The 233,875-nt window shown below is 42.4% G+C and overlaps 4 protein-coding genes and 2 long non-coding RNA genes across 17 annotated transcripts; 2 read left to right on the top strand and 4 right to left on the bottom strand.

The window, feature by feature from the left end:
* Window positions 1–2,351: 2,351 nt before the first annotated feature.
* Window positions 2,352–67,839, bottom strand: LOC110519981 (E3 ubiquitin-protein ligase HECW2). 8 transcript variants are annotated; one of them, XM_036974120.1, is made up of 30 exons: window positions 67,722–67,839; window positions 49,472–49,870; window positions 47,169–47,276; window positions 46,139–46,233; window positions 45,983–46,052; window positions 45,104–45,273; window positions 44,613–44,752; window positions 44,272–44,372; window positions 43,284–44,143; window positions 42,131–42,434; window positions 41,770–41,862; window positions 40,926–41,076; window positions 40,578–40,684; window positions 40,290–40,414; window positions 39,748–39,933; window positions 34,869–35,003; window positions 34,617–34,713; window positions 34,406–34,502; window positions 34,196–34,279; window positions 33,950–34,035; window positions 33,539–33,659; window positions 33,282–33,395; window positions 32,708–32,860; window positions 32,416–32,514; window positions 31,930–32,059; window positions 11,752–11,898; window positions 10,369–10,483; window positions 10,006–10,091; window positions 9,339–9,451; window positions 2,352–4,422 (listed from the first exon to the last, which is right to left on the bottom strand). In XM_036974120.1, the coding sequence occupies exons 2-30, from the start codon at window positions 49,863–49,865 to the stop codon at window positions 4,311–4,313; spliced, it is 4,593 nt and encodes a 1,530-aa protein (XP_036830015.1). In that variant the 5' UTR covers window positions 49,866–49,870; window positions 67,722–67,839; the 3' UTR covers window positions 2,352–4,310. The 8 variants fall into 8 exon arrangements, 7 of the variants coding, with proteins under 7 accessions (XP_036830015.1, XP_036830016.1, XP_036830014.1 ...); XM_036974121.1 differs by having other exon boundaries at window positions 49,472–50,292; window positions 67,722–67,819; XM_036974119.1 differs by lacking the exon at window positions 67,722–67,839 and adding an exon at window positions 67,114–67,245.
* Window positions 67,232–92,042, top strand: LOC118955837. Its single transcript, XR_005045624.1, has 3 exons — window positions 67,232–67,634; window positions 79,028–79,090; window positions 90,031–92,042. It is a non-coding gene; the product is annotated as an uncharacterized LOC118955837 (long non-coding RNA).
* Window positions 92,043–94,041: 1,999 nt separating this feature from the next.
* On the bottom strand, window positions 94,042–122,268 carry pgap1 (post-GPI attachment to proteins inositol deacylase 1). 2 transcript variants are annotated; one of them, XM_036974116.1, is made up of 26 exons: window positions 122,034–122,268; window positions 120,874–121,027; window positions 107,701–107,876; window positions 107,257–107,428; window positions 107,000–107,160; window positions 105,975–106,027; window positions 105,811–105,877; window positions 104,578–104,683; window positions 104,376–104,434; window positions 104,032–104,115; window positions 103,728–103,789; window positions 102,206–102,257; window positions 101,845–101,922; window positions 101,501–101,576; window positions 101,230–101,303; window positions 101,010–101,064; window positions 100,768–100,834; window positions 100,516–100,621; window positions 100,279–100,317; window positions 99,918–100,102; window positions 99,289–99,519; window positions 99,066–99,201; window positions 98,927–98,977; window positions 98,483–98,844; window positions 98,254–98,361; window positions 94,042–98,134 (listed from the first exon to the last, which is right to left on the bottom strand). In XM_036974116.1, the coding sequence occupies exons 1-26, from the start codon at window positions 122,163–122,165 to the stop codon at window positions 97,996–97,998; spliced, it is 2,985 nt and encodes a 994-aa protein (XP_036830011.1). In that variant the 5' UTR covers window positions 122,166–122,268; the 3' UTR covers window positions 94,042–97,995. The 2 variants fall into 2 exon arrangements, with proteins under 2 accessions (XP_036830011.1, XP_036830012.1); XM_036974117.1 differs by having other exon boundaries at window positions 103,728–103,777.
* An 11,518-nt stretch (window positions 122,269–133,786) lies between these two features.
* Window positions 133,787–140,787, bottom strand: LOC110519991 (m-AAA protease-interacting protein 1, mitochondrial). Of its 2 annotated transcripts, XM_021596931.2 has the most exons (5): window positions 140,414–140,787; window positions 140,076–140,147; window positions 139,165–139,291; window positions 134,871–135,021; window positions 133,787–134,578 (listed from the first exon to the last, which is right to left on the bottom strand). In XM_021596931.2, the coding sequence occupies exons 1-5, from the start codon at window positions 140,729–140,731 to the stop codon at window positions 134,500–134,502; spliced, it is 747 nt and encodes a 248-aa protein (XP_021452606.2). In that variant the 5' UTR covers window positions 140,732–140,787; the 3' UTR covers window positions 133,787–134,499. The 2 variants fall into 2 exon arrangements, with proteins under 2 accessions (XP_021452606.2, XP_036830010.1); XM_036974115.1 differs by lacking the exon at window positions 140,076–140,147 and having other exon boundaries at window positions 140,414–140,778.
* Window positions 140,788–150,253: 9,466 nt separating this feature from the next.
* Window positions 150,254–222,871, bottom strand: LOC110519988 (leucine-rich repeat flightless-interacting protein 2). Of its 3 annotated transcripts, XM_021596926.2 has the most exons (14): window positions 221,478–222,865; window positions 201,492–201,578; window positions 186,348–186,398; window positions 171,172–171,324; window positions 165,291–165,461; window positions 162,822–162,914; window positions 162,534–162,626; window positions 162,162–162,254; window positions 161,882–162,029; window positions 153,081–153,130; window positions 152,631–152,748; window positions 152,365–152,444; window positions 152,147–152,251; window positions 150,254–151,333 (listed from the first exon to the last, which is right to left on the bottom strand). In XM_021596926.2, the coding sequence occupies exons 1-14, from the start codon at window positions 221,565–221,567 to the stop codon at window positions 151,226–151,228; spliced, it is 1,440 nt and encodes a 479-aa protein (XP_021452601.2). In that variant the 5' UTR covers window positions 221,568–222,865; the 3' UTR covers window positions 150,254–151,225. The 3 variants fall into 3 exon arrangements, with proteins under 3 accessions (XP_021452601.2, XP_036830008.1, XP_036830009.1); XM_036974113.1 differs by lacking the exons at window positions 150,254–151,333; window positions 152,147–152,251; window positions 152,365–152,444; window positions 152,631–152,748; window positions 153,081–153,130 and adding an exon at window positions 156,496–161,169 and having other exon boundaries at window positions 221,478–222,869; XM_036974114.1 differs by lacking the exons at window positions 150,254–151,333; window positions 152,147–152,251; window positions 152,365–152,444; ... (2 more) ...; window positions 162,162–162,254; window positions 162,534–162,626 and adding an exon at window positions 156,496–161,169 and having other exon boundaries at window positions 221,478–222,871.
* A 3,830-nt stretch (window positions 222,872–226,701) lies between these two features.
* Window positions 226,702–229,284, top strand: LOC110520683. Its single transcript, XR_005039884.1, has 5 exons — window positions 226,702–227,023; window positions 227,514–227,625; window positions 227,728–227,884; window positions 228,247–228,340; window positions 228,632–229,284. It is a non-coding gene; the product is annotated as an uncharacterized LOC110520683 (long non-coding RNA).
* Window positions 229,285–233,875: the final 4,591 nt, after the last annotated feature.

Raw genomic sequence — 233,875 nt, 5'->3', positions numbered from 1 at the left:
TCTCTAAGTGCAATCCGTTTTGTCACCAAAGTCCCATATACTACCCACCATTGCGACCTGTACGCTCTCGTTGGCTGGCCCTCGCTTCATACTCGTTGCCAAACCCACTGGCTCCATGTCATCTACAAGACCCTGCTAGGTAAAGTCCCCCCTAATCTCAGCTCGCTGGTCACCATAGCATCACCCACCTGTAGCACGCGCTCCAGCAGGTATATCTCTCTGGTCACCCCCAAAACCAATTCTTTCTTTGGCCGCCTCTCCTTCCAGTTCTCTGCTGCCAATGACTGGAACGAACTACAAACATCTCTGAAACTGGAAACACTTATCTCCCTCACTAGCTTAAACCCCAACTGTCAGAGCAGCTCACAGATTACTGCACCTGTACATAGCCCACCTATAATTTAGCCCAAACAACTACCTCTTTCCCTACTGTATTTATTTTATTTATTTAGCTCCTTTGCACCCCATTATTTTTATTTCTACTTTGCACATTCCTCCACTGCAAATCTACCATTCCAGTGTTTTACTTGCTATATTGTATTTACTTTGCCACAATGGCCTTTTATTTTGCCTTTACCTCCCTTATCTCACCTCATTTGCTCACATCGTATATAGACTTGTTTATACTGTATTATCGACTGTATGTTTGTTTTACTCCATGTGTAACTGTGTCGTTGTATGTGTCGAACTGCTTTGCTTTATCTTGGCCAGGTCGCAATTGTAAATGAGAACTTGTTCTCAACTTGCCTACCTGGTTAAATAAAGGTGAAATAAATACAAATAAATGAATAAAGTGTTGTGCCCTACTGGCTGAGCCCCTGCTTCACCTAAAACAAATACACAGAAAGAAAACACACATTCATGTATCGCTAATTAAAACTTGCCCTGTGCCATTGTCTTTTAATACAATCATTGGGGGTGAAAAGGAGAAATACAGGAGCTTTTGCATAGAGTGGAGTTCTGACAGTGGGATGTCCAATCCTATTGGTAATTGATCAGGCAAGGGGAGTGGTGGTGGTGGTGAGTTTTGTCCTTATTGGGCGAGAAGCAGACTGACTTTATTCTTATTGGACATTTGCAGAAGAAGAAAAAGCCTTAGCATGGAAAATGTATTGATTGGCAGAAATGATTAGAACCCCATTGTGAAAGGTTACTGCACATGCCACAAAGCCGCCCCTCCAAGCTCGAGGTGATGTGGGGATGTGTGGACGTTCGAGACTGGGGTCATTCCGTTAAACAGAAATAGGGAGACATGGTTGACTATGCGAGCCCCAAACCATTAGTACATTTGGTGCAAAATAAACAGTACCAGTAAAAAGTATGGACACAACTACTCATTAAAGCGTTTGTCTTTATTATTACAATTTTCTACATTGTAGAATAATAGTGAAAACATCAAAATTGAAACAACACATGGAATCATGTAGTAACCAAAAAAAGTGTTAAACAAAGAGAATGCCAAGAGTGTGCAAAACTGTCATCAAGTCAAAGGGTGGCTACTTTGAAGAACCTCAAATGTAAAATATATTTTGATTTGTTTAACACCTTTTTGGTTACTACATGATTCCATATGTGTTATTTCATAGTTTTGATGTCTTCAGTATTATTCTACAATGTAGAAAATAGTAAAAATAAAGAAAAACCCTGGAATGACTAGGTGTGTCCAAACTTTTGAATGGTACTGTATATGTATACACAACGGGGACAGACATACAGTACATGTACAAGTATATACACAGAAAAGTGCTCTCACTTCCTCTTCGTCATTCATTACACCCCCATTGGTTCTCTGTGTAGCCATGAACTATGACCCTTAACCTCCATCCTCCGATATATCGTCATGACAAGTGAACACTTGAATGTAACAAAACAATTTCCCTTAAAGCGTGCTGGCACAGTTCTTCAGTAACACTCGTCATAACCTGTCACATAAACAACAATGCCTGTTATAACATTTCATAGTTAGTGAACCCATACACAATGGGACACAAAACAGAGATATATTTGACGTATCCCTCGTCATGTCTTTGGACGTATTTATAACAGTGCTACGAACACATTATAGCAACATACCCTAAAGTACTGTCTGGCTCCTCCTGCCATTTTCTCCACATCGATTGCGATATCCTCATGCAAAATCTAATAAGGACAAACTTGTTTTGCACTATTTCGGCATGCAAATATCGAGCTATAACACAACACCATCTAGGGGTTCCGGACTCAGTGCAGCTCACAGAGTTGCTGAGATGGACCCTGCATGCAGTATCGAGCCAGGCTGAGATATGAAGGCTGCCTCCACAGTGCATCACAGTGGGGCTTCTATTACTATCTACTCCAGCCCGAGTTGTCTGTTTAGCTCACATAGACCTCTGTACAGTAGTGTGTGCACCCCATAGAAAATGTGTGTGTGTGTATGTGTGTGTGTAAATAAATCCTTTGGGTAGGGGTTATGCACTGAGAAGTCCAAAACCAGGATGAAAACATGCTTTCAAGAAATCGTAAGCATCTGTGTTGGTGTGTAGTGTATGCCCCATGCTTAAAAATGCTTCTATAGCTGTGTCGATGGTACTGAAGTACCCATATATGATGTGCTGCCCTCTTGTGTTTGCATCCTGGAACTGTTTTGGAATACACTTAAAGCTAGAATCCTTAATTGAAAGAATAACAAAGTGGCACCCCGCCTCTGTTTTGGTAGAAAGCTGAGGGTTGGGCCTGGAGAAATGTAACCCCTCTCAAATTCATATACAGAGCTATGGATGCAAGGACTGACCATCCATGATATAAAAAGTACAGTTTTAACCATGTTTTGAGGCTATACAGTTTGTTTACATTTACATTGTTTACAATCATTGGAGTAAAACAAGTTTATATTTTGGGTTCTGATGGGGTACAACTGTTGAACTAAGTTCATGATGCATGTATAAGTTATATTCTTCAAGAATCAATGGGTATATATCATTCATTTATAGGTCCAAAAATAGATGTAGGAAGCAACTAAGGATTCTAGCTTTAAAAGTTGTGTTTTTTGTGTGTGACACAGATAAACTTTTTGAATGTAATTTTGAACAACCAAATAGACAATACAAAGTCTCTCGTTACAACTGAGTTTTCAGTCGTGACCCAATAGGAAATGGACGCATCCTTTCGTAAAACAATGAGTAAAAGTGTCTCTCATATCTCTCATAACAAGGCACATGTCCGATGCCACAGTCTTGGCTTCCATATTCCTCAATCAACCACAGTCAGCAATTGTACGAGCTACACTTCGTGCGGCTCTGGTGTTTCTTCTTCTTTGAAGGCTCCTCAGTCTTCCTACTACGGCAAGCTGGAGATTCATACAGGTTCATACACAGGTTCACTCTTTTGTGATACATTCATCAGTAAGTACACTGAATGGGAGAAAATTACATCAGTGAGAAATAAAGCCTTTTGTTTGGCAATGTCTCAGTGCGTATTTGTGTGTGTGTGTGTGTGTGTGTGTGTGTGTACATGCATGTGGAGCTACATGCGTCTATGAGAAAGTGCATCTCATCTATTTGGAAAAAGAATGACCCTACAATTGTATCCGTACGTAAGTGTGTGTCAGTTTTAAAGCCTTGCTCATGTAATCTAACATAAGGTAAGTGCAGTGTGTTTTGGAGTATGACAATGCCTTTGGTGCCCCTTAGGAGCTCTGACATACAATTGAATCCCTTCAGAAATGATAACGGTCTTACTCATGAGGGTCATCTTGAAAGTGTGTGCGTTAGAAGCGTGTATGTTCGAAGCCAAGGCATTAGTTCATTATGTATTATAGTGTGCATAGTCTGCAGCCCCAGAGTAGAAAATGAAACAGTTCTGAGGTCCAGAACATGAGGTCACTCCAGGAGGAAGCATAGGGGATTAGGATAAGGTTTCTCTGGGTTTGAAGTGCAGGCTGAACCCCTGGAGGAAGGAGGAGGACTGGAGATACAGTAACCAAGGCCATTAAACTGATAAGAGATAAAGCACAAGTGTGGTTGTTGTACGCAGGAATCAAATGGAGGGCATCAGTGTAGGTAAAAGAACAGTAACGTTATTCCAGGAAGTATGGGCTCATGGAGCAGGGAGGTATAGCAAAGCCAGGGGGTCAAATTGGGATTATCTTGTTGGTGAAATTGTCCCAAAGGTTGTTGTTTTTTCTCCACAATGATAATTTCTTGTCGATGTCTATTCAGTCTCCATTGTGTACTGTGAGTCCTGTCTCGCCTCAAGCGAAGGTGGTGGGGTTTCCTATCCACCATTGTTCTTACCCAATTCAACCCCTGGCTGTGGCGGACATTTTGGAGAGGTTACTCCAGGCCAAAGGTGCTGGTTTCCTCCACGGCCGTCAGCATTTTCTCGTAGAGCATGGAGAACGACGGGTACGGCGGGAGGTCCAGACGGTTAAAGCATGTGTGGGCCCTGTAGAGAGACAGATCCATAGTGAGGAGTAAATTGACAGAATATGCACGCACCCACGCATGTACAATGTGCATAATATACATTCTACTTTATATGTGTAACAGTGGGGATCGGTGCCATTTAAGATGAGGACGCCATTTAATTGTTTTACGAGCATGGCCTTATTTTTATTACAGCATATTGGATGACTGTCATTAATATTCCATTCACCTAACTCAATGCAACATCGATAGATCTAGGCTATTACATGATACTCGAATTTCCCAATACCCATCATGAGGTTGCTACAACCTAGCTTATAAATTAAAGTTTACAACTTAGGTGCACAGGTTGAGAGAATTTTTAGTCATCAAGGTGACAGACAGTAACACATTCAATACCGCCATGCACACTCTTGCCAGTATCTAGCTGATCTAGGGTGTAATCATTAGTCCAACAGTTGCAAATGAGAGTTTCTATTGGACAAATTCAGGTATGTTTATCCCCGTTTCCTTCTGTTTGCTTCCATTTAAGAATCATTGTTCAACAGAATCAGCGGAATGAATACAAATCAAATCAACATTTTATTTGTCACATGTGCCGAATACAAACCTCAACCAACAATGCAGTTGAAGAAATAGAGTTAATAATAAAATTAGCTAAATATAGTTTTAAAAAATTTAATCAATCAATAGGTAACACAAGAAATGTACATAACAATAACGAGGCTGTACACAGGGGGTACAGGTTAATAGAGGTAATTTGTAAAGAGACTATGCATAGATAATAAACAGTAAGTAGCAGCAGTGTAAAAACAAAGGCGGTAATGCAACCAGTCAGGATGCTCTCGATGGTGCAGCTGTAGAACTTTGAGGATCTGGGGACGCATACCAAATCTTTTCAGTCTCCTGATGGGGAAAAGGTTTTGTCGTGCCCTGTTCACAACTGTCTTGGAGTGTTTGGACCGATAGTTTGTTGATGATGTGGACACCAAGGAACTTGAAACTCTCATCCCGATCCACTTCAGTCCCGTCGATGTTAATGGGGGCCTGTACGGTCCTCCTTTTCCTATAGTCCACTATAAGCTCCTTTGTCTTGCTCACATTGAGAGGTTGTTGTCCAGGCACCTCACTGCCAGGTCTCTGACCTCCCTATAGTCTGTCTCCTCAATGTCGGTGATCAGGCCAACCACTGTTGTGTCGTCAGCAGACTTATTGTGTTGGAGTCGTGCTTCTGTATTGAGCAAGTCACTTGTACTTCCTGCTTTAGTTTTTCCTTGTAAGCAGGAATCAGGAGGATATAATCATGGTCATATTTGTCAAATGGAGGGCGAGGGAGAGCTATGTATGCATCTCTGTGTGTGGAGGAAAGGTGGTCTAGGTGGTCTAGAGTGTTTTTTCCTCTGGTTACACGTGACATGCTGGTAGAAATTGGATGAGCATTTTTCTTGTTTGCTGATGGCTTTATACAGCTTGTTGAGTGTGGTCTTCGTGCCAGCATCGGTTTCTGGTGGTAAATAGACGGCTACGAATAATATAGATGTGAACTCTCTTGGTAGACAGCTTATCATGAGGTATTTTACCTCAGGCGAGCAATACCTTGAGACTTCCTCAATAGACATTGTGCACCAGCAGTTTTTGACAAATAGACACACACCCTCTTGACAAAGCAGTATAGCCTTTGTGTCGGACTCATTAAAGAAATACAGATGAAGTCGGAAGTTCACATACACCTTAGGAAAATACATATAAACTAAGTTTTTCACAATTCCTCACATCTAATCCTAGTAAAAATTCCCTGTCTTAGGTCAGTTCGGATCACCACTTTATTTTAAGAATGTGAAATGTCAGAATAGTAGAGAGAATTATTTATTTCAGATTTTATTTATTTCATCACATTCCCAGTGGGTCAGAAGTTACCATGCACTGAATTAGTATTTGGTAGCATGGTCTTTAAATAGTTTAACTTGGATCAAATGTTTTGGATAGCCTTCCACAATAATTTTGGTGAATTTTGGCCCATTCCTCCTGACAGAGCTGGTTTAACTGAGTCAGGTTTATATGCCTCCTTGCTCGCTGTAATGGTTTTCGTCGTCAGATGAGGAAGAGTAGTCGGACCAAAGCGCAGCGTCGTAAGTGTTCATATTTTTTATAGAACTGAACACTAATACAAAATAACAAGAGAATAAATGAAACCGAAACAGTCCTGTAAGGTTCAAAACACTAAACAGAAAATAACTACCCACAAAACCCCTGTGGGAAAAAGATACCTAAGTATGGTTCCCAATCAGAGACAACAATAGACAGCTGTCCCTGATTGAGAACCATACCCGGCCAAAACAAAGAAATACAAAAACATAGAAAAATGACATAGAATGCCCATCCAAATCACACCCTGGCCAAACCAAAATAGAGACAGAAAAAGCACTCTACGGTCAGGGCGTGACACTCACACATGCTTTTTCAGTTCTGCCCACAAATTCTCTATAGGATTGAGGTCAGGGCTTTGTGATGGCCACTCCAATACCGTGACTTTGTTGTCCTTAAGCCATTTTGCCACAACTTTGGAAGTATGCTTGGGGTCATTGTCCATTTGGAAGACACATTTGCGACCAAGCTTTAACTTCCTGACTGATGTCTTGAGATGTTGCTTCAATATATCTACACAATTTTCCTACCTCATGATGCAAACTATTTTGCGAAGTGCACGAGTCCCTCCTGCAGCAAAGCACCCCCACAACATGATGCTGCCATCCCTTCTGCAAGCCTCACCCTTTTTTCCTCCAAAAATAACGATGATCAAAATGGCCAAACAGTTCTGTTTCTGTTTCATCAGACCAAAGGATATTTCTCCAAAAAGTACGAGCTTTGTCCCCATGTGCAGTTGCAAACTGTAGTCTGGCTTTTTTTAATGGCTGTTGTTCTTCCTTGCTGAGCGGCCTTTCAGGTTATGTCGATATAGGACTCGTTTTACGGTGGATATAGATACTTAAGTACCTGTTTCCTCCAGCATCTTCACAGGGTCCTTTGCTGTTGTTCTGGGATTGATTTGCCCTTTTCGCACCAAAGTACATTCATCTCTAGGAGACAGAATGCGTCTCCTTCCTGAGCGGTATGACATTTGCGTGGTCCCATGGTGTTTATACTTGCATGCTATTGTTTGTACAGATGAACATTATACCTTCAGGCATTTAGAAATTGCTCCCAACAATGAACCAGACTTGTGGAGTCTACAATTTTCTTTCTGTCTTGGCTGATTTCTTTAGATTTTTCATGATGTCAAGCAAAGAGGCACTGAGTTTGAAGGTAGGCCTTGAAATACATCCACAGGTACACCTCCAATTGACTCAAATTATGTCAATTAGCCTATCAGAAGCTTCTAAAGCCATGACATCATTTTCTGGAATTTCCCACGCTGTTTAAATGCACAGTCAACTTAGTGTATGTAAACTACTGACCCACTGGAATTGTGATACAGTGAATTATAAGTGAAATAATCTGTCTTTAAACAATTGTTGGAAAAATGACTTGTGTCATACACAAAGTAGATGTCCTAACTGACTTGCCAAAACTATTGTTTGTTAACAAGACGTTTGTGGAGTGGTTGAAAAACAAGGTTTAATGACTCCAACCTAAGTGTATGTAAACTTCCGACATCAACTGTACATCTTCATCCAGATTGAGGTGAGTAATCGCTGTTCTGATGTCTAGAAGCTCTTTTTGGTCGTAAGAGGCGGTAGCAACAATGGTGGCAGCAACATTATTTACAAAATTAGTTACAACAAATGCTAAATAAATAAATACATAGCACAGTTGGTTAGGAGCCTGTAAAACGTCAGCCATCCCCTCCTGCTCCATTGTCTTGTTGTACTTCTAATTCCACGCAAACACAGTTCACTTTCATAGCAGCCACATACAGCATGATCACTTTGCTTGTTGTAATTCATTCTCGCAACTATGCGCTCTCCTCTCTCACCTTTTCCCTTCACTTGTGGACTTCAGTGCACAACACATTAGCGGTCTATGACCAGGCAAATAAAAGCTTACCAAGCCCAACATTCATATCATCACCGCTACACACAACCTACATCATTGTCACCATCTCATGTCATTGTCAACATTGCTCGTAGAACTAAACACATTTCTAAACCCGCTACAATCATGCAGTACAGTGTACAGTCAGCGCCCAGTGGCAATAAATTAATAAAACCAAAAGCTTACCTTGACTTGGAAGTGTTCCAGTGTTTGATAGCAATATCCAGCTAGCTAACATACTCTAGCATTCCTCTGTTTGAGCAAGCTAAACTGGCTAGCTAGCTAAGTAAGTGAAAAAATAGGAAACATAGCTAGCTCTCCCTCTTGCTTTAATTTGTTCAAAACTGTTAAACTCTTGTCTTTCTCTCTCTTTGAGTCAACTATTCACCACATTTTATGCACTGCAGTGCTAGCTAGCTGTAGCTTATGCTTTCAGTATTAGATTCATTCTCTGATCCTTTGATTGTGCGGACAAAATGTCAGTTCATGCTGCAAGAGCTCTGACAGGTTGAAAGATGACCTCCGGAAGTTGTCATAATTAGTACCATGAGCCTCCAATGTTTTGCATTAGCTGTCCTCCGGCTACACCATGGTGGTTCCCTACAAAGTGCTGTAGACCTTAATTGCAAAACAGTGTGTTTTAATCAATTATTTGGTGACGTGAATATATTTAGTATAGTTTTATCTAAAAATGATAGTTTTTCTAACAGTGAAACTTTTTTAATTTGTATTAAATTCACTGAGGATGGTCCTCCTTTTCCTCCTCTGAGGAGCTTCCACTGATGTGCGCACACACATCACATACACACAAACCTATAGTACACACAAGATAGTGACAGAAGCAGAACATTTTGAATAGCTCACACAAACAGGTAGGCAAATATACAGACGGGTGTACTGTACCTGGGCAAGGAGGTGATTTTGCCCCACTTCTCCACACAGAACCTGCGTGGTCCATTGCTACCTCTGAGGGAGGCAAAGCCCTCATAGGGAATACTGGAGGTGCCTGTCACAAACTAGGGATAAATAAACAATGTCAACTATCCAATTTTAGGTAACACTTTATTTTTACAGCACCGAATATGGGCTCCCGAGTGGCGCAGGGGTCTAAGGCACTACATCTCAGTGCTAGAGGTGTCACTACAGACCCTGCTTCGATTCCAGGCTGTATCACAACCGGCCGTGATTGTGAGTCCCATAGGGCGGTGCACAATTGGCCCAGCGTCCGGGTTAGGGTTAGCCGGGGTAGGCGGTGATTGTAAATAAGAATTTGCTCTTAACTGACTTGCCTAATTAAATAAAGGTTAAATAAATAATAAGCAGGTATTTACATACAAAATATTTGTAAAAAGGGCAATTATATACATTTTGCACAAAAAGTACTTCTTGTCACTAGGATATTAATTGTACCAGGAAGCACCAATTTTAAGCAAGTAATTTCACATCCAATACCAAATAAATACCAGTGGTAACCGAGCTGTAAAATAAAGAGCTATTGTAAGTTAAGACTGTGGAGCTTAGCCTTTCCTAAGTATCAAACTCTGTTGGAGTTTCCCCTGAAAAGTAGTACCTGCAGCAGTCTCAATTTCTGCTCATTGTTGAACCTCTCCACTGCAGCCCAGAACCAGCGGATTACTATGTGGTTGTCATGGTACCCTGGGGAGAAAGATGGAAGGCATCTCAGTCAGCCGTAGATCAAAATAAGCCTCCTGTTCTTAAAAGTATCTGTATCTTTCATGTCCAGTCAAAAGTTTTGCCCCTGCACTTGTTTGTAAAGAGGGTGGGTTGTGCGGGGCCAAGCAGTAACACCTGATTCCACTAATCAAAGTTATGATCTCATCTTTGATTAGTAGAATTATGGGTGTTACTACTTGGCTGGAGCAAAAGCATGCCCCCACACCATCTGACTGACCACCACTGCTCCCGTCTCTACCTCCTCTGTACTCTGTGTTGTTCCTCCAGTCTGCCAGGTCGATCTCTGCAGTGCCAGCGATCACCAGCTCCAGCTCCCGGGCATCAAACACAGATACCAGCCGCACATCCACCACCTAACCAATACATGTCACAATACTAACGTATTATCTATTACAGAGACATTCCCACCTGGCCAATACATATTGCAATACTGATACACCCCTAATACATTTAGAGTAACCACATGGAATGTTAATGGTCTGCATGATTATCCATTTGATTATATCTATTTAAGATACATTACCACCTGCTGCATCATTATCTATTACACAATACACATACTGTACATTACCACCTGACCAATACATACTGTATCACAACGTAACGGTGCATCATTATCTATTGCAGATACAATACCACTTGACCAATACATATCAGAATGATGGACCATTGTTGGTGTGTGTGATGTCATAGGGCCCTGTGTTTTGTACAATCATGTCACATGACCTAGATTTGAACCTTTATTTAAAGCTTTTTCATCAAACTGTCCCATTCCCTTTTTATTTCAAATGGTCCAGCACCATCCTCAGACAATTTCTTTCATTTTTGGTGAAACAAATTCCAGGATAAGGCTTAAAATACAGGATAAAAATCATGCTACAGTGAGCTCCAAAAGTATTGGGACAGTGACAATTTGTGTTGTTGTTTTGGATCTGGATTTGAAAAGATACAATGACTATGAAGTGCAGACTGTCAGCTTCAATTTGACTGTATTCTTATCCATTTTGCATGAACCATTTAGAAATTACAGCACTTTTTGTACATAGTCCCTCCCATTTTAGGGGACCAAAGGCATTGTGACAAATTCACTTATGTATGTATTAAAGTGGTCAAAAGTTATGTATTTGGTCCCATATTCATAGCCCGCAATCAAGCTTGTGACCTTACACATTTGTTGGATTTGCTGTTTCTTTTGGGGTTGTTTCAGATTATCTTGTGCCCAACGGTAAATAATGTATTATGTCATTTTAGAGTCACTTTATTATAAATAAGAATAGTATATGTTTCTAAACACTTCTACATTAATGTGGATGCTACCATGATTACGGATAATGCTGAATGAATTCTGAGTAATAATGAGTGAGAAAGTTAGATGCACGAATATCATACCCCCCCCAAAAAAATGCTAATCTCCCCTGTTACTGTAATGGTGAGCGGTTAACATGTCTTGGGGGTTTATTTGTGCAGCTGTAACAGTCGGCACTAACTTCCTAGTCATTGCATCATTTCAAATCCAAAGTGCTGGAGTACAGAGCTAAAACAACAAAGAAATGTGTCAGTAACCCAATACTTTTTGGAGCTCACTTTATGTCACAAGATTGCACAAAACACAGGGCCCTACCTCATAGAAGCCTCGCACCAGGCTCTCCGTCTGCTGAGCCACACCCCTTTCGATGCGCCACTTAACCATACGCTCGATGTACTCCTTCTTATTCTTCTCTGACACTGGAATACCTGCCCCGCCTGGCTTCAGCTCTCTCTCTGTGATCTAAAAGGCCGTAGAGATTGATACACAATATGGGGTGAAACCTAGTCTGAGTACCAGTCTTTTTAGCTAGCATTCCACTTCTTGACGCTTCTATCATTTGCCAAAGAGACTGGCCTTTCTTCAATCTTCCAATATGATCATTCTATCATTAATGAGCGAGGACATCAGAGGATTTGATCTTGACTCGAAAATCCTCACAGCTATCCTCCAATCACAAAGGTTATGCAAATATTGGAACTCTGTTGGCAATTGGTTGCTAAGCAACCAATTTTAGTTGTCCAGAGTTAAACCAGTCTGTCAAAAGTTGATAGCACACATCTAAATTCTCAAACTAAATACATACTGCAATTCCAACCACAAAACATATTATACAACAACTTGCAAGAGCTAAATGTTGGTGTTTGGCTTTTATACAGATGTTGGATGTTAACTTGATTACTTTTGTCGCTGGGAATTTTCCTGTTGTTTCAAGAAATTCAAATGAGCCTCGTGATTCCTTGAAAATGAGCATTTGGCCTGCCATCAAAATAATATATTTCGCTCACTCAGGCCTAGGTCCCCTAACCGACTTGCCAAAACTATAGTTTGTTAACAATAAATGTATGGAGTGGTTGACAAACGAGTTTGAATGACTCCAACCTAAGTGTATGTAAACATCTGACTTCAACTGTAAGTGTCCCATGATCTCAGTATATATGCACCTGTTCTGAAAGGCCCCAGAGTCTGCAACACCACTAAGCAAGGGGCACCACCAAGCAGGCAGCACCATGAAGATCTCCAAACAGGTCAGGGACAAAGTTGTGGAGAAGTACAGATCAGGGTTGGGTTATAAATAAATATCCGAAACTTTGAACGGAGCACCATTAAATCCATTATTAAAAAATGGAAAGAATATGGCACCACAACAAACATGCCAAAGAGATGGCCGCCCACCACAATTCACAGACCAGGCAAAGAGGGGGTTAACCAGAGAGGCAACAAAGTTACCAAAGATAACCATGAAGAAGCTGCAAAGCTCCACCGCGGAGATTGGAGTATCTGTCCATAGGACCACTTTAAGCCATACACTCCACAGAGCTGGGCTTTACGGAAGAGTTGCCAGAAAAAAGCCATTGCTTAACCTCTCTTGGGTAGAGGGCAGTATTTTCACATCCGGATGAAAAGTGTGCCCAAAGTTAACTGCCTGTTACTCAGGCCCAGAAGCTAGGATATGCATATATTGGTAGATATGGATAGAAAACACTCTAAAGATTCTAACACTGTTAAAACCTCTTGAAATTAGGGGGCACTATTTTCATTTTTGGAAAAATAACATTCCCAAAGTAAAAGTGCTATTTTGTCAGGACAAGATGCTAGAATATGCATATAATTGAGAGCTTAGGATAGAAAACACTCTAACGTTTCCAAAACTGTAAAAATATTGTCTGTGAGAATAACAGAACTGATATTGCAGGCGAAAGCCTGAGAAAAATCCAATCAGGAAGGGACTCTTACTTAGAAACCTCTGCGTTCCTATGCGTCCCTATTGAGCAATGAATGGGATATCAGCCAGATTCCTTTTTCTATGCCTTCCCTAATGTGTCTAGTGTCACAAGACATAGTTTCAGGCTTTTATTTTGAAAAATGAGCGTGAAGGACAACATTGCGTCAGTGGTCAGCTGGTGGCTCTCAGAGTGATATGTGCGTAATAGACAAAGGCGGCCATTGTGCCTCTCGCTCCTACTGGGAAGCCAACTGTCCCGGTTGATATATTATCGAATAGATATTTGAAAAACACCTTGCGGATTGATTATAAAAAACATTTGCCATGTTTCTGTCGATATTATGGATCTAATTTGGAATATTTTTTCGGCATTGTCGTGACCGCAGTTTCCAGTGGATTTCTCAACCAAACATGAAGAACAAAAGGAGGTATTTTGTCTATAAAAATAATCTTTATGGACAAAATGAACATTTGCTGTCTAACTGGGAGTCTCGTGAGTGAAAACATCCAAAGCTCATCAAAGGTAAACGATTTCATTTGATTGCTTTTCTGATTTTCATGACCAAGTTGCCAACTGCTAGCTGGACATAATGCTATGCTAGGCTATCGATAAACTTACACAAATGCTTGTCTTGCTTTGGCTGTAAAGCATAAATGTAAAAATCTGAGATGACAGGGTGATTAACAAAAGGCTAAGCTGTGTTTTACTATATTTCACTTGTGATTTCATGAATATGAATATTTTCTAGTAATATTTTTTGTCTGTTGCGTTATGCTAATTAGTGTCAGTTGATGACAATTCTCCCGGATAGTTCCAAGAGGAGTAGTTCCAAGAGGTAAAAATTATGTCTGTGAGTACAACAGAACTGATATGGCAGGCAAAACCCAGAGGACAAACCGTCCCCCCTAAAAAACTAGTGAAATCCTCCCAGACTGCAGTTCCTAGGGCTTCCACTAGATGTCAACAGTCTTTAGAAAGAGTTTCAGGCTGGTTTTTGGAAAAATTTGCCAGAAATTCTAGTTTTTCTAGGTGGATCCCATTTTGGCGGTAGTGTTTCCAAGCTCGTGGAAGAGAGCGCGTTCTTTGGTATTTCTCTCCGGGTAAAGACAATAACGATTCTGCCGTCTACGGGCCTGGCTACGGGATGTGCTGGCGAACCTGGGACACCATGCGTAAGGCTGGTGCCATGTACGCTGGCCCAAGGAGACACACTGGAGACCAGATGCGTAGAGCCGGCTTCATGGCACCTGGCTCGATGCCCACTCTAGCCCGGCCGATACGAGGAGCTGGAATGTACCGCACCAGGCTATGCACACGCACCGGGGACACCGTGCGCTCCACCGCATAACACGGTGCCTGCCCGGTCCCTCTCGCTCTCCGGTAAACACGGGAAGTTGGCGCAGGTCTCCTACCTGAACTCGCCATACTCCCCGTGTTCCTCCCCCCCAAGACATTTTTGGGGCTGCCTCTCGGGCTTCCAGTCGCGCTTCCGTGCTTTCTCCTCATACCGGCGCCTCTCTGCTTTCACTGCCTCCAGCTCTGCTTTGGGACTGCAATATTCCCTTGGCTGAGTCCAGGGTCCTTTGCCGTCCAGAATCTCCTCCCAAGTCCATCTCTCCAGGTATCGCTGCCTCTCCTGCTGCTGCTGCCTGTTACCACGCTGCTAGGTCCTTGGTTGGTAGGTGTTTCTGTAACGGCATTCTTCCTCCTCTTCTGAGGAGGAGTAGTGAGAAGGATCGGAGGACCAATGTGCAGCGTGGTAAGTGTCCATAACGTTTATTTTAAGACATAAACTGAACACTATGAAATACAAAACAACAAACGTGAACATGAACGAAACCGAAACAGTACCACGTGGCAACAAACACTCACACGGAAACAAACACCCACAAACCAAAAGTGAAACCCAGGCTACCTAAGTATGATTCCCAATCAGAGACAACTAACAACACCTGCCTCTGATTGAGAACCATACTAGGCTGACCTCAAAACCCCAACATAGAAAAACACACATAGACTGCCCACCCCAACTCACGCCTTGACCATACTAAATAAAGACAAAACAAAGGAAATCAAGGTCAGAACGTGACAGATCCATGTATCCGGGTAAGAGTCTAGCTACATTTTCAGATATTATACGTTTCTAATTTTGTCAGAAAGCAGTTTTCATTGTAAGTTAAAGTGTACTGTTTGCTAGCTAGCAACGTTAATACACGTTACGTGTATTATCAGTGTAGTAATGTTAAAATCCATTTGCATTGCTAGTTATATAGTTAACATTGAACCTAGTTGGTTAGCTTTAGCTATTTTCAGATTCATACTACAGCTATGACAATCAGTTCGCATTGGTGGTTATAGTATGAGTTGGGATTATGACGGTTCATTGCTAGCTAGCTAGCTACCTAAATGTCTAAACAAAAGACTCTTTTGACTCACTTCGCAAGTCAGACAGGTGTATTTCATGTCTAGACAATAGTGACCTATCCACTTAGCTAGATGTGGCTAGGGAGTGTGTACAGTGCCTTGCGAAAGTATTCGGCCCCCTTGAACTTTGCGACCTTTTGCCACATTTCAGGCTTCAAACATAAAGATATAAAACTGTATTTTTTTGTGAAGAATCAACAACAAGTGGGACACAATAATGAAGTGGAACGACATTTATTGGATATTTCAAACTTTTTTAACAAATCAAAAACTGAAAAATTGGGCGTGCAAAATTATTCAGCCCCTTTAAGTTAATACTTTGTAGCGCCACCTTTTGCTGCGATTACAGCTGTAAGTCGCTTGGGGTATGTCTCTATCAGTTTTGCACATCGAGAGACTGACATTTTTTCCCATTCCTCCTTGCAAAACAGCTCGAGCTCAGTGAGGTTGGATGGAGAGCATTTGTTAACAGCAGTTTTCAGTTCTTTCCACAGATTCTCGATTGGATTCAGGTCTGGACTTTGACTTGGCCATTCTAACACCTGGATATGTTTATTTTTGAACCATTCCATTGTAGATTTTGCTTTATGTTTTGGATCATTGTCTTGTTGGAAGACAAATCTCCGTCCCAGTCTCAGGTCTTTTGCAGACTCCATCAGGTTTTCTTCCAGAATGGTCCTGTATTTGGCTCCATCCATCTTCCCATCAATTTGAACCATCTTCCCTGTCCCTGCTGAAGAAAAGCAGGCCCAAACCATGATGCTGCCACCACCATGTTTGACAGTGGGGATGGTGTGTGTTCAGGGTGATGAGCTGTGTTGCTTTTACGCCAAACATAACGTTTTGCATTGTTGCCAAAAAGTTCAATTTTGGTTTCATCTGACCAGAGCACCTTCTTCCACATGTTTGGTGTGTCTCCCAGGTGGCTTGTGGCAAACTTTAAACGACACTTTTTATGGATATCTTTAAGAAATGGCTTTCTTCTTGCCACTCTTCCATAAAGGCCAGATTTGTGCAATATACGACTGATTGTTGTCCTATGGACAGAGTCTCCCACCTCAGCTGTAGATCTCTGCAGTTCATCCAGAGTGATCATGGGCCTCTTGGCTGCATCTCTGATCAGTCTTCTCCTTGTATGAGCTGAAAGTTTAGAGGGACGGCCAGGTCTTGGTAGATTTGCAGTGGTCTGATACTCCTTCCATTTCAATATTATCGCTTGCACAGTACTCCTTGGGATGTTTAAAGCTTGGGAAATCTTTTTGTATCCAAATCCGGCTTTACACTTCTTCACAACAGTATCTCGGACCTGCCTGGTGTGTTCCTTGTTCTTCATGATGCTCTCTGCGCTTTTAACGGACCTCTGAGACTATCACAGTGCAGGTGCATTTATACGGAGACTTGATTACACACAGGTGGATTGTATTTATCATCATTAGTCATTTAGGTCAACATTGGATCATTCAGAGATCCTCACTGAACTTCTGGAGAGAGTTTGCTGCACTGAAAGTAAAGGGGCTGAATAATTTTGCACGCCCAATTTTTCAGTTTTTGAGTTGTTAAAAAAGTTTGAAATATCCAATAAATGTCGTTCCACTTCATGATTGTGTCCCACTTGTTGTTGATTCTTCACAAAAAATACAGTTTTATATCTTTATGTTTGAAGCTGGAAATGTGGCAAAAGGTCGCAAAGTTCAAGGGGGCCGAATACTTTCGCAAGGCACTGTATATAGTTTCTTTCAAATGACCCATCAATTTAGACAAGTGTGTTATAATCTATTAATTATAAAATATTTTTATCAGGACACTTTCTGTTTTTGACATTGCTACTATGCAAATATACAAGTAACCATTTCACTGTAATGTTTACACCTTCTGTCGCCTGGGCATGTGGCAAATTGACTACTCACTCTCTTTAGCACATGGCCTCACATGTGAATCCTTAAAGAGATGGGTGGGGCTAAGGCTTAAGAGGGTGTGAACGATTCTTAATGAGTGTAGACAAAGAAGAGCTCTCCAGTAGGTGTACCAAAACATTCCAGGGCCATTTTCACAAAAGTGCGGTTACATTCAGGTTTATCAACTTTAAAAGCAGAATTACTGTCCCATTATTCCTCAACTGTAGTGTATGATATAGCATTTTCTAGCTCGGAGTCTCTACTTTTATCCAATGTATAAAACACGATTTAACATTTTGCTACATGGGACCGAATCCAAGTGGTGTGTAAATAGGGGTGCTAATTTGCATTCGTGTAAAGTACTTAAGTAAAAATACTTTAAAGTACTACTTGAGTAGTTTTTGGAGGTATCTGTAGTTTACTATTTATATTTTGGGCAACTTTTACTTTATTACATTCCTATAGAAAATAAAAGTACTTTTTACTCCCTACATTTTCCATGACATTCAAAAGTACTCATTACATTTTGAATGCTTAAACGGACAAGAAAATTGTCCAATTCACACACTTATCAAGAGACTGGGTGCAGCAGAACCGCTATCCCTGGTCGTCCCTACTATGTCACTAAAAAGAAAGTTCACCCCAAAATAAATATTAAACACTGTTAAAACATTACTGTGGAGAAAAGCACCAGGAAGGCACATCTTTACCATATAATTATATTTAACATTTTGGGACAAATTAGCAGCGGTGTAAAAAATACCCAATTGTCATACTTGAGTAAAATTATAGATACCTTTTTAATAGAAAGTTACTCAAGTAAAATTGGAAGTCATCCAGTAAAATACTACTTGAGTAAAAGTATTTGGTTCTAAATATACTTCAGTATCAAAAGTAAATGTATAAATAATTTCAAATGAGTTATATTAAGCAAAGCAGACGGCAGTGTTTAATATTTATTTTGGGGTGAACTTTCTTTTTAGTGATTCTTGTCTGCTGATAGTTACTACAGGGTTTTTGAGTCTACGAAGGCAGTAGGATCAGTCCAACTGTTGTTTAATTCTGAATTATATAGACTTTAAAATAGTTGTTAATCACTGTTGTTTCTAATTAACGCATTTGTATCTCTCTTTTAAAATTATAACTAGCTTGGCATGTATTCGCGTTGCGAGTGCCGTGAGGTTTGCCATTAAGTAGTGTGCTTTATTTGAGCTTAGTAGTTGTTGTAGTTGTTGGCTCTCTTCAAAAGTAAAAGATCATATTCCTGTTTAATTATTTTTTTTAAGTACTTTCTTTACCTTGTAAATCTGTTTGATGGGCTTTTTCTAAGATAGTGATTTATTTCTCTTTCATTTGAATTTCTAACTCAGATTTAACTTTTGCAGAGTATGAGATTATCATTTCCCTATGTACGCCTTAAAAGCATCCCAAATTATATCGAAGGTTGGCTTTTCTCTGTCCTCTGTCTACATTTGTAATGGTTTTTATTTTTTCATTTAAATATTTAATACATTTTGGGTTTTGAAGATGTACTCTGTTCATTCTCCATATTCTGTCGCTAATTGTATTTTCTGTTGATGTAATTAAGCATGAGATACAGGTGAAGGATTTGATATGTCATGGATTTTATAACCAGTAAATTGTGTGCATTTTTGCAAGAAGCAAAAATGTAGTCAATTCTTGAATAGTATTTCTATAATAGCTTTTCAATAAATATTGTTTTGTAGTTGGGAATAATAATCTCCAGGTGTCCTGTAAATTATTTGTAGCGATGACATTCTTCCGCATCACTGGAGGCTCAATGAAAACTTCTTTATTGCGACATCTGTCAAACTTATTGAATGTGTGATTTAGTGTTGCCTGCTAAAATAATAGTTAATGTCTGGATTTGATTTAATATAGCTTGAATTCTATCTATAATTAACAGATTTGACATTTGATTTGCATTCAACACACAATTTCAACAGTCGAACTATATCTGCGAAATAATGATCGTACTGCAGAAATATTTAATATTTAAAAAATGCAGTTGGTAAATAAAGTGCAACTTGCCTCTGATCACATCTGACTACGAACCTACGAAACAAAAATATCCTCCAGGAGTGAAGATGTGCGCTTCACTTTAAGAGCCGAGGTGGAGGTACAGGGTTTGAAGGACAACTATGAGAGCCAATGGAATTAAGAGTTCTGATGACAAGCTATTTTGAAAACATTTAATTGTTGGTCAAGGGGTCGTGAAACGTTCATGCAGAATTAAATTAACAGAATTATACAGATTTAAATAAAATAGTTTCGATTAATGTACAAAAATAGCACTCACTTCTGTGATCATGAAGTGCTCTGAGAGGCTAGGATCATATCACCTCCACCTTACCTAGACCCAATGCAATTTACATACTGCCCCAATAGCTCCACGGATGATGCAATCGCCATCGTACTGCACACTGCCCTATCCCACAAGAGGAAGACCTACATAAGAATTCTGTTCATTGACTACAGTTCAGCCTTAAAACACCATAGTACCCTCCAAGCTCATCATTAAGCTTGGGGCCCTGGGTCTGAACCCCGCCCTGTGCAATTGAGTCCTGGACTTCCTGACGAGCCTATCCCAGGTGGTGAAGGTAGCCAACAACACCTCCACTACGCTGATCCTCAACACTGGGGCCCCACAAGGGTGAGTACTCAGCCCCTTCCTGTCCTCCCTGTTCACCCATGACTGCATGGCCACGCAGGTCCCCAACTCAATTACCAAGTTTGCGGCCACTGTTGTGCCAGGTAAATAACCTCTCCCTCAACATCAACCATGCGAAGGAGCTGATCGTGGACTTCAGGATACAGCAGAGTGAGCACGCCCCCATCCACATCGATGGGGCTGCAGAGGAGAAGGTGAAAAGCTTCAAGTACCTCGGCATACACATCACTGAAAATCTGAAATGGTCCACCCGCACAGAAGTCGCAACAGTGCCTCTTCAAACTCAGGAGGCAGAAGAAATTTGGCTTGGCCCATAAGACCCTCACAAACTTTTATTGGCGCACCATTGAGAGCATCCTGTCGGGCTATATCACTGCCTTGTATGGCAACTGCACCACCCGCAACCGCAGGGCTCTCCAGAGGGCCCCCTCCTAGTACCCTGCCCTGAACTGTAGTCACTAGTTGGCTACCACCCGGTTACTCTACCATGCTGCTGACCTATGTATACTTAACAGAAATATAAATGCTGCAGGCGACAATTTAAACAAATCTACAGATTTACAGTTCATATAAGGAAATCCTTACATTGAAATTAATTAAAACCTAATCGATGGATTTCACATGACTGGGCAGGAGCGCAGCCATGGGTGGGCATAGGCCCACCCACTTGGAAGCCAGGCCCAGCCAATCAGTGTTTGTTTTTTTCTACAAAAGAGCTTTATTACAAACAGGAATACTCTTCAGTTTCATCAGTTGTCCGGGTGGCTGGTCTCAGACGATCCCACAGGTGAAGAAGCCGGATGTGGAGGTCCGTGGTCTGCGGTTGTGAGGCCAGTTGGACGCACTGCCACATTCTCTAAAACGACATTGGAGGTGGCTTATGGTAGAGAAAGTAACATTACATTCTCTAGCAACAGCTCTGGTGGACATTCCTTCAGTCAGCATGCCAATTGCACACACACTCCCTCAAAACTTAACATATGTGGCATTGTGTTGTGTGATAAAACTGCACATTTTAGAGAAGCCTTTTATTGTCCCCAGCACAAGGTGCACCTGTGTAATTATCATGTGGTTTAAATCATATTTTCTTGGTATGCCACACCTGTCAGGTCGATGGATTATCTTGGCAAACTGAGAAATGCCCACTGACAGGGAAGTAAACAAATGTGTACAGATCATTTTAGCTTTCTGTAGGTATGGAACACTCCTGGGATCTTTTCTTTCAGCTCATGAAACATGGGACCAACATTTTACGTTTATATTAATTGTTCAGTAGACAGTCATGGAACTGGTCACTTTAAATAATGTTTACATACTGTTTTACCCCATTCATGTATTCTAGTCAAAGCCTATCCCATGCTGTCTAGGAGCTCTACGGACAATTCCTTCAACCTCATGGCTTGGTTTTTGCTCTGACAACGGTGGGACCTTGAATAGACAGGTGTGTGCCTTTCCAAATCATGTCCAATAAATTTACCACAGGTGGGCTCTAATCAAGTTGTAAAAACATCTCGTAACCAAATGTGTTAAAGGTCAAGGGGTCTGAATACTTTCTGAAGGCACTGTACGTACACACACACACACACACACACACACACACAGGGTTGTTTTTATTTGTACAATTTTGTTCATTGTAGAAAAATAGTAAAGCGATCAAAAGTATGAAATAACATATGGAATCATGTAGTAACCAAAAAAAGGTTAAACAAATCTAAATATATTTTAGATTCTTCAAAGTAGCCATCCTTCGCCTTGACAGCTTTTCACACTTAGTATTCTCTCAACCAGCTTCACCTCTAATGCTTTTCCAACAGTCTTGAAGCAGTTCCCACTTGAAGCAGGTAGCCTAGGGGTTAGAGTGTTGGTCTTCTAACCAAAAGGTTGCAAGATCAAATCCCTGAGCTGACAAGCTAAAAATGAAATTCTGCCCCTGAACAAGGCAGTTAACCCACTGTTCCTAGGCCGTCATTGAAAATAAGAATTATTACTTAACAGACTTACCTAGTTAAATAAAAGGTAAATAAATAAAAAATACGCTGAGCACTTGTTGGCTGCTTTTCGGTCACTCTGTGGTCCAACTCATCCCAAACCATCTCTTTGCAGCAATTCAACCATGAAGGCCTGATCACACAGTTGATGTTGAGATGTGTCGGTTACTTACACTTTGTGAAACAGTTGTTTGGGCTGCATTTTGAGTCTGGTAACTCTACTGAACGTATCTTCTGCTGCAGAGGTAACTCTGGATCTTCCATTCCTGTGGCGGTCCTCATGAGAGCCAGTTTCATCACAGTGCATGATGGTTTTTGCGACTGCACTTGAAGAAACTTTGTTATTGAAATGTTACGGATTGACTGATCTTTGTGTCTTAAGGTAATGATGGCCTGTCATTTCTCTTTGCTTATTTGAGCTGTTCTTGCCCTAATATGGACTTGGTCTTTTACCAAATAGGGCTATCTTCTTGTCACAACACAACTGATTGGCTCAAACACATTAAGGAAACAAATTCCACAAATTAACTTTCAACAAGGTACACCTGTTAACTGAAATGCATTCCAGGTGACTACCTCATGAAGCTGGTTGAGCGAAAGGGTAGCAACTTTGAAGAAGCTCAAATACACACTACCGTTCAAAAGTTTCAGGTCACTTAGAAATAGTTAAAAGCGCATTTTTGTCCATTAAAATAATATCAAATTGATCAGAAATACAGTGTAGACATTGTCAATGTTGTAAATGACTATTGTAGCTGGAAACAGCTGATTATTAATGGAATATCTACATAGGCATACAGAGGCCCATTATCAGCAACCATCACTCCTGCATTCCAATGGCACTAAGTTAGCTAAGTTTATCATTTTAAAAAGGCTAATTGATCATTAGAAAACCCTTTTGCAATTGTTAGCACAGCTGAAAGCTGTTGTGCTGATTAAAGAAGCAAATCAAACTGGCCTTCTTTAGACGAGTTGAGTATCCGGAGCATCAACATTTGTGGGTTCGATTACAGGCGCAAAATGGCCAGAAACATAGCCCTTTCTTCTGAAACTCATTAGTCTATTCTTGTTCTGAGAAATGAAGGCTATTCCATGCGAGAAATTGCCAAAAAACTGAAGATCTCGCACAACCCTGTGTACTACTCCTGTCACAGAACTGTGCAAACTGGCTCTTGCCAGAATAGAAAGAGTGGGAGGCCCCGGTGCACAACTGAGCAAGAAGACAAGTACATTAATGTCTAGTTTGAGAAACAGATGCCTCACAAGTCCTCAACTGGCAGCTTCATTAAATAGTACCCGCAAAACACCAGTCTCAAAGTCAACAGTGAAAAGGCAACTCCGGGATGCTGGCCTTCTAGGCAGAGTTGCAAAGAAAAAAGACAAATCTCAGGCTGGCCAATAAAAATAAAATATCAAGATGGACAAAAGAACACAGACACTGGACAGAGGAAGATCGGAAAAAAGTGTTTGAGGAGTTCGGATCACGAAGAACATTCGTGAGACGCCGAAAAAATGAAAAGATGCTGAGGAGTGCTTGACGCAATCTGTCAAGCATGGTGGAGGCAATGTTATGGTCTGGGGTTGCTTTGGTGGTGGTAAAGTGGGAGATTTGTACCGGGTAAAAAGGGATCTTGAAGGAAGGCTATCACTCCATACCATACCCAGTGGACAGCACTTAATTGGAGCCAATTTCCTCCTACAACAGGACAATGACACAAAGCACATCTCCAAACTATGCAATAACTATTTTGGGAAGAAGCAGTCGGCTGGTATTCTGTCTGTAATGGAGTGGCCAGCACAATCACCGAATTGTGGGAGCAGCTTGACCGTATGGCACGTAAAAAGTACGTACCATACGTAAAAAGTGCCAATCAAGCCAATCCAACTTGTGGGAGGTGCTTCAGGATACATGGGGTGAAATATCTTCAGATTACCTTAAACTGACAACTAAAATGCCAAAGATCTGCAAGGCTGTAATTGCTGCAAATGGAGGATTCTTTGACGAAAGCAAAGTTTGAAAGACAAATAATGATATTTTAAATTGAAATAATAATTATAGCCTTGTCAACATCTTGACTATATTTGCTACTCAGTTTGCAACTAATTTCATGTATGTTTTCATGGAAAACAAGGACATTTCAAAGTGACCCCAAACTTTTGAACAGTGTATTTTGATTTGTTGAAGACTTTTTGGTCACATGATTTCATATGTGTTATTTCATAGTTTTGAGGTCTTCACTATTATTCTACAATGTAGAAAATAGTAAACATAAAAAATAAAAAACTGGAATTAGTAGGTGTCCAAACTTTTGACTGTCACGCACGCACGCTCCGGACTCAGATGTTGCTCGTCCTAATATTTCTTAATTAAATTATTTTACTTTCATATGTGTGCATTGTTAGATATTAGTGCACTGTTGGAGCCAGAAACGCAATTGTTTTGCTACACCCGCAGTAACAAATAAATGCCAAATGTGTATGCGACCAATAAAGAACAGTATGACTAGGGTGGCTGGAGTCTTTTTTAGGGCCTTCCTCTGACACCGCCTGGTACAGAGGTCCTGGATGGCAGGAAGCTTGGCCCAGGTGACGTACTGGGCCGTATGCACTACCCTCTAGTACCTTGCAGTTGGAGGCCGAGCAGATGCCATACCAGGCAGCAGAGGTATGGACTCTAGTCACATGACTTGGACTCGAGTCACAAATATGACTTTCAACTCAACTTTGAGTTGAACACCAATGACTCGTGACTTAAATTGGACTTGAGCCTTTTGACTTGACCTGACTTGATACCCTCCTCAAGCCCAGATATTAAAAATTATGCTATGAAAAAAAGGGTGCAGCGCATAAACTCTTCATTTAACAGATTACAATTTGAATTGGAAAGCAGCCAATCAAATTGTGCCAGCTGAGAAAAAAAGTGCGTTTGGCAGTGCAGAGGAAAGTCGGCTGGTAAATTCAGACGGAGCCCTTGGAAAGATTATATCCAAAAATAATAATTTTGGGTATCAAGACTACGCTGTATCAACAAAAAAACAGATTGCAACTTGCAAAACATGCGGGAAGAAAATTAGACGGAGGTGCAACAATTTCCAACTTTGTTCGACATTTGAAGCTGCATAAAGAACGGTAATTTGCAAATATAGCCGACAGCTATATCATTTATATCTTTGTTAGTGTAGTATGTAGGCTAACATAACGTTAAATCAATGAGCATCCACAGTCAGTGCAGGAACGTGAACATTGCACCCAAGATTGAGCTACAACTGGCTATGCAGTTGGTAGCCTAAATCCTGCCGGATGTTACTGCTGTTCCTAAATCCTTTGACATACATTAGCCTAATGTAACCACACACAGGGAATGTGCGTGTGCGTGTTAAGGTGGTGAGATTGTGTACAAGCCTACGGCGCCCAATAGCGATCCTCGATAGTCGATTTCTATGGGGGGGAGGGGGGTCTTTCTCATGGCTACCCATGTATTTCCATGTAAATACAAAGTTTATTTGGAAAGTATAAATATATATATTTTTTTTAAAAGCATTCATGATTTGCATAAATGTAATATACTATTACTATTGTTAAAAATATGAAATGGTACTACAGTTGGTGAAGAGCACATTATGACTTGTTTAGGACTCGACTTGGGACTTGAGTCTTACTTGTGACTTGTAAAACAATGACCCCACCTCTGCCAGGCAGTGATTCAACCCATTTTGAAAGAATATAATTATTTTATTAAAGAAATGTGTTTATTAGGCTACTGTGCAGTTTACAATAAATACTGTAGTAAGCATGGCTAATTCCTTACATAAGGGAGAGTAGGCCATGTCTACACTACAGCATGCGGGGTATGCGGGAGACCGGTGTTATGTCCGGTGTGATGTCTTCACTATTATTCTACAATGTATAAAATAGTAAAAATAAAGAAAAATCCTGGAATGAGTAAGTGTCCAAACTTTTGACTGGTACTTGCTTAATTAATTTGATTAATATTATGGTGTTTCTATTCCATGAAAAACCCTCTGGGTTTCTGTTCGAATGGAACGGAAAATATGGTGCTGTACAATGTGACGGTAGGCAGTACAGTACTGGGCTATTTAGCTAAAGAATCCCTGTGTCCTGTGGACGGGAGACCGGGTGGAAGGAGTAGGCTGTTCACGTAAATAGGAACGGAAAATGACTGTCGGCAGTACAGTACTGGGCTATTTTACGAGGAAGGAGTACGCTGTCCTTTAGTTCATAACTGACTTGCCTAGTTAAATAAAGGTTACACTATGAGCATAACATTTCTGCACCCTAATTTTCTAATTCTTGTCTAACCAATACCCAAATATTGCAATTAAGTGAAATAAACATAATTTGAATGTCCTTTTTTAAATGTTATTAACAAAAGCATAAAGATAGATGAAGAAATACTGTGCTGCTGTTTTGAGTTATAAATGTAACACTTTAGAGTACTTAAGCATCAAATACATTGCAAGTTGAGGGATTTCCACAACAGTAGCCATTATAATTGTTCTGCTAATAGGAAACATTTGCATGATGGGCTCTTTAAATAAATAAGACCTACACCATTTAACAGTATATTTAAAAATATATTTTTTAAATGATGTGACTCTCCGCCAATAATTACATTTAGAGGATTCTCAGCTATTCTCACAGATCCTAAGGGGCTTTTATATCATTCTAAAGTAATTAATAATAGCTTTGATAAAAAGTAACGCTATTTGAGATTTTGTTTTCATTTCACCTAGAGTGAGCGAGAAAAAGGCAATTCTTGAACATGGGGTGAGACATTCTTACTAATTTGTAAATAGTCAGTTATTTAGAATGATTTATTTCCGGAGAAACCTAACTTGATTATTTAGCAGACGTCACTTGGTTATATTCAGTCAACACAGTGGGGGGAACAAGTATTTGATGACCTGCAAAATCGGCAGTGTTTCCTACTTACAAAGCATGTAGAGGTCTGTAATTTTTATCATAGGTACACTTCAACTGTGAGAGATGGAATCTAAAACAAAAAATCCAGAAAATCACATTGTATGATTTTTAAGTAATTAATTTGCAGTTTATTGCATGACATAAGTATTTGATCACCTACCAACCAGTAAGAATTCAGGCTCTCACAGACCTGTTAGTTTTTCTTTAAGAAGCCCCCCTGTTCTCCACTCATTACCTGTATTAACTGCACCTGTCCACACACTCATACAGACTCCAACTGCTCCACAATGGCCAAGACCAGAGAGCTGTGTAAGGACATCAGGCATAAAATTGTAGACCTGCACAAGGCTGGGATGGGCTACAGGACAATAGGCAAGAAGCTTGGTGAGAAGGCAACAACTGTTGGCGCAATTATTAGAAAATGGAAGAAGTTCAAGATGACGGTCAATCTTCCTCGGTCTGGGGCTCCATGCAAGATCTCACCTCGTGGGGCATCAATGATCATGAGGAGGGTGAGGGATCAGCCCAGAACTACACGGCAGGACCTGGTCAATGACCTGAAGAGAGCTGGGACCACAGTCTCAAAGAAAACCATTAGTAACACACCATGCCGTCTTGGATTAAAATCCTACAGCGCACGCAAGGTCCCCCTGCTCAAGCCAGCGCATGTCCAGGCCCGTCTGAAGTTTGCAATGACCATCTGGATAAAAAAGTATATTGTCCTGCTAATAGGAATAATTTGCATGATGGGCTACATTCTTTACTATAACCACAATGTCACGTCATTTGTATCTACCTTTCCAATTACTTTTAGACTTTGGGAATTACAAATGTGTGCTCTCTTTAGTTTGAACGTGCAGACTTTTTTTCTTTAAATTGTTTTAAGTAGGATTCTACATTTGACCAGTTGCAATTGTAAGTAGGCCTAATAAAAAAATCCTACTTCTACTAGGCTGTTAAGCCTCATAACTTGCTGAGGTAGGCTAAGTTATTTTATATACATTGGGGCAAAAAAGTATTTAGTCAGCCACCAATTGTGCAAGTTCTCCAACTTAAAAAGATGATAGTCCTGCAAATTTCATCATAGGTACACTTCAACTATGACAGACAAAATTAGAAGAAAGAAAATCCAGAAAAATCACATTGTAGGATTAACAAATGTATTTGCAAATTATAACGAATCATAATACTTTCCCCCCTTTCCATGTTAAAGATTCCAATTGATAGTGTTTTTAGCCACAATCGGCCCCAACCCCAATTAATACATTTGAGCACAGTCGATAGCGTGCTGGTGTCACGTCCTGACCTTAGTTCCTTTTTATGTCTCTATTTTGGTTTGGTCAGGGTGTGAGTTGGGGTGGGCATTCTATGTTTTTGCCTGGTATGGTTCCAAATCAGAGGCAGCTGTCAATCGTCTCTGATTGAGATCCATACTTAGGTTGCCTGTTCCCACCTGGGTTTGTGGGTAGTTGTTTCCTGTTTTTTCACCTTACAGGACTGTTTTGACGTTCACTCCCTTTTTTTTGTCATTCAGTATTCAGTTTATTGAATTAAATTTACTATGAACACTTACCACGCTGCATGTTGGTCCGATGATTCCTATTCCTCATCATCAGACGAAGAGGAGAGCCGTTACAGCTGGACTTCGGGCTACAATGTTGAGGGTTCGAAACCTGCTCTCTGTAATGAATGAGTTTGATACACCTGGTATTGGATATGGCTGGGAAAAAAAACTTGCTAAATAGCGATTTTCGTAAATTAACTTTTTGACTCTACATTAACTAACATATCCCTCTCAATTGTATTTTTTTTTGCTTGACTCGTTATGACGTTATAATTACTTAAATTATCTTCCCCGTAATGTTTTGTCAGCCATCTTTGCTGAAGTCACCAGGGATGGGTGGCCCGTGTGAAATTCGTCATTGGAACCACTCGATGATTGGTCATATCAAAATCTTGGGACCTAAATGCATAATGAGTGCTATAACTATGAATATTAGTTAAGAACCTAACGTACACAGATCGGCTAGCTACACATCCATAGGCATACAATTACTTTTATCCTCCACTACACAAAAAGCAAGTAAATAGTTAGCTAGCTATGTTACTTCAGCTGCATTGCAAGGCAAGCTTACACAATTGCACAACCAATTTCCAGTAAATGCTTTAGCTAGCTAGATTCTGCACATCCACTGTTCCACAAGACGACAGCCTGGTTTGTTGGTTCTCAGGAGTCCCTAAAACATTAAACACATTAACTCTCCTAACACTAGCTAGCTGGTTAATGTTAGCTAGTCAGATAACTCGCTTAATAGCGATTTTCATAAATTAATTTTATGACAAAATAAGTACAAACCTTTGTCTCTACATTAACATATTCCTCTCAATTCAATTTTTTTTGCCTGACTCATTATGGCGTTATAACAACTTACATCTGGTTCCACCATAATGTTTTGTCAGCCATCTTTGTTGAAGAACGCCACAAGGCAAGGGTCAAAATTCATCACTCATTATGATTGGTCATTTAAAAACCTTTGGGATCCAAATGCATAATGAGTGCTCGAACTCTCCCTTGTGGTTGTCTGGAGCAATGAAGCTGTGACACTAGGTACCTCTAAGTCCTGCGGTGCAAGCTCGCAACTTTTAAAAGAAGGAACCACTGTACAATCCATGGTCACAAGTGAGGAAGACATCACAAGAGATGTCAAGGCAGCCATTAGAGAGGATCGGAACCCCAGAAAGCCCCCTAATGTACAGGACTACCTTCATAGATCTACTGCACTGGATCCAAGGTTCAAGTCCCTGTCTTACCTAGACCCTGCCCTACGCCAGAAGACATACAGTGATCTCACCACTGAGATTGTGGCTACTGAAGAAGTAAAAAAAATAAAGTGTGAATTAGTTAATAAATATACTGCAGTCTAATCTCAGTCTATGCTATTGCTATTAGAATCATCCACTTTTGATTTTGAATAATACTGGCTTTTAAATGTTATTGCCACAATTATAGTTCTATGAAATATGAAAATAAATAATTAATTTAATAGAGCAAGTCATTTTTTTCTGCAGGGTCAAGCCACAGAACCGACAGGAGCAGACTCACAAAATAGGCATCTCCTCCACAAAATAATTTGGCCATGAAGGAGCATTTTGGGGAGACCTTTGCGAGCAAGGACACGGGCAAGACGTTGCAAACACCATCAAAGAGGAGGTGGCATCCTACAAGGCAGCAAGTGGCATTCCAGTGGAGGGTCACTGGCATGGTAGAAAAGCAATGAGTGTAAATACACTCACATTGCCATGATAGCAAGACGCTACCTGGCTGTGCCTGGCACTTCAGTTCCTAGTGAGAGGACGTTCTCCACAGCAGGGAACATAGTGACTGCAAAGAGGTCTACCCTCTCCCCAGACATCCTCCTCATTTAAAAATGTTTTATTGTAAGTTATAAGCTCAGGTTTGCTTTGCTTTATCTCAACTTTTTTTTTTATGTTGACACAGGCTATTTTTTCCATTCACTATTGTTCAAAGGAAGAAGGTATCATGCCTCATATTGCACTTTAATTTAACAATTGAGAACAGAATATTTTATTTTAAATTTGTATTTAAACATTAAAAAGTTCCTTGCTTTAAGTGTACTTTAAGTAATAAATGGAAAGCAAAGTTCTATTTTTCTCCCGCTGATCCGAACAATGAACCGATCCGTAAGTCAAAACCGCGATCCGATCCCTGAGTTTTGTGATCCGTTGCACCACTAAAATCTAATGTAACTGAAGTGATTTGGTAAAATGTCAAGGAGTAGAAAAGTAGGTTACTTCCTTCAGAAATTACTTGAGTATGAGTACAACCCACAGAGAGTAACTAGAAAAGTACTAGTTCCTCCAAAAATTCAAAGGGCCAACCATGCCAACTCTGGCATATGTGTGCCGGGGTCAGCGGCTATAACAGCTAGACCACACAGGCAACCAATCATTTATTCAACCTATTGCTTTCCTTGAAAATAAAATAAAGCAATTAATAAACAATTCATATAATAAAACAATAACTGTTTTACCCCTAATGAAAAATGCATCTACCCCTTACAAATATAAGAATTCCCACGAGACCCACTGTAGCCTACAAACACTGCTTCCAGCTGCCCCCAGAAGCGACTCTAAACATTCTATATTCATTCAAATCCTGCTGCTGAAGGATTATTTTCCTCCTGCGACGAAAGGGGTGACATTAAGATCCGTCATATGTATAATTCTAATTTCGAGGCCCCACATATTGTCATGGAAAGTGTTATTTTCAACAACCAACGAGCAACTCTGGTGGAAATCAAGCTGCACGTTGAGATTGCTGACAGGCCAGTCTCTTTGGCAAATGACAGGAGGGGCAAGGAGTGGAATGTTAGGTAAAATGACTGATAGGTGAATCCTACCTTCCCATTGACATCAATGCATGACTAAGCAAAAATGTGACTTAAGTAGAAGTTAGGATTCAGCCACAAGTACAGCACATTGCAACAAACAGTCAAATATCAAATGCAGGGCAGTGTATTTAGTCTAAAAACCATTGAAGATGCATACAATATATTCATTAAAACAATCATGCATACACACACCTGTCCAAAGACTTCCTCGTTGACGGTAAAGGTGAGGTCCAGCATGTCCTCGATGTCATTGTCCTTCATCCACTGTAAACTCTGGTGAAACTCCTCATCCAGGAACTCCAGGTCACTCAGGTCACACGGGCTGCAGAGGTCAAAGGTCAACAAGGAGAACAAGGGTAAATAGAGGTCAAAGTTTGAACTCCTAACTCTACTACTAATAAGTCTTACATTTCAGTCATTTAGAATGTGCTTATCCAGAGTGTATATCAACCACTTAATAAAAGCATGGTAACTGAATAATTAATGCCAAATCCATTTAATCAACTTCTGTCGGTTCACCTTCCACCAGGTCAGTAGTTTTGTATAAAATATTTTACGTTAAAGCATAACTCGCTATTTGACATGGTGGTTGTGTTACCAAAACCTATTAACAATGCGTGTTCATGACAATAGGAGCCCTAGCCAGCTGCTGGCTGGGGGCCTGATTGAGACACTCACATGCGCAGCAGGCCCTTGTAGAACGGGCGGGTAAAGAAGGCATCCAGCAGATACTGGTGGATCAGAGCCAGGCCCAGGATACGCCCACTGAAACGGAACCTGGAACACAGAGCAACATCACTGCTAGGTGTACAGTGCAGTGTGTTTATGATGACAAGTCCGATGTTATGGGTTTTTGTGTCTTTGTTCTTTATTTTACCTACAGTAGGTCTGTCCAGCATGTATGTCTGTCTTCCTATATCCATCCACCCACTCACCATCCATATCATTGTAATGTAAACTTGTCACTCACCACTCGTGATGGTTGTCCACGAAGGCAGACATGGGGCTGATCTGCACAGTGTAGGTGTCGTTGGCGGAGTACTCAAACAGGCCGTAGTAAGGGTTAAACAGCTCCCTCGACACCAGGAAGAAGAACTCCCTCGAGGGGCCGCTGTAGTCCAGCCTATGAGACACACAACACACTTTTGTAAACCATATATTAAGATTATGGAAAATACACAACTTACACAGCGGTGGGCTAGAGTTTAGAGCGTTGGGCCAGCAATGGAAAGGTTGCTGGTTCGAATCCCAGAGCCGACAAGGCGATCTGTCAATCTGCCCTTGAGCAAGGCACTTAACCCTAATTGCTCCAGGGTCAACGTCAATAATGCCTGATCCCTGGCCGTGACCCCACTCGCCGAAGGTGTCTCAGGGGGAGTTGGGAAATGCAAAAAAACACATTTCCATTTGACACCAACACACTTGTAAAACACAGGACAAATATTAGCACCCACCTATCCGACCTTGACATACCAACCGATGCATATGAGCAAACATAAAGGAAATGTGTAGCATATATGATATACCTAAACCCAAACACTCACCCTTCCTCGCCCACAAAGCTGACGTAGAGCTTACTCCTCTGCAGATCTTTGCGGGAGTAGCACATTATCTGATTGAAGGCATCCTCCAATAGGTGATCTCTACGAATGATCAATCTGGAAGGAGAAACACACAGACAGTCACAAACGTGCACACCACACATACACACAGGTTAAGATTAAGCAATACAGGATACGGCTGATATTTAGCTGTTCTCTCAACCTGTTGAAATACGTCGTCAAACAGCGACAGTACTCACTTGACTTTCCCAGGTCCCTGGCCATAGCCTTTCGTCTCCAGCTTGCGATAGAAGTTTCTCAGTTTGGCCTCAAAGTCACGTTTGTAAGGGGCAGGGGCGCGTGCATTCGCCCGCTGAGTACCTGAGAGGGGGGCAGAAAAGTAAGAGCAGAGGAGGAAGATGAAAAATAGAATAAAGTTCATCAGAAAATCGTGTATCTCATTATTACAACTTTCATTAGAATATAATTAGTTCATATGAAACACTTCACTTTACTGATTGAGAGTGCTAAAGCAACTTCTACGGCTCAAGGCTTAATCTCACTGTCTTGCCCTGGTTAGGATGGATAGTTTGGATTAGAAGCAAAGCTATGGGAAGAAAAGGCATGAGGAGAGAGTGTGTGCGCACGCGGCTTTGCATGTGTGTTCTCACCGGGGGAGCTCTGAGGGGAGGAGCAGTAGCTGGGGTGCAGTAAGGCATGAGGTGGCACATAGGACATAACCTCCTCTTCAAACAGGCTGAGGGAGAGAGGGGTGCTTAATAACACACACACTTATCACAAGCACACTAACAAACACAATACTCACAAACATACAGTCACACACACACATGCAATACCATCTCGCACACACAAACACACACTAATCACAAACAGACATTAACCCCCTGAAGACACACCTGAGCAAAATTACTAGATCAGCATCGCTAGAGAGACGAGCAAGCCCAGAAACACCCTCACTGCGAATGAACTGTAACCTTTCCCTGCAGACACACACAGGTTAACATTTGTGATACTGCTGTATGGCACAAACATAATACACATAGAGGGTTAGGATTTAAGGTTAAATATCTGGTTAAAGGGTTCCCATGGTGATTGGGGTGACCTACTTGAGTGAGTGGTTCCTGACGAGCTCTGGCTGCCTCTCCTGCAGGATCTCAATTATGTTGGGTTGCCGTAGAAACGCCACAATCTTGTCGTTGTAGGCTGGGGAGAGACCTGTGTCAATATCAACATGCCTGGGTCTGCAACTGCATGTGCTGGCGTGTGTGTATGTGTGTGTGTATGTTTATATATTTATATATATACCAGTGTACTCACCCACAGGCACCAGGTCCTGATTGCGAGTGGACCCACTGAAGGTGCTGGAGGGGCAGGGCACGACAGGTGGGCTGGAGTGTCGCATGTCATCTACCACCTGCAACATAAGGGGACACACATTTTAGTCAATTCCATTAACCTGCATTATAGGTTTTACAATAAGCATTATGATTGATATTGGTCTTGTTAAAGCAGCTTGTGTAAAGTCTTAGTGCTGATCTCTGGCCTAAGGGAATTTAGCAGTAGTCTCACCTCGCCTGCGCTGTGGCTGCGTTGGCGGTTAAGGTGCTGTCGGTGGGCCAGCAGGCTAGTTGAGTGTGCACTCTGGAGGGGGAGCCGCGGGTCGATGAAGGTTGTGGAGCGACAGTTGTGATCCACAAAGAAGGGCTGTGGAGACACACAGCCAGCCACTTACATTAAGATAGATAAACAAACTACAGTTTATAAAGGTGTACTGTACATACAGTTCCAGTCAGAAGTTTGGACACACCTACTCATTCAAGGGTTATTTATTTTTACCGTTTGCCTTGGTGACAGCTTTGCACACTCTTGGGATTCTCTCAACCAGAATCCCCTGGAATGCTTTTCCAACAGTCTTGAAGGAGTTCCCACATATGTAGGGCACTTGTTGGCTGCGTTTCCTTCATTCTGCAATCCAACTGATCCCAAACTATCTCAATTGGGTTGAGGTCGGATGATTGTGGAGGCCAGGTCATCTGATGCAGCACTCCATCACTCTCCTTGGTCAAATAGCCCTTACACAGCCTGGAGGTGTGTTGGGTCATTGTCCTGTAGAAAAACAAATGACGGCCCCACTAAGCCTAAACCAGATGGTGGATGGTGATGGTGTATCGCTGCAGAATGCTGTGGTAGCCATGCTCGTTAAGGGTGCCTTGAATTCTAAATAAATCAGTGTCACCAGCAAAGCACCCCCACACCTCCATGCTTCGCAGTGGGAACCAAACATGTGGAGATCATCTGTTCACCTACTCGGCATCTCACAAAGACACGGCAGTGGGAACCAAAAATGTCAAATCTGGACCAAAAGGACAGATTTCCACGAGTCTAATGTCCATTGCTCGTGTTTTTTGAACCAAGCAAGTCTGGTCTTACTGGTGTCCTTTAGTAGTGGTTTCTTTGCAGCAATTCAACCATGAAGGCCTGATTCACGCAGTCTCCTTTGAACAGTTGATGTTGAGATGAAATCTGAAGAATTTATTTGGGCTGCAAAGAGGCTGGCAACTCTAATGAAGTTATCCTCTGCAGCAGAGGTAACTATGGGTCTTCCTTTCCTTTGGCAGTCCTAATGAGAGCCAGTTTCATCATAGAGCTTGATGGTTTTTGCGACTGCACTTGAAGAAAATGTCAAAGGTCTTGAAATGTTCCGGATTGACTGACCTTCATGTCTCAAAGTAATGATGGACGGCTCGACAAAGATGGCATTGATGGAGATGGCAGCATCGCGACTAGCTCTTAGGAAAACGCAGTATTTCGTTTATGTACTATCTTTACATTATTAGCTCAGGAAATGTTGTCATTACATACAGCCGGGAAGAACTATTGGATATTAGAGTGCCGACTCACCAGAACTACCAGACTTCCCTGGAGCAGATCCTTTGTTCACTCTCCCCAGAGCAATTTAACTTATTCCAGAGGCCGACACAGAACGTCACCGGCGGAAGAGAGGCACTCGACGCGGCCTGCTGGTTTGACCTAGGAGGCGAGCACACCATCCACCACTTCTGAGTATTTAACTCGCTAATGTTCGGTCTTTGGATTAAAAAAAAGTTGAGCTTAGAGCAAGGATTTATATCCAGAGAAACATTGCGTACTGTGATTAACGGAAACATGGTTCTCTCGGGACACTGTCGGAGTCCGTAAAGCCAGCAGGATTCTCAGTACATCGCACAGACAGGAATAAATATATTTGGGAAGCAGAAGGGCAGTGGGGTGTGTTTCATGATTAATGACTCATGGTGTAATTCTAGGAACATACAGGAACTCAAGTCCTTTTGTTCACCCAACCTAGAATACCTCACGATTAAATGTTGACCATATTATCTCCCAAGAGAATTCTCCTCCGTCATCGCCATGGCCATTTACATCCCACCTCAAACCGAAACCTCGACGGCCCTCAAAGAACTTCACTGGACTTTATGCAAACTGGAAACCACATAACCCGAGGCTGCATTTATTGTAGCTGAGGATTTTAACAAAGCAAATCTGAGGACAAGGCTGCCAAGGTTCTATCAACATGCTGACTGTCCTACCTGAGCTACTAAGACTCAAACATTGCTATTCAAACTTCCTGAATGCTTAAAAGGCCCTCCCCCGCCCTTCTTACGGCAAATCAGTCCACATCTCCATCTTGCTCCTCCAGTCCTATAGGCAGAAACTCAAACAGGAAGTACCCATGCTTCGTACTATTCAACGCTGGTCTGACCAATCGGAATATATGCTTCAGGATTGTTTTGATCAAGTGGACTGGGATATGTTCCAGGTAGCTTGTGAGAAAATAATCTAGACGCATATACGGAGACTGAGTTTATAAGGAATTGTATAGGAGATGTAGTACCCACTGACTATTAAAACCTACCCTAACCAGAACTGTGGATAGATGGTAGCATTCATGCAAAACTGAAAGCGTGAACCACCGCATTTAACCATGGCAAGGCGATAGGTAATATGGCAGAATATAAACAGTGTAGTTATTCACTCCGCAAGGCAACCAAACAAACTAAATGTTAGTATAGAGATAAAGTGGAGTCGCAATTTAATGGCTCAGACCCGAGACGTATGTAGCAGGGACTACAGACAACCACAAACTACAATAGGAAAACCAGCCACATCGCCGAAACCGACGTCTCGCTTCTGGATAGGCTAAACACATTCTTCACACGCTTTGAGGATAACAGTGCCACCGACGTGGCCCGCTACAAAGGGCTGTGGGCTTCTCTGTGGCAGATGAGAGTAAAACATTTAAACAGACATATTCAATCTCTCTCAATCCCAGTCTGCTGTCCTCACATGCTTCAAGATGGCCACCATTGTTCCTGTACCCAAGAAGGCAAAGGAAACTTAATGACTATCGCCCCATAGCACTCACCTCTGTCATCATGAAGTGCTTTCAGAGACTAGTCAAGGATTATATCACCTCCACCCTACTTGCCACCCTACACCCACTTCAATTTGCTTACCGCCCCAATAGATCCACAGACGATGCAATCACCATCACTCTGCACACTGCCCTATCCCATCTGGACAAGAGGAATACCTAGGTAAGAATGCTGTTTATTGACTATAGCTCAGCATTCAACACCATAGTACCCTCCAAGCTCATCATTAAGCTAGCGGCCCTGGGTCTGAACCCCTCTGTGCAACTGGGTCCTGAACCTAGGTAGGAAACATCACCTCCACTCTGCTGATCCTCAACACTGGGGCCCCACAAGGGTGCATGCTCAGCCCCCTCCTGTACTCCCTGTTCACCCATGACTGTGTGGCCAAGCACGCCTCCAACTCAATCATAAGGTTTGCACACGACAACAGTAGTAGGCTTGATTACCAACAATGACAAGACAGCCTACAGGGAATATGTGAGGGCTCTGGGAGTGTGGTGCCTGGAAAACAGCCACTCACTCAACGTCAACAAAGCAAGATGATCGTGGACTTCAGGAAACAGCAGAGGGAGCACTCCCTTTTCTACATCGACGGGACTGCAATGGAGAAGGTGGAAAGCTTCAAGTTCCTTGGCGTAAACATCCCTGACAAACTGAAATGGTCCACCCACACAGTCAGTGTGGTGAAGACGCAACAGCCTCTTCAACCTCAGGAGGCTAAAGAAATTTGGCTTGTCACCTAAAACCCTCAAACATTTACAGATGCACAATTGAAAGTATCCTGTCGGGCTGTATCACCGCCTGGTACGGCAACTGCAATGCCCACAACCGCAAGGCTCTCCAGAGGGTGGTATGGTCTGCCCAGCACATTACCGGGGGCAAAATACCCACCCTCCAGGACCCAATGTCACAGGAAGACCAAAAAGTTCCTCAAGGACACCCGAGCCACTCCCTGTTCACCCCACTATCATCCAGAAGGTGAGGTCAGTACAGGTGCATAAAAGCTGGGACCGTGAGACTGAAAAACATCTTCCATCTCAAGGCCATCAGACTGTTAAACAGCCATCACTAGCACATTAGAGGCTGTTGCCTATAGGCATAGACTAGAAATCACTGGCCATTTTAAGGAATAGAACACTAGTCACTTTAATAATGTTTACATATCTGGAATTACTCATCTCATATGTATATACTGTTTTCTATACTATTCTAAGGTATCTCATTCACTTATTGTTTACATATCTTGCATTACTCATATGTATATATTGTTTTCTATACTATTCTACTGAATATTAGTCCGTTCCGCTCTGACATCGCTCATCCAAATGTATATAGCCTTAATTAATTCCTACTTAGATTTGTGTGCATTGGGTATATTTTGTGTAATTTGTTAGATATCACTGCACTGTCGGAGCTAGAAGCACAAGCATTTCGCTACACCCGCAATACATCTGCTAATCACGTGTATGTGATGTACCAACAAAATTTGATTTGACTATTTGACTTTGCTTATTTGAGCAGTTCCTGCCATAATATGGACTTGGTCTTTTACCAAATAGGGCCATCTTCTACATACCACCCCTACCTTGTCACAACACAACTGATTGGCTCAAATGCATTAGGAAGTGAAGAAATTCCACAAATTAACTTTTAACAAGGCACACGTTAATTGCAATGTTTTTCAGGTGACGACCTCATGAGGCTGGTTGAGAGAATGCCAAGTGTGCGCAAAACTATCATCAAGGAAAAGGGTGTCTACTTTGAAGAATCTAAAATATATTGATTTGTTTAACACTTTTTGGGGGGGGTTGCTACATGATTCCATATGTGTTATTTCATAGCTTTGATGTCTTCACTATTATTCTACAATATAATACAAGTAATACAAGTAAATAAAAACCCTGGAATGAGTAGGTGTCCAAACTCTTGACTGGTACTGTATATCCACACACGCCCTGCTCTTACACCCAACCCCATTTCACACACACCCCTACCCCCCACACACTGGTCCAGACCTTGCCGGTCTGGTCGTGCTTCATCTCCCAGCCCCTGGGTAGCTCCAGCTGGCTGTTGGTGAACATGTTGAGGAAGGCCACCAGGTCCCGATTGTGCTGGTAACGCTCATAGTGGTGGGCATCCCGACGCACCTTACTGATCATGTGCTTCAGGCAGGTGTTGCTCGTAAACATGCTGTAGGCACTCTGGGGAGGGAGGGGGGGAACAGACTGATGAGGACATCAAAAGAGGGACAGTAAATGCTGGGCTCTTCTGTAAATGGGGTTATTACTTTGAGCAAACACATTAAGGGAGAATGATGAATGAAAACCCAGGTAGCATGGCTCGTATTTATATATCAATTAACCTGATGAAGGCAACATTTGAAGTAAACGAGAAAAGAGCAGTTCACTCCAAGAAGCTCTTTCCTTACCATAAACACCTTTGCAGATCATTATCAACTACTGAGACATATGACATGGTAAGGGTGACCTTGAGGGACCAAAGGTGATCCATAAGAAGGTGAAAGGTGAGAGTTGAGCGCCTGTGCAGCCAGACTCACAGGGTTAGAATGCAGCACGGTGAAGAAGTCTGTGCTGCACAGGAACTTTGCACTTGGGGACTGGAGCAGCAGAGAGAGACGCGACCGAGAGCTGGAGTGACCCACTGCGCTCTCTCTCCTGTACTCTACAACAGACAAAACAAAAACTGTTATAGGTAAATATATGTTGGAAAGGGTGTGTGTGTGTGTGTCTGTGCGTGCGCTTGTATGCGCACACATACAGTATGTGTGCATACCTTGTGTGTGTTGTCAGTGCGTGTGTGTATGAATGTTAGTGTACAAGCACACCAGGGATGGTCTGGGGCAGAAAGTCACTCTCTGTGGGCTCTGGCGGGAGGTCAACTGTGTTCTCCTCAGACCTCTCACTGGTCATCGTCCTCCTGATGCTCTGATATCTGACAGACAGAAATAGATAAAGAGGGAAAGAAGGACAGTGTGAGAAAAAGAGGAAAGGGTGTGAAGGGTTAAGGAGAGAGAGGAAATGTAGAGGATTGAAGTTACAAAAGTGTGTGTTCACCTGAGTGTGAGGGAGAGAGAAGGTGTGAGTACGTATATGTACGTACATATATGTGTGCGAGTGTATGAGCGCATGGTGTGTATGTACGTGTGTGTGTGCGCCTCTACATGATTACAGACCTGCGGTTGAGCTGCTCCATCTGTTGGATGGAGCTGGAGCGGGTCAGGCCCTGGGGAGCGGGGGGTCCGGTGGGGCGCTGCCACGTGGTGGTACGGTTCACGTGATCGACAAAGAAAATACGACCGTGACTATCGATCCTCGCCTCCCAGTCTGAGGAGAACAAACACATGGCTTTACATTCGCAAACACACACTTAACATGAGACAGAGGTAATGTCCCAAATGGCACCCTAGTTCCTTTATAGTGCACTACTTTTGACCAAAGCCCGTAGGGAATAGGGTGCCATTTGGGATACAACAACAGTCAAACTAAATTCACACATGGTTGACATGCAGATGCATTCTGACAGAACCATGACACCTCGAATAGCATAAAAATACAGTATATCAAATAGTATACCATTGTGTATATAGCAGTTAGAAATGTAGGACAAGTCATAGATTTAGATAGACAGCTCTAATGACACAAAGCGTGTTTTAGCATGGGCAGTGCCATTGAGAACTGTCACCATTTTGAAGTAGATATGCAGGTCATAAGGAAAGGATCAGCCAATGAATTATACTCCTCAGAAAACATTCCATAACTGCATGTGGCAGTAAATTTCCAACATTGGTTTTATACATGTTCAGACAACACACTCCAGGTGGCAGTATGCACCCTTTCAGTTTGTCTACATACTTATAGAAGTAATAGTCAAAGAAGCCATTAAGGCACAAATACAAAGAAGCCCCCTCTATGGAGCCAAATATACACATTGTAATAAGCAGCCTTCTTTCTCTTCTTTTTGTCATCTTCCTTCACCTCAAATACATACAGATATAGTATGTACAGACAGACACTTACTAGGAGGTAACGGTTCATCCACTCGTTGGTAACGGTGAATGTCATGGCGCACTGAGGGGAGGCAGTGCACCGGGTGACCGTTCACTTGAGCACCTGAGGATACATTCAGGAAAAGAGCACATGAGCCTTTTTATAGTTATGGTAATTCACTATTAGTTTCTACATGACTGGATTAATTAATCATATTTAATAATAATTTTAAGTAGGGGTATACGTGGATGCTTTGATGAATCCCACGGAAGCAAAATGGTAATATAATGTAGTTATAATTACATCATGTAATTTCTAAGATACTACAAGGTAAATATTAGACTGCAAAATAAAGCATAAAGAAATTATTTTAAAAGTGGTAGTTACACACCGTCTTCTCCATCTGCCTCCATGGCAACTGCATCTGAATCAACAGATACGGCCACCCCTGCGGGTCTTGGCTCCTCCCCCTCCTCCTCATCCTGGGGAACATCCCCAGATACCTGTAAGCTCCACATCCGCTCACTAATCTCCTCCCCTGGCTCCAGCGCATTGGCAGACGGAGCGTCTCCTTCAACCTCATTGGCTGACGTATGCCCGCCCCCCTCGTCGTCTACGTGCTGGTGGGTGGGTGGAGTGCCAGTGAATGAGTCTCCCCCTGGGTCAATGGCAGCTACTGCCCTCTCCTCTGCCTCCTGCAACATGAGGGCTCAATGAGGTCAGAACAGTGTTTCCCAAATGATGGGTCAGGACCAGGGATGTAGTGGAGCATTAATAAATTATGTTAACACACCTTATTTGGTTTGGTGAATAACGTTCGTGCGCCTATAACACTAAAATGACATTGTTAGTATTTGCGCTACCTGCCGGCATCATCTCGAAAGGCATTCTTGTTCACCCACCTTTTTTTAACCACTAACCACATCTCTGGGTAGGACCCAATGGCGGGTTGTGGTTAATTCTTTTAGAACCGCAGCTTTTTTATTTTTGATACCTTACTTTGTGAGGATTCGGTTTTCTGAAACAAGGTAAGGTCCTGGCTAGAAACATTGTTTGATGTAGGGTTGTATTAGCTCTGTTTTCAACCTCAGAATGAGAACCAATCCTGAAACAGGAAGACCACTCAGTGAGCAAGCAACTTTATAGCTTTAAATCCTGAATTGTTCCTTTACTAAATGTCTCATGGACAGACACGCATAACTGGTATCCTAGCATCTGTCAACAGACGGACGTCTAACGCGAAACTTTGATCCGATATTTCATCAATCTTTCGAATATCAGATGGGGAGGGGACATTTGGCCCATAGAATTGCCTGTAACTTGCAAAGAGAGCTACCGCCCTGCTTCCACTCCTCATTCTAGCATATTTTCTAACGTGTCGAATTTAATCGAGCATCTGACACAATCACGCAAGATTTTAGTTCTGGGTTTCCGTGATTGTTCCTTGACTTACTACTACAGATATATTATAGGCTTTTTTATGTATTGCATAGAGAACCTTTAACCACGGGTATGATCTACTCACTTAACCACCAGTCACTCACCTCAGCCGTGGACATTGTGATTGGGCAACTCTCTGAGGAAGAGAAGACTGTCTGTGGGGCCATTGCCATGGAGCAGGTGTCAATCGGCGACGAGGGGTTGTCAGCAGGCCCCTGGCCCTCCTCTGGCCCCTCCAGGCCCACAGCCAAAAGACTCTGGGACAGCGCCTCTGAGAAGAAAGGAACTTCCTCCACCTCCGAGAAAACATCAGGCTCTGAGGAGTCCTCGAAGTCGAGGGCCAGGTCTAACTCAGGGGCCACATTGGATTCACCACCAGGGGCACAATCTTCCCCCGTTACTATCAGCTGTTCATCTCCCACCACCCTGGGTTCCAGCTGCTCAGGGTCAGGATCCTGCTGTAGCTCTGGGACAACGTCTTCTTCTTCAGGCCCCTCGGGACCCCCGTTGAGCAGCAGGGGGGACCCGGGCACCGGGTAAATGTCAGTGGGCCCCGAGCGCTCCTCATCTTCGTCTGAGTCAATGTGCAGCATGGCACTGAGACGTGTGTGAGTGGGAAAGCTAGAGCGCAGCTTCGGTGAAGCGGCGCCCAGGGGCCTCTCTCCGGGGCCCTTGGGGGCCTCGATGGCATCCAGGCCTTCGCTCAGGGACCTCTGCAACCGTAGAGGGCCAGAGTAGGATTCACCCTCGGTGGTTCTGCCCTCTGTACCGCTAAAGTCCCTGTAGTCTGGGACTGGATAGGCTGTGGCCCCGCCTTCCCAGGACCTCTGTGAGCCCAGGGAGCCAGTAGGGGAGGGGCCTCCAGTAACCACCCCCGGGAGAAGGTGGGGCAGATCCTCGTCATCTGATGGAGTCCCAGGGGCCCCGTTATTGGGCACACCGATGATAGAGTCCGGAGAGGCCCCTGAGCATGAACGAGATCAAGATTCATAATTTTGTAATACCTTTTTATTCCATTACAATTCAGCAGTGTGTACTTCAATTAGGTATTGTTGTTTACAAACACAATAAATTACAGGCAATGGCCCTCACCGTCAGGTCCAGTGGATGTGAGCTCCACCCTGAACTGCATCTGGCCACTCACGTGCTCAGTGGGCAACCGTCGACACAGAGAGAAGCTCAGAGGCTGGAGACTGAGGATAGACGGACAGACAAACAAACAACCAAATGCAATTACTCAACTATAGTTAACACGCAATGATAAAGTATAGAGAGCAATCAATAATTATGAGCATGGGTCTAAATGAGCATCATTAAAAACACGTATGTCTTTGAGTGTGTATAAATTGTTTGTTTATTTTAAAGCACATTTTGTGTGTGTGTGTGTGTGTGTGTGTGTGTGTGTGTGTTTGCCAGTTTTCCAGGTTACCTACCCAGGTATTTTCTCAATCAGCCTCTGCACAGGAATGGTCAGCTGACCAAGGAAGCGTTTGATGATTGGTCGACTTTTGGCAAACTTGTCCTTCACCTCGATGTTCAGAATGTCTGTCATCAGTGCTACAAAAGTGTATTTCTACAGAGAGAGGGAGAAACAGACTGTTAGCGAAGCACCATCTGACCTTTCTAAGTTAAAGTGATTTGCGGTGAGCAGAGGATTAGCACCAATTTAAGTGCAACACCATGACAATCTGAGCAAGGAGAAGCCTAGCGGGGAAGGCTCGCTCGGCTTCCCATGAACTCTATATTTCGCTTGACTCTTCAGCCATATTGATTTCAAACGTTTAATCGTTACAATATTGTAAATAATAGGGAACACATCTAGTGAGTGAACCAGTGATCTATGAGTGGAGTGAGTGTGCACGTTTGTGTGCATGTCTGTGCACGTGTGTACGCGTGTGTGTGTACATGCATGTATATAGATCACCTCTCCGCGCCACTTAGGGTTGGTGGTATTGGCGATGATGGCAGAGCGTCTCTCCTGTCCGTGGTGGCTGAAGGTGGGGAAGCCACTTCTCTTCCCAGGGTGGATGGACATCTTCAGGTAGGGATCCGGGTTGAAGAACATTCCCTTCTTCAGCCCCACCGCATGCATATCTACACAGAGGAAGACCGTCATTAAATCAGGGGCTGTATATGTCAAGAGTCTCCGAGTAGGAGTGCTGACCCAGGATCAGTTTAGCTTTTTAGCTCACAACGAATAAGACTACATGGAAGGTGTGTGTGGGGGGGGACCCACTACATTACCTTGTTATTTAACCTTCCAAAATGGACACGTCAAGCCGTTTCAATAAAGGCTTTTATCTGCAACTGCAGTTTTGCCCAAGTCCAATTGTTAATGTCACAAGCCAGGGAAACCAAAGAGCAGCTTACCATTTGAACTCGTATTGCAAACGAAGAGTTGCAGAAACTTTGGCTTTTCCACTAGTTGTCAGAGGTTTATTGCAAGGGAAGGATGACATACATACACATTCATTCGGTTCTACTTTTGTGATAGAAATCCGTGCTCGAGGCCAATTGGAAGAAACTTTAGTCAACGATTGAGGCTGACTGTATAACTGCTTGCATGTCAGATGTTAGGAGCAATGCAAAGTTGGAACTTATTTTCAAGTGGGAATAACACATGTAAGGAGGAATAAGAAGGTCAAATAAAGAAGTAGTAGTAGATTGTAATAACGAGTTAATCGATAATGGAAAACTTTGACGCTCTTCTATTAAATCATTTAAATCCAAACTATAGAGGGCACCTTTTCTAAGTCAGAGTCAATGAGGACATCTTCCTGGTTTTAACCAAACCACACCTCACCTGTCAAAGTAAAGCTGATTAGTTTGCGAGGATGATCTGTGGATGACTGCCCCTCACTTTGACCTTCTCCCTGAGAGACACAGAGAAGTTGAATGTAAAACACACACAGACACCACACACACACACAACAAACCATAAACACACAGGCAGACACACCAGGACTCCAGGGTTCTTCACAGTGATGCAGGGGGTGGTGGCTCTCAGGGCTCCACTGACGCCGTGATAGTACTTGAAGCAGATCTTGGTCTCAGCTAGAGGGAAAACAGAGAGATGCATGATATGAACACCATCCCTCGTTTCTCTCTTCACCCACTCTTTGGCTGGCTGTGCCTCAATTATGAGACTGTAGAGATGAGATTGTAATGTTCTTACGCAACAGGGAAGTACGTACATGGAGTAATGCAAAACGTACAAATCTTGCACACAATTACTTGTGTTTGCATATATTATAGAATTAACAAGTCAATTAAAAGTAGTATACTGTGTAATTGCAGTGTAATTCCCTTCCCATTAATTACCCATGGAATAATGCCAATACGGTTGTTCCCTATAGGCCCTGCTCAAAGTAGTGCACTACGGGGCCTCCCGAGTGGAGCAGTGGTCGAAGGCACTGCATCCCAGTGCTAGAGGAATCACTACAGATCCGGGTTCGACCTATAGCGACAATTGGCCCAGCGCCATCCAGGTTACGGAGCGTTTGGCCGGATGGGATGTCCTTTTCCCATCAAGCTCTAGCGCCTCCTTGTGGAGGCCGGGAGGATGCACGCCGACTTCGGTCGCCAGCTGTACAGCGTTTCCTCCGACACATTGGTGTGGATGGCTTCCGGGTTAAGCGAGCAGTGTCAAGAAGCAGTTTGGGTGAGCGAGGTCGTGTTTCGGAGTACGCAAGGCTCTCGACCTTCGCCTCTCCCAAGTCCGCACGGGAGTTGCAGCAATGCGACAAAACTAACTACCAATTGGATATCACGAAAGGTACAAAAATAAAATTGCGCACTACATAGGGAATAAGGTGCCATTTGGAATGAAACCAATGTCAATTATTAAGTATTGTATCTCCCCCTTCTTAATCCTGTCCCATTGTAATGAGTGTGGTCCAAAGACCTTTTGAAAAGTAGTTTCGACATTATACTTGATCCTATTTCTCACTGTATGAATCCCACTGATGCTTTCTCTCCTCTCCTCTCACCGTCCATGAAGTAAGGCCCAGGCTCCAACCTCCAGACGATCTGGCCCCTCTGTGTCCCATTCACCCCACGGTTCTTACAGTCCCACACATTGGATGGGCTGATTTCATCTGGGCCGGCGAACAGAAAGAAAGAAAGCGCCGTCAGTCCAGTCAGTATGTGTGTGGGGTTCTAAATGAGTACATGGTTCTAAAATGTGAGTGCGTGCGTGTTGTGTTCTATGAAGACATGACAGTGACAGACAAACTTCTGGATTAGTGTCCAACTTTGAAAATGGTTGACCCCAAATAACGTTATAAATGTTATGGTCAGATGTTTATTGAACAGCACTTGCTCCACATTGCAGCCTTATCACAGCTGTTGTTCATGTCTTTTTTGCCTCATGTCATATAACCATGACAGATACCTAACTTCAGACAATTTTCCTTTAATCCATAAATGTAGTGCCTAAAATGCATTCTCTACAACCTCTAACACAAAGGACAAGAAATTGAAAACCTACCACGGTGTTAAAAACGAGGGAATTACGCTGTACGTAGCACTTTCACCCCCCCAATAATGAACCACCACTTCAGGCTGAACTGAACGAGCACGAAGCAGCACAATGGGGGGGGGTAGAGGAGGAGGTAAGGTGATATCATTGAATGTCTGCTTAGTAGTGGAAAGTGGGAGAGCACGGGGCACCCCGGGGGATTAAGACCCTGACGCTAGTAATGAAGTGCACGATGGCCTCGTGATCGATAGCCACGTGGCCTGGCGCCCTCCCTGCATGCTTTCTCTGCTTTCTCCTGTCTCTCATATTTCAGCCTTACAGTGAACCCTTGGGATCCTTCTTCCTTAAAGGAGGGAAGTCCAGTGAGGTCAAGGGGCGGGTGGATAGAGGACTCATGGAGCGTCTAGAGGTCGACTGACTCATCCGACAGCCAATTGGTATATTGGTAAACCGGTAATTAGAGTATTAGAGTCAATCATAATGTGGTTGCTCTAGCTTTCTGTTAAATAAATACTAGAGAGTTTGTTGGCTGAATGTCTCTAGTGGATATGCATAATTGCATAGAACTGAATTGGCCATACTGTAGTTTCAAACAATATGTGGTTCATAATATGAACAAATATGAATATGCTAGATAGGTTGCTTTTCACTGCAACAGGGGAACATTTAGACTTTAGTAGCCTTATGCAGTGTGCTGCTAAAGCAGGGCTATCATGTTGGGGACCACCCAGAATAGTCTAAGTGTATATGGTATACGTGATGGTGTGCGTGTAAAGCCTATCTCATGTTTCCCAGTCAAAACAGTTTGACAATTATTATTATGACAATTTGTGCAACGTTTTGGTTCATTTTGGTGTTCGGCTGTTTATCGGGCTGCACAAAGTATTTTCTTGAGTCAAGTCGAAGTTTGGTATCCGTAGTCTATGCCCCTTCAACGTTGATTGGTCAACAGTACTACTGCTAGTAGGAGTGGGAACTATGGACGGGATTGTTCAATTAAGTGTTTGAGAGACGACTAATTTTCATGCACGTTTTCTTACTTGAGAATGAAAGTTAGATGTAAAATCAGCAACTAAGAACTCCCCTGCAAAATTATTATTCTTTTTTTTTTATCAAGAAATCTTAGACTAATTCTGACTATATGAGGAAATGTATACTGGCTGTGTTGTTGCTATGGCCTCTCAAGAGCGACAAACAGTAATATTGCTGCTTTCTCCTAGTTTTTCATGCGTATGTCTTTTAAGAGAGCATGCGCGGTGGCACACATTTAAGTCACCTAGCTGAGTTCTGCTAGGAGCAAACAGAACCTAGTATGCGGGAGCCTTTATAGTACACCAAGTCAGAAGTATTTAATGTTGACTCAGGCCTCCCTTCTGTGGAATTTCAACAGCTCCAGTTTCAATATGGACTCTGGAGACTCCTGCACCAGAGACTATTCTCAACTCTACAAAACTAACTAGAATCAGCCAGTCCTACAGAGCAGCTATCTGTTCAGTCAGCTCAGTACAACTAGTTAATCAAATAAACACTACTGTTATATAATCAATGAAGATGGAACATTTCTTTCAACCTTTCATTCCATGCTCCACCAGTAAATGGACATGTTTCTCAACTCCAGTTCATTTTTGTTCAGGCAGATACTAACACTCCCGATTCAACAAATCAATGGCTATATTATTAGTTGAGAAGTTGAATCAGGTGGTGTTCGTGCTGGACTATGTTCGTGCTGGAGCAACCAGTACAGGTGTTCTACTTTAAACTTTCCTAGTTATGAACTACACCATTGTGAAATGAACATACTGAATGTCTCACCAATGTGATACAGGCCGATCCAGTCGGTGGCGTCCACCTCCTCCTTGATGTCCCAGGAGATGACCAGGTTCTGGCCCCTCCCCAGCGTGAACTCCAGTGTGGACGCAGTCAGCGACGAGCGGCCCTGCGAGGTCACCAGGTCTGTGTCGCTGTTGGCCCTCGGGAGACCCATGGGGCTGCTCACCACAGAAGCCGTGTCCCTGGCCGCACCGCCTCGCTCCGCCAGGCTCCGCAGGTTCTCTGGGCTGAGCGTGTGTCGCAGGTGTGGGCTGCGCCTCCGTGGGGCCGACAGGTGCTCCCGCCCCACGTGTGCAGACAGTCCGTGTGCATTGTGGGGGGGGGCTGTGTGGGGATGGTTACGGGTCCTGGGAAGGACCGCGAGTGAGGGACGCATGGTGGCTGCGGAGGAGGGACCAAAGCAGGAAATTTAACGTTTGGCAGGGTTACGGAAGACGGCAAGGTGTTGATGGGGCACAGATAACCGGAAACCCTTGGTCTTAGTGGTTGGGTTAGGCATCAAAGATATGGTCTACCTCGGCCACTTTACTATAGTAGCTTGCTACAGCTTTAGCTTTCCGATGGTGGTGTCAGTAGTGTTTGGTGTGGAGGCTGCAGACCTTATCCTTCCATAGAAGCTCTGTGGTGTGTTGTACCTAAAGTTCTGACCATTCTCTCTCTGGCCAATGTGCAAACAGAAGCATGTCTTGAGTGCAGTATGCTATCCAGGAGCAAAGACAGGTTGAAGACACAGCCAGCATTGTCCACGCCGCTACCCCAAATTGACACTGTCCAACAAGCAAAGATCAAGAGAGACCTCGAGGCTAGGAAAGAAGAGAACAAGGCAAGATGGAAGGGAAAATGGAGGGACAGAGGCAGACAGACGTCAGTATTCCTAACAAACACGTCAGTATTCCTAACAGATGCCCTACACACACAGCAAATGTAGTGGACACTGCTGTCAAAGATCCAGTCACCTTGCCTGGCTACCCAAACGCTACCTAACGCCCACGGACATTACGTTCTTCCACGCAATGAGTCTGGATTCGAGTAGCTCCCCAACAATATCTAGAATGGAAATCTATTTCAGAACCATCCGATTGGTTCCACACGTGGGTAAAGCAGTGTTTTGAAAATTCGTCATTGGCTTTGATACTCTGATTGGTTAGAGATACAGTCGCTGATGACTTTTTGTACAGCACCCCTCATTTTGACACCACCACATGACTTCAATTGACGGCAGTCTCCGACTGAAGTATGTAGCGAACGATAAGAGCAGCAGAATAATTTTGTTTGAGGCGACAAGCACCCAGTCACCAATGCAGTACTAGACGTAGCCATTCCAAATTACACACCGCATCATTCTCTACTTCTTAAATCAACATTCCAAATGAAATCAGGAAATGTGTGTGTGTGTGTGTGTGTGTGTGTGTGTGTGTGTCTCAGATTGACTGCCCCAGAAAAGGCAAGTGGAGAAAGGCAGCTGTAACTGCTTCTCTGGAAGCTCCTAATTCAGCAAAGGCAGCTGGGGGATATCAGGTGGGGAGGACGGTCTGATTGGCTGTCGGATTCTGAACCACAGCCGTTTAGTAGGAAAAGGGGGACATGCGACTTAATGATCCAACAGGAGCTTATTTTAGATGTGCTGAGCAACAACCAAGGCTTTTTGAAGCTTGGGTATAATTTGAGCTAATGCTAGCGCAAGTCATTTTTGATTTGGGCTGATCTATGCTGGGCTCGTCTCGTCGGCTGGTCAGCACTATTTTAGCCGACTATGCTGTTCTGGCTGCTTGGAGACCATTGCATAGTAATGTAGCTCCTCTGTAAATTGAGGCGATTTTTGACGTGCTTAAGGGGTGCGAGCTAAATCAAGCACCTAAACTATCTGAAAGAATAAATGTTAGGAGCCAGGTCTACAGCCTTCAGAGTCAGCGATGAAGAGGCGACTCCGGGATGCTGGCCTTCTAGGCAGAGTTGCTCTGTCCAGTGTCTGTGTTCTTTTCCCCCCCATCTTAATCTTTAATTGGCCAGTCTGAGATATGGCTTTTTCTTTGCAACTCTGCCTAGAAAGTCAGCATCCCGGGGTCACCTCTTCACTGTTGACGTTGAGACTGGTGGTTTGCGCGTACTACTTCATGAAGCTGTCAGTTGAAGACTTGTGAGGCATCTGTTTCTCAAACTAGACTATGTACTTGTCCTCTTGCTCAGTTGTGCACCGGGGCCTCCCAAGCTTTCTATTCTGGTTAGAAACAGTTTGTGCTGTTCTGTGAAGGGAGTCGTGCACAGAGTTGTACGAGCTCTTCAGTTGCTTGGCAATTTCTCACATGGAATAGCCTTAATCTCTCAGAACAAAGAATAGACTGACGAGTTTCGGAAGAAAGGGCTTTGTTTCTGGCCATTTTGAGTCTGTAATCGAACCCACAAATGATGATGCTCCACATACTCAAGTAGTCTAAAGGCCAGTTTTATTGCTTCTTTAAATCAGAAACAGTTTTCAGCTATGCTAACATAATTGCAAAAGGGCTTTCTAATGATCAATTAGCCTCTTAAAACTATAAACTTGCATTAGCTAACAACATGCCATTGGATCCCAGGAGTGATGGTTGCTGATAAATGGGCCTCTGTACAGCGATGTAGATATTCTATAAAAGAAAATGTGGTTTCCAGCTACAATAGTCATTTACAAAATTAACAAGTGTCTACACTGTATTTCGGATCAATTTGATGTCATTTTAAAAATGGACAAAAGTGCTTTTCTTTAAAAAACAAGGACATTTCTAAGTGACCCCAAACTTTTGAACGGTAGTGTAGTTTAGAATGATGTTTCTGCAATACACATGATTGCCAGTGTTCTATTTGTGACACTTAGGGTGTGGGTTGATGGTCACTAGACTTGATGCCCTGATGTTATAGACTGTTCTCATATCTGTAAGTAGTGCTTGACACCAGAGCAAGTTACTGAAGGTCCAAGGACCGAGGACACAGTTTATTCACTGTTGCATTGATGACATTATGTGGACACGGGATGTTCTGATTACTTTGTGACTGCCCTTTGATGTAATGGATGACTGATGATCGTCTGACTACTGTGATCGTCTGATTACTGATGATCGTCTGATTACTGATGATCGTCTGACTACTGTGATCGTCTGATTACTGATGATCGTCTGATTACTGATGATCGTCTGACTACTGTGATCGCTCTATTGCGGTTTTCTGTAGTAGCTGAAGGTTTGTAACTCTGTAGCAGGAGACAAAGGTCACTGCTACTCTGGGTTTTCTACAAGCCCCTAGGGCTAATGCTGTCAAAACAGTTTCCTGTCTGATTGGGGTATAAGGGCTTGTTTAGAGAAGGCCAGGTAGACGTTATCTGCTTCTGTGCTGGGTGGCGTCTCCCTGTTTCAGCTTGTAATACACAGAGTGATTTTTGATTGCTCTCCTTTTGTTCAACTGGACATTCCGATAACAGACACGTACTGTGCGTATGTGTGTGTGATGATTGCCCGTGCTTCCAGACGGATGCTGAAACTGGAGAAAGGGATACCTGCATGGATGTCCCGGAATCAACCAGACTATATAACTGGGGCACACACACGCACAAACAGATATGGGCACAGCTACATGCACACACTTACTTGTGGGAAGAGGAGCAATTTCAGTAAACAATCAGAGGCTTTACAGTCGAGAGACAAAAGTCTGTACACATCAGGGCAGCACACAATTGGGGTCGTCCGTCACTGTAAATAAGAACTGACTTGCCAAGTTAAATAATGGTTAAATAAAAAAATAAAACATGTAAAACAGTCCTCAGATTCTATGTCTGTGTTCCGTTGTTTTCACTGATCTGAGTGGGAGAAGTCTGGGTTGTCTTTGTCACTGAGCTAAGGAGTCTGTTTCACTACCTCTACACACAGGGTTATGACCTGAAGATCCTTCTTCCCTTCCTTGAAATAATTACTGATCTATCATGACTGGATGAAAGCTTCCACTACACTGCTTTCATCCATCATGTCATGTGAGATCTGTGATTTATTGACATCTGAGAGGAAAAGGAAGCAAGGATGGTGGTAGCCATTTCTGTTTAGGACAAGAAATGCAGGTTTGAAAGGTTGGTGAAATAAAAGGATGCTCTTGTGTAGTGGGACCCAGAGATTCCATCTAGTGCCTTGAAATTCTGGTTATACCTGCATGAAACAGTGTATTATTAGGCCTATAAATAAATTTAAGTTTGATTTTGCGCTCATTGGACACCAAGCTTATGGTAAAGCCATATAATATTTTTGTTGGACAAGAATACCAGAGTGACATTTTGCTTGGCACAAATACTGATCATTTCAACTAAGAAAATATTTTTTTTCCCTCCTGATAGCGTTGAATCAACGTGGAAAACTGACTGGATTTGAAAGCAGTCATCGCCATAAAAAAGGAATTTTGAAAACGTGTGACTTTTTCCTCAACCAAAGTTTAACCTAAAGCCAATGGCATGGTTCCAATTTTTGTCGATATCAATTTGAAATTCCAAACTAGATTTTGAACCTCCATCCCTTCTTTCAAGGAACGTCACTGATCTGACTAGATCGGTGAAAGATAGGTACGCTTTCTCCGGTTCAGTCATGCTAAATCAAGCATTACTTCAAGGAAATAAGAAAGGAAGGCGAAAGGGAGATACATGCAACGTTTTGTATCGAACGACAGGGGGGGAGTATAGATATTACCCTTCGGGAGTTTGTAACATCACTGCGCGTCAGTATTACAAATCCCGCACACCTCAGACCTGGGACCCACTTCCAATGGCCACACAGTGTACCATCCCACTTCTTAAACACCAATGTAGTGAAGAATGGGGTTGATTACCTCCCTGAGAGCGGATGGAGCCATGGCTGCCTTACTCCAAAAGCAAAAGTGCTAGCAACAAACCTTGGTTAAGTTCACAACTACAGTATTCATTCAAAACGGGAAGTTGGTGAACTGTTGTTTTCATCGCATGTGACGAATAACATTTGATACGAAATAAACTATTCAAAAAAGGATGCCTGGAATAAGGATATTGCCTTTCTTGACAATTGACCCGCATTCTACCAACACCACTGGACACTTAGTGGGAAAAGTATCATCACTCCCTCTCTCCTTATACGTCTGTGTCCCTGCTGGAGGGTGGTTGGCCCTGTGAATATTGATTGACAGCGGTCTATCTTTCAGGCTTCCTGTTGATATCAGTCTGTCCAGAGGAGACCGGGGCCTCTCAAAGACTGAAACACTCAGGGAGGATAGATGACAGTATGGAAGAGTGCACACACACACCTCTTGCCAAGGAGAAGTGCTGAATCTTCACAACGCAAGGTGCTGTATACAGCACTCTTTTGCAGCATACACACACACACAAACTTGCACTCCCATTATGTCATGCGCATGGGTGTGTACACACTGACAGTAGTATGTTAGCAAGTGTGTGCACAGTATTGTTTATTTGAACTGACAGCACAGACCTGTATTGTTTATCAAATACTGTAATGGAAAAGAGTTTGATTTATGCACATTTATGCACAATGTCTGGGCTTGAGTACAATATGCTCCTCCTGTGATGTCAGCAAAGGGGTTCCTTTACTGTATGTTTTGTTGATGTCAGCATAGGGACCCCTCAGTGCTCCTGTGGAGGTGACTGCAGCACTTTCCTGCTTGACAGAACAGGCACCTTGGGGAGCTGGCACGAAGAGTGTCACCAGGATCTAAATGTGCCTCAAACACTTTCAGTAAGGACTCAGACTTACAGCCAGCACACACACACAGGCATATGACGCATACACATATGGCACCCCCAGAATCACACACAAAACCACGTGCAAAACGTGCTCATAGTCCACACAAAACACAGCTATGAGTATGACATGTTGTAAATGAACTATGCTAACATTACTGTAGATGTAGGCTAATCATTCATGGACCCATGCACCATGGGTAACGCAATGCACCATGGGTAACGTAGTTCATCTAAACATGTACATTTTGTCAATGCACAGAGACCTCATAATACTGAACGCAGTTCTTACTCACAACGACAGCGGGAACAGACTGTTCCCGAGTATTCCCAGCAATATGCCATGGAGTTACAGTCAGGGCTACTTTGCCGGCTGCTTCCCACTTAGAATAAGTTATTGGAATGAGTCACATGCTGGGAGGTATCCCAGCAGAAAAAGTATGACAAATGTATGCACTCACTACTGTAAGTCGCTCTGGATAAGAGTGTCTGCTAAATGACTTAAAATGTACGTATCCCAGAATGACCTGCAGTGTGAGCAAGCACCACGGAAGACGCTCCATTCACGCTCACTTTCTGTATTCATGAAGGATCACTTTAGAACACAGATATAGTTAGAAAACACAATGGAAGTGAAGGCTGCTAACATAGCACACTGCACAGGAATCTGTACCTTAAATGTTACCTTTACTGTAGACGTACACACACAGTCAAAAAACACATGAAACAAGCATACAAACTGTACAGCCAACCCCAATGTGCTGTCATTACTCAACTTTTGAGGAAACCAGCTACACTTAACGTCTGAGCCGTTTAAGTGATTTTGTAGTCATTACTCAAACCGATACAGTCACTGTGACCCTGTAGGAGGTCCAGATGTGAGTTGTATCAGCTTGAAAATGTTGACTAACTCCCCCACTAAGCCACACCTCCAATTTCATTTCCCAGTGTGCCTTGCCTTCGAGTAAATAAGTTAAAAACACATCAATGACCATGTCTCTATTTTCAGTCCTTTGGCCTTCACTCAGTGAGTTCCTAGTTCCTAGGCACATATCATTAAACGCTTTATGACAATACATTACATATCGCACAGGTCTTATTTTGAGGCCTAGATGTATTGTAACAGTGGCCTGAAACTCATGGTTTACAGGGCACACCATGCCTACAAGTATGATTCCAAATTACAGTAACAAATTACCTGATAAAAATAAATGGATTTCCAGGAATCTTACAAGCAGGATATCTGTAAAACCTGTGAAATTTACCAGAATTTTGCAACCCTACTTGCAAGTCACATCATACTGTCTTGCAAAATTATATGTAATTCCCATTGGAATCCAGCCAGAGTTAGGATATCCAACAAATGTTTATTCACCCACAACCTGCATTCATAAATGACTGCCAGGGACAGGAACAATGTGAAGAGACTACCTAAGCCCATTTAAACTGGAACAACCATTTCAGTAACACGTGCAAAAAACTAAATGATTGGATTCATTTATATTTTCATATATCTTTGTCTTGCATAATCAATCACTCAATGTACATGCAAAAACTCTGATATTAAAAACAATGAATTTTTTTACCTGTAGTAAAGCATGCTGGTTATCATTTTTTTTTTTTATTGATGATGTGACTTCATTTAGTTGAGTCAGTACCACAAACATTTGAAGTAATAATTACTTTTCATTGACCGAGTTCAACTTACTAGAAGTATTTTTACTAGAAGTATTTGAGTTAAAAATGCCTTGGGGTTTACAGGTCATTGTTCTTACTCTCCCTACTTACTGTACATCACTATGTCCGACTACACCTACACTGTAGGACTTACTTTCCCCGCAAAACAGATGGTGACAAAGACAGCCAGAGACAACGAGGGACAATAACATGCAAACGTTACCACTCTGGGTTGCCGATAGGCACAGACCTAGCATCAGCTTTCTCACCTCTGAACCGTGACCTTAGAATGGCATCGCCCAAACGTCGTTGTTTTTTTAACCATTTCATTTTGAGTTCAATTTCGTTTCCTGAAATGGGTTCAGATGTAAATGATCATCTCGACCCGGTTGGTGACTGCATTCGTCCAACCAAGTGAGGCTTGGCAGGACTTAGAAGTTAGTGAATATCGGCAGTTCCATCTATACTGAACAAAAATAAAAATTCAACATGTAAAGGGTTGGTCTCATGTTTCATGAGCTGAAATAAAAGAGCCAAGAAACTTTCCGTATACACAAACAGATCATTTCTCAAATGTGTCACACATTTGTTTACATCCCTGTTAGAGAGCATTTCTTCTTTGCCATGATAATCCATCCACCTGACAGGTGTGGCATTTCAAGAAAATTACCATGCTGTTTAATCAGCATGGTCATTACACAGGTGCACGTTGTGCTGGGAACAATACAATAAAAATGTGCAGGCCTATATAAAAATGTCAATATAAGATGTTACAGTTTGCTTTGATAAACCAAGTGTGATACACCCAGGATGTGAGGTGACTATACTGTATGCAAAGGCCATGGGGCACAGTTCTTGTCTTCAGGGGCTAGTGTCGTGCTGCTTTATCTCGCTCCCTGTACTAGCACTGAATTGGTCGATTTAAAATCACTGATTTCCCAAAGAATGTACACACATGAAGGCTTTTGACAACTGAGCCGAACCAAGCCCAAATCAAGGCGTACTGAGCTCGCATGGTTACAAGAACCATTCTGAAAATAACGTGAAATAAAAAAATAAACTGAGCCAGCACAAAATGGTTTGGATCTGCATAATAACGTGAAAGGGTTTCCATTTCCCAGGACTCAGTCTCAGATTAACAGGATGGGACGAGAACCAGCAGACATGTCGGCCCTCGTAACATTTGACATGATGACAATGTTAATGCTTAGCTGCATAGGCGCATGGCGTAAGCATTATTCTGTACTCCCCAGGGCATTATTCACCACAAAGTTGTTACAAATCGGTAGCCTATCATAATGTTTAGCAAATTAAATAGTTAGCTCATCTTACTATAGCATCTAGCACTGGTATTCAGCCAGTAGCACAAACGACGACATCACTTTCCTATGCGAATGAGGAAACCATAAAAATAAAAGCCTGCTTTTGAAAACATTGCGATGTGGATAAGTCATCAAATGATATTGAATTTTAAAATCAAATGGCCACATTTATTGTGCCAACAAGAAAATGCAATAAGTAATTTCTGAAAACAAATAGAAAATATATGTTTTAACCTTTTCAAGTGTGAGATCCAAATATCTAACGCTCTCCGCAGCGTGAGTTTTTGTTATGCGCATGATGTCAGGATGCACTCACTCAATGTGATCTCTACACAACAGGACATAGGGCTGGGCGATTAGGCCAAAATCTCATATCCCGATATAGGTTATTTCATATCCTGATAATGATACATATCACGATATAGCACATTTTCTGTCAATTCAATGAATAAATAGTTTATGTAAAATGACCACATGTAAAGGCCTATTTTTTTTATTTCATTTTGAATTATACGCAACAATAAAAAAAAATAAAAAAAGGTACTTACATGTTATTATTTCTCCTTTTAGAAGCTTTGTGCAAATTTTCAATTAAGGGTGTAACAAAATAAAATATTAATGTATAAAATATTTAAAAAATGGTAAATTGAAAAGACTTAATGTATAGTTGCAAGCAAAATAAATATCTATTTATTTATTATTGTGGGGGGACTTGTCTGTTTTGCATGTTATTTTGGAATTAACACGTGCCACATGTCAATTTGTATGTGGTACCTGGGGTGGCAGGTAGCCTAGTGGTTAGAGTGTTGGGCCAGTAACCGAAAGGTTGCTGTATCGTATCCCAGAGCTAACAAGGTAAAGATCGGACATTCTGCCCCTGAACAAGGCAGGTGACCGAACGTTCCTAGGCCGTCATTGTTAATAAGAATCAGTTCTTAAACGGACTTGCCAGGTTAATTAAAGGTTAAATCAATTAAATAAAAATAAAAAACTTGGGTTGAGTGTTGGCACCAACTCACGAAACCCCTGTGTAAATTGGGGCCATGTCTTTGCAGAAGTAAGTTTTAATAGCAGCTGTTATCTCCTTCCGTCTTCGTGATTCTTTGCCATATGGTGTGCCGGGGGCAAAAGCCTCTTGCAACGTCTGAGTCAGGAGTTTGTTTTGAGCACTCGACTGTAGACTCTCTCCGTACGTTTCACATGATTCTTGGGTAGGTGGTAAAAGAGGTTAATGGTGTTTGAGCCCGTTGTCGGGACCGACCTGCATATTTTGCAGAGGACGGTTTTCTGGTCCATGTCAGACTTTTCATAACCGAACCACGTCCATGCAACCAAAGTAGCCCCTCTTAGGGACGAGTGCTGTGTCTGCTTTGCGTCACATTCACTCTCGTCCATGTTTGTTTGTGTTGCAAATTTCCTTCCATACAGCACGCCAAGCGTCGTCCAATTGGTGAAAAATATTGCCAAAGAGTGATTTGCGAGAACGAAATAAACGACAGAGCATAATATGAAACAATTGACATTTTTCTATTATCACACGATATATCGTCATAGCGCCCAGCCCTAACAGGACAGTTAATTTACGCTGCCTGAATTATCTATAGACGGTTCCAACTTGTCAACTTAAAGTAATTTGAACAGGTTTTATTTTCTAACAGTTGAAATTGAGGTGTGTGACACCTCATTAATTCACATAAGTAGGCCATTTTCACTGTTAGAGAGAAGTTTGTCTGGCTCCGTAACACCTTCAACGAGAACCCAAGCACTTCCCCAGATCAAGTATCTCTAGTCAGAACAGGCCTTGCAAACTTTTCCCTCCTGGCCAGTGGTGTAAAGTACTTAAATAAAAATACTTCAAAGTTGTTTTGTGAACTTTTACATTTAAGAAAATGTGCTTTTTATTCCATACATTTTCCCTGACACCCAAAAGTACTCCTTACATTTTGAATGCTTAGCAGGACAGGAAAACTGTCTAATTCACACTCATCAAGAGAACATCCCTGGTCATCTCTACTGCCTCTGAGCTGACGGACTCAAAACACATAAGGAAATTTAATTATACTTTGATAGTTAACTATATTTAAAACCAAATACTTTTGAGTTTTACTCAAGTAGTATTTAACTGGGTGACTTTCACTTGATACCTTTTTAATAGAAAATGACACTTTACTTTTACTCAAGTATCATAATTGGGTACTTCTTTCACCACTGCACCTGGCACATTTTCTGTCTGGCACCCGCATTACCTTTTATTTATTTTTTAAGGGAAACAAACTCTGCGAATGCACATGTGTGCATTCCTATCAAAGTAAGTGCCTTATTTTCTGTATATTGTTTTGTTGTTTCTACTGTAGCATACCATATGCATGTATGGAGCGTAACATGTGTTTTATTCACATTTTCAAGTACTGGTGAAGAATCATCCATTCCGATTCTTGCAAAGATTGTAATAGACACGTGTTTAGAATACTTTTTTGAAGGTTGTACTGATTATGATGAGCTAATGCTAAGCCATGTGTGGAGCCATGTTTGTCACGAAAGCGTCTGTCAGACTGAAAATACGAGGTCAAATCATGATGTTAGTGAGCTTCAGATCGGAAAGTCAGAGCTCTAACAAGAAGCCAGAGTTCCCCGGATGGAATTACGAGTTAAACGATTTTTCCCAGTCGATGCTCGTTTTTGTACAAGTTCCCAGTTGTCTTGAACACGCTGAAGTCAGAAATTTGAGATTTCCCAGTTGCCGTGTTCAAGACATCAGATTGTTACTATGGTACCTCAGGGTTGCCAGCGCAGAGCCCCCTTTCCAGGGGTTTTATTTAGCATAAACTTCTGTGTTTGCCCCCCTTTTATTGATAAATCCCCTATAGTAATATTTCCTGCATCGTACCTATTGGCCAGTATCCCCCCACAAGTTTTTGCTTGTCAAAAATAAACAACCATGGCTGCCATCAAAGAATTTAGCTGCTGTTAGCTTAGCTGACAGGCATCTCTTTCTAAACAATATTACATTTCTCCCATCTGCTCACCAGAGATGTTAGGTCGCTAACTTATGTTTTGTTTGTTGTCAGCGCAACCTGTTATTTAGACTGGTTAATGGAATGAATTTGGCTGTGGATGTGTTCCATGTGATGCTTGGATGATGAAATTTGCATTTATCTTTTACAATAAAAAGGTGAAATTGAGGAGTGTATGTTGTGAAGACCTTTATTTCCCATCAGTACAAAACATTGTTTAGATGCTTTTCAGACAACTCTTCCAAACACATATTTGCAATGGTGTGCTGCAGGGACCACTCAACAATGATCACAAATATGTGATCGTACACAAAAAGGGTTAAAAACATTTAAAACCAATAATGAAAGAAATATACAATGTTGACACTGGTATGCTGAGAATATTGGGCTGAGTAAAAGCTTGTTGAGGGGGTGGTGGGGGGGGTATGTCCCTAGGGGAGCAGCAGGTAGCTGACTAGTGGTGGCTATTTAGCGGTCTGAGGGTAGAAACTATTGGCCAGTCTCCCAGTTTTTGCCATGATGCTCCTGTACTGCTCGTGTCTGAGTGATTGAATCATGGAAAACAGGGCATGGTTTGGGTGGCTGGGGTCCCTGATGATCTTCTTAGCCTTCCTGCGACACCTGGTGCTGTAGGTGCCATGTAGGGAAGGCAGTGCACACCCAATGGTGCGGTCGGCTGCACGTGTCACCCTCTGAAGCGCCTTCCGGTCTGCGGCGGAGTTGCCGTACCAGGCTGTGATGCAGACTTACAGTATGCTCTCGATGGTGCTCCTGAACACTGAGGGCCCTCAGGGAGAGGCTGAAATTCTTCACTTTCCTGAGGTTGAAGAGTCGCTGTCATGCCTTCACCACGGTGTCCATGTGGTTGAACCATTTCAGGTTCTCCAAGATGTTTAAGAGGGGGAATTTGAAGTTATTGACAGTCTCCACGGCGGCCCTGTTGATGAGGATGGGGGCGTGTCCAGCCTGGTTTCTCCTGAAGCCCACAATCAGCTCCTTTGTTTTACTAACATTAAGGGAAAGGTTCTTTACCTGGCACCATTCCACCTACATCCTCCCTGTGGGCTGTCTCATCGTTGTTGGTAATCAGGCTTACTACTGTTGTGTCATCAGCGAACTTGGAGTTGGAACTGTGGGAGGCCGCAGTATACAGGAATACAGGAGGAGGTAATGTTGCCTACCTTTACCACCTGGGGGGGGGGGGCAGGATGTCCAGGACCCAGTTGCATAGGGAGGAGTTCAGACCCAGGGCCATGAGCTTTGTAATGAGCTTATAGGGCACTATAGTACTGAAGGCCGAGCTGTAGTCGATGAACAGCATCCGCACATATGCATTCCTTTCTGTGGACCTATCAGGGCGGTAGGCGAATTGGAGAGGGTCAAGGGTGTCGGGGAGTGAGATGGTGATATGGTCTTTGACTAGCCTCCCAAAGCACTATATGATGATGGGAATCAGTCAGTGCTACTGGTTGGTAGTCATTAAATTCAGTTACTTTCCCTTTTTGGGAACAGGGATGATAGTGGACATCTTGAAGCGGGTGGGTATTAGCTGCCCGAGTTTGGGAGAGAATGTGTTCTCAAACATTTTCAATAGCCAGCTGGTCTGCACATGCTCTGAGGGCACGGCTATGGATGCAGTCTTGGCCGGCATCCTTGCGAGGATTAACATGTTTGAATTACTTACATATGTCCTAAGTGGAAACCGTGTGTAGCCCACGCTGTCAAAGGGGCTCTCCTCGGCAGCTCAGAGTCATTATCCGTATTTGTATGGTTAAACCAAACAATTGTCCCTGGTTACCTTGCCCTGTTTATAAGCAGCAGCTTGCTCTTTCAGGTTTTCCTAGAAGGCTGCTATCAATCCACCATTTTTTGAGTCGGGAACGTTTAAAAAGACATCGGTATCAAGTCATCTATGCATTTTTTGAATCCGGTGACTGTCGACATTTTCATTGATGTTATTCATCTCCAGAGGCAACCCAGAATATATTCCAGTCCACGTGATCAAAACAGTCTTGGAGAATGAATTCTGAATGGTCGGACCAATGCTGTGTAGACATCACCACAGGAACATCCCTCAAGTTTTTGTTTGTAGGTGGGGAGAAGCACGATGGAGTTATGGTCGGATGTGCCGAAAGGAGAAATGGTCAAGAGCAGAATGAAAGTTGGACAGTCAATGTGTTGGTAGTAATTACTTGTTAAATTCCCCCACAACAATGAATGCTGCCTCCAGAAATGCGGTCTCCAGTTTGTTCAGGGTCAAATTAAGATCTTTGAGAGCCTTTTGTTTCGGCTTGGGGCGGGATGTACTCGGCCATTGCGATAATCCCTGAGAACTCTCTCGGAAGGTAAAAAGGGCGCCATTTGATGACCAACTATTCCAAGTCGGAGGAGCAGAAGCTCGCAAGCTCCTGTACATTTCCTCTGTCACAAAATGGGTTGTTGGTCATAAAGCAGAGCCCACCACCTCTGCTTTTGCCAGAGACAGCCCGCTTACGATCTGCTTAAAAAACAGTAAAACCCGCTGGTTGTATATAATCCGTTTGGATGTCAGAAAAACAGTATGTTGCAGGATCTGATGTCCCTCTGGAAGGAGATCCTCACCTCAAATTTTGTTCATTAATGGTTGAACATAGGCGAGTAGCATGCTTGGTAACTGAGGATGGGTCACCCGGCGTCTTAATCTTATTAAGACCCCGCCACATCTACCTCTCCATCAGTGTCGTCGCTTCGTACTCTCCGGTAAGACTGCCAAGCAGCTCAGCGCCTAGTCCATTGTTCCGCCATCTCAAGGATTCCAGGGAGGTTGAATGGACAGTGATTACCCAGCGATTTGTATTCCAAATGTTCTACCCAGATGTATGTAGTAATGTAGTAAAACTGATTAACATTTCAGAAAACGCACAAAAAAAAAGTAGAAACCGGCAATGTTTTATCGGCGCTCGAGGCGAGGCACAATCTTAACCACCTACACATCACTATAGCTTGGGATGCGTATAACAGTCAAAGCTCTGCTCTTCGATCACTCTCTACAAGCCAATATGTATCCCATGTACAGTACAGTGGGGCAAAAAAGTATTTAGTCAGCCACCAATTGTGCAAGTTCTCCTACTTAAAAAGATGAGAGAGGCCTATAATTTTCATCATAGGTACACTTCAACTATGACAGGCAAAATGAGAAGAAAAAAAATCCAGAAAATCACATTGTAGGATTTTTTATGAATTTATTTGCAAATGATGGTGGAAAATAAGTATTTGGTCAACAACAAAAGTTTATCAATACTTGCCCTTTGTTGGCAATGACTTGCCCTTATATGCCCTTTGTTGGCAATTGACAGAGGTCAAACGTTTTCTGTAAGTCTTCACAACGCTTTCACACACTGTTGCTGGTATTTTGGCCCATTCCTCCATGCAGATCTCCTCTAGAGCAGTGATGTTTTGGGGCTGTTGCTGGGCAACACAGACTTTCAACTCCCTCCAAAGATTTTCTATGGGTTTGAGATCTGGAGACTGGCTAGGCCACTCCAGGACCTTGAAATGCTTCTTACGAAGCCACTCCTTCATTGCCCGGGCGGTGTTTGGGATCATTGTCATCCTGAAAGACCCAGCCACGTTTCATCTTCAATGCCCTTGCTGATGGAAGTAGGTTTTCACTCAAAATCTCACGATACATGGCCCCATTCATTCTTTCCTTTACAAGGATCAGTCGTCCTGGTCACTTTGCAGAAAAACAGCCCCAAAGCATGATGTTTCCACCCCCATGCTTCACAGTAGGTATGGTGTTCTTTGGATGCAACTCAGCAATCTTTGTCCTCCAAACACGACGAGTTGAGTTTTCACCAAAAAGTTATATTATGGTTTCATCTGACCATATGACATTCTCCCAATCTTCTTCTGGATCATCCAAATGCTCTCTAGCAAACTTCAGACGGGCCTGGACATGTACTGGCTTAAGCAGGGGGACACGTCTGGCACTGCAGGATTTGAGTCCCTGGCGGCGTAGTGTGTTACTGATGGTAGGCTTTGTTACTTTGGTCACAGCTCTCTGCAGGTCATTCACTAGGTCCCCCCGTGTGGTTCTGGGATTTTTGCTCACCGTTCTTGTGATCATTTTGACCCCACGGGGTGAGATCTTGCGTGGAGCCCCAGATCGAGGGAGATTATCAGTGGTCTTGTATGTCTTCCATTTCCTAATAATTGCTCCCACAGTTGATTTCTTCAAACCAAGCTGCTTACCTATTGCAGATGCAGTCTTCCCAGCCTGGTGCAGGTCTACAATTTTGTTTCTGGTGTCCTTTGACAGCTCTTTGGTCTTGGCCATAGTGGAGTTTGGAGTGTGACTGTTTGAGGTTGTGGACAGGTGTCTTTTATACTGATAACAAGTTCAAACAGGGGCCATTAATACAGGTAACAAGTGGAGGACAGAGGAGCCTCTTAAAGAAGTTACAGGTCTGTGAGAGCCAGAAATCTTGCTTGTTTGTAGGTGACCAAATACTTATTTTCCACCATAATTTGCAAATAAATTCATTTAAAATCCTACAATGTGATTTTCTGGAAAAAAAATTCTCATTGTCTGTCATAGTTGAAGTGTACCTATGATGAAAATTACAGGCCTCTCATCTTTTTAAGTGGGAGAACTAGCACAATTGGTGGTTGACTAAATACTTTTTTGCCCCACTGTATATTACAGGGTATTGCATTGAGGGCTATGGATGGGGTAGAGAGCAAAGCGCTGCTGGATATGTACGACACATTCCCTCTCCAAAACTACACATATTTGATTAGTAGTGACCCTACTGGGTATTTCCCACCCCACTTTAGCTGAGACAGGTAGAAAAGTTCTCTCTACAAGACAATAAGTATCCCATATACCGTGTATTGCATTGCAGTGAATGGCGTGGGAGTAGTAAGGAGTCACCAGTGCTCTGTATTAAACCGGTTGCCAGCACAAGAGACCATTTAAGTTTCAGAGTAATTCTGTATGGAGTAATTCCAAATAACACATTTGTATTTAATTGAAAGTGTGTTTATTTTAATATTGCCTACACAACAGCTTTCAACCACAGGAGGTTGGTGGCTCCTTAATTGGGGAGGACGGGTTCGTGGTAATGGCTAGAGCGAAATAAGGGGAACTGCATCAAATAAAACATGGTTTCCATGTGTTTGATGCTATTCTATTTGCACTGTTCGAGCCATTATTTTGAGCCGCCCCTCCCCTCAGCAGCCTCCATTGCAAATATCAGTATTTGTGTAAACTTTGAAAAGAAATGCAGGTATAAATACAGTATTAAACTTCGACAAATTATCCATTTATTTTGTCAAATGAGGTTGCAGTGTTGTGAATAAGTTGTACTGCACTAGAGTCCAGCCCCCCCAATTAAAAAAATATATATATATCAATATTCCCAAAGTTCAGCATGTCTTTGCAGGGGACTCTTATTTTGAATATAAAAATACCCGATCGTGCTGCAGGCATACTATCCTGCTGCTAGGAACACGGTAATGCAAGTACTACCGACATCGATTAATTTGCATGTCAATACGTTTCTGTGGTGCGTCGAGCCCACAGGTTCATTGCCTTGCACACAATCCTGAATAGGGACTGTACTGAACAGTATGCTACCAATACTTGCTATTGGGTTACTCTGGGATTTCCCTACGTCATTTCTTAATGTACATCTCATTAATAAGACGCAGGCTTTAAATCAATCACTTTCACTTCATTGAAAGTGATCAAGACATGCACACATGACGCTTATACCAATGTAGTGGTTTGACTATAAACATATTTAAATTCATTTTGTTGAATGGTGACAATGAACGATAATAAAATATAACATTCTGACCACGGGTGCATCGGGTAGCCTACCCATGACTTACCTTTTGCGCAGAGGTACGAGATAACGGACCCACAAAAATAAACGTGAGCACAGCCTTTATCCGCAGTTATGGTGTTGATATCACGATGAATTAATTCGTTTCCGTTTTGTGCAGTCTCGGATTTATGGACGGGCGGGGTACCGCTTTAGGGGGCCCAAGTCCACCGCAGGGGTGTAGAAGTACCCTGGGTTTGAGTCACGTACAGCGTCGGCATCACTCCTTCGGTTGGCAGCACCTTTGGTGTGAAATTTTCGGGTTGCGGAGGCAGGTCGGCCTTTTTGTAGCAAAACGTCACCGTGTCTAAAGGTGCGCGCTAGCAACACCATTCTCCTGAATTATTACAACTACACGGTTCGTTTTGTCTTCTTTTCAGCGTATCCCCCCATATTTGCTTCTTCATCGCAATGCGCCTTCTACACCCTCACGAATAAGGTCCTCCCGATCATCTTCTCTGGCAGCAGATTCTCAAATCCGAACGCCCTGTCCCGCAAGCAATGCAGGTTTGGAGCCAAACCTACCGAGTAAGATGGCGAATGTAGCCAACTTAATTATCGCAGTTTGGTTATGAGTCCTTTTTCTAACATTTTTTGAAATGATGCATAATATACCTGATGCGTGAGCCGTTCCTCCTCACTGTTGATATGGTTTCATTATATTATGGGGGAGAGCATAACGTGGGCGGTGACTTAAAAGGGACAGACCAGCGTTTCCCAAACTCGGTCCTCGGGACCCCAAACGGTGCACCTTTTGGTTATTGCCCTAACACTACACAGCTGATTCAAATTATCAAAGCTTGATGATTAGTTGAGTATTTGAATTAACTGTGTAGTACTAAGGCAAAACCAAAACGAGTTTGGGAAACCCTGGGATAGACCCATCCTGCAAGAATGTATGTGTGTGTGATATTTTATAATTCATTGATGTGGTTTAGGTTAATATCCCATCCATTGTGGGCTCTGCCTGCCATGTAGCTAATGGTATATAGCCAGCAATCCCATCCAGAAAAGCAATATTTTGAAATATATATGGTGGAAGGGCAAATTGTTTTTTTAAAGGTGACAGGCTAAAGTCTCCATGTAAACCATAACACTTAATAATAAGGCTAATTTAGGCTTCATTAAAGGGGCAATCTGCAGTTCTAACAATAACAAAGTGGCAACTGATTTTGTAAATAGCTGAGGGATGTGGCTGGAGAAATGTAATCACGCTCAAACCCATGGACAGAGCTATGGATACAGGGACTGACCATGCATGAAATCAAGATGATAGCCTAAAAGCATGGTTAAAACTATAATGTTTGTTTACATTTACATGATTTACCAACAAAGGTGTAAAACAAGCTCATATTTTGGGTACTGATTGGGTATGACAGTTGACCTAAGCTCATGAAGCATCTATGGGTTATATTCTTCAATGATCAATGGAAACAGTGGCTTGCGAAAGTATTCACCCCCTTGGCATTTTTCCTGTTTTGTTTTCTTACAACCTGGCTTTGTATAATTTAATTTACACAACATGTCTACCACTTTGAAGATGCAAAATATTTTCTGGGGGGAAACAAACAAGAAATAAGACAAAAAAACAGAAAACTTGATCGTGCATAACCATTCACCTCCCCAAAGTCAATACTTTGTAGAGCCACCTTTTGCAGCAATTACAGCTGCAAGTCTCTTGGGGTATGTCTCTATAAGCTTGGCACATCTAGACACTGGGATTGTTGCCCATTCTTCAAGGCAAAACTGCTCCAGCTCCTTCAAGTTGGATGGGTTCTGCTGGTGTACAGCAATATATAAGTCATTCCACAGATTCTCAATTGGATTGAGGTCTTGGCTTTGACTAGGCCATTCCAAGACATTTAAATGTTTCCCCTTCAACCACTCGAGCGTTGCTTTAGCAGTATGCTTAGGGTCATTGTCCTGCTGGAAGGTGAACCTCCGTTCCAGATTCAAATCTCTGGAAGACTGAAACCGGTTTCCCTCAATAATTTCCCTGTATTTAGCGCCATCCAGCATTCCTTCAGTTCTGTTCAGTTTCCCAGTTCATGCAGATGAAAAACATCCCCACAGCAAGGATAGTGTTCTCGGGATGATGAGAGTTGATGGGTTTGTATCAGACATACGTTTTCCTTGATGGCCAAAAAGCTCAATTTTAGTCTCTGACCAGAGTACCTTCTTTTTTCTGGCCACTTTTCCATAAAGCCCAGCTCTGTGGAGTGTACAGCTTAAAGTGGTCCTATGGATAGATACTCAAATCTCCGCTGTGGAGCTTTGCAGCTCATTCAGGGTTATCTTTTTTCTCTTTGTTGCCTCTCTGATTAGTGCCCTCCTTGCCTGGTCTGTGAGTTTTGGTGGGCGGCCATCTCTTGTCAGGTTTGTTGTGGTGCCATATTCTTTCAATTTTTTAATAGCAGATTTAATGGTGCTCCGTGGGATGTTCAAAGTTTAGGATATTTTTTTTATAACTGTAACGTTCTGGGTGTCGTGAGTGGGAAGTCAGGTGCAGGAAACAGAGAGTTCAATATAGTGCTCTTTTAATGCACACACGGTGAACAACGGCCACCCCACGAAACACTGGGTGCTCAAAACAAATGCCCCAGACACGGGGGACGAAAACTGTCCAGCAAACTCCACGAACATAAACCAACACGTTCGTCTACACCAAACACAAAGGTTACAATAATTAATCCCGCACAAAGAAACGTGCGGGCCGGCTGACTAATAAAGCCCAACTAATTACAACAAACTCAAAACAGGTGTAACCAATAAACACATAAGGAGGGGGTGGAAAGAATCAGTGGCAGCTAGTAGGCCGACGACCGGCGAGCGCCACCCGAACGGGAATAACCCATCACTCATCACTCATTCATATATCAAATCAAATGTAATTGTCACATACACATGGTTAGCAGATGTTAATGCGAGTGTAGCGAAGTGCTTGTGCATCTAGTTCCGACAATGCAGTAATAACCAACGATTCCAAAACTACTACCTTAAGCACACAAGTGTAAAGGGATAAAGAATATGTACATAAAGATATGTACATATTCTAACTTCCTAGGAAACTATGCAGTATTTAGTTTTTTTACGTGTTATTTCTTACATTGGTACCCCAGGTAATCTTAGGTTTCATTACATACAGTTGGGAAGAACTACTGAACATAAGAGCAACGTCAACTCACCATCAGTACGACCAGGAATATGACTTTCCCGAAGCGGATCCTGTGTTCTGCCAGTTCAGAGATGAACGTACTTTCGTGCAAAAAGTGCAAATCAATCCCAGAACAACAGCAAAGGACCTTGTGAAGATGCTGGAGGAAACAGGTACAAAAGTATCTATATCCACAGTAAAACAAGTCCTATATCGACATAACCTGAAAGGCCGCTTAGCAAGGAAGAAGCCACTGCTCCAAAACTGTCATAAAAAAGCCAGAATACGGTTTGCAACTGCACATAGGGACAAAGATCGTACTTTTTGGAGAAATGTCCTCTGGTCTGAAGAAACAATAATAGAACTGTTTGGCCATAATGTCCATCGTTATGTTTGGAGGAAAAAGGGTGAGGCTTGCAAGCCAAAGAACAGCGGCGAGCGCCACCCGAACGGGAATAACCCATCACTCATCACTCATTCATATATCAAATCAAATGTAATTGTCACATACACATGGTTAGCAGATGTTAATGCGAGTGTAGCGAAGTGCTTGTGCATCTAGTTCCGACAATGCAGTAATAACCAACGATTCCAAAACTACTACCTTAAGCACACAAGTGTAAAGGGATAAAGAATATGTACATAAAGATATGTACATATTCTAACTTCCTAGGAAACTATGCAGTATTTTGTTTTTTTACGTGTTATTTCTTACATTGGTACCCCAGGTAATCTTAGGTTTCATTACATACAGTTGGGAAGAACTACTGAACATAAGAGCAACGTCAACTCACCATCAGTACGACCAGGAATATGACTTTCCCGAAGCGGATCCTGTGTTCTGCCAGTTCAGAGATGAACGTACTTTCGTGCAAAAAGTGCAAATCAATCCCAGAACAACAGCAAAGGACCTTGTGAAGATGCTGGAGGAAACAGGTACAAAAGTATCTATATCCACAGTAAAACAAGTCCTATATCGACATAACCTGAAAGGCCGCTTAGCAAGGAAGAAGCCACTGCTCCAAAACTGTCATAAAAAAGCCAGAATACGGTTTGCAACTGCACATAGGGACAAAGATCGTACTTTTTGGAGAAATGTCCTCTGGTCTGAAGAAACAATAATAGAACTGTTTGGCCATAATGTCCATCGTTATGTTTGGAGGAAAAAGGGTGAGGCTTGCAAGCCAAAGAACACCATCCCACCGTGAAGCACGGGGGTGGCAGCATCATGTTGTGGGGGTGCTTTGATGCAGGAGGGACTGGTGCACTTCACAAAACAGATGGCATCATGAGGAATGAAATTTATGTGGATATATTGAAGCAACATCTCAAGACATCAGTCAGGAAGTTAAAGCTTGGTCGCAAATGGGTCTTCCAAATGGACAATGACTCCAAGCATACTTCCAAAGTTGTGGAAAAATGGCTTAAGGACAACAAATTCAAGGTATTGGAGTGGCCATCAAAAAGCCCTGACCTCAATCCTATAGAGAATTTGTGGGCAGAACTGAAAAAGTGTGTGCGAGCAAGGATGCCTACAAACCTGACTCAGTTACACCAGCTCTGTCAGGAGGAATGGGCCAAAATTATTGTGGGAAGCTTGTGGAAGGCTACCCAAAACGTTTGACCCAAGTTAAACAATTTAAAGGCAATGCTACCAAATACTAACTGAGTGTATGTACACTTCTGACCCACTGGGAATGTGATGAAAGAAATAAAAGCTGAAATAAATCATTCTCTCTACTATTATTCTGACATTTCACATTCTTAAAATAAAGTGGTGATCTAAGACAGGGAATTTTTACTAGGATTAAATGTCAGGAATTGTGGAAAACTGAGTTTAAATGTATTTTAAGGTGTATGTAAACTTCTGACTTCAACTGTAGATGGATAGGTAGATAGATATACACCAAAAAAGATGTGTGTATATACACTACTATTAAAAATTTGGGGTCACTTAGAAATGTCCTTGTTTTTGAAAGAAAATGCATTTTCTGTCCATTAAAATAACATAAAATTGATCAGAAATACAGTGTACATGGTTAATGTTGTAAATGACAATTTTTTTTTTTTTTTTTTTTTTACCCATTTTTCATGGTATTGTTGTAGTAGCTACTATCTTGTCTCATCGCTACAACTCCCTCCCGTACGGGCTCGGGAGAGACGAAGGTTGAAAGTCATGTGTCCTCCGATACACAACCCAACCAGCCGCACTGCTTCTTAACACAGCGCGCATCCAACCCGGAAGCCAGCCGCACCAATGTGTCGGAGGCTACACCGTGCACCTGGCAACCTTGGCTAGCGTGCACTGTGCCCGGCCCGCCACAGGAGTCGCTGGTGCGCGATGAGACAAGGACATCCCTACCGACCAAGCCCTCCCTAACCCGGACGACGCTAGGCCAATTGTGCGTTGCCCCACGGACCTCCCGGTCGCGGCCGGTTACGACAGAGCCTGGGCGCGAACCCAGGGACTCTGATGGCACAGCTGGCGCTGCAGTATAGCGCCCTTAATCACTGCGCCACCCGGGAGGCCTTGTAAATGACTATTGTAGCTGGAGACGGGAGATGTTTTATGGAATATCTACATAGGCGTACAGAGGCCCATTATCAGCACCCATCACTCCTGTGTTCCAATGGCACATTGTGTTAGCTAATCCAAGTGTATTATTTTAAAAGGCTAATCGATCATTATAAAACCCTTTTGCAATTTTGTTTGCACAGCTGAAAACTGTTGTCCTGATTAAAGAAGCAATAAAACTGGCCTTCTTTAGACTAGTTGAGTATCTAGAGCATCAGCATTTGTGGGTTCGATTACAGGCTCAAAATGGCCAGAAACAAAGCCCTTTCTTCTGAAACTCGTCAGTCTATTCTTGTTCTGAGAAATGAAGGCTATTCCATGCGAGAAATTGCTAAGCAACTGATGATCTGGTACAACACTGTGTACTAATCCATTCACAGAACAGCGCAAACCGGTTCTAACCAGAATAGAACAATGAGTGGGAGGCCCTGGTGCACAACTGAGCAAGAAGACAGGTAAATTAGTGTCTAGTTTGAGAAACAGACGCGTCACAAGTCCTCAACTGTCAGCTTCATTAAATAGTTCCGGCAAAACACCAGTTTCAACGTCAACAATGAAGAGGCGACTCCGGGATGCTGGCCTTCTTGGCAGAGTTCCTCTGAAAAAGCCATATCTCAGACTGGCCAATATAAGAAAAGATTTACATGGGCAAAATAACACAGACACTGGACAGAGGAACTGTGCCTAGAAGGCCAGCATCCCGGAGTCGCCTCTTCATTGTTGACTTTGAGACTGTTGTTTTGCAGGTACTATTTAATGAAGCTGCAAGTTGAGGACTTGTGAGGTGTCTTTCTCAAACTAGATACTTTAATGTACAAAACACTCCAAGGCCCTTTTCTCAAAAGTTTATCAACTTTCACAGCAGAATTATTTTCCCATTGTTCCTCAAAAATGCAGTGTATGATATACCATTTTGTACTTTTTACTAATAATAATATTTTTTTTAAATCAAATTTAGCTACAATGACCAAATCCAGGTGGTGAGTCACATTTGTTTATATCAAATGAATTCCCATAATTTAATTTAATAATTTAACATTAGTGAACTCTGTAGTTAGTCTGTCAGGCAATAAAGCAAGAGTGGGTTGGAGAGAGAGTGTGTGGAATGGAAGGTGTGTTACTGTATCGCACTATTTATTATTAGGAAGAGAATGTGTATGGTTGAGAAAAAGAGAGGAAGGAAGAGAAAGAGTGTGAGAGGGAGATTATGTTCCTGACCGCAGTTGTATCCTATTTGTTGCTCCTCTGCTCTATCTGCTCTGTTCCTCTTGGTCAGTGAAAGTGAGGGAAGTGATGTTGAGAGTCAGGGCTCAGCAGAAAAAGGAAGGGAGGAAGATGAGTTATGGTGATTAGATGAGAGAGATTTGGAGCAAGGAGGGAGGAGTGGAGTGAGGGGAGAGTGGAGGGAGAGAAGAAGAGGAGAGTGAAGGAGGGATGACTGGAGGTGGAGAGGAGAGTAACAGGGAGAGGAGGAGAAGGGAGAGTAATAAGCAAAGGGAGAGGAGGAGGCAGAGGGAGTGGAGGAGGGAGAGGAGGAGGCGGAGGAAGAGCACACCCGAGTATGTCTGCCCCAAGTCCCACCATTCGCCCTTTGGAGTTGTTTTTGTAAGTGGTAGGAATTTATCTGTTCCAGAGCTTGTAATAGATTACAATAAGAAAATTGGAGTGGTTGACCATCTTGCCCAATTGAGGAGCTATTACAATGTTGGACGTTCAGGCAGAAAATGGTATGTGTTTTGGGGGATGCTCAACATTCATCAATGCGTACATTGTGTGGGGGACCCTGCAAAGGCCCCTTCCCAGAAACCGCAGGCGCTGGTCCCTGAAGGCATTCAAAATTCAGCTTGTGCATTCACTCTGATATGGCCACACATTTGTGTGGTGTTGCATCCGGAGTGGACGCAGGGCAAAGAGTGGGAGATGTGTAGAAACCTCCTTTGGGTGCTCTACGTGTTCTGTGGCACTTTGCAGGATGGGGCTGTGCTTCCAGAAGTTCCATGACATGTTGTAGACTAAATGCAAACTCTAAAGTGACCGTGTGAAATATAAATTTGTCCTACAAACATTTTATTGTCTCTGAACAGTTGTTGTATTTTGTATCTTCTCTCTTTATCTGCCTCTATCTAATACTTGATGCGATCACTGAATTATTGTCAGTGTAGGCTACTATTTGTACATTGTGTTTAAGGCCTGGCCTGTGCTAAATCTAATAGAGAGAGGTTACCTAAATAGTTGTCTGCATTTTTACGTTGTTACAGAAGTAAGAATCGTTGTCAATCAAATAACCTACTTTGTGTGGGTTTTGAAATACTGTCTGGATATTGTCCTCTGGTCACATTGTATAAATGTATTTATTTATATGTAAATATTATTTAGAAGTATAATGAGTGAGTAATTTATTCAAATGTACTACAATTTAACTACTCTAGGGTTTTTTTGATGTGTTAGTTGCTTTTTGATAGTGAGTGTATTTACACACTGGAAGACAACATTTGTGTTATTCCTATTGACATGAATGTGGTATCGTATTAAAGAAGAGGTTGTGCTTTTTAAAGTTAAGTTAACTTGAAATTGGCATTTGTTCTTTGTTTTTGAGCTATGTCTGTTTGTTTGAAATGTGTGAGAAAATTAGTTTTATCTTGAAAATTCTAAGTAATCTACAGCAGCATTCTAGAATTCTATTGGGGTCTACAGAGACAAAATTAATATAAAAACCACAATAGGCTATACATTTACAGTAAAAGTTCAGTAAATACACTCAGTGTAGAAAACATTAGGAACACCTTCTTTTGCCCTTCTGTTGCACTCCCTTTTGCCCTCAGAACAACCTCAATTCTTTGGGCATGGACTACAAGGTGTCAAAAGCAATCCCCAGGGATGCTGGCCCATGCTGACACAAATGCTTCCCACAGTTGTGTCAAGTTGGCTGGATGTCCTTTGGGTGGTGGACCATTCTTGATACACATGGGAAACTGTTGATCGTGAAAAAGCCAGCAGAGTTGGAGTTCTTGACACACTCAAACCGGTGCGCCTGGTACCTACTACCATACCCCAAACAAAGGCATTTAAATATTTTATCTTGCCCATTCACCCTCTAAATGGCACACATACACATTCAATAAAAGACAGTATTGTGCAGCTGTCTTCATCGACCTGGCCAAGGCTTTCGACTTTGTCAATCACTGCATTCTTATCAGCAGACTCAATGGCCTTGGCTTCTCAAATGAATGCCTTGCCTGGTTCACCAACTACTTCTCAGATATAATTCTGTGTGTCAAATCGGAGGGCCTGTTGTCCGGACCTCTGGCAGTCTCTATGGGGGTGCCACAGGGTTCAATTCTCGGGCCGACAATTTTCTATGTATATATCAATGATGTCGCTCTTGCTGCTGGTGATTCTCTGATCCACCTCTATGCAGACGACACCCTTCTGTATACATCTGGCCCTTCTTTGGACACTGTGCTAACAAACCTCCAAACAAGCTTCAACGCCATACAACACTCCTTCCGTGGCCTCCAACTGCTTTTAAATGCTAGTAAAACTAAATGCATGCTCTTCAACCGATTGCTGCCCGCACCCTCCCGCCCGGCTAGCATCACTACTCTGGACGGTTCTGACCTAGAATATGTGGACAACTACAAATACCTAGGTATCTGGTTAGACTGTAAACTCTCTTTCCAGACTCACATTAAGCATCTCCAATCCAAAATTAAATCTAGAATCGGCTTCCTATTTCGCAAACAAAGCCTCCTTCACTCATGCCGCCAAACATACCCTCGTAAAACTAACTATCCTACCGATCCTTGACTTCGGCAATGTCATTTACAAAATAGCCCTCAACACTCTACCCAGCAAACTGGATGCAGTCTATCACAGTGCCATCCGTTTTGTCACCAACGCCCCATATACTACCCACCACTGCGACCTGTATGCTCTCGTTGGCTGGCCCTCACTACATATCCATTGCCAAACCCACTGACTCCAGGTCATCTATAAGTCTTTGCTAGGTAAAGCCCCACCTTATCTCAGCTCACTGGTCACCATAGCAACACCCACCACACGCACACGCTCCAGCAGGTATATTGCACTGGTCATTCCCAAAGCCAACACTTCCTTTGGCCGCCTTTCCTTCCAGTTCTCTGCTGCCAATAACTGGAACGAATTGAAAAATCTCTAAAGCTGAAATCTTATATCTCCCTCTCTAAGGTTAAGCATCAGTTGTCAGAGCAGATTACCTATCACTTTACCTGTACACAGCCAATCTGTAAATAGCACACCCAACTACCCCATCCCCATATTACTACTTACCCTCTTGCTCTTTTGCACCCCAGTATCTCTACTTGCACATCATCATCTGTCACTCTTCTACATTGGCACACACTGCACATAGATTCTTCTATTTTTCTTTTGTGTTATTGACTGTACGTTTGTTTATGTGTAACTCTGTGTTGTTGTTTTTGTAGCACTGCTTTGCTTTATCTTGGCCATGTCGCAGTTGTAAATGAGAACTTGTTCTCAACTGTCCTACCTGGTTAAATAAAGTTGAAATGAAATAGGCTTAAAAATCCTTCTTTGGATAGGACCCTTTTTTTTAACATTTCACCTAAAATGACATACCCAAATCTAACTGCCTGTAGCTCAGGACCTGAAGCAAGGATATGCATATTCTTTGTACAATTTGAAAGGAAAAATATTAAAGTTTATGGAAATGTTAATGTTAGATCAACCATCCCGCAAGGGGAACACCAATCCTGTCTCATCCTCTTCATCTACACTGATTGGAGTGGATTTAACGGGTGACATCAATAAGGGATCATAGCTTTCACCTGGATTCACATCGTCATTCTATGTCATGGATATTTGGTACACTCAGTGTACAGTGGCAAGAAAAAGTATGTGAACCCTTTGGATTTACCTGGATTTCTGCATAAATTGGTCATCAAATTTGATCTGATCTTCAGTCACAACAATAGACAAACATAGTGTGCTTAAACTAATAACACACAAATTATTGTATTTTTCTTGTCCATATTGAATACATAATTTAAACATTCACCGTGTAGGTTGGAAAAAGTATGTGAAACCCTAGGCTAATGACTAACCCCTAGGCTAATGACTAATGACTAGGAGTGTCAGCTAAAGACTTACAAAAATCTCTGGAACGTGCTAACATCTCTGATGACGAGCTACGATACATAAAACACTAAACAAGAATGGTGTTCATGGGGGGACACCACGGAAGAAGCCACTGCTGTCCTCAAAAGAACTGCATGTCTGAAGTTTGCAAGAGTGCATCTGGATATTCCACACCGCTATTGGCAAAATATTCTGTGGACAGATTAAACTACAGTTGAGTTGTTTGGAAGGAACACACGACACTCTGTGTGGAGAAAAAAAGGCACAGCACACCAACATCAAAACCTCATCCCAACTGTAAAGTATAGTGGAGGGGCCTGGACAGCTTGCTATCATCGACGGAAAAATGAATTCCCAAGTTTATTAAGACATTTTGCTGGAGAATGTTAGGCTATCTGTCCGCCAATTGAAGCTCAACAGAAGTTTGGTGATGCAACAGGACAACGACCCAAAACACAGAAGTAAATCAACAACAGAATGGCTTCAACAGAAGAAAATATGCCTTCTGGAGTGGCCCAGTCAGAGTCCTGACCTCAACCCGATTGAAATGCTATGGGATGACCTCGAGAGCAGACATCCCAAGAATATTGCTAAACTGAAACAGTTTTGTAAAGAGGAATGTTCCAAAATTCCTCCTGACCGTTGTGCAGGTCTGATCCGCAACTACAGAACATGTTTAGTTGAGGTTATTGTTGCCAAAGGAGGGTCAACCAGTCATTAAATCCAAGGGTTCACATACTTTTCCCACCCTGCACTGTTAATGTTTACATGGTGTGTTCAATAAAGACATGAACACGTATAATTATTTGTGTGTTATTAGTTTAAGCAGACTGTGTTTGTCTATTGTTGTGACCTAGATGAAGATCAGATAAAATTCTATGACCAATTTATTTCGAAATCCAGGTATATCCAAAGGGTTGACATAATTTTTCTTGCCACTGTATAACAGTAGTGTATGGTCCAACAATGAGACAATTATTAGAGACTGTTGGAGGGTAATATACTGGACTGGTCTGCCTTGTTGTTCAATGGAGTCTAATGAAACCCGTCTTTCAGGAGTGGGCACCAGAAAAGAAAAGCAAGAAAGGGAAGAAAGAGTTACAGCAAGCCACAATAGAGGTGAGCATGTCTCTATCTATCTTCATGACCTCATGCTACAGTACAACCTTATTTCAGTGATGCTAAATATTTGGAGTCATTCAGTACTCATATACCATCTCATTATGATGAATCATCATTTCCTAATTATTATTATTATATTATTATTATTGACTGGTTTGGTAATTGTTTGTAGATAGTGTTATGTATCTCTGTGTGTGTGTGTGTGTGTGTGTGTGTGTGTGTGTGTGTCTGTGTGTGTGTGTACATAAGGATATAGAGCGGAGTGCTGGGTAGGCATGGTGTAGGCCAGGTCAATGAGAATGACATGAGACTGCTAACTCTATATGCCGAGCATGATCTCATCGTCACTAACACCTTGTTCCAGCAGAACAACAAATATAAAACGTAATAGATTCACCATTGACACTAATTCCGTCCTGCTGACATGTGTCACGAGGGGTGCAGAATGCTGGACAGATCACCGTATGATACTGGCCAAACTAGTCCCCCCTAACGCCTGCAGAACACTGTGCCCGGCTTGAGAAAGCTGCAGTAAGGGACGAGTTCCATCGCTCTCTCGCTAAAAGGCTAAGGGAGATTGAGGCTATTCTGAGCGCAGAGGATCCCATTGACCGGAAGTGGGAATCTATCAGCTCAGTGATTTATCAGGCAGTGGCCCACTCCATTGGCTACAGAGGTAGGAAACATCAGGACTGGTTCGATGAGAACTCAGACACCATCACAACCTCACTGGACTATATGCATAAAGCACACAGGGCTACTCTCAACAGCCCCATATCTGTTACTCTCCGCCAGCAATGGTGTGCATCACACAAAGAAATCTATGCAGACAAAGACAACATGCTCAATTTCTACAACTTAGCTAAAATTATCTTTGGCCCTAGAAGTCGCTCCATCACCCCCCTGAAAACAGCTGATGGTCTGACTCTCTTGAAGGACAAAAACCAGATCCTGCTGGGCTGACCACTTTGAAGCACTACTCAATCAGCGCTCTCCTACAGACCACTGCATGACCGTCCACCCATTCAAGACCTCAACCATTTGACAACCTTCCAAGAGGTGTTATCAGCTATCCATTCCCTCAAGAACAACAAGACTCGTGGCACTGACAGCATCCCGGCAGAGCTACTTAAGAAGAGAGATTAATCCTGCGCCAGATTGCTCCACCGAGAGATCGTCCCCAAACAGTGGCAGGATGCAAACATTGTCACCATCTATAAGAGCAAGGGTAACAAGTCCATCTGCGGAAACAGCCGGGGGACATCCCGTCTGGCTGTTGCCGGCAAGGTCCTAGCCAAGGTGATGCTACACAGGCTGGCTAACAACATCACAGAGGAACTGCTGCCAGAGTCACAACGCAGCTTCAGAAAGAACAGGAGAAGTGCCGTGAACAACATCAGGACCTTTTTATGGCCTTTGTCAACCTCTCCAAGGCCTTCAACACTGTGAGCAGGGAACTACTATGGGGCATTATACTCAAATTTGTCTGTCAACATCCTTTGCCAGTTCCATGATGGGATGATGGCACGGGTGGCCATACGAGGGCAGGAGTCAGTGCCGTTTGGAGTAAGCATCGGTGTGAGGCAGGGGTGTGTGCTGGCACATGTACTCTTTAACATCTCCCTCCTATGTGTCACACAGCTTCTCCATACAGAGTTTGAGGACAGCAGTGGGGTTGTGGTGGACTTCAGGCTGGATGGAAACCTATTCAACATCAGGAGGTTCCAAGCAACCACCAAGGTTTTGAGGGAGCGGGTTCTTGAGCTGCAGTGTGCGGTTGACTGTGCTCTTGTGGCCCACACTCCGGAAGACCTTAGCAGGATGGGACTGTCTATCAACACCACCAAGACAGAGGTGGTCTGCCAATGGAGATCCAGACTTCCACCCTCCATGCTTGTCTTCACCATTTACCACAAATCACTGGCAATAGTCCCGTTATTCAAATACCTTGGCAGCATCCTCTCGGAAGACTGCAGCATCGACCTCAAAATTAATAACTGGCTCAAGCAAGCATCAGCTGCCTTCGGGAAAAGGACGCATTGTCTTGCAAACAGTGATCTCCACCTCCACACCAAAGTCTGCATCACTATACAGCTGTGAAGCCTGGGTCACTTACAGTCGCCACAACAAGCGGCACAAGCGATTACAGATAAGATGCCTGCAGCGCATCCTGGGAATCACCTGGTACGACCGTGTCCCCCATACAGAAACACTTGCTAAGACCAACTGCAAGAGTATGGAGGCCATGGTCACCCAACACCAATGGCGCTGGCTTGGGCATGTCATTAGAATGTATCAGGACCGCTTGCTGCGGAAGATCCTGCATGGCCATCTACACCTTGGCCGGTGGTCTGCAGGGGGGCAGATGAAGGTGTCATGACGTGACTACCATTAATGTGATGACTGCTATTCATCAAATAGTTACCTCCTACATTTAATTTTAATAGGTCACAATGTCCTTTGTAGTTTGTCTCAGAGTGTTAGTTAGACTAGATACACCAGATGTTAGAATGGTTCCTTCAGAGGTACCTATAGTGGTGAAAGGGATGTATTTTTCCCCTCTCGTCTTCGGTTGAGTTTCCTAGACTACCAGTACTTAAACAGCTGTGAATGTTCCGGTGTAGTCTTTATCTTCTTCACTCAAGAGTTTCAGAGGGTTTAACCATTTTCTGGTCTTGTAGTTATAACCATTTCAAGCTGTGTAGCCACCGCTCCACGCAGTCTGGTATGTAGAGATTTAACCATTGGTAACCTATTCAACTCGCGCTGCACCTAGACTGGTCTAAATGGTTGATTATTCAGTGTACAGCTAGGACCACTTTACACACCGGCAGCAACCCAGCATGTTTTGGTCTAATGTAAACTTTGTCACAAGTCTTTTTATGCTTGGGTAAATAGGGGGCATCATGTTGACATGGTTACTGACTTGGCAAAAATGTACATGAAAAACATCTCATTTAGAAGGCTAAAATCATATTTTATCTTCACAAAAGTAATAATAATAAATACATGATTATCTGATCTATACATCGTGAAGCTCTTAAAGTTACAATGTTATTTAGTTATACCATCCTTAATGATATCACAAAATAATAAACTTTTTGACAGTTTATTGTTTGGATCCCCACCAACCATTCCAAACGTTTGGATTTCAAAACTAATATTTCAATGTCCAATCTTTTCATGTTAAAGTTTTTAGCAAGTCTCTCTGTAACAGTCAGACATTCCATTCTCAATACTGCAGAGCCAAACGAGAGTTTCTGCCAGGTATTTACGATCCGGTTGATGAGTCATAAAACCGGGCCAACCCCCCCAGGAGAGAGAGAGTTTGGCTATCTGTCAGCCATTGGCCTAGCTGATGGGTCCTTTTGATCCTCACCCAGGAGAGAGAGTCGTGACAAAGCGCTACAAGGACCATAAGAAAACGTTGCTGTAGAAGTGCAACATCAAACCCACAGACCTGGAGGACGCTGCTGTCGACCGTTCCACCTGGCGGTAGCTCTGCCAGGGCGGTGTACATCGGTGGGAGGAGGAGAGGAGCACAAAGAAACAGCAAAAACAGCTCAGGAGACATACAACCATGCCTGCCCCACGCTAACACCTATTGCACATGCCCCACCTGCAATAACATTTGTGAATCTCGGATTGGACTCAACAGTCACCAAAGAAGTCACCGCTAACTCAAAGGTGGAAGTCATCATTGCATACGATGGACTACCATAACATAACGTGTGTGCGTGTGTGTGTGGATGGATGCATTCACAGACACAGCTATCTGCTTGTGAGGGGTGAACTAGGAGCACAGTGCTGTAGCGGTGGGAAAGAGGAGATGGCAACAGAGAGGGCTTCGTCCTGACCTCTATACTACGAAATCAGGTTTGAAGAGTTAGCAAGATAACTTTGGTCAACCGGTACCATAAAAGTGGCTTACCTTTTAGTCAGGTAAATTTCTATGGCAACAAATCCTTCAGAACTAACCTACTCTGTGGCAGGCTAACTCATGGCTAGCTTAATTTATCCTGAATGAAGTGACTGAGCCACGAGTTTAGCACCATTGAAATCAGATATCCTCCATCTCGCAACGATTGTGTCATCATCCCCTTCATTTGAGGTAGACAAATATTTTATTAATCAACATTCTTTTTGCGTGTAAATGTTTTTTGTAATGTTAAAATGTGACCGACCGGCTTAAATCGGTCTTACTTAGCAAAATTTGAAAGTGTGTTTTTTACATTGGATAAAAGTAGAGAGCTACAAAGAGAGCTACAAAATGATTTATCATACACTACAGTTGAGGAACAATGGGAAAGTAATTCTGCTTTTAAAGTTGATAAACTTGTAAAATGGCCTTTGAACGTTTACTACTACTAGTAGAGAGCCCTCTTTGTCTACACCCATTCAGCATCATTCACACACTCTTAAGCTTTAGCCCCACCCATCTCTTTAAGGGTTGATCCGAGCGTTCTGTACTAACAATAGCAGTCAAGCACCCAAGCTAACTTGCTAGCTACTTCCAGACACAAATGAGAGAACAGCTCATTGTGCATTACTCACCCTAGCAGAGTAGACTGTTATGGTATCCAAAGCGTTGGTGACTGCAACTGTGCTGTCAGATTGTCTGTTCGTAAATTCAGGGCGTTTCGCTCTCGGAGCGTACAGAGCGCACACTGGACACTGGCCGATGAGTAGGGTTGATCCAAATGTTCTGACCTCACAAAAGCAGTCAAGCACCCAGGCTAATTGGCTAACATTGGCCAACTTGCTAGCTACTTCCAGACACAAATGAGAGAACATTTTCCTCGCCCTAGTAGAGCTGGTTAGGCTGTTATCATGTTATCCAGAGCGTTGTAAATGTGCTGCGGGCAACAATTTAATTAAGCTTTTTTTGCTGACGTTTACTGACACCGGCCATATTCAACGGGTGTTGACTGTTTGTAAATTCATTCATTATTCTGCGCTCTGGCAAACTCAGATGAGAGTGCTCTGAAGTTGGAGTAGATGGTAAACAATGAACCATAATCCCAACTCATGACGTGACTACCCTGCATGAATCTGCATGTAGCTAACCAATCAGGTTCAATGTTAGCAAGCTAACATTAGGCTATAGCTAGCCAAGCAAAGGGCTCTGAGATACAAATAATAAGATCATACACATAACGTTAGCTAGCAAGTCAGCCATCTAAGATTAGCTAGCTAGCTAACAGTACACTTTAACTTGAAATGAAGCCACTTTCTGTCAAAATTAGAAATGTGTAATATCTGAAAATGTAGCAAGCTAGACTATTTTACCCGTATACATCATTCATTGATGGATGCGTCTCCTGTTGGATGCCGTGGTTGCCCTTAGTTTGAAGATGTAATCCGGAGACGGTGTTTTCTACATCTCCTGAGCTATCATACTTGAATTCCACTCATTTCAAAACTCGGCTTCATCAATAAGTGCATCGAAGACATCGTCCCCACAGTGACTGTACATGCATACCCCAACCAGAACCTATGGATTACAGGCAACATCTGCACTGAGCTAAAGGGTAGAGTTCCTTGAAAGCGGCAACCGAAGCTTATAAGAAGGGTAGAGTTCCTTGAAAGCGGCAACCGAAGCTTATAAGAAATCCCCTGGCGGCGTAGTGTGTTACTGATGGTAGGCTTTGTTACTTTGGTCCCAGCTCTCTGCAGGTCATTCACTAGGTCCCCCCGTGTGGTTCTGGGATTTTTCCTTACCGTTCTTGTGATCATTTTGACCCCACGGGGTGAGATCTTGCGTGGAGCCCCAGATCGAGGGAGTTTATCAGTGTTCTTGTATGTCTTCCATTTCCTAATAATTGCTCCCACAGTTGATTTCTTCAAACTAAGCTGCTTACCTATTGCAGATTCAGTCTTCCCAGCTCGGTGCAGGTCTACAATTTTGTTTCTGGTGTCCTTTGACAGCTCTTTGGTCTTGGCCATAGTGGAGTTTGGAGTGTGACTGTTTGAGGTTGTGGACAGGTGTCTTTTATACTGATAACAAGTTCAAACAGGTGCCATTAATACAGGTAACGAGTGGAGGACAGAGGAGCCTCTTAAATAAGAAGTTACAGGTCTGTAACCAGAAATCTTGCTTGTTTGTAGGTGACCAAATACTTATTTTCCACCATAATTTGCAAATAAATTCATAAAAAATCCTACAATGTGATTTTCTGGATTTTTTTTCTCATTTTGTCTGTCATAGTTGAAGTGTACCTATGATGAAAATTACAGGCCTCTCTCATCTTTTTAAGTGGGAGAACTTGCACAATTGGTGTCTGACTAAATGCTTTTTTGCTCCACTGTACATGTTACCTCAATTACCTCAACTAACCGGTGCCCTCGTACATTGACTCTGTACCGGTACCCCCTGTATATAGGCCTCGCTATTGTTATTTTACTGCTGCTATTTAAATATGTGTTACTTTTATTTCTTATTTTTTACTTAACACGTATTTTTCTTTGAACTGCATTGTTGGTTAAGGGCTTGTAAGTAAGCATTTCGCTGTAAGGCTGTATTCGGCACATGTGACAAATAACATTGGATTTGATTTGTATCTCTGTTAGTCTAATGGCTTGGATGCCAGTAAGATGTTAAACTAGAATACGTACTGAGTCAACTCCACCTGTGGTATCCTCTACATCTGCTATTCCCAAACTGGGGCATGCGCAATGACGTCAGGGGTACGTCAAATAAAAATGTGATTCACATTTTCAAACAGTCCATTTAGATTTTCCAACGGGGCTATACATTCGGGTGATGTTTTTTCTCACCTGAGTAGTCTCGTTTCAATGCCAAAAAATGTAATTAAACCATCGAGTGTTCAGCAAAATAACAACACGATGTTAAACACAGGTAGCCTTATCAAATAATCAACATCCAATCACATTAACCGTTACTCTCTCACGGGAATTGCACTAAAGGTCCGTATGCAGCCAAACGTAGCTGCTGCTCATTCCGTTTGCTTGAAAATTGATGAATGGTTAAAAAAAGTAAGGCCTACCGTCCATAGATCCACATACCTGCACCTGTTGATGACACAAGTTGTTCTGCTTCCACGAGCACATCCAATGCTAGCATTAGTAATTCTACATAATTCTACGCAAATTTGATTAGAACTACATTAATTTGGGGTTCACATATATTGGGAGTAGTGCCTTTCCTCAGCCACAGTGTGTTATATGTGCAAAAGTACTACAGTTGAAGTCAGAAGTTTACATACACCTTAGCCAAATATATTTAAACTCAGTTTTTCACAATTCCTGACATTTAATCCTAGTAAAAATTCCCTGTCTCAGGTCAGTTAGGATCACCACTTTATTTTAAGAATGTGAAATGTCAGAATAATAGTAGACAGAATGATTTATTTCAGCTTTTATTTCTTTCATCACATTCCCAGTGGGTCAGAAGTTTACATACTGTATACTCAATTATACATATTTGGTAGCATTGCCTTTAAATTGTTTAACTTGGGTCAAATGTTTCGGATAGCCTTCCACAAGCTTCCCACAATAAGCTGGGTGAATTTTGGCCCATTCCTCCTGACAGAGCTGGTGTAACTGAGTCAGGTTTGTAGGCATCCTTGCTCGCACACGCTTTTTCAGTTCTGTAGGATTGAGGTCAGGGCTTTGTGATGGCCACTCCAATACCTTGAATTTGTTGTCCTTAAGCCATTTTGCCACAACTTTGGAAGTATGCTTGGGGTCATTGTCCAGTTGGAAGACCCATTTGCGACCAAGCTTTAACTTCCTGACTGATGTCTTGAGATGTTGCTTCAATATATCCACATCATTTTTCTACCTCATGATGCCATCTATTTTGTGAAGTGCACCAGTCCCTCCGGCAGCAAAGCACCCCCACAACATGATGCTGCCACCCCCTGTGCATCACGGTTGGGATGGTGTTCTTTGGCTTGCAAGCCTCACCCTTTTTCCTCCAAACATAATGATGGTCATTATGGCCAAACAGTTCTATTTTAATTTCATCAGACCAGAGGACATTTCTCCAAAAAGTACGCTCTTTGTCCCCATGTGCAGTTGCAAACCGCAGTCTGGCTTTTTTATGGTGGTTTTGGAGCAGTGGTTTCTTCCTTGCTGAGCGGCCTTTCAGGTTATGTCGATAATGGACTTATTTTACTGTGGATATAGATGCTCCATCTTCACATGGTCCTTTGCTGTTGTTCTGGGATTGATTTGCACTTTTCACACCAAAGTACGTTCGACTCTAGGAGACAACGCATCTCCTTCCTGAGTGGAATGACGGCTGCGTGGTCCCATGGTGTTTATACTTGCACACTATTGTTTGTACAGATGATCGTGGTACCTTCAGGTGTTTGGAAATTGCTCCCAAGGATGAACCAGACTTGTGGAGGTCTACAATTTTTGTTCTGTGGTCTTGGCTGATTTCCTGTGATTTTTCATGATGTCGAGCAAGGAGTCACTGAGTTTGAAGGTAGGCCTTGAAATACATCCACAGGTACACCTCCAATTGACTCAAATGATGTAAAGTAACCAATCAGAAGCTTCTAAAGCCATGACATAATTTTCTGGAATTTTCCAAGCTGTTTAAAGGCACTGTCAACATAATTTATGTAAAGTTCTGACCCACTGGAATTGTGATACAGTGGATTATAAGTAAACAATTGTTTGAAAAATTACTTGTGTCATGCACAAAGTAGATGCCCTAACCGACTTGCCAAAACTATAGTTTGTTAACAAGACATTTGTAGAGTGGTTGAAAAATGAGTTTTAATGACTCCAACATGTAAACGTCCGACTTCAACTGTATCTCACTGCTCGATGAAGCCTTCATGCTTGCGCAGACATTTAGAAACGAGACATGTCAATTTGACAAATAAGCCATGGGAGTTTTATGAGCGAGAATTAAGACTACTTTCGAGTAGTAAGAAATGTATAATAGCAACAGATACCATTAATAAGAAGGGGCTATAAGCGTCTTATATGGTGAGCTACCGAGTGGCTAGGACAGGTCAGCACCATACTATTGTGGAGGCATTACTTATTCCTGCTGGTGTGGATATGGCTGGGGAAAAAGCCCAAAAAACTATACAGACAATGCCTTCATCAAACACTGTTTCACGACGTGTCAGTAACATGGCAGGAGATGTTTTGAAACAATTACTGCTTCGCATACAAGCCAGTGAATTCTACAGTGAAAATGTTTAACTTTGTTAAAGCAAGGCCCCTGAATTCTCGTATATTTTCTGCATTATGCAATGATATCGGCAGCAACCATGTAACGCTTTTACAACATACAGAAGTGCGCTGGTTATCAAGGGGCAAAGTAAAGTTCTCTTTACTGACCATAATATTCACTTGTCTGACCGCTTGCATGATGACGAGTTTCTCACACGACTGGCCTATTTGGGTGACATTTTTTCCTCACCTGAATGATCTGAATCTAGGATTACAGGGACTCTCTGCAACTATATTCAATGTGCAGGACAAAATTTAAGCTATGATTAAGAAGTTGGAGCTCTCTCAATCTGCATTAACAAGGACATCACAAAGGGTCTTTCCAACATTGTATGATTTTTGTGTGCAAATGAACTCAAGCTTACAGACAATGTTAAATGTGATATAGCGAAGCACCTGAGTGAGCTGGGTGCGCAATTACTCAGGTACTTTCCCGAAATGGATGACAAACAACTGGATTCGTTATCCCTGTCACTGTTTTCTAGGTGTGAAGGAGAGTCGGACCAAAATGCGGCGTGTAGATTGCGATCCATGTTTAATAAACAAACGTAAAACACGAATCGATACAAACACTACAAAACAAAGAACGTAACGAAAACCGAAACAGCCCTATCTGGTGAGAACACAGAGACAGGAACAATCACCCACAAACACACAGTGAAACCCAGGCTACCTAAATATGGTTCCCAATCAGAGACAATGACTAACACCTGCCTCTGATTGAGAACCATATCAGGCCAGACATAGAAATAGACAAACTAGACAATGAAACATAGAATGCCCACTCAGCTCACACCCTGACCAACCAAAACATAGAAATATACAAAGTAAACTATGGTCAGGGTGTGACAATCCCTTTCATGCCCTGCCTCCAGTCCACTTACCGATATCTGAACAAGTGGTTCTGTGAAAATGTTATTTAATCAGAAGTCACTGCCAGAATTCTGGATAGGGCTGCACTCAGAGTATCCTGCTTTGGCACATCACGCTGTTAAGACACTGATGCCCTTTGCAACCAGTACCTTTGTGAGAGTGGATTCTTGGCCCTCACTAGCATGAAAACTAAATACAGGCACAGACTGTGTGGGGAAAATTATTTAAGACTGAGGGGCTTATACAACCCAACAATGCGGAGTAATGTGCATCCTTTCAAGCACACCCTTCTCATTAACCTGTCGTGAGTTATTCACAATTGTTGATGAACAAATAAAGTTTTATATGTAAAATGGCTAAAAAAAGAGCAAAATTATTGATTAGTATTATATTATTATTTGTGCCCTGGTCCTATAAGAGCTCTTTGTCACTTCCCACGAGCCGGGTTGTGACAAACTCACACTCACTCTTATGTTTAATAAATGTATCCTATAGCGTATATAAATGTATCGTATATAAATGTAGTGTGTTTTTGTGGCAGGCTTACAATGATGGCAAAAAAACAACATTTGAGAGTGGGTTGACCCTGGTGCTAGAGGGGGTACGCAGCTGGAGGTTGAATGTTTGAATGTTTGAACCACTGCTCTAAATGTACACGTGAGCATCCTCCCCTCAGCTCCTCAATGGCTCCTCAATGTGTTTTTTAGAAGGTTTAGTAATGTCTTATTTGCCTTGACAAGCAGCCCATTTCCAATCAGAATACCTGTATTTATACTGGTATGCCTTACTGAGTAAGACCATGTCAATTTTCTCTCCTTCCCATTTACCCCTCTCCCCTCCATTAGTTCCTCTGGAGAGGCCTGCCTCAGATGAATGAGGCAGAGGGCAACCCACCCAATACCACCACCTCATCTCACTGAAGAACGAAGAAGGCAAGACTGCGAGGAGTACATGTAAAGTACCATGGTCTAAGAGAGAGAGGCGAAATGAATGAGTAGTGCCGAGGGCAAGTGGGTCACGAGAGGAATCACACTAATACATGATCACGTACAAACGTGTAATAGAGTTAAGAATGTGCCGTAACCTCACTCCACATCTAGCTTGAAGTGTCGCGGATGGTGCCATCCAATTGGTACCTTTTGGGTGGCTCAAACTATCGATAGGTTTTCAAGGAGGATGTTCATGTGTGTTTGCGAATAGAGGATCACTGGTTCGAGCCCAGTGTGGGACAGGGACAGTGGAGGGAGATATATACTGTTTTTGTATTACCACTACACACCTGATTCAAATCATTAACACTTGATGATAAGTTGATCATTTGAATATGTTGTGGAGGCAAAAACAACAATGTGCACCCCTTTGGGTCCCCAGGACCAGCCTAAGAAGTGCTGTTCTATCTAGACTAATCACATTCCCCACCTCACCTATCCCTGGAGACCGTATGTAGACATGATACAACTCTGTGAACACATTGACCCTACTATAATGAATGTTTGTTACGTGTGCCTATTTGCTTTTTTTGCAGACGACAAGCATGTAGGTTAGATATGAAAGCATTGCTTGGTTTTTAAAAAAAGTGTTGCTACCGTTTGCAAACAAAGTAACTGTGACACTTGTGTTTTTAAGGTGATTCCCTAGAGGACTCTAGTCCTCGGAATGCAATTAGTTTAATCAGGTGTGTTAGCTGTGGAGGACTGGAGTACAACGATGAGGATGATCAGATCGAGATGGAATCAACAGATTCAATGCAAGAAGCAGCTTGATCTGATACATGGCTCTACTGATTCTAATAACTAGCTGGTTGATAAGCTACAGGAGGGTAACTTTCCAGGAGATCTGAACCTCCACCTAGTCCCCCCACCCTTTTCTCTTGTAACCTCTCTCCCTCTACTGTAGCCGTGTTTGGTGATTGGACTGAGAGAGATGTAAACACAGACAGCTTGCAGCGACCACATTACATCATAATTTAAAATAAAGTGAATCATCTTTGTTTCATATTGTTGTTTGTTTGTGCTAAGGTTAATTTGAAAAGTACTGATGAATGTATTACAAGTTGACTTGAGTGACATATGTTTTTTATGTTTTGGTATTGTATTACTTTCTGTAACTGGTGTCATCACCTGTTGCTTGCATTTCAATAGCTAAGTTGTTTTTGAATTACACACAGGGGCAGCTCTAGCTTTTTGGAGGCCCTTTTTGGAGGCCCCAATTTTTGTAACAATGCAGAGGGCTCCGCTTAGCTCCACATTGACATGATTGGTTGACGGTAGGTAGGGGCAGTACATCCTGTATAAACAAACTCACTCCCTTGACAATTTGAATTGTTGTTGAATTTGCAGTGCACTTTGACGAAAGGCTATCAGAACAAGTTCATAAAAAACATATTTTCATGTAGGGATTTCAAAGACACGAAAATGAGTTTGAACTCCTGGAAAGAGATTGGGTAGGTAATGGGGATAAATGCAGTAAAGAGGTCAATGGAATGCAGACCGTGGGGGGATAGGACACTGGATTGGCGCACATTCAACAAATCTGATCTAACAAAGTGGATATTTGTCAATTCCGTCATGACTGATGTATTGTAACAGGCCCAAAATGTGGTTAATTTTATATATTTGGCTGTTTTTGCTGCCTAACATTAAGTTGTTATCCCTTTTCAGGTTTAGGAAAAGTGACTGACAAATGCTGACTCCCATTCGTATAAGCTGGTAGTGTAGCTAGCATACAGAAATCGGTGGTGGTAGTCAAAGTAGTTTTTTACTATAATGCAGTTGATTGATGAAGATGACATGAACATGGTTTGTTGAGATCGGAGTGGAAGAATTTGACTGACCTGCACAGAGCCCTGACCTCAACCCCATCGAACACCTTTGGGATCAATTGGAACGCTGACTGCGAGCCAGGTCTAATCGCCCCAATATCAGTGCCCGACCTTACTAATGCTCTTGTCCCCGCAGCAATCTTCCAACATCTAGTGGGAAGCCTTCCCAGAAGAGTGAAGGCTGTTGTAGCAGCAAAGGGGGGACCAACTCCATATTAATGCCGATGATTAAAGTAAAGTAAAGGAGATCTCCTTTAATTAAGATTATCCATAGATTCTATCCAAGTAATAGCTTGATTTCTAAATATATACCTGTTACCAGTGAATGCAGTTTTTGTGAACTAGAAACGGAATCTATTGAACACTTATTCTGTCATTGTTTACTTAGTGTTCTGGACTGAGGTAAAACTACATCTTGGCAACAAAATGCATACAACCATTGATATATCTAAGTTTGACATTATCTTACTACACTGAATCCACAATTGAACAGTATGTCATAAATCTCTTTATTTTTACTAGGAACATTTTTCATACACAAATCAACATTTATGAAGAAAAATACAATTTTCAAAATTTTTGTATCTGATTTGGAAAACTTTTTAGAATCATTAAAACATATACAAAACAAAATGTTTTAAAAAATCTATTCGCTACATGTCTCTATTTTAATTGATATGTGGATTTCTATTATTAGAATTTGTATTTCTTTGTGGAATCCCTCTGGCTGTTCTGTTTTTTTGTGTTTTGCATGTTACTGTAAAATGTTACTGTTACTGTACATGTTACTGTACATTTTTTGGGGGGGAATAATAATAATTAAAAGGTGCACTATACAGAAATCGCTCCGCCATTTCCTGGTTGCTTACATATTAATAGTTTGCCTAATTTCAGTTTATATGACAAAACAAGCAAGTATAGTGTAGACAATCATTGTACCAGGGGCGGGACTTTCACTGAGGACGTGTCGTCCCACCCCCCCGCCACTCTCTGAAATTGCATTTTTGTCCCCCCCCAGTTTTATCTTTGAAATGTGATACAAAACGAGGCTAAGGAGTGCTGCATTTGATTCAGCACTCCATCACTCTCCTTCTTCGCCAAATAGCCCTTACACAGCCTGGAGGTGCGTTGGGTCATTGTCCTGTTGAAAAACAAATGATAGTCCCACTAAGCGAAAACCAGTTTGGAGGTGTATCGTTGCAGAATGCTGTGGTAGCCATGCTGGTTAAGTGTGCCTTGAATTCTAAATAAATCACAGACAGTGTCACCAGCAAAGCACAATCACACCTCCCCCTCCATGCTTCACGGTGGGAACCACACACGTGGAGATCATCTGTTCACCTACTCTGCATCTCACAAAGACACAGAGTTTGAACCAAAAATCTAAAATTTGGCCTCAGACCAAAGGACAGATTTCCAACGGTCTAATGTCAATTGCTTGTGTTTCTTGGCCGAAGCAAGCCTCTTCTTCTTATTGGTGTCCTTTAGTAGTGGTTTCTTTGCAGTAATTTGACCATGAAGGTCTGATTCACACAGTCTCTGAAAAGGTTATGTTGAGATGTGTCTGTTACTTGAACTCTGTGAAGCATGTATTTGCACTGAAATTTCTGAGGCCGGTAACCTCAGATCAATGTAACCTCTGCAGCATTGTAAACTCTGGCAGTCCTCATGAGAGCCAGGAGTGTTTCGGTCTGTAATAAAGCCCTTTTGCGGGGAAAAACTCATTCTGATTGGCTGGGCTTAGCTCACCCATGGCTGCGCCCCTGCCCAGTCATGTGAAATCCATAGATTAGGGCCTAATGATTTTATTTCAATTGACTGATTTCCTTATATGAACTGTAACTCAAGTGCTCATAATGCAACTTTGTTTTCAATAATCTGTCAACCCTGTCTGTTTTGCCCATAGTTGTGCAGATGCTAAAACAACCAACCCATCTATTATAAGTCCGTTAATTGACCTCATTCTCTAAATAAGCAGTTGATGAAACAACAGAAAAAAGAGCAAATGAGGTACAAAAGTGTAAGACACCTGTGGTTGCCATTTCTTCTCACAACTTTATTTAAACAGCAATAATGCTAACAATTGCACAAATCTGTTATAATAACATTAGATTTAAAAAAAATTACAATATAAAAGAAACACCAAAGCAATCTCTTTTTTTTGTTGCGACAATGCTAAAACCTGAGAATTGAGTATGCCGGTCCTTGTCACTTGACCTATAACCTAACTGTAGAAACAGACTCCAAACATTCACTCAGGCAAGGTCTTTTTGGGTCCAATTTAATTTTTGGAACATTTCTTGTTCAGCAAAGGTCAGCAAGAGACCATCTTCACACAACGAGGACCAGTTCGAGATAGGAGGTTATAGGTTGAAAGTCACCTGGGACAGAAACAGCAAGAGACCGCATCAGTAACATGACTATCAGTGTGTAACGACAGTTTGGTAACACTTAACTGGATGTTCACTTCCCTATAGTCAACAGAACATCAAAGAGCAAGTGGAGACCCAAACAAACTTTTAGCATTCATCTGGACTTTGCAGCTGCCGAACTAAATCCACCACTCTAGTTGAATATGTATGATGGGACATTTACATGCAAGTATTTTGTCCTTGGGTGTGAATCAAAGAAGTAGTGTGGGGGGTGGGGGGGGGGGGGGTCGCTGTGGAGTTGAAGTCTGTCTTAGCATCCTAGTTGCAACAGTAAAGCTACAACAGCACAAAGCAACAGCAATTCACTTCATTGGACACACAATATGTACAATTTGGAGACACTTTCCTTAAAATCATCAGCTATATCCTTGGTATAATCATTCGTCATTCCACAAGCAGCCACCATCTACACCGTTACTCTTAACGTGATCATATACATTTTCAGGCAATCATAACGTGAATTATGTCTGCTTTTAATAACAAACAACTGTTATGACCACTTACAGTTGCAATAACAGATTTTAATTTAAAAAAATTATGACTGCTAACATTACAATCATAACAGCTATGAATGCAAACAGGCATTTCGGGGTTCAAGGAACAGTATTCCATACAATGATTGTTATTTATTTAACTTGTGTAGTGCTTTTCATTACATAAAAATAATCTCAAAGAGCCTAAAAAGCTAAACAAACATATTTAAATTGAGATATGCTTGTGGCGACAGCTTCACTCTGGTTGGTTACGTTAGAACATGAGTAGTTGCCGAGGTGTCAATCTCACTTCAGAAATCACGGGCACCGGTCACAGTGAACACCAATAAAAAAGGAGAAGAAAAAAAATCTACCATATTCATAGAAAACATATGCCCATTTATACTAGTTTTACCACAAAGTTTCATCTATATAAATCTGGTCACAATTCACATTTGGAGTGAGGCAGAGTATGTACGTTTCAAAGCACTAAAAACTGCACCACATTGACATACTATAGTTTAGTACACACAAAGCACCCGCACTAAAGGCCTTACATACTTATGCACACACATACAAACAAACAGGTACATTCACAGTGCAGGTGACACGGGGGAGAGGGGGGGTGTTGTCGGGGAGAGTGTGTAGTATATGCGTGTGTGTTCGTGCTGGAGTGAGTTTGGTCTCTTTAAATTGAAGCTAGCTAGGATGGACAAAGGTGTTCAATTCCTAGCCTGTCTTGTTGAGCTTGAAAAGTCGTAACACTGTACAAGAACCAAGTTGCCTTTACCTTGACATAACACCGTTGAGGCTTTGTCAAGTCATTTAACATACACCAACATAACCTGTTCCATTCCATGTAACTATTCTGTATTTGAAATCTGTTCTGTCTTGCAAATTAAAGTGTTAAGACAGCTACAAACAAGAGTTATGCTCACTACTGTTGAACTCAGATGACCAGATTAGTCACTTGTCAGAGATGCTGGTCTATGTCACAATCGTATGCCCTATACTAGGGAAGTGTCTTGATTGACAGGCAGAGAGGAGAGTGAATGCGTGGAGGGGGAGGGGCAAATCGGCAGAAAGGCACTAGCTGCTTTGTCCAAGGGATGCCAACAGAGTTGGGGTCAAGGGGTGCTGGTGAGCATCAAAAGTACACGTACAAACACACAGACACTATTGGTTAATTCTTACAAAACAATTGTCAAAAAACACCACTAACACAATCCACTGTGTTGTACATTGGAGTGGAGCTATGGCTGATAGGGTTTTACGCAAACACACCCACCTTGAATTAGCAAACAGTAGAGGGTGAAACAGTCTAAAAGGCACCATCTCTGGTGCCTCCATGTATCGGTGGCAATAGGGCTCCTTCATCTGATCCTGAAGATCTACAACCCTGTGCTTTCATTACGACAATGAGGGTAATACACGTGTCTGCCTTGTGGAGACCAAGCCGATGTCAGTTTGTGAACTGTATTTCAATGCAGGAGCTATGTGTCTTTAGAAAGTCCAGTTTGGAAAAATGTGAGGTAACTGATTAAGGCAAATGGAAATACCAAGTGCTGATGTTTTCCAAGTAAGTAACGACTCTTCTAGTAAATAATAGGGGCCATGGCCTCTTAACGACATCAATAAAATAAAAAAAAGCCAAAGATCCCTTTAAAGCTAGCTCTTCAAGCAGAGGACATTTTGTTAAATCAGAAATAGACAGTAGCTTGTAACAGAATAGCAGAGTCGCATGATAGGCCTGTTTGCAAGGTAATATCAGATCTAATATACTCTAGTATGGATAACATCAACCTGGACTCCGTCCATAGAGATGCACAGGAAAAACTGCTCGAGCAGTTATGTTACGACATAGATACAATGTCAAGTTATACCCCCAATGATCTGATGTGGAATAGCATCCAACTCCATATAACCTTCCTACAACATTGCACAACTAAAAGAAGCTATGGTGTGCAGGGTCATCCATTCCTCATGAGGATCCTAGGTAGTCAGGACCCGGTCACTTTAGATCGAGACTAACCAATAACATTCATAGCTATGGCCACATACTGCATAATAAAACGACCATACTTGGCTAAGAACAGGTTATGTAGTTAGGAGCTCCACTTTCAAAAACGCATCATCTGTGCTTTGAACAGGACGATAGCAACGCAAGATAGCAGTTGAAGAAGGTTTGAGGGTGTGGTAAGAGTTTAAGAAAACCTTTCAAATCTTTACACTGTCAAAAGCATGACGGAACATGTCCGGTGTAGTTACAATAGCTAGCCAAGCAAGCGAGTTAGCCACGGTCATCTTGCATACAGTAACAGCTAGCTGCATGACATCATTGTAACTAAGGTTGCAAAGGGAGGGAATGTTACTGGTAACTTTCAAAATTGACCAGTAAACTACCAGACTTTTGAAAAGTTTAAGGTTTTTAATAAATTTTCATAGCATGTAAAATATATTTTTTTAATTGTATAAATGGTAAATTACAGGTAGTTTTGCAACCCTAATTGCAACACTTGACTGCTTATGACATCTTACTAATGACAGAGTAAAGGTAGCTAGCTTCATGAGTGTATTCAAAGTTACCAATAAGACAGGCCAAGACGTTTAGGGCCAAAAAACAGAATCCAATCAACACGAGACAAATCCCCTCATACTCATTATTACCACAATTATACTGTACTAAAATAGGTTAAATTACAGTTGTATGAAAAACGATAAGAGCAAAATCCTGTTGAGAACCACAAGTATCAGGCGTGACATTTGTTATGAAGGAGTAATCGCGTCATGCTCCTTGAAGACAGAGCCATATATATACAGAGTAAGGCAAACTTGGTTAAGACTGGGAATTCCAATGGTAGCCATGTTGGCACCAAAAGCTTGGAACACTTGGAGACAACATGGCCGACAGTTTCGCAAACTATGTATGTCTATGGCTCTGCTGTAGGGTTGCCATCGTCGCCCCCTTCAGGGCCTGAAAGGGGAGTGCAAATCCCAGGCCAGACTAGCTTTGACCAGTTTGGGGACCTGACCCGGATCTGTGAGTCTGCTGAGTGATAGGCCCAGCGCAGGTGCCAGCAGAACTCAGAAGAGACAGGAAACAGCCAGCGGAACCAGGGCTGCAGACACAAAGTAGTTTACACGGTATAGATGGAGTGGGGAGAAAGTCACCATGGCAACGGAGAGAGGCAACAGCAGGCGGGATGTGATAGGCAGGGTTTTACTGAAACACAAGAGCGTAAATCCCAAGTTAAAACACACCTGGGTGAAAGGACAGGAGTGAAGACAGACATGAAAGATGTGCGCGCATGTGAGACAGACGGAGCAGTATAATACAAGCACCTGTAGCTGAGAGTGAGTGTGTTACAGTTGATGAGCAGCAGAGAGGCGATGAAGAGAGGCACGGAGTGGGGCCAGCAAGGGTCAGGATCCAAACGAGCAAAAGAATATCTGCAAAGAGAAAAGGCAATTAAAGGAAGGGGGAAAATCACAGTTCTACACATGGACATACACACGGTAGAGTTATGGAAGTAGAGGGTGGTAAGGGCTAGACACAAACACACTCTAGTACCTGAGGTTGCGGGTCCAGTGGATCAGTGATGGGGCACAGAGCATGACTGGTAGAGTGAGGAGAGCAGACAGGCTGACGTGCAGCTGCAGGTCATCTCTCACATCCTGCAGTACCGAGTCCGATAGCAGGGGGGCGCCGTTACATTCTTTAGGTTTGCTGTCCAGGGCCTCACTGTTCCCGGTGCCTTTCTCTTTTTCCCCAGTGCCTTTCTCTTTTTCCCCAGTGCCTTTCTCTTTTTCCCCAGTGCCTTTCTCTTTTTCCCCAGTGCCTTTCTCTTTTTCCCCTGTGCCTTTCTCTTTTTCCCCAGTGCCTTTCTCTTTTTCCCCAGTGCCTTTCTCTTTGTCTGTTTGTTTCTCGGGCGCCTGGAAGGGTAGTTGTGATTATAATCAATATATGAATATTTTAGAGAGGTCATTTTTAGAGGGCAATAATTCTGACTCTTACCAGGTTCAGCATATGACTCAGAGACCTCTCTATCATCTGTAACCTTAGAACCTGGACAGAAACATAGGCACACATCAGTAAACCACAGGAAAACTAACAAGTTCAATGAGTAAGTATTTAACTGGGCCCCTAGACTCACTCGGTAGAGATGCAGCAGGAAGGTGGCTGTGATTGACAGGGCTCCACAGGAAGCCCATCCTAACACGCTCAGACACAGGATGAGGAGCAGCTGAGTCCGCCTACGCAGGGTGCCGCAGTCCCGAGACACAGAGGGCCTGAAAGCAGACACCCACACACAGACTAAACTAATTCTAATTCCATGGAGTTCAATCTAATGCATGAGGGGAGCGGGCATTCATTACCTGTGAAGCGGGGCCAATAGCAACGAAAGCAGCCTTAGAAAGAGGCGGAGCAGCACACTGCCCCAGAAGGCCATGGCTGCTCCCAAAACATACAGCAGGGGGGACAGGAGGCGTGGCCAGTCTTCGTTTAGGGGCAAGCCCTCCTGTGTCATACCATCTGGGGAGGTGGCGGGGAGAGCATCTAACGGCGGGAGATGAAGAGTGGACCAACCATCCTGGAACCAGCTATACCTGGATAGAAATAGTGGGATGAAGGAGGATAGAGGGACTTTGTATGGTGTGGTGTTGTTTCATGTAATACGAGTGGTCTTTCACAGTGTGTCTGTGTGCATGCGTGTGTGTGTGTGTGTGCACATGCATTTGTGTGTGTGTGCACATGCATTTGTGTGTGTGTGCACATGCATTTGTGTGTGTGCGCACACCACAGGAGGTTGGTGGCAACTTAATTGGGGAGGACGGGAACGTGTTAATGGCTGGAGCGAAATCCGTGGAACAGTATCAACAACATGGTTTCCATGTGTTTGATGCCATCCCATTCGCGCCATCCAGCCATTATTATGAGCAGTCCTCTCCCTCAGCAGCCTCCATTGTTGCACACACATGCATGCTTGATTGAATAATAGGTCTACCTGAGCAGCAGATGCAGCAGGTAGACGGGAAGGTCCACCTTGTGGGGCTGCAGGGATCTGGCCACGGCATGGCTCATCTGTAGGGGGCGCCCCATCCTCACGACAGAGGACATCTGCCCCCCACAGGCCAGTAGGAGCGCTACAGCCACGTACACCGGCAACACGGGCCCACAGAACCTCAACACCTGGGAGGACAGCAGGGTAGAAAATTCCTTTCACTAGTTAGTCATATTGGTGTGTTTGAATTTAAGTTAGCTAGCCTCCATTTCACACAAGGCTAAATTACCCAGGAGTAGTACTACAACGCTCATAACTCTGTATGTAAGGGTGAGAGCTGAGCACGACAGAGTATAGGTCTTACCTGTCCAAGCACCCTGGGAAATGAAGTTCTCACAGATACCTGGAGAGGGAGAGATGAGAGAGAGATTCAGCCAGTCTTAGAGAAAAAGGGAAGTTTAATAAAAGTTTTTTTTAAATTAAAAACCAAACGTGATTCAGCTTGAAGCCTTCATCATGGTTTAATGCCTCACATTAATGGGCAATACCATGTTGAGATAACAGAAAAACAAAAAGTATCCCATTTAATTGTGGGCAGTACCTTATAGAGGCAGTTGGGGGCAGTGTGGAGCTGCAACAGGACACCAGTGGAGTTGTCAGGACGACTCGTGTGGAGCATTCCCGATATCTCTGTTACAGAGGGAATACTGAGAGAGATTGCAGGGATAGACCAGATAAATAACAGTTTTCCATTGGGTTACTGGTAAATACATTAGATACACATTTTTTTTTTTTAAATAGCCAGAATTGGTGGACAGACAAACAGATGGATGGACAGGTGGTAAAATCTTGCCTGGACGTGGTAACGGAGTCCTCCCTAAACCATGGCACCTTCATTATGTAGACATTGGGCAGTCTGTCTGTACATAGAGACAAGGACTTTCAATCCAACATTACTGGTACTTTTGCATTTTGAACCATTACCAAAATCATAAATTAAAAGATGGATTAAGAGCAGCTGTCAACCAAACTCACACAAACACGCACCCCATCAGTTGACAGAAATGTGCTGCAAAACTGTAGACGTCTGCTTACCTGCTTTGGTTACTTTGCAGTGGCTTACGACTGAAATTCTGAAAGCCTGATAGACCTGTGGATACAGTGGTCAGAAAGTATAAGACCAAATACCTTGGTCTTGTTCTGCCAGTACTGTATGTACGATGTTCAACCTCCTGATAGAATGTACTGGGCTGCAAGTAGTGGATAATTACTTGACCAAACTTATTATAGAAATATACAATTCAGATGGACTTACCTGGTGAAAGTGCTGCAGCTCAATGGTGTGCCGAAGTCCGGTGGAGTTGAGAGTGACGTCACTCACACTCATGCCTGAACGAGCGAGGACCCACAGAGTTCAGCCATAGGGAGCCAGTGTTGCCCACCGAATGAGAAACGTCAACAAATTCAGTATACATAACTAACTAGCTCTTACAAAATAAAACTGAGCAAAATACAGATTTTCAGACAAACCAGACTGCAAATATAATTGTTTCTACAGGGAGGAATTAGAGAAAAGGAGGACTAACCGAAGGAGAGAACGTGTGGTACTGGCACAGAGACGGTCTGAGACTCCTGTCTCTGCCACTCACACTCCACATTGAACTGTGGGACACAGAGTAGAAAAGATGTACACATGAAGGGTACTAGCAGAGTGCCTCTACTTCTCTTCACATTTATGAATATGGAATGGCGCTACCATTGAGATAAATGTAGTTTATTTATTTATATTGTCACTACACCTTATGGAAAATAGTGTTTCTCTACCTGTATCCGTATTTGTTAATAACTAGGGCACATAAAGTAATATCAAAATCTGTTTAAGAATGAAACAGTGCTTTGGGTTATAAAAGAAAGAGTGCACACAGTGTACCTGTCTACCGTTGAGGTTGGAGGCAACCACAATGAGGTGAGAGACAGAGGACAGCTCACTGAGGCTCAGAGTCAGAACCTGGGGGGGCAGACAGCCACCAGTGAAGCAACAGTTCTGAAGATTTATTTTGATCTACACTTAATTATTATATACACTTATTTATTTTGGTCAACATGGTTTGAGTGCAGTGTCAACTCATGTCACAGTGTACTTAAAGTGCATTCCACAACACGAGAAACAGAGAAATGAAAAACAGGAGAAACAGCAGACAGTACATTGACACAAAAACATGACCGACTTCAAATAACTGACTAACCGCTAATATTTAGTGGTGGTGTAAATATGGGAAGTTAATGCTTACCTTGTAAGCTGGGAGGAGTTCTGTTCCAAAAGACAGATCCACTGCCTGCACACTGGGGAAAGAAGAGTACAGTCAGAGACAGCAACGAAGGGAGAAAAGAAGAAGATAAGGAGCATGGAGAGAGAGAGAAAGAGAGAGAAAGAATGGTACGTCAGATGTCAGAAAGAGCCAGCAGTAAGCTGAAGCAGAGATAAAGGCGAATGAACGAGGAGAAAGAGAGAGAGAGAGAGAGAGACAAATGGAAAGAGTGCATGTCTGACATGGCCAGTCAGTACTCACCACTAGGGACGTGACAAATGGGGGGAAAAAATCGAAACATTTCAACAGTCATTTTATCAGTGTTCCGTTAAAACGATAAGAAACGTTCATAAAATTACCTGTGAATTCACAATGCAGCTGCGCTGCTGCCAGCAATGGTTTGGGTCTCACGGTTTGGGTCTCCCTTTCAGATGTTTAAGCATGGAACCTTTACTACCGTTACAGTACCTCAAATCCACCTCGCAAAGTTTGCATTTCCTTCCCATTTAAACTTAGCTGGTGTTGCTTGCCTTTCGCTGCCATAGTGGTGGAGAGCCGACCCAAAATAATTGATTCCTCGGCTCCTTGCCCGTCAACTCCCATTTCTGAGTATCAAGATTCAGTATTTTTGGAACGGAGGAGAATGATTGATTATTGTCTATACCTTCGAGAAAACAACACTCGCGTCTTTCATAGCGAGCGACGAAGAGAGAAGGGATGGGCACAGTATAGGCAGATCGGCCACCAGGCAGACAGAGTCAGAGACGTGCACAAGGCCTATCTATCGGCAATCAAAAGCTGTATCTCGCAATGGAATGCTGTATCTTAAATTCTTGGCTTGTAATGTCCCGCAACTTCAGTAAAGCAGGGCCTATCATCAATGAATAGGCTAGGATATTCTACACGCCACAGGGTTCCAGAGTGGCGCAGCGTTCTAAGGCACTGCATCTCAGTGCTAGAGTTGTCACTACAGACCCTGGTTCGATTCCAGGCTGTATCACAGCCGGCCGTGATTGGGAGTCCCATAGGGCGCCGCACAATTGGCCCAGCGTTGTCCGGGTTAGGGTTTGGCCGGGGTAGGCCGTCATAGTAAATAAGAATTTGTTCCTAACTGACCTGTCTAGTTAAATAAAGGTTAAATAAAAATAAATAAAAACAGACTGAAGACACACTCATATCATTAGCGAAAAGCAAGAGCAGGCAAGCCAGCGTGAGGGAAAGAGAAGGCGGCAGGCAGAAAGAATGTATTGGTAATCTGTATCTTGCAATGTCTTGTCACGCAAATTCACCAAAGTAGCCTAAAGTTTGCCTTTTGCTCTCTGGTTTTATTTAAATTACACAGCTTCCTCCAGGCCTTTATAGCCTACCATCTAGTTGGGCAATAACACAGAAGATAAAGTTTTGTGATAACTGCACTGTGATTTTAATTTTGTGGGGGGCAGGGAACAACAAAAACATTTTTCTTTAACGTTAAGGATCCCAACTTATCCACACCCCTACTCACCACAAGGATCCGTTCATCTGTGTACAACCGTAAACCCAGCTAGTCATTTCCTGTTGGAGAGACTACAAACATTGGCTCGGTAGTCTCACAAAATGCAGTCTTCTGCTTGCAAGATTCACCTTATACTGTGTTCTCAACTTGCGGACTTACTCACATCATTAGTCTTATTTATCAAAAATCTATTATGAATGGTGGCAGAAGTGGGATTCATAACCAGTGGGAAGCACCAGTGTTATCTTAAGAGCATATATTGTATATTGGTTTGAATCCCATTAAAGCAGCAGAGCTGCCATCTCAGTCTCACCAGGTTGTTGCTGCGACAGTAGAAGTGGCTGTAGGCTCTCCTGCGACTGGAGAGGGCAAACAGGAAATACTTGGCTTGTCCTTCCTGCAGAGAGCAAAGAAACAATAACTCCAAGCCATATTTTCAGAAGACATGGATCTGTAAATGATGTACGATCAAGGCCCAGCTCCTTCTGGGCCTGGAAGCGCAATTTAGCCTACTAGAAGACTAAGTGGCTCAATAAATCACATGAATTACGCCAATCTAGTTATTTTAGGTCTGTGATGACCAAAGTGATAGGAGCTATGTGAAGGGTCTATGGACCAAAATGGACCTCGGCCCTGGTGGTAATGGTGTAGGCTTACTTTGGGAGCACTGTACGCCAGACGGAGTGTGTTCACCTCGCTCCACGTTTTAGGAGACCCTGGAGAATGTGATAAATAAGAGAGTGGTCACACACCCGGTAATACATATGTTCTGTAAAAGGACACACAGCCTAAAAAGTGACATGCAGTCACACAGTTCGGCCCTACTACAAAACACACTATAGCACTGTAACCCACTGACCTGAGAGGGAAACGGGCATCTCTAGCTGCTCACCCAGCACACGTACAGGGTGTCTGATAAAATGATGGTTCAGAATGGCCATTCTCCTCTCTGGATCGTCTGAAAACTGGTAAAAAAAATAATTAAAAAGACATCAATACACAGTACTTAGCAACTTCAAATGGACAGACAGTGTTCCAATTTTCTTTCCTTCATGGCCACTTAAGAGTTGAAAAGACTGGGCAAGATTCTAGACTAATTATTTCTCCTATCAAACTCTTCTCAGATCAATTAGGGAAGTAAGCGGCACACTAAGATTAATTGAGCCACAATCCTGGTGTACATCTAGTCTGCATAGGCTTTCTCTTGGTCTCCTTTCCTTCATCTGCTATAACCACGTTTCCACCCAGTTATGTGAGTAAAGTCATACCGTATAAAGAAATTATAATAATAGGAAAAAAAAATAGGACGTTTCGGTAACATTTTATAAATGCAGACATCATTTGTTCGTTCGACATGGTGGGAGAAATTGTGGTGCGAGAAATGGTGGTGGAAACACCTTCATGTGCAAATATAGATATAATAACCATCATATGGAAGTAAACGTGGAGTCATGCAATGATATGGTATGTGGTCCTCCCATTAAGACCCGGGAAACCATGCAGTTCATTAAGACTAAAGATTAAATAAGTTAATGATGAACGTCACAGGGTGATGAAAGTGCACAGAGATGAGTTTAATGCTCCTTTCCAATAAATACCGAGGGTCTTATTTTGGTGACATGATGATCGATGCTTGACTGCTGTTTGACAAATAAAAATGTATCCATAATAATCTCATCATCTAGACTAGACTACCAGCACTGTATATGCAAGCTGTTGTTGTCTAGAGCGCACGTGCCAAGACAAAAGTAGGCACATTTGCTATTTAACAGTTTGTTACAAAACTATCGGTAGAGTTGAAAATGAAATGGAAACACATTGAACTTTTGGTTTTTATTCAGTACATGAAAACTTAAGGCAAAAAATATTTTTTGTGCAATACTTAATTACGCACAGAGTTGGTCTTTTTGGTAGAAAAAAACACTAATATTTGAATGAAAATCTGTCACCAATTGGATTGAAACCGAGCTACTGATGCGAAATAACTGGATAGTTGGAAGCAAATTCCCAAATGTTGCCTATCCTGTGTTTTTGAGATCAGTCAAGGAGGCCCCGCCTGGTTTCCAGTTTAGTGAGCCAGTGTGATACTCACCTGTCCCGTTTCAGGTTCAATGAGGTCAAAGAATGCCCGCACAGTGGCCAGAACCAGCTCTTTGCACCTGGAAAACAAACACAATAAGCAAATGACTTGCATATTTATGGAAGAGGGTCTGGAGATTACATCAAGCAAGCTCTAAATTGAATTCCTCTACTTACCAAACAATGGACAGGTGGTCCGTGGACACCCAGGTCCTAGGAACAGCAGTAACCTTCATAAAAGAAAAACAGAAAAGGATATTAACACTATCAGTTTGAAATTGAATGCAAGGCTGAAGGACTTGGGGCAATCGAAATTCATCTGGGCTATCTGAATGAAACGCACACTAAGCATAAAAAATAAAAAAAACTGACCGACCAGGTGAAAGTTATGATCCCTTATGTCACTTGTTAAATCCACTTCAAATCCCTGTAGCTGAAGGGGAGGAGACAGGTTAAATAATTACTTTTAAGCCTAGATTGTGTATGTGTGCCACTCAGAGGGTGAGTGGGAAAGACAAAAGTCTTAAGTGCCTTTGAATTGGGTATGGTAGTAGTTGCTAGGCGCACCGTCAAGAACTGCAACGCTGCTGGGTTTTTCCACTCTCAACAGTTTTCCGTGTGTATCAAGAATGGTCCAATACCCAAAGGACATCCAGCCAACTTGATACAGCTGTGGGAAGCATTGGAGTCAACTTGGGCCAGCATCCCTGTGGAACGCTTTCGACACCTTGTAGAGTCCATGCCCCGATGAATTGATGTTACAAGGGGTGGGGTGCAACTTAATATTAGGAAGGTCTTCCTAATGTTTAGTATACTCAGTGTATATTGTTTTTGGCATGTGGCTAACTAATTGGGCGGCAGGTAGCCTAGCGCTTAGGGGCGCTGAACTGCAGCTGACCCATTGCTTCCAGCCTCTTGGTGTGTGTGTGTGTGTGTGTGTGTGTGTGTGTGTGTGTGTGTCTCGGGTTGGGAGCATAAAATTATAAATTTCTGTTTTCAGTAAGTTAATAGACAATAAAGCATATATCATCTTATAAATGTAAAGATTTTGAGTGGACAATTTTGTCTCAAGTGATAGAATAGTTAGAAAGCTTACAGCAGTTCACAAGGCTCGATTTGACCGAAACGTCAACAAAATAAATGTGCAGATAAAACATGTAAAATGTGAATGCAGCAGAAACTTTGACTTTGTTGAGTCTTACCACCAGAGACAGCTTGCTTGGGTCGTCCTGGGGGCAGGGCAGGGCCGTGAGGCCGGAGCGCACCTGGTAGTCACGGTAACCACCCCCCACGGAGAGAACTGTCACGTTGCGCAGGTCTTCCGCTCGACCCACCCAGCGCTGTCTCACAGCAGAGTAGAACTCTACATACACACAGAGCAGAAAGGAGAGAATACAGACAGATCCCAGTGCTGGGGGTTACTATACATTGTAAGCCCTAGTGTGTGTGTGTTCCATACCCAGTAGGTGTGCGTCTAGGGACAGCACGGGGGCCTGGTGAGGGGAGGCCTGGGTGATGATGAGGCTGACAAGGCGAGGGCTGAAGCGGGGCAGGGTGAAGAGGGCTCGGGCCACCACTCCCCCCATGGAGTGACCCACCAACACCACACTATGAGGGGGGGCTTCATGGTCCTGCGGAGAAAGAGGTAGGTGTGGGGTTTAGTTTATCAGTCTAATGCCCAATCCCAAATTGATCCTTAGCCCCGAGGCACTTGTGTTTATCTGAGAGGATTGGATAGTTTAAGCAATATGGCAAAAACTCCCCCTGCCCTCTCAGACAAGTGCCTAGGGGGTAGGGGTTGATTTGGGCTTGGGTGTAAGTCAGTTGTTAGCTATTTTTAGTTAGCATTTATATATCTGATGTTTTTAAGAGAGCTCACACAACATTTTCTTATATAATATACCTTGTAGAGGCGCAGGATGGCCTTGATGCTCTCGTGTAGGAAGTGGGTCTGCCGGCGCAGGCTGCCTCCATACAGGGCCACAAGCTCCTCGTTGAAGTCGATGGTGAACACGTTGAGGTGGACCCCTCCTTCCAGGGCCTCAGCCTTCCTCAGAGCCACCGAACCCAGGGAGCGAGCTGGTGAGAGGACATAAGAGGTCATAGACCGATTAGAAAGCTGTGAGAAGATTAACACTTAAGGATAAGATAAAACATATATAATAACCAGAAGTTGGGCAAGGGAGGACACGTAGCTCAGGGCTATGCAGTTACAGCCCTCGAACAATGTTCGGTTGGAACAAATGAATAGCTTGACTATTCCTATAGGTGTGTAACTAGTGTCACTAAATGGTCATTGTAGAACGGACATAATTGCCATGAACAGGTCAAACCCTAATCCTACAGAACACCATGTGTGTGTCACAACTTAGGTAGCTAGCTAGCTAGGTAGGTAGCCATCTAGTCTAGCTAGATAGCTAAGTTAGCTAAACAACTACAGGTAGCCATATCTATGACTAAACATAGAAGAGGTTTAACAATCGGAGATCTATTGTAAACAGCAAGCTAAAATGTTATACAACCAGCCACTTAAAGCTTGGTTTACCAGCAAACGTTACCACATGACTGGAGCTGGCAAGCTAGTTAGTCTGGCGCCTGCTAACTTGTTGACAAAGGTTGACATTGGTTATGACCGTGGATGCGTTTCAATCTCACAAAATTATAGGCATGATGCAAGATTGGAATCCTAACAGATGTAACAATTGGCTATCCAGCTAGCTAGCTAAGAGGACAAACAATAATACAGCACTTTACTGTTGTAAATCTCAAACTGAATCTGGTTTTACTATAAATATATTTGCCTAAGCATGCCTGATAGTATCTAGCTACAGCCATGTCTGTCTGTCTGCCTGCCGAGGCACATTTGTACAGTCTGGTCACTGTGCAAAGGTTGAGGGTTATGCAATATTTCTTTCTATTAGGCTAGATATTGTTCTAAATGTAATATCTCTGCCTGTGCATATGTTCAACTTGTCTACCCTAATGGTGATGTTATGCTGGCATAGTTCAACTGTCGTTCAAACTGTACAATAGAGTATAATTCATTATATTTGTTTGTCTTATAGACAATACCTTGTGGTGCCTGGGCTTCTTCCTGGAGTGAATTCTAGATACAGAAAAATTATTCCTTTGCTTGTGTGTGTCATTGTGGCAGAACTGTTTCCCTCTTGGTGGATTGGATATTATGCTGCATTTCAAGCAGAAGATGACTCAAGAGAATGGCAGTTTGATAATGACCACTCCCACAGCCGTATAATTATTCCCTGAACTTTACGACACTGATCACTCTTATCTTACTGCATGTTCCTTTGTGAATGTCAATTTCATCATGACCACCTCTCCCATCATCTGCTGATCACCAGTTCTCTTAGCTATAGATTATTAAACCAGATAATGTGATTTAACCAAAGATTGTTCTTACTGAGAGTTACTGGATAGGTACTGTTTGGTATATCACAGAGGATTTTCAACCAACCTTAGTGATGCCGTCTTCGTTTAGACACCCAACTGTCTCGATCAATGAGAGAAGGCTTGAAATAGACAAGATGGTGGCATACCCTTTGTTGGATTACTTTGTGGAGCAAAACAAATATTTTAATGACGGAGCATTTTCTAAATTCAAAAAGGACCCCCTGCAACTACATTTTGAGACTTGTGTTCCCAGAATCGAGCATGAAGGCAGTATTGCTAAGCTAAGGCTGGTCGAAAATTCTCTGTGCTACACCAAGCAGTACCTATCCTGTAACTCCCAGTAATGGATACCGAAAATATTCGGTTAAATCACATTATCTGGTGTAACAATCTGTAGCTACAGTTTTCTACACACTGAACTGTACTACATTGTTCATACTGTATTTGTGTAGGCTACTTTTACCATAAAACATTCTTGTTGAATACCAAGTTCTCTTTTTGAGTTAGCATTAAACAGTGTACACTCCCCTGTATAGTTTACAGTGCATTTGGGAAAGTATTCAGGCCCCTTGACTTTCTCTTAATTTTGTTACGTTACAGCCTTATTCAAACATTATTTAAAATGTTTTCTCCCCTGATCAATCTACACACAAAAACTCATAATGACAAAGCAAAAACAGAAATACCTTATTTACTTAAGCATTCAGAACCTTTGCTATGAGATTATTGATGATCCTCGAGATGCTTCTACAACTTGATTGGAGTCCACCTGTGGTAAATTAAATTGATCGGACATGATTTGAAAAAGGCACACACCTGTCTATATAAGGTCCCACAGTTGACAGTGCATGTCAGAGCAAAAACCAAGCCATGAGGTAGAAGGAATTGTCTGCAGAGCTCTGAGACATGATTGTGTTGAGGCACAGATCTGGGGAAAAGTACCAAAATATTTCTGTAGCATTGAAGGTCTGCAAGAACACAGTGGCCTCCATTATTCTTTTAAATGTTTTTATTTATTTAACCTTTATTTAACTAGGCAAGTCAGTTAAGAACAAATTATTATTTTCAATGACGTCTTCAATGGGATGGAAGAAGTTTGGAACCACCAAGACTCTTCCTAGAGCTGGTTGCCTGCCAAACTGAGCATTCGGGGGAGAAGGGCCTTGGTCAGGGTGGTGACCAAGAACCCAATGGTCACTCAGACAGAGCTCCAGAGTTCCTCTGTGGAGATGGGAGAACCTTCCAGAAGGACAACCATATCTGCAGCACTCCACCAATCAGGCCTTTATGGCAGAGTGGCCAGACGGAAGCCACTTCTCAGTAAAAGGCACATGACAGCCCGCTTAGAGTTGCCAAAAGGCACCTAACGGACTCAAAGAATGATAAGAAACAAGATTAACTCATGGATACTCTTACTCTGGTCTGATGAAACTAAGATTGAACTCTTTGGCCTGAATACCAAGCACCACGTCTGGATGAAACCTGGCACCATCCCTACAGCATGGTGGTGGCAGCATTGCTCTGGGGATGTTTTTCAGTGGCAGGGACTGGGAGACTAGTCAGGATCAAGGCAAAGATCAATGGAGCAAAGTAGAGAGAGATCCTTGATGAAAACCTGCTCCAGAGCGCTCCGGACTTCAAACTGGAGCGAAAGTTCCCCTTCCAACAGGATAACGACCCTGAGCACACAGCCAAGACAATGCAGGAGTGGCTTCGGGACAAGTCTCAATGTCCTTGACTGACCCAGCCAGAGCCCAGACTTGAACCCGGTCGAACATCTCAGGAGTGACCTGAAAATAACTGTGCAGCGACGCTCCCCATCCAGAGCTTGAGAAGATCTGCAGAGAAGAATAGGAGAAACTCCCCAAATACAGGTGTTTCAAGCTTGTAGCGTCATACCCAAGAAGACTCAAGGCTGTAATCGCTGCCAAAGGTGCTTCAACAAAGTACTGAGTAAAGGGTCTGAATAGTTATGTAAATGTAATATGAGTTTCTTTTTACTAGATTAGCAAAAATGCTTCAAAACCTGTTTTTGCTTCGTGATTATTGTGTATACATTGATGGGGGGGAAAAAATCTATTTAATACATTTTAGAATAAGGCTCTAACCTAACAAAATTTGGAAAAAGTGAAGGGGTCTGAATACTTTCCGAAGGCACAAACTCATTTTCGTGCTCATTTGTTGTTAGCACAGAACACCACACAGGCATGATGAAAAACACGTTTTCAAAAATATCTTGCCTAGAGAAGTTCTGAGATTACTGTGTGTTGGTCGTTAGAAGTAAATAACACCATCATCCAAGTTTGTGGGCACCCCCCATCTACCTAGCAGGGCGGTATCTGCATTCACTATGAATGGGGGTGGCAGGTAGCATAGTGGTTATAGCGTTGGGCCAGTAACCGAAAGGTTGCTGGATTGAATCCCGGAGCTGACAAGGTACAAATCTGTCATTCAGTCCCCTGAAAAAGGCAGTTAACCCACTAGGCCGTCATTGTAAATAAGAATTTGTTCCTAGCTGACTTGCCTAGTTAAATAATGGTAACATTGATTAAAAAAATATAAATATATAAAAAACATTTTAAAAAATGAATGCTGGACTTTGTTGTTTAGCAGCCAAATACAGTAAAAAACAAAACTTTCTACTAGTGAAATGAAAACGTGCTCGTTCTAGCTTGTGGTTTCGATAATCTTTATGATTTTATGATAAAGAACGTAATGTTGTTAATATAGTAATGACTATGTGCCGTGGCAGAACCAGGGTGAAATTTCCTTTTAATTTCTATTTTTTTGCTTATCCCTTATCCCTGACATTCATCCACCACATCCCTGAACAGTGGCTGTCCCCCCATGTGAGGATTAAGGTTGACCAAGCTCATGGATATCAACACAAGATGACCTCTGAATAGACTAGATTTACTATTGGAGTTAAGTAATCTGATTAGCAAAACAGAGGGCAGTGTGTAGATTATGGATTTAAGCATCCCTTCAATTTACCTGTGAACCTGGACCTCATTTCACCTCCCTATGAACAGTAGCACTCTTTAACAGTTTAAATCAACTCTGATTAAAGGGATAATTGTGGATACCACTTGTATGTCTCTGCGTACAATTTAAAAGAAGTTGCTAACTAGAGTTAGTGCAATTGCTAACTACCATTAGAGCAATGACTGGCAGTCTATTGTAACAGCTAGCTGTTAACATACTATTACCAGTCATTGTGCTAATGCTAATTAGCATTGGCTTGCATAATTACCTCCAACTTCTTTCATAGTGAATGCAGACATAAAGAGTATCCATGAGTTAATCTGACTCTGTGGAAGTAGATAAAGCGCTTCATTGCCAAAATCTCAAAGTATCCCTTTAAGTGTGTTTAATGTAAAACTAGGTATTAGGCTTGACAGGCTTTAAAGTAGCCTAAACATAGCCTACTTGGTGCTGATGTTGTTGAATGTAAAACATCTAAAGATCATGAATCCAAGATGGCCCCTTGTATATAGCCGGTCTTTTTTCGTATACATCATAATCTCACTTCTATCTTCAAACTAAATACAATTTCCTGCAACCCGCCTCACCAATGTGGAACGGATCTGCTATTTTTATTCCTTATAACTGGAACTTCCATTAGGAGCTAGCCAGCTAACTAGCTACTAGTCTTTGTTAGCCACGGCTAGCGGTCTTCGCCTTTTCCCCCCGGAATCAGCCAGCCTTAGCTTGGACAATCACCTGCCAGTCTGCACAGCGCGATATCAACTCAGACCATATCGGACTGCTTCTCTCTACCATATCACCGGATTACTGCCACTCTGGATCATTACTCCTAGCTAGCTGCAAACGAGTGGCTACTGTTAGCTAACGCCTCTGTCCGGAAGCAAGCACCAGTTAGCCTCGAGCTAGGCCCATATACCAACTAATTCTAGGGCTACAACTACCTAATTTGCCAATTGGCCTGGAACCTTTATTGTCGACATGGAGCCCATCTGATCCAACATGTCTGGACTGCCAACGTGATCGCCCGATGTGGTCTCAACTAGAGGTCAATCGATTAATCGGAATGGCTGATTTCAAGTTTTCATAACAATCGGTAATCTGCATTTTTGGACAGATTTTTAGTCCTATAATAACTACAACCTACAACTTCTTACCTGGGAATATTGAAGACTCATGTTAAAAGGAACCACCAGCTTTCATATGTTCTGAGCAAGGAACTTAAACATGAGCTTTTTTACATGGCACATATTGCACTTTTACTTTCTTCTCCAACACTTTGTTTTTGCATTATTTTAAACCAAATTGAACGTTTCATTATTTATTTGAGACTAAATTGATTTTATTGATGTATTAAGTTAAAATAAGTGTTCATTCAGTATTGTTGTAATTGTCATTATGTATATATTAAAAAAATGAATAATAATAAATAAATCAATAAAAAAAATTACATTAAAATTATATATTTTTTTTTATTATTATTATTTTATTTTTTATCATTATTATTTAAAAATCGTCCGATTAATCGGTATCGGCTTTTTTTTTGGTCCTCAAATAATCATTATCAGTCGACCTCTAGTCTCAACAGGCTATTCTGTTATGATATCGCCGCAGAACCATCTACTAGCCCCGGCGCATTAGCTTTTTCTGAATGCTGTGTCCCCTGCTCGCCGAGTGTAGTAGTGAATACCGTACAGCACCCTGTCTCACCTATTGCTACTCTTTTGACCCTATGATCACTCGGCTACACAGATGATGCCCCCAGGACTGTTTCAATAACACTGTACCCCATTTTGTTTACCTTAGCTCTCCTGATCAACACCTGTGATTGCTTTATGCCTCTCTCTAATGTCAATATGCCTTGTCTACTGCTGTCTTGGCTAGTTTTTAATGCTTTATTTCACAGCCCTCAGTCCCACTCAAATTGTCTTAGATAGCTCTTTCGTCCCACCCCACACACATGACGAGACCTCACCTACATTAATTATTGCCTCCAGAGACTAAACCTCTCATCATCATCACGCATAGGTTTACCTCCACTGTGCTCACATCCTACCATACCATTGTCTGTACATTATGCCTTGAATCTATTCTACCACACCCAGAAATCTGCTCCTTTAATTCTCTGTCCCCAACGCACTAGACGACCAGTTCTTATAGCCTTTAGCCGTACCCTTATCCTACTCCTCCTCTGTTCCTCTGGTGATGTAGAGGTTAACCCAGGCCCTGTAGCCCCCAGTTCCACTCCTATTCCCCAGGCGCTATCATTTGTTGACTTCTGTTGACTAACCGTAAAAGCCTTGGTTTCATGCATGTTAACATCAACTACAACATTTTCCGACAAGATAGAACTTTCCAAAGGGGCTGGAGTTGCAATCTACTGCAGAGGCAGCCTGCAGAGTTCTGTCATGCTATCCAGGTCTGTGCCCAAACAGTTCGAGCTTCTACTTTTAAAATTCCACCTTTCCAGAAATAAGTCTCTCACTGTTTGTTACAGATCCCCCTCAGCCCCCAGCTGCACCCTGGACACCATATGTGAATTAATTCCCCTCCATTTATCTTCACAGTTTGTACTGTTAGGTGACCTAAACTGAGATATGCTTAACACCCCGGCCGTCCTATAATCTAAGATAGATGCCCTCAATCTCACCCAAAATTATCATGGAACCTACCAGGTACAACCCCAAATCCGTAAACTCAGGCACCCTCATAGATATCATCCTGACCAACCTGCCCTCTAAATACACCTCTGCTGTCTTCAACCAGGATCTCAGCGATCAAATCAAAGTTTGTCACGTGCACCGAATACAACAGTGAAATGCTTACTTACAGGCCCAAACCAAGTGCAAAAAAGGTATTAGGTGAACAATAGGTTAAGTAAAGAAATAAAACAACAGTAAAAAAGACAGGCTATATACAGTAGCGAGGTTATAACAGTAGCAAGGCTACATACAGACACAGGTTAGTCAGTCTGATTGAGGTAGTATGTACATGTAGTTATGGTTAAAGTGACTATGCATATATGATGAACAGAGTGTAGCAGTAGCATAATAGAGGGGTTGGCGGGACACAATGCAGATAGCCCGGTTTACCAATGTGCGGGAGCACTCGTTGCGTACTCACTGCCTCCTTGCCTGCGTCCGTAATGGGTCTGCGGTCAAACAACCACCCCCTAAAACACTTCAGCGAGCAGGCCTTTCTAATCGACCTGGCCCAGGTATCCTGGAAAGATATTGACCTAATTCCGTCAGTAGAGGATGCCTGGTTATTGTTTAAAAATGCTTTTCTCACCATCTTAAATAAGCATGCCCCATTAAAAAAAAAAATAGAATCAGGAACAGATATAGCCCTTGGTTCACTCCAGACGTGACTGCCCTTGACCAGAAAAAATACATCCTGTGGCATTCTGCATTGGCATCGAATAGCCCCCGCGATATGCAACTTTTCAGGGAAGTTAGGAACCAATATACACAGGCTGTTAGGAGAGCAAAGGCTAGCCTTTTCAAACAGAAATCCTGTAGCCAAAACTCCAAAAAGTTCTGGGACACCGTAAAGTCCATGGAGAATAAGAGCACCTCCTCCCAGCTGCCCACTGCACTGAGGCTAGGAAACACTGTCACCACCGATAAACCTACGATAATCGAGAATTTCAATAAGCATTTTTCTATGGCTGGCCATGCTTTCCACCTGCGACCCCTACCCCAGTCAACAGCTCTGTACCCCTCACAGCTACTTGCCAAAGCCTCCCCCATTTCCCCTTCACCCAAAACCAGATAGCTGAAGTTCTGAAAGAACTGCAAAATCTGGACCCCAACAAATCAGCTGGGCTAGACAATGTGGACCCTCTCTTTCTAAAATGATCTGCCAAAATTGTTGCAACCCCTATTACTAGCCTGTTCAACCTCTCTTTCGTATCATCTGAGATCCCCAAAGATTGGAAAGCTGCCAGGGTCATCCCTCTCTTCAAAGGGGGAAACACTAGACTCAAACTGTTACAGACCTATATCTATCCTATTCTGCCTTTCGAAAGTCTTCGAAAGCCAAGTTAACAAACAGGTCACCAACCATTTAAAATCCCACCGTACCTTCTCCGCTATGCAATCTTGTTTCTGAGCTGGTCATGGGGGCACCTCAGCCAAGCTCAAGGTCCTAAACGATATCATAACCACCATCAACAAAAGACAATACTGTGCAGCCGTATTCATCGACCTGGCCAAGGCTTTTGACTCTGTCAATTACCGCATTCTCATCGGCAGACTCAACAGCCTTGGTTTCTCAAATGACTGCCTCGCCTGGTTCACCAACTACTTCTCAGAAAGAGTTCAGTGTATCAAATCGGAGGGCCAGTTGTCCAGACCTCTGGCAGGCTCTATGGAGGTGCCACAGGGTTCAATTCTCGTGGCCGACTCGTCTCTGTATACATCAATGATGTCGCTCTTGCGGCTGGTGATTCTCTGATCCACCTCTATGCAGACAACACCATTCTGTATACTTCTGGCCTTCTTTGGACACTGTGTTAACTAACCTCCAGACGAGCTTCAATGCCATACAACTCTCCTTCCGTGGCCTCCAACTGCTCTTAAATGCAAGTAAAGCGAAATGCATGCTGCTCTTCAAACAATCGCTGCCTGCACATGCCCGCCCACCTAGCATCACTACTCTGGACGGTTCTGACTTATAATTGTGCACATATTCTAAAACCTAGGTGTCTGGTGTTGGAGGAAATTATAGTTGAAATGATGAATTATGTATACATTTAAATTAGAACATAAGCTGTTACTGAAAATGTAAGTAAAACAAATTAATTGTCTGTACCTTGGGTTTAAGGGAGAGGGATGGCATATCTCTTTAGACAGATTGGAATGTTTGTTTTATGAGGGGAGTAGAAGACAGTCTCCAGACCTGAAGACACTGCGCTATTGTGTGGATCGGAGAGAGTGTGAGAAACTGATGACGTCATTTTCAGTTTATAACCTGTGGAAAAATGTGTATGTAACCAGTACTCTCTTGAATTAAACGCTATAACCTGACCTTTAAGACTGGTCTCGATCTATTTCATGCATAATTAATGAATTTACAACTCATTAATGAAATAGAGAGAGTGCGAATTTGGTTTTGGCTACAAAACATATAGGAATTTAGAATTCCACTAACACTGGTTAGACTAAACTCTCCTTCCAGACTCACATTAAGCATCTCCAATCCAAAATGAAATATAGAATCTGCTTCCTATTTCGCAACAAAGCATCCTTCACTCATGCTGCCAAACATACCCTCGTAAAAAACTGACTATCCTACCGATCCTTGACTTCGGCGATGTAATTTACAAAATAGCCTCCAACACTCAACTCAGCAAATTGGATGTAGTCTATCACAGTGCCATCCGTTTCATCAACAAAGTCCCATATAGTACCCACTACTGCGACCTGTATGCTCTCGTTGGCTGGCCCTCGCTTCATATTCGTCGCCAAACCCACTGGCTCCAGGTCATCTATAAGTCTATGCTAGGTAAAGCCCCGCCTTATCTCAGCTCACTGGTCACCATAGCAGCACCCACCCGTAGCACGCGCTACAGCAGGTATATTTCACTGGTCACCCCCAAAGCCAATTCCTCCTTTCCTTCCAATTCTCTGCTGCCAATGAATGGAACAAATTGCAAAAGTCACTGAAGCTGGAGACTCATATCTACCTCACTAACTTTAAGCATCAGCTTATCAGAGCAGATTCCTGATCATTGCACCTGTACATAGCCCATCTGTAAATAGCCAATCCAACTACCTCATCTCCATATTGTTATTTATTTTATGTACAGTGCCTTGCGAAAGTATTCGGCCCCCTTGAACTTTGCGACCTTTTGCCACATTTCAGGCTTCAAACATAAAGATATAAAACTGTATTTTTTTTGTGAAAGATCAACAACAAGTGGGACACAATCATGAAGTGGAATTACATTTTTTGGATATTTCAAACTTTTTTATCAAATCAAAAACTGAAAAATTGGGCGTGCAAAATTATTCAGCCCCTTTACTTTCAGTGCAGCAAACTCTCTCCAGAAGTTCAGTGAGGATCTCTGAATGATCCAATGTTGACCTAAATGACTAATGATGATAAATATAATCTACCTGTGTGTAATCAAGTCTCCGTATAAATGCACCGGCACTGTGATAGTTTCAGAGGTCCGTCAAAAGCGCAGAGAGCATCATGAAGAACAAGAAACACACCAGGCAGGTCCGAGATACTGTTGTGAACAAGTTTAAAGCCGGATTTGGATACAAAAAGATTTCCCAAGCTTTAAACATCCCAAGGAGCACTGTGCAAGCGATAATATTGAAATGGAAGGAGTATCAGACCACTGCAAATCTACCAAGACCTGGCCGTCCCTCTAAACTTTCAGCTCATACAAGGAGAAGACTGATCAGAGATGCAGCCAAGAGGCCCATGATCACTCTGGATGAACTGCAGAGATCTACAGCTGAGGTGGGAGACTCTGTCCATAGGACAACAATCAGTCGTATATTGCACAAATCTGGCCTTTATGGAAGAGTGGCAAGAAGAAAGCCATTTCTTAAAGATATCCATAAAAAGTGTCGTTTAAAGTTTGCCACAAGCCACCTGGGAGACACACCAAACATGTGGAAGAAGGTGCTCTGGTCAGATGAAACCAAAATTGAACTTTTTGGCAACAATGCAAAACGTTATGTTTGGCGTAAAAGCAACACAGCTGAACACACCATCCCCACTGTCAAACATGGTGGTGGCAGCATCATGGTTTGGGCCTGCTTTTCTTCAGCAGGGACAGGGAAGATGGTTAAAATTGATGGGAAGATGGATGGAGCCAAATACAGGACCATTCTGGAAGAAAACCTGATGGAGTCTGCAAAAGACCTGAGACTGGGACGGAGATTTGTCTTCCAACAAGACAATGATCCAAAACATAAAGCAAAATCTACAATGGAATGGTTCAAAAATAAACATATCCAGGTGTTAGAATGGCCAAGTCAAAGTCCAGACCTGAATCCAATCGAGAATCTGTGGAAAGAACTGAAAACTGCTGTTTACAAATGCTCTCCATCCAACCTCACTGAGCTCGAGCTGTTTTGCAAGGAGGAATGGGAAAAAATGTCAGTCTCCTGATGTGCAAAACTGAGAGACATACCCCAAGCGACTTACAGCTGTAATCGCAGCAAAAGGTGGCGCTACAAAGTATTAACTTAAAGGGGCTGAATAATTTTGCACGCCCAATTGTTCAGTTTTTGATTTGTTAAAAGAGTTTGAAATATCCAATAAATGTCGTTCCACTTCATGATTGTGTCCAGCTTGTTGTTGATTCTTCACAAAAAAATACAGTTTTATATCTTTATGTTTGAAGCCTGAAATGTGGCAAAAGGTCGCAAAGTTCAAGGGGGCCGAATACTTTCGCAAGGCACTGTATATATATAAAAAATGTTTTGCTCCTTTGCACACCAGAATCTCTCCTTGGGCATTCAACTTCTGCAAATCTATCACTTCTGTGTTTATTTGCTAAATCGTAATTATTTCACCACTACGGCCTATTCATTGCCTGTATATAGACTTTTCTATTGTGCTATTGACTGTACGTGTGTTTATTCCATGTGTAACTCTGTGTTGTTTTTTGTGTCGCACTGCTTTGCTTTATCTTGGCCAGGTCGCAGTTGTAAATGAGAACATGTTCTCAACTAGCCTACCTGGTTAAATAAAGATAAATAAATAAAAATCATGCCTGGTATGAGGTTTGCTTGGTTGAGGTATGTGCTTGTGATTGTAACCATAACATGTAAATAGACTAATGCAACAGAACCCATGATGGAGGACACTGAATACCATCATGCACATAATGGTAAAATAGCAAACTATGTGCATGTTGCATGTGTGTATGTGGGGGTGGGTGGGCGTACGCATGCAAGATTGAGAGTGAGAGAAAGAGAGCGTGGGTGTTCTACTCCCATCAGCAGCCACAAGAAACACCAAACCAGAAGAGGATAGATCTGCATTAGAGTGGGCATAGAACAGGGAACATCAACTAAATTCAGCCAGAAGATCAGGAGGAAGAGAACATAATCACAAATAATTTGTAAACCTCAAATTGACCACACGGATATAATATTTAACTAAAACAGAATCATTTGAAACCTTGTATACGATCACACACACACACTCTTATGCGTGGGAATACTTTGGAACAGATTTCCAGAATTAAAATCCCTTGGAGCTGATTTGCTGGTGTTTTTACACACACACACACACACACACACACACACCACCCCCCCCCCCCCCCCCCCCCTTTGGAAACAAGCATATTAATGAATACTTTCAAGTGACATCCTCTGGGTCCTCATAGTGCATTTTGATGCCCAAAATATATTCAATAGATATATATTTTTATTTTTATTTATTTTGCTTAGAAAACTTGGGGGACAAATAAAATCACCGCCAGTTGGGAAACCCTTCCATAAGATATTTCTCAAATACAAGACTTTCACCAGCCTATGTACAATATGCAACCGAAGCAGATATTGCACATTAGAAATTATTAGCTTCCATTGTTAGAGCAATGGAGAGAGCAAACTTGTGATATTCCCTAATCTGAGTTGAGTGGGTATGTTCGATTCGAGTAAGTTTGAAAAGTGGATGAGTTTGGTTAATAGTGATAGAGGCTCACCTTGTTTGTAGCTGCCTGCGTTTCCAGGTAGGAAAAGAACAGGGGCCCCGGTTAGTTTTAGTCCGCGAGTGTCCTGAGCGTACTGGCCCTCTCCGTACAGGTAAAGCCCATACGCTGGGTACTGGCGGGCCACGCGTCGGGGCAGGGCAATACGCTGTCAACACACAAACATAGTGAGGACACACACATCCCTGATAGAGCGCGTACTCTCCGGTCCTAAAGTACAACACACTAAGGATACACACACACCTCCCTAGAGGTAGAGCCATATGCTGGGAACAGCTGAGCCACACTTCTAGGCAGATTAACACATCACAGAGAAGAAGAAAAAACAGTACATTGAGAAAGCATCGTTGTGTGTGTGTGTGCATGCTGAACGACAGGAGAGGTGTGGCACCACGTGGCCGATCCTGACTCTTGATTGAGCAAATCAGATCCGAGAACAATTTTGGGTAATAAATATAATAGCTACTTCTAATAGATTGGGCCAATTCTTCATATTTTATCAGCACCATGGTGAGCGCAGACAGACCACACAGGGCCATCTGGTTGTGCCAGGCACTCAATGGGTGGAATAATCACCTTATAGTACTTATCATGGATCAACTGCAGCTTCCAACACAAGGTGTGATCTCCTGAGCCCTGATGTAACATACAATGACACCACACACACTCACTCAGCATCCTCAACATACAGTAACTGCCTACCATGCCACCTCTCTATTGCAGCTAGTACTAGGAATAATGTACAATTCCATGGTAAATGTGAAACGTAGCTAGGTGTGCATGACACAGTCCGTCGACACCCTCAACAAGGAAATCGTCCTGAAAATCATGCATGAGGTGCGATGTTGAAATTGGAAGCCTAATGCAGGTGCTTTACGACAACAGGTAGCTTGAGCTTCAGCATGATATATCCGCCATGGGCTAATTTATAGCTAGCCATATCCATATTATGGCTCTAAAAATCACAGCTGGACATTGACAGCTGGGGGGGGGGGGGGATGCTAGCTAGTCCTGAAAAGGATGGACACTAAAATAATGTTACGCATTTAGCAGCAACGTTCCGAGTGTTGTTGACAGTGCCGAGTAATTACGCCGAACCGAAACCGAATCGCGCACGGTGCCATTTGTTTGAGGTCAATAGGCAAACTACTCACCCGGTACTCGGGGTACTCGAACATATAGGTCATTGTGCACCTATTCTCTTCAAATCCCGAAAACATTTCTCGCAGGCCCATCGCCAGAAGACCCAGTGCACACCCGTAAAAGGCCACAGTGGCGACTCTCATGTCTACTGTCTTTTGGATTTTTGTCTATTTACAGGTATACTGTTTCCATTTTTCCTTTTGCAAACCCTCTCTCTGTTAAACCTGATCTTCTTCTTCTTCTTCTTCTTCTGTGGATTCTATATGGCGGTTGGCAACCAACTTTAAGGTGCATTACCGCCTCCAACTGGACTGGAGTGTGGAGCGAAGGTCTAAATCCTAACCAATATTCTCGTCTCCCGAAGGAAACGAAATACACAATGAAATACCACATCCCCTGAAGATTTCCACAGCAGTTCACTTAATCCTGGCTCTTCAACCCCATTACTCCTCAAATCTAATAACAATCGCTCCCTTTCTCTCATCATATTTCTGGCACTGAAATAGAACATGTTCTCTTGTGTTCATCTCCTCCTGACAATGATCACACCTCCCAGTCGGATGGTTCCCCACCACTGTCAATGTACTATTTAGCCTTGTGTGTCCCAGTCCCAGCCTTGTGACTACACTTTCCTCCCTTCTCTCTCGGACCTGAGGACCTCCCAGCCCCCACCTGTTCCTGGATCTTATACAGGTGTCTTCCCTTACTCTCCCTCTCCCACAACACTTGCCACTTATTTTTAACCACTGTTCTTATTAATCCCTTGGCTTCTGCTTTACTGATTGACAATTCCATCTCAACATTAGGATGTTTAGGAGCCTGCTTGGCAATACTATCCATGTTATCATTTCCCTCTACTCCCACATGACCTGGTACCCAGAGGAACATCACAATCTTTTTCACCCTATACAAACAATGCAAAACCTCATACAATACATCCTGTCTGCTCTGAGACACACATGAATTTAAGCTCATCAGTGCCGCACAGGAGTCAGAGCAGATGACTAACCTGTCTGGCCTCACCTCCTCCACACACTCGGCAGCCAATAGTATGGCCAACAACTCCATTGTGTAAACGGATAAATGATCCGTTGCTCTTTTCGTCACTGCCATCTTAAACTCAGGAACACTAAAAGCTGCTGCTCTCCTCCCTGTTTTAGGTCCATCTGTGAATATATTCTAGAAAGCATAGTTTTGTGTCCTTAAATGTTCACTTACAACTGAATCTACTCTTTCCTCAACATCTCTTACCCTCACAAGCAACCCTAGATCTATCACTGGTTGAGGGAGACACCAAGGTGGGATTGCAAGAAGACCCACAGAGGGGCTACACTCCCTCCCAAACAGCCCCACCTCTCTCGCCAAGCAATTGCCTATCCACCAAAAGCTTGTATTCAGATTTTGTTCACGTTCCCAGCACTCTAGGAGCACCTTTTTTTTGTAGGATGTGTAAACTTAAGTCCTTTACCCAATATGTCATGGCTAGCTGTTGTCTTCTTAACTTGAACAGCATCTCTCCCAACTCTACCTGCATCACTGCCACCGGGGAGGTCCTGATTTATCCAGCTTGATAAGTAGGCATTCCTTCCACATCATATCATAAGCCTTCTCTACATCAAAGAAAACGGCTACCACCACCTCCTTATTTTCCTGTGCCTTCCGTATGACTTGACTCACAGTATAGGATCCATCATTCCCCTGCCTTTCCTGAACCCACTTTGATCTGGTGACATTAGTCCTCTACTCTCCAGAAAGTAAGTCAGCCTTTCTATAATCATCTTTTCCATAGGTTTACATACATGACATGTAGTGATGCACCGATTTGACAATTTTGACCGATACTAATATCCGATATTTTCCTTGCCAAAAATACGATACCGATAACTGATAAAAAAAAAGTGAGGCCTTTTAAGCATTCTAGTACAGCTAAATAGTTAACACACACACACACATGGACGCAGAGGTCTAAGGCACTGTATCTCAGTGCAAGGGGTGTCACTACAGTCCCTGGTTTGAATCCAGGCTGTATCACATCTGGCCATGATTGGGAGTCCCATAGGGCGGTGCACAATTGGCCCAGCGTCGTCCGGGACGTCATTGTAAATAAGAATTAGTTTTTAACTGACTTGCCTAGTTAAATAAAACTGTTTTTTTTTAAATGTATCTACGTTATATAGGTATGCACCGATATTGATGTTGACATTTTTAGCTAATATCGGCCAATTCCAATATGTTCACCGATATATTGCGCATCCCTAAGAGATGTCAACGCTATCGGCCTGTAGTTTGAAGGACTAGTAGGGTCTTTCCCAGGTTTCCTTATTGGCACCTCTACCGCTTGCTACCAACTTCCAGGCAATTTCCCTTCTTGCCACACCTTATTGTAAAAGCCCAATACTTTCCCCATTGCAGTGTCACTGAGATTAGCCATCATGATGTAACACATCTCATCCTTCGCAGGAGATGTTACCCCAGCTTTAGCTAATGCTCTCTTCATCTGGATCATTCAATGTATCGCCACCATCTTTTTCTGATCCAGGACCCCTGGATGTGGTCCTCTGACCCTCTCTCTCCCACGCTGCCCCTCTTCTGTCAGATTATTTGAGCTGTGCACCATCACAAATGCCTGAGCCAACATCTCTGCCTTCTCCATTTCTCTCACTGCAACAATCTCCCCACTTTTCAGCATAGGGATATCCCAATCTCTTCTGACCCCACTCATCCTCTTAATCATCCCCCATACCTCTCCCACAGGAGTGGTCTGGCCTATGTTTTCACAAAACCGGTGCCAACACTCCCTCTTAGCTGTCCTAACGATCCTCCTTGCTACTGCTTGTGCTTGTTTATACTGAATCAGGTGTTGGTAATTATTGGACCTTTTCAACATTCTGAAAGCGCTGTTCCTACTTTTCACTGCCTCTCTACACTCTTCACTCCACCAGGGGACTGTGTTACTCTTTCTCCCCCCTGTACCCATAAGAATCACCTGCCTTGCAAACCCTATTATTGCTCCTCTTATTCCCTCATTGACTGTTTCTATATCTGAATTAAGATCTACCTGGGACAGCTTCTGTTCACTCAACTCCTGAAAACTGACCCCGCTCCACTTTCCCAAATATTAATCTCCTCAATCCATTTCCTTCTGATTCTTCCTCCCTCAATCCTACAGTACACGTGATAGTATAGTGATCACTACCCACTGTAGATTCCTCCGAAACCTCCTAACTCCATCTGCCTGCCATTGAACTTGAGATCAAGGTAAGATCCAGAGCAGATTCATTTCCAGTTACTGGATCAATCCTGGTTCCCCGGTCATCATTAAGACTAACAAGCCCTTTCTCATTCAGTAGTTCCTCCAACACTTGTCCGTTTACATCAGTCCGTAACCCTCCCCAGAGCGTACTATGAGTATTAAAATCCCCACACCACATTACCCGTCTCCTATCTTGACCTTCTACATTCCCAAGGGCCAGCAACTCCAGTCTCTTACACGGGTTGTAAAAGTTCACTATTACCATATTCCCCCCTATCAACCACACGTCTACCACGACATACTCATGTTCCACTCCCTCTCCCACACACCCATACGTGATCCCTCGCTTTATAAAAGGTAGCACACCCTCCTCCCCCCATTGCCACCCTATCTCTACAGACTGCAACATAACCTTGTAATACAAAATCTAGAGTAGGTTTTAGCCATGTCTCTCTCCTACAGACATATCACATCAGGTTTGGCTCAATAAACTGTTTGAACTCTTGCACATTAGTCATCAAACCTCTGGCATTCTCCATTGTAGGATTAACACCATAATGCAAATTAAACAATGCATGATTCCTGGCTGGCCTGACTCTCAATCTTATTGAGGTCCTCCTGTACATGTTTCCATGTCAGTACTGTGATCCCAAGATACCGCACTGCCTGCTCCACTAGATCTTTATCGTCTTAGTCCTTGATTGTAATGTTTCTGTGCAATGATTGCTGCTGTCACAAAATGTAACAACCTTCCTCATCTCTCCTACCATTCTTGTGTTCTCATAAACCTGATCAGGAGGCATAACATTACCTATAGTATTACCACCTTCAATCTGCGGGAACATCACTCATTCAAAGGTTAATTAGCCAATGAGAGGGGAAACATTGGGGAGACGGACCAATGACAACTTTGAGTGGATTTGCTTCAACAACCTAATGTAGCAGGTGTAAAAAAACAACAACCTGAAACTAGATCCCCCCTACATACTGAGATGTGTTCAGTTCACTTGAAAGTTTGCTATGTTGCACTGCATGACACCAAAGATATTTATAATTAACCCAAGATAGTTTGACTGTGTCACATTGGGAGGAAATTCTTCTTCTTCTGTGGGTTTTATAACAGGCTACATCCCAAAAAGGTTTATTGCCGCCAGCAACTGGACGGGTAAAAAAATCCATATGTAATAGTGAAACTAACTTAATCCATCCCAATAAAAGTAGTACATTGCCAAAACAAAAAAATCTCCCACTTCTTCCTTTTTTAAATTCTCCATATTTCCCCTCTCAGGCTCTATGACCTGAGAGGTTGGTACGGCTTGTGCCAATATTCCATGTGACTCCTTCGCTGAGAAATCTTTCAGCCCCAGCAACTGCTCCGACGCATCCACTATGATTACTATCTTCCTGGACCTTCTCTCCACCTTGGCAGTGCCATTAATCACTTGTCACTTGTCACATATTCATCACTATAACACATAATGATCTTTTCCACAACTTGGACATATTGACTTCTCCCTTCTGCAAATACTTGATAAATGACCAAAAGCTTTACAATGATCACACTGCATTGGTCTTGGGATACATGCTCTGACTCTATAGATAATGAACCCTAACTGCACTTGAGTAGGGAGAGACTCCATATCAAAACACAAAAGAACAGATTCACTTTTTCACTATTCACCACACAATTCATCCGGCGTGCTTCAATCACTCCAGGAATATTTTTTATCTCTTTGAAATTGACTTCCCACAAGACCAAGTATAACCCCCTTGAGGGGTGCCCTGTTTCAAATAAACACACACGACACTTCAAACTTATCAAATCGGTTAAGACACAACGCATGTTCTTTCCAAAAAAGCACAAAAAAATCTAAACAACCTGCCTCTCGTGATCATCACAGCACACTCTCCCCCAGTTTGGATAACTCAAATGGTTTCTTCAAGATTGGTACTCTGCTCAGCTGCTCCTCATTAACATACCGTACTCCTACTAGATACGAAGGATCCTTGTCATCACTGTACACTACTTTGCTCAGTTTTCCATTTTTTGGGACAAAACTCAAATTCTCCTTGATTCTACCTCCATGGTATTCAGAATTCACTTCAACCTCTGCTTCCGCCATCTTTCATTCTTCGATTCAGTGGGAGGAAATTAAACATAGTGGGCAGAACAAGCAAGGAGGTGGGCAAAGCCCAGCACGAGCTAGCAAGATCCTATTGGCATGTTGTAGCATATATTTGCATATTTAATTATTAGGGAACTGTCACACCCTGATCTGTTTTACCTGTCTTTATGATTGTCTCCACCGACCTCCAGGTGTCTGCCCATCTTCCCCATTATCCTGTGTATTTATGTGTTCTCTATTTGTCTGTTGCCAGTTCATTTTGTATGTCAAGCGAACCAGCATTTCGTGTCAGCTCCTGCTTTTCCCCAGTCTCTCTTTACTCGTCCTCCTAGTTTTTGACCCTTGCCTGTCCTGACCCTGTACCCACCCGCCTGACCACTCTGCATGCCCCTGAGCCTGCCTGCCGTCCTGTACCTTTGCCCCGCCTCTGGATTGCTGACCTCTGGCCGACTTGACCCTGAGCCTGCCTGCCGTCCTGTACCTTTCCCCCAGTTGCTGTGTGTGGACAAACTCAATTCAACCTTGCAGTCCCAAACAACGCTATTCTTTAAAACTCTGGCAAAGCATCAAGTCTATAAAGTTGCACTGTGTTCGTAACAGATTGTAGTTTTGGGAACAAAATTTTTTATTGAGATCAGATGTTTTATCGATGAGAAAATTAGCAGAATGTTGGCCCAGTTTCACCTTGCTCCATCCTCTCCCACAACTGGACTTCCTCTCTCGACCATGTTTGGTGGTGAGAAAACGTTCTAAACAAGGGATCATCAACCAGATTCAGCCGCGGGTCGATTTGTTCTTGAGCGGATGGTCAGGGGGGCAAAACACAATTACAAATCTTTTGTAGACTGCAAATTGACTGCAGGAAGCCCAAACAGATACAGTATAATGTTTGCATAAAACATAGTCATTTCAAACCTTGCTTACATTTGTATACAATCACGTCTCTCTATTATGCGTGGGGATACTTGGGAACATATTTCTTAAATTAAAAATCGCTTGGAGCTGATTTCCTGTGGTTTAACAGTCTTTTATTTCCTACAATGAAATAAAAAAAAAAGTGTATATATACACTACCGTTCAAAAGTTTGGGGTCACTTACAAATGTCCTTGTTTTCCATGAAACCTGTCACGGCTGGCTGAAGAACTGGACCAAGGTGCAGCATACATTTTCTCTTTATTAAAAATGACGCAGACAATACAAAGAACAAAACCAAACCGTGAAGCTTTGGGCTATGTGCCCTGAACAAAGTCAAAGTTAACTTCCCACAAAACAGGTGGGGGAAAAGGGTACCTAAGTATGGTTCTCAATCAGAGACAACGATAGACAGCTGCCTCTGATTGAGAACCACACCCGGCCAAACACATAGAAATAGAAAATCATAGAACATAGCCTGCCCACCCAAATCACACCCTGACCAAACCAAAATCTAGACATAAAACGCTCTCTACGGTCAGGGCGTGACAGTACCCGCCACCCCCCAAAGGTGCGGACTCCGGCCGCAAAACCTGAACCTATAGGGGAGGGTCTGGGTGGGCATTCCTCCGCGGTGGCTGCTCTGGCGAGGGATGTAGACCCCGCTCCACCTATGGCTCGGCCCACTTAGGTGGTGCAATTGTATTATATAATTACTCCAGTAATGGAGCTGGTGATCACCCCCACTGACAACTCAACGAGCTGGTTTGAGCCACAGCATTTTATAGCAAAGCCCATCCTCCTTCAGTCTACATGACACACAACAGATGTACGGAATGGGTCACAAGGTTAAGATTTGTATGAAAGATGACTGCTATGGTGTGTGGTCATCCACACCCACTCCCAAAATGGCTGCTGTGCCATTTTTTCCTCTTGCATTACTTGACATAGATACAGAAAAACTAGATGTGTAAATCTAGTAAGTCCAGCAGACAGTATCTGCCTTAAAAACAGTTCTCATTGTGTAGAGACCAGTGTCTGACCCCCCAACTCCATACTGGAGCCATCTCCCCCTGGTACGCCAGTACAGAAACATTAACTCATGCTCTGGAATGCAGTATCACCCAAAGACATCGTAAATCTTCCAGAGGCCTGTCCTCAGTAGAACACACACAGATGAGCATTCTAACAACCCCTTATTATGTTGCTTAATAAAACAACCATTTGATGCAATAACAGCATTATAACATAATCTTGTAATTTCTACCATAATCCACATTTTGAGAATTTTCTCAATTTAAAAGAAAAATGACAACATTTAAGAACAGTTAATCACGTAGAAAATGCATACATAAAGCACAGAAGAAGCATAAAAGCAATAACTCATTGCATCAGCCTCCTCCCAAGAAACTTAGAACGGTCTCCTATTTCAACTTCCAACACATATTCTAAGCATTCTAACAATTTGTATGGGGAGGTGATGATACACAGTCACCTGCACAAACCCATGAAGAAAAACAAAAAATGCATACAGTTTATGAGATTCAAAGCTATATCTTCATAGACAGTGAAAAGCAAATATTTAATGCATAATGCAGTGCATGAAATGATGAGTAAAAAATACATTTAGTTATCTAGCACAGTCCAATGGATCAGCATGGTGGAAATAACTATTTCCATCCAAGAAACTAAAATTAACATATCTTGTTGGACAAATCCAGGTAGACTTCTGGTTTAAGTAAAATATATTCTGTTGGTGCCTAATGAACATGACCCAAGACAAGCCTCATGATTCCACTGTATATAAGGCAATGCCTATAGTTCCTAATCTGAACAATTTCACTCTCCGGATCAGAGTTCACCCTCTCCATTCACCAGGGCATGCTGAAAATAGTGTGAACATCTTTAGTTCATACTAGCAATCAAAATAATCCATTCATAATACATTAATTGCTTCACTCATATAGTTATTAACATACTAAACTCAAATCAATCCTTAATTTAAAAAAATAATTCAGTTTCCAAATCATAATCAAAACTTAATTAATTATCCAACCAAAATTTAGAATGACATTGCTCAATGATTCAAATTAGTCCTATCACTCAAAGTCAAAAACCCTCAACTTAACACACATCAACATTGGCAGAATGTACATTTCTATTAACATCCAGTGTAATTATCCTATAATTCTACTATTAGCTTTGTTATCACAATTATAATACAGATCACTATCTTAATGCATTCTTAATCTAAAGTACTATAATTGTATGTAGTGCGTAGTCCTCTACAATCAACCTGATACCCCAAAATAAACAATTTCAGACAAGTATAAATCAATTTTGGGCACAATTGAGGAACCCAAACCGTAGTCTGGCTTTTTTTATGGCAGTTTTGGAGCAGTGGCTTCTTCCTTGCTCAAGGGGCCTTTCAGGTTATGTTGATACAGGACTCGTTTTACTGTGGATATAAATACTTTTGTACCCGTTTCCTCCAGCATCTTCACAAGGTCCTTTGATGTTGTTCTGGGATTGATTTGCACTTTTCACGCCACAGTACGTTCATCTCTAGGAGACCGAACGTGTCTCCTTCCTGAGGGTTTTGATGGCTGCATGGTCCCATGGTGTTTTTACTTGGTACTCTTGTTTGTACAGATGAACGTGGCACCTTCAGGCGTTTGGAAATGGCTCCCAATGATGAACCAGACGTGGAGGTTTACAATTTTTGTTCTGAGGTCTTTGTTGTTTTCTTTTGATTTTCCCACGATGTCAAGCAAAGAGGCACTGAGTTTGAAGGTAAGCCTTGAAATACGTCCACAGGTACACCTCCAATTGACTCAAATGATGTCAATTTGCCTATCAGAAGCTTATAAAGCCATGACATCATTTTCTGGAATTTTCCAAGCTGTTTAAAGGCACAGTCAATTTAGTGTATGTAAACTTCTGACCCACTGGAATTGTGATACAGTGAATAAATTAAATAATCTGTCTGTAAACAATTGTTAGAAAAATGACTTGTGTCATGCACAAAGTAGATGTCCTGACCGACTTGTCAAAACTATAGTTTGTTAACAAGAAATTTGTGGAGTGGTTGAAAAAAAGTTGTAATGTCTCCAAGCTAAATGTATGTAAACTTACGACTTCAACTGTATACGCACCTGTTTTGAAAGGCCCCAGCAACAGTAATCACAAATTATCACAGAACGTTTCCGATTCAACTATTCAGACCTCTACTGGAAATATCCAACTGAATCCCTTACAGTGAGCACAACTAACTCATCTATTCTTACCCCTGGGAAAAAATTATAACCCATTCTCAACGACGTTCAGCACTTACCTCTATCGTAAGGTTGGAAAAAACTTGACAACTTTCTCTTCTCTTTCGGCTTCACACTTATGAAATGTCCAAGACATTAAAAGTAATTAACACATCAGTCAATCCATAAGAATAAAACAATACGCATTTCGAAGGGCATAGGTCTATCGCAATTACCTATCCGCTATTATTAGAATTCATTCGATGTAGGTAACTGTCTCTGCTTTGATTCAGTTATTTAAATATGACTCCATTCTCAATGTTATTCCAGCAGACCATTTAAAAAATAGACAACGTATTACATCGACATTGCCTCGCAATTTATGTTGAATAAATTAGCCTTTCAATTTCAACTAAGCAATCTGTTAAAACGTTCAGTTTATTTACACTGCTCAAAAAAAATAAAGGGAACACTTAAACAACACAATGTAACTCCAAGTCAATCACACTTCTGTGAAATCAAACCGTCCACTTAGGAAGCAACACTGATTGACAATACATTTCACATGCTGTTGTGCAAATGGAATAGACAACAGGTGGAAATTATAGGCAATTAGCAAGACACCCCCAATAAAGGAGTGGTTCTGCAGGTGATAACCACAGACCACTTCTCAGTTCCTATGCTTCCTGGCTGATGTTAGGAGGGCAACAACCCAGCAGCAGGACCGCTACCTCCGCCTTTGTGCAAGGAGGAGCACTGCCAGAGCCCTGCAAAATGTCAGAAAACAGACTCCATGAGGGTGGTATGAGGGCCCGATGTCCACAGGTGGGGGTTGTGCTTACAGCCCAACACCGTGCAGGACGTTTGGCATTTGCCAGAGAACACCAAGATTGTCAAATTCGCCACTGGCGCCCTGTGCTCTTCACAGATGAACGCAGGTTCACACTGAGCACATGTGACAGACGTGACAGAGTCTGGAGACGCCGTGGAGAACGTTCTGCTGCCTGCAACATCCTCCAGCATGACCGGTTTGGCGGTGGGTCAGTCATGGTGTGGGGTGGCATTTCTTTGGGGGGCCGCACAGCTCTCCATGTGCTCGCCAGAGGTAGCCTGACTGCCATTAGGTACCGAGATGAGATCCTCAGACACCTTGTGAGACCATATGCTGGTGCGGTTGGCCCTGGGTTCCTCCTAATGCAAGACAATGCTAGACCTCATGTGGCTGGAGTGTGTCAGCAGTTGAGCAACACCATGTCTCGCTCCACCACAGACTGTCCAGGAGTTGTTCTATTTTGTTTTTCATCAGACCAGAGGACGTTTCTCCAAAAAGTACAATCTTTGTCCCCATGTGCAGTTGCAAACTGTAGTCTGGCTTTTTTATGGCAGCTTTGGAGCAGTGGCTTCTTTCTTGCTGAGCGGCCTTTCAGGTTATGTTGATATAGGACAAATTTTACTGTGGATATAGATACCTTTGTACCGGTTTCCTCCAGCATCTTCACAAGGTCCTTTGCTGTGGTTTGCACTTTTCGCACCAAAGTACGTTCATCTCTAGGAGACAGAACGCGTCTCCTTCCTGAGCGGTATGACGGCTACGTGGTCCCATGGTGTTTATACTTGAGTACTATTGTTTGTGCAGATGAACGTGGTACCTTCAGGCGTTTGGAAATTGCTCCCAAGGATGAACCAGACCTGTGGAGGTCTACAAAAAAAAATGTCTGAGGTCTTGGCTGATTTCTTTTGATTTTCCCATGATGTCAAGCAAAGAGGCACTGAGTTTGAAGGTAGGCCTTTAAATACATCCACAGGTACCCCTCCAATTGACTAAGATGATGTCAATTAGCCTATCAGAAGCTTCTAAAGCCATGACATCCTTTTCTGGAATTTTCCAAGCTGTTTAAAGACAGTCAACTTAGTGTATGTAAACTTCTGACCCACGGGAATTACGATACAGTGAATTATAAGTGAAATAATCTGTCTGTAAACAACTGTTGGAAAACTTGTGTCATGCACAGAGTAGATGTCCTGACCGACTTGCCAAAACTATAGTTTGTTAACAAGAAATGTGTGGAGTGGTTGAAACACAAGTTTTTAATGACTCCAACCTAAATGTATGTAAACTTCCGACTTCAACTGTATACTTTCAGTCACCAACAGTAATTGGTTATCACTTATTTTCAGATGGACTATTCTGGTGACAGAGCACATCTCAAGAAGTGGAAACAGTAGCAATAGTAATTTTTATGGCATAGTTGGAATTCATCCTCTCTACATAACTATTGAGTGTGTGAAAGCAAGAGTACAAGGAGGTTTGAGAAAAGTTTGCTCAGGGCATGCTTGAATTATCATTTTTTTTTGTTTACATCTGAAACCTAAACAGAAAGTGTGATATTTTCTTCAGTCTGTGTGCACACTCTACTTGAAGACACCAAAGCGTGGACAGCAGCAGATCGAAGACCGAATCTCAATATGGTGAATCTCAATACAGAGCTCATTTTCACACCGTCTGTATGCCCCTTGTCTACCCTCCCCATTAAACAAAATAATGAATCTCAGGCCTTAGAGGCAGAACTGACAAAGCCTAGTTTTGATCACTGGTTGCGGTGCTTCCTGAGACAAGGGCAAAAAAAACTCAGCAACCTGGTCTTACACAGACTTCCGTATAGTAGTACAATTATGAACAGACATGTTTGACTTTTGCTCCTTTTCTACAGTGGATAGTATGTGATTTCTGGCAGATAGAAAGTTTGCCCTGAATATTCCCCATATATTTTCTGCTCTCGAGTTTGAGAGCTATTTTGCTCCTGAGGAGCATCTCAAGATTTTAGCAGTTAGGGGGATATTCTTGTAGGGTCAGGAAGAAGGATGGTCTTCCATTCTATGTCTCTCTACTACTCTCCATCTCCCCCTATAATCTCCATTCACAATCCCAGTTTAATCCAGCAGTTTGGAGTGCTCTATCCTGGTGATGGTCCAGTCCGGCGGCACCCCCTTAGTAAACTCCCTTTGGAATCTGCAAAAAGCCATGATGGATAAAAGGGTTGTTAAACAGGAAGTGTAAACATTAAGCACGTGAGACACTTGACAGTCATGCAAAGGAGGTTACTGCAGGTAGTTGTTTCCTTGGGAACAGATCTAGGATCTAAGAGTGGCTCATCCCTGAGAGACTGTTTGCAGACTTAATGCTTTCTATTTGTCAGAGAGATACTTGAATTGCTTTATCACAGCCACTTCCAACTGCAGACCATTAAATCAACTGTGAACATTGTACTTTAGCAACAATAACTAAAAAAAAACAAACTCACTCATAGTTCGCTGTGAGCAATCTCTTAGTCTCTGGCTCACCCTCACCACCTATGGCCACCTGAAAGATGCGTGTTCCCTCCAATGATTCCTCAGGCAACCGGGCACTTGTTAGATACCAGTACCTCATCAGAATACTGACAAACTTCCGCCCTGAAAGAATAGAGAGAAATGTTTTTGTAAGAACAACAAAACGCCTACAGTAGGGCTGTGACAGTCATAGAATTTTGGATGACGGTTAAAATCAAGATGTAAAAGCAGGAAGTGTACCCATCAATATGCTGTTATTTGTTGATTCAACTTACCTGACCTTACAAAAAATAAATGTCATTGCATGAGCCATGTTAACATAATTTGAATGAATATTTACATTACCATGAAAATCATTGCATCAACACCAGGCAGCCATACTCCGAGTCAATATTTACGCAATAATAACAAATTCCCCTCGACCACGCCTACAAATTGGAGAAAACAACATTCTTTCCCATTGACCCCAGTGTAAAAGAGCCAACTTCGTCGTTTATTTTTTTGTTATACAGAAATAACAAAGCTTGCTGAAAATCTGCTGTGTTGTTCAATGTACATGTACCCAGATCAAAATTCCCACCTGCGGTTCGCAATGCTAGCTCCACTCCTATTCCCCAGGCGCTCTCTTTTGATGACTTCTATAACCATAAAAGCCTTGGTTTCATGCATGTTAACAGAAGCCTCCTCCCTAAGTTTGTTTTATTCACTGCTTTAGCACACTCTGCCAATCCGGATGTTCTAGCCGTGTCTGAATCCTTGCTTTTGAAGACCACCAATGTTCATCCCAAACTACAACATTTTCAGACAAGATAGAACGGCCAAAGGGGTCGGTGTTGCAATCTACTGCAAAGATAGCCTGCAGAGTTCTGTCCTACTATCCAGGTCTGTACCCAAACAATTTGAACTTCTACTTTAAAAATCCACCTCTCTAAAAACAAGTCTCTCACCGTTGCCGCCTGCAATAGACCACCCTCTGCCGCCAGCTGTGCTCTGGACACCATATGTGAACTGATTGCCCCCCATCTATCTAGAAGCACGAGCTCTGAAGGCGACCTAAACTGGAACATGCTTAACACCCCAGCCATCCTACAATCTAAGCTTGATGCCCTCAATCTCACACAAATGATTAATGAACTTACCAGGTACCACCCCAAAGTCGTAAACACGGGCACCCTCATAGATATCATCCTAACCAACTTGCCCTCTAAATACACCTCTGCTGTTTTCAACCAAGATCTCAGCGATCACTGCTTCATTGCCTGCATCTGTACTGGGTCAGCGGTCAAACGACCTCCACTCATCACTGTCAAACGCTCCCTGAAACACTTCAGCGAGCAGGCCTTTCTAATCGACCTGGCCGGGGTATCCTGGAAGGATATTGATCTCATCCCATCAGAAGAGAATGCCTGGTTATTTTTTTTAAATGCCTTCCTCACCATCTTAAATAAGCATGCCCCATTCAAGAAATTTTGAACCAGGAACAGATATAGCCCTTGGTTCTCTCCAAACCTGACTGCCCTTAACCAACACAAAAACATCCTATGGCGTTCTGCATTAGCATCGAACAGCCCCCGTGATATGCAACTTTTCAGGGACGCTAGAAACCAATATACACAGGCAGTTAGAAAAGCCAAGGCTAGCCTTTTCAAGCAGAAATTTGCTTCCTGCAACACGAACTCAAAAAAGTTCTGAGACACTGTAAAGTCCATGGAGAATTAGAACACCACCTCCCAGCTGCCCACTGCACTGAAGATAGGAAACAGTCACCACCGATAAATCCACTATAATTGAGAATTTCAATAAGCATTTTTCTACGGCTGGCCATGCTTTCCACTTTGCTACCCCTACCCGGGTCAACAGCACTGCACCCCCCACAGCAACTCGTTCAAGCCTTCCCCATTTCTCCTTCTCCCAAATCCAGTCAGCTGATGTTCTGAAAGAGCTGCAAAATCTGGACCCCTACAAATCAACCGGGCTAGACAATCTGAAGCCTTTCTTTCTAAAATGAACTGCCTAAATTGTTGCCACCCCTATTACTAGCCTGTCAAACCTCTCGTGTCGTCTGAGATTCCCAAAGATTGGAAAGCAGCTGCGGTCATCCCCCTCTTCAAAGGGGGGGGGGGGGGACACTCTTGACCCAAACTGCTACAGACCTATATCTATCCTACCCTGCCTTTCTAAGGTCTTCGAAAGCCAAGTCAACAAACAGATTACCGACCATTTCGAATCCCACCATACCTTCTCCGCTATGCAATCTGGTTTCAGAGCTGGTCATGGGTGCACCTCGGCCACGCTCAAGGTCCTAAACAATATCTTAACCGCCATCGATAAGAAACAGTGCGCTCGATAAGAAACAGTATTCATTGACCTGGCCAAGGCTTTCGACTCTGTCAATCACCACATCCTCATCGGCAGACTCGACAGCCTTGGTTTCTCAAATGATTGCCTCACCAACTAGTTCTCCGATAGAGTTCAGTGTGTCAAATCGGAGGGTCTGTTGTCTGGGCCTCTGGCAGTCTCTATGGGGGTGCCACAGGGTTCAATTCTTGGACCGACTCTTTTCTCTGTATACATCAATGATGTCGCTCTTGCTGCAGGTGAGTCTCTGATCCATCTCTACGCAGACGACCTCATTCGGTATACTTCTGGCCCTTCTTTGGACACTGTGTTAACAACCCTCCAGGCGAGCTTCAATGCCATACAACTCTCCTTCCGTGGCCTCCAATTGCTCTTAAATACAAGTAAAACTAAATGCATGCTCTTCAACCGATCGCTGCCTGCACCTGCCCGCCTGTCCAACATCACTACTCTGGACGGCTCTGAGTTAGAATATGTGGACAACTACAAATACCTAGGTGTCTGGTTAGACTGCAAACTGTCCTTCCAGACTCACATCAAACATCTCCAATCCAAAGTTAAATCTAGAATTGGCTTCCTATTTCGCAACAAAGCATCCTTCACTCATGCTGCCAAACATACCCTTGTAAAACTGACCATCCTACAGATCCTCGACTTATGAGATGTCATTTACAAAATAGCCTCCAATACCCTACTCAATAAATTGGATGCAGTCTATCACAGTGCCATCTGTTTTGTCACCAAAGCCCCACATACTACCCACCACTGCGACCTGTACGCTCTCGTTGGCTGGCCCTCGCTTCATACTCGTCGCCAAACCCACTGGCTCCAGGTCATCTACAAGACCCTGCTAGGTAAAGTCCCCCCTTATCTCAGTTCGCTGGTCACCATAGCAGCACCCACCTGTAGCACGCGACCCAGCAGGTATATCTCTCTGGTCACCCCCAAAACCAATTCTTCCTTTGGCCGCCTCTCCTTCCAGTTCTCTGCTGCCAATGACTGGAACGAACTACAAAAATATCTGAAACTGGAAACACTTATCTCCCTCGCTAGCTTTAAGCACCAGCTGTCAGAGCAGCTCACAGATTACTGCACCTGTACATAGCCCATCTATAATTTAGCCCAAACAACTACCTCTTTCCCTACTGTATTTATTTATTTTGCTCCTTTGCACCCCATTATTTCTATCTCTACTTTGCACATTCTTCCATTACAAATCAACCATTCCAGTGTTTTACTTGTTTTTTTGTATTTACTTCGCCACCATGGCCTTTTTTTTTACCTTTACCTCCCTTCTCACCTCACTTGCTCACATTGTATATAGACTTATTTTTCTACTATATTATTGACTGTATGTTTGTTTTACTCCATGTGTAACTCTGTGTTATTGTATGTGTCGAACTGCTTTGCTTTATCTTGGCCAGGTCACAATTGTAAATGAGAACTTGTTCTCAACTTGCCTACCTGGTTAAATAAAGGTGAAGGGGGGGATAATTTTATTTTCAGGACAGTTTTCATCCATAAACGTCAGTTACACGGTAACAGTGCCAGCCCTAAAAACTCCTATGCCAGGTCATTCAGTTCTTATGGCAAATGCATTTATTGCACACCAGGCATACAGGCTCTGGTGAATGAGACTACTGTGATAACTAATTTCCTTCCCTTGATGAGCTCCAATTTGTCAATCTGAAATGTAATGGCACAGTGCTTACTAATCCAATCACTTATTCCATTCTTACAGATATGCAATCGAAGTCTATACAGAAGGAAATACATCATTTTATTGGAATCCACCCACATTTAGTTAACATATTACTGACTGTTGACATCAGAAATGATCAGTCATAGTAAAGGAGTAGGTGGTTTAGTGTGTTGTTTTTTGCTGTGTAGACATAACCTGGCTCTTACCATCATCATCATAACAGATGCCAACATCCCCTGGTGTTGTGTACATCAAGTCTTCCGGATCAGCAGAAAGCGCTTGCAGGTGGCTGGGAGGGAGCAGAGCACATTTCTCTTCCAGTTTTGCAATCAGCTGTGAGGGAGAAAATGCAGAGAGGAAATATGAGAAAGGGCCTAATGCCTGCAGATAACGTGGTATACATTTATATTTTAGTTATTTAGCACAGTAGTTCGGCAGTCCGGCTAACAACCTACCCCTGAAAGTTGTAATAGTTGCACAAGGTGCAATTTCAAAATTGGGTAGTGCATCGTCAGTTTTCCTCTCGTCATGTCAGTCGTTGCACACTTTAGAGCAGGGTTTTCCAAACTCGGCCCTGAGTTTGGGAAACCCTGCCTTAAAAGAGACATTTATAACTTGTAAGAAATTACTAGATGAACTAGCCCATGTCAGCGACATTTAGCCCATAGATTATGTTGTAATGTTTGAGTCACTCAAATATCACATGAATACACATTAGACATGGCAAAATGTATAGAATTGCAAGAAAGAAAAAAAAACAGAGGGGTGTGAACAGTTTGTGTCATGAAGAGTGGTTGTGCCCATAGAAACTGACATGGGGAGAAGATGTTCCCCAATGCTGGAAGGGGGGGCTTGAGTGAAAAAACTTAGGAACCCCTAATTTAACAGACGCTAGTATCGAGAATGACTTACAGAAGCAATCAGGGTTAAGTGCTTTGCACAAGGGCACATTGGCATATTTTTGACCTAGTCAGCTCAAGGATTTGAACCAGCAACTTTTTGGTTACAATGTTCTAAACCGCTAGGGCTGGCTGTCACCCCCAACCCACTAGCAGCTCTCCTATCAATTCTACACTGAAATGACTTGTGCAAAAATGTCTGAGAATATAATACTCACGTCTTTAGCAACCAGACCTTCAAGAGACTCAAATTGACTCCCTGACAACAGTCTTGAAACATGGGAGAATGCCTGCAACAACATATTATATTTTAGCTATAACACAACGTAACAATTAGGTAAGATGCACTAAGGAACCAGTTCAACTGTTCATGATTAGAAGGGGAAACAGTCAAACATTTCACAAGAACTGGATTGTGTACAAAACTTAGCTTGCAGTAACGCCCACGTTGTTTCTCTTGGTAAGCTGTGGTATTAGTCAAGCATACTTAAGAAATGAAGTATTTCTGGTCTAACTAGCTAGAGACCACTTATTCCACGGACTGTAGCCTACCTACCTGTTTAGATCCCTCTGTGAATTCTTCGATTTTGAATTCCTTGTCAAAATAAACCCGAATCAAAAAATAGTATATTCGGGTTCGAAACCATATGAAAGGATTGGGGATGCCAACCACAACCACCTTCTGGTTTTGTTTACCTCCACCTCGATCAGAGATGTAAGATCGGACTGTGGAAACGACACCAACGGACAAAGTTGGAGCCAGGCGAGTAGTCTTGTTGGACTGGGGCTGCACAACGTGATCAGGTTTCAAGAAACGAATCAGTACTGAAGGCGGCCTGCTACGGTAGCACCCTCTTAACATGGGCAGCGCCATCTTTTCCTCCCACAGCAACTCGGTCCTTTAGTCTGCATCGTCCGACAGAAAACATGGGTACACATTACTTGGTTTCTATACAACTTCTGACGATAAAAATCGAAAAGTAGGAAGGTTTGAGATATAATTCCTACATTACTTAATGTGTACTTTACTTAACATATTTGATATTTATATCTTTGTATTTTTAAGTAATATAAACACAACATTCACCCACTGATGGCTAGTATACTACGGTTCCATTTTTGCGGAAGGTAAACAGTGTCACACTGATACGTGGTCGCATATGGAACTTCAGCCATAATATCTGTCGAGTTCAGGTCTATACGATTAAGTTATGGAACACCAGGAGAAAGTTTCACTCCCTGTCTTTACATGAGTGGATAAAGATCATTTTGCACGAGACATTTATACAATAATAAGCCATCTCTTTCAGAAATAAAACATCTAGTTAAATAAAAAAAAAGTGTATTGGTCTCTTACACAGTTTAGCAGCTGTTATAGCGAAAGCTCATGCTACTATATCCTAACACTGTGTAGTAAAATGTCAAACAAGTACACAAATAATTAAAATGGACAATACAAATAAACTATAAATCAAGAACTTCCAGGTGAATCCAATTAACAACCCAGATAGCACTGAAACTAATCAACATGCAATCAACAGGATCACACCTACTCATTCAAGGGCTTTTCTTTATTTTTACATTGTAGAATAATAGTGAAGACATCAAAACTATGAAATAACTAATATGGAATCATGTAGTAACCAACAAGGTGTTAAACAAATCAAAATGTATTTGATATTTGAGATTCTTCAAAGTAGCCACCCGTTGTCTTGATGACAGCTTTGCACACTCTTGGCATTCTCTCAACCAGCTTCGCCTGGAATGCTTTTCCAACAGTCTTGAAGGAGTTTCCACATATGTCGAGCACTTGTTGGCTGCTTTTCCTTCACTCTGCGGTCCAACTCATCCCAAACCATCTCAATTGGGTTTAGGTCGGGCATTGTGAAGGACAGGTCATCTGATGCAGCACTCCATCACTCTCCTTCTTGGTCAAATAGCCCTTACACATCCTGGATGTGTGTTGGTCATTGTCCCGTTGAAAAACAAATGATATTCACACTAAGTGCAAGCCAGATGGGATGGAGTATCACTGCAGAATGCTGTGGTAGCCATGCTGGTTAAGTGTGCCTTGAATTCTAAATAAATCACTTACAGTACCACCAGCAAAGCACCCCCACACCACCTCCTCCATGGAGAGCCAGAATGTTGTTGTGCTCCATAACCGCAAGGTGTCTGCTTCCTCATGCTTGTGTAGCCAAAATGTCCCTGCTTTGGGGTATTTTTCAGCAGGTCACTGTGGAATGACTCCAAATAGCTTGAATTTGAACTAAAAGAAAAGGTAAAAAGAGAAGAGGGGTAGACTAAATTGAGTACATTGTCTGGAAGGTACTCTGTGCCCCTCAGGTTACATCTAACCACCTGTAATCCAATAACACAAACCAAACAAACACTACCCAATTCATTTTTATCATGCTTACTGTAAATGATGCCATCAGTTTGTAAATATTTTGGCCAACTTATCTTCACCTTGTGCAGAGCTAGGGGTTGGAAATGCATGTTGGTGCAATCAGATTCCACCTACAACAATACACAATGTAACCACCCCAGTAATTGTATTTATCTCTATTAGACTGGCTAGCTAAGCATACCTAACATGGACATTTCAATATTTGTAACTTGCTGTTAGCTAACTAGCGTCACTAAATTGGCAGCAAGATTGCTAGCCAGCCGAGACTGGCTGAGGACCAACTAACCAACCAAAGACAATTATACACATTCATCATTGCTACCAACACACAAACACAGAGTGAGTTAGCTATAACAATGATATTTTTAGTGTTTTCCAGACAAGGGTGGAATAGACGGCTACCAAATTGAGATACCAAATAAGAGTAACATTAGCCAGTTTATGTTAGCTAACATCAATACCGTAAAAGGTAACTAATTTTCACCCTTGTGTGTAATTAGCACAGCCAGGCACAGAACACCACACGGGCATGATGACAAACATTAGTCAAAAACTGTTTCCCCCAAAAATTAGCTAGAGAAGTTGTAAGTGTGTTGGTCATTCGAAGTAAACAACTCCATTATTCAAGTTTGTGGGAAGCAGTGTTGCCAATAAAGTCGTGGGAGAGACAAAAAGTGAGTAAAAAACACCCTAAATAATGTTTAAAATCACAAAGGAGCTTTATTCTGTCGATTCTTTTTTTAAAATTATTTTTATGTCACAATTCCAACCCTCCTCCTTTATCCGGGCTTGGGACCGGCAAAAGTGACCCAAAAGAGACACTCTGGCGGAGTTTTTATTAGATTTTTTATTTGATTTGATTTTTTAATTTTTTGGTTTAGTTTTCTTAATTTGGTTTGGTTTTTAACCTCATGGTCCAGTTAGGAGCCTACAACAAGTCACAGTAAAACATTAACATTTTTAACCATAACAATTTTTTTGTATACAATCCACATTAACAATATAAATGGACCAAAAAGAGACAATAGAAATAACTGTCAATGGCAATGTGAGAAAATTATGGTAACTGGCCCTAATTCAGGTTAGTAGCCTTAAAAAAAAAGTAAACTAGGGCGGGATCAGCCAGCGGCGGCTTCCCGCATGCGGATTCATTTGCAGTCTGGACGTGGAGGGGTGAACATCTCCTGCTCCGACTGCTGCGCGAGGACTGAGCGGCCTGTGAGTGCTCTGGGACGGGTGTGGGGCACAAGGCAGCACCTGCTGCTCGTTGAGAAGAGGAAGAAAGATACGTGCTTTCACGTCAGTCTCCAATAACGCCAGAAAAAGTCGCTAGATTTGTCGCTAGTCGATTTTGTTATGGGTGTAAGATGGCACAATGATGCCATCTGTTGGTAAATGTTCATTACTGCAACTCTTGTGTTTTACTGGGGTGCTTGAGATACCCGGATGGGTTGTCATGTACTGAACAAGACTGGTTACTCGCATCAATGCCTCGGTCTCGTCATTTAACATTCAAACATGGTGTCAGAAGTGGGATAACTAACCATGCTTTCCGCAAATTAGAGTCACCTGCTCTGGTTTACAAACAAATGCTTATTTGTGTAAAATTTCGCCCGGAATTGGCCTTAGCTAGAGTGAGTTTGCTAGTTAGCTTCAGTGTTGTTAGCACCGGTTAGACATGGCAGCGAACATTCCCCCTCCCGCCGTTATGAAGCTCAGCGGGGATTGGAGCACGAACTGGGATACGTATAGAGGTGAATGGGAGGACTATGCGCTAGCAACGGGACTTCTGGAAAAGGAAGATGAGGTAGTGGCTGCCACTTTGAGGACTATAATGGGAACTGAATGCCGACACGTATACAAACACAACCTGAACGTAACAGCAGCTCAGCAAGGTAACGCTATAGCTATTCTTGATGCTCTTGAACATTACTTTACGCCAGCAAAGAACGAAATCTACGAGCGTTATGTTTTCGGTCATTGCAAACAGGAGGACGGGGAGTCCATTGACAGCTTTGTCACTAGGTTAAGGGAAAAGGCAGCTACATGTGACTATGGTGCTTTAAGAGATGAACTGATCAGAGATAAGATTGTGCTTGGCATAACGGATGAGGGCACCCGCAGACGTTTGCTGAGAGAACGTGACCTGACGCTGGCCTTGGCAGTGGAGACATGCCGTGCAGCAGAGCTTACTGATATACAGATAAGGTCCATGGAGCTAGAAAGGCAACATACGGACAATGTCAATGCTACATTCAGGCAGCCAGTAAAGAAATTCCCCTTTGCCACAGCTAATGCTAATACTACAGCCAACTCTGCAGTAGACAACCCCAATACATGCCGATATTGTGGCATTTCTCATTTACGAGGAAAAGAACACTGCCCAGCCTATGGAAAAATAAGCAAATCCTGTGGTACAGCTAATCACTTCGCAAGGGTCTGCATGAAAAGCAAGAGAAAGGAGGGTAAAGTGCACTCCATGGAAACAAACACAGATGAAGGGAACGACAGCACAGAGGATGTATATGCTAGCGAGTGCATAGGGGCAGTGAGGGCAAAAGGACAAAAGTGGTTTGTCACTCTGCTACTTAATAATAAACCACAGCAATGCCAGCTAGATTCAGGGGCCACATGCAACGTTATGAGCCTTAAAGACAAAAGGAGGCTTGCGCCCAGAGACAAACTCACACAGAGTAGCACCAAGCTGAAACTGTATTCAGGCCAGTTCATGACCTCTTTAGGCCTGTTTGTGACAGAGTGTGTTTTACGTGGCCAGAAATACACCCTTGAGATTGAAATAGTTGAGGCTAGTCAACAGCCATTACTGTCAGGTTCTACATGCGAGCGCCTTGGACTTATTAACTTCACCATCCCAGCTGATCTTAACATTATAGACAAAGTCCAGGCTGGGCCCCTGAGCAAGGAGACACTCCTAAGCAAGTACCATGATGTCTTCAACGCACCGGTCGAGTCAGTTCCTGGGGAAGTCCACTTTGAGTTGGACGCAGCAATCCAGCCTGTCCAGTGTGCACCCCGCAATGTACCAGTGGCCATGAAAGCAGCTACGAAGGCTCAGCTTGACAAATATGAAGCAGATGGCCACATCATATCCGTCACCGAGCCTACGGACTGGATATGTAATATGGTTATCGTCAAGAAACCAGACAAGCTACGGATATGCATTGATCCTAAACACCTCAACCGGGCTCTGCGACGTTCACATTACATTATGCCCACGTTGGAGGATGTTCTTTACAAGCTCCCAAAGGCCAGAGTCTTCACGCTCGTGGATGCCAGAGATGCCTTCCTGCAGTGCAAGCTCGACGAGCCCAGCAGCTACATGACCACCTTTTGGACACCCTGGGGCAGGAAGAGGTGGTTGAAGCTTCCGTTTGGTGTCTCCGTGGCTCCAGAGGTGTATCAGCGGAAACAGCATGAGCTGTTGATGGGACTCAGTGGCGTGGAACCCATAGCAGATGACATCCTCGTAGTGGGCTGTGGGGACAGTGATGAGGAGGCAGAATGTGACCATGACGCCAAGCTGCTGGCACTGATGGTCAGTTGCAGACAGGTCAAGCTAAGGCTAAGCATAAAAAAGCTTCAGTTTAAAGTGCCAGAGGTCCGCTTTCATGGGCACATCTTGTCCTCCACCGGATTGAAGGCGGATCCTGAAAAAGTGAAGGCTGTCTTGGAAATGCCCCACCCATCTGACGTGAAGGGAGTGCAGCGCTTCGACGGATTCGTCACCTATCTGGCCAAATTCCTACCGCGGCTCTCTGAAGTGTGTGAGCCATTGAGGAGGCTCATGGACAAGGACACCATCTGGCATTGGCTCCCAAAACATGACGCAGCGGTGAGGGAAATAAAACAACTGGTCACCCAGACACCTGTACTGCGATACTACAATGTGTCAAAACCTGTCACGATTCAGAGTGACTCAAGCCAGTATGGACTTGGCTGTTGCCTCATGCAGGAGGGCCAGCCTGTGGCATTCGCCTCTAGGGCACTCACCCCAACAGAGCAGAACTATGCCCAGATAGAGAAGGAGTGCCTCAGCATTGTGTTTGCATGCCAACGCTTCCACCACTACCTGTACGGGCGCGACAATATTACCGCAGAGACAGATCACAAGCCCCTTATTGCTATATTCAGCAAGCCTCTCCTGAATGCCCCAAAATGACTGCAGAGCATGCTACTGGCCCTACAAAACTACAACCTCAAGGTGGTGTATAAGCCAGGGCCAGAGATGTATGTGAGTGACACGCTCAGCAGGGCTACTGCATCAGGCACTCACACACGCTCCATGCATGAACAACATGCAGTGTGCAGCTTACAAACAGAGCAAGTGGATGTTGAACACATCAACCAGGCTGACTACCTTAATTTTATGGACCAGCGCCTTATACAAATCAGACAGCACACAGACAGGGACGGGCAACTCCAGGCATTGAGGTCTGTGATTCTGATGGGCTGGCCCGACTGCTTTAGCCGTCAGAGAATATTGGCCAGTCAAAGAGGAGCTCAGTGTTCAAAATGGAGTAATATTCAAGAGTCAGAGAGTCGTTATTCCCCGGTCTCTGCGCCCTGAGATGTTGGCGCGTGTGCACTCAAGTCACATAGGAGGTGAGGCCTGTTACAGACAAGCACGTGACACACTGTATTGGCCAGGAATGCAGAGTGAAATCAAAGACTATGTCAGTAAATGCACAATCTGCAATGAATATGCCATTGAGCAACAGAGAGAGACGATGATGTCCCACGAGCTACCGATGCGCCCCTGGCAGATAGTAAGTCTAGATCTCTTCCAGCACAGTGGTAAAGACTTTCTGCTGGTAGTCGATCATTACTCAGACTTTTGGGAGATCGACCTCCTCCCCGACCTCTCAGCAGAGACAACGATCAAACGCTGCAAGGCTCAGTTTGCCCGCTATGGCCAGCCAGATATGGTAATTTCAGACAATGGACCCCAATTCTCCGGAGTTGAGTTCCGAAAATTTGCTGCAGGATGGGAATTCGAGCACGTCACTTCATCACCACGACACCCAAAAGCTAATGGGAAGGCAGAGTCCGAGGTAAAATTTGCAAAGAACCTCTGCAAAAAGGCTCTGCGAGAGGGCAAAGATGCCTGGAAAGCAATCTTGCAGTGGCGCAATACCCCGACAGAAGGCATGGACAGCAGCCCGGCACAGCGCCTCATGGCACGGCGCTTAAAAGCAGCTCTGCCAGTAGCCAGCACTCTCCTGGAGCCATGTGTGGTGACAGACGTGCTGGTGAAGCTACATCACAGAAGACAGGTCTCCAAGTTCATCTACGACAAATCGGCAAAAGACTTAACTGAGCTCAGGGTGGGTGAAACGGTGCGAATGAAGCCACTACCAGGGGACCGGACAGGCCTCTGGAGACTCGGATCCTGTGTACAGAAAGTGTTGCTGAGCCAGCACCTACTCAGAACCCTGATGGTCAAAGGGGTCGCATGACAAAAGACAGAACCCCAGCAAGTCACATGGGGCCTGAGGCACTGGGCGAAGAGCCAGGGGATCACAGGTCGGCCGCTCCCTCGCCCATCAATTCTCCCCTTAGACATTCAGGTGACACGCCTGTGCGGGAACCCGCAGTCCTCGCAGACAAGCCCCCTGTCTTTTCACGCTGCGGGCGTCTGTCCCAGCCACCAAAAATACTTAATCTGTAGGTTTCCCATCAGGGATTGTTGACAGAGACTAAAGTGAAGAGAATATCAAAATGTGTTGTTGAAATTATTGAATAACACGTGCAGTATGTGTACATTTATTTTGCAATGCTCGTGCATGATCTCATGCCAATTCATTGCTGTGACTACATCAACATTGCTTCCATACTTGTTAAAAAGGAAATTAAATATTTAGGAAATGTTATCACTAAAAACTCTCAATTTAAAAAAAACTTTATTTCAGATAGAGAATCTTTAAACATTTCGTTAAGTCAGTGGCTGCAATGTGATTTTGGGTGGTATTCTTTTGACCAAGACTGATGGTTTATCTAGAATCATTTACCCATGTCAGTCTCTTCTTTTTTATTCTAATAACATAAATCAATTGTTATTTTGATTTATTTGGAGCATTAAAACTCATTACATTCAGAATTCTAAATTAGTGAAAGACTGATTGAGGTTTACAGGCTATTGATTTGTTGAAATTATGTCTGTCTAATTCTACCTCTTTTTTTAAACCTTTATTTAACTCTGTTGTATCATATCCCTAACAGTCTGTTTAATAAACTTGGTGGACTTGAATTCCTAATGAAAGTTGATTTATTTTGACCCTCAAATTACCTGTGAAATTGTTTCACCAGCTAATTTTATTTTTCTGGAAAATGATATTCAAGCACAACTTTTCCCCCCATAAAAAAATATTTGGAACAATAGAGTTATTAACATTAATTGGAAATCCATGTAAGGTCTTTGGTTTGAAAAGGATATACAGTTGAAGTCGGAAGTTTACATATACCTTAGCCAAATACACAATTCCTGACATTTAATCCTAGTAAAAATTCCTCATCTTAGGTCAGTTCGGATCACTATTTTAAGAATGTGAAATGTCACAATAATAGTAGAGTGATTTATTTCAGCTTTTATTTCTTTCATCACATTCCCAGTGGGTCAGAAGTTTACATACACTCAATTAGTATTTGGTAGCATTGCCTTTACATTTGTTTAACTTGGGTCAAACGTTTTGGGTAGCCTTCCACAAGCTTCCCACAATAAGTTGGGTGAATTTTGGCCCATTCCTCCTGACAAGGCTGGTGTAACTGAGTCAGGTTTGTAGGCCTCCTTGCTTGCACATGCTTTTTCAGTTCTGCCCACACATTTTCTACAGGATTGAGGTCAGGGCTTTGTGATGGCCACTCCAATACCTTGACTTTGTTGTCCTTAAGCCATTTTTCCACAACTTTGGAAGTATGCTTGGGGTCATTGTCCATTTGGAAGACCCATTTGCAACCAAGCTTTAACTTTCTGACTGATGTCTTGAGATGTTGCTTCAATATATCCACATAAATGTCATTCCTCACGATGCCATCTATTTTACGAAGTGCACCAGTCCCTCCTGCAGCAAAGCACCCCCACAACATGATGCTGCCACCCCTGTGCTTCACGGTTGGGATGGTGTTCTTCGGCTTGCAAGCCTCTCCCTTTTCCCTCCAAACATAACGATGGTCATTATGGACGAACAGTTCTATTTTTTTTCATCAGCCCAGAGGACATTTCTCCAAAAAGTACGCTCTTTGTTCCCATGTGCCGTTGCAAACCATAGTCTGGCTTTTTTATGGCGGTTTTGGAGCAGTGGCTTCTTCCTTGCTGAGTGGCCTTTCAGGTTATGTCGATATAGGACTTGTTTTACTGTGGATATAAATACTTTTGTACCGGTTAACTCCAGCATCTTCACAAGATCCTTTGCTGTTGTTCTGGGATTGATTTGCACTCTTCGCACCAAAGTAAGTTCATCACTAGGAAACAGAAAGCGGTATGAGCGGTATGAAGCCTGCGTTGTCCCATGGTGTTTATACTTGAGTACTATTGTTTGTACAGATGAACATGATACCTTCAGTTGTTTGGAAATAGTATTTTTCATCACCATCATCAGCACTAGCATGTCTCAACAAGCAAGAGTATGTGAGGTGGCAGGCCAACCAGTGACTTTATTGCTCGAGAGGGAGAATCTCAATTGCATACTCCTCGCCTCCTTAAAACCTATTGGAAGAGGCCGGAGGGGAGGGACCTCTGGCTCTCTCATCAAATCGGTTTTGAAGAGATAGGACGCAAGGAGTATGCAATTGAGACAAACTTCAAATGGGGCTCTACTAGATTGGAGGGGGGATACGCAGACTTCATGTCATTGGCTGCTCTGAGCCTAACTCAAAGCTGTGGCTGTAGTAGATTGGTTAATTAGTTTAGTCAAGCTGTTTAGGACCTAACAACTGTGTCCTGTTCATTAGGGAACTGTAGCAAAAGGATTGCAACAGAAAATGTGTATTTTATTGGACAATTTCAGGTAGTCCCTCCCTGTTTTACAATGTATTGTTTGGTGCCTAATGAACATGACCTGGGTACATTCAAAGACAAATCTGTCAAAAAATTAAATCAATCCGAGTTAGAAAAATGGTTGAAATCACGTCGGCATATAAAAACATTCTGTGTGACAATTATTATATTGATTGTGGTAATAGAGACGGTGTAGCCTGGGAAGGTGGGATGCACACACAACCTTCCATGGCCTTTAGACTACACAAGCCCTTGGACTTGAGACACAACAGGTAACAAACATACACACCCAACCACGGTAAAATGTGCTCATACTTTGGCTTTAGGACACAGATGAGAGAAATGCAGGGTATAAGAGCGGGATAAAAAAACAATCATACACGTGCACACAATAAATGCTCTCATATACACAGCACACCATGTTCACCCAGTTTAGGCCATGTCCTCTCGGTTTAGTAAATGTGGACATTGGGGGTTGAGTGAGGAGGCGGGTGGTTCAGGACAGAGGGACATTCAGTATTAGTCTGTACACTGGGGATGTGGGGTGGATAGGAGCGCCATGTAGCCCAAGCAGCCAGTACGGTCCAAAGAACCCCCTCCAGTCCCAAGGCGCCCCCCTGTAGTGCCACATTTCCTATAATTCTCTGGTGCAGAGCAGCGCCACCCCCTGGTAGAAGAAGTGAGGCACACAGGCACATATGCCTATGAAGAATTCTCATCATTGGAAAAAACAAAGACATGAAGAAAATGGCACATTGTGCATTTTTGTGTGTTGTGCGCTTCAGTGATTAGGATATCTCAAATTTCTCAAGGTTCTTTTCATAAGGTTGCGAGGCAGATGGCGAGGAGAGCTCAATGCAAGGTCGGACACTCCGTCATACGTGGGCAGCCATTGATGGACAGACAGGATAGGGTCAGGTCAGAATTATGCTGGCAGGTCATCGTTAGGGAGTCGGTGCCGTGGTGCGATTGGCCTTCATCTTGTCCAGCCGCTTGGAGAGGTGGCTGTTGTTCGACTCAAGTTCGTCAATCTTATCCAGCGTTGACCGCAACTGCCATCAAGGAAGGAACAGAAGGAACAAAGATCAATCGTTAACTTTAAATCGGAGACGCTATTATTCAAGATCAACAATGAATTAGTAACATACTGTTCCAATGTTTTTGTATTAAAATAAATACAATAAATGTTGTACCTTACAGCCCAATTCAATTACTTCACCGTTTACCAAAAGTGTGTGTAACAGGGTTGGTTATGTTTCCGCTTGCCTCTAAAGAAATGCGTATTTAAATGTTCAAGCGCTCTTATTGGTTGGTTCAATTCCGATGACAATAAGGCATGTTATTGCCCCCCTTGCAGATAGGGACTGGTCTCCCCAGTATGAAAACGTGATGCAAGGGGTAAGTCACGTTCTGAATACTGTATTCTATTTTTATATTTTACAATCTGTACCAGTTTGCTGTACAATCCTGGACTATACATGTGTGGGTATACCTGTCAGGGATTAAGGGGCTTTCTGGGATGTGCTTTGGTATATGAGTGTGTTAGCTAGCATGCACCGATGTAATGATCACATAAGCTCACTGCTAACACAGTTGTCATGCTACATATTTTACCATCGACAGCCATCAACATCATTAAGCCCTGCACAACTAACATGCTGTTTCTTATTTAATCACAGGTAATAAAAAATGCTCAACTGGGACCACTGGCTGGGGTGACTTCTTTGAACTAAACACAACGCAAGGAGAGTACAATTAACATCTGTTACATCAGAAGCAATGTTCTGACGATTGTAGGCCCCTGACATCTGGTCTCTGCATAGCAGCTTGATTCAAGCCACATGACTGACAGCTGGGGGCCATACCTCTCTCTGCAGCTTGCGTTTCTCAGCCTTCAACTCGTCTTCCACTTTCTCTGCATTCTCTGACACACCCTTGTAGCGGGTCACCTGACCCTCGAGCCTGGTAACCTGCAGATTGGTGAGATTCATGAGAATCTCAGCCAATAACGAGTCAAATTAATAGTAACTATCTGTGATGATTATCGCTCTGCAATCAACCAGGTTAATGGCAGTACACTTACATTCTGTTCCAAAGCGGTCACCTCCTGCTCTGATTTTACAAGTTTGAACTTCAGGTCACTAAGTTGCCTGCTGGCATCTCCTGCAAATGTGGGGGGGGCGGGAGAAAACAAGATCTGATGTGCAGCATATGAATACTATGGAAATCGCATTGTTAGGACTAACATTAATTTATGTCTCGAGTTATTAATTTCAAAGGTCACAACATTTCAGGTGTGTGTCAGATGCCAAGGAACCAAAAGGCCTGGATTGGAGCTGTGGCTCTTACTCTGCAGGTCTTGTATGTGGGGGTCTGTGCCGTTCTCCAGCACCTCACCCTCTGGGCTAGAGCCCTCAGTCCCGTTCCTCAGTTTCTTTTGCTCTACTTGGGCCTTCAGTTTCTTCACCTATAGGGAGGACCACATTCAGAACATAGTTAAAACATCTATCTGTATGTAAGTGAGTGACTTCACATTGTACAGTGACTTCAATTTAGTCCAGTCACCCATGCACCTCGGTGTATCGGCCTATCATTTCAACCAAGCATGATTTAATGTTAGTTATTCTCTACACAATTTAGCTGCAGCAAGTTCATTTTAGGTCCTACAGATTCAGATTGAGAAAAGTTGCAGCCATATAAAAACAAATAGCAGCAACACAAATGTAGCCAATTCAGTTGGGAAGTTCAGCTAACGGAACAAGTGACCCAGACAGACTATGGATAGATGTCCTTCCTCACCTGTCCTATCAAGTTCTCCCGCTCGTCAACCAGCTTCCTCAGGCGGATCTCTGAAAGAAACACAGGTAGATCAGATGAGCTCTAAATCTCGCTTCACTTCAGTATTACAGAAAATGTTGGACAACTGCTTACAGAACAGGATCAGTCTCACATTAAATACACATTAAAAGTCTCACAGAACTTCTCAAAATTATCAGTACAACTTTATGAGTAAACATCTATAACCCATTTATTACACAATTGCATTGGGTTCATGCAAGAACAATCATAACAACTTGTAAAACCAATGTTGACATACCAGGGGTGGGAGGAGCCAAGTACATGGACAGGGAGGGGCTGAGTCAGAGTGGGAGGAGTTTAGAGTCCCTTGATGCATGCAATGGAGCAGGTGTCCATTGGGAGAGGATATGTGAGGGGTGGGGCTATGGTTAGCATGCAGAAACTGTGGAGAGGACACTCAACCTCTAGGGCATTTTTATGCTAAACAGCGAATGGATGAGGGAAGACAAACATAAGAGATTTGCTCGTGCGTCAATGACAGGCAGACACCACTACATATTATACTATAATGCATAAGAACTACAGTTCCTTTCTCAAAGCTGGTAATGACTTACTTTATTCATTAAGGAAAAGGGTCAAGGTATTTCCTTACAAAAAGTGCACATGAAGAAACATTAAGACCAGAGATTAACAAAGGAGTCATATTCTTACACTGTGTACAACTTGTCTAGCAGTCATATCATTATATGAATTCAGCACACCTGGCATACAGTGCCTTCGGAACGTTTCTGACCCCTCGACTTTCTCCACATTTTGTTATGCTACAGCCTTATTCTGAAATGGATTTAAATTTGTTTTGCCCTCATCAAATCCACCAACAATACCCCATAAAGACAAAGTGAAAACAGGTTTAGAAATTCTTTCAAATTAATGAAAAATAACAGTAATACCTTATTTACATAAGTATTCAGACCCTTCGCTATGAAAATCGAGATTGAGCTCTGGTGCATCCTGTTTCGATTGATAATCCGTGAAAATGTTACCACAACTTGTTTGGAGTCCACCTGTGGCAAATTCAATTGATTGCACATTATTTGGAAAGGCAAACACCTGTCTATATAAAGGTCCCACCGTTGACAGCGCATGTCAGAGCAAAACCCAAGTCATGAGGTCGAAGGAATTGTCCATAGAGCTCCAAAACAGGATTGTGTAAAGGCACAGATCTGGGGAAGGGTACCAAAAAATGTCTACAGCATTGAAGGTTCCCAAGAACACCGTGGTCTCCATCATTCTTAAACGGAAGAAGTTTGGAATCACCAAGACCCTTCCTAAAGCTGGCAGCCCGGCCAAACTGAGCAATCGGGGGAGAAAGGCCTTGGTCAGGCAGGTGACAAAGAACCCGATGGGCAGACTGGAGCTTGTCAGAGTTCCTCTGTGGAGATGGGAGAACCTTCCAGAAGGACAACCATCTCTGCAGCACTCCACCAATCAGGCCTTTACGGTGGAGTGGCCAGACGGAAGTCATTCCTCAGTAAAAAGGCACATGACGGCCCGCTTGGAGTTGCCAAAAAGCACGTAAAGACTCTCAGACCATGAGAAACAAGATTCTCTGGAAACCAAGATTGAACTCTTTGGCCTGAATGCCAAGCACCACGTCTGGAGGAAACCTGGCACCATCCATACGGTTAAGCATGGTGGTGGCAGCATCAGGCTGTGGGGATGTTTTTCAGCGGCAGAGACTGGGAGACTAGTCAGGATCGAGGGAAAGATGAACGGAGCAAAGTACAAAGAGATACTTTGAGAATATGCTCCAGACCTCTCAGGATCTCAAACTGGGGCGAATGTTCACCATCCAACAGGACAACAACCAAGTACACAGGCAAGACAATGTAGGACTGACTTCGGGACAAGTCTCTGAATGTCCTTGAGTGACCCAGCCAGAGCCCGGACTTGAACATCTCTGGAGAGACCAGAAAATAGCCGTGCAGCGACTGTGATAGCGAAATTACAAGATTGTTATAATGCTGTTATTGCGCCAAAAGGTTGTTTTATGGAGTAGAATGGGGTTTTTGGAACAGTCATCTGTGCGTGGTCTTCTAAAATTGGGCCTCTGGGGCTAAATGCTTCCAGTAGATTTACAATGCCTTAGGCCATATTCCATTCATGTGAGGGAGATGACTACGGTTTGACTGGAAGGTACCACGGAGAGATGGCTTGGGTATGGGTTTCTACACAATGAGAACAGTCTTTACAGCAGATACTGCCTGCTGTAAATTATTAGTATCGTTCATACCGATCCTAAACGTGACCCATTCCATACATCTGTTGTTTGTCATGAACATTCAGGAGGATGTACTTTGCTATAAAATGCTGTGGATCAAATCTGCTCGTTGGGCTCTCAACGAATAACCTACGGGTGGGTCGTCGACCTGCTTCATTATTGCAATAATTAATCTGTGTTATTAATACGTATTGAATAAAGTAATATCCTGATTGGTCTCTCCTCATTATTGATTAGAATTTCCATGACAAAGCTCCCCCATCCAACCTGACAGAGCTTGAGAGGATCTGCAGAGAAGAATGGGAGAAACTCCCCAAATACAGGTGTGCTAAGCTTGTAGCGTCATACCCAAGAAGACTCGAGGCTGTAATCGCTGCCAAAGGTACTTCAACAAAGTACTGAATAAAGGGTCTGAATACTCATTTTTTTATTTTAATACAATTGCAAACATTTCTGAAAAATATATTTTTGCTTTGTCATTATGGGGTATTGTATGAGGGGAAAAAAGAATTAATTTTGAGAATAAGGCTGTAACATAACAAAATGTGGGACAAATAAAGGGGTCTGAATACTTTCCGAACGCACTATACTAAACACAATGCATTTTTACAGTTTGCACATACAGTAATAGCCCAGGGCTTGGATTTCACCTGACATAGCCTACATGGAATTGACTTGTATCAAGGAGGATTTTTCAGTCAATTATTTTATGGCATGAGAGACTTGAGACAATCGCATCTGTTCGTTTTTTTCTTCATCAAACGCTTTTTCCTAACCATACCACCAAAGCTAGTAAATATATTTTTTAGTTCTGGGTAACATTTTGACATTGTGAAGATGAAAGGTATTACAATAAATGATGTGCAATTAATTGCTACAGCATTTGTTTCTCGTGGTAATTACACAATATATAGATGCTTTATCATGCATTGATGTAATACCGTCCCTTGAATAGATGAAAAAAGAAGAAATAAGTCATTCAAAAAAACATTATATAGGTGCTTATAGGAGAGTATGGGAGATGTACCCTGCCAGGGCCAATGTGTTCCAGGCAAGCAGTAACACACCTGATGGATTCAACTTATCAACTACTACAATTAGCTTTCTTAGTTGAATCAGTTGAGTTACTGCTTATTTGGGGGAAAAGTCTGCATGGTAAGATTACCCATCCCATTTTATGACCAACTTCCCAAAGCACTTAAGCAAAAAAAAAAACACCTGGAAAACATTAATGGTGCATTTCACATAGGAAAACGCATTGTACAATAATACAGGGACATAAGCAGAGTTTAAAGAAATAACAATAAATATATAATCCGCTGCAATATTGTCTACTCAACGTCATTTTACCCATGTTGATCTACAGGATGTCATGCACATTAACATCTATTCAAGATAATATAGAACAAAATCTCAAGACAATTAGATGATTCTGCACAGCATTTCACCTAAAAAAAAATTGTGTAACCCTTTACACTCGTGGGAATTGGCCTATATGGATAGGGATAAATTGAAACGTTTCTTACAGAAGAAATCACATACATAACCATGGTAGCAATTGAAAAGGAACAGTTTGGAGATGGGACAATTATTAGACCAAAAGGTGAGTGCACAACTCTTCACCTGACAATACTGAATCCTAACATTACACTGATTTTATGTGCTTTTTACATTTACTGTACTTTTTGCTGCATTCGTTAACAAATTCAGTAACATAAGACTATTCCTGGAGAATGTGGGGTAGGTGCAACATAAGACAAAAAAAATGACAAGGGTTTGCGTGAGAGGACTAACTGGTGTCTCCATTGTCTAGGAGTTTCGAAATTGTTAGATTACTTGTTAGATATTACTGCATGGTCGGAACTAGAAGCACAAGCATTTCGCTACACTCGCATTAACATCTGTTAACCATGTGTATGTGACAAATAAGATTTGAAGTGGCCATACACCTCTCCAAAGTGTGCACGGTTCCTAAGCAATTTCCAATGCACTTTTATGACACAAAGACGAGTCTTCAACTACAAAGGTACTTTTTGGAGTTCTCCTAGCTGTGCCGTTGAGGAACTAGAGTAAGTACACTTGTAGTTGTTTCATTTGGAACACAACACTTCATCCCCGCCATCACACAAGCTAAGTTATAAAATACAATTTCACAGTGTTAGGCTTTCACAAGGCAATTCAGATAAACTTTGGTGCACGTAGAAAGGAGTCATGACTGAATTAAGGTGCGTGTGCCCTGGCAAATTTGCTTCACAATAAACATAAGCTCATTCTGTCCAGAACGACCTAGGGTATAACGCCATGTCATCTTGCAACTGTACATCAAACATAGTGATCATAAACGTTGACACTGTATATGACATGATTTTTATGATTTGGAAATTTGAAGTTCAAATTTGGACTTGGGTGTTTGGCTTGCTTGTATGATGCCAAAGCGTTATTATAAACTTCAACGTCTCATCTTTCAAAATACATAGTAATCTTAAATGCAGAGCTTTTCCCTCACTCGGACAACCAAAAATGTACAAAAGTTGCCCAATTAATGGGAGGAATGGGGGAAACGTCTTGTGTTCAGTTCATGTTCATGTTCAGAACGGCTGTTTGTTAAACCCCATACAGCGTTGTGAAGCGCAGAGCCAGAGCTCTGACGTCATGTATAGCATGTTACTGCGCAGCCCAATTTAGGTGCTTATTAGTGCCCAATTCTGCCATTTTCAACCTGTATACATACGGGTACGAGTGTAAAGGGTTAATCGAAATGAGCTAAAATACCCACAAACATCTCTCTGATTGCTTTGGAATTCATTTGAATTGAAGGTGCTTCGGGCTCCAGCAGTTTAAACTCTGCAATTCCTATCATAAATATTTGCAGTTTCTATTGAGGGCAGACCTAAAAACTAGGTAATTCGTCAGTCCTCTTTCCCCTTGCCTTTTCCTGCCCTTTTTCGAGCCTGACCTAGATTGCTCCGTCACCCCCTGCTGAATATGTACTTTGACTACGTTCTCTTTGACCCATACAGGATTTTCCTCTTCCCCCTCCTCTACTGGCAAAGCCACTACCTCTGTTGCATTCTGCAGGCTCTCACTCTCACCTACACATTGTTGTTCAGACACACACACTCCCTCTGCAATGTCTTTCTGTTCGTATATTACACAAATAAGTGATTAGTTGTTGTTCTTTATTGGCATTCTGGCCTGCAACTCTGGTTTGTGCTTTTTCTTCAGGGCTTCTGAGCTATTCTGGTGCACTATCTGACCCCCGTTCAAGTGGCTGCTTTGCCACTATTGTGCTAACTCCCTCTACTGTGCCCTGCGGTTTTCCTGTTGACTTGTCCCAGTCTTCGTCATCCTTGATTGCCTTCTCTCTACCTGGCTCTACCTCCATTTTGTTGCCTTCCATCATTCTCACCTCCTGGCTGACCTCTTGGGATGTTACTGGAAACACATTTGCAGAAACCACCGAATCTAGGTAGTTAAAGTCAAACGATTGACCCTCATCAATATCATTGTCCCCCTCATCATTCCCCTGCTCACTGGGTCCAGGTACCTTGTTACCCTCCAGCTTGGCCTCAATGGGATCGTCTTGCTCTTCTGCTTCGGCCACCATAGTGCATGGTTTGCTTTCTTTGTAGCCCTGTTCCCTAAAATAGTTAATTGTCTCCGGAGTTTCTTTTACAGGGTCCTGTAGTCGTGTTTCTGTATCATCCAGCTCGGTCTCTGTGGAGATCCCTCCATTTGATGCCTTTTCTTCATCAAGTGTAACTGGCTTGTTGTTGTCATCTAAGTGCTTGTCAGCGACTGGACAACCAGGTAGATCCATCAATTGTTCAGGCTGTCTTATGGTCTCAGCGGCAGGGTAGTTGCTGTCGAGCGATGTGCAACAGTTCTCTCCTGATACATTTTTGCATTTATCTACACTTGCTGGCAATGCTATGGAAATGTCTTTATGTTCAAGTGCATTTTTACACTCATCTGGGCTCCCATTTTGTTCATCCTGACCTGCCACTTGCAGGTATTTTATGGCATTTTCGGTAACATGCTCTGGTTGAGTAATGACACCATCATCGGCGATAAGATCTTCAGGTGCCATGCTCTTCTCGAGCGCCGGTCTTAGAACTATGCGACCATGAAAGTTAATTCCCTCTTCCTTTGTGTCTTGGATTGTTTGAGTCTCATCAACCGAGACCTTGATTGCATCTTCTTCTTTGACATTGTTTGAATTCTCAGCAGTGGACTCTTTCAAGTCCAATGGACATTTCAGGTCAGCTGAAGAGTTCAGGCAGTCTACAAAGTTATCAGGGTTGGTTGTGTACCCTGACTTGTCTTTTTGGGTACCAGTATTTGTTGTGGATTCTAATTTCTCTTTAGGGTTATCAGCACTGGTTATACAATTGGTTATACATTGCTGGTTAACAGGATCCACAATACCAATGTCGCACTCATGGCATAATACTGATATCTCGCCTTCTGATTTCTCTGATTCCATGGAAGGTTTTTGGTGGTCCTTTTTGACAACTTCCTCACTCTTGGCTTGGTCCGTCAGACATACTTTGGTGGTTCCAATGGGAGGCTCCTCACTCTTAACCTCTACTCGGCCCTCTGCTAGTTGTTGTTCTTCTTCCTTCAGGTTCCCTCCCTCAGCTATGGTTTGTGCTTTTTCTTTAGGGCTTTGGAGTTCTTGATTTGGTGAACTACCGGTCCCCTCCTCTAGAAGCTCCTGTGTCTCGATTGTGATAACTTCCTCCACTACTGGCTCCTTATCTGTTGAGACTGAGTCCAGATCCTTTTCTGTTTTGCTCCTCTTGTTATCGTCTCCCTGGTTTTCATCACCTAGTGTCTCTCCCTTCTTGCCTTTCTTCCTCTTTTTGCCTCCTTGGGCCAGTGGCTGCATATCAGTGGCCTCTGGCAACACTTTAGCCTTTGATTCGACTGGGCTCTTAGTAGTATCAAGGTTTGTTCTTTGGGGAATCTGTGTGCTATTTTTCATGGAGACTACACCCTTTTCTGTTGTGCTCTTCTTATAGTCTTCCTGCTTTTCATCACCTTGGCTCCCTCCCTTCTTGCCTTTCTTCTTCTTCTTCTTCTTGCCTCCTTGGGCCTGTGGCTGAGTGTCAGTTGTCTCTGATAACGCTTCTGCCTTTGTTTTCTGAAGCTTAGGTTGAGGCTTACATTCTGATTTTATTGCGCTCTTACTAGTATCATGGTCAGTCCCTGGGCTAATCTGTGTGCCATTTTGTATGGTGTCCTCAATGGTTTCCCTAGGGTGAGGACATGAGTCTATACTTTTCACAACCTCTTTCCTCAATGCTATATTATCTTGTTCAGCTAATGCACCATATTCTGAGGTAGGCTCTTTTGTGTGATCACTACTCTTGGTGACTTTGGCCTCCATATCATATGCCTTGTAATCTTTTATTCCCATTTCCCATTTGTTTGTGGCCTCTACTCTCCCTTGCACTGTCCCCTCCATGCCTGCTGGTTTGTATCCCTCCCCCTCTTCTGTAAGCTCTTCCTCAGGAACAATTACCTCAGAATCGCAAACCGGTCCATGCTTGACCTCTACTACCAGTATGCCATTGTCAGAGTCTTTGTTGACATTACTGCATTCAATCTCAACCCCCAATTTGGGCGAGCATGGACGAGCCACCATAGACGTTTCGGTTTCAGAAACACCAGTGAGGCTACAGGGAGTGGGCGAGGTCAGATGGTTCTCTTGAACCGCCTCATGTGTTTCCACTTGCTGCCTGGACCTTCCTGGATCCACCATCTTATCTCCTCTACTTCCCAATTCCATATCCTGAGCTCTGCCTAAGAGATCATGAGGGGAGAACGTAAGGGTGATACTGGCCAAACACTGTATTCTGGTGTTTCAAGAATTGTCATTTTTCTGATGATCAAGATCTGTCATTTGAAGCTGGGCCAATTAGCGCAAAGCAGAATTTGAAAGAATTTGGCCAAAACCTAACCAAAAAGGAAAAGAAAGAAAGGGAAGAAGAATAGGAGGAGATCACAAAAACAAAGTTCTTGAACGTAGATGAATTGTCAAAGCAGAGGAGTAGGTCAGAGGCACCTTGGTACCTCAAACTTTGGCAAGCTGCAAATCTTTTAAACTTTGAAATGTCTGCTGTGGTGTTATTTTGCTTTGGAGTCACGCTCCCTTCCACAAATCAGACAGCCATATGACCATCTCAATATGAAACCACTTTGTAGGATACACATGGCACCAAAACAAGGGTGTTTACGCCATGTGCTTTAAATCATGGTTCAGATGGATTAATTCAAATTAAATCAGGTGTAGGGGTTTCAATGGGTTGGGAGGAGAATCAGTAGTGAAAGCTTAAAAGTTAGTTGCCGAAGTCCCCAAAAAATTGTGTCAGTCAACCAAACTCATGTTACATATAGAGGTTTGCATTAGATTGGGTGTGGGTATGATTTAAGTTAGCTATAATTTGGCAAAGCTATGAGGTAAGCAAAAGATGATTACAACATATGGCGATATTTGTCCCGTAATGGTGCTTACCGAGCATGATGTTCCCCCCTTCCGTGGGTGACGTCTTGGAGTCCTGAGCCAATTGATAAGCTGGATCTCTACTAGCAGACCTTTCAGTTACCATCTCCACCTTTTCCCTATTGGTGGTCAGGTCAGGTCCGAGGACAATTCCATGTTTCTGGGTAGGACATGAACACAGACTGATGACAGGCTTTTGGGTGTCACAACAGTAAATTATTGCTGCATAACTGCATAACAGGGGCCACTGTTTCATATTCAGAGCTCCGACTCCCATGAGATGACAAAGTACCTTCAGAATATCTTTCAGCTGGACCAGCTCATCCCTGAGCTCATCTCGCTCATTTTTGACGGCGTCCGAATACTCCTTTTGTTGCTCTAAGGCCTGAGCAGTGCCCCCAGTGGTGGGGAGGAGGACGTGCAGGTGAAGAACAAAGGAGTGATATGGGTGATGGAAGTGAAAGTGAGCATACAGAAAGTGAGGGTACAGTATACAGTTTCAAGTATTCATGCACTTGGCTAAAGTTAACTTCTCTGCATAAGTGAATAATTGTATTTTAAGACCACAACACAGGTGCACATATCACAATTGTGTGCGGGGGTTTACACATGCATACACCAAATGTACTAACAAAGTAAATGGATCAGAGTTCACAGGGCATACCTCAATCTTTTCATCCTTCCACTCTACTGTTTCCTGCAGGACAGATATTTCCCTAACAAAGCTGTCCTGCTTGAGACGCAACTGACAGATCTCCTGGACAGTAGAAAAGCAGAAGATGATAGAACAAATAGGAGAGAGGGAGAGTGTGTGGGAGAGGAGTGAAAACAGTAGAATATCAGCATGCAAGTAAGGAGACCGGGGAAATTCAGAAATAAGAAAACTGAAAGGTGGCAGTTAAGGTCGTTTCGGCTGATCTGACAAGCTTGGGGTTTTCCTCGGAGGACTCACCGTTAGTAACTCCTCGCTCTGTTTTAGCGTTTCTTTCATCACGTTGAACTGGAACTGGAGCACACCGTAGGCATGTTTCTCACACTCAAAGTCCTGGGAAAGATGACAGATGTTTGAATGGCCTAACTATGCAGTGATCATTTTGGCCCTAAACAGCTGCCTTTATAATCCAGGAAGTCGCACTAGCTACATTAGTTGTGGATTAAATCAATTTGGATAAAGGGCGTTGTACACTATGAATTTAGGGATTTGTCGGCCATAGAAATCCTTGGTCGGACCGCCTAAGCGTTTATTTTTGTTGGATCGTCTAAATCCAAACAGCGTAATATATACACTGAACAAAAATATAAAATGCAACTGCAACAATTTCAAAGATTTTGCTGAGTTACAGTTAATAAGGAAATTAGTCAAATAAATTAGGCCCTAATCTATGGATTTCCCATGACTGAGCAGGGGCGTAGACATTGGTGGGCCTGGGAGGGCATAGACCCACCCACTTGGGACCTAGGCCAACCCACTGGGGAGCCAGGCACAGCCAATCAGAATGAGTTTTTCCCCACAAAAGGGCTTATTACAGACAATTTGCTGCTATAACAGCCTCCGATGTTCTGTGAAGGCTTTCCACTAGATGTTAGAATATTGCTGAGGTGACTTGCTTCCCTTCAGCCACAAGAGTATTAGTGAGGTCAGGCACGGATGTTGGGGATTAGGCCTGGCTTGCAGTCGGCATTCCAATTCATCCCAAAGGTGTTCGATAGGGTTGAGCTCAGGGCAGCCCATCAAGTTCTTCCATACCGATATCAACAAACCATTTCTGTATGGACCTCATTTTGTGCACAGGGGCATTGCCATGCTAAAACAGTAAAAGGCCTTCCTCAAACTGTTGCCAGAAAGTTGGGAGCACAGAATCGTCTAGAATGCCATTTTATACTGTAGCGTAAGATTTCCCTTCCCTGGAACTAAAGGGGCCTAACTGGAACCATGAAAAACAGCCCTATACTATTATACCTCCACCAAACTTTGCATTCGGGCAGGTAGCGTTCTCCTGTAATCCGCCAAATCCAGATTCGTCTGTCGGGCTGCCAGATGGCGAAGTGTGATTCATCACTCCAGAGAACGCGTTTCCACTGCTCCAGCGTCCAATGGCGGCGGGCTTTACACCACTTCAGCCGACGCTTGGCATTGAGCATGGTGATCCTAGGCTTGTGTCCAGCTGCTCGGACATGGAAACCCATTTCATGAAGCTTCCGACAAACAGTTCTGATGCGGCTTCCAGAGGCAATTTGGAACTCTGTAGTGAGTGTTGCAACTGAGGACAGAATTTTTTACAAGCTAGGCACTCCTGTTCTGTGAGCTTGTGTGTCCTACTATCCTATGACGGTGCCACGTTGAAAATCACTGAGTTCTTCAGAAAGGCCATTCTACTACCATTCTACTACCATTCTACCATTCTTACGATCATTGTCCTGTTGGAAGGTGAACTTTCACCCCAGTCTGAGGTCCTGAGAGCTCCGGAGCAGGTTTTAATCAAGGATCTCTAATGTGCTCTGTTCATCTTTCCCCTCGATCTTTAAAACTTCACACATTTCTCCCAGTTCCATGGCAGTATAGAATCACATAAAATGTGCTTAAAAAAAGGGCCAATTTCCACACTATGTGAAAAAATGCCCTTGTAGTGTAAGCGCTGTTTGAAAAGACCACCTGAAATTTCAGCCTGCTGTAGTGGGAGGAAGTTTTGGCCTTCCATGATGACATCGACATGCAGCAAATTAGTCAATAAACATAAGAAATAGAGATCCAAAACTCTGCCAAATGCCAACAGCTATTTTTCAGTTTTCCCCTCACCACTCCCAGACAGTCATAGAAAAATTAGTTTGAGAAATTGCTCTTTGCTAAGAAGCTATTTTTGTTTCTTTATCACTTTTATAAAAAATAATAATCACATTAAGGTACTTAATTGTTAATGATTTGATAGAGATAAAAACAGCTATTATGGACATTTAAAACACAAACATTTTCTCATTTGCTTTAAAACAACATTTCACTCAGTTACATGGAGACATTTTTAGTGGCTTACAAATAATATAAATACTTCTCTACACCACCAAGATGGGGACATCTAAAATATTCTTGAAACATCAGCCGCGCTGACCATGCCCATTGCCACACCCCCTAAGACCCTTTTCGATCCAGAAAAACACCCAGGAAATTATTTCTTTACAGTTCAGGTATATAATCCTCCATTACTGCATACTGCAACTATACAGCTATAGTTTCCAAAAGGCACCACTTGGCTAATGTCAGTCCCAGTTTTCACCTAATATCGCCCTCCTCTATAGCCTACCCCTTACTCTACTAACTTGGCCTCTTTTCCCGTCATCTTTCATCTTACTGTAATTGTATATTTCTCTTGATCTGGCCCTATCCTTTCTCTGCCTCTCCATCTCTCCCTCCTCATCTCTCCCATACCTTGGTCTTTGCATCGTACTCGCGGCGTGACTCGGACAGCAGCTCTTCCAGCTCCATGAGCGTGTCCTTCAGCCTATCTACCTGGTACATCAGGTTGTTCTTCTCATTGTCCAGCTGGGCGTTGGACACCATGGCCTTGCGGTACTTCTCCTCCACCTCCACAAGGGAATCCTAAAAAGAAGAGAAATGCCTGTTGGTGTTGTCATGACGTTGGCCTGTTGGTGAGTTTTATGACCCCCAAAAATACCTTTCCCCATTTCCTCTCTCTCTACTCTACAGAGTGACTGTTGGAAAGCCTTTTGTTAACATAGAGTTCGGATAACAGAACCCTATTTCGGTAATTCAACCAGTTGAAAATATGCGTTTGTACTTAAAGAATATGATACCAGATCAGTTGTCATCGGAGACATTATTACTGGATGATAGGATGACAAGCTCTTGGAAAGTCTACACATTTATAGTTGGAATTGTTGTGCAATGGAATTGTTGTGCAATTGAAATGTTTAAATATGAAACTATTTGTGAACAGATGAAATTTAAATGAGAGAATTGAGAGAATTGGTTTTCATAAGTGAACTAGGCTCAACTCAGTGGTCCCGCCCATGTGAACCAACATTGGTTGTGAACTATGAAACACGCCTTTCTCTCCTTACTACATAAGCCCTTTATGAAAATGTAACATTTGTGTTCCCGAGGACGACGGTCCATATGTTAAAAGGGCTAATATCAAACTACAGAACTAAGCCAACTTCAGCGTGAGCTCAAAGTATGGCAACTTGGTATGAACTTCTAGCCGTTGAGTTTTTAAAAAAAAATATTTTTTTACCTTTATTTAACTAGGCAAGTCAGTTAAGAACAAATTCTTATTTTCAATGACGACCTAGGAACAGTGGGTTAACTGCCTGTTCAGGGGCAGAACGACAGATTTGTACCTTGTCAGCTCGGGGATTTGAACTTGCAACCTTCCGTTACTTGTCCAATGCTCTAACCACTAGGCTACCCAGCAGCAGCTGTAAATGTGGGATAGGAAAGGACAGACAAAGTATCTGTTCTACCACACAACGACGGTACTACAACGTCTGCATAAGATTCTGTATTTACGATAGCTGCATTGCCGTCCGATAGAGACCCAAATTCCTTTCATTCAAAACCCAACCCCCTTTGTGTAACCAGCCATCACATCTGTACCGTCCGCTAGGGACGTTTTCTTTTATGACATAATTAGTAATCAATGTATGACCCATCCTGTGTTGGTGTAATTTTGTGTGATTGTTTAGGCATTTAGTAAATAAATAAAACCAAATGTTGTATTGCTGATTCAACTTGTTACCCAGGGTTCGTGAAGATAAACAATAATTGTACGACTTCAGATGAGACTGAATAAGGTGACGATTAAGAATTGACTGCTATTGATGTAAAAGATTACCAGGTCTTTAAGAGTTTATTCGGAAGATAACAGCTCTATAAATATTATTTTGTGGTGCCCCGACTTTCTAGTTAATTACATGATTAGTTCAATCAGGTAATATTAGATAAATTATTTTATAGAATAGCATGTAATATCACTTAATCCAGCATAGCAAAGACACGACAGTGTATGCACATGGGAACACACATACGGACAACATAACAGACATACAGTAACAAACGCTCACAAAAAAATGAATATACAAAATAACATACCCCCATAAAAGACACACCAATAACCAAAAAGGGGTATTGTATCAAGCGCTGCCACTTCCATTCTCTGTACTCATTTGGGTGGTTTCAACTGGGAGGAAAGGTCAGAAACGTGATAGAGAATGGAAAGAATTCCAAGGACATAATTCGTATTCAGGGAAATGATGTAATGTTAGACCCAAGCAAAAGCTGTCCACTGCATGCCAGTGGGGTTATTGTGTGTGCTTCAATCTATAGCTAGACTCCTCCTGATATCTCCATGAGTGATACGTATAATTTTGTCTAGTACTGTCTTTTTGCTAGCTAGGGCCAACTACTTTAAGTGCTGGCTGTTTTCCCAGTACCCTACTTGTCGTGTGAACTGCCGACTGCTCATAATATGCAAATAGTTGTTGACACATCAACCAGGATCAAGTGCCATGGCAATTTGTGACTTGTTTTGGTAATCAGTGGCTGTATTGCAGGGGGAGTGGTTTAATCTCTTTTCTGAGTTTATATAACCAGCTTCTCAGGCTCCATCTCAGGAAGGAACGAGAAAGGCTCCACACCACTCTCTCACTTGAGTATCTTATCTAGTTATTTACAGATTCTGTATTTAGCTCTTTTGTAGCTTTGTCAACTATGTGTGTGTTTTCTATACCTGTTCGCACCTCTACCTGAAGGCTTTATAGACATTCCCCACCCTTGGCTGCAACCCTTCTAATTTAGTGTACCCTGCGCGCACAACCCATGTGGAATTCCAGATCTCTGGCAGCGTTTGAAACTGCCGATCTGCGGTCAAGAACGCCAAGTTAACCTCTGCCTTCAGCCCCTTGAGTTTTTGGCTCTGATGGAGACATGGATCACCCCAGAAAACACACTGCTCTTTCTTCATCTGATTAGGTTGTTTTCTCTGTCTGAGAGTGTTGGCACAGGTCTACTCAGGTCTACTCATTTCTCTTAAGCAGAGATTATTTCCCCCCCTCTCTCACCTGTTCATCTCCTCATTTCAATTCCACCCAGTCAGTTGTCCACTGAAGCTTAACATTATTGTCATCTATCACCCACCAGGTGCCCTTGGAGAGTTTCTCAATGAGCTTGACACCTTGATAAGCTCATTTCCTGACGACGGCTCACCGCTCTTCGTACTTTGTGACTTCAACCTCGATTTAATTTCTTTCCAACACTCGCTTTCCCTTCCTTGCACCGCACCCTTTCCCAATCCCTTCCAACTCACCCTTTCCCAATCCCTTCCAACTCACAAGGCAGGCAAGACACTTGACACTCATCTTCTCCCATCTGGAGTACTGCAACTCACTGTTGGCTGAGCTCCCCGCTTGTGCCATCAAAGACCTGCAACTAATCCAGAATGCTGCAGCCCGCCTGGTTTTCAACCTTCCCAAGTTCTCTCATGTCACCCTGCTCTTCCGCACACTCCACTGGCTTCCAGTCAAAGCTCGCATCCAAAACAAGACCATGGTGCTTACCTATGGAACTGCCCTTCCCTAACTTCAGGTTATGCTCAAACCCTATACCCCAACCCGAGCACGCCATTCTACTATCTCAGGCCTCTTGGCCCTCCCAGCTCCCACTCAGCCCAAGCTCTTCTCTGTCCTGGTACCCCAATGGTTGAAACAGCTTCCCCCTTAAGCTAGGACAGCAGAGTCCCTGCCCATCTTCTGAAAACATCTACCCCTCCTGTACTCCCTGTTCACACATGACTGCATTGCCCCCCCCCCCCACCACCACCACCGGCTTCCAGTCAAAGCTCGCATCCAAAACAAGACCATGGTGCTTACCTATGGAACTGCCCTTCCCTAACTTCAGGTTATGCTCAAACCCTATACCCCAACCCGAGCACGCCATTCTACTATCTCAGGCCTCTTGGCCCTCCCAGCTCCCACTCAGCCCAAGCTCTTCTCTGTCCTGGTACCCCAATGGTTGAAACAGCTTCCCCCTTAAGCTAGGACAGCAGAGTCCCTGCCCATCTTCTGAAAACATCTACCCCTCCTGTACTCCCTGTTCACACATGACTGCATTGCCCCCCCCCACCACCACCACCACTGTTGTCATCTATGCATATTCACTTTAACTCTACCTACATGTACATACTACCTCAACTAACCGGTGCCGCCGCACATTGACTCTGTACCGGCACCCCCCTGTGGGTGTGTGTGTGTATGCATCGCTTCTCTCTCTTATTACCCATATTTTTTGAAACTGCACTGTTGGTTAGGGGCTCATAAGTAAGCATTTCACTGTAAGGTCTACAACTGTTGTATTCGGCACGTGACTAATAACATTTGATTTTAGTCTGGATAAGAGCATCTTCTAAATGTTATTGAATTTGATATCAGGACGACATAACTTGTTGACTGATTTGAAAGGAAGCTGAAAAATATATGGGAAAAGATAGGCAAGCCATCTAGCCTGACAAGAACATTATAAATTTGGCACTTGTCGCAAGTTTTTATACTGCCAAATATCCTACTGATCTGAACTTTCAACATCACTAGACAGAAATCACAGAGCATCTATTACAATTAGAGGGGTCCCAGCCTCAGGAAACCATTTAATAGCAAGGTAGGAGTCTAAAATGATCTGTAGTTGAAATGGGATAGGTAAAAAAATAAGTCTAAAACGTTCATTAACCTGTCTAGGACTGGGGTTCCCTCCCAGCCAATGAAATTGAGGGCGCCAAATACAAATCAACAGAAATCTCATTCATCAAATTTCTCAAACAAGTATTAGGCACCATTTTAAAAGATACAATTCTCGATAATCCAGCCAGTGTCTGATTTCAAAAATGCTTTACAGCGAAAGCTCCACAAACGACTATGTTAGGTCACCACCAACTCAGAGAAACCCAGCCATTTTTCTAGCCAAAGAGATGAGTCACAAAAAGCACAGAGATAAAATGAATCACTAACCTTTGATGATCTTCATCAGATGACACTCATTTGACTTCATATTACACAATACATGTTTTGTTCGATAAAGTTCATATTTATATCCAAAAATCTTATTTTACATTGGCGTGTTACGTTCAGTAGTTCTAAAACATGCAGTGATATTGCAGAGAGCCACATGAATTCACAGAAATACTCATAATAAATGTTGATGAAAATACAACTATTATACATGAAAAACTTTAGATACACTTCTCCTTAATGCAACCGCTGTGTCAGATTTAAAAAAAACTTTACGGAAAAATCATAATCTGAGAATGGCGCTCAGAGCCCAAACCAGCCAGAGAAATATCCGCCATGTTGGGTAGTCAACATTATTCATAAATAGCATTAGAAATATTCACTTACCTTTGATGATCTTCATCAGATTGCACTCCCAGCAATCGCAGTTCAACAATAAATGCTTGTTTTGTTCGATAATGTCCATTTATGTCCAATAGCTTCTTTTGTTAGGGCGTTTGGTAAACAAATCCAAAAGCGCGATCTGGTCCATTCGGACGAAACGTTCAAAAAGTTATATTACAGGTCGAAGAAACTTGTCAAACTAAGTATAGATTCAATCTTTAGGATGTTTTTATCATAAAAGTTCAATAATGTTCCAACCCGGAGAACTCCATTGTCTGTAGAAAAGGAATGGAACAAGAGCTACCTCTCAAGTGAAAGCGTGTGATTGAGAATGAGGCTGTAGGCAGACCCGTTAGTCAAACAGCTCCCACCCGGCCCCCCTTCACATGAGAAGCCTGAAACAACGGTCTAAAAACGGTTGACATCTAGTGGAAGCATTAGGAAGTGCAAAATAACCCATATCCCACTGTCTATTCGATAGGGGTGAGTTCAAAAACTACAAACCTCAGATTTCCCACTTCCAGTTTGGATTTTTTCCTGAGGATTTTGCCTGCCATATGAGTTCTGTTATTTTCACAGACATCATTCAAAAAGACTTCATAGAAACTTCAGAGTGTTTTCTATCCAATACTAATATGCATATATTTGCATCTGGGACTGAGTAGGAGGCAGTTCCACATCAGACTCCATATCTTGGATCTGATCCTTCAGCTCATGAATCTCCTGGGGTGAAGAGCATGGAAGGGGTGAGGAAAGAGACAGAAGCATGCTGCGACAGGGTTGATAGATGAAGTGATGAGCACAATGACAGGTAGAGAACAACATCTGCAGAGCAGTGTGTGTTGTACAGGTATGGGCTCTTAAAGAGTGGACATGAGAGGGTGCTAGAACACCCATGGCTTTCTTACCTTGATCTCTAGTATGGAGGTCTCTGTGTCGCCAGTCATCGACAATTCGCCACTTCCTCTCCGGGAGGAAGACCCGCTGAGTGAAGCGAGGGTAGCTGCCGTTAGGGTGGAAGCAGATTGAGATCCCTTTTCCAGGAAATCTCTGTCCTCCACCTGGGAACAAAGGGGACATACTGATATAATAGGGACCACATCATGCCTTTAAAAGGGGCAAAGTGCCATGGATTCACAAGGAATGGGGAAAAAAACAGTCTGCAGTCTTCCCATCCAATCATAAACCACAAGCAGTTTAAATGCTGTTGCAACAACAATTGCTGGGTAAGTTAAGAGTGCATGCCTAATTGTCAGACTGGTCTGTGAACTTTAGTGGCTTGCATTGTTCATATCTGTCACAACAACTGACATATTACTACATATGGAATATCAAAACTGTCCTTAGTATTAGACATGCTATGTTAGTCATATTGTTCACTTCCCATGCCTATCAAATCAGCATCAATACTGGTTACAGGAGTTCTTGGCACATAGTTTAGTCAAAAGTAGTTCTAGTCCACGACACACCATATTGTTGTTAGTCCCATTTATCCCATTCTACAACACTATTTTTTTTTTTTTACACCTTTATTTTACTAGGCAAGTCAGTTAAGAACAAATTCTTATTTACAATGACGGCCTAGGAACAGTGAGTGGGTTAACTGCCTGTTCAGGGGCAAAACGACAGATTTGTACCTTGTCAGCTCGGGGATTTGAACTTGCAACCTTCCAGTTACTAGTCCAACACTCTAACCACTAGGCTACCCTGCCGTTTAATCAACACACCATCCAACTTTACGCTATATAATTGCAATTTATATTTTTTATTAACTAGTGCCAGTGTTGACATCTCATTAGTTCTAAAAGCACTTTCTAAGGTCTCCTCTTTCCCATCTTGCCAATGACCATACAATCCAGGTCAGACAGTGGTTACTCTCTCTAGGTCTACCCTCCAACTCCACACGAAAGCAGACAGTCTCTCTGTGAGAGTTGAGACCATACCGCCATGACTCTGGGAAGGCAGTGCCGCCCCACTCACATCGGATAAATTGTGGATGGTCATGTGACCCAGGTCCTCCTGGCAGACTACTGCAGGTGGCCGAGCAGGAAGCTGCAGTCATAGTGGCCCACTAGAGGGCGCAATGCCACAGGGTATATTTCAGGGAGGTCACTTTCTCACATGCACATAAACACAAAGCTCTCTATATAGCCCAATACTCGTGTATAGCCAAATACACGTGTATATTGCCTCTTTCCAACCAGAACACACAATAAATGGCTAAACTGAGAATGTGTCAAATGGACTCTAGGAACAAGGATCAGCCTACAGCTGTATAGAGTAATGAGCATCCCAGACAGTATACAGTAGCCCACATGCAAAAGGATTCCTGTAAATAAATAATTTAAAGTCAGCGTACCAGACATCAACTAGTCTTCATATTCTTGCCACTGGTTAATAGAATGCCCTGAGTTGACAATTTAAACAAGTTGCTTTTCTGGGCAACCTCTCAACACAATAGGAGTTACAACAGAAGGCTGAACTGGGTTGCAGACATCACTTTCTCTGTAACAATTATAATCCATTTATCTACTTCTATCCCTGTTGTGTCAAACAAAACCCAATCACAAAAGGCACAGGGCAATCGCTGAGATTTATTTTGGCATGATGCAGCATAACCCTGTAATGCTTTGCCAATCACCACTAACAAATTACCCGAAGGCCTTTGAGATGAGATGGTGGTTATTGTGACATATGGCTGCAATTGACTACTGTTGATGACTGACCTTCCGATTCTCAATTAATTCCTTATGGACAGAACAAGCAAATCAGGAGCCAAATTTGCAATTCAATTATGTCTATGGCATTGACATAATTGAATTGCAATGGACAAAGACTTTAGGAGATATGTGGTTAGAGCATTGGACTAGTAACTAAAAGGTTGCAAGATCGAATCCCCGAGCTGACAAGGTAAAAATCTGTCGTTCTGCCTCTGAACAAGGCAGTTAACCCACTGTTCCTAGGCAGTCATTGAAAATAAGAATTTGTTCTCAACTGACTTGCCTAGTTAAATAAATGTAAAATAAAAATATAAATTTTAAAATGACAGAAAATGCATAAACCATTCAAGTCTTATATCATGAATTAAAAAAACTTCACTGAAAAAAACAAAGTACAACTATGAAGGCTTACTTTAACTCAAGACAATACGACTAGTCCATGATAAAAGTCGTCAGTCTGTGATTATGCTTGTTCAATGGCCGTGTCACTCTAATAAGGTTCCATGGCTGGACAGTGACTGAGGGGTGCTCACCACTGGGGCTGGCATGGACTGAGCTGGCTTTAGAGGACACCCTGGACCTGGTGCCGCGATAACTACTGTACTCTGAAGGCTGGGGATGGCACACTCACCGACCAGCATCAATGTGCACGCACACAAGAACGCGCGCGCACACACACACACACACACACACGTGACACGCATAACGTCAAAAACCCTGCTGCTGCGGTCATTCAATGGACATTGGCATATGTTCTTCAAAGAGAGGATTTGGTAAGGAGAGAAATAATGTTGACCAAGCTACTGAAAATAGGCCCTTAACAAGACTTTGAGCGTTTGATTCTTATTAAAAGAGATGGAGACCAGACAGGCTTCTTTAGGAAACTTTCTGAATGGACACAGAGTATAGAAACATTAAGAACACCTGCTCTCGCCATGAAAAACTGGCCAGGTGAATCCAAGTGAAGACGATCTCTTATTGATATTGCTTGTTAAATCCACTTTAAAATCAGTGTAGATGAAGGGGCGGAGACAGGTTAAGTCTTGAGAAAATTGGGACCGATTGTGTGTGTGTGCGCCATTTAGAGGTTCATTCAAATAATTTAAACTTGAAGAGTTGATTATTTGAAATCATCTGTGTCGTGCTAGCAGGGCTGCAAAGGGCCGGAAACTTTCAGGTAAATTTCCGGCACAGACACAAGGACAACAGACACACTGGTCTCTACATTGCAGATGAGCTGAAGGCAGTCAATGACCTTGGACCACACAAGGCATCTGGTGACCAACAATACTGTGAACATGAAGGCTGTTTGGTCTAAAGTGGAGGAGTCCTACCCTCACATCACACCCATTGGCTGTGCTGCTCATGCATTGAATCTGCTCCTCAAGGACATCATGGCACTGAAAACAATGGATACACACTACAAGAGAGCCAAGGAAAAGGTTAGGTATGTGAAGGGTCATCAAGTTATAGCAGCAATCGACCTCACCAAGCAAAATGAGAAGAATAAGAGCACCACATTGAATCTGCGCAGAAACACCTGTTGGGGTGATGTCATCATGTTTGACAGTCTCCTGGAGGGGAAGGAGTCTCCCCAAGATCTGGCCATATCACAGTCTGCCAATATGGACAGCCCCATCAAGAGGATTCTGAAACCTATAGCCTGAAACCTATAGCAGTGGCAATTGCACAGATTGAGGGAGACAATGCCATCCTGTCTGATGTTCAGACTCCCTGGCCTAGGCTGCTATTCTACGTGGCAGGGATTGGAAGGCGGGTTTTTTTTTGGTCTTGCTTAGGGCAGCATATCAGCCAGGACCGAGCCTGATCACCATTGATTAGTCTAGAAATTAAGAAAAGATTCCGTATCAAATTATACCATGCCAGGTTGGAGAGGATTGGCGCATTGTCCATTTGAGACAACATTAGAGCATTTTAGGCTCAGAGCCAGAACAACCTCCTCTACTGCTGTTGAATAATTAATTAAGTCAGATTCATCCAAACATTAAAAGACAGATTTATTTATTTGCTAGCAAGCGATGAAAACGTGTATTGTATAAAAGAAAGTCCACACCAACATTGTTTTTACTATAGTGCCATAGCCTATAGCGGTCTGCAACCCCGCACATCTAGCGGATTAGCTGCTTGTGCATCAAAAGACAGTTGGAAAGAGGAGGAGCTGTAGAAGGTTTAATAGACAGACTAAGTCAGCAAAACAATTGCTTATAATCTTTAGAAAACACTCCAGCTATTAGGTAAAGCTGAAGATCAAACTAAAAAACAAAAAAAATAACCCTATTTAAACAGTTTTGACAGCAATTTTATGTTCATGACGGCGTTCATCCATAACCGTCGGTTATTCAATTACTGTCACAGCCCTGACTAACGTATAACTTTTTCTGCCTTCTGTAAGTTTAAAGAAACATTTCCTTGAGAATCCATTACCAAAAACCAACATATCTTTAAGATATTTTCAAACCTCTCCCCCTCATGAGAGAGAAGATAAAGTTCACAGAAGTAACAAGTAAATATAGATCTATCAATTAGTTAATGTGTTTACTGATGTCAATTAAGTGATTAAAACTAGAAATTCCATTACCAAAATCATTAACGGAATTTCTGATAAATCTGAATGGAATTTTTACAATGGAATTGGCTATCATAGTAGTCACAAACCACAGTCGGGTTCACAAGTTTGGATAGCACATCAAAGAAGAGTACAGTTCAGCACAGTAGAGTTCAGTACTATAAATGTACTCTACTCTTCTGTAGCTGTACTCTACTATATTTTGATGTCCAAACTAGTGAAACAGACTTCTATGATTGGTTGAGATTTTATTTTATTAAAATATTACCCAAATATGCAAAGTAGGATATTACATATTTCTACCTTTGTGTACCTATTTATGACACATCACCATGAAGAGAATGACATCCATATCCATAATTATGTATTTCTGTGTAGTACAGATCAGGGACCTATGACGAAATTCCATTACCGCAATACCGTTAACTAGTGCAAATCCAATTCACTTACTGTAGTTCAATTTTGTCAATGTGTCATGTCACAGTAACACCCCATTATTTCAGAAGATATAGTTGAGTTTTTGCGAAAAATTCTGTTCCCAAACTTTGGAACTTCACATTTCTTCTATTAAATGTTATTTTGTGAAATGTTCAGGTGTAAATTGTGAACGGTAGTCAGAGTTGTATGGCTTGTTAAACTTTGAAATCAATGGTTTTTGTTTGGCATACATTTTAAGTGAAAAATCAGTCTCAGCGCAATTCTGTTACACAATGGGAGTCCTACACGAGAACTGGTGCCGATGACCCTTCGAGACCAACTATGCACTTTCCTCATATAAAGAGCGCTGCAGGGGTGGGATCGGATGTCAAAACACATACAAAACAACATTACATTCTTCGAGGCAGTGCTCTCAGATCATGCTTGCAAGTCCACATGACTGACAATCATAGACAATTTTCTCCAGTGCAGTTACTTCTCCAATAAAATAGGAACAGCCAAAAGTGAAGTGATTGCTGCTATACAGTAAGTTTGATCAGAGCGTCTTGTTTACCAGAGTGGCTTATTATTAAGAGCTCATGTTGAAAAAAAAAGGTATTTAGTTGACTGTAGGGAAAGTGTGTGTTACAGCTGGAATATACAGTGCATTCGGAAAGTATTCAGACCCCTTGACTTTTTCCAAATGTTGTTACGTTACAGCCTTATTCTAAAATGGATTAAATAAAAAAAATCTCCATAATGACAAAGCGAAAACAGGTTTAGACATGTTTGCAAATTTAAAAAAAAAAAAAAAATATATATATATATATATATATATATATATATATATATATATATATATATATATATATATATATATATATATATATAAATAAACATAGGTACTCAGACCCTTTGCTATGAGACTCGAAATTGAGCTCAGTTGCATCCTGTTTCCATTGATCATCCTTGAGATGTTACCACAACTTGGAGTCCACCTGTGGTAAATTCAATTAGTTGGACATGATTTGGAAAGGCACACAGTATAGGATGACTCTATTTAAGGTCCCATAGTTGACAGGCATGTCAGAGCAAAAACCAAGCCACGAGGTCGAAGGAATTTTCCGTAGAGCGCCAAGACATGATTGTATTGAGGCACAGATCTGTGGAAAGGTGCAAAAAGTGTCTGCAGCATTCAAGGTCCCCAAGAACACAGTGGCCTCCATTTTTAAAATGGAATAAGTTTGGAACTACTAAGACTTCCAAGAGCTGGCCGCCCGACGAAACTGAGCAATCGGGGGAGAAGGGCCTTGGTCAGGGAGGTGACCAAGAATCCGATGGTCACTTTGACAGAGCTGCAGAGTTCCTCTGTGGAGGAGATGGAAGAACCTTCCAGAAGGACAACCATCTCTGCAGCACTCCACCAATCAGGCCTTTATGTCCAGACGGAAGCCACTCAGTAAAAGGCACGACAGCCCACCTGGAGCTTGCCAAAAGGCACCTAATGGACTCTTGGACCATGAGAAACAAGACTCTGGTCTGATGGAACCAGGATTGAACTCTTTGGACTGAATGCCAAGCATCACATCTGGATGAAACCTGGCACCATCCCTACGGTGAATCATGGTAGAGGCAGCATCATGCAGTGGGGATGTTTTTCAGCGTCAGAGACTGGGAGAATAGTCAGGATCGAGGGAAAGATGAACAGAGCAAAGTACAGAGAGAACCTTCATGAAAACCTGCTCCAGAGCACTCAGGACCTCAGACTGGGGCGAAGGTTCACCTTCCAACAGGACAACAACCTAAGCACACAGCCAAGTCAACACAAGAGTGGCTTCGGGGCAAGTCTCTGAATGTCCTTGAGTGGTCCAGCCAGAGCCCGGACCTGATCGAATGTCTCTGGAGAGACCTTAAAACGCTCCCCATCCGACCTGACCGAGCTTGAGAGGATCTGCAGAGAATAAAATGGGAGAAACTCCCAAAATACAGGTGTGCCAAGCTTATAGCGTCATATGAAGATGACGAGGCTGTAATTGCAATCATTTCTTAAAACCTGTTTTTACTTTGTCATTATGGGGTAGTGTGTAGATTAATGAGGTGGAAAAAAACAAACAATTCAATACATTTTAGAATAAGGCTGTGACATAACAAAATGTGCAAAGACTCAAGGTCTGAATACTTTCAGAATGCACCGTACAGAATCATATTGGGTGGGGTCAAAGGTCAGATTAATGAATGCCTTCACAAACCCTGTGATGGCACCGGTAGCAGATCTGGCAGAGTAGCCCAGATTACTAAATATGTTGGTACAGTGGGGAGGGAGTAAGAATACATGTCACAACATGTATTCAAAAGACAATGTAGTCAGTGCCTGGGTAACATTAAGACCATGTCATATAGCCTGGTCCCAGATCTGTACCACGGTCATGGTCACACCAAACATATTGGCAAAACAGCACAAACCGATCTAGGAGCAGTTCTTGGAGTTCACACCTCAGGAAAGAGGTAATGTTGTCTTTACATAACAACTTCGAAGTGTGTGTCGTGTGTGTGTGTGTGTGTGTGTGTGTGTGTGAACAGACCTCGCAGCCATTGTAGGAAGAAAGCGGTTGTCTAGGAGAGGACAGACCATTTTTGTTATAAAGGTCAGAGGAAGTATAGGATGCCTACAATTAGAGAAAGAGGCAGAGGTGGGATTGAAAGATAAAAAGCAACACAGAAAAAGGAAACCGAAAGGACTAGGAAACCTACGTCGAAATGTGTTTTGTTGAAAAGTTAAAACTGGCCAATGACAATCCCATTCAATAGTACAAAAGTAGTTGGAAACATCCTCCTAGCCAACATCACAAGGTCTGTGGACTCCAGGTCAGTGGAGTCTGAAATTATTGACACCCTTGATAAAGATGAGCAAAAATGACTGTATAAAATAAATAATTCAAATCCTGAGCTGTACTCCATTAGCATTATTTCTGCGGCCGTAACTTCACACACAGTTCAGTTTCTTTCTAAAGTTTTAATAATGAATGAAACCATGCCGAGTCATACTAAGTCAATCATGTCAAACGCTTTTGGCATAAATCCATTTGGCATAAATGCTGAACAAGAAAACATATCCATGTAAAGCTAAAGGTGGCTACTCTAAAGAGAATGCTAAAGAAACACGAGTGAAGAACAACAAAAAACACCCAGATTAACTGGAAGAAAAACACAGTGAGAGAGAGGAGTCAGACTTGCAGGTATCACTCGACGGTTAGTGGACAAGCCGTGCTGAGAAAGAGAGAAGAGGAAGGAGTGAGCATTACGTAAGACGCACATAATCCACAATACAAATTGGGCTCAGAAGTGAGATCCAGCATCTGTAGGTAACACCAAAAGTATTAATGCACAGTCATTTACACGACACCCACCGGCAGCAGGTCTAGTCTGGAGGAGTGAGAGACTGCTAATGCTCATATCACAGAGTCTGGAGCTCTGAGAGTGGGTGAGGAGGGGGGAGAGAGAGAGAGAGAGAACTAAACCCTGGTGTCTACAACTTTACAACAACATTGCTATGAAACAGGCCACATTTGTGCCACAATCAATTTCCTTAGAAAGCGGAAGATGCAGAGTTAACCATCTTCAGAGCAATACATTTTAAATTCAAATGGTTCTTTATTGGCAGAATAAATGAAGGCAGTAGGGCTTTTACCAGAATTATAAAAGAAAGAAAGAAATAGGGAGAGGGAACCCACCAGCTGCAGGTCTAGTCTGGAGTAGTGAGAGACCCTGCTTGTGCTCATCACTGAGTCTGGAGCTCTGAGAGTGGGTGAAGAGGAGAGACGGAGAAAGCCTAATGAACTACAGGCCACCTAACTACAGCACAGCGAGCACACCATGTAAAATTGCACCCTTCTATCTGCGAAATCATAACCATAATTTCCCTCACTGAATCCAAAATTGAACAAAAGGAACAGTCAAGAAACTGTCTTTGAATAGTTCAATGTGGTTAATAATGACCTTATAAACAGTGGACTGATGAAATAAGGAACACTGAAACAAACAGTATGGAATTAGGTGGCATGGAAAACTCACTATCCTGAAATTCCCTTATAAAACATGCGCACTGAACACACACATTTCTGACCATTTAACTTGTTCCAACTGAAGTCAACTTTTACCCATTGGCATCCAACCATTTACCCTGCTGGAGACTAGCCAGTTACTACAGGTTAAAAGATACTACTAGCACTGTACCCATTGAAAAGCACTGTACCCATTGTCATAACCGTTGCTCTAAGGGACAGAAGCCACGCAAATGAGCAAGAATACCGCAAAAAAAATAATCTATTTGGGCTATTCATTAAGATCAGAGGCTTGTCTTTACGTGTCACGATCTTTGTATTTGTCTTTTTTCTTTTCCTGGACTTCTTGTCCTTCACCCAGGAAAGGTAGGAGCAGCCCTGGGAGAGGGGGGGATGGGGGGTGGAGGAGAGGAAGATCGGACAGGAGGGTAAAGGTGTGTGTCAGGAGCTCTCTCTCCGCCCATCGGGAAAGCCATCGGGCTGTTAGCTACCCATGCCACACACACCCAGTAATTACTGAAATACTGTACCAGGTGTCACAGAAAGAATACAAAAACATGTGCAAAAAGGCAAGATGCGAGGCAGAAACCTTGCAATCGCCTCATTGATTCCCATCATCACCAAACAACTGATCAAGATGTTACCCATATGTTACTTTATGATTTGGGTCAAACAAGCAAAACAGGTGCAAAAGCCAAGAAAATCCCAAACTGATGCAACTAGGCCTAGACCCATCCTTTTTTTTGGTTTTAACTATTTGTGTTTCCCTTTATGGAATGATGTCTCACTCAACATATCAACTCTACTCCAGAACCTTAGCAGTACAATATTTTCCATGATTACTCACCATAAAACAATTCTCTATGAAGATTCAGACAACAGTGCTAAAAATAGTGCTGCGTCGGTGTCTGAATCCCAAATGGCACTCTATTCCCTATTCACTGGGCATTATAAGTATGCACACTAACCTTGGATTTTTTTTCACATATTGTTGCGTGACAAAGTGGGATTGAAACTGATTTAGATGCGATTTTTCCTTCATTGATCTACACAATATTGTTCATAAGTTCAAAGGTGAAAACTTTTTTTTTTTTTTTTTTACATTTATAAAAATTCCATAACTTAAACAGTTGTGATAGTATTCAAACATTGTTTATGCAAGCCTAAATTAGTTCAGGAGAAAAATGACTTATTTTTTTAAGCCACATGGACAAAAAATAAGGGCTTGACATTTTTTTATGACTACCCCTTTCCTCTGTCCCCCAAACATACATACAGTGCCTTGTGAAAGTATTCGGCCCCCTTGAACTTTGCGACCTTTTGCCACATTTCAGGCTTCAAACATAAAGATATAAAACTGTATTTTTTTGTGAAGAATCAACAACAAGTGGGACACAATCATGAAGTGGAATGACATTTATTGGATATTTTTAACTTTTTTAACAAATCAAAAACGGAAAAATTGGGCGTGCAAAATTATTCTGCCCCCTTAAGTTAATACTTTGTAGCGCCACCTTTTGCTGCGTTTACAGCTGTAAGTCGCTTGGGGTATGTCTATCAGTTTTGCACATCGAGAGACTGACATTTTTTCCCATTCCTCCTTGCAAAACAGCTCGAGCTCAGTGAGGTTGGATGGAGAGCATTTGTGAACAGCAGTTTTCAGTTCTTTCCACAGATTCTCGATTGGATTCAGGTCTGGACTTTGACTTCGCCATTCTAACACCTGGATATGTTTATTATTTAACCATTCCATTGTAGATTTTGCTTTATATTTTGGATCATTGTCTTGTTGGAAGACAAATCTCCGTCCCAGTCTCAGGTCTTTTGCAGACTCCATCAGGTTTTCTTCCAGAATGGTCCTGTATTTGGCTCCATCCATCTTCCCATCAATTTTAACCATCTTCCCTGTCCCTACTGAAGAAAAGCAGGCCCAAACCATGATGCTGCCACCACCATGTTTGACAGTGGGGATGGTGTGTTCAGCTGTGTTGCTTTTACGCCAAACATAACGTTTTGCATTGTTGCCAAAAAGTTCAATTTTGGTTTCATCTGACCAGAGCACCTTCTTCCACATGTTTGGTGTGTCTCCCAGGTGGCTTGTGGCAAACTTTAAAAGACACTTTTTATGGATATCTTTAAGAAATGGCTTTCTTTCCACTCTTCCATAAAGGCCAGATTTGTGCAATATACGACTGATTGTTGTCCTATGGACAGAGTCTCCCACCTCAGCTGTAGATCTCTGCAGTTCATCCAGAGTGATCATGGGCCTCTTGGCTGCATCTCTAATCAGTCTTCTCCTTGTATGAGCTGAAAGTTTAGAGGGATGGCCAGGTCTTGGTAGATTTGCAGTGGTCTGATACTCCTTCCATTTCAATATTATCGCTTGCACAGTGCTCCTTGGGATGTTTAAAGCTTGGGAAATCTTTTTGTATCCAAATCCGGCTTTAAACTTCTTCACAACAGTATCTCGGACCTGCCTGGTGTGTTCCTTGTTCTTCATGATGCTCTCTGCGCTTTTAAAGGACCTCTGAGACTATCACAGTGCAGGTGCATTTATACGGAGACTTGATTACACACAGGTGGATTGTATTTATCATCATTAGTCATTTAGGTCAACATTGGATCATTCAGAGATCCTCACTGAACTTCTGGAGAGAGTTTGCTGCACTGAAAGTAAAGGGGGCTGAATAATTTTGCACGCCCAATTTTTCAGTTTTTGATTTGTTAAAAAAGTTTGAAATATCCAATAAATGTCGTTCCACTTCATGATTGTGTCCCACTTGTTGTTGATTCTTCACAAAAAAATACAGTTTTATATCTTTATGTTTGAAGCTTGAAATGTGGCAAAAGGTCGCAAAGTTCAAGGGGGCCGAATACTTTCGCAAGGCACTGTATTTGCAGGTGCATGGCAACAGCCGAACAAGATGAAATCAAATCAAATTTTATTTGTCACATACACATGGTTAGCAGATGTTAATGCGAGTGTAGCAAAATGCTTGTGCTTCTAGTTCCGACAATGCAGTAATAACCAACAAGTAATCTAACTAACAATTCCAAAACTACTGTCTTATACACAGTGTAAGGCAGGGGTGTCAAAGTCAAATGGACGGAGGGCCAAATAAAAAAATCAGCTACAAGACGAGGGCCGGACTGTTCGAATGTTCATTGAAAATTTTTTAAATGACGCATATAGTCTAGTGAACCTAACTGAACCTACTGAAAACCTAACAAATATATTACAATATGATCAGATAAATAAAGCAATATTTTCTTATGGCTCTGTCAGTAATCTTTAATTTTCAACAGACACAAAAGACAAATTTCCTTTATATAAATATCCCCATAACATGAACATTAAATGAAAGAAACCGGTATTCAAGGCACCATCAGTAGACTATATTTTCTATTTTAGCAAAAGTGGGCTAAATTTACTTCAAAGAAAAAACAATAATAGCAATTTTCTATCATCCACTCAACTGAAATATTTTTAAAATATAATTGGATTGAAATACAAAAAAATAAAGTGCAAAAATCTATTAATCAAAAACAACACTTTGTTTAAGGAGAAGTAACATGCAGTGAAAACAAATATTAAATTTTAACTTTTAAACTTGAACTGAGTAAAAACTCTAAATATGTGATTGCACAGTAATGTTCACTTGTTTGAGGTTGAGGGTGATACTTGGTGGTGTCCCATCTTTTCCACAAGTTCATCAATGTTCGGGGTAAGGCTCTGAGCTGAAGAAATCCTCAGAATTGAGTGGAGGTGTTCAGCAGTAAGTCGACTTCTGTGTGATGTTTTGTTCAGGTTCATCAAAGAAAACAGTTGTTCACACAGGTATGTGCTGCCAAACATAGACAACGTTTGAGCAGCCTGGATGCGCAGCTGGGGCATTGTGCCGGGGAGGAAACGGGCGAACTCCGCAGCACCCACTGCCGCATATTTTGCCCTCAGTGCATCATTGCATTGGAGGTCAATCAACTCCATTTGGAGGTTTGGTGGTGAGCTTTCCACGTCAACAGCAAATGGGTTACCGAGCAGTTCCAACCTGCTTTTTTGTGCTTCAAAGTCAGCAAATCGGCGTCGAAAGTCAGCGGCAAGCATACCTATTTTATCAGCCAACTGTGTGCTCGGGAACGCACTGGTAGAGAGCTTCTCTTTCATGGTCTGGCAGCTGGGAAAGTGGCTCAAATTTTCTTTCCGCATCTGCGTCTCCCACAGAGTCAGTTTGGTTTTAAATGCCTTCACTGTACTGTACATATCAGAGATGACACGATCCCGACCCTGCAGCTGCAAGTTTATTGCATTCAGATGACTCGTAATGTCACACAGAAAAGCCATTTCACACAGAAACATTTCGTCTCGGAGTTGTGTTGTGTCTTTCCCTTTGCTGTCCAAGAACAGACAAATCTCCTCACGAAGCTCGAAACATCTTTGAAGCACCTTTCCCTGGCTTAGCCATCGCACCTCTGTGTGATAAGGCAAATCACCATGCTCCGTTTCTAACTCCGTCAGAAATGCCTTGAACTGGCGGTGATTCAAACCTTTGGCTCTGATAAAGTTAACTGTGCGCGTGATGATGCTCATTACATGCTCCATTTTCAAGGCTTTACCGCACAACGCTTCCTGGTGTATGATACAATAAGCTGTCAGCTCACCTGTCGCGTTTTCCTCTTGCATCTTTTCCCGTATCTTCGCCACCAGTCCGCTCCTGTGTCCACACATCGCAGGTGCTCCGTCGGTTGTCAAACCCACGAGTTTTTCCCAAGGCAGCTCCATCTCATTTACACATCTTGACACCTCTTCATACAAATCATGCCCCGTAGTTGTGCCATGCATAGGACGTAAAGCCAAAAACTCCTCTGTCACGCTTAGGTTGGAGTCCACTCCGCGGATGAAAATTGACAACTGGGCAATGTCAGAAATGTCGGTGCTCTCATCCACAGCCAAGGAATATGCAATAAAATCTTTTCCCTTTTTCACAAGCTGCTCTTTTAGATTGATGGACAACTGGTCTACTCTCTCGGCAATGGTGTTTCTGCTCAGACTCACATTTAAAAAGAGTTGCCTTTTTTCTGGGCAAACTTCGTCACAAACTTTAATCATGCAGTTTTTGATGAAATCCCCCTCCGTAAATGGCCGGGCTGATTTAGCGATCTCTTCTGCCAAAATAAAACTGGCCTTGACAGCAGCCTGGCCTTGTGATTTGGCTTTTTTGAACAGAGCCTGTCGAGATTTGAGGCCTCGTTTTAATTCCTCTGCCTTTTGTAGCCTTTGTTCCATGTCCATATTCTTGTTTTTGTCCGCGTGTTTCGTTTCATAATGTCGTCTCAGATTATACTCTTTCAGTACCGCCACACTTTCTCCACACAGAAGACACACAGGTTTTCCAGCTACCTTCGTGAACATATACTCCGACTCCCACCTTGTTTGAAACCCCCGGTTCTCAGTATCCACCTTCCGTTTTGCCATTTTTGATGGGTATCTGAAAGTTAATTTTACTGTGATGCTGACGACTGCTGTGCCAATAAATATTGAAATGAAGCAGCCTACTGCTCGGTGCGTCACCTTTGCATTGTGGGAAATGTAGTATTGGTGCGTGTAAAAGATCTGCGGGCTGCCGGCTTGCTGCGGGCCGGTTCTAATAATAAATCAAGATCATCCCAGGGGCCGTAAAAAACCTTCTTGCGGGCCGGATGTGGCCCGCGGGCCTTGACTCTGACATATGTGGTGTAAGGGGATAAAGAATATGTACATAAGGATATATGAATGAGTGATGGTACAGAGCAGCATAGGCAGGATACAGTAGATGGTATTGAGTACAGTATATACATGAGGTGAGTATGTAAACAAAGTGGTATAGTTAGTGGCTAGTGATACAGGTATTACATAAGGATGCAGTCGATGATATAGAGTACAGTATATGCGTATGAGATGAATAATGTAGGGTAAGTAACATTATATAAGGTAGCATTGTTTAAAGTGGCTAGTGATATATTTACATCATTTCCCATCAATTCCCATTATTAATGAAGGAGAAAGGAAACCGCACACTGCTCGATAGTATCACTTCTATTTAATAAGCATACTACATATCAGTGATACTATCAAGAGCAGTGTGCGGTTTCCTTTTTCCTTCATACTATCCTAATGGCTACAGTTAGGATGTGGAACTAGAAAATCTGATCCTGGATCTGAGGTTAGGGGTAATTTCGACCTCAAGTCTCTTAACTAACAGGGCCAGAGTCTGTGCAATTGGTTTGAAATTAAAGATGGCGGAGTTTGAGTGATTACTGACCCTCACACTGCCTCGGCTGCCCACCGACATCTGCTCATCATCGTCTGAGATCTGTGTGGGAAACAAAAAAGGATTTTATTTCCCAGTACAACATCTGTATTTGGAAGATTTTTTAAAACTATTGGCATGTGGTTAAACAGTCAATTAAAAGAAGTAAACTGAAATGCCAATTCATTTTCTGAACCAAGAAGATCGGAATTTCAGTTTACTTCCTGAATCGAAATGAAATTGACCCCAACCTTAGTGTTTAACATGGTTGATTGAAACATGATCTGTCCTCGGTCTATAAAATGACCTCTTTCACGCTGCTCTGGCTGGACTGGCTGTCCAGCTCAGATTAAGTGCCTGAGCACACAGCTCAATGGCCCAGGGCACTGGAGTCAGAGTGGGCCACACAAGGACTTGACATACATTCCATCAAGCCTACTACATGATGGTGATGTATTGTCAATCGACCCATACTAAATAGTATGCTAGTATGGATTGGATATTGGAACACTATTCAAGTGTATTGACTGATAGGATAATAAGATCATCAATTGACTCAAGTGGATCAGTATCTGACCGGAACAAAAGCCTGCTAACATTGTGACTCTCCAGCACCCGAGTTCAAGGTATCCCAGTAACGGTTCCAAGAAATTAAAACTGCTTTTTTTCCCAGATGATGGCGAGAAGGTTTAAAAAGGGAGGGTGAAAATAATACACACAGAGCTAGGTCTCTGTGAGGGGCAAGAGTACCTCGCACTGTCTTCCTGGAGAAATTAAAAGGAAAAGAGGATACACAGAAAGATTAAAGGTCAAATGACAGGACAGGAGGTGACACTTAGGACAAGGTCAACATAGGTGTTCATATAGGCCTGTCAGAGGGGTTTCAACAAGAACCCAAATGTAAACTCAACAGCACACTTAGATGCAAAAACACACAATGATTCCAAATGAAGACTTCTAGCACGTATGCTCACTTCTTCCAAGTCAACTCACTGTGGCTATTAAACCGAGGAGAATTGAAAGAGAAGGGTAATTGCCTGCTAAACTTTGAAAGTGAACCATTGTCAATGGTCAAGTGCACTGCATCCATTCCATGCATGCAGTTCAATATATCACTATGGCCATGGATAGTAATCCTGTCACCCAACCACTCAAGCGGTAAACATGGCCACACACACAGATTAGCTTCTGTCCTGCAGCGGCACCTCTCATACCTCCTACATGTTGTGGTTGGTTACCTGGTACTGATGTCCTATACCGTCACATCATTTCAGTATATCTTTTAAAAACATAATATGACAAGAGACGCATGTCACAGTGTCCAGTCCGGTGGATCTGAACCACCCAGGTAAACTGTACAAGAATAAGATAAAATCGCTTGGCAGTACAACAGGATAATCAAAACCCATGCAGTCCACACGAAAGGGATAGGACATGCAGATCCAAACCCAATCAGCATGCACATACATTTCCTGAACGACTGGATTATCATTAGATGTGTGACCTTGTAAATCAACAAGCCGCTCTAGAACTTCTAAGCTAAAAGGCACATTGCACACAAAAGCCTCTTGGATAAAAACAAAAAGCAAATGCAATACAGGTTTAAGATCAAAGCCCATTTTTTAAGATCTCAGCTATGCCCTGTGGCTAACAACTGACATTATACCACTGGTAATCTGGCATTTCTAACAGTTTTGAATATTCAAAATGAGTACATTTCCATAATGCATTCATCAAAACAAAATGATTATTCCACAACTCTTAGTACAGCTAATTCATTCAGCAATGCATAGGTTTGCCAAAGATTGTTATTGGCCACCATAACCAGGAAGCGACTGTACCATCCATTGCGTGACGTGTCCCCATTCACTGTCTACTTTGCTCTCCAAGCCATAATATTTCTGAGGAAAGAGCAGGAGAGGAAGGACACTCACAGCTCAGACTTCCATTATTATCTAGTTACAGTACCAGTCAAACATTCACACCTACTCATTCAAGGGTTTTTCTTTATAATTTACTATTTTCTACATTGTAGAATAATAGTGAAGACATCAAAACTATGAAATAACACATATGGAGTCATGTAGTAACCAAAAAGAGTGCTAAATACATTTTATATTTGAGATTCTTTAAAGTAGCCACCCATTGCATTGATGACAGCTTTGCACTCTTGGCATTCTCTCAACCAGCTTCATGGGGTAGTCACCTGGAATGCATTTCAATTAACGGGTATGCCTTGTTAAAAGTTAATTTGTGGAATGTCTTTCCTTCTTGATGCATTTGAGCCAATCAGTTGTGTTGTGACAAGTTAGGGGTGGTATACAGAAGATTTCCTTTTACCATATAGGGCAAGTCCATATTAAGGCAAGAACAGCTCAAATAAGCAAGTAGAAACGCCAGTCCATCATTACTTTAAGACATGAAGGTCAGTCAATAAGGAACATTTCTAGAACTTTGAAAGTTTCTTCAAGTGCAGTCGCAAATACCAAGCGCTCTGATGAAGCTGGCTCTCATGAGGACCGCCACAGGAAAGGAGGACCCAGAGTTACCTCTGCTGCAAAAGATAAGTTCATTAGAGTTACTAGCCTCAAATTGCAGCCCAAATAAATTCTTCAGAGTTCAAGTGACAGACATCTCAACAGTTCAGCCTCCCTTATGAACCTGATAGATCTATAGAAGCGGCCAGGGCAATTGAGGAGGAACCAGGGAAACAAAAGGGAAAGAATAAAACAAGTGACTTTGGGAAACAGAAAGAGAATAGAAAATAAAATAGATAGACCGAGAGTGAAAGAAAATAAAAAATAAAGTGAATCTGTATTCGGTATGTAAAGCTACATAGGAGAGAGAACAGTACAGTAATTAGAGTAAGAGTCACACACAGGTTATTGCTAATGACAGTACAATAATTCTACTTCATGAGCTCTGCTGAGATTGGGAGAAGTGTCCAACACATCGCATCTGGCGGACACTGATGCAATTCTGATCAAAGTATTTTTAAAATGTATTTTACCTTTTCATTTAACCAGGTAGGCCAGTTGAGAACATGTTCTCATTTACAACTGCGACCTGGCCAAGATAAAGCAAAGCAGTGCGACAAAAACAACAGATACAAGGGATAAACAAACGTACAGTCAATAACACAATAGAAATATCTGAATACAGTGTGTGAAAATTAAGTAAGGAGGTAAGGAAATAAATAGGCCATAGTGATGAAGTAATTACAATTTAACAATTAACACTGTAGTGATAGATCGGCAGATGAGGATGTGCAAGTAGAAATACTGGTGTGCAAAAGAGCAGAAAAACAAAAAGGGGATGAGGTAGGTAGACGTTTGGATGGGCTATTTATAGATTGGCTGTGTACAGCTGCAGCGATCGGTAAGCTGTTCTGACAGCTGATGCTTAAAAGTTAGTGACGGAGATGTGAGTCTCCAACTTTAGTGATTTTCGCACTTCGTTCCAGCCATTGGCAGCAGAGAACTGGAAGCAAAGGCGGCCAAAGCAGGTGTTGGCTTTGGGGATGACCAGTGAAATATACCTGCTGAAACGCGTGCTACGGATGGGTGTTGCTATGGTGACCAGTGAGCTGAGAAGGCGGAGCTTTACCTAGCAACAAATTTATTACCTGGAGCCAGTGGGTTTGGCGACAAATATGTAGCGAGGACCGGCCAACGAGAGCATACAGGTCGCAGTGTTGGTAGTAATGGTTTGATATTGTAATTTGTATGATTTTTCTTTATTGTCCATTTGGACAACTTAAATCTATATTCTGCTTTTCCAACTTAAACAGGAAATGTTTTTACAGGCTTATGAATTCATTAATTATGAAATGCATTAGCGATTGCAATCACCAAATGAAGTCTGATGAAATCAATATGGGCGTTTGTGTTTGAAGAGTCTCTTCTAAATAGCCTCCAGTTTACTTGTACTAACTTTTTGATCTGGTCTTGGTGGACGTCTACGTGAGCAAATAAGCAAACCAAACAAGATACTCCTACTGATCTGGTTCAACTACCGGTTTCAATTATATGTTCTATACGTTGTACCTTGGAGCTCCGTCTACAAGCTGTGGTGGTTGCTGAGACAAAATACAGCGCCTTGCGAAAGTATTCGGCCCCCTTGAACTTTGCGACCTTTTGCCACATTTCAGGCTTCAAACATAAAGATATAAAACTGTATTTTTTTGTGAAGAATCAACAACAAGTGGGACACAATCATGAAGTGGAACGACATTTATTGGATATTTCAAACTTTAACAAATCAAAAACTGAAAAATTGGATGTGCAAAATTATTCAGCCCCTTTACTTTCAGTGCAGCAAACTCTCTCCAGAAATTCAGTGAGGATCTCTGAATGATTCAATGTTGACCTAAATGACTAATGACGATAAACACAATCCACCTGTGTGTAATCAAGTCTCCGTATAAATGCACCTGCACTGTGATAGTCTCAGAGGTCCGTTAAAAGCGCAGAGAGCATCATGAAGAACAAGGAACACACCAGGCAGGTCTGAGATACTGTTGTGAAGAAGTTTAAAGCCGGATTTGGATACAAAAAGATTTCCCAAGCTTTAAACATCCCAAGGAGCACTGTGCAAGCGATAATATTGAAATGGAAGGAGTATCAGACCACTGCAAATCTACCAAGACCTGGCCGTCCCTCTAAACTTTCAGCTCATACAAGGAGAAGACTGATCAGAGATGCAGCCAAGAGGCCCATGATCACTCTGGATGAACTGCAGAGATCTACAGCTGAGGTGGGAGACTCTGTCCATAGGACAACAATCAGTCGTATATTGCACAAATCTGGCCTTTATGGAAGAGTGGCAAGAAAGCCATTTCTTAAAGATATCCATAAAAAGTGTTGTTTAAAGTTTGCCACAAGCCACCTGGGAGACACACCAAACATGTGGAAGAAGGTGCTCTGGTCAGATGAAACCAAAATTGAACTTTTTGGCAACAATGCAAAACGTTATGTTTGGCGTAAAAGCAACACAGCTGAACACACCATCCCCACTGTCAAACATGGTGGTGGCAGCATCATGGTTGGGCCTGCTTTTCTTCAGCAGGGACAGGGAAGATGGTTAAAATTGATGGGAAGATGGATGGAGCCAAATACAGGACCATTCTGGAAGAAAACCTGATGGAGTCTGCAAAAGACCTGAGACTGGGACGGAGATTTGTCTTCCAACAAGACAATGATCCAAAACATAAAGCAAAATCTACAATGGAATGGTTCAATAATAAACATATCCAGGTGTTAGAATGGCCAAGTCAAAGTCCAGACCTGAATCCAATCGAGAATCTGTGGAAAGAACTGAAAACTGCTGTTCACAAATGCTCTCCATCCAACCTCACTGAGCTCGAGCTGTTTTGCAAGGAGGAATGGGAAAAAATGTCAGTCTCTCGATGTGCAAAACTGATAGACAAACCCCAAGCGACTTACAGCTGTAATCGCAGCAAAAGGTGGCGCTACAAAGTATTAACTTAAGGGGGCTGAATAATTTTGCACGCCCAATTTTTCAGTTTTTGATTTGTTAAAAAAGTTTGAAATATCCAATAAATGTCGTTCCACTTCATGATTGTGTCCCACTTATTGTTGATTCTTCACAAAAAAATACAGTTTTATATCTTTATGTTTGAAGCCTGAAATGTGGCAAAAGGTCGCAAAGTTCAAGGGGGCCGAATACTTTCGCAAGGCACTGTATCTCCCCAACACCAAGCCAACAGTGCTCCTCATACTTTTATGTAATGTAATTGAAGTTGGAGACTCACATTTTTTAAATAAATAAATAAATAAATAAATAAATAAATAAATAAATAAATAAATATATATATATATATATATATATATATATAAATAAATAAATAAATAAATAAATAAATAAAATAGACAGTTATGACTGAAGCCTGGAGATTTTTTATAGGCATTTAGATATTTCAACAAGTCCGGGCGACAACCAGGTACACCGATAACTCGAGCTCGGTTCCCAAGTTTCTAAGCCATACCAAACCATAATATTTGAATTGAGGAAGTGTGATCATAATTTGAATATTTTGGCGATCCGTTGTAGAAAACATCCTAAATGCCCCCCAGTCATCAGATGTGAGAAACAGAGCACCTGCACCTGACATGCATTTCATTTCCAAACGTTTAGCTCAATTGTGTGTTGATTTGCAATCTAACAGGAAGGCTTGCATTAGGCACAATATTTTTTGAAGCATTTAGCAAACTTCAAATAATTAGCACATAACCTAGATAAAAAGCATTCACTGTGAAAGTTGATTCATGTAGGCCCTTAGTACAGTTGAAGTCGGAAGTTTACATACACTTAGGTTGGAGTCATTAAAAGTCATTTTTCAACCACTCCACAAATGTGTATATGCTAATTGTTTGACGGTCTGATCACAGTCGGTCCCCTTTGAAAACGTTGGTGCCATCAAAGTAATCTAGTAGTAGTAGTAGTAATCTAGTAGTCTTAATTTATGATTTCACTGCTTGACGTCTATGTCCGTGCTTGCTCCATCATTCTAGCCAAAAGATCTTGCCCCAACCTTGGCAAAGTCCCCTCGTGGCAGATTCACTGACCCTTTGTTATGGTTAATGCCCGAGACCTGTCAGAAGAGCAGATATTGTTAGAGATCTACTTCTAAAGAGAAATGCTGACAAGTCTGTCACATTCAAGGACCGCCGAGCTGAACAAATGTGTTTGTTATATTTTGGAGATTGAATGGCAAAGGAAAATCATATGTACTTAAATGAACGGATGTCCCATTGCCACATGTATGCCAAATTCTAAGCTTTCTCCCAAGCTTTGACTACTGAACTCTGACCTGAGAGCACTGTATACAAAAGACACCTAGCTACTAAACAAAACCACATGATAATCTGTTCTGTGGCTCTGTGAGACACGTGGGAGTCGGCATTCTGGAAAAGATGCTCTGAGAACCAGCATGATTTAAGTGCCTCATTGCAAAATATCAAATCAACAATCCGTATTTTTCTGGTGATTCGATTCCATTTCAAAAAGGAAACACCATTTCAAATGAAGGTAACACTATTCAAATCAAATGTTATTTATCACATGCTTTGTAAAACAGGTGTAGACAAGAGTTAAATGCTTACTTACAGGCTCTTCCCAACAATGCAGAGAGAAAAATAATAACACAATGATTAAAGAAAACATGGCTAGATACACACACAGGGCAGCAGTACCAAGTCAATGTGCAGGTGTACAAAGTAATTGAGGTAGATATATGTACATATAGGTAGGGGAATAGTGACTAGGCAACAGGATAGACATTCAGTTGCAGCAGAGTTAGTGCAAAGAGGGAGGGTTAATGCAGATAACCAAATAGCTACCCGGACTAACTATTTAGCAGTCTTATCAGAGATAGACAGAATATAGAAAAGAGCAAACATGTTCACTCCTTACTGATGTGGATACAGGGGAACTTGAAGCTCTCAACCCACTCCACTGCAGTCCATATATGTGGATGGGGGCATGCTCGGCCCTCCATTTCCTGTAGTCCACAATCAGCTCCTGTCTTGTTGAAGTTGAGGTTGTTGTCCTGGCACCACACCGCCAGGTTTCTGACCTCCTCCCTATAGCGAGTCTCATCGTCTTCGGTGGTCAGGCCTACCATTGTCGTGTCGTCAGCAAATTTAATGGTGTTGTTGCAGTCGTGGGTGAACAGGGAGAACAGGACGGGACTATGCACGCACCCCTGAGGTGCCCTCTTGTTGCGGGTCAGTGTGGCAGATGTGTTGTCTACTCTCACCACCTGGAGGCGGCCTGTCAGAAAGTCCAGGATCCAGTTACAGAAGGAGGTGTTCAGTCCCAGGGTCCTGAGCTTAGTGATGGGTGTTGTTCATTGACTACAGCTCAGTGTTCAGCATTCTCGAATAGGTGTTCCTCTTGTCCAGGTGGTAAAGGGCAGTGTGGAGTGCAATAGAGATTGCATCATCTATGGATCTGTTGGAGTGGAATGCAAATTGGAGTGGGTCCAGTGTGTCTGGGATGATTGTGTTGATCTGCGACTTGACCAGCCTTCCAAAGCATTTCATGGCTACAGATGTGAGTGCTACAGGACGATAGTCATTTAGACAGGTTACCTTGGCGTTCTTGATCACATGGACTATGGTGGTCTGCTTAAAATATGTAGATATTACAGACTGGGTCAAGGAGACATTGAAAATGTCAGTGAAGACACTTCCCGGCTGGTCAGCACTTGCAACAAGTACGCATCCTGGTAATCTGTCTGGCCCTGCCGCCTTGTGAAGGTTAACTTGATTAAAAGGTCTTACATTGCCTAAACAGAGCGAGATCAGTTGTCCAGAACAGCTGCTGCTCTCATGTATGGTTCAATGTTGCTAACCTCGAAGCGAGCATTTATGGCATTTAGCTCGTTTGGTAGGCTCGCGTCACTGGGCCTCTCGCAGTTGAGTTTCCCCTTTGTAGTCAGTGATAGTTTGCAAGCCCTGCCACATCGGACGAGCATCAGAGCCGGTGTAATAGGATAAGATCTTAGTCCTGTGTTGATGCTTTGCCTGTATGATGTCGGAGGTCGTAGCGGAATTTCTTACAAGCGCCTGTATTAGTGTCACGCTCCTTGAAAGCAGCAGCTCTAGCCTTTAGCTCAGTGCGGATGTTGCTTGTAATCCATGGCTTCTGGTTGGGATATGTTCATACAGTCACTGTGGGGACGACGTCATCGATGCACTTATAAAGCTGGTGACTTGTTGTTTTGGATGAATCACTGAACATATTCCAGTCTGTGCTAGCGAAACAGTCATGTAGCTTAGCATCCGCTTCATCGGACCACTTCCGTAATGAGCGCGTCATTGGTACTTCCGGTTTGAGTTTTTGCTTCTAAGCTGAAATCAGGAGGATAGGGTTATGGTCAGATTTGCTAAAGGGAGGGTGAGGTAGAGCCGTGTTTATGTTTCTGTGTGTGGCGTAAAAGGTGATCTAGAGTTTTAAAAAACGTATCTAGTTGCACAGGGGACATGCTGTTAAAAATTGGGTAAAAACAGATTTCAGTTTCCCTGCATTAAGATAACTAGCCACGAGAAGCCCCACCTCTGGATGTGCAGTTTGTTGTTTCCTTAAAGCCATATACAGCGTGTTGAGTGCAGATTTAGTGTCAGCATCGGTTTGTGGTGGTAAATAGACCGTTATGAAATTTTTTATCTATTTATCTTGGTAAATAGTATGGTCTGCAGCTTATCATGAGATAAACTTGAGACTTCCTTAACATTAGAGATCGCGCAGCAGATTTTCTTAAGAGACACACCCCTCCCCGAGGCTGCTGTCCAGTCTAGACGATGCATGAAAAAAACAAAAAAAAACAATGCGAGTTGTACAGTACATTATCGATGTCAGCCACGACTACGAGAAACATAGAATATTATGATTCTTCAGGTCCCGTTGATAGGATAGTCTCGAGCGTAGCACATCCAATTTGTACATTTGCTAATAGAATGAAGGGAAGAGGCGGTTTATACGCTCGCCAACAGTCTCGTCAGGATCCCAGCTCGCTTGACGCTTGCACCTTCATTTCTTTTGAATCCCGGCAATTAGGGCCCGGTCAGGAGTAAGCAGAAAGTCCAGAGCTGCCGACTCGTTGAAGTAGAAAATTGTCAAGCAAATCAAGGTTAATGATGGCTGTTCTGATGTACAGAAGCTGTTTTTGGTCATAGGTAATAACAAACAAACAAAAGTTAAGATGAGCTTAAAATAAAACACAAAACAGCAGAATTGGTCAAGAGCACATAAAATGGCTGCTATCCTCCACAGTGCCAGGCCCCGAACAAAGTATTTGATAAATGCTTGATAGGTTTCAAGTAAATTGATTTTCTTTAACGTAAATGCAATGAAGGGTGCAGACACTTTTTTGGTGATTTCACTTGTTTTTGAAAAACTTACCCCTGCTGCAATAGACTTCCTCATTTCTTGTTGTGCACTATGGGGGTGACCAAAGGACCTTAATAAAAGCCCCAAAAAACACCCAAATTACATCCCTTTTATAAAATGCGTGTAGCCCAGGCAGCACAGCTGGTTGAAGAAACGGCTCGAGTCACACTAAATGGAATATAATGATGCGGATAAAGCTAGGCATGACAATTTCATGTGTACAACATCCAAAGACCTACACCACTATACAAAGAGCGTGTCTGTTTTTGGTCAAGAATGAAAAGCGTTACTTAATTTTTCAAGTGTATATAAAACACAAATACTTAACTTGCCTCGCTCAGTGCAAGTCCATTAATCAGATGAGTTACATTCACACAATAAGCTCAGGTACCGTACCTCCCGCTTCACATCCCAACTAGCTTCATAACATTCCGAGCTCACCTTCCTATTTGGAGGGGTCCCCGGACGCCCACTCAGGGCAGCCCGGATACCCCTCCCTGCCAACCGCCGCCCGGCCGTCCTGCTGCTGTCACGATGCAAACGTAGTGTGTGCCATATAGACGTCACCAATGATGACGGCCTGGCTTGCAGATGGGATCAGGGGAGGTTGAACGTTCCCGGGTCAGATGATGCTACAACGACGACCTGATGATTCAGGTTAGTTAGTGCTACTGTAGAGATACAACTAGTAATCCACTTCTGGCTTGAGAGTTTCTCCAGTTGAAAAGTAGATCTCCTAAAGTTAGCATCCGGACAGTAGTAGAAAGCATAGCCACCCTCTGCTCGTGTTGTTCAGACTCGACGTCGTTGGAGCAAACCACTGTTAGTCGACTAGAGGCTTCACTAAGGAGCACAGACCACTAAGCTACTTTGAGGCTTGGATTGAGGGTTTAAACTACACACAAACGTCCTGACCAGACTAATCTGAACACTGACTGTTAATCTGTGTTAATTGAGTCACTGACTCAAAGCCACAAGAGGGTAGAACATATTTCAAACATTGCTTGATAGGGGGAGATGGTTGAAAGGGTTTAGTCAACTTCCTCAATAGTTGGTCCAGATGATCCCCCTGCTCATGTATATCATAACACAGGGACGGTGCCATTTGCTCAACCACGTGTCTTTTGAGTGTCTCATAGCTGGCATTTTTCACATCTAAAAATGGGACAAGTGCTAAATATAATGACAAACTCAGAGGTGGGACTAAGTCACTATTATTCAAGTTACAAGGTCAGAGTCGAGTCCAAAGCAGAACGGATCAAGTCCAAGTCGTCCATTCTAACAGCAAGTCACAAGTCAAGTAAAAACAAAGTAACAAAGTAAAAACAAATTCCAAACGCAAACGATCAATGTCAATTTTGACATACCAAAAGACCAGTAAACGTATGCTAGTAATCGTTGCTTGATGCCATAAGGCTGGTGAGCTTTCAAAGCAGACAGTTAATATTCTTTAATCACCAAATTTGTTGGAGCTGCATATTTATAGCAATAGTCTTTCCCTACAATTTAATGTTTGCGCTGCACCAAATCAGAAACTGTTCGCTAGCAGTGGTTCAAAGCTTGCGACACCCGTCGCACACACGCGTACAATCACAGCAGAAATTAACAGTGATGCGTTTTTGAAAATGCAAGACAGAAATAAAAGTTTAATACCTGCATTTTGAGCTTAAAAGTAATTCATGTTAGCAGTCAATATGAATTAGGAATATCATGTCAAAAACATTGAAGGTTGTGCGATGTTACAGCCATCTTTACACATAGTCAGTCCCCACCACCGAGGTAGATACACACACACAAACAGGTAATTATAACCCAACCAAACTTGGCCTATCTGAAATATGAAAATGAACAATGAAATTACCAAGTAGCCTATTGTTCTGGCAAAAATGCATCCGTAGCTGATTGCTAAACTATTTTATATGGATAATATGGAGGTAGGCTACTCTGTTTTTTTCCAGGCAAAAACCAATGAAAAAAGTGCTTTTTGGTTACTAAAAATGGATAGGATTATATCTGTGTGCCCACCTTTGCGCTCCAATGCTGATGACCAGGTATTGGTCAACAGTCAAGAAGCACAATCTTTTGTTTCTAAAGCACAGATGAGGTTTTTGTAACTAAACCCAACAAAAAAAGAAACGTCCTCACTGTCAACTGCATTTATTTTCAGCAAACATAATGTGTAAATGTTTGTATGAACACAACAACATTCAACAACTGGAGACAAACTGAACAAGTTCCACAGATTTGTGACTAATAGAAATTGAATAATGGGTCCCTGAACAATCCAGGGGGGGGGGTCAAAATCAAAAGTGACAGTCAGTACCTGGTGTACCCACCAGCTGCATTAAGTACTGCAGTGCATCATCTTCTCCTCATGGACTGCACCAGATTTGCCACTTCTTGCTGTAAGATGTTACCCCACTCTTCCACCAAGGCATCTGCAAGTTCCCGGACATTTCTGTGTGGGGGGGTGGGGGGGGTATTGTCATGCTGGAGGGTCAGGGTGAGCCTGCAGGAAGGGTACCACATGAGGGAGGAGGAGGATGTCTTCCCTGTAACGCACAGTGTTGAGATTGCCTGCAATCACAAGCTCAGTCCGATGACGCTGTGGCACACCGCCCCAGACCATGACGGACGCTCTAGAGTACAGGCCTCGCTGAATCCGACCATCACCCCTGGTGAGAGAAAACTGCAACTCGTCAGTGAAGAGCACTTTTTGCCAGTCCTGTCTGGTCCAGCGACGGTGGGTTTGTGCCCATAGTGCCTTACAACAGACCTAAAAACCCTCAGTCCATCCTCTCTCAGCCTATTGCGAACAGTTTGAGCACTGATGGAGGAATTGTGCATTTCTGGTGTAACTCGGGCAGTTGTTGCCATCCTGTACCTGTACATGCCTCCCACTCTTTCTATTCTGTTAAGCCAGTTTGCGCAGTTCTGTGAAGGTAGTAGTACACAGCGTTGTACGAGATCTTCAGTTTCTTGGCAATTTCTCACTTGAAAAACCCTTCATTTCTCAGAACAAGAATAGACTGACGAGGTTCAGAAGAAAGTACTTTGTTTCTGGCCATTTTGAGCCTGTAATCAAACCCACAAATGCTGATGCTCCAGATACTCAACTAGTCTAAAGGACAGTTTGATTGCTTCTTTAAAATCAGCACAACAGTCTTCAGCTGTCCTAACATAATTGCATAATTGTTTTCTAATGATCATGTAGCCTTGATAATGATAAACTTGGATTTTTTTTCACACAATGTGCCATTGGAACACAGGAGTGATGGTTGCTGATAATGGACCTCTGTAAACCTATGTAGATGTTCCATAAAAGCAGTTTCCAGCTACAATAGTCATTTACAACATTAACAATGTCTACACTGCATTTCTGATCAATTTGAGGTTATTTTAAAATGGACAAAAAAAAGTGCTTTTCTTTAAAAAACAAGGACATTTCTAAGTGACCCCAAACTTTTGAACAGTAGTGTGTGTATGTACACCTACACAGAAAGATAAAAAGGTGCTGTATAAAAAAATAAACATTTGCCACATTTATCTATTACAGAACCTTGATGTATACTTCTAACGTATACGTGAGCTAAACATAGAAATGCTTAAAGTATAAAGATGATAACTAAATGTTACTGTCCCACTACAAAACAGGTTATGAAATGTTCAAATTCATTACAAATGAACAAAAGAAGAGCCTTGGTCAGGGAGGTGACCAAGAACCCAATGGTCAATCTGAGAAGGACAACCATCTCTGCAGAACTCCACCAAGCATCATGACTGGAAGAAGCTAGACACCGCTTATCACATGGCAAAAACCATCCCTACGGTGATGCATAGTGGTGGCAGCATTATGCTGCGAGGATGTTTTTCAGCGGCAGGGACTGTGACGATTGAGGGAAAGATGAATGGAGACAAGTAGAGATCCTTGATGAAAACATGCTCCAGAGCGCTCAGAACCTCAGACTGGGGTGGGGGGGGGGGGACAACGACCCTAAGCACACGGCCAAGACAACGCAGGAGTGGCCAAACTGACAGTGCTTGAGAGAATCTGCAAATGCAGGTGTCCCCAAATACAGGTGTCCCAAGCTTGTAGCGTCATACCCAAGAAGACTCCAAGGCTGAAATAACTACCCGGGAATGAACCCGGGTCAGTTATAATGCCTCTAGCACTACAACGCAGTGCCTTAGACCGCTGCACCACTCGGGAGACCCTCATTTTTTTAATTATTTTTTTATACATTTCTAAAAACCTGCTATTGCTTTGTCATTATGGGGTATTGTTTGTATATTGATGAGGGAAGCAAAACAATGTAATACATTAGAACCTTATTCTAAAATGTAACAAACTGTGGAAAAAGTTAAGGGGTCTGAATACCTTCCGAATGCACTAAGCTGGCAACTAGATAGAATATTCTGGAGCATATGGTACTAGATGTAAAGATAGCATAACTTCGAGATCACACTAAGATTAGACTAATCTTATTAAGAAATGATGGGTCCCAAAAGGCAAAACTAGGATCCCTTATTTCCTAGATCTAATGACAATGTTCTTGGCTGTTGATTATACTGATGGTGTTAAAGGGATAATGTGACTTTTTTGGCAATTCATTTTTTATGTCTCTGTGTAGTTTGAAGGTAGTTTCACAAGTGATTGGTAAATAACATTAGAGAAGATTTACAGTCATTGTTAAATCTATGTAGTTAGTAACTGCGCTAACTCTAGTTAGCAATTTCTTTCAAACTGCACGCAGACATAAAAATAGTATCCATGAGTTCATCTGACTGGGTAAGTGGAAAAAGGGCTTAGTTGCCAAAGTCTCGCACTATGACTTAAGAGTGTATGCTAATTTGTTTGGTAGAAATTACCAGCTGTGCATTCTAGTGCAATGGATATGGTACACCATTAACACTGGTGACCACTGGACCCACCCTGGCACAGGACGTTTAAGAATGAAACACTGTTCACAGGAAATGCCTTTAATAACAGACTGCGCTTCCCGACCTGACTCCTTGGTCATGTGACATGGGTCAAGGTGCCTAAAGCTTGGGGTAGTTTTGGGATTAAGTCTTTGTAAGGTACCTTACTACATCAGGTCTGGTTTTGTCTGTCCTTTCGAACTGTAGTTGTTCTGTAGGTATGGATACTATTTGCATGCATGTTTGTGTGCATGTGTTCTATAAGATAAGTGTGTACATTATGAGTGCATTTGGGTGTATTGTAGTGCTCTTTAGTTATACCTCCTCCTGTTGTCTCTCCAGCTCCTTCATACGGATCTCTCTGGCCTCTGCCCTGGCCGCCCTCTTCAGAGCAAGCCTGGCCTCTGCCTAAGTTAGAGAGAAAGATGAAAACAGGGAGAAGGAAACAGAAGACGAATAGAGAGCAAGGGAGAATGAGAGAGAGAGAGAGAGAGATCAGTTTAGCATGAACTCCAGCATCTATAAATGGAGAGGATGAACATGTCATCAGAAATCCTTTTCCTAGACAGGGCTCATGTTCCCAACTGTTTGACCACAGTATGTTGCAATGCACTGCTAGGAAGTTAACCACGTCGACTTTCATTAATATCACAACATTTATTTTGTCATATTCTACAGTATATGGCACACAATGATGTAGGTCTTTAAATACATAGGAAAGGCAAACAGACACATTCAACCCTTGATAATAAAAAATAAAATAAAAATCAAGGTATTATTTGGAAGGCTGATGTGCAAGTAAAATAAGTACCTGACCAAGTGACTATCAAAAGGGTGTTACATTTATTTAAAGAGTCTATTACGGAAATAATCGTGTGTGTATATTTACGTGACATTTTCTAGTTTTATTTGTCGTATGTACAGGATACACATGGTATTCACAGTCAAATGAAATGCTTACTTGCAGGTTCATTAGACAACAATAAGAAATAATAAAATACCACCTCTGGGATTAATTGAAACGCCGACTGCGAGCCAGGCCTAATCGCCCAACATCAGTGCTCAACCTCACTAATGATTATGGCTGAATGGAAGCAAGTCCCCACAGCAATGTTCCAACGTCTAGTGGAAAGCCTTCCCAGAAAAGTGCAGGCTGTAGCAAAGTGGGGACCAACTCCATATTAATGCCCATGATTCTGGAATGATATGTTTGATGAGCATGTAGTGTATTTACACATGTTTTTGGGGAAGGAGGGATTGGGGGAGCAAGTGTTTAAATTGTGCAGAATGCTAAGTCTGGTAGCAGCAGTTGCAATGTGTGTGTAGCATATGTGCCGAGAGTCAGTGCAGGTGGTCTGTCCAGTTCAAGTGTTCAGTAGTCTGATGGCATCAGACGCATGCTCCGGTACCATCTGCCTGACGGTAAGAGAGTGAACAGCTCATGACTGGGGTTTGTGGGGTCCTTGATGCAGTGGGCCTTCGTCAGGCACCGTTTCGAGTAGCTGTCTTGGTGATTTACTGGCCCATCTTCACCACCCGCTGGATGGCATTGTGGTCTTGGATGGAGCAATTCCCGTACCAGGTTGTGATGCAACCCGTCAGGATGATCTCAATGGTGCAGTGATAATATTTGGAGAGGACCCGGGGTGGCATGCCAAATTTCTTCAGTCGTTTTAGAAAGTAGAGACGCTGCTGTGCCGTCGACAGGACTGGTGGTGTTGCTGGTCCATGTCAAGTCCTTGGTGATGTGGACACCGAGGAACTTGACTGCTGACTCTCGAATGCAGTCTTGTTGGTGTGTATCGGGAATGTTCCCTCTGCTTGCTAAAGTCAACAAGCAACTCCTTTGTTTTGCTAACATTGAGGGAGAGATTGCTTTTCTGGCACCACAATGCCAGTTCACTTACCTCCTCCCTATAGGCTGACTCCTCGTTGTTGGTCATCATCAGGCCTACAACCATGGTGTCGTCAGCAAACTTGACGATGGAGTTGGTGTAGTGCAAAGACACGCAGTCATGGGTGAACAGGGAGTACTGCAGAGGGCTGAGGACACACCCCTGGGGGGCCCCTGTGTTAAGAGTCAGTGTGGAGGAGGTGTTGCCAATCCTCACATCCTGTGGTCTTTCCATCAGGAAGTCCAGGATCCAGTTACAGAGGGTAGTATCCAGAACCAGGGCTTGGAGGGAACAATAGTGTTGTTGAATGCTGAACTGTAGTCAATGAACAGCATTCTCAAATTGGTGTTCCTTTTGTTCAGATGTGTTACGGCCGTGTGAATAGCATCTCCCATGGACCTGGTGGAGCAGTAGGCAAATTGGAATGGGTCCAATGTGCCTGGCATGCTGGCCTTGATGTCGGCAATGACCAACCCCTCAAAGTTCTTCATGATGACCGGGGTGAGTGCGACGGGGCGATAGTCATTTGGGCATGTCACCTTGTTAATCGTGGGCACTGGGATGATTGTGGTCTCTGAAGTAGGTGGGGACTACAGCCAGGGGTTGAAGACGTTCGAGAAGCCGCCTGCTAGCTGGTCAGCACACATCAAGGACGCGGCCAGGGATGCCATAAGTACTCACTCTTGAGAGTTTCTCACATCAGCCTCAGAGAGCGAAAGCACCTGGTCGTGTTGTCTGCCTTGAAGCGAGCATAGAATGTGTTAAGCTCATCTCAGAGGGAGGTTTCGGTGGGCACTAGAGACAGTGAATTTACCTTTGTAGTCCATGATAGTCTGTAGTTCTTACCACATGCTTTGCGAGTAGCCAAAAATCAATTAAGTTTGAGTCTGTATTGTCTTTTTGCGTCCCTAATGGATTTGTGGAGCTCGCACCTACTTGTCTTGTATGCTTTGTGCGCCACCAAGTCATCAAGGTTCGTTCTGCTCACATTGAATGTGGCAGTACGGGCTCTCGTCATGGCACGGATATCTCCGGTCATCCAGGGTTTTTGGTTGAGGTATGTCCGGATTGTGATTGTGGGTACAACAGACACATTTCCTAATGAAGCCTGTGACTGACGATGTATACTCCCTCAATGTTGATGGATGAGGCCTGGGTGGATGAGTCTTTGAACAGATTCCAATCAATATTCTCAAAACAGTCCTGCAGCATCGAGTCTGCCTCCTCTGTCCAGAACCGCTGTTGGTGGCTCGCTCTTGAATTGATGCTTGTAGGTGGGGAGTAGGAACAGGGAGATGTGATCTGATTGGATGTTTGTATGTACATGGTCCAGTACGTTTCCTCTCATGGGGCAGGATACATATTCGTGATATTTGGAAGAATGTTTTAAAACGTGCTTGGTTAATATATCCCACGACAGTAAAGACTGCTTCCGGGTGAGAGGATTCCTTCACAGTTCGCGGAGTGCCACCTTGATGTTTGTTGTGGCAGTATGTACACAGCTGTGATAACACACGTGAATTACCTCAGCATATAGTGGGGTTGGCATTTTAGAATTAGAAACTCCAGGTCAGGTGAACAGGAGCTTGAGACGGTTTCAACTTCAGTACACCAGGAATTGTTGATCAGGAAGCATACACCTCCTCCTACTCTTACCAGAACCTGATCCATACAGAAAATGGAAAAGCTGTCTGGTTGAATAGCAGAGTTTAGTGTAATGTCCATAAGTCATGGCTCTGTACAAACAAAGAAACAGCATTCCCTGATGTACAGTGGGGCAAAAAAGTATTTAGTCAGCCACCAATTGTGCAAGTTCTCCCACTTAAAAAGATGAGGCCTGTAATTTTCATCATAGGTACACTTCAACTATGACAGACAAAATGAGAAAATAAATCCAGAAAATCACGTTACATTTTTAAAGAATTTATTAGCAAATTATCGTGGAAAATAAGTATTTGGTCACCTACAAACATGCAAGATTTCTGGCTCTCACAGACCTGTACCTTCTTCTTTAAGAGGCTCCTCTGTCCTCCACTCGTTACCTGTATTAATGGCACCTGTTTGAACTTGTTATCAATATAAAAGACACCTGTCCACAACCTCAAACAGTCACACTCCAAACTCCACTATGGCCAAGACCAAAGAGCTGTCAAAGGACACCAGAAACAAAATTATAGACCTGCACCAGGCTGGGAAGACTGAATCTGCAATAGGGAAGCAGCTTGGTTTGAAGAAATCAACCGTGGGAGCAATTATTAGGAAATGGAAGACATACAAGACCACTGATAATCTCCCTCGATCTGGGGCTCCACGCAAGATCTTACCCCGTGGGGTCAAAATGATCACAAGAACGGTGAGCAAAAATCCCAGAACCACACGGGGGACCTAGTGAATGACCTGCAGAGAGCTGGGACCAAAGTAACAAAGCCTACCATCAATAACACACTACGTCGCCAGGGACTCAAATCCTGCAGTGCCAGACGTGTCCCCCTGCTTAAGCCAGTACATGTCCAGGCCTGTCTGAAGTTTGCTAGAGAGCATTTGGATGATCCAGAAGAAGATTGGGAGAATGTCATATGGTCAGATGAAACCAGAATATAACTTTTTGGTAAAAACTCAACTCGTCGTGTTTTGAGGACAAAGAATGCTGAGTTGCATCCAAAGAACACCATACCTACTGTGAAGCATGGGGGTGGAAGCATCATGCTTTGGGGCTGTTTCTCTGCAAAGGGACCAGGACGACTGATCCGTGTAAAGGAAAGAATGAATGGGGCCATGTATCGTGAGATTGAGTGAAAACCTCCTTCCATCAGCAAGGGCATTGAAGATTAAACGTGGCTGGGTCTTTCAGCATGACAATGATCCCAAACACACCGCCCAGGCAATGAAGGAGTGGCTTCGTAAGAAGCATTTCAAGGTCCTGGAGTGGCCTAGCCAGTCTCCAGATCTCAACCCCATAGAAAATCTTTGGAGGGAGTTGAAAGTCCATGTTGCCCAGCAACAGCCCCAAACATCACTGCTCTAGAGGAGATTTGCATGGAGGAATGGGCCAAAATACCAGCAAGTGTGTGAAAACCTTATGAAGACTTACAGAAAACGTTTGACCTCTGTCATTGCCAACAAAGGATATATAACAAAGTATTGAGATTAAGTATTTGGTTAATAATGTTTTTTTTCCACCATTCTTTGCAAATAAATTCATTAAAAATCCTACAATGTGATTTTCTGGATTTTTTTTTCTCATTTTGTCTGTCATAGTTGAAGTGTACCTATGATGAAAATTACAGGCCTCTCATCTTTTTAAGTGGGAGAACTTGCACAATTGGTGGCTAACTAAATACTTTTTTGCCCCACTGTACCTCTGTGATTGAAGCCTTGCTCTGAGTTCAAAGTTAATTTTCCAGCGATTGGACATTAGCCATCAGAATATGAGGAAGTGAAGGCCGTGTAGCCCGTCTTTTCAGCCTAGCTCGGGAAAATAACTGTTGTGGGTATGGCCATGCTTTGTGTGTGTCGCATGCAGTTGGTGCTCATGTGTGTTGACTTGGATCCACTTGAGTGAGAGCAGGGCCTTTTCCTTCAAAGTGACAGTGTTAGAGAGTGAGAGTGCAAGAGTGTGTGAGTCAGCACTTCCTTCCTGTCCCTGGGGCTGTCAGAATGTGCCTCTAGGTGGGGTCACTGTACAAGCTTGCACAGAATGCTCTAACGCCTCCTCCCTCGCCCCTCTGCGTTTCCCCAACTCCGGACCATGTGTTTAAAAAAGGTCCTCGTCATTCACTTCTACAGAAATGTAGGGTGACATTTGGTATTTTATTAGGATCCCCATTAGCTGTTGAGAAAGCAGCAGCTACTCTTCCTTGGGTCCACACAAAGCATGAAATATGACAACAGTTCAAGGACAGAACTACAAATGTAAAAAACGGGACATAGAGATTGTATGTATTGATATGTAGGCTATGTCAAATACGGGAGAAGCGTTTTGCAGTGAGTTGTTGCTTGATCCGTTTGTTTTAAACCAGGTTTGTGGGTTTATTTGAGCAATATGAGATGTGACTTCCATGCAATGGCTCTATATAATACTGTACGCTTGTTTGAATTTGTTCTGGACTTGGGGACTGTGAAAAGACCCCTGGTGGCATATCTGGTAGGGCTAGTGTGTGTCAGAACTGTGTGTAAATTGACTATGCAAATTCTTTGGAATTTAACGTTTGTTATAAAAAGTGATGCAGTCGGTCTCCAACTCTTAGCGAAGAGAGACTGGCATGCATAGTATTTATATTAGCCTTCTGATTACCATGAAGTGCAAGATGTGTCACTCTGTTCTGGGCCAGCTGCAGCTTAACTAGGTCTTTATTTGCATCATATGACAATAATAAAAAGACAAAACTAGAGCCTGCAGGACTTGCTATTGTGTTCCATACAGGCAGTAGTGAAATTACTCTTCCTCCTGTCGTTGTGAAACATACCAGACCAGTTTATAGTCCACTGCCTTGACTTGTGAACTCCACAATGCAACCCTAGGCCCTGTTGAAATTAGTTCTGCCTTCCTAGTTTTCTTGAAGTAATCACTGATCTCTCACAATTCAATAAGATGAAAGCTAGCCCAGCCGTCACCTATTCAACAGTGTGAAATCAGCGATTACTTTCAAGAATGGAGAAAGGTTGCATTTTCAATTGGAACAGAGCCTTTTTTTTGTAACAGCATACACCTCTGGTAGAGGCCGCAGAGTACCAATGAGGAAAGGTGGATGACGTAGTAGTGGTTTAGAGGAATGTAAAATGTCAGCTCAGGAGGTTTACATTAGATTCCGACAAGACCATCCGCCTTAGTCTGTGCTTGAAAGCGTCTGGCATGGAATAATTTTCCAGAGAAGTGGAAGGCTGCCTAGTGCCTACCAAGCGAGACCCACTTCTGGGAAATCCCTATCTGATAAGTGCTAAACAGCCATGAACAACTTGTAGCAATGCCAAGAATGGGTTCATCAGGATCATTGGTCATTAATAGTACCACACTACTTTAATGTGTTCTTAAAATGGTGTGATAGGAATGATTAACTGAGGGAGCAACTAAGTGTACTTGTAATTCTAAAGCAGTGTGTGTCCGGTCAGTTCAAGAAAGAAGATTAGTGGATCTCTCTTTGGCATGCCTTTACTTCGCCGATCTCCAGTAAGCCACGTTGATCTTTCGTTAGCTCCCAGGGGAGAGTAGGAGTTACATAGAGCTCAGTGGCATTACATTTCTTGTTAGCTTCAGCCTTAAAAATCACACCAGAGGGCAGGGTTTCCCTGTGAGCCCTGTGGTATAGCAGTTGTCATTACCATTAGCCTAGCCTATCCCCTTTAAGTCCCACTCAGACCAAAAGTGGCTCACAAGCTAAGGACATGGTCATTCCATTTAGTTTCAGCAAGCCATGACACCCACCATCTCAGATTGTTCTGAAATGGTTTCTGTAGTTTACCCGTTTCTAAGAGAAATGTTTCAGGAACGTTTTAACTGAGAATTTAAGCCAATTGATTGTACCAAAATTGGCCATTTCAATATAAAAAGGGTTCTTAAAATGTTCCTTAAATATAATACCAACATCCGATTTGGACCAAACCCCTTCTTAATGACAGACGTAATGAATGCAAATAAATGGTCAAAAGTCAAGGAACAACTGACCCCCTCATTTTTATCAAAACACAGTTAGTACAGCCATAAAATGCACTATATGCAGCCATTAGTCATTAGCAATAGCATTTGCTACTACTAGTCATTACCTCAAAGCATTACTCTAACCCCACCCAGCTACACACCCAGTCACCTACAAAGTAATCCTGGAGCCAAGTTCTGGTCACATCAGTTGATGTCCCCGAAGAGAAGGTAATAACGTTGCAAGTTCACAACCGGGTAAAAGGAACAGCTGAAACAAGGTGGTTTACATCTAGTTTAAACACTAATTGTTAACTCAAGTACTGTAACAATTACAGGAAGGAAGTTAGAAAGCTGACAGAGTTGTTTGGTCTCACAACCTCGAGTCATACTGGCTGACCCTTTACGATACTATTCAGAGAGAACAACATCTTCCCACCCCATAGCTCTGTTGGGGTTTCACACTTATGCACAAATACAAAAGGCCTGCAGTGCACTGTAGACCAAACACACATAAAATCGCACTGCATAAAAAGTGTGGGATGCCGACACACACACACCTCTGTGCCATTTAACAAAGTGCTGCAGGAACCTTAACCTTGCCTGTCCCCAGAATTATCTACGTTTGGTGTCAGAAGTAAGATCCAAAGTGCATGTCGATGGTATTGCCGATGGGTTCAAGTTTGAATGGAGAACATAAGATGTGCAGCATGTTTATGTGCAGCCTTTCAGAGGGGATCGAGAGAAGAAAAAAAAACTCTCCAGGTCAGCGTTAAGTCCACTATTGTGGCTAATCCTTATTGTGGCTAGCTTCAAAGATGGGTCCGACCACTATTAATCAAATAACGGTCTTAGAAATTAGGGTTGTTAGAACACACACACACACACACACAGTTAGCTATAGCTACTGAAACAGATGTTATGCTATGTATCGATGAATCGTTTTGACATGAAATACAAGTGAGTGTGATAACTATGTAAAAAAAATGTAAGGCGTTAAATTATTGTGTGGTGTGCAGTCATATTCAGGTCCTGATTGGTCAACAAGCTTATTTCACATCAAACAGTGTTATTTGGCACACAAAGACCCACAGTGCGTTCCAATAGTATGAGAAATCCTGGTTGAGAATGAAACTAAACAAATGAACAACAAAACAGCACAGCAAGTAAGTGAAATAAATAGGTTTTGATTATGTTTTAAAACGGTAAAATGGGGACATACGTAAATGACAACAAAATAACGTGTGTGTGTAACACCTTTATTTAACTAGGCCATTCAGTTAAGAACAAATTCTTATTTACAATGACGGCCTACTCCGGACCAAATTGCACGCCGCTCTATGGGACTCCCGATCACGGCCAGATGTGATACAGCCTGGATTCGAACCAGGGACTGTGGTGATACCTCTTGCAATGAGATGCAGTGCCTTAGAACATGTGTACACACCATGCGTCCATGTGTGTACTAGACTAGAATGCTTAAAAGGGCCGCTAAAATTTGAAATATCAGGATTGTTTTGGCAAGGAAAATATCTAGGGATGCACGATATAGTCAGTAAACATATTGGAATAGGGTAATATTAGCTAAAAATGCAAACATCAGTATCGGCCCAATGTCTAGTTTAACGCCGATGTTAAAAACCGATGTCAAAGCTAATGTGCATACCTATTAGAGATAGACCGATTAGGATTTTTGAACGGCGATACCAATTATTGGAGGATCAAAAAAAGCAGATACCGATTAATATATATATATACACAGTTGAAGTCGGAAGTTTAAATACAGTTTTAATGACTCCATTCTAACTAATTTTTCAACCGCTCCACAAATTTATTGTTAACGAACTATAGTTTTGGCAAGTCGGTTAGGACATCTACTTTGTGCATGACACAAGTAATCTAAAAAGAAAATGGTTTACAGACCGATTATTTCACTGTATCACAATTCCAGTGATTCAGAAGTTTACATACACTAAGTTGACTGTGCCTTTAAACAGCTTGGAAAATTCCAGAAAATCTTATGGTTTTAGAACCTTCTGATAGGTTAATTACATAATCTGAGTCAATTGGAGGTGTTCCTGTGGATGTAGTATTTCAAGGCCTACCTTCAAACTCAGTGCCTCTGTTTTACATCATAGGAAAATCAAAAGAAATCAGCAAAGACCTCAGAAAAAAAAATTGTAGACCTCTACAAGTCTGGTTCATCCTTGGGAGCAATTTCCAAATGCCTGAAGGTACCACGTTCATCTGTACAAACAATAGTACGCAAGTATAAACACCACACAGCCGTCACACCGCTCAGGAAGGAAACGCATTCTGTCTCCTAGAGATGAAAGTACTTTGGTGCGAAAAGTGCAAATCAATCCCAGAACAGTAGCAAAGGACCTTGTGAAGATGCTGGAGGAAACAGGTACAAAAGTATCTACATCCACAGTAAATCGAGTCCTATATCGACAAACTGAAATGCCCCTCAGCAAGGAAGAAGCCACTGCTCCAAAACCGCCATAAAAAAGCCAGATACGCTTTGCAACTGCACATGAGGACAAAGATCATATTATTTGGAGAAATGTCCTCTGGTCTGATGAAACAAAAATATAACTGTTTGGCCATAATGACCATCGTTATGTTCTGAGGAAAAGGGGGAAGCTTGCAAGCCGAAGAACACCATCCCAACCTTGAAGCACGGGGGTGGCAGCATCATGTTGTGGGGGTGCTTTGCTGCAGGAGGCTAGTGGACTTCAAAATAGATGGCACCATAAGGGGAAATTGTGTGGATATACTGAAGCAACATCTCAAGACAGTCAGAAAGTTAAAGCTTGGTTGCAAATGGGTTTTCCAAATGGAAAATTACCCCAAGCATACTTCCAAAGTTGTGGCAAAATGGCTTAAGGACAACAAAGTCAAGGTATTGGAGTGGCCATCACAAAGCACTGTCCTCAATCCTATAGAAAATGTGTGGGCAGAACTGAAAAAGCGTGTGAGAACAAGGAGGCCTACAAACCTGACTCAGTTACACCAGCCCTGTCAGGAGGAATGGGCCAGAATTTACTCAACAATTTATTGTGGGAAGCTGGAGGAAGGCTACCTGAAACATTTGACCCAAGTTAAGCAATTTAAAAGGCAATGCTATAGAATACTAGTTGAGTGCATGTAAACTCTGACACACTGGGAATGTGATGAAAGAAATAAAATATATATATATATTATATAGCTCAAAAATAAAGGGAACACTAAAATAACACATCCTAGATCTGAATGAAATATTTTTATTAAATACTTTTTTCTTTACATAGTTGAATGTGCTGACAACAAAAATCACACAAAAATGATCAATGGAAATCAAATTTATCAAACCATGGAGGTCTGGATTTGGAGTCACACTCGAAATTAAAGTGGAAAACCACACTACAGGCTGATCCAACTTTGATGTAATGTCCTTAAAACAAGTCAAAACGAGGCTCAGTAGTGTGTGTGGCCTCCACGTGCCTGTATGACCTCCCTACAATGCCTGGGCATGCTCCTGGTCTCCTGATGGATCTCCTACCAGACCTGGACTAAAGCATCTGCCAACTCCTGGACAGTCTGTGGTGCAACGTGGCGTTGGTGGATGGAGCGAGACATGACGTCCCAGATGTGCTCAATTGGATTCAGGTCTGGGGAACGGGCGGGCCAGTCCATAGCATCAATGCCTTCCTCTTGCAGGAACTGCTGACACACTCCAGCCACATGGGATCTAGCATTGTCTTGCATTAGGAGGAACCCAGGGCCAACCACACCAGCATATGGTCTCACAAGGTGTCTGAGGATCTCATCTCGGTACCTAATGGCAGTCAGGCTACCTCTGGCTGTGCGGCCCCCCAAAGAAATGCCACCCCACACCATGACTGACCCACCGCCAAACCGGTCATGCTGGAGGATGTTGCAGGCAGCAGAACGTTCTCCACGGCGTCTCCAGACTCTGTCACGTCTGACACATGTGCTCAGTGTGAACCTGCTGTCATCTGTGAAGAGCATAGGGCGCCAGTGGCGAATTTGCCAATCTTGGTGTTCTCTGGCAAATGAAAAACGTCCTGCACGGTTTTTGGCTGTAAGCACAACCCCCACCTGTGGACGTCGGGCCCTCATACCACGCTCATGGAGTCTGTTTCTGACCGTTTGAGCAGGCACATGCACATTTGTGGCCCGCTGGAGGTCATTTGCAGGGCTCTGGCAGTGCTCCTCCTGCTCCTCCTTGCACAAAGGCGGAGGTAGCGGTCCTGCTGCTGGGTTGTTGCCCTCCTACGGCCTCCTCCACGTCTCCTGATGTACTGGCCTGTCTCCTGGTAGCACCTCCATGCTCTGGATACTACGCTGACAGACACAGCAAACCTTGCCACAGCTCGCATTGATGTCCCATCCTGGATGAGCTGCACTACCTGAGCCAGTTGTGTGGGTTGTAGACTCCGTCTCATGCTACCACTAGAGTGAAAGCACCACCAGCATTCAAAAGTGACCAAAACATCAGCCAGGAAACATAGGAACTGAGAAGTGGTCATCACCTGCAGAACTACTCCTTTATTTGGGGTGTCTTGCTAATTGCCTATAATTTCTACCTGTTGTCTATTCCATTTGCACAACGTGAAATTTATTGTCAGTGTTGTTTCCTAAGTGGACAGTTTGATTACACAGAAGTGTGATTAACCTGGAGTTACATTGTGTTGTTTAAGTGTTCCCTTTGTTTGTTTGAGCAGTGTATTTTATAACACTGAATTAACACTTATTTTAACTTAATATAATACATAAATAAAATCAATAATAAATAAACAAAACCTGTTCAATTTGGTTTAAATTATGCGAACAGTGTTGGAGAAGAAAGTAAAATTGCAATATAAAAAAGCTAATGTTTAAGTTCCTTGCTCAGAACATTAAAATAAATGTTAATTTGTTTAATACTTTTCTGGTTACTACATGATTTCAAGTCAAAGTAGCCACCCTTTGACTTGACACCTTTGCATACTCTTGGAATTCTCTCAACCAGCTTCGAGGTAGTCACCTGGAATGCTTTTCCAACAGCCTTGAAGGAGTTCCCACATATGCTGAGTACTTGTTGGCTGCTTTTCCTTCACTCTGCAGACCAACTCATTCCAAACCATCTCAATTGGGTTGAGGTCGAGTGACTGCGGAGGCCAGGTCATCTGAGGAAGCAATCCATCGCTCTCCTTCTTGGTGAAATTGATCTTACATCCTGGAGGTGTGTTTTTGGATGATTGTCCTGTTGAAAAACAAATTATAGTCCCACTAAACCCAAAACAAATGGGATAGAGTGCGTGTCACAGCAAATCAACCATGAAGGCCTGATTCAGGCAGTCTCCTCTGAACAGTTGATGTGTCTGTTACTTGTACTCTATGAAGCATTTATTTAGGCTGCAGTCTGAGGCGTAGTTGATTGCCGATTACTGACGCTGGTAACTCAAATGACCTTATCCTCTGCAGCAGAGGTAACTCTGGGTCTTCCTTTCCTGTTGCGGTCCTCATGAGAGCCAGTTATCTTAGCGCATGATGGTTTTTGCGACTGCACTTGAAGAAAATGTAAAAATGCTTGAAAGTTTCTGGATTGACTGAGCTTCTTGTCTTAAAGTAATGGACTGTTGTTTCTCTTTGCTTATTTGAGCCGTTCTTTCCATAATATGGACTTGGTCTTTTACCAAATAGGGCTATCATCTTCTGTATACCACCCCTACCTTTTCATAACACAACTGATTGGTTCAAAGGTGTTAAGAAAGAAATTCCACAAATTAACGAGACACACCTGTTAATTGAAATTAATTCTAGATACCTCATGAAGCTGGTTGCGAAAATGCCAAACGTGTGCAAAGCTGTCATGGCAAAGGGTGGCTACTTTAAAGAATCTCAAACATATTTTGATAACCCTTTTTTGGTTACTACATGATTCCATATGTGGTATTTCATAGTTGTGATATCTTCACTATCATTCTACAATGTAGAAAATTGCAAAAAATAAAGAGAAACCCTTCAATGAGTAGTTGTGTCCAAAATTTTGACTGGTACTGTATTTGGTAGAAAAGCGGTTGCGGCTATAGCGGAAGAGGATGCGACCAAGAAGAGCTTCACTGAGCTTAAAAATCATTCTGGGGAGGTTGTCCAGATGTTTCTCATTGGTTCACACAGTGCAGGCCTCCCTGTTACCCCTGAGGAGAAACTAAATAACTCAAGGTCTGGCCTTTCATCTCAGGGTAGGGAGGGAAGACAGTGGTATTAAATTTAAAGCAGTAGCTGCTAATATTGCACCACTCCCTACAACTGCATGTTGGGGTAAATCGCCGAAGTATCTATCCACACAGGAAGTTACTCAAATATGGTACTAAAAGCTATGGTGGATCTTCAAGTACCCGTAGTGGATAGGCCAAGTACCCCCAGTGAACCTAGTATCCCTGGTTGGGAAAGATTGTTGTAGTGTACTGCTAACCACTGTACTTTTTGATGTGAATGAACTGACGCCCTGAATCTCCCGCCTAGTTCTAGTAGAGTTAGTTCTAGTAGCTAGCTTTGTTGACCAAGACGTGACAACAATGTAGGCTGTGTGTAGCGGTTAGCGGTAAAGACAGACATCTGATGTGTTGTGGACTGATGTCCACAAGTGAAGGGAAAATGTGAGAGGAGAAGAGCACAAGAAATTATACAGTTGAAGTCGGAAGTTTACATACACCATAGCTAAATACATTTAAATTCAGTTTCACAACTCCCAACATTTAATCCTCGTAAAAATGCCATTTTAGGTTAGTTTGGATCACCACTTTAGGTCAGAATAGTAGAGAGAAAGATTTATTTCAGCTTGCATGTCTTTCATCACATTCCCAGTGGGTCAGAAGTTTACATACACTCAATTAGTATTTGGTAGCATTGCCTTAAATGTTTAACTTGGGTCAAACATTTCAGATAGCCTTCCACAAGCTTCCCACAATAAGTTGGGTGAATTTTGGCCCATTCCTCCTGACAAGGCTGGTGTAACTGAGTCAGGTTTGTAGGCCTCCTTGCTTGCACATGCTTTTTCAGTTCTGCCCACACATTTTCTACAGGATTGAGGTCTGGGCTTTCCAATACCTTGACTGTTGTCCTTAAGCCATTTTGCCACAACTTTGGAAGTATGCATGGGGTCATTGTCCATTTGGAAGACCCATTTCCAACCAAGCTTCAACTTCCTGACTGATGTCTTGAGATGTTGCTTCAATATATCCACAATTTCCCCTTCTTCATGATGCCATCTACTTTGTGAAGTGAACCAGTAACACCTGTAGCAAAACAATCCCACAACATGCTGCCATCCCCATGCTTCATGGTTGGGATGGTGTTCTTCACCTTGCAAGCCTCCCCCTTTTCCTCCAAACAAAACGATGGTCATTAAGGCCAAACAGTTCTATTTTTGTTTCATCAGACCAGAGGACATTTCTTCAAAAAGTAAGATCTTTGTCCCCATGTGGAGTTGCAAACCGTAGTCTGGCTTTTTTATGGCGGTTTTGAAGTAGTGGCTTATTCCTTGCTGACTTTCAGTTTGTCGATATAGGACTCGTTTTACTGTAGATATAGATACTTTTGTACCCGTTTCCTCCAGCGTCTTCACAAGGTCCTTTGATGTTGTTCTGGGATTGATATACACTTTTCGCACCAAAGTACGTTCATCGTTAAGCGACAGAACGCGTCTACTTCCTGAGCATGACAGCTGTGGGGTCCCATGGTGTTTACACTTTCGTACTATTGTTTGTACAGATGAACATGGTTCAGACTTGTGGAGGTCTACCATTTTTTTCTGAGGTCTTGGCTGATTTCTTTTGATGTCAAGCAAAGAGGCACTGAGTTTGAAGATAGGCTAATCAACATCATTTGAGTCAATTGGAGGTGTAACTGTGGATGTAGTCTATCAGAAGCTTCTAAAGCCATGAAATCATTTTCTGGAATTTTCCAAGCTGTTTAAAGGCACTGTCAACTAAGTATGTAAACTACTGACCCACTGGAATTGTGATACAGTGAATTATAAGTGAAATAATCTGTCTGTAAACAATTGTTGGAAAAATTACTTGTGTCATGCACAAAGTAGATAACAAACTATAGCAAGTCGGTTAGGATAACAAGACATTTGTGGAGTGGTTGAAAAATGAGTTTTAATGACTCCAATCTAAGTGTATGTAAACTTCTGACTTCAAATGTATATACAACGAGTGATCATGCTATTGATGTGGCTTCTATGAAAGTGAACTGTTTTTGCATGTGATCAGGGGTGTATTCATTCTGCTGATTAAGAAAGATTTAACAAACTCTTTTGTAACTGTTGAGTACACCCTAGATCAGCTAGATGCATGCAAGAGTGTGCAAAGCTGTATTGGGAAAATTGTAGTATCATGAAGTAGCTTAAACCTGTCAATATTAAATTGAGTTGGGTGAATTGAATATGAATGACAGTCATCCAATATGCTGTAATAGAAATAAGGCCATGCTCATAAAATAATAATAATCTTCCCTCATCTTAAAATCCTTGTCCTACATAGAGGTCAAATTCAATCAGCCACTGTGTGCAGCAAGTCAACATTTCATATGCCATGGTTTGTAATGATGAGGGGATTGATTAGGCAATATGACACAATTTCCTCTACAGCACTGACAGTACTGCTTATTCTTGACTTGTTTCTTCCTTCCTACAAACCAATCAACACAAGCATTAAGAGATTTTGACCAATGAACTGTGCTTGGGAGGGAGCCCAGTAGAAGCAAATCAACAGGAAGGCGTTTGTGATAATCTCTACGGGTCCTGTGTGTGACGTCACCAAGAGGAAGCTAACGCACAGTGCCTCCATATATGGAGACTTCCCTTTTCAGGGGTCAGAGCAGGTTAGGCTAACCGAACCCACTCGTCCATGTCTCAACATATGGAGGAAATGTTTGAAGTACTAATGTTTGCATCTGCATGTTTGTGTGAGCCTCAGTCTGCTTCTTTATTTGGCATTCTTTTAGCTAAACTAATAGATTTGGAAATGCTGGAGTTTAAACAGGAGTGAAATGACATCTCATTGTTAAATTGCTTCATAATTTAGCCTGATTGTCCATAGGTATGCAGTTTTGAAATAAATCTGCCATTATCTGTGTGTGCATGTGTACGTGACTGCATGCATGTGTGTGGTGTGCCTACGCACATGTGTAGGACTGCCAATTATCTGGCCTGTCCCATTGATGACAGTCAGATTAAGGAAGACGGTGTGTTGTGCCCCTCCTTGCTTCAGAGTCCCAGACTAATCCTCTCTTAACACTTGATTCACCCCCTCATCGCTACACTGCCCCTCAGGCTGTCACTTAACGCTGACCTGGCAACTTAATCCGCGGCTTAAATTTGTCTCCCAACCGCACTCAGACAAAACACACCAACGTCAACAGAATACTTGACAGCCATCAGCACCGATACAGACACTGGCCTGGTCAGAGGCCCTGCGTCTATATTTCCATCCACCATTCTCGTGAATGGTGTTCCTGCAAAGATGATACAGCAATCCAAGACATGCCGGTTTGTAAAGGAAGTGTCACGCAGGAGCAGCAGGAACGAATGGGAACTTATTTGACACTCGGTGTTTCAATAGTTTCATCTTCCCTCACTATCACTTAGAAAGGCATACCTAGTGGGTTATCCAGTGGTTATTCAACCTACACTAAAGCTTTCGCCTTCTACAGACATAATCCATATATCCTCACTGACAGTAGTAAAACAGGTTTTCAACATACATGCATTCAGATTACTCAGACCATGTTCACACTTTTCACTATTTAACTACAACTGCAGGTTGTAGGACACCTATGCAGACAGATAAACAAGATCACAATGTGACTAATTGTAGCTTTTGCTACCCCCCCCATTTAGAACATTCAAATCTTAATTCAGGGTCTGAATTCTGGAAATGAATCACATGAAGCTAGTACTTGATGTCTAACCATGGTCCCTAGAGTATGTGGATTTTACAGGGAGCCATTGCGGTCAAGAAATGAGTTGATCACAGAATAGGCTACATTGAACATGAGCACACGGTGGCACCCATGACAGAAAACACGTTGCGGAGATAATTTCTTCTGGAAGCTCCAATGGCAGTAGAAAGAGTTCTAGCTACTTTTAAAAACAAACCAAATGCCTTAGAAATGTGCACAATGGCATTACACAAACAATGGACACTCATATGGGCTTGCGCCCAGGACAATTAGCTTATTGTTTAAAAAAAATTAAAAGACATGTGGTTCCACTACAAAAGCAGTAAGCCCTCTTGCCAAAGATGATCCCAAACTATTTACCTGACAAACAGTGCACTTAAAATGATTTTTTTTTTCTCCATTAGTCCACTGTGAATACAATCATATGACACAAAGGGTGTCACTCATGCAGGCAGAAATACAGCAGGTAAGTGCTATATCTTAAACTTGGCTGTTAACATGCAAACATTTTTGGGACAGTATTTACAAAATTAAAAATTTAAACTACCAAAAGATTGTTTGAGTGTCCCCTCAGCAAGTGTTAAGACGCTGTTTTGTGTATCGAATGTATGAGGTAAATCCCTCTACATCCATACTAATTCAAAGATGGAGTCTGTGCCTCATTACAAATCAACACTGGGTACTATTCCAAGACTCAATTGTGAGGACACTATCTGTGTCGAACATGTAATTGCTGATGGACTGCTTCATTCCCATATCCCAACCTTTGGTCTGAATAATACTTCAGAGTTTCTTGTATTGAAAACATAGTGGGCACGCTATTTGTCGTCCATAGAATATTACCACCTGCTCATGTGGGATATGTTTTGAATGGTTCATACGAGTAACTCTGGTGCAGCCATAAGATCCCTATTATTAATGGCATACAAATAGAAGCTTAATTCAGATCAACTGCCTCTGATCGTCAGGTTATAAGAATTAGAGGTTGACCGATTAATCGGCATGGCCTATCCCCCACGACAGACCCACTTTGAATGCAGTGTGCAGTAACAGCTGATATTTCAGGGCCTTTCTATTTTTAAAGCCTTTTTAGCAGAATCGGCCAGCACATCCAGACTGACAGACCATCCTGTCAGAGGGGCTGCCAGTGTGGGACTCAACCCAATCTGCACTTAAAAGGGCACTGTTTTTCTCTTTACTGACTAGCAGTTATAGTATAGTGCATTTAGCCAACTGTCCTGAAACTACACCAAGCTACCTTCCAACAGCAAACAGTCCAATGACAATTGTTTTTAACCAAACCATAACTCAGGAAATGTGCAAAGGCAGCTATAGGGAACTGCCACTTGACAAACTTTTAAAAAATCAAAACCCTAAAACACAACTAGCAACTTCCACAGCACGTTCTGCCCACTGCACATTGACTACAGGAAGCAACTATGACTAAACTGCAGGAATGTGCAACTCCAGACAAATACCCCCAGACTGTAAAGTACATAAAGTCTGCTAACTTGATACCAGAAAAGTAAAACGTTCAAATAGCCAACTGCTACAGACTTGCCAAGGGTGATGATGAAGCAGCAGACACTAGAGTGAGTCTGGTGTGTGAGGTGAGATACAAAGTTCATGCAACATCCGGTACGAGTCTGAACAGACCACACTTCCTTCTATTCAATAGTGGCATTTCTAACCGTGGTGCATTGCAGGTCCCATTCTATTAGAGGGACCACACTGGTGAAGTATACTTCTAAAAACTGCCTGAGCTGTATTACCAAAAGTGTCTTAAGATGGTCGGCTCGGCACAGCATGATGATATGACCATTTAAGAACTAGAAAGAGTGTGCATTTGGCACCCTCAGAAAGTCACCGTATGTAGGGTGTCCAATCCAAAAACAAATGTTTTGACCAATGGATAAAATTATATATTCATTGGTGTTGATAGTCCTGTAAGAAAACCAATGGTTCGAGCCGCATGTCTTGATCATAGTCCATTCAAATGTTGGTTCAACAGTGAACTTTCTTCTAAAATCCAGAACACAATAGTGGGGCTCCCAAGTGGCACAGCCATCTAAAGCACTGCATCTCCTCACAAGAGACATCACTATAGTACATGGTTTGAATCCAGGCTGTAACACATCCGGCCATGATTGGGAGTCCCATAGGGCGGTGCACAATCGGCCCAGCTTTGTCCGGTTTGGCCGGAGTAGGCCGTAATTGTACATTTTATTTAACTAGGCAAGTCAGTTAGGAACAAATTCTTATTTACAATGATGGCCTAGGAACTGCCTTGTTCAGGGGCAGAACGACAGATTTTTACCTTGTCAGCTCAGGGATTTGCTCTAGCAACCTTTTGGTTACTGGCCCAACACTCTAACCAATAAGAAATATGCTTTTTTTAAATTATTAACAGACTTGCCTAGTTAAATAAATGTTAAATAAAAAATAGTGGTAAGATAGATCTAGTTTGAGACATTACATAGTATTTTCATAATTTAGTATATATTGGAGGACATTGGATGCACCGGAGCTCAATTTAGTGTCTTGGCAAAGGGGTGTGAATACTACAGAAATATCTAATTTAATACATTGTGTGTAGATAGATAGCAATTTTGAATTTAGGCTGTAACACAACAACATTTAGAATATATCAAAATATATTCCTGCCAGCTTGGCGAAAGGTGAGGGAAAAAGATGAGGGTGAAATAATATGAATACTGTCAAGTGGACATTGGTTCTACTGATCTCACCAGTAACTGTGTGAAAAATATAGGCTACTTCCCACTTCCGTATAGTTTTCTAATAAAAAAATAAAACAAGTACCTCTCTTGCAATGAGATTAAGGGTATCATCCTCGGCCGTCGACCTGTCCTTAATGGGATTTCTTTTACGTCCTATGCCCTGAGTCCCCATGTCTTGGTTTCTGCCCGGTAATTAGGCTACTGGTCCAAATCGTTGAAGGTAGAAGAGGAATCCAAAGCACGTCTCAAGGAAAGAAAATACAACTAGCCTGTCACAATGTTGGGAGAAACATTTGTCAAATCACAAATGACTGGGCAACCGTTCGTTACCACTCGCGACATTGGTCATTGGGTTACATCCGTCTTCAAGACCTCTTCCTGTGAGGTTTCTATCCAAACGCTAAATTGGACATTTCTAACAAACGTTGCAGTCGTTTGTATCGAATCCGCCCATTTGTAACACGTGAACTGCCCAGAGGAAATCACAAATAGTTGAGTACCATGGAAACACGCATAATAAAGATAAATTGACTGGCAATATATCTATTAAGATATGGAATCCAAATAATTTAATAGGCTATGTAAGATTTGTTTTAAACATAAAAATTCATTTTTTTTTTTTTTTTTTTACTATTTTTAATTGTATCTTTGTAAATCCACTTGGTTAACCCGCTTTGGACAGAGACGCGATGTTGCCAGAGCAGCCTTTAAAGTAAATGCATGCTTGATATGAAAGGCTTCGTATGGCGGGTGTGACGCAAATTCAATTTCCGGGGCTCATGCAGGCAGCGACCAAATTGCCATGGGACGACAGCAGTCTCTCACACCCTCGTCACTATTTTTAATGATGAGTTTTGAGCGCTAAAACAAAACCTTGTCGTGTACGTCTTAAAGGCAAGGACTATGACAAATGGCTATGCATATTTCACAACAATAACATTATATTTGATCCACTTATGTTCAAAAGCTCCCATTTGTTGTGAAAACGATGTTCTATAGAATATTATTATATTTTCTTTCCCTCCATGTCCATTAAATTAATTAACTATGAAGTATTTCAACAGTGATTGGGTTAGGCCTATTTGTATTTATTTGGAATTATATAATGTGCTCTTCAAGATTGTAGACTAGCCATAAACAAAATATGGTAATATTGTAACTTAAAGGGATACTTCAGGATTTTGTCAATGAGGCCCTTTATCTACTTCCCCAGTCATATCAAATCAATCAAATCAACCTTTATTGGTCGCATACACAGATTTTCAGATGTTAGTGCAGGTGCAGCAAATTGCTTGTGTTTGTAGCTCCAACTGTGCAGTAATACCTAGCAATAAATAAAACAAATACACACCTAATTCAGAAAAATGTAAAGTTCTATAGAATGAGCCATGACTAGATACAGTATATACATATAAAGTGGGTGAAACAGTATGTAAACATTATTAAAGTGACCAGTGTTCAATGGCTCCATGTACATAGGGCAGCAGTCTCTAAGGTGCAGGGTGGGGTACCGGGTGGTAACCGGCTAGAACAGTGACTAAGGATCAGGGCAGGGTACTGGTGAAGCTAGTAGTGAAGCAGTTTCTCAGTCTCTCGGTCCCAGCTTTGATGCACTTGAACTGTCTTCGTCTTTTAGATGGTAGCGGGGTGAACAGGCCATGGTACGGGTGGCTGAGATCCTTGATGGTCTTCTTGGCCTTCCTGTTACACCGGGTGCTGTAGATATCCTGGAGGGCAGGAAGTGTGCCCCTGGTGATTCGTTGGGCTGACTGCACCACCCTCTGGAGAGTCCTGCGGTTGCAGACGATGCATTTGCCGTACCAGGCAATGACACAGCCCGACATGATGCTTTCAATGGTGCATCTGTAGAAGTTTGTGGGGTCTTAGGGGCCAAGCCAAATGTCTTCGGCCTCCTGAGGTTGAAGAGGCGTTGTTGCGCCTTCTTCACTATGCTGTCTGTGTGAAGGGACCATTTCAGGTTGTCAAGGATTTCCATGCTGAGGAACTTGAAGCTTTTGACCCCCTCCACTGCAGCCCTGATGAACACATTGATTAAAAAAATTATATATATGCGTGCAGTTTGAAGGAAGCTGTTCACTAGTGCTAGTGCAATTGCTAAGTTTAGTTAGCATTAACTCGCAAAACTACCTCTAACGTATTTCATACTGGACACAGAGACAAAAACGTCAGAATCATAGCCAAAATCCTGAAGTATCCCTTTAAATTCTATTGAGTCATGGTTGTTCCTCCATAAGCCAAACTGTTGCCTAATTGTTGATCCATGTTGCCTTATTTGACTATTATCACTATAGGAAGTCAATTAAACTCATTGAATTGATCATAGAAGCAATACAACCCAGACAATAGCATATTTAGAAATGTAGTTCAAGTTTTTGGAATCTGTAACACTGTCCATAAACTTGGAAATCCCTCAAAACGTTAGGCTCATAAATTGACTTGGCCTACAAGCAATGCCTTCCTCTGGTGCTGGTCACATGTCTTGCAACAAACCTGAGAGATATCTAGACTTGAGAGGCTTCACTGAGTTGACACAGGGTTGCCCATTAAAAAACTCCGACTTGTTTCACTACGTTGGCAAAAATAGGTTTTTTTGTTTAATGATTTTGATAGAATTCCAATGCAATATCAACATACCTGTTTTACAGGGTAAAACCACACATTGTCCTTCAGGCCAATATTGGGTTTTATAAAAATCTTTCATAACAAACCACATAAAACAATCAGGCCATACATTCCTGCAGGACATGCAAGTGTATGAGGTTTGCTGATGGTTGTATACACATTTTTGTATAATCAGCAATATAGTAGTAACCACCCACTGGGCACACATTGCATTGATGTCTGTTCCCAGGGGGGCAGTCAACTGACTCACTTGTTTTTTGTATTTCACATTGAAACATCCTTCATTGTTGTAATACAGTGCATTCTGAAACTTTTTCCACATTTTGTTAACCTGTTACAGCCTTATTCTAAAATGGATGCAATAGTTTTCTCCCCTCATAAATCTTCACACAATACCTCATAATGCCAAAGCAAATTAGGTTTTTATACATTTTGTCAAATTTATAAAAAAATAAACCTGAAATATCACATTTACATAAGAATTCAAAACAAGCTTGGCACACCTGTATTTGGGGAGTTTCTCCCATTGTTATCTGCAGATCCTCTCAAGCTCTGTCAGGCTGGATGGGGAGCGTCGATGCACAGCTATTTTCAGGTCTCTACAGAGATGTTAGATCGGATTCAAGTCTGGGCTCTGGGCTCTCATTCAGAGACTTGTCCCGAAGCCACTCCTGCATTGTCTTGGCTGTGTGCTTAGGGTTGTTGGAAGGTGAACCTTCGCCCCAGTCTGAGGTCCTGAGCGCTCTGGAGCAGGTTTTCATCAAGGATCTCTCTGTACTTTGCTCCGTTCATCTTTCTCTTGATCCTGACTCGTCTCCCAGTCCCTACCGCTGAAAAAAATCCCCATAGCATGATGCTGCCACCACCATGGTTCTCTCTACCAATGCCACCAGATTATACTTTCTATCAGTGTTATCTATTCGGTAACATTCCACAAGTAAATGTAATAAATCATTTTAAAAAAAATACATGATATAGGTTAATTCAATAATTGAAAGGAACATTTAGATGATTTATTAGCCATGTGGATATAAGTATTTTAGGCATATCATGTGAATTAGGCCTCATGTAAAATCATTGTCAAAAGTGCAAGAGATACTGTTGCATGACAAACAGGTGCTGTTAGATTACAGAATACTTTATCTGACCGTTTGGAACAGTGTAAACCAGACTAAATAAAGCTGAAGTAATATCAGAAAGGTTGTTCTATGAAAAAAAAAGTAAAGCCTTTAATACAGCACTGCAAAGTTTAAAAATAGCTGGATTTGTGAAATTGCTTTATCTGACATTTTGCAGTTGCACGAGGCTTGGTAATGATAGAATAAGTAGGATATTAAATGAACACTCAAATAGGCAACAGAAGCTGGAACAGCATAGGGCTGAGTGACTCACTCATTCCTGGCTTTCGTTCAAAAAAGTTATATTATAATGCAGGGTTAAAGAGACATTCTTTCTGATTGTCTTTAGCATGCAGTCTCTCCTCTCGCTACAGCTACTTTTGTTTGAATTATTATGTTGATTATAATAAATTAATATATTTGTAGGGGTTGATGCATTTTTCATTAGGGTACATCTGGTCTGTGATATTGAGTTAGAAACGTATAACTTTAGAGTACTACACTTTACAATAGGAGAGAAACAAAATGGTGCAGTTTGAGGCCATGTGGTGGAGAGTGATGCAGGTGCTGGAGATAGGGGTGTGAGAAGGCGGGTCTGGGCAGGTGTGATGTAATTGTCGTTTGTATGTGTATGTTTTGTATTGTCTAAAAAGATCAAATAAAATCTTACAAAAAAATGTAATAAGTAAAAATGACAAGCTTGCAGCACGTGTCCTATTATTGTCACGCCCTGATCTGTTTCACCTGTTCCTGTGATTGTCTCCACCCCTTCCAGGTGTTGCTTATTTTCCCCAGTGTATTTATCCCTGTGTTTCCTGTCTCTCCGTGACAGTTTCTCTTGTATGTTTAGTCAAGTCAATCAGTGTGTTTTTCCCCATACTCCTTTTGTTATTCTCCTTTTTCCAGTTCTCCCGGTTTTCACCCTTGCTTGTTTCTGTACTCTCTACCTCAAATAGACGCGGCATAAGCTCAAAACTTTTAATTAAGAAACCACTGTAGTAGCCAATATCAGGGTGACAGTCACAGTAAGCACAAGCATACAACGCATGAAGCCACAGTACACCGATCATAAATGCTTTTAATAAAAATAAAAATAAATGTCAGTTTTATAACTGAACAATTATTTGTGTAAAACTAACATTGAAATATGTCTCAGACTCAAGCAGAAGTCCAAACTCTCATGATATGGTAGTTCAAATGTATGGTAGTTGGGTGGTAAGAAACGGAAGAAAAAAACACGAAATCAAAACGTCTATAGCGGAGCACTACGACACACCCACTCCTTTCCACATGCCCACTATTTACTTTTTGACACACCCACTCTCATCCACACGCCCACTACTTTCCTTTTGACACACCCACTCCTTTCCACACACCCACTACATTCCTTTTTGACACACCCACTCGCCCATACTGCACTTGTAGCTGCTCTCTCTTTGTCTCTGGGAAACAAGGTCTTGTTTTTTATTTAACACTAGTATTGTCTTTAGCTTGACTTCTTTCTTTAGTGTTTCTTCAGGTGATATCAGAATTTTCTTTGGCTTTATTCTTGTACAGCCTAGTTGGTGTGGGGTATGTACAATGAATTCATATTGTGGTCTGCTCTCCAAGGCTGGTCTTTGGTTTGATCTTCACCTACAATCAGCTAAATTAGAGAGACAAACCATCAAAATTCTGCACATTCTTTCCTGGCTTCACATTAACTTGTGCCTACTTGTGTGCTTGTGAGTTCTTTAAGCTAAAACTACAACACCATATATTCCATTCCTTGACTTGCTGGCTTTGTCTGTACCAGTAACAGAGAGGCCAGGACTTGACTTACAATTCAATAAGGATGAGTTTAAGTGCACTTTACCCACCGTAGACTGTGAGTACACATACGTGATATAAAACTGTCATTGGTAGTACTATGGTTGCTGCAATTGTATCGGTATCATATTAATGGCTATTTCAGCATTATGGTCATAGTGCTATGTGGCCAAAGCTATGTCCATATTCGCCTGGCATTTTCTTTCAGCTGTGCAATTTTTGCATTTTTCTGGAACTTGTTTTTTCATATACCGTAGTAGTATCTTATTTCAAAACCACAAGCTAAGTTGTCTCTCTGGTATATTTTTGTCATGAAAATGTTTTGCTATGCTGTTTTGCTAAAAATGTAGTTATTTCACAAGGTTGCCAAAGTAACTGCTTATAATTTCCTGTATGTATTAGGGGGTGTGGTATATACGTTTCAGTAACATTTTAATACTGTCACTGGGCTCTACCTTAGAGATCTGGTTGAAGAAAGTTGCCTCATAGGGTAGGTTACTGTATGTCTTTATTCTACCTGGTGTCACAGTATATTCTGTCCCCCCCAGGTGCCTACCTCACCCAGGTGGTATGTCTGAATGATGTCACACTTCGCTTTGAGATCTGGGATAATCCGGAGGAGCCCACGATGCACTGGTGGTGTACGATATCAGCAAACAGGTAAAACTAACACGCACATGCACAAATGCACACAAACACACACTGGATGTAGATTGCTTATACCAAATGCATGTCCTGTGTGTGTGTGTGTGTATGTTTAAGTGCACTCGTGTGTGTGTGCGCACGGGTGGGTGTGTGTATTTAGGAGAGCTTCATAAGGTCCCAGCTGTGGCTTAGGGAGCTGGAGAAGCACTGTATCCCAGGTTCCATCGTGAGGGTTCTACTAGGGAACAAGGGGGACATTTCAGAGCTGCGCCAGGTGACATTACAGGCACTGTACTCACTGTATACAACAACACACACACACAAATACATGTACACACTCTTGCATAGTCAGACTTGCACCCACCCTCAAAACACACCCACATACACTGTACATGTAACAGCACACAAACACATTCACACAGACTATAGGGAGACTGTAGGGAGTCATACATATGTCCTACGGGGATATTGACAGCATTCCTATATGATGACCATTCTGACATAATCATCCCTCTCCCATCCCACAAACCTATACACATTGTACTGTACTTTCACAATGGTCACCACGTGACAGCAATGCATTTTCCCACTCATATTCACTCATATACTATTTTATCCTCTCTATTTATTTCATAGGAAGGACATAGTCTTGCCATTGACTGAGGCTTGCTTTTTATGGAGACCTTGGCCAATTCAGGGAATCAAGTCAGTGAACTGATGCTGGCTATTGGTAAGTAATTGGGGATCTGTAAGAATCATCATTGTACTCAATATATACATTATTATATTTCTCAATTTCTGTTATTTGATATTCAAAATTGCGACATAAATCATTGTCTCACAGCTTTAAATGTGTAGGTCTGAAGATACACCACTAGAGAGCAGCAGATACAGACAGAAACATAAATTATCCATATATCTTATAATGGAACATTTAGTCGATACAGAAGAAAGGTGAGAAAGCAGCAATGTTTGGTGAGGAATATAGATGGATGCGGAGTGTGTGATCCCTCTCTGTCAGCCCAGGGTGAAGAGGAGTGTGATTCAGCAGCAAGTCAGCCTGATAGAGTGGCAGGAGACAGTTAGTGAACCTGCACTACTCTGAGAACCTACATCAGCCACTGGCAATCTGTTGCCCCTCCATTGGACCCTTATGTGTGTTCTATGTGGATAGGTGTATAGGTTTGTGTGTATGTGTTTGTGTGTGTGTTGTTGTTAAGGGAGATGATAAGATTACAGACCGGATGGAACTGCAGTTCCCCATGCCCTTTTAGTTTGATCACCCAAATGTGAAATCCTTAAGGACAGAGGAGAAACTATGTTCAAAGATTTAAGGTTAACCAAAATCAAACTTTTCCTTACTTATGTACAGTGCATTCGGAAAGTATTCAGACCCCTTCTCTTTTTCCACATTTGTGACTCGTTTCAGGAAACGATGTATGTCGCGCGTCACTGCTTCACAGGAGTGCCATTTTATCGTAAACCTTCTTTAATCAAAATGCATTTTGGGTCAGAAATGCCTTCTGTAACTTTCATGTGCCTTAATAGCAAACTTGTATACCATCTGTAAATATGAATAAAATTGTTAAATTATGAGCCTAGTAGGTTTAGCCACGGAAAAAGTCAGCAACCTTCCCGCTAGACATGAGTGGACTGGATATGCCAAGAGTTGAGTTCCGATTGGTCTGTCATGTAGCACACTTCTGTCTATAACATGAGCTGGTCAGTATGTGTAGGTATTCCATTCTAACGCAGCTTTTTTGAAAGATATCACGTAGTAGAACTGCATAAGTTTTGATCTCCACTTTCTGGAGGACCAGAAATCAGTGGAAATAGAGTGTGATAGCTAAGGAGATGATGAAAATTCTGCCGTTTGATTGCAAATATGCAGATGGATTCGAAAAGAGAACACACAGAAGGCTGTTGTATAAAACACCTGTCTCCGGATTACATCTTCAAACTAAGGGCAACCATGGTATCCATGACAGAGAGGGAGAAGCGTCCATCCATGTATACGGTAAGATAGTCTAGCTAGCTACCATTTCAGATATTACACATTTCTAATTTTCCCAGAAAGTAGTTTTCATTTCAAATTAAAGTGTATTGTTAGCTAACTAGCTAACATTAGCTGGCTGGCTAGCTAGCTAAAGTTACGTGTATGATCTGTGTAGTAATATTATTAATATCTCAGAGCCATTTGCATGGCTAGTTATAGCCTAATGTTAGCCAGCTAACATTGAACATGGTTGATTAGCTACCAGCAGATTCACGAAGGGTAGTAACGTTATGAGTTGGGATTATGGTTCATTGTTTAGCCAGCAACTCCAGATTAAATTTAGGAACACATCCACAGTATAAGCCAGCCTTTAGTCTTGAAATCTTTGATTGTTTAGCACATAGCCTCACATGTGAATAATTTAAGAGATGTGTGGGGCTAAACTTAAGAGGTTGTGAATGATGCTGAATGGGTGTAGACAATGAAGAGCTCTCCAGTAGGTACCAAAACATTCAAGGGCCATTTTCTCTAAAGTGATGTTACAAGTTTATCAACTTTCAAAGCAGAATTACTTTCCCATTGTACCTCAACTATAGCGTATGAAATACCATTTTGTAACTCTGAGTCTCTACTTTTATCCAAAGTAAAAAACACCTTTTCAAATGTTTTCTAATAAGACCAAATCGAGTCGGTCGGTCACATTTTGTTACGTTACAGCCTTATTCTAAAATGGATTAAACAAATGTTTTTCCTCATCAATCTACACACAATACCCCATAATGACAGTGAAAACAGGTTTTTAAAAATGTTTGCAATAAAAAATTTAAAATATATATATATATATATATATATATATATATATATATTTACATAAGTATTCAGACCCTTTGCTATGAGACTAAAAATTAAATCAATCAAATGTATTTATGAAGCCCTTTTTACATCGGCCAATGTCACAAAGTGCTATACAAAAACCCAGCCTAAAACCCCAAACAGCAAGCAATGCAGATGTAGAATCACGATGGCTAGGAAAAAACTCCCTATAAAGGCAGGAACCTAGAAAGACACCTAGAGAAGAACCAGGCTTTGAGGGGTGAAGATTATAACAGTACATGGCCAATATGTTCAAATGTTCATAGATGACCAGCGGGGTCAAATTTAGAGGGTGCAACAGGTCAGCACCTCAGGAGTAAATGTCAGTTCGCTTTTCATAGCCGATCATTTAGAATTCGAGAGAGAGAGAGAGCATATTTAAATTCACACACCTGATAAGACAGGAGAAATACTCCAGATATAACAGACAGACCCTAACCCCCGACACAAACTATTGCAGCATAAATACTGGAGGCTGAGACAGGAGAGGTCGGGAGACACCGTGGTCCCGTCCAACGATACCCCCGGACAGGACCAACCAGGGAGAGATAACCCCACCCACTTTGCCAAAGCACAGCATCCACACCACTAGAGGTATATCTTCAAACCACCAACTTACCACCCTGAGAACAAGGCTGAGTATAGCTCACAAGATCTCCCCCACGGCACGAACCCGGGGGGGGGGCACAGGAAGATAACGTCAGTGACTCAACCCACTCAAGTGTCGCACCCCTCCTAGGGACAGCATGGAAGAGCACCAGTAAGCCAGCGACTCAGCTCCCGTAATGGGTTAGAGGCAGAGAATCCCATTCGAGAGAGGGGAACTGGCCAGGCAGAGACAGCCAGTGCGGTTCGTCGGTCCAGTGCCTTTCTGTTCACCTTCACACCCCTGGACCAGACTACACTCAATCATACGACCTACTGAAGAGATGAGTCTTCAATAAACACTTAAAGGTCGAGACTGAGTCTGCATCTCTCACATGGATAGCGAGACCATTCCATAAAAATTGAGCTCTATAGGAGAAATCCCTGCCTCCAGCTGTTTGTTTAGAAATTCTAGGGACAATAAGGAGGCCTGCATCTTGTGACCATAGTGTATGTGTAGGTATGTACGGCAGGACCAAATCACAAAGATTAGGTAGGAGCAAGCCCATGTAATGCTTTGTAGGATAGCAGTAAAACCTTGAAATCAGCCCTAAGAAGCCAGTGTAGAGAGGCTAGTACTGAAGTAATACTTGTTTCTTGGAACCTAGAACTAGCATCTCTGTTTTGCCTGAGTTTAAAAGTTAACAAAATTGCCGCCATCTACTTCCTTACATCTGAAACACAGTCTACCAGGGAGGGCAATTTTGGGCCTTCACCATGTTTCATCAAAATTTTACAGCTGTGTATCGTCCGCATAGCAGTGAAAGTTAACATTATGTTTCCGAATGACATCACCAAGAGGTAAATATACAGTGAAAACAATAGTGGTCCTAAAACGGAACCTTGAGGAACACCAAAATTTACATTTGATTTGTCAGAGGACAAACCATCCACAGAGACAAACTGATATCTTTCCGTCAGATAAAATCTAAACCAGGTCAGAACTTGTCCGTGTAGATCAATTTGGGTTTCCAATCTCTCCAAAAGAATGTGGTGATCAATGGTATTAAAAGCAGCCGTAAGGTCTAGGAGCACGAAGACAGATGCAGAGCCTTGATCTGATGCTATTAAAAGGTAATTTACCACCTTCACAAGTGCAGTCTCAGTGCTATGATGGGGTCTAAAACCAGACTGAAGCGTTTCGTATATGTATTGTTTGTCTTCAGGAAGGCAGTGAGTTCAAATCAAATTTATTTAAATAGCCCTTCGCACATCAGCTGATATCTCAAAGTGCTGTACAGAAACCCAGCCTAAAACCCCAAACAGCAAGCAATGCAGGTGTAGAAGCACGGTGGCTAGGAAAAACTCCCTAGAAAGGCCAAAACCTAGGAAGAAACCTAGAGAGGAACCAGGCTATGTGGGGTGGCCAGTCCTCTTCTGGCTGTGCCGGGTGGAGATTATAACAGAACATGGCCAAGATGTTCAAATGTTCATAAATGACCAGCATGGTCCAATAATAATAACTGGAGCAGCAGCACGGCCAGGTGGACTGGGGACAGCAAGGAGTCATCATGTCAGGTAGTCCTGGGGCATGGTTCTAGGGCTCAGGTCCTCCTCCGAGAGAAAGAAAGAGAGAAAGAGAGAATTAGAGAGAGCACACTTAAATTCACACAGGACACCGAATAGGACAGGAGAAGTACTCCAGATATAACAAACTGACCCTAGCCCCCCGACACATAAACTACTGCAGCATAAATACTGGAGGCTGAGTCAGGAGGCACTGTGGCCCCATCGGAGGACACCCCCGGACAGGGCCAAACAGGAAGGATATTGTTACTGCGCAACAGCTTTTTCTAAAATCTTTGAGAGGAATGGGAGATAGTTTTTTAAAATTTTCTGGTTCAAGGTTTGGCTTTTTCAAGAGAGGCTTTATTACTGCCACTTTTAGTGAGTTTGGTACACATCCTGTGGACAGAGAGCTGTTTATTATGTTCAACATAGGAGGGCCAAGCACAGGAAGCAGCTCTTTCAGTAGTTTAGTTGGAATAGGGTCCAGTACGCAGCTTGAAGGTTTAGAGGCCATGACTATTTTCATCAATGCGTCAAGAGTTACAGGATTAAAAACTTGAGTCTCTCCCTTGATTCTAGGTCCTGGAAGTGGTGTGCACTCAGGACAACTGAGCTTTGGAAAATTACACAGATTTAAAGAGGAGTCTGTCATTTGCTTTCTAATGATCATGATCTTTTCATCAAAGAGGTTCATGAATTTATCACTGCTGAAGTGAAAGCCATTCTCTCTTGGGGAATGCTGCTTTATAGTTAGCTTTGCGAAGGTGTCAAAATACATTTTGGATTGTTCTTATTTTCCTCAATTAAGTTTTAAAAATAGGATGATCGAGCAGCAGTGAGGGCTCTTCGATACTGCACGTTACTGTCTTTCCAAGCTAGTCGGAAGACTTCCATCTGGAAGGGCATCTAGGAATCTTTGGGATGTTTGAGAATTTATAGCACAGCTTTTGATGATCCTTGGTTGGGGTCTGAGCAGATTATTTGTTGCGATTGCAAACATAATAAAAATGGTGGTCCGATAGTCCAGGATTATGAGGAAAAACATAAAGAGCCACAATATTTATTCCACGGGACAAAACTAGGTCCAGAGTATGACTGTTGCAATGAGTAGGTCCTTAGAAATTTTGGACAAACCCCACTGAGTCGATGATGGCTCCGAAAGGCTTTTAGAGTGGGTCTGTGGACGTTTCCAAGTGAATATTAAAGTCACCAAAAATGTTAATATTATCTGCCATAATAGGA

The sequence above is a fragment of the Oncorhynchus mykiss genome, chromosome 3 (genome assembly GCF_013265735.2).
Source record: "Oncorhynchus mykiss isolate Arlee chromosome 3, USDA_OmykA_1.1, whole genome shotgun sequence".
NCBI classification, from domain to species: Eukaryota; Metazoa; Chordata; class Actinopteri; order Salmoniformes; family Salmonidae; genus Oncorhynchus; species Oncorhynchus mykiss.
This window is presented reverse-complemented; position numbering and strand designations above follow the sequence as displayed.

Coding starts and splice junctions, on each gene's coding strand:
- LOC110519991 (XM_021596931.2), bottom strand. CDS start 140,731: ATGGCGCTGCCCATGTTAAGAGGGTGCTACCGTAGCAGGCCGCCTTCA. Junction 139,292..140,075: donor AAGGTCTGGTTGCTAAAGAC/GTGAGTATTATA, acceptor TCTCCCTCACAG/CTGATTGCAAAACTGGAAGA. Junction 134,579..134,870: donor TTGCTCACAGCGAACTATGA/GTGAGTTTGTTT, acceptor GGCTTTTTGCAG/ATTCCAAAGGGAGTTTACTA.
- pgap1 (XM_036974116.1), bottom strand. CDS start 122,165: ATGAGAGTCGCCACTGTGGCCTTTTACGGGTGTGCACTGGGTCTTCTG. Junction 107,161..107,256: donor CCTAGACGCACACCTACTGG/GTATGGAACACA, acceptor GTGTGTATGTAG/AGTTCTACTCTGCTGTGAGA. Junction 100,835..101,009: donor CTGCAAAGTAACCAAAGCAG/GTAAGCAGACGT, acceptor CTCTATGTACAG/ACAGACTGCCCAATGTCTAC.
- LOC110519988 (XM_036974113.1), bottom strand. CDS start 221,567: ATGGGGACTCAGGGCATAGGACGTAAAAGAAATCCCATTAAGGACAGG. Junction 162,627..162,821: donor AGAGCGAGGAGTTACTAACG/GTGAGTCCTCCG, acceptor TCTACTGTCCAG/GAGATCTGTCAGTTGCGTCT. Junction 162,255..162,533: donor GGAAGGATGAAAAGATTGAG/GTATGCCCTGTG, acceptor GGCACTGCTCAG/GCCTTAGAGCAACAAAAGGA.
- LOC110519981 (XM_036974120.1), bottom strand. CDS start 49,865: ATGCGTCCCTCACTCGCGGTCCTTCCCAGGACCCGTAACCATCCCCAC. Junction 40,415..40,577: donor TCTGCCCCAGACCATCCCTG/GTGTGCTTGTAC, acceptor TGTCTGTTGTAG/AGTACAGGAGAGAGAGCGCA. Junction 10,092..10,368: donor CAACACAGAGTACAGAGGAG/GTAGAGACGGGA, acceptor CTTTCTCCCCAG/GGTACCATGACAACCACATA.